At 43.1% G+C, this 274980-nt stretch overlaps 28 protein-coding genes, 3 long non-coding RNA genes and 1 other non-coding gene across 82 annotated transcripts in view; 11 read left to right on the forward strand and 21 right to left on the reverse strand.

The window, feature by feature from the left end:
• Positions 1-3172: 3172 nt before the first annotated feature.
• On the forward strand, positions 3173-23533 carry LOC118292345 (myocyte-specific enhancer factor 2D homolog). Of its 8 annotated transcripts, none has more exons than XM_035621235.2 (13): positions 3173-3380; positions 9203-9593; positions 11121-11324; positions 11688-11825; positions 12574-12790; positions 13655-13711; positions 14276-14457; positions 15417-15446; positions 18214-18343; positions 18454-18628; positions 19643-19711; positions 20826-20876; positions 21391-23533. In XM_035621235.2, the coding sequence occupies exons 2-13, from the start codon at positions 9540-9542 to the stop codon at positions 21857-21859; spliced, it is 1776 nt and encodes a 591-aa protein (XP_035477128.1). In that variant the 5' UTR covers positions 3173-3380; positions 9203-9539; the 3' UTR covers positions 21860-23533. The 8 variants fall into 8 exon arrangements, with proteins under 8 accessions (XP_035477128.1, XP_035477130.1, XP_035477135.1 ...); XM_035621237.2 differs by having other exon boundaries at positions 12577-12790; XM_035621236.2 differs by lacking the exon at positions 3173-3380 and adding an exon at positions 8888-9026.
• On the reverse strand, positions 17903-21456 carry LOC118292352. Its single transcript, XR_004786880.1, has 2 exons — positions 21317-21456; positions 17903-18985 (listed from the first exon to the last, which is right to left on the reverse strand). It is a non-coding gene; the product is annotated as an uncharacterized LOC118292352 (long non-coding RNA).
• Positions 23534-26751: 3218 nt separating the features above from the next.
• Positions 26752-32123, reverse strand: LOC118292348 (transmembrane protein 79). 2 transcript variants are annotated; one of them, XM_035621248.2, is made up of 6 exons: positions 31954-32123; positions 31762-31863; positions 29571-30372; positions 28773-28967; positions 28192-28414; positions 26752-27862 (listed from the first exon to the last, which is right to left on the reverse strand). In XM_035621248.2, the coding sequence occupies exons 3-6, from the start codon at positions 30259-30261 to the stop codon at positions 27670-27672; spliced, it is 1302 nt and encodes a 433-aa protein (XP_035477141.1). In that variant the 5' UTR covers positions 30262-30372; positions 31762-31863; positions 31954-32123; the 3' UTR covers positions 26752-27669. The 2 variants fall into 2 exon arrangements, with proteins under 2 accessions (XP_035477141.1, XP_035477140.1); XM_035621247.2 differs by lacking the exon at positions 31762-31863 and having other exon boundaries at positions 31954-32122.
• Positions 32124-33033: 910 nt separating this feature from the next.
• Positions 33034-37641, reverse strand: LOC118292347 (chromosomal protein D1). 3 transcript variants are annotated; one of them, XR_007030331.1, is made up of 3 exons: positions 37331-37641; positions 36184-36360; positions 33034-34345 (listed from the first exon to the last, which is right to left on the reverse strand). XR_007030331.1 is itself a non-coding variant. In XM_035621245.2 (3 exons), exons 2-3 carry the CDS (start codon positions 36316-36318, stop codon positions 34322-34324), a joined length of 1461 nt encoding a protein of 486 aa, XP_035477138.2. In that variant the 5' UTR covers positions 36319-36360; positions 37331-37640; the 3' UTR covers positions 33034-34321. The 3 variants fall into 3 exon arrangements, 2 of the variants coding, with proteins under 2 accessions (XP_035477138.2, XP_035477139.2); XM_035621245.2 differs by having other exon boundaries at positions 34882-36360; positions 37331-37640; XM_035621246.2 differs by having other exon boundaries at positions 34882-36360; positions 37483-37637.
• A 9982-nt stretch (positions 37642-47623) lies between these two features.
• Positions 47624-64318, reverse strand: LOC118292351. Its single transcript, XR_004786878.2, has 4 exons — positions 64235-64318; positions 58485-58536; positions 50453-50533; positions 47624-47830 (listed from the first exon to the last, which is right to left on the reverse strand). It is a non-coding gene; the product is annotated as an uncharacterized LOC118292351 (long non-coding RNA).
• Positions 64319-64641: 323 nt separating this feature from the next.
• LOC118292350 (40S ribosomal protein S19) lies at positions 64642-68334 on the forward strand. 3 transcript variants are annotated; one of them, XM_035621253.2, is made up of 6 exons: positions 64642-64801; positions 65027-65097; positions 65918-66018; positions 66848-67031; positions 67126-67180; positions 67865-68334. In XM_035621253.2, the coding sequence occupies exons 1-6, from the start codon at positions 64796-64798 to the stop codon at positions 67910-67912; spliced, it is 465 nt and encodes a 154-aa protein (XP_035477146.2). In that variant the 5' UTR covers positions 64642-64795; the 3' UTR covers positions 67913-68334. The 3 variants fall into 3 exon arrangements, with proteins under 3 accessions (XP_035477146.2, XP_035477144.2, XP_035477145.2); XM_035621251.2 differs by lacking the exon at positions 67126-67180; XM_035621252.2 differs by lacking the exon at positions 67126-67180 and having other exon boundaries at positions 64665-64919.
• On the reverse strand, positions 68222-71856 carry LOC118292349 (trypsin). The gene is made up of 5 exons (XM_035621250.2): positions 71700-71856; positions 71443-71596; positions 70383-70636; positions 69444-69580; positions 68222-68552 (listed from the first exon to the last, which is right to left on the reverse strand). The coding sequence occupies exons 1-5, from the start codon at positions 71737-71739 to the stop codon at positions 68403-68405; spliced, it is 735 nt and encodes a 244-aa protein (XP_035477143.1). The 5' UTR covers positions 71740-71856; the 3' UTR covers positions 68222-68402.
• Positions 71857-73380: 1524 nt separating this feature from the next.
• kmt2ba (lysine (K)-specific methyltransferase 2Ba) lies at positions 73381-99868 on the reverse strand. 2 transcript variants are annotated; one of them, XM_035620482.2, is made up of 36 exons: positions 99476-99868; positions 95150-96659; positions 94735-94901; positions 94274-94357; positions 93906-94062; positions 91467-91737; positions 90981-91042; positions 90554-90799; positions 90145-90245; positions 86817-86921; positions 86534-86647; positions 86185-86331; positions 85905-85997; positions 85573-85690; positions 85327-85440; positions 84492-84682; positions 84252-84353; positions 83931-84041; positions 83640-83716; positions 83253-83434; positions 82959-83044; positions 82346-82480; positions 82039-82197; positions 81787-81904; positions 81589-81667; positions 81276-81436; positions 80904-81065; positions 78162-80547; positions 77907-78026; positions 77644-77759; positions 77004-77129; positions 76584-76836; positions 76311-76421; positions 76108-76191; positions 75886-76015; positions 73381-75239 (listed from the first exon to the last, which is right to left on the reverse strand). In XM_035620482.2, exons 1-36 carry the CDS (start codon positions 99776-99778, stop codon positions 74964-74966), a joined length of 8757 nt encoding a protein of 2918 aa, XP_035476375.2. In that variant the 5' UTR covers positions 99779-99868; the 3' UTR covers positions 73381-74963. The 2 variants fall into 2 exon arrangements, with proteins under 2 accessions (XP_035476375.2, XP_047186101.1); XM_047330145.1 differs by having other exon boundaries at positions 77907-78029.
• Positions 99869-100589: 721 nt separating this feature from the next.
• LOC118291698 (zinc finger protein 34) lies at positions 100590-103297 on the reverse strand. Its single transcript, XM_035620090.2, has 4 exons — positions 102720-103297; positions 102169-102284; positions 101875-102018; positions 100590-101764 (listed from the first exon to the last, which is right to left on the reverse strand). Exons 1-4 carry the CDS (start codon positions 102817-102819, stop codon positions 101078-101080), a joined length of 1047 nt encoding a protein of 348 aa, XP_035475983.1. The 5' UTR covers positions 102820-103297; the 3' UTR covers positions 100590-101077.
• Positions 103298-103838: 541 nt separating this feature from the next.
• On the reverse strand, positions 103839-108791 carry ndufv1 (NADH:ubiquinone oxidoreductase core subunit V1). Of its 2 annotated transcripts, none has more exons than XM_035620076.2 (11): positions 108706-108791; positions 107355-107464; positions 107181-107263; positions 106845-107015; positions 106177-106360; positions 105565-105754; positions 105159-105371; positions 104777-104943; positions 104610-104691; positions 104380-104525; positions 103839-104083 (listed from the first exon to the last, which is right to left on the reverse strand). In XM_035620076.2, exons 1-11 carry the CDS (start codon positions 108770-108772, stop codon positions 104012-104014), a joined length of 1485 nt encoding a protein of 494 aa, XP_035475969.2. In that variant the 5' UTR covers positions 108773-108791; the 3' UTR covers positions 103839-104011. The 2 variants fall into 2 exon arrangements, with proteins under 2 accessions (XP_035475969.2, XP_035475971.2); XM_035620078.2 differs by lacking the exon at positions 108706-108791 and adding an exon at positions 108489-108512.
• Positions 108792-109044: 253 nt separating this feature from the next.
• On the reverse strand, positions 109045-116946 carry hcn3 (hyperpolarization activated cyclic nucleotide-gated potassium channel 3). The gene is made up of 8 exons (XM_035620072.2): positions 116826-116946; positions 115974-116453; positions 113306-113735; positions 113016-113177; positions 112427-112645; positions 111769-111915; positions 110818-111058; positions 109045-110247 (listed from the first exon to the last, which is right to left on the reverse strand). Exons 2-8 carry the CDS (start codon positions 116429-116431, stop codon positions 109994-109996), a joined length of 1911 nt encoding a protein of 636 aa, XP_035475965.1. The 5' UTR covers positions 116432-116453; positions 116826-116946; the 3' UTR covers positions 109045-109993.
• Positions 116947-118538: 1592 nt separating this feature from the next.
• nphs2 (NPHS2 stomatin family member, podocin) lies at positions 118539-121953 on the forward strand. Its single transcript, XM_035620089.2, has 7 exons — positions 118539-119380; positions 119534-119637; positions 119915-119987; positions 120252-120334; positions 120531-120790; positions 121185-121263; positions 121341-121953. The coding sequence occupies exons 1-7, from the start codon at positions 119083-119085 to the stop codon at positions 121548-121550; spliced, it is 1107 nt and encodes a 368-aa protein (XP_035475982.1). The 5' UTR covers positions 118539-119082; the 3' UTR covers positions 121551-121953.
• A 4613-nt stretch (positions 121954-126566) lies between these two features.
• Positions 126567-128266, forward strand: LOC118291702 (extracellular matrix protein 1-like). Of its 3 annotated transcripts, XM_035620096.2 has the most exons (4): positions 126582-126748; positions 126819-127063; positions 127404-127609; positions 127856-128266. In XM_035620096.2, exons 1-3 carry the CDS (start codon positions 126676-126678, stop codon positions 127605-127607), a joined length of 522 nt encoding a protein of 173 aa, XP_035475989.1. In that variant the 5' UTR covers positions 126582-126675; the 3' UTR covers positions 127608-127609; positions 127856-128266. The 3 variants fall into 3 exon arrangements, with proteins under 3 accessions (XP_035475990.1, XP_035475988.1, XP_035475989.1); XM_035620097.2 differs by having other exon boundaries at positions 126567-126739; positions 127404-128266; XM_035620095.2 differs by having other exon boundaries at positions 126580-126748; positions 127404-128266.
• A 503-nt stretch (positions 128267-128769) lies between these two features.
• On the forward strand, positions 128770-137301 carry LOC118291691 (phosphatidylinositol 4-phosphate 5-kinase type-1 alpha). 2 transcript variants are annotated; one of them, XM_035620074.2, is made up of 16 exons: positions 128770-128916; positions 129244-129403; positions 130912-130946; positions 131102-131191; positions 131512-131642; positions 131769-131886; positions 132124-132276; positions 132445-132744; positions 132853-133061; positions 133156-133239; positions 133631-133679; positions 133770-133854; positions 133948-134097; positions 134264-134492; positions 134855-134942; positions 135055-137301. In XM_035620074.2, the coding sequence occupies exons 2-16, from the start codon at positions 129355-129357 to the stop codon at positions 135058-135060; spliced, it is 1776 nt and encodes a 591-aa protein (XP_035475967.1). In that variant the 5' UTR covers positions 128770-128916; positions 129244-129354; the 3' UTR covers positions 135061-137301. The 2 variants fall into 2 exon arrangements, with proteins under 2 accessions (XP_035475967.1, XP_035475968.1); XM_035620075.2 differs by having other exon boundaries at positions 134264-134429.
• A 1127-nt stretch (positions 137302-138428) lies between these two features.
• Positions 138429-142388, forward strand: LOC118291696 (26S proteasome non-ATPase regulatory subunit 4). The gene is made up of 10 exons (XM_035620088.1): positions 138429-138517; positions 139101-139241; positions 139654-139768; positions 139872-139958; positions 140082-140150; positions 140240-140455; positions 140978-141086; positions 141193-141324; positions 141419-141471; positions 141818-142388. The coding sequence occupies exons 1-10, from the start codon at positions 138492-138494 to the stop codon at positions 141986-141988; spliced, it is 1119 nt and encodes a 372-aa protein (XP_035475981.1). The 5' UTR covers positions 138429-138491; the 3' UTR covers positions 141989-142388.
• On the reverse strand, positions 142007-142982 carry LOC118291704. The gene is made up of 2 exons (XR_004786736.2): positions 142855-142982; positions 142007-142730 (listed from the first exon to the last, which is right to left on the reverse strand). It is a non-coding gene; the product is annotated as an uncharacterized LOC118291704 (long non-coding RNA).
• znf687b (zinc finger protein 687b) lies at positions 142672-152052 on the forward strand. 3 transcript variants are annotated; one of them, XM_035620063.2, is made up of 10 exons: positions 142672-142769; positions 143536-145878; positions 146462-146757; positions 146854-147038; positions 147935-148111; positions 148226-148388; positions 148626-148982; positions 149166-149266; positions 149423-149510; positions 150106-152052. In XM_035620063.2, exons 2-10 carry the CDS (start codon positions 143550-143552, stop codon positions 150706-150708), a joined length of 4299 nt encoding a protein of 1432 aa, XP_035475956.1. In that variant the 5' UTR covers positions 142672-142769; positions 143536-143549; the 3' UTR covers positions 150709-152052. The 3 variants fall into 3 exon arrangements, with proteins under 3 accessions (XP_035475956.1, XP_047186144.1, XP_047186146.1); XM_047330188.1 differs by having other exon boundaries at positions 142742-142864; XM_047330190.1 differs by lacking the exon at positions 142672-142769 and having other exon boundaries at positions 142926-145878; positions 146495-146757.
• LOC118292546 lies at positions 148471-148592 on the forward strand. The gene has a single exon (XR_004786926.1). It is a non-coding gene; the product is annotated as a small nucleolar RNA SNORA13 (small nucleolar RNA).
• aqp10b (aquaporin 10b) lies at positions 151736-156033 on the reverse strand. The gene is made up of 7 exons (XM_035620079.2): positions 155454-156033; positions 155079-155360; positions 154352-154478; positions 153791-153928; positions 153534-153652; positions 153141-153358; positions 151736-152999 (listed from the first exon to the last, which is right to left on the reverse strand). The coding sequence occupies exons 1-7, from the start codon at positions 155700-155702 to the stop codon at positions 152792-152794; spliced, it is 1341 nt and encodes a 446-aa protein (XP_035475972.1). The 5' UTR covers positions 155703-156033; the 3' UTR covers positions 151736-152791.
• A 149-nt stretch (positions 156034-156182) lies between these two features.
• LOC118291701 (cilia- and flagella-associated protein 20-like) lies at positions 156183-158343 on the reverse strand. Its single transcript, XM_035620094.2, has 6 exons — positions 158149-158343; positions 157552-157631; positions 157350-157461; positions 156976-157164; positions 156478-156591; positions 156183-156366 (listed from the first exon to the last, which is right to left on the reverse strand). Exons 1-6 carry the CDS (start codon positions 158230-158232, stop codon positions 156361-156363), a joined length of 585 nt encoding a protein of 194 aa, XP_035475987.1. The 5' UTR covers positions 158233-158343; the 3' UTR covers positions 156183-156360.
• Positions 158344-159239: 896 nt separating this feature from the next.
• hax1 (HCLS1 associated protein X-1) lies at positions 159240-161653 on the reverse strand. The gene is made up of 7 exons (XM_035620092.2): positions 161454-161653; positions 160910-161166; positions 160453-160631; positions 160293-160356; positions 160057-160193; positions 159828-159948; positions 159240-159722 (listed from the first exon to the last, which is right to left on the reverse strand). The coding sequence occupies exons 1-7, from the start codon at positions 161519-161521 to the stop codon at positions 159649-159651; spliced, it is 900 nt and encodes a 299-aa protein (XP_035475985.2). The 5' UTR covers positions 161522-161653; the 3' UTR covers positions 159240-159648.
• A 420-nt stretch (positions 161654-162073) lies between these two features.
• ubap2l (ubiquitin associated protein 2-like) lies at positions 162074-183102 on the reverse strand. 14 transcript variants are annotated; one of them, XM_047330004.1, is made up of 30 exons: positions 183019-183102; positions 181077-181214; positions 180444-180521; positions 179582-179692; positions 178790-178964; positions 177985-178122; positions 177384-177432; positions 175325-175369; positions 174109-174215; positions 173762-173821; positions 173612-173664; positions 173371-173456; positions 172740-172920; positions 172403-172601; positions 171877-172202; positions 171563-171735; positions 171271-171391; positions 171086-171125; positions 170745-170943; positions 170237-170303; positions 169644-169962; positions 168686-168774; positions 168522-168575; positions 168345-168426; positions 167649-167866; positions 167261-167366; positions 165874-165999; positions 164287-164354; positions 163988-164188; positions 162074-163500 (listed from the first exon to the last, which is right to left on the reverse strand). In XM_047330004.1, the coding sequence occupies exons 2-30, from the start codon at positions 181170-181172 to the stop codon at positions 163405-163407; spliced, it is 3663 nt and encodes a 1220-aa protein (XP_047185960.1). In that variant the 5' UTR covers positions 181173-181214; positions 183019-183102; the 3' UTR covers positions 162074-163404. The 14 variants fall into 14 exon arrangements, with proteins under 14 accessions (XP_047185960.1, XP_047185959.1, XP_047185962.1 ...); XM_047330003.1 differs by lacking the exon at positions 183019-183102 and adding an exon at positions 182557-182712; XM_047330006.1 differs by lacking the exon at positions 183019-183102 and adding an exon at positions 182373-182541 and having other exon boundaries at positions 170745-170937; positions 171271-171361.
• Positions 183103-184263: 1161 nt separating this feature from the next.
• LOC118291700 (protein C1orf43 homolog) lies at positions 184264-187686 on the forward strand. Its single transcript, XM_035620093.2, has 7 exons — positions 184264-184754; positions 184875-184976; positions 185127-185235; positions 185321-185374; positions 185872-186038; positions 186417-186475; positions 186867-187686. Exons 1-7 carry the CDS (start codon positions 184692-184694, stop codon positions 187072-187074), a joined length of 762 nt encoding a protein of 253 aa, XP_035475986.1. The 5' UTR covers positions 184264-184691; the 3' UTR covers positions 187075-187686.
• A 104-nt stretch (positions 187687-187790) lies between these two features.
• On the reverse strand, positions 187791-204198 carry tuft1b (tuftelin 1b). Of its 8 annotated transcripts, none has more exons than XM_035620086.2 (13): positions 204082-204198; positions 202976-203032; positions 193811-193888; positions 193593-193691; positions 193436-193486; positions 193202-193267; positions 192295-192384; positions 191361-191471; positions 190232-190455; positions 189798-189903; positions 189430-189513; positions 189066-189160; positions 187791-188938 (listed from the first exon to the last, which is right to left on the reverse strand). In XM_035620086.2, the coding sequence occupies exons 1-13, from the start codon at positions 204181-204183 to the stop codon at positions 188866-188868; spliced, it is 1236 nt and encodes a 411-aa protein (XP_035475979.1). In that variant the 5' UTR covers positions 204184-204198; the 3' UTR covers positions 187791-188865. The 8 variants fall into 8 exon arrangements, with proteins under 8 accessions (XP_035475979.1, XP_035475974.2, XP_035475976.1 ...); XM_035620081.2 differs by lacking the exon at positions 204082-204198 and adding an exon at positions 203173-203295; XM_035620083.2 differs by lacking the exon at positions 204082-204198 and adding an exon at positions 203126-203213.
• Positions 204199-206932: 2734 nt separating this feature from the next.
• cgnb (cingulin b) lies at positions 206933-226139 on the reverse strand. Of its 4 annotated transcripts, XM_035620890.2 has the most exons (22): positions 225970-226138; positions 225502-225669; positions 220730-221895; positions 220548-220636; positions 220366-220435; positions 217685-217782; positions 217198-217330; positions 216897-217109; positions 215046-215194; positions 214429-214455; positions 213643-213763; positions 213088-213300; positions 212801-212899; positions 211840-212088; positions 211441-211611; positions 210722-210883; positions 210423-210512; positions 210221-210304; positions 210010-210128; positions 209520-209628; positions 208566-208729; positions 206933-208272 (listed from the first exon to the last, which is right to left on the reverse strand). In XM_035620890.2, exons 3-22 carry the CDS (start codon positions 221864-221866, stop codon positions 208140-208142), a joined length of 3630 nt encoding a protein of 1209 aa, XP_035476783.2. In that variant the 5' UTR covers positions 221867-221895; positions 225502-225669; positions 225970-226138; the 3' UTR covers positions 206933-208139. The 4 variants fall into 4 exon arrangements, with proteins under 4 accessions (XP_035476783.2, XP_035476784.2, XP_035476782.2 ...); XM_035620891.2 differs by lacking the exon at positions 225502-225669 and having other exon boundaries at positions 216906-217109; positions 225970-226139; XM_035620889.2 differs by lacking the exon at positions 225502-225669.
• Positions 226140-227076: 937 nt separating this feature from the next.
• pygo2 (pygopus homolog 2 (Drosophila)) lies at positions 227077-232378 on the reverse strand. 2 transcript variants are annotated; one of them, XM_047330176.1, is made up of 3 exons: positions 232208-232378; positions 230661-230713; positions 227077-230510 (listed from the first exon to the last, which is right to left on the reverse strand). In XM_047330176.1, exons 2-3 carry the CDS (start codon positions 230703-230705, stop codon positions 228789-228791), a joined length of 1767 nt encoding a protein of 588 aa, XP_047186132.1. In that variant the 5' UTR covers positions 230706-230713; positions 232208-232378; the 3' UTR covers positions 227077-228788. The 2 variants fall into 2 exon arrangements, with proteins under 2 accessions (XP_047186132.1, XP_035476455.2); XM_035620562.2 differs by lacking the exon at positions 232208-232378 and adding an exon at positions 231355-231493.
• On the forward strand, positions 231415-241303 carry LOC118291980 (SH2 domain-containing adapter protein E-like). 3 transcript variants are annotated; one of them, XM_047330177.1, is made up of 7 exons: positions 232577-234183; positions 236669-236795; positions 237899-238135; positions 238662-238905; positions 239151-239270; positions 239686-239890; positions 241037-241303. In XM_047330177.1, exons 1-6 carry the CDS (start codon positions 233683-233685, stop codon positions 239867-239869), a joined length of 1413 nt encoding a protein of 470 aa, XP_047186133.1. In that variant the 5' UTR covers positions 232577-233682; the 3' UTR covers positions 239870-239890; positions 241037-241303. The 3 variants fall into 3 exon arrangements, with proteins under 3 accessions (XP_047186134.1, XP_047186133.1, XP_035476456.2); XM_047330178.1 differs by lacking the exon at positions 232577-234183 and adding an exon at positions 231415-231714 and having other exon boundaries at positions 239686-241303; XM_035620563.2 differs by having other exon boundaries at positions 239686-241303.
• A 4141-nt stretch (positions 241304-245444) lies between these two features.
• Positions 245445-248283, reverse strand: s100s (S100 calcium binding protein S). Of its 2 annotated transcripts, XM_035621470.2 has the most exons (4): positions 248216-248283; positions 246915-246961; positions 246390-246543; positions 245445-246143 (listed from the first exon to the last, which is right to left on the reverse strand). In XM_035621470.2, the coding sequence occupies exons 2-4, from the start codon at positions 246926-246928 to the stop codon at positions 245946-245948; spliced, it is 366 nt and encodes a 121-aa protein (XP_035477363.1). In that variant the 5' UTR covers positions 246929-246961; positions 248216-248283; the 3' UTR covers positions 245445-245945. The 2 variants fall into 2 exon arrangements, with proteins under 2 accessions (XP_035477363.1, XP_035477361.1); XM_035621468.2 differs by lacking the exon at positions 246915-246961.
• A 226-nt stretch (positions 248284-248509) lies between these two features.
• On the reverse strand, positions 248510-255985 carry s100u (S100 calcium binding protein U). Its single transcript, XM_035620754.2, has 3 exons — positions 255828-255985; positions 253043-253173; positions 248510-252744 (listed from the first exon to the last, which is right to left on the reverse strand). Exons 2-3 carry the CDS (start codon positions 253160-253162, stop codon positions 252154-252156), a joined length of 711 nt encoding a protein of 236 aa, XP_035476647.1. The 5' UTR covers positions 253163-253173; positions 255828-255985; the 3' UTR covers positions 248510-252153.
• Positions 255986-257392: 1407 nt separating this feature from the next.
• On the reverse strand, positions 257393-258683 carry s100a11 (S100 calcium binding protein A11). The gene is made up of 3 exons (XM_035621467.2): positions 258522-258683; positions 258282-258428; positions 257393-257703 (listed from the first exon to the last, which is right to left on the reverse strand). The coding sequence occupies exons 2-3, from the start codon at positions 258408-258410 to the stop codon at positions 257569-257571; spliced, it is 264 nt and encodes an 87-aa protein (XP_035477360.2). The 5' UTR covers positions 258411-258428; positions 258522-258683; the 3' UTR covers positions 257393-257568.
• Positions 258684-260065: 1382 nt separating this feature from the next.
• Positions 260066-270164, reverse strand: pbxip1a (pre-B-cell leukemia homeobox interacting protein 1a). 5 transcript variants are annotated; one of them, XM_035620647.2, is made up of 11 exons: positions 269824-270164; positions 268870-268997; positions 267724-267808; positions 267549-267616; positions 266422-267097; positions 264927-265157; positions 264503-264526; positions 264034-264077; positions 263747-263842; positions 263392-263572; positions 260066-263253 (listed from the first exon to the last, which is right to left on the reverse strand). In XM_035620647.2, exons 2-11 carry the CDS (start codon positions 268939-268941, stop codon positions 262211-262213), a joined length of 2520 nt encoding a protein of 839 aa, XP_035476540.2. In that variant the 5' UTR covers positions 268942-268997; positions 269824-270164; the 3' UTR covers positions 260066-262210. The 5 variants fall into 5 exon arrangements, with proteins under 5 accessions (XP_035476540.2, XP_035476538.2, XP_035476541.2 ...); XM_035620645.2 differs by lacking the exon at positions 269824-270164 and adding an exon at positions 269504-269757; XM_035620648.2 differs by lacking the exon at positions 269824-270164 and adding an exon at positions 269478-269496.
• A 1680-nt stretch (positions 270165-271844) lies between these two features.
• Positions 271845-274980, forward strand: part of cks1b (CDC28 protein kinase regulatory subunit 1B) — a 3775-nt gene continuing 639 nt past the window's right edge. Inside the window, exons 1-4 of the mRNA XM_035620989.2 lie at positions 271845-272002; positions 272250-272317; positions 272495-272622; positions 273651-274980. The exon at positions 273651-274980 is cut by the window's right edge and continues 639 nt beyond it. Coding sequence (XP_035476882.1) covers positions 272259-272317; positions 272495-272622; positions 273651-273700 — 237 coding nt within the window. The 5' untranslated portion in view covers positions 271845-272002; positions 272250-272258 and the 3' untranslated portion in view covers positions 273701-274980. The remainder of the gene's footprint in view (positions 272003-272249; positions 272318-272494; positions 272623-273650) is intronic.

Genomic DNA, 274980 nt, shown 5'->3' on the forward strand with positions numbered 1-274980 from the left:
TACTGTATATAAATATAGTCCATTTACCATTCTCCTCTGTGGGTCTGTTATTGTTTGACATTCAGTTTGTCCAACATAACCTTATTTCTGTTTGTCATTTTAAAAGCAAAACAACACACACACATCACATGTTTATTTTCGCTTAGTATGCCGTGAGTGAATCAGATCTTTGTTTATTCAACTTTTATCATAACTCCTGTCCATTTGCAGTCCAGCAAGTCACTGCTCCGTTTAACTGCATTTTAACTAGTCTCCCAAAATTGAATTCATCTGGCGGATACATGACAGACACTGGAGGCTGAACACACTTCAAAAGAGGGAACTTTGCAATCAACCTGCTTCACCAATTGAGCTAAAGCCACCACACTGAATTGTTCAAGCAGTTTAACTCTAAAGCGTTCCTCAGCTGGTGTGGGACATTTAACAGATGCCCTCTCTGTTCTTTTAAAGGAGCCCGAGGCCAATTCTTCCTTGAGTTTCAGCTGATCCTTTTCTTCCCTTTCTGCTTGATCTCTCTGCCCTGCATTCCATTTGTTCATGTCTGCCTCTGGACACTGTTATACTATTGAGGATGAGTTTCTATATACACTTGGACCTCTTCCAAATGACTGCTATGAACTTGTCAAAATGCGTAGGTCATCGCGTAATTTGTGAAATCCTTAACCGCTTTTCTTGGAGGCGTTCAGTTCCCTTTCTTTCCTCCATCCTCAAGAAAAAGCCTGGTTCTTATTATCCCCGGCTGTTTAACTGTTCCAACTAGCTGTTCTCCTGGTCCGTAGTGATATCCATGCCCGAGCTGGTTGTTGTGCGATCAGTCTATGACTCATCTTCATACATATTTGTATTTTATGGGTTTGAATCCAAGAAATCAAGCCAGGCTTTGATATTGTGTTTCTAATCCAAGATGGCCCTTGAGAGGCATATTTCCAAGATGTCATGTGTTTTATTTCTTCCAGCTTCTCTATTCCCAGTGGTCCCCAGCACAGAGTCTCAAACAGCATATGTTCTTAAACTAGGACACAAGTCTGCCTAGAAACTCAGAGGAAAAAAAGTACAGTATAATGTGGACAGCACATTACTCAACATGCAATGTTTTTAAGAGCATTAAACCTTCCGGAGATTCAGAGCACATCCAAGTCATCTCAGTAACAGGATGAACTGTATCCACTGCTTTCCAACTGATAGCATAAATGATAACTGTGACATACAGAGTAAACATATTTGTAGGCCCCAGGGCAAACATTTGCAAATTGGCTCCTACTGACCTCGCATAACCTACTGCTCCCTGCAATGTGAGCTGTTGTCCCTGTCTACTCTATGATGGCTCAGGTTCAAAATAAATGAATACTTTACACAACTTTTTCTTGTTCTCAAAATGTATCCTAAATGGTATATATCATACTGTATCTGTATTTTAAAATGTAGTAATTTAAACTTGTCCAGGGAGAGGGGAAAAAGCTAAAACTTGAAAACTACAAGAATGGAACAACTGCAGGCCCAACACATTGTAAAGTACCTGTCAGTGTTTCTCATTGAACAGAATGGGATCCATGCAAGGAAGCTAACAAGCCACAGTCGCATGCTGCCTGTGGAACATATTTGAATGAAACTTGGCATTATAATAAGATCTTGTTCAGCTGTCAAATGCAATGCAAATTATTTTTCAAATGTCACAAAATGCCTGTTCATTATGATAGAAAAACAACTCATGTAAAGGTAGCCTTCTCTTGATGTGAAGACTGTATATTCAACAAGGCAAAGAGGGAAACTGCCCTGCAAGGCCTCCCAGAGGCCATTGCTTGGCAATCAGTCTATTGTAATTTGATTGGATTGAAATTTTGTTGGGGATAATGTACCACTAAAGCACTTTATAAAAAGAAGCTGTAATTGGGTACTATATTGATCCAGCATTTTCACCTGACCTTGTAACCCTGTCTTGAAAGGGGCCTGTGCCAAAATTGAGTTTTGAAAACTTGTGTGTATTTGTTGATACCTATTTCTATGTTCTTGCACAAACGTGTGTAATTAAAATACTATAAACTAAGACTACATCCATACTACAATCTCCATCCACCTGAAAACACATTAAGTGACCATTTATGTACACTGGGAATGTGTGTGCTGATGCAAACAGGAAGCAGATTGTCTACTCTGCAGTCGGTTGCTTAGTTACAGAAAATACTTACAGCGAGAAACAGCAATTGGTGAAAAAAAGGGGGAATGGGGATTTCTTTTCTTGGACCAACGACGAGGTGGAACTGTTTTACTGACAGTAGTAGGTGTTAGCAACGTTTTGCATTCGCGGCTGGTGGCCGAGTCGTGACCAATAAGGACCGAACTCTGTAGTTGTGTGGACAGCCGGCGTAAACATAGCAGCAGCGATGCGTTTTAAAACTGAAACGTGGTCGTGTGGATGTAGCCTCAGTCAGTGGGGAGGTGGGGTGGAATAGGATCCCATTTCCCCCCAGGGGCCCTCTAGTGGGTTAATTAGGCTCTGTAACTGTTGCATGGATTACAAATTGGTCTGCATGCAGAGGTGATTTTATCTGTAAATATTGTGACTGAAGGTCCAGTAGACCTTTATACAACTAGATGACATGAATGCATATAAGCCTCCTAGTGCACAATGTGTTTATGATGATATTGCAGTTAATTTGACACATTTTTTGGGACCTAGTGGTCGATTTAACAGCTCATCTGTCCCTATACTCGTACTACATAATGCAAATGTTCAGGAGGCGACTGGTCGCGGTGCCATGACGTCTGACTGCATGGCAGAACACGATCTAGGTTGACAATTCAGACGATGAACCAGTCACAGCATACAAACATTTCCCTCTCTGTCAACCTTCACAGAGCCTTAACGGACATTAGCCTTCCGCTTTGGCTGTGGTGATTAAAGACGTGGAAACCAAATTTCCTAGCGGACTCTCCTGTGGAAAGCAGGCAGGCTACAGTGACATTTTCCCCCCACATGCAAAATCATGCAAAAGGTAAATACTGAGGCGGAGGGATACACACACCATGGCAGAACATGGCCGTCACCTCCGTCATGTCCTCTCTCGCGGCGCGGCCCACTTCGCCGACACCGCGCTCCGATTGGACGACGGTTTCGCACGCCGGCTCCCGATTGGCCCTGCGACGGGTCCGTCACGGGGCAACGTCCATGACGTTGTTCATACACTGGGTCTCACTGTATCGCCCGGGTGGACAGTGTGGTGACTTCAACATTTAATGGAATAAAATGCCGAGGGTCCGCGTAAACAGAGACGCCGCTTCCGCGTGATTTGTTCACGGTTTCTTCGGTGACTCGGGGCGTCTGCGTGGCGGCCGGCGGCGGGCCTACTTTACATTTTTTTTTTAATCAGCAATATTTCTGGGTAAGTGGAGTGATACGTTTCCTTCCTGCGTCTTTTTCTACACTCGCACAGAAGCGGAGCCACTTCGCTGTTATTATTTAAAATGTACCCGAGTCAATAAGTGACACACAGTGCCGACGTACGCCGCAGATAACAGGAGCATGGTGTTCATTTGAATATGAAATATACATCCCCGTGATATGATTTAAAGCTCGTGCGAGGTGGAGAGTGTAAGGAAGGTAATGGCTGTCCGTCGGACTGGGTAACAAGAACATTGTGAAATGGCCTGTGTGTAGAAGAGTAGCGCGTCCTCTTTTCTCTCCGTACATCGAACCCCCCATGCGTGGTGCCTTCAAGGACTCGTTTAGTTATGGTAAAAAAGAGGAGGAAAAAAAGATCAGCACACGCGATCGTCCCAACCTGTCAGATGTGACCCTGTAGGGTTCCTGTCTGGGCCTCCTCGTTCTGCAGACCCCCCGCCTGTCACATCATGTGTACACGATCCTGAGTCCTGCCCCCACTTTGTTCACAACAATGTCATCTTTTTAACCTCAGTCCACACACACACACACGCACACACACACACACACACTCACACACACACACACACACACACACACACACCAGATCTGACATGGACAGTTGTTGTGTAATGACATCAAGGAGAGTAACTGCACCTTGTAAGAGGAAACCCATTGTATCAAAGCTGTTCACCCAGCTGCAATATCTTTTTTTCCGCCTCACTCTTAAGAAGAAGAGCCTGAAGACAAATTGTATTGTCTTGCAATGGTTTGTGTGTGTGTGTGTGTGTGTGTGTGTGTGTGTGTGTGTGTGTGTGTGTGTGTGTGTGTGTGTGTGTGTGTGTGTGTGTGTGTGTGATGAGATTTTATTATTGAAGGCATTTGCATGGCTGCATTCACCGTGAGTATTCTTCAACATATGACCCTCCAGCGAGGTCTCGGTCTGACTCAGATTTAGGGCACACTGATTGTGGTTTAGTTGTATTGCATGTTAGCTGGCTTGTGCATGAGAAATTAGCAGCCATGTTTTGTGTGTGTGTGTGTGTGCGATCCCAGTGTAGATACCAAGTAGGCCAGTCTGATCCACCACCACCGCTGTGTGCCATCGTTGTCGATGGATTCATGTCAACATCTGTAGGGTCGTGCGGTCTCCCTCAGTTTTCTGCCACCAGTAATCTGTAACGTGTGTATTGGATTCATTGTTTTTAAGTTCTGCAAGTCCTGAATTGACGCCTTTTTGTTCAAAGTGCAGATAAGTCCTGTATCTCTGCTGGCCTCGCAGCAGAGCAGCACGCGGGCACCCCGAAACCTTCCATCAACAAAACTGCCTTATTAAAAGAAATAAAAAAATAACAGTGTTATGGACGCTTGCTGTTCCTCTGTGTATGACTTTTTTCCTCACAGTCCACAGCAACAGTTCCTTATATGTTTTTTTGTATTGTGCTTTGAGCCTGTACAACACTTTTTTCAACTGAGGTTGTTTTAAATGTGCTATATAAATAAACTTGACTTGACTTAAGTAGAGACATAGAAAATACAGTATGGATCTTGGATTCATCTCTGTCCAAGTAGAGGACCAATCAATCAACGTGAGATTTTGTGATGTTATTCAAAGTGGATAGTGTGTGAAGCTGAAATCAATTGTTGGTTCACCAGCAAGGTGATTGTCAAGAATATTTTGCTCATTGATTTTTTAAAACTGAATTTCTTTCTGAATATCTTTGGGGTTTTAGACTCGATGATGATGGATTTTTTCCAGCTATTTCTTGAAATGTAATATACAAAATGGTCAGGAATATAGTAGTACAACTCTACGCGATATGAATATAATAATCTTTCATCAGTGTACGTTCCTTTTCTTGCGTGGTGTAAGGCTCATGCAAAGTCACAAGACAATGTGAGTGACTTTCTGTCCACCTTTTGGCAGCGATTGAGCCATTAAGGTCGTCCTAAACCCCCCAATCTCAGAGCTGTGGTTGGACAAACCCCACTGCAAGTCATGTCTGAGGCTCTGACCATTATTTATCTCAGGGCTTTGGCCCGTTTCATTGGCTAGTGCGTAATCCGCTAAAGGTCACTGCCACTAATTACACTACTCCGAAGCAGACAGATGCCTACCCCGAGCATGATTGCGCTCTCCTTTTTCAGAAGAATATTCAAGGGTTGCATAACCATCATTTGGTCCTTTTTTTTTTCTTTTTTTTTTTCAAACCAGAGTGACCAAATGCCTGCCCACTTAATAACGAGGTGAACCGGTCCCAGCCAAAAGTCATTCATTTGCCACCATTGTATTCTTTTATCCACTGTCTTTCGCACGTTTCGTCTTCTCCTCCCGTTTGTCTCAGCGTGAGCTCAGCTTGGCTGGACGCAGGGTTCCGTTTTTAGCCAAGCGGCGACTTCATTATCTCGGCGTCCAATCAGTCCCCTGGCCAGCTCCTAATTGAGCCATCAGCGCCTTAAGGGGTAAGAGGAGGGACCAACGTGTCAATTACAGTAATGAGGGGACAACCATGCAGAGGGCGGTCAGGGAGAGGGAAGGCTGGACAGAAGCCTTGCGGTGTAACCCCATTCTGGTTAATTCAAGCTTAATCAAAGATAATATTGTAGCCTGGCAGTGGCAAAGTTAGTGGAGCCAATAAGGAGGAGCTTTCTCTAATCATTTCCCCCTCTAGCGACGGGATATTCCTCCATATCTCGCTGCGATAATTGTCTAGAGTTGGTCACAGCTAATGAATGATCTATGATGATGCCCAGCAGTGCTGCGAATACACTGTTAATTTATGTAAAGGTCCAACTTGACACAGCACAAACTACATCATGGAGAACTGTGTTAGTTCAGCAGCCTGTCGGAAGTAATTGTTAATCTATATAAAACGTTGTTTGATAATGGCCATCATAACACGGTTATGAGTCCACAGCCCAAAGTTTATTCAGTTTACCAATACATATGACAGATCCTACCATTTCAGAAGCTGGAACTTGAAAATGTTTCAGAATTTTTTTTCCTTGATAAAAACTATTGAGTACTCAATTATCAAAATAGTAGATAGTTTTTCTGCTAATCAAGTAATTGACCAGTTGTTTGACAACAATCTGATATCACTGCTCTCGTTCTTGACTAGACTGATATGAGGTTCACAGGAAAAAATGGTGGGGAGCCACTATAAGAATGATAAATGACAGTCTCAGATTTGTACAGTTGAACTTAGATATGCTGGATTCTATTACAACTTCTGGTTAATTCTCAGGCTTGTTGCTCTCGGAAGTGTTGAAATGTGGAAAGACCCATGTGCACCCCAGTGGCGTTTTCATTTTTTTCCGTCTGGCCTAACAACAATCCCACAGGAGAGCATGGACGTGGAGGGAACACTTACCACAATCGCCACAGGGCTGGTATATGTAAGGGGTTTTTTTTTTTTAATGAAAGCAGAGTATCTAATAGAATTTGATTTGGTTTGTGTTTTCAGTGTGTAAAACCAGTTTTGTTGTCCGCTGTCACTCTTCCACTACAGCAGTGAGACTGGATTAAATGTTGCTCTGGGATCCATTTACAGGCACCGTCTCATTTTACCTCAGGAGGTGTGGCTGCTACCACAAACAACTCCAGATTCCTTTCCCTTGCTTAAGGACATTAAACGCACACGTACCAAACAACTCAATCAAATCACAAATACTGATAATATTAATCATTATGTTGAGCATAAAACAAGGATTTTAACCTTCATAGAGCATAAAATATGCTTCATAGAAAATGCTGTTAAATTCACATGGAAATGTAAAAGTCATAGTCATAGTGGAAACAAACTTAAATTGATTTAATTCTGCGGATTCATTTTGATTTTATTTGTCTAGTGTATAAAATGTGAGACAGTTGAATGACTATCACGGTTTCTCAGTCTCAGGTGATGCCTTCAGATGTCTTATTTAACTCAATCATATTCAATTTTCCATGAAGGGAAATAAGGAAAAGCTACATAAGAGTTGCTCAGTGGTTGCTTTATAAGAAATACTTCAAAGTATAATCATCTGTGATGAGGGAGCACTTGATTTAAACCACCAGTGCAACATGCACCATAAATGCAAAGCAACAGCATTGCACTTGACATAATCAATAAATTGTTGAAGGTAAAAGTATGTTTTTTTTTTAAAAGATTAATGATCAAGCTCTATTGTAAACTTAATTACTGTAATCTTGTAGATTTAAATAATTATATGGAGTTGCTTATAATTTATTAGCTAATTTATAGTCCTAAATACACACGTGAAGTCCCAAGTACACATTTGTAACAGTTCTATCTGAAGATTGTAATTTATACATTTCATGCGGTTTATATCATGCAGCATTATCACTGCTGTAAATATATCTTCACTTCAGTAGCCCAGGCAGTGTGTAACATGGGAGTGACCAGTTTCCAATGTATCTGTAGCTCAGACGGAGGCTGTCTTATTCATGATTTCTTTATTGTTTTCGACTCTGGGACCTTTAGACAAACAGCGAGAATGATTTCAAAAGTACAGCGAATATAAAGAATACCAGATAGTGAATCAGAGTGCACAGGAAGATGGCGAGCCAACGAGCTTAAAGCTGGTGTAGTCATTAATATGCCACACAACTTAGACTGTTGTGAGTGAGGTAAAAAATGGAACACTTAACCTGAGCGGTGAAATGTAAAATATTTGAATTAATACTTTTAATAGTCATCCCCAAAAAAAAAATAATAATTTGACATTTGTTTTGTCGGTGCAGCCCAACTTTAATTAAGGACCGAAATCCATGCAGGTTCAAGAGTGTTGTAAAAGAAGAGATCCTTGTCCTGACTGATTATTTCAGTGTTGTCACTGAATGGCCATAAAGGGACTGAAGCATTACATTTGTGGGGGGAAATAAACATGCTGACCGTTTCCTTGACCACATTGTGATGACTCACATCGACTTTAAGGTGTAAGTCCCATGTAGGGCTGCATTAAATCAGTTTTAGCACTAATAAATCTCGAGTCAGCCGACTCTGCGTATTAGACCATAAAAATGATAGATGACGAATGTTTATCACAAGTTACTCAAAGGGGTTTTTGTTGAGTAGCTCATTTTGAATGTTATATTAGTTATAAATCATCATTTGCTTCACTGCTGACATTAAGGTGAAATCATGCATTCTGCCTTTTTTTTTAATTATAGTTAAGTAGTGACCATTGCATGTAGTTTTGCGAGCCATTGTGAGAGATTTATTGGACATTACAGGTCACACAACATTTACACTTAACAGATTTATTGTTGGAAGTCAGTGGGTAGCAGCAGTGATTTAGGCCACAGCTATAGGAAAAAGCAAGAATCATCTCACAAAGACTTGGATCATTTCAAACATCAGTTTGAGTGCCCTTCTCCTTGACATGTTTTGTTATTGTTTGTTGATGGGGAAGCTTAGAATGAACCAAATCTCTGGCGCCATGTGCCGAAACTGAGACTGCAGCAAATTGTTCTTCGTTTGACCTCCTAAAACCTTTCATGTATTGCAGGGGTGTGAACCGCTGTGGACACTGGCAGACAGTGAGTTGAGGTGTGCGAAGTGTTGGCTGGATAGATTCCTTTATCGTCTGTGCCCCCTCTGCCCTCAACATCAGACAGCATTGTTGTCCTCATTGTTCTCAGGTTAATTTGACAGAACAGCACAAGAGTACTTTGTCATTTTAAGTGCAATTTCTCCCTCAACAAGAGAATGATAATTAAACAATAAATTTAATGACAACATGATTGTTAATATTATTCCCTCACACATCCAGTCCTGTTTTGACCTTTGTGTCCCTCTCTCTCTTTAACTTATGCAGGAGAGAAGCGTCGCCCTCCTCGCCACAGTGGCTGCAAACAAGGTTGTCACTTTTGTCCTTGTTGAACAAACGATGAACTGAGGACCTTCCTCGACCTCACACATCTCTGCGGTAACCACTCTTCACTCGCTGCTCGCCAGTAGAAGGAGTCGACCACGTTGCCTCGCCACACCTGGGCAGAGAAATGCGTGTGTGTGCGTATCCTCTGATGAATGACCGCACGAGTGTTTTTGGGCTGAAGTAAGAGGTAGCGGTCCGCACGTCATCTCTCATCCGCCTGAGAGGCACTTCTCTACTTGACTGACTACGCCATTTGTCTCCACAACTACAAAGCACCATGGGAAGGAAAAAGATTCAGATCCAACGGATCACCGACGAAAGGAACAAGCAAGTGAGTCTTAATTTATCTCTTATCGAAATTTTCTCTTTGTAATGTCTGTAGCACTTACAGTGACAATGTCATAAGGCTTGCGTACAGTATATATCGTCGTACTGGTTGTTTTTTGGTGTTGAGGTCCAGAGGTTTTTTCTCTTTCACTACATGTCTAAAGCAGTGGGGATTTAACATGTGTTATATACACTGGGGTCAAAAAAGTCTTATACCACTTTCTGATTTGACCCCACTGTGTATGGGAGTCAAGTCTGGTGTTGCACCGTTAACTTATTCTGAAGCTGCTGTAGTGTTGATCAAAGCTTGTGTCAGTGTCCCATTAAATTTCGCAAGCACTGTAAAACAGGCTGTCCTTGAGAATTTGGCTTTTTTCAGTTCCATTCGTCGTTTCCTTTCTCACCACAAGTCCTCACTGCAGTAACCCCTCCAGACTTCACAGCAGGGAGGATGTTGGATGGGTGATGAGATGAGTCTGGCTTCTTCCAAATGAAGTGCTTGTGTCACGTCCCTGTATCACATTTTGCTTCATGTTCTCAGTCCTCCACATTACTTCTTTTTTTTTTAATCCAAGCACACAGTCATGTGTCAATTTGTTTCACAAGTGTCTTTTTCCGGCCCTTCTGCCACACAGCTGAGATTTGTAAAAGCTGCAATGATCGCCGGTCTGTGTGGTCGAGCCACAATCACAGCTGTGAGCTCCGTTTCTACCCCCTGACCAAGATTCTTCTTGTTCACTCGCTCGGGTCTGATGAGTCGCCCGACAAATATGTTAATCTGGTATTTTTTAGGATTCTTTTCCCCGGTATTATTGTTCTTGTGAACCGTCAAGATTCCTCCACCTCACAGCTCTGACATTAGCCTCTGTAGACGTATACTGAACCCTTTTGTTTAGTAAATCCTTTTTCCATTTTTTGAGTGTAAATTGGTAAATCGATCCAAAGTTAACTCACGTTAAGTAGTTGTGACATAAGGCATCAAGGGGTACTTGTTCGCAGTAGAATTTAGTTGATAGCGTCACTGAAACGTTGTAATTTACTCAAAACATAAAAGCCTTTTTAAAGTATTTTTGTGGCACAGTGAGGCAGTGAGGGCGAGACAAGAAACGTCTAAGAATCATGACTCGCAAGAGGTGTGCACAAAATAAGGATGCGTGATGTGTGTTTCAACTGTCTGACAGACACGTCATAACGGCTGTTTGTGCCAGTAATGTGACTGTGTATGTTTTATTAATTACCAGACACCCGAAAAATTATTAACAGCTCACCAGCTTTTTCATCTCTTGAATTTTTAATTTCATTTAGATTTTTAACCCTGCTTCGTGTGTGGATAACAGAAGACTTACCAAGTAAAAATCTGTAGCATCCCGTACAAGATAAAGCTTCATTAAGACAAAAAAAATCAGCCTGTTAACCTGAATGTTCTCTTATTTTTAAAAAGAATGAGCCGTAACAAATTATTTTAAGTCCAAAGCTCATACATTTTTCCCTCACCCACTGTCTCGTGTCCTCCCGTCTGTCTTTCCCTCAGGTGACATTCACAAAGCGAAAGTTTGGCTTGATGAAGAAAGCCTACGAGCTGAGTGTGTTGTGTGACTGCGAGATTGCCCTGATCATCTTCAACCATGCCAACAAGCTGTTCCAGTATGCCAGCACCGATATGGACAAGGTCTTACTCAAATACACAGAGTACAACGAGCCTCACGAGAGCCGAACCAACGCAGATATCATTGAGGTAAATCCATCGCCTCAGTTGTTTTTAGATTATCTAAAAAACGTTTACTCCTGTATAGCCCAGTCATTATTTCAGTGCGACTGAGCCCTAAAACATGGTGAAGATGCCAGTCAGTATTTCCATGGAAACAGAATGAGTTTGATAATACAGGTTGACCCCTCCTGATCTGGTTAAAAAAACAAGGAAATTAAAGTTCTATATATTAAAGAAGTATTAATAAATAAGTGGGCTAACACAGTAGTGAACAGTTCTTACTGTAATCCCAATATCCCTGCTGGGATAGGATTGCTTTTTAGATATTGTTCTGTTAATAGTGTGACTGATTTTAAACTGCATTCCATTATTTTTCTTTTTCTTTCACAGACTTTGAGAAAGAAAGGCTTCAATGGATGCGACAGTCCAGAGCCGGACGGTGAAGACTCCATTGACCAAAGTCCCCTAAACGATGACAAGTACCGTAAGACCACGGAGGACCTGGATGTTCTCTTCAAACGCTACGGAGTGAGTTGTCTAACCTGCCCTTGACACTTAATGTTTTGAAAGTGTCAGAGTATTAGGGATGCAACAGCATGGAAATTTCCAAATATCCCACTGGATAATAGATTTGTGACAACGAGGGTGCTAAAGATCACACCAGACATTTTACAATGCGTCTGCTGAGTATCTGTAGAGCACCCACTTTGATCTTAAATGCTAGGTTAAGCTTCATTCAGCCTCACTCTTGTGGTGCACCTGAAGGTGTGTGTAGAGATTAGAAGTGTTGCCTCCAGATGCTGCCACCTTCATCTGACACATTTTTGCAGATTGCCTCATTTTGGCCTCTTGGTCAAATCTGAATTGTTGTCAAATAGGTTCCCTTGCTTTTTCTCTGTGACACCAAATCCTCCACATTTGTTGGTAAACTCTTCTCGTCACATGACGATGTGAGTCGCAGATGTGAGTCACAGTGGAGCATTTAAAGGCTAAAGAGACAGATATTTCCCTCTGGACCTGGTGGAGACGGCTCAACCAAGGTGGCAAGAGTGTTTCAACGACTCAGAATGAACAACATTGTTGCTGAGTAACTGCTAGATGTGTAAACAAGCAGCTGTTTGCTTACAAGTTAACCATGTCAACTAATCTGTCACTGCCTCCTGTGTTCACAGCTTATTTTTCACTGCCACCCAGTGGCCAAAAAATGAAGAAATGATGTGGCGAGTTTTCATACGGTTTCAACCAAAAGTAAAATTCTCTCTTTCCCTTTTCGTAGCAGTCGACGGCTCCGCCCCAGACCTTCTCCATGCCAGTCACAGTCCAGGCGTCCAGTCAAAGCACACTGCAATTCAGTAACCCTGGCAACGCACTGGTAACTACCTCCTATGTAACAGCATCGTCGCTCACGGATACCCACCTCCTGTCGCCACAGCAACCGGCTCTTCAGAGAAACACGGTGTCTCCTGGGTTGCCACAGCGACCAGCGAGTGCAGGTGAGTGAGTGATTCAAGGTACCTGTGACAAATGATTGTGGGTAAAGCTTCAAAACAAAATTAAACACTTTCCCCCTTTAGCCATTTTTCTTACTATTACACTTTCTGTACGTCCTTAGAACCTTCTTCATGTTTAAATCACATAAGATTGTAACCATTGTTGTCAGTTGTTATTCGCCGTTGTTAGGTGATCACAGAGCTACAGTAGATATCTTGCTCCTTATCATTACACGTAATGAGCTGCTTAATTCCCCATGGAGCAGTGTGCATTCCTTTACTCTGGACCAATGCACTTTGCCTGACATTTGCTGAACAACTACTCCCTAGTTGTTGTTTTATTTAACTTGTGTATTACATTTCATTTTTCAGGTTATAGCTGTATCAAGCAACTTGAGACAATCACTGTGTTTTTAAATTACCTTTTTTTAATTTTTATTTAAGTTTATTCAAGGAACTCGTGAAATTCGTGAGGTTGTGCTTAAGGTGCAATGTGCAGTAAAGAATGATAAAGAGAACAAGTGTAAAACTAATGATTAGAAAAATAAATGCAAAGAAAAATGAGGTAAAATGCTTTAAAAGTGTATATTGACCTGGTGTGTATTGTCAATAGTTTGGGTATTTTGGATTTTCATTGACAATTTGCAGAAAAAACATAAAACATTTGACGATATTGACAGTTCATCTTTATTTACCCACCACTACCTTGTCCATCAGGATCTGTTCGGTAGCTTTTGATTTAGTAATAAATCAGTATTTTCCGAGCTACATGTCGGTTGTTTGCCACTTTAATTTACAAAACTTTATTGCAATAAAAGGAATATTGCATTAATAATCATAGCCATTCATTTAATCTGTTGACAATAGGTGCTCTTCTTGGAGGCGACCTGAATAACTCAAATGGAGGATGCCCAAGTCCAGTTCGTGAGTACGAATTAATTTGTTCACAACGTCAGTTACTTCTTCTTTTTTTCATCGCCGAGTGTTCTTCTTCTCTTGTCTAGTTTGTATTCATCCCAAATGCTTTTTTCTCTTCAACATCTCTGATTGTGCTTCCCCTTGGACATGTTGTCAGCTGTATAGATCATTATTCAACATTATAACTCATGCCAATTTTGTTTCTCAAATTCTTTGTTTTAAATGTTTGCACTGGAAAATGTTTCTGTATACTTTAATTTTCTATGTGAGTAAAAGTGAAACGTCTTGGCTCCAAAATTATATTTATTATTTGCAGAAAAAGTAAGATTTTTGAAGGATATATATATAAATCTGCCTCGATATCTTCTTTCAACTTTGCATTGCATGATGTTGTCTTCCTAAAAACACTTTTATTTGGCACTGACATACTTTTTAATTTAGAGATTCTCGGAAAAGGCAAACATTTTTTTTAACACAACTCTGAGTGCACACAGCGTGTGTATTCACCTGTTTGATTTTCCTAATGATTTCTATCGATTTCTATCCATTCACGCCTCCGTTTCCCCGCAGCTAATGGATACACCAGTGCCAGGGCCTCCCCGGGCCTCCTCACCGTTTCCAACGGCAACAGTCTGGGGAAAGTAGTTCCAGCCAAGTCTCCACCCCCACCCCCCAGCCCCCAGATGGTCAACAGCCGCAAACCAGACCTCCGAGTCATCACCTCGCAGGGCGGAAAGAGCCTCATGCAGATGGTGAGCTTAACCAAACTGGACTTGTGCTGTCTGGGTCCTTTCTAGTTAACATTTTGATCCTTGAAAGAATGACACTTTATAAGTCATAACCATTCTCACCAACAAAGCTTAGTTAGGGGAGGTTGTTAAAAAAAAATCTGTGGATAACAAAGCTGAGGCACACTCGAACCTGAAACCTTAGAAGATTTGATCAGGGATGTGAGGAGAAATTATTTTAAGTTTGTCTTCTCTTGGCAAAACGAGTGAGATGGAAAATTACACAAAACACAGGGTTTGTGCTTCACACTTGAGACCCTACATCTCATTATTTACTCTGGCAAAGTTTATAAAGTCTTGGATGAATTAACCTGTTCCAACTGACAAATTGATGAGATCTCTCATTTTCATAAATCTTTGAACTTAACACACACTCATTTTTACTCAGAGCCACTGTTTGACTTTTTATGATAATCACCAACAGTTGTAGATCCTAAAAAACAATCAGAGATGTAGAGTTCACGCTCGACCTTGGAAACAGTTTTTAGTTGCAGATTTGATGATATCACACAATTTTCCTTGCGCTGCTGATGTAAAATTGGATATTTCCATTTTTTCCATTTTCTTTTAAAGCACTTTAAAGCTTATTTGATCAATATTTTTATTCCTGCAACAGTAAGCAGTAGAAAACTGCTGGAAAGATTTTGTGAAATGAAAAAGCTGTTGGGTTGAACCATGTGTGGTATAAGCAGGCAGAGGGATTGTACTGAACCTGCTCTGACTTTAGGTCCCACACATTTTATCATTTAGCCTGCACAGAATTATTTAAATTGTAAACTTTACTGAAAACAAAAACATTGACGTTAATGAAAACTACCTTAAGTAATTTGATTATTGTTTCCCTCTCTTTTTAACGATTCTATTCACTTCTGATCACAAACCCGAAGCAGAGTTGTAACCCTCTCTGTTACCACCCTTTGCAGACAGAGGATGAGCTGGAATTGGTAAATGAGGTGATTCTTCCCAACGTCAGTCACTCGCATGAGTCGATGATGATCCACCGTCCACACATTTTTAGCATGGTGACACCGCTGTGCAACAGTTTGTCGTTGTTTTGGTCTTGCTCCACTGACATTTCTCAGGACAGGCTTCAGTTTTGTGCCTCCTACCTGACTGCATGTCGTTCAGGGCTCATGGTTGTTTTGTTTAACAGTGTTAGGATTGTGTGAACTTCTCAACAAAAATGTAGAGGAGTCAGTGCAATATTCACAGTTAGTCATGGCAGAATTGTCTTCGATGTAATTTCTTATGATGCCACTGAAAGCATGGGTTTCTTGGTATTGTGGCGCTAAGTGCCACAGAGCATGTTCCCTGTTCACTGACACTCACACCGACTCTCATTATCACCTTCCACCAAAATCCTCAATCAGAGATGTGTTAAAGAACTAACTGGAATTACATTAAAGGCATTTGACTTTGTTCTCCTGTTGCATCTTGTATTTGTAGCTCCAAAGCTGTCGCAACAAAAACTTAACGTTACCTTTCAAGTGATTTAGGATTGTGTGCCTCCCAATGTTTGGTTTCATTTTAATCAAATAGTTGATTAATCAGTTAGTAAGGGATTTTTTCCCCCAATCAAATGTGAGAATAACTAAATATGTCTTTGAGGTTGATACTGCAGGTCAGATTAATTTGAATAAGTCATCTTTTCTTCTGGAGAATAATAATTAGCATTTCCCCTATTTTCTAGAATGTATTATTCTTTATCCCAATAGACAAAAGGATTGAAGAATGAAAATAATATTTAGTTACAGCCCTATAAACGAAGTACTTAGCATTCATAATGCAGAACAACATAATTATTTACACCAAAAATAATACAAATTATAATAGAATTAAATAAAACAACTCAGTGAATGAGAAATCTCATTTAGATTCAAGCTGAATTTTTTCCAAGAGAGATGGTGGATGGTGGATGGTGGTTGCTTCTTTCTGCTGCCGGTGCCGATTGTCATTTCTCTTACAATTCCACTCAAAGTTGTCAGGCAAGAATCTAATTTTCCACAGGATAGTGATTCATTTTCATCACTCTCACCCGAACGCCCTCCCTCACTTCTTCACAAAGGCAGTTAATTGAATCTGGCCCTTCTCTCCAGTGTAAACCACCACCACCCCCCTCTCTCTGCAGCGTAACACTCATAACTCCGGCCGAATGTTTCCTCTCAGGATGATCAGTCTCACAGTATATGAGTAATTCCAGAGCAGAATTATTGCATTTCTGGCCTTTAATATGCAGACCGCCCCCCCCCCCCCCCCCCCCCCTTACAAAGAAAACCTCCATTTGCCTTTATCTGTGACATAACTCAGCCGAACCAGGCCCTGGTGTATTGTGCTTCTTCAGAGATTTGTGTCTTTCAGCACAGGTACATCATAATAAAAACCTCACGGTAACAGTTGCACAGCTCTAGCAGCGTGTCTGCGGCAGCTGTGTCGGAGAAACACTGAATATTTTGTCATCTAAATGTCGGAGTTAATGTACAAACACTGAGCAGGCGGCGGGTTTGACCCCCGTTAGCCTTCTCTTATAGTGAATGATTGAAGCATAAAAAAGTAAAGCTTATTGTGGAGAGCAGCCGCTGCAGCATACTGTAAAGCCTTTAGTGACATCCACTGGAGAAACATGAGATCAGCTGCACATTCATTTACAGGTTAACAAGATCTTGCAGTTGCGAGCAAAAAAAAAATCAGCTGAATTCACATTTATCTTAAACACAGTATAGTAGTTAGTATTACTACTAGAGCTGCAACAGTAACTCGTTTAAACTAAATTAATCGCCAACTATTTTGATAACCGATTAATCAGTTCAAGTAGTTTTTTTTAAGAAAAAAAAGTTTCTATGATTTCATCTTCTTAAATGTGAATGTTTTCTGGTTTCTTTGCTCCTCTATGACAGTAAACTAAATATCTTTGGTGTGTGGACAAAACACTATCATCTTGGGGTTTGGGAGACACAATTGACATTTTTTCCGACCAAACAACTAATCGATTAATCGATAATGACAATAATCGTTAGTTGCAGCACCAATTACAACTGGAATAATATGTTGATTAATATGTCAGTCAAGAGAAAATTAATTTACAAGAGGATGTCATGATTCTGCAACCAAATATAAGTAAAGGTTCCTAAAAATAATTTGGTATTATTCCACTATTGTCCCTTTTCTTTTGTTCGGTAATCATGGACATTTATTTAAAATATTCAGGTTTCATAAAATTGGTTTGCATTTTTTTCCTGAAGGTAATTATGGACTTGAAATTCCGAGGTGCCAATAATTTTGATCAGGACTGTTTTTAGAAGATAGAAATAGCACAACATTGCTGGTGGGACCATCAATGGGGAATTTTAGCGCAATGTAGAACATAATTGTAATTTGAAATAGGATGCAACTTTAAAAAAAAAAGTCAACCTACCATAAGTGAATTGCCTTTAATGTAATACATGTACAGCATTTATGGCTCAGTCAAAGCAATGAAACCAGTTTTGATGCATGTCATCATTCAACCTCCTGACAGTGAATCCATTTGACGGTGAGATTTACTTGACCCGGTGCATCATTATGAATCCAGCCATAAGCACATCGTCATTCCCAGCATGTTGAGAGTTACATTATTTAAATCAGCCGTAGCTTTAGACTTTGGTGACGTTTGAGAGTTTGATTCTTTTTGTTTGATTCTTTTGTTTTCTGCTGGGACCAACATGTCTTCGTCCTCTCTTGCAGAACGCCCAGCGGCTGGCGGCCGGAGCCCAGGCGGCACAAACTCTCACCACGCCGGTGGTGTCAGTCGCCACGCCAAGCCTCCTGGCACAGGGGCTGCCCTTCTCCGCCATGCCCACAGCGTACAACACAGGTGAACCAAACATACTGTATGAGCTCAGGGAGTGAAAATATGCTTTTAGCTGAGGAAGGACGCAAGAGTTTTGTTGTTGTGTGACTCTTCCACCCTCTGTCCTCTCTCAGAGTACCAGCTGACCAGTGCAGATATCACTGCTTTACATGCTCTGGCGTCACCTGGAGGCTTGTTGCCAACTAGTGTGTCCACATGGCAACAGCAGCAGGCTGTTTCTCAGCAATCGCAGCAGCAACAACAGCAGCAGCAGCAGCAACTTAGTCTCGCATCACTCAGCAACTTGGTGTAAGTCCTTTCTTTATTTTGTCATCTGTGCCGTGTCAAAACCTGGTTTCCAGAAACCTATCAGTGCCAGGGATGATGGTGGTGGCAACGATGGAGATTCCTCTGGTTATCCGCCACACTGCTGATAGCTCTCCGCCTCCTTCTTAATGCTGAATACTTTTACTACTGACCCTCCCAGGCAGCTTGCATGATATCCATACCATGACCTTATATGCAAGCAATTCACATTCCGTTTTTTTAGTGAATCGGTCTCTCACCAGCATCTCACCATCTCAGCGTCTTCATAACATCAATCTGAACATGATTCGGTTGTTCTGCAGTTGAGAGACTTCAGCTGGATGAAATGATGTAGCAGAGCTGCGAGGAAGAAGAGAGATTGTGTCAGAGAAAAAGCAGATGTACAAGTTCTGTTTCATACAGTTAATTTTAATATAAAACAAAGCACATGAGTGGAACTTTTCTTTATATGTGAACAGCAAACTCTGGAAAATGTCCGGACTCAATTTTTCAGACAATTTCTGCAGTTCATTTCAGAAAACAGCACATTTTACACACACACAACATTACAAAACATGAAAGTAATGTTTGAGAATTCAGATATTTAGGGATAATATTGTCAAAATCCACATATTGGTTAGACACACATCTATAGATATATATCCTGTTGTTTTATGACCTTGTAAACTCAGGACTGCACAAACGTGACTATAAATCTTTCTTTTTTTTTAGAAGAAGTAGTGAAAAACTCTGCCAGTGGTGAAATATGCAGTGTCTCCATTTGGTTTTAGTGCAGCTTTAATAGCTTTGAAACTTTCTAGAAACAAGATTCAATGGCAAGTGTCAATGGCACTTTATTGGTTATATTGGAAAGACTAATGGCAGATATTTTAATACTTAATAAAGTTATAAGAATATCGTTTGAGCAGTTTGATGAAAACGCTGCAGGTTTCCGATTAGGGTTTTGGTGGCGTGCCCACCAGATCCTTGAAGTGTGTTCTCTCCTCTTGTCCACAGCATGTGGGGCGTGGACAAACAGTGCAGCGAGCTGTCTAGCCAGGTGTCCAGCCTGGCTGCCAATCTGAGGTGAACAGCCACTACTAGTGTGTTCGTGTGTGAAATGTCATGACCTTGTCTGCAGGGGGGGTTGTCAAATGTGGCCACAACATAGTTACTAAATCAGTTTTTTGTTTTTTTACTGTAGCTGTTATATTTGTTTTTATTTTACTTGAGGATTGTGGACAAAATGTAAATATAATTTCAATGCCACTTTGCAAATGATGCAACTAATCCGAGCAGCCTCGAGGCGAAATGTGAATGCTGTTATGCTAATATTATTGGTAGTAAAGTAATTTTGATGCATAAAAATTTGACACTACTACATTGCAAATTTTTGGCGCAACACAAAAAATAGGAAGCAGCATATTAATGCAGTAAATATATTTAGCTCTGGTTATGTATATGCAAAGTTTAAGAATATTCCATATTAATCTATTGGAGATTATTCAAATAAGTTTCAGTCCCCTGTTTTCTTCCCTCCTATTTTATGCTGCAGCCCTGTAACACACACAGACACACACACACACACACATACAGTGGCCTCTAAGGACCAAACAAATGCAAGGTAAAAAAGCCCAGTGCTCAAAATCATGAAACGCTGCAAATGTTAAAATCAGCACAAACATAGAGTAATGCAGTTCCAAAATTAGAATCAGCGCAAATATCAAAACACAAACCACATCGTTTGTGTGCTCGTTTTGTTCTTTATTCTTGATCTTGATATTTTTCTGCCTTGGGGGGAAAGCCTCAGTAGTTGGAAGAAGCCTGTCCTAGATGTTAATGTTTTTTTGCATTCAATCTTGTGTATTTTTATCCTTAAGGGCCACCGTACACACTGTTTACCAAGACATAAGTACTAAAGAATATCACCGTCCTGACTGACAAGTTTATCCTTGTTTAAAAATGCTTCATATGTTCGTAGATCAGAAAACAAGATTTTTTACATCTGGATTTTCTATTGAATGGAACCTAAATCCCGCAGATTAGACTCCGTTGTGTTTCTGATACTAAATCATTATTAACATTATTGCCATTATGAAGAATCTTGCTCGCAATAATGTTTCACACTTCTTTCCACACATTCCTTCTAATCCACCTCTTTCCTTTTGATTTGGGCTCCAACATTTTTTTCTTCCCACAGTGTTGGTTCTCCGTCCAACCTGCTCTTGGGTAGAGATGAGTGGTTGGGCCGGTACTGTATCACACTTCCTTTTTCCTGTGTGTCTGTGTGCTTTTGGCTGGCTCCCACTTAAGTATGTGTGCTGCTGCTGTCTGCAGTCAAACAGGAAAGAGACCTAGTTCCGGTCTTCCGCCTTGCTCTCTAACCCTGGGATTATTATCTGTTTATCATTTGTAGTTTCTTCACATCATGCCTGACTCACTGCGACATCACGCTGTCACACAAATCATTTCATGCTTCCTGGGCTGTTCTGTTGATCTTTAGGGAGCAGTGGGAGTGTTACTTCTGCTTTGAAAAGGCTCACAACTGATTGGACTGTCGAATAATTGAGTGTGGCTTTTCCCTGTCAGTGCTGTGCCTTGTACTGTGGGTTTTTGTCTTGATGCAAGTCGCCTTCCAGCTACTTAGAAAACTTTGTCAAGTGTCTAATCATTTGTGTTGTTTGTCCTTACCTTTCCTCTTTGTTCTGTCCCTTATCTTCCATTTTCTTCCCCTTTCTCTCTGTCCTCCATGATTTTGTTTTCAGGCCGGTGACCAATATAACTCAAGGCGCCATGCTGACCGTCAACACAAACCCCAGCGTGAGCATCAAGTCGGAGCCTGTCTCGCCCGGCCGGGATCGCAGCACCCCTTGCCCTCTTCCTTCCTCCAACACACCATCCTCGACTTCAGGAGGCGCCATCCTGACCGCTCCACCACAGTACCCCGGCTCCCTGCTGTGCCTGGAGCCCCCGACCGGCCGCTCGCCCGCGGACAGTGTAAGCAGTAACGCCAGCTCCTTCGAAGGCAGCGATCGTGACGACACCGGTACAGCCGGCGGCGGCACTGGAGGCGCAGGTGGAGGCTGCGGCAGCGCGACTGGCACCACAGGCTCCGCCAGCCGGTCCATGCCGCCTGACTTCAGCCCTTCAGCCGAGCTCCTCATGGCGGCAAACGAACAGGAGCAGGAGGGAGGAAACATTAAGCGCATGAGATTGGACACCTGGGTCACATAAGAGGCGCCAGCACCGCCTCTCTCAGCACGCCCCGTGAAGTTATGGTGACACTTACACACCCACAACACACACCCACACACATCCTTACACCCCCACTGCCCCAAACTCACACTGCCATGTGAAACTATCACCATGCATTTGCCTCTGTCCAAAATTATATCACCCAGATGCTTCACCCAGACTTATGAGGCTTTGCCAAAAAAAAAAGAACAAAAAAAAGATAAGAATTCTTTGGGAATCATAATCTGAGTGAGGGACGGATGGTTTAGTCCTCCGCTGGATATTTAGAACCCTTGAAGAGAGGGACAGTAGATTTCTAAAGCCTTCTTGCTTGAATGGACTCCCCCACATATTTATTTCTTTTGGTAGAAACAAGGCGTTCAGCCTTGAAATCTGACATAACCATGAAAATATTCCTCTTTCACATGGTTTCTGCATCACCGTCATGTATTCACATCGAGATCTGCTGCGTTTGTTCACAATATGATTGGTGGCTTGTCAACATTACGGGACTTCTGCTGTACGACTTGCCACTTCCTGCTCTTTGAAATCCATTTGGATCGTGTGCTGTCCCATTCTTCCTTGAGTCACTTCCAAACTGCACTATTGGAAATAACTTTTATCTGGACACGTTTGAGGACTGAGCGTCTATCTGACACTAAAGCAGACAGACTCAAACGGGGTCTCTAGGTGAGGGCACTACCCCAGCAGGCCCGAGCCCCCGAGTGGCTCTTTGCCGCTGTGGAGTCGAGCACCTTGCCTGAGTGCCAATATCAACCTCTTTATAGGAAAAACAAAATGCCAAATGCCTCTTGCACACGTTGCAGGGACACTGACGAACGATCACTCACAGAAAAACGTTGAGAACTCGGAACTGTCTGCGCTTTTTAGAATTTGTCATCACTCTCTCCTCGGACTGAGTGCTCCTCCCGTCCTCTCACCTCACTGGATGGAAATTGTTGCACCAGAAATCCAGCCAGTCGCTCGGCTTATGACCAGGAGTAGATGCCATCCAGTTAAAAGCATAGTACGAGTTTTTTCGGAGCCTCTGGTGGCTTTTTTTTGGGGCGGGGAGGTAGGGAAGTATTTGGTCCTTTCAGTCCAAGTGTTCTTTATCTGTTGGTATTTTAAAAATCTGTTTTGAAGGTCTGTTAGTCGTCCAGAAGTAGGAATTCTGAATTTGTATAAAAATCACTCCTTATACAAAAGCTTCGATGTCCTCTCTTAGCTCTCTCTAGCGCTCCTTAGCTCTTTGCCGTGTTTGAAAAAGTGAAAGGAATAAATACATTTTCTATATTTCTACCGCTTCAGTTGGCGACAAAGTACAATAGCTTTTCGGCTTCGACGACGTGTATGTACATATGAATATATTTGCATAGACTTTGCTAGGTATCCCTAAAAACAAGCAATGTGTTGATACTCAGTGGATCTGTTTGCATATACGAGTGTGAATTTGATATGTCTCGAGCGGCGGCGCCACACTGGGTAGTGCTGGTGGATCCGACTTGTTTCAGTAAACCTATTTGATGATAGTGTTGATGGTGTGTGCACTTTCTGTCTCACTCACAGAAGCCTGCTTTGTGGTGTCATATTCTTCCCACCACCTCTTTTTTCAAAAAAAACAAACACGATCAAAGTCACAAATTGTCCACCGTGACTCAAAGTCATCGTAACGACACTGCCATTCACTTTCATTGTGTACTCATGATATAATACACACACACTTTGATTGACAGATGCGTGTCAAATCTTTTCCACATAAAACAGACACAGATTTTGCCTTTTTTTCTTCTTCTTCTCCACTTTGAAATTAAGTCAAGAAATTGGCCACCAAGTGCTGTGTTTGTTGTTTCATTGTGTATTTTCTAGTGCGAATTAGTTTCCGTCCATTTCAAATTTGTTGAAGATTGTGTACACAGGTTGTTTATACCTAAAGACGGAGTCCTCCTGATTGGTCGACTCTTTTCTCCCCTTGACTCGATGCTCTAAGTGCAGGCTGGTGTGTCAGCTAACGCTCGTTGACTGTTGATTATCTACTTAAGCAACGCTACACTTTCCCAGTCCGTCTGAGGCGCCTGCTTTATGAGACAATGCCGTTCGGTGCGTTTAGTTGCAGCCCGCAGTGCAATAGCGTGAAACCAGTGTTTGACAGAAACGCTGTGGGCTCGTGGAAAGTGACCCGGATGAAAAATACCACCGCGCTTCTGTGTGACCTTTTTCACGAGGACAAACGTGCATCAAATGGCTTGTTGTTGTTGATGTTTTCCATGATCAGCTTCATTTTTCTGTCTCTCTTTCGACAGCACAGTGGTGGTTAGCTTTTTTACCCTGCTAATTTTAGTTCATCAGCCTTTTCCTCTTTCAAATCAGCACTGGAAGACAATTTAACTGACATGTTGGAAAATTTTTGCCTCTTATAGGAGACATATTATGCTTTTTCACTAGTCTTTCCTCTAGTGTAATATACTGCAGGTTTTCTTTGTATGAAAAAGGGCTGCAGGGTTAAAAAGTCCAAAGTCTGCATAGAAAAAACCCCCACAGCTCTTTTAGCTCCTGAAACGCCTCATCAGTACGCCGATGCTGAAGGCGCACGCCTAGCGACTCGCCTGGCACGCTCCCATATAAAGCCAGGTAAAGCGAGTGGTATGTCTGGGCTGACAACATGATAGGAATGAGGTCGTTCATTAGTTCACCGCTTGCACATGCGCTTTGTCACGTCTCCTGGAATTAAAATGAACAGGAAAACTCCGGCGCAGAAGGTGCCTATAATGCACCTGTTACGATGGTTGCCATTAAAAAAAAAAAAGAGTACAAGAGTGTACAACCATACAGCTGGCCAATCAGAGCAGCCTGGGCTTTATCAGAATGGGGGGGGGGGGGGGGGGGGGGGGGGGGGGGGGGGGGGGGGGGGGGGGGGAGAGCTAAAACCAAGTGTTTCAGACAGAGGCTGAAAAGAGGAGCTGCAGGAATGGACGGTATGAGGAAACTGATAAGTTAACTGAACATTTGAGCATGTAAAACCTTTCAAGTAATAATCCAAATTAAAATAATGCACCTCAATATGAGCATAATATGTCTCCTTTGTGAAAAGAATATTTTTGGGAAACTAATTTTCCTCCCATGAGGATATATTTCTCCAAAGTTTATAACTATTATTTAAAGATCAAACTCACGAGTGGCACCAGCCCTCGCACAGCCAACGATCTCCTCTGTTACTACGCAGTCATTTTCACTATTTAAAAGAATAATCATTTTCCATGGACTCTCTGCGTTTGTGGGCGGCGCTGATGGTTGAATGAAATGTGACACCACACTGATTCGCTTCGGCATCCTGCCCGTTGCAGGTTTGTTCATGTACAATAAAGGTTCTCTGTCCAATCTTAGCAGTGTAGTCACAAGACAATCTATATGAGAAATGAAATCCTGCACCCTGTTACTTGTCGTGTACAATGTTTTTTTAGAATCTCACTATTTTTGGATTAATTTGTGCTGGTGACAGTTCCATTGTCTATTATTATTATAATGATATTATTATTATAATGGAGCTTTTATTTTATTGCAATTTTGTGTAGGATAGCCAACTGTTTATATTTTCACTGTTACTTTTACCTTTCTTATCATAAACATATAGTGCTGGTTTCCTTTTTCGAAACAACTTGCTGAAAAGTGCACGATCATTTATTGTGGTATTAGCAAATGCAATGAAGGAAGGAAATACCAGTTAAATGCTGCAATTTTAATTAAGATATAGAATATATTTATAAAAGAAAAAAAACGTGAAACAACTGAAATTAGTAAATCATGGAATTTGAAACATGTAAATGCATGAAATACAGGTAATAACTAAAGTTAAGTTACGTACCGTACTGATTAAGGACATGCATCACAAATGAGTTTTAAAAGGACTCAGAATAATGTAGCATATGAAATACTAAAGAAGAAATTTATAGCTAATATATTGTGTTGAGCTAGTCTGCTTTTGGGTTTTTTGTTGTAAAGAAAATATTTCTTTTTTTGTTGTTTTTTGAGAATGATATACAGTTTGTGTATATTTTCATATACAAAGTATGCACTGATATGTTATTGAAGTTCTATACCGCTTTTACAAAAAGTGTTTGTTGTACCAAAGTATCCAAGTCCCTTGAAACCTTATCCTTTTTGCGTATGTTTTACCGTATTTTATATATTAAATAGACAAATTGAGTGAAATGAACTTGAATCTGTGGTTTGTTTTGTATTTCAAATCAGATACATTTAGAATAAATCTCTCTATATAATAATCTTTATAATATAATTTCATTTAGTCCATTTAAAAGGAGCAATAGTGGGTTTGTCATCTTTCATCGGTTTCCTCTTAATCTTTTTTTTCTTAGTGTCACAGTTATAAACATGTGCATTAAAGCTCATGACACACATTTAAAAAATTTATAATAGCTTCCAATAATACAAATCCAGGAGCTCAGTGAAACTGATGCACACACTTTTCATTTCAGTTCATGTATTTCATGTTTTTTTTTGTTTGTTTTGATGCAACATTTTTGTGGTGTCTGTCTTTCTCCGTCGGCTTCCTACCATGACTCTGCCGCTTCTTTCTTCATCTGTACACTTTTTGTTGTCGCTTCCCGACCGACTGCATTTTTCAGACTCTGAATTTGGGCTCCGACGATTTGATGCTATTGAAACTCGCCTCGTGAATCATTAATCACGATCGCAAAGGAGCCAAAGTTGTAAGTCGCTGTTTGAGCAATAATTATAATCATGATTGATGACGTTTTCCATTTGGCATTTCCTTGTTTTTTGTTCCTCCTCTCTCTCTTTGAGTGTGAGCACCTTTCCCCCTCAAGTCTATTTGGATCTGAATCATCAGCTGCTGGAAACTACTGCAAATCATATTTGGTAATGAAGCTTAATTTTATTCATTCAAGGTCCCAAATGTTGATGGTATTTACTTTAAATACACATTCATCCATACAATGAGAAGGAACCAGCAACTCAAGTTGCTATAAACATTGAAAAGGCTTTGATCAATCAACAACGATGTACAGTATTTAACTGTCTCAGGTATAACGTAGTTCTGTGACAACAAAATAACATTCTTAAAACAACTTAATATGAATAATTCAATATCTTACATAAAAAAATATCAAAATATAACCCTGAAATATATTTCTTTTGATATCCAGATCTTTTGATTGAGTGCTTATAACTAACTGCAGCATGATTTTAGTTTTTCCATGTCTGTGTTTTTGTGCATTTCATCAAAACACTGGATGAATCACACTGAAAGTATTCAGCCTCAAAACTTGATTCAAGCAGCTCCAGACGAGAAGTTACAAGGTTTAAGATAAACTGTAAAAATAAACATTTTGAAGAAATAAATCTCTGTAGAGTTTCAGGTTGCATGAAATAAGTTGGGTTTTTTTTGAGTAAACTTCCTTTTTGAGTGAATATTGTTGTATTTCTAAGTACATTTTTATCTCACTGATCACATAGTTTACTATTCTCAGTCTTTACATTGTGCCAGATTAAGTTTTAAATCATAGCTTTCCTGTTGTTGTTGCAAAAATGAGGCTTTTATTGTGAAGCATTCTTAGAAAAAGTGCTTTCAAGAAACAATCACCAGTCATTTCCTGCAGTTTTTCATCGGTTTTAAATCTCTAAATAATCTGATCCTTTCGTCACAAGTAGCCACAATCTTAGGGATTATAACTTTAAAAGACCAAGCCGTGTTTTTGTGCGAGTGTTGTTTTGTCGTGATGTTTACTGTTGTTTGTCTCTGAGTTCCTCATCATCTTTCGGATGTCGTCCCTTTAACCCCACCAGCGCTGCCTGGGAGGTGGAGCTGTGGTTGGCGGCTCTACATCAAAAACCGCGTCTTGTCCGACCGACGAGCAGATGTAGTAGAAGTTGGCGCCCAGCATGACCAGTATGGGGAAGAAGGAGAAGCCGAACCCGAGGCCTCGGATGCTGCTGCCCAGAGAGAGGCAGAGCCAGTAGATCAGCCTGCGGCACAGGAGAGCTTTAATGTATTTGATTAAGTAGATTAATGTACTCTTGATAATAATCAGCTTGATTTGAATATACAGCGACAGAAAGATCTGATCACCAAAACACACTCGCCTTTTTCAAGCAGGAACAATAGACGACTTATCTCCTTCATGTGTTTCCTTAGTTTTTGTATCAAGTGCTTGATGATTTAAAGCTGGATTATACTTGCTCCAATTTTCCCTCATCATGTATTTGAGTGTGTCTGAGAACGTTTCTCATTCACCACTGAAACTTCAATTTATTCTCACAGACCAGAATCGTCAACCGTCAGAAAACCTTCCTACCTGCCAAAGACGAACATGACGGTGAGCAGCGGCACCAGTTTGACCAGCTCCTGGCTGATGTAGGTTGCCATGACGGCGAGCTGCAGGAAGTAGAAGAGGAAGAGGGCCAGCGACTCGTTGATGTAGTGCCAGTGCACGGCGACCTCTCTGCTCATCATCTTACTCTGATAGAGCGGCTTCAGCTCGCTGTGACGCAGCCGGGCGACGCCCTGCACCACGACGCCTGCAGAGAGACGAGGGACCGTCGTTACACTTGATGCTTTTTTTAAAGTTTCTCAAAAGTGAAGCCTAATCATCTCTACGTCCCCTGGTGGCTGGCTGCAGTGTAGGTCATAAACCACGCCTCTTCCATGTTAGCAGATGACTAAAAAGGCAAAGTACACAATAAATACATTTTTTCTCAAATTTGCTTTCTGTCATTTTACGTAGTTCTTATCACACTGATGTTATTCAAGTGTCCATTTTTCCAGTTAGTACAGTACAGCATAGTGGGATCCAGTTGAGACGCGTCCTCCATCTTTACTTACAGTCTATGGATAGGGATTAAACTTCACACGTCGTGAACATGCTGAGGGTCTTACCGAGCAGGATGGGGATGCAAGCGAAGAAGGAGCAGCGCAGCGTGTACACCACCCTGAGGGGGGCGCTCTCCAGCAGGGGCGGGTCAAAGGGAAGGAGTTCGTATCCGCCCCACACCAGGAGAGGGAAGAGGAGGGCTGCAGCGACCGTCGCCAGAGCCAGCCGCAGTTTTACACTGCACACATTCTCACACAGGTCTGAGGAAGGAGTGAGAACACACACACACATTTTTAACACAGTGATTTGTAACATGATAAATCAAATGAAATACTCTTCAAACTAAAAAAATTAACGTCTTAACATCATCCGGCTGTATAAAGTAAATTTAAAATCGGAAGCACAGCGAGTTCTGGTGTTCTTCAATATTTGAAATCACGGGGATTAGTTGTTCTCAGTTCTTAAAAACAAAACAGAGGATTTGGATTAATTTAGGATCACTGACAAAGATCTTGCTCAATGATAATCTTACTTAATCTCACATAATCGATTTAATAGGCGTTTAAAAGGATGTTTGGGAAGAAAATCACTTCATGGTTAGTAAAGTGGGATTAAGAAATGTGATGTTTAGGATCTAAGGTGGTGATCGTGAACCATAACATCCTTGGTCTGAGTCTGGACAGAGACTTTATCATTGACTATCTTTCTCCTCTCATTTCCTGTTATTGATCTATTGTCTCTCTAATAAAGACTTAAAATGCCCCAGCTAGCAATTTTTTTTACAATTATTTTCTATCCTTGGTTTGTTTTATTCATCATTATTATTATTCTTATTGTTGTTATCAACTGTAAAGCGGCCTCACAGTACTTGTCGTCCGGCTCCGTCCACTCTGGGCAGTACTGCGCTGCCAAGTCGGGATCCACCTGCGGCTCCTTCTCTACGTCCTTATCTATGAAGAGCCGACTCTCCTCCGGAAGCTTCTTGCAGGTCGGATGCACAATTGTGACTTGTGGAGTGAAACCGAGAGCAGCAGCTTTCTCTGGCATCCAATTCGTCTCTCTTCCATACAAATTCTCCTCCTCGTCCTCCTCGTCCTCCTCATCTTCGTCATCTGCCTGTGATCCATCATAGTCCCTCCACCTCTCTCCCTCAGGCATGCTCTCTCTCCACTTGGCTTTGCTCCTTCCGTCGCACTCCACCTGGCTCTGTTTCTTCGACAGGTCCTGACTTCCTCCGCCGATCCCCTTGTCTCTCTCTTCGGGCTCTGAAACTCCTTTTTCTGACCAGACTCCATCATTGTTGTCCACTTGAGGCCTCTTGTCCAGGTCTCCAGGCCACGGTAACGTGCTCGGCTCCAGGTGAGCAGAGCTGGTCATTTCCTCTTCCTCCTCCTTCAACATTGATTTTTCTTCATCTTCCTCATCTGTAATCTCGCTTCTGTCCTCACATTGTGGATTTTTACTTTCGGCTATTCGCGGCTCTGCAGTCGGGCCATCAGGTGAAAATGCCACGTCTTCTGTTGGCTCTGAGATAAATCCGACGGGGACAGACATTCTTGTCAAACTTGTCAAATCCGATTTTCAGTTGATACCTGTTGCTCTGTCACTAGTCTGACTTTTACCAAATCTTCTTCCGGTAGCCATAAGTCATATTTGTGGATTTCCCTACGAGGAAAAGAAGTTACAACGAGGTTTCAAGACAACATCCTGCTCGGCGTCCATAAAATGAATAAATAAATCAAAGTTCACTGTTTATCATGGGTGTGTTGCCCTGTATGTATGTATAACTCTGCATAGCAGGTACAGACACAAAGTACACTGCTGCACATATAACATATAACACATGACTACTGCACTAACTAAAAACAAATCAAGAGGCTGGTCTGTGCAGGACGACACACTGATCTAAATCAACAGAAACCAATGGTACATTCAAAGCTTTGACAAATTAAGGCGAAACAAATATGACGACATGTTAAGAGTGTGAAATGGCATTTAGAAACAAAGTGGCCAAAAATGATCATTCAGACATATTCTATATTCAAAACATCTTCCAAGAGATACTCAACAGAGAGCCGGGGTGAAAGCGCAACTTCTGAGTTCTGTTCTGTTTATCATGGGTGTGTTGCCCTGTATTTATTTATCTTCCCCCACACAGACGGAAATTATCTAGAACTCTGCATAGCAGGGACAGACACCCAAAGTAAACTGCTGCATATATAACATATAACACATGACTACTGCACTAACCCTCGGTCAGTTTCCATCTAAACTAAAACCGTTTGAAACGCAGCCTCTTTCAGATTTGCAGAGGGGATATATTAATATTCAGAACTGACTGTAGACACCTTATTTACTGAAACACTGTATATCCAAAATCTACGCCCATATCCACGTCTATGCAATTTATTATTATTATTATTACTATTAAACACTATAAAAAAAAAGAAATAATGTTATCGCCATAACATGAGCAGCAACTGTACAGGATGGTTCACTACCCCCCCCCCCCCCCCCCCACACACACACACACACACACACACACACACACATTACAGAGGCCTGACAAACCCCGGTCTCACCCCAACAGTGACTCATCTGTACGGTTATTCAGACTGGCAAATTATTAACAGAAAAACACTGATACATTTCAACTTTAGAGTGAGTAATGGCTATATAAACATAACTGGATTCCTTCTCTCCGCATACACATGCCTGGACTTTGTAGCTGCAGTGTGTGTGTGTGTGTGTGTGTGTGTGTGTGTGTGTGTGTGTATATTTACACGGCTGCTGCTACAGCAGCTAAAAGATATTTACAATTAAGTAAATGTTAATCAAGTTGTTGTGACAGTTTGATGTCTAAGTCTTTATATTTGTAAAGCAGAATTGCAGCCTGCAGGAAATATAATATATCAGCTTTTGTGACAGTGTGTCAGTTTGACATGCCATGTTCTTGTTGGGAAGAAGACCCACTGAACCTGTAACGGACTCTGAACACGCCACAACACAGTTCATGCTTTGAAAAACAAACAGGCCGTTGTTCTCCAGACTCACTGTGACGACCGGAAGTCTCACTTGGTTTCCCATCTCGTAGGCCCGGCGCACAGCAGAGACAAGTGGAGTTTCGGGCTCGAGTTGAAAACTTGTTTGGCGACTCTGTATTTACATGCGACACTTGAGATATTTTCACATCAAAATATATATATATATATATATATTATATTGATGATTAATGGTTCGACGTACCTGTTTTTCTGATCCGGTCACATCGCTGAAACACTCGGGCAGTTCGTTTGTGAGAGTTGACTTCGTGTATTTCAGGAGTTTCTCGCTGGTGAGGAGAGAAGTGACTCGGCAGGTGTGACCAGGTAGGTACTCAGCCACTTCCACCACAGACGGGCGAGCGGCGAAGAGGTGTCACTCTGCTTCATTTTCCGTGTACCAAAAAGACCACGCACAAAAATAAAACACGTCACCACCGAGACCCACCTTTGTAATTTGACGTCACTCCACGTTCAGAGGGTTGAATCTCCGAGGGTTTGGACTCTTCCTTCACTGCTAACAAAGGACTGCTGCAAATCATACAGTGCTTATAGTCGACACAACTGCAGCGGGACCGCAGAATGGACATAAGTTAGCTGCAGTTCACCTCAAATTGTGGAAGCTAGTCAGCAGGTTCTCGCGGTGCATTCAGGGACATATAGTCAGGTGTGGGTGTAGGTGGGCACGTTTGGTGTCCTCAGTTGTCTAGCGATCCATTTAGCCTGCTAGAAGTCTAGACAGAGGCTGCAACGTGTCGCAAAGCCTCTCATAGCAATTGGCGACTGGTGATCGATTTGGCTCCGGGGGACTTTTGGGCAAAGATTCGCACAAAATTATTTTTGGCCCCATTTAAATTTACCACACCTAATCCTTATAGCATATTATTGTCAAATTATAATATAAATAACGTATATATAATCTTTTTGCAGTATTTGTGGACATTTTCCTTGGACTATGTTGAATTTACACACCATGAAAGAATCTCTCTGCAGTTAAAAATGCATCCGAGTCAAATCGATGCGGCACACAAACAGACCCTTGGTTTAACTGTTTGTAGTGACTCATCTGTCAGAAAAAATACGACCTTTATTTACCAGTCACGTCATCACAAGGGACCGATGGAGGCGGAGCTGCCGCCCACGAACAGGATTATAAACAGTCAATTGTTGCCTATGGATCATTTCTCTCATGTAAACTGTCTGGAGTTGAATAATAGAACAGAATAAAAACAAACAACAACAGAACGACACGTGATCCAAACATCACACCACACACCGTGAAAAATAAAACTGCAAGAACCTTTTATTTCAAGACCATAAAGTCACAAATTATTGGATTCTTGCTTTCAAACACACAAAAATCCAAATTAATCCACTTAAATTGATTTGACTTCACAAATCCAGATCGAATCTCAAAGTAACTCTTTAAAATCTCAAGCCTCTGTCTCCGTCCTCGACTCACGTTTCTTTTTCTTTTTTTTTTACAGAACTGGACACAGAAGCACAGTTTGGCATTTAGAAACGTCAACTGTTTGACCCGACCACACAGGGAGTTAATATCAGAAATAACAATGTAAAAGTCATGTCACACAAGAATTATTTTACACAAGGTGTCGAAAAAAAAAAGTTCATATAATGTCTGTGAAATCAACCCACTCACTTTAATCTCATGTCAGTCTCAAGTTATTGGAAAAAAAGAACGCAAACGAATGTGAACATTCGAGAAAAGGTTGAAAAAAACAGAAACTCAACTAACAGCTGAAACCAAAAAAAAGTAAAGGCTTTCGAGTGGAGGAGGAGGAGGAAACCTTGAGAGTGACTGTGAGCGGCAGGAGGGCGTTGACACAGAGATTATCGTCCAGTCCAGGAATGCATGTAACAAAACTAAAAACAAATCAAGAGGCTGGTCTGTGCAGAACGACACACTGATCTAAATCAACAGAAACCCATTGTACATTCAAAGCTTTGACAAATTAAGGCGAAACAAATATGACGACATATTATGAGTGTGAAATGGCATTTAGAAACAAAGTGACCAAAAATGATCATTCAGACATATTCTATATTCAAAACATCTTCCAACAGATACTCAACAGAGAGCCGGGGTGAAAGTGCAACTTTTGGGTTCTGATGCAACTCGTTCAAAATCACGTCGTCTTTCAGATTAACGCAAATTAATTCAAATCCAGTAAGTGTTTAAAACCATTCTAATATGGTTTTTGTCATCATTTCTGTTTAAGCTGCCCTTAACATGTATACTACTAAGACACAGGCCAATAACCTGTTTTGTTTTTTAATTCGTCCACTATGAACAAAATAATTTGCATATTTGTATAATGCAAATAGAAAATAAATTCTTAAAGATAAGTAGCTATGGCCTGTTTGAAGACAGTTACAGGTTTTATTTTTGTTGTTGCATCAAATTGAAAGTTGGAGCAAAGTATTTCATGTTATTCAAATACAGTTGGCCTAAATAAAAGGCCCCAATTTAGAAGATTTGGTCTTTTTCTCTCGATGCTTCGATAGGGAGATCTCGCCTTTCTCCAGGGCTGAGGATGTCAGGGGTCCTGGGCTTAAAAAGGTTGGCGATCACTGTCCTAGAATATGGAAAGTAAACCCCAGGAACAGAGGAGGAAGGAAGGAAGGAAGGAAACAGAGAGACAAATAAAAGACAATGTCAGTCGGAGGTACAGAAGCTGGTGGAACAGAGGCTGCAGCCCGGATGTGAGGCTCGCACTTCGGCTCTCTACATTTTCACTGTGGTTGTTTTTTCCCTTCATTGTTTTCCCCTCCAAGTTTTTCCCCAACGACTGTTTTACTGTCAAGTTTGAACTGACAAACACTATGATGATTATCTATGATAATACTTTACATGCCAGTTCCAGTAAAAGATTATTAGTACTGCTTACTCAAATGACAGAAATAAAGTTCTCTTTAAAAAAAAAAAAAAATCAAGCACAATAAAACAAGATGAACAAGTTAGTTGGGAAACCCGAGGAGCTGCTGATTATCTAGCCTAATTAAAAACAATGTGTGTTTTCGTTGACAAAGACTGTATCTATGTTTTAAAACAGCGACTACTACAGCAACTTTTTGGTCAGACCAGCGTCATTCATCAAGCCTGGTCACTAACTTCAAAGTTTGCGTCCTGTTCGATGAGCGTCTCTTCAGTCTCGTGCACGTCGTGCTCCACCACTGCCTCCACCGGCTCTCCTTCACATTCCACCTCGACAGCAGGTGAATCACTCTTTTCTTTTGAATGCTTGGCGCCGTCGAGCTGCGTTTCACTTCTGCCTTTGTTTTTGTTGACCGAACCTTTAGGCCGGCCCCTTTTTTTCCGCGGCGCGACGTCCTCACTTTTCTGAGTAGTTCGGGGTCGGCCCCTTTTCCTCGGGGGTCCATCGTTCGGGTTGCGCAGCGAGGACGGCATGTTGGGCACACTCTTGCGTAAGTGCGCGCCTTTCCTTGACTCGGCCTTGCGGGGCCGACCGCGGCTCCTGCGAGGGGCCGGCAGAGCGCCCTCTGGAGGGTCCACACGCGGGTACTTCCTCGGCCGCCCGAGCGGTTTCCATACTTTAGGTTTTTTCAGATCCTCGGGCGACGGCAGAGGATACTTTCTTGGCCTTCCCCTCTTGGCCGGCTGTAGTCTCGGCCGACCACGCCTCCCTGTTACAGGTGCAACATGTACTGTCCGTGGCCGGCCCACCTTACCGTGCACCTTATTAACCGGAGGTTTCTTGTTCAAAGAGCCTTTGGGTCGACCTCTTCCCCTTTTCGTTTGCCCTGTGACCAATTCTTGTTGATCTCTGCTCTTTTGTTCAACACTTTTTCTCGGCCTCCCCCTCCGTCTCTGAGGAGCGATGCCATTTGACGCGTTCTGTGTCGACCTCCCACTGTAATTCACCACGACCTTCCTGAGCCGACCTCTCCCTCTTTTTGGCGAGTTCAGACTTCCGTCGGTTTCCTCCTCCCCCTCGCTGCTCACCTCCGCCAGCAGTCTGGGCTTCTTATTGAGAGAGCCCTTTGGTCGGCCTCTTCTCCTCGGCGTTACAGGACCGCCTTCGCCCTCTTCGCTGCTTGCTAAACTCTCCGACTTGCGTTTCACCGACCCTTTTGGACGACCCCTTCCCCTTTTCGGCGTAGCAGAGCCACCATTTGGTAAGTCTCCTGCCGTGGCCTTCTCAGGGATGCTTTCGCCTGGAGACTTTTTTGGTCTGCCTCTTTTCTTCGGAGTATGGTCTGACAGAGTGTCGTCTCCGTTACTGGCTTTGTGAGTTTGCACAGAGTCATCAGCGTGGCTGTCTCCTGACCCCTCCTGCACTGTGTGTTTCGTGCCCGAGAGTTTTGGACGCCCTCTCCCTCTCAGGGGCTGTGTGGACCCACCATTGGAAATGCCAGAAACCAGCTCCAGTAGGTTAATGTCTGTTACACAAACCTTCAGCTTCTTTGACCCTTGCGGCCGCCCCCTTGCTCTCTTCATGGGACTTCTGCTGGATACGTCTGCACTGGACTCTCCCTCTTTGCTCGCACCATCTCCTTGTTCTGGCTCGGCCTTTATTTCTTCTTCCATACTTCTGCCTTCAGGTCGGATCAACTTCTATGAGGTTTGCACCTTTTCATTGGACATTGAAAATAAGGAGTTTATGAGTTAATGTGTACATATAACTAGTTAATAATACTAATTACATCACTAAGTGTGATCATGCAGGACTTTGATCTGGGTTTTGCTTTTACATAAATTGCCAAATATCGCCAAATATGTGATTGGCGTTTTAAAAATCAACAAAATGACACCTGATTAAAGGAAACATAGACGATAATAAAAATCTAAAGCTCCACACCTCAATATCTTGGTGTGTGATATATGATAAAGAACAAATTTTAAAATTTGTCTTTATACCTTATATATAGGAAATGCACTTTTAAATGTAGTTATGAATACTTATCTGAATATATATTATGTTTAATTGACGATTTACGAAAACACCAGATACATTTTAAGGAGCTCACAAGCCAATTTGCTTCTGTTCACAAACTGATTATTTGTGATCCAAAAACAATAAATAGAAGGTTTTTCAAAACTTTATTTACATTCTTATTATCATCTAAATCTGCGGAGTACAAGGTGCGTTGCTTTAGTAACACATGCAAAACAACTTGACAACATTTAGAATTTCAGGAAAACCATTATTAACAATCACATTTTGTATAAGACATTAATATTAATATTAATATCCTTCTGCTAGAGAAAAAGCACAATGAACAAATATAATCTCTACAAACAAAACTAGTCTGCAGAGTAACATACATATGATTATTTTTGAAGGCAATCAATACAATTTACATATTTTGATTATTATTTACATGATGGGTTTTACACGACTGTGTCTATTTTCTGGGCTCAAATGTTTCTAAGCGCCGGGAAGGTGGTGAACCGCTGGTCCTCAGGGGGCAACAACAACATGCGCACACTTCACATCGCCGCATGAAAAATAATAATAATAATAATAATATTGTGCTTACATTAAACATTAGAAATGCACTTAAAGTCCCATAAGCCCCCGTAGTGTCATCAACTGTACCTGACAACACTGTTGTTTTAGTCAGCGCCGCGACGACTCTGGACCAGATTGTTGTCCAGGTAATAGTCAGATTCAAAGTCGACGGCGACGCAGAGAGAGTCAGGCGGCGCCGAGCAGGTGAAACACCGCGACCGACAGAGAGCTCATCTCACCTGGAAGAAATCCTCTGTGCGGCGTTCGCTTAGTTTCTCATCAGATATCGATCGGGCTGACGGGCCGAATAAGTCAAATCACGCCTTTGTTGTTGATGTGGTGCTGTTTAAATTTGCGACCGCTTCCGGCCGTCCGTGACGTTTAAGAGGCTCCGGAGGAAACTGCAGCGCAGAGTTTCAGTTCCCATCGCAGCAGGCTGTCAGTCACTGTGACCTGTGTCTCTCTCTATCTCTCTCTCTCTCTCTCTCACACACACACACACACACACACCAACCTGCAATTTCACTTGTTTACTTCTATTTTCTCAGGGATTTCTGCAGACACAAGACACTGTACACAATCAATTTATTCATATTCTAGACAAAATTTAATGATATTTCTCGGCACCTTTAACACTTACCTCGTTTCCTTCACTTAACTGCATTTAACTTGACACACTCCGTGCTCCTGCTGCTGTGACACTCACTTTTCTTCTGTGATCAATAATGTGAATACATGTATGACTCTGTGGCGCAACAGTAGCGGGTCTGACTCCAGATCAGAAGGTTACATGTTCAAATCACGTCAGAGTCGAATATTCATCTAATTATGAACCATCCACAATCCATCCTTAATTCTGCAGTTAAAAGAGTTAGGAAATGTGTTTAAGAACCTAATATATATACCTGAAAAAGTCAGGTGCCTGCAGATTTTTCTTTCTATTCTACACAAAGAAATGTGTTTATCTGAGATAAAAATGCCCCTCATACTAAAAATAAGATTTATTAACATTGATTTGAATAATAGTCAAAGGAAAGATGGTCTGTTAATATTAAGTACAAATCTAAATTATGAACATAGTCTCATGAAATCAGTTTGAATGATTTCCCTTGTTTGTTGTGCAGAACAATTAAAAGTCCATAGTTTACGGGCGACACCTTCCAGGAATGGTACATCATTTCTGATTAAATCTTCTAAAACTATGCTGTGTCCAACAAAGACAATCTTTTTTTTGTTGCAGATCCCACATGAAGAGTCGGAGACGAAAGTTATTTTTACCACTTTTCCCCAAGTAATAAAATGAACCCTTGGTGAACTCTGGGCTTTTGCTGCTGCCATGATTCATTTGGTCTGATATGACCTATACTATGCTGACGGTGGCTAATAAAACAAAGCTTTATCGCAAATATTCTGTGCAACTGAAAGAACTGCAGCTACTGTTTTAACATTCAGGACAATCATGTAACTACAGGCCACACTACAGGCTGTAGGAAGTGTGGCCGTCAGACTTCAAAGTCTTCTCATGTTGAAACGAACCTTATGACAGTGAAAAGCATAAAGCTTCTTTCAATCTTTGAATATATATTTAAGTTATCCAGCCAACATGTTGCTTTGAAGTGTAACTCTAAAAGAATCAGTCTGCTCACCAAAGACGAGCCCAATAAAAAGAGAATGATAGATGAGTTAATCTTTATTGATCCCAGACAGGAAAAGTGAAGTGTCACAGCAGCTGAAGAAAAGATTCATAGAATAAATGAATTGAATCTACTATTGACACATAACAATTTCACAATTGTACACTTTGATGCAACGAGTGTGATTGGGGAAAATCATCGTCTGATCAGTCCTTCTTCAGATGGTTTGTCGGTATCAGTTTCTGCTCCCTCTCGTCTTTCCTGTCTACTAGTGAACAAAAGACGTGAGGAAGGAAAAGGCAAGAGGGTGGGGGGGAAAAAAGAAGAGACAATTTAAGAGAGAGGAAGATTATATTGCACAGGAGTAGACGGATGAGGAGACAGTGTGAGGTAAGGGCAGCTTGATGAGGTCAACATCAATAAGGGGAAGGCGAGAGAATAGAAAGAGAAATGCAAATTGTGTTTATATGTGAGTGAGGAGACAGAGAGAGAGAGACAGGAAGAGAAAGAGAGGGAGAGAGAAGCTGTCACTTCCAAAGAGGGAGAGGGAGGCTGAGAGAAAATGACAGACATGGCCGAAGGAAAGGAAAGGAGCGTTTGAGAAAGACAAATCCTGAGAGACGCGCTGAACCCGCTGCCCCATCTCAACCCCCCTCTCTCCCCTCCCCCCCTCCCTGTGTGCTTTGCCATGGTTACCAGACAGGGCTCCCAATGCAGCCAGTTAATGTGTTTTTCAGCGGCGGTCCCGAACTGGGTACTAATGTGTCTCGGTCTGTCTCCTGCACAATCAATGTCAACCGTCCTGCGATGCACAAACACACGGCGGGCGGAGAGCCAGGGAACACGGAGCCGCCCCGGGCCCAGAGTCGGGCTGAGGGTCCGACAAAGAGACAAGAGTCACTTTCATTAATTCACCTGGACACTGCCAGCTAACGTGATTTTTCTGCTCTACCTCATATCAAAAGTTGATCTTTACTGCACTGATCGGAAACATTTATCTCACAGTCAATTCATAACTCGGCGACCTGAAGCCCTTTTCTACGCAAGTGGATACCAGCATGGCCAATAAAAAAAAACAGCAGATTACGCTTTTTAAAATTTTATTCACATGGTATTTAACAAAACAACACAACTAAATTTCAACATTTCTTCAAACATTTTCATATGATAAAAAAGAAGCAAAATCCAGAGCACCGTGCATAAAAAAATCCTTTAAAAAATGAAATCACAATTAAAATTAAGTAGCAACTATTTTGATAATCGGTTCATTGTTAAGGTTTATTATTCAAACATTTTCTGTTTCCAGCTTCTAAAATAACTAATCTGAGCAGATGCATTGATAATCTAAATTATTGTTGGTTGTAGCCTATTTTTCAGCAAACTATATATATATATATATGTTTGCAAAGTACGACAAAAATAAAGCAGATGCTGTGGGGACTTTTAACAAGTATCAGGGTGATGACACTTGGCGTTTCCTGGTCCGTCGACTACAGGTTCCGCAGTGTGGGAATTTTCATGTGAATAATATAACGGGGTCACGACCTTTGGCTGTCTTCTTATTGAAATGTGTGGGTGTCCGTCACACAAAGATCGCCAAAAGGCCCCGCCCCCTCCAGAGAACCGTCTCGTCTCTCCTCGTCTCTCCCTGATGTCTGGAAAGTGTCAACCACTTCACGCAGTCAAAATTTCGGATTCTACGACTGTTTTACACGTTTACATTTCTGATATCTGTGTTGACGTCAAAAGTACATAACATGTTGTCTGGCAAACTGAGGTTTCCTCTCAGTCGAATGTCAGGAAACGTCGTAGTCTCCAGAAGCAGCTGCATGCACCTTTGTTCCCAAGGACCTCACCTGTGACCTTTCATATCATCACAGGTTAAGGGTCTCAGGGACGATGACGCACGCCGACAGACACAAAGACAGTTAAGATCCAGAGTCTTAGATGTTACTGGAAGTTATGACATTTTAACATGAAAAACATATCAGTGACGTACATATGTCACGTATTTTTATTGTGGATCATTTGGTCATGCATACTCACTGAGATGGACTTTTTTAATAAATCTAAATATTACAATATTTTAATCACTAATAGATACAAAGTGTCTTGATTTATAATAAAAGTAGATTCTCAAATGAGAGAAAAATATCACGTCATATTCAATGGTTACCGTCGTCTGTTATCTGCAGTCCGACACGAAGCGTTTCGCCTCGACGCGTCTGCACAAACCGGACCAGATCACAACCTGCGAAAGGAGGACAGAGATGTTAAAATGCATTGCTCGACATATAATTATAAATTTTTCCGTTGCGTTGTTTATCCGCTCGTTTCATTTCCAGGGCCCCTTTTCCGCCGTCTTTCCTCCTGACGGAAAGCCGGCGTCTGTTGTTCAGTGCAGGTCTGTGCAGTGAAACGTTCTCACAAAATGCCCCCTGCTGGCAGACAGATAGACAAAGCATTTGAAGACACACACACACACACACACACACAGACACACACACGCATGCAGAGGAAAATCCTCAAATATAATGTAGAAATCAAGATTTGCATATGAGATGAACATATGGCCGTCCAGCCTGTATGAGCGTTCAGCTCCAACAGAGTGGTCATACAGTTCATAGACACACACACACACATACACACACACACACACACACACACACACACTCGTCTCTCTCTGCCTATGCACATACATGGAACGTCCACAGACAGCTGTGCCTGCAGCCGCAGACAACACTGTCATCTTACATCTTCCTACAGGCCTTGTGATCTCACAGGATTATGCAATCACCCCCCCCCAAAGAAAAAGATGTTCCGCCTTGAGGGAGCAGCGCTGATTTTTCACTCTTGTCCAGACAATATAAATGTCACAAGCCTGACTGCAGATGCCACATGACTTATGTGAGCCGGGGTTCGAACAACTGGTTCAGTTATTCAGAAACGCTGCGTTTGCATCACACGTAAGTCTGTGCAGACGACAGCGCTGTCGTCCTCCAACAGCCCAGAACATTGTCTCCAACTTACCGTCTGAGACCAGGTGCACACACACACACGCAACAACTACACAAAGGAAGACGGATCATGAAGCCTTTTGCCGCCTGTGTGAAAAAATTAGACCGTCTCTCCCTCTCTCTCTTTCTGTTTTCTCTTTGTCTCTGCGCTTTGAGATATTTTCCTCTGTCCCAGTTTTACGAGCTCGTCTGCTGCTCTCTGAAGAACCAGAGACAAAGACCGCTGGATCGAGGGAGGACGAAGTGAAACATTAAGATTAAAAAAAAGAAAAACGAAAGAAGAAAAAGACGAAAGAGTAAAACGTGACACAAATGAATGGAAGATAGCGGGCGAACGTCGCGAGTCGTACCATCTCATATTTGTTCCCCGGCCCGCTCGAGTCACTGTGAACTCACCATTTGCCTGGTGTTCTGTACATGAACACACACTTGTACTCATGGAAGCGTGCACATGCATACTACAAGTGCATGTATATAACAGGTACGCGCACGCACGCACGCACGCACACGCACACACACACACACGAAGAACACACACTGACACAGAACACAATGCACTCTTACGATGAGTTATTGATCCATTTTCCCCCTGAGAGGAAAAAAAAAAGCATCAATTAATCCGGCGGTAAAGAAAATAACGCTTGATAAAAACCTATCCTGCCCCATCTTCAGTCTGCCTTTTCTCTGAGCGCCGTGCGGCGGCTGCGGCGGCGGCGAACAGAAAAGCTATTCCCCTCTTGCTACCCCTTCCATCGCTCTCGCTCTCCTCTTTTTGTCTCTCCTCTTCTTCTATCCCTCTCTCAGGCGCTGGCTCTGTTTAGTGCCTGTTTCCCTCTGCCAAGTCACATCACTAATTCTCCAGGCAATTAGAGTCCGAGCAGGCAATGTGTACGAGGCAGGTACCACACACACACACATGCGCGCATGCACGCACACACACAGGCGCGCGCACACACACACACACAGACAACTGCATTGATTCCATTATCTGGTGCTGTACCAACACCCCCACTTCCCACCAACAGCGCCTCCATCTATGACCCTCTGCTTTCATAAATCTGTGTCACCTACATATATCACACACACACGCACACGCACACGGACTCGCACACACTTATGCAAGCACGCCGTATCTTGAGCCGTGTTCTTTCTTCTTCTCTTTGCCTGAACACTCTCTATCACTCTGTCGCCACCTCCCTCTGCTCCGTCTCAGCCCTTCCCCTCGTTCCCTCATCCCTTCCCACCTCCCCCCCTCACTCCCCCCCTCTCGTACTCGTAACCCCTCGCATTTTTTTCCCAGGCATGACGTCCCGTCTCACCCATCTTGCAGTGCTGCGTGTCTCTCTGCATGGGTGTCCGCTACTCTGTGCTTGTTTGTGTGTGTTTGAACTTGCACTGCGATGTTAGTGCATCTGGAGGAGAGAGAGTCCATGTGTTTCCGAGGGAGTGTGCGAGGTGTGTGTGCGCATGTCCTTGTGTACTGCCGTGCACACATGCATCCTGTGTGAGAGGGTAGTGTGTGTGTGTCTGTGTGTGTGTGTGTGTGTGTGTCTGTGTGTGTGTGTGTGTGTGTGTCTGTGTATGAGGGTGGGAAGGGGGTTGGGGGAATCTCGCAGATGGAGGCAGTGGATTTTACACAGCATGAGGAGCAAAGCCACAGCAAAACCCAAAGGTGATTAACCTCCCAGCCCATTCCGACCACAAAACTGCGGCTCTTGTTCCATCTTTCATTAACACACCAGTCTGCCATTTGCACAGTTCATCACACATGAATCTCAACGCCTATGTTTGCACGAGTGACCAATTATCCACGATCATATGATTGGGAAAGCCGTCGGTAAATTGTGAAATAAAATAGTTAAACTTTGAACCTTAAAAAGGGGAAAAAAAAATCTTCAAAATTTTACTTCAGGAAAATAAAGGGCAATAGCAAGGGCAATCTTTTTTCATTTCATGCTCTCGTGTTGAGATAAACAGAATTTAGTACAATAAACTTAACTCGTATTTTTTTTTTTTTTAATTGTTGGCATCATGTTTGAAATGTTCGCATTAAAAACAATGGTAGGAGTCTGCCAGAGTATATAACATAGCCAGTGGCAGGCGGCTGTATTGTGACTGTATTTCCTCCTGATTTGGAACATGCCGGGGAGTCGTCTCTTTGTGTGCGTACAGAAAAGAGCAGTGCTCGGCAGAGATTGCTGATATATGCTCCCCCCCCCCCCCCCCCCCCCCCCCCCCTCGCTGGAGCACTGCAACGCAATGCGGAAACTGAGTGTCTGAGCCACTAGCCAGACACACTGGGGGACAGAGGGGGGTGGTGGCAGTGCTGATGGGGGGTGGGGTGCAGGAAGGAGAGGGGAAGGAGGCGGAGGCGGTAAGCAAGTTCACATACAGCCCAGAGTTTCAGGACACACTGGCACTAATGTCTGAGCACACTGTCGTTATCTGACGTTACTACAGAAGAGCAGCACTGAGTATCGTCACGTCAACGGCACAAATACACACGCTTCCAAATATTAAACAATAATATTTATATATAAAATTCTCCATGGTTGTATTTGTGTGACGATGCAGTTTTAACCGTTGATGGATCTACGACAAACAGCAGAAAAATGACCATGTCACACAGTGAAATGATTCAAAACGTCAGTTTTCTACAGGGGGACTCTCCTGTTTTACCGGTTTTAAACATCCAAAGAGACGCTCTGTAGTTTTTGTGCACAGTGTGCTAAAAAAACCAAAAAACACCTATCGATAGCTGGCTTTCCACCCCATTGGACTGCACCAAATAACAAATCAAACAGCACTGCAGAGCAAGGTGGGTATATCGATATCTGGCTTAGCTGGACCTTGACAACAAAAGCTGATTCGTATTTCATTTGTTTTAGATTTAAAGTCAGTGTCGAAAAACAGTTTTCATGTCATTAGCATTAGTATTATTACGAGGTTGGAATTCAAATTGCTGAAGAGGAAGTGTAGAATTATTTCAGACCTGACTGTAGATGTGATCTGTCAGTGCAGCTCTTTTGTACAAAGCTGCAAAAGGGATCAACCAGACACAAAGACGACTTTGAAAAAGTAAAAAGATTTCAAATGCAAAAAGAGAACATTCTGTATTACACCTTGAAGATCAGCCTCATCATATTATCTTGTCTAATTTATTTAGCTCTAAAAAACCCTGAGAAAGGATGTGATTCTGTATTATTACTTTTTCATAAAAAAGTCGGACATTTTTTGAACTTTTTGTCCTTTTTCCAGGTCAGTTTTCGTACTTACCACCTCGAGAGGCCTGGACGTTGGTGGCGTTCACACGACGTGTGGGCGACACCGCAGGGAAAGCTAGAAGGTTGTACAGTTATCTCCAGGCTGTTTATTATGCGAAACCATACAACCAACTACCTCACACTGCAGAGCACCGGAGCAGGGTCAGCGTCTCGTCCTCGTCCTCCTCCACGCAGGGTCTTCCTCGTCTCTCACTGTCTGTCTTCGTCTGTCTCTTCCCGTCACACGTCTCACCCTTATCTCACACTTTATTTAAAGTTGCGCGCATTCGTCATAAATCTACGTTTCAGATTAGCACAATACCCTACATGTTTGAGTATATTTTCTATCTATCACATAGTTCCAACCAAAATCAAATAATATAATATAATAAAAATGTGTCTGTGGCTTTGACATTTAACTTTAGTATTGTGATACTGTTAGAATTTTAAGGAATAACAGCCTGCGGCACACAAACTAACTGCATTTTAGTGGACTTGTCTCCCTCTTGTGGGTAGACACTGAACATAGCCCACCCCCCCTACCTCACCCCACCTGCCCCCCCTCCCACTAGAGGCCAAGACCGTCTCCGAGTACAAAGGCGAGCACTTAACCTGCAGTTGCTCACTGTAGGCGTCTGCCTGACCTACTTCTTCTGCAAGTGTAGCTGGTGGAATCTTCCATATCCTCAAAGACTCCATTCAGCACTGAGCAGCACCTCATTGTCGTCCTGAGGTAAAAGTCAGCTCTTCTGTTTTAATCCCACTACAACATTAGTCAGGTTTGATATCTCATCTTCAACCGTACAGAGGTACAACATTACTCTCTGTTGTGTGGATTCTGTACCGCTACTATCGTGGTATTTTAACTATACATATTAGATGTTTAGTCATATTGAAATATTACTAAGATTTAATAAATATAATGGCTATTTTTCAATCACGATAAATATGCTGATTATATTTTTGCAGATTGAAAACTATTATTGATTTAATGCGATGCTGCCATAGTCTGCAATGTGCACGCCTGCAGGTCACTCGTATGAAACCGGCCACTGGCTCCTTTGAAGCATTTTAAGCTCACGTTTTCCCTTTGTTTCTTGTCTCCTTCTCCACCTGGCAACCACATCAAGGTAAAAATATTATTCAAGAATTGAATAGCTGCAGTCGGGGTCTTTGTAATAACAAGGCCAAACATTGTCACAGATGTGAAGCACCCTACAGGGTTCTGCAGTGCTTCAGAGAAGCCAGGAAATGAGGAGTGTCGCCTGCCGAAATGGATCATGCCTCTTACCAGCCATAGAAAGGTCGAATATGAGTGGAGGAAATGAGTGAACGTTGTATTTTCAGACAATAAATACAAATTAATGTACGATTTTATCAAGATTGGGTCCAGTTAATGGCTGTCCGCTTAGAATCTCAGGAATGGTCTCGGATGTCTCACACATATAAACAGGATACGTTGATTTGCACTGTTTAATGAGCAACATTCGGGGCGAGGCAGCAATCGGTGCATTGTGGAGCAGTTTTCAATGCAACTAATAAGATCTAATGGGTGAGTAATTGAACGATGATTTGGAGTAACAGCACTACGCGGTCAATCTCCCTCATTATCCTCCGTAAATAATGGGGCGCGCCCACACATTCGACATCTAACTGAGGTGATCTCCAGCAAAAGCAGCAAATTGGCTGTTGTTAGCGGTCGGTGGCTATGTTTTGACACTCCAGTGTGTGTGTGTGTGTGTGTGTGTGTGTGCCTCAAGGACTCATTGATTACTTGATAGCCGCTGCACAGCGAAGTTGCTAGGCCTCCTATTCATCCTGGTCAATGCACCAAAATACAACCTTTAAGTCTCCGATGACTCGGGCCTCACTGATGAAGCCGGATTCAAACACACTGGCGGTAAATCATTGATTCCTCACGAAAGGTAACTCACTTTATTGCCTACCAGGACCTGAACTGCATATTAATATGTTTTACATAGCGCAGGTAACCGTGTATAAGATGATGAATGGCCGCGTTGGGTCTTGTTCAATTACATTATGAGCATAAACACCATTTGTTTTTCAGTCTCACGTTGTTAATTGTATAAATGATTTCCCATTTAACTGTCATTAAATGACACCTGAGCCAAGTAAGTGTTGACTTCAAAATGTACTGCAGCTCCATATGCTTGATAAAGACATTGATTGTTTTTTTGTTTTTTTATTGGCCAGCTTCCAATTACAAACCCTTTCACCTCGCCTCTCTCCAGTGCCCTCTGCCATGCTAAAAGCCCACCCTCCGCCTTTCTCTTTATCTTCTTTCTCTGGCCGTCGTCCTGCCTGTTCCAAGTGCCTCTTATTTGTCCTTCATCACCAAACAATTTCAGGCCTCAAAATCTTTTACAACTTTTTCTTTCCTCTTATTTTTTTTCTCCTCTGAAAATCTCTCTGTTCGTACCAACAAAGTCGTCCGCCCCCCAACAATCCCCTTGATTCCTCTCCTTTTTTTTTTTTACCTCACTCACCGTCTAATTCGCAGTCGAATCACGTCTGAATGCGGCATGGTTGTGCCAATGCCAGCTCTTTGCCAATCTGCTTGGGTGTGTTTGTTTGCCAATGTGAGTCTGGTGGGAAGCTCCTGCAGGCTGGTGTCAGGTCAGGTGAAGCTCTGTGAGAATTACAATTCACCCTCTTGAGAGAGCGGGGGAAAAAAATCATATTTAGCCAAAGAATTTTTCTAGGTTCGGTACGCCTAAAATCACCAAAATTTATTTTAATCTAGTTTTTAGAAAACTGGTTGTGCTACCAGTTGAACACGATTAGGGATTTTCACAAAATAGTCAACAAAACGATTAAAACGTTGCTACCTTTGCTAGCCCACACAAGAAACACTAGTCACGTACACAAATAGGGCAACACCCTAATCTACCTCGTGAGGTAAGAGTGTTGCTAACACTACTAACATTAGACACACTTGTTTTCTTACTCTACAGTTTACTAGACTAGTGGCTTATATATATTTATATTCATACTCAAGACATTTTTACACCTCATCTACAACAACCTTTCATTCCTGTCCAAAGTATTCGATGATAAACATTTTGACCCATGAGCAAAATAACAGATACTGTGTTTATGAAAACCTCTCAAATTAAATTTATCAGTAATTCAGTGTGTTTATTTAATCAAAATTGTCGTTATACCATCCAATAATGACTTTGGGGATAAGGATTATCGTGCACATGATCGTCATGTGTTAATCTCGCCTAACAACAGCTGAGACAATACAGAGTGACAACATACTGTTTCTCACTCATTACTTCTCAAATGATTAGTTGTATTTTAAGGGAATATCCACTGCATGTGTTTCGGATTTAGGATGAAAACAGGCTGTAGGATCACACCAAATTATCCACAACAAAAATATGTGCTTCTTTGATACAAAGAATTTTGGTTGATCTATTTCAAGTGACAGGTAAGGCATATCATTTACAATTCACATGCAAGACAGAATACAGCTTTCCATTTCATGACAAAGGACACATCAGTCTGGAATTCATATTTAACAATAATAATATAATTAAATATTCTGTTCTGCCATATTAAAAAATATCTTAAATACATTAAATCTTCCAAGATTGGAACGTCAGAGAGAAAAAGTACCAAGTGGCAGAGACTGCATAGTATTTTACATTTGAAACGTGTCCAAAAAAACTGACTAACTGGAGAGATAATTGAATGAAGCACAGAGCTGCCTCGCAACAAAGATTTCAGTTGGATTTCAACCACTCATCGTCTTTGAGGAGTGACGCAAAGAGACCACCACCCAAACAATGTAGGGGCACAGAGGAGCGAAATCTGCCTGGCGACAGCAAATAAACTGTTAGCCGCAGCTACGAATCGTCTGGCAAGTGCCACCTCGACAGGAATGCGCGCTCAGAACCTGGTCATGCTGGTTTTGACGGAGGGGCACACACTGTTTAGGTGAGCAGGATTGTTTCTTAATTAAGATCATTCTCCCCACAAAAATATCTCAGAATAACAGAGTAAAACTAGTGACTGTGGTGAGAACAAACAAGTATGTGGATTGAAAAGTAATTTTACCAGCGCCTACAGCAGAGTGTGATCGGTACTTTCCCAGGAATATTTTTAAGTAAGAAATCATAAGGGCTGGAGAAACAGCACTGAAATTATATGCTTCTTCTCTGTCCACCGTTAAAAACTGGATGTGACCCTGTGATGGCGAGGACTTGGACCCGGATATCGCCGTCGATACTAATGCACCTCTGGAGCGAGATGACGGCTCGTGTGCAGCCATAGGACAAGTATCTGCTCCTCACTAACCATAAATTATTAGCTCTCAGGATAAAATGAGACTCTGTAGTGCAATTTTCTCCCAAAACCCCCTCTTCTCTCTTCTCGTACCTTATTTACAAAGGCAGAAAACGTAACCATGGGAACACACTACCAGGCAACCTCAGTGGCTTGGCATGATGCCCAATGGTTGCTAGGGCACTGTTGTCGGTGGCTATTGGGCTGTGTGGGCCAGTGTGTTTGTGTGTGTGTGTGTGTGTGTGTGTGTGTGTGTGTGTGTGTGTGTGTGTGTGTGTCCTACATACATGTGCACACATCCAGCCTCACCCTCAAAAACCCTACTGACACGAAATTCAGTGTCTATTTATTATTATTCATAACATTCTACCTCTTTAAATACATTCCTCTGTAGATCTGTAAATGTACATTTAAACCAACCTGTGCCTTGGTTTATTTTATTCATCTATAACTTATACTTGCACAAGCCTTACTTTGCTTTATTTGTTCACTATTGCTCCATTTGTCTGTTACTACTTTTATATATATTTTTTCCTGTATGAGAGAAGCCATGCAAAATTTAATTTTACCCGAGTATAATGACAATATAGATAATTTTGATTCTGATTCTAAAAAAAACACGCACGATGGCTCTGAGGTTTAGTCCTTTTTTCAACAGGTATTACTGTGTGATAACTAACAGTTGGGTAGTAGGCTGTTTATAATGGCAGTGATATAACAAATCTCCTTCATTATGCATTTTCAGTAAGAGCAAACTTGTGGTTCATAATGACAATAAGAATAAAAGGGGCACGAAGGAGACAAGAAGAGACTTTCAGTGAAGGAAAACCCACATGAGACATGGAAATCTTAGTGTCTCTGTATACTGACTTTCTCCATCACCAGCTCTATCTCTGAAGCTGTTTGCTCTATCTTTCATTTCAGTCAGATTTCAAAGAGTCTTTGTTGGTATAAATGGCAAGATGTTGCCAAAGCATTTACCTCACAACCCGGGATCTAGTCTGAAGCTTTTCCCATGGCTCTGCTATCACTGGGGAGCTTCTGTAGTTGACCATGGCATTCCTGAAATCAGCAGAGCACCATGCAGATGATTAGCATACCACAGGATCGGAATGGGAACATCAATTAATACACTGAGCCATGAAAGTTGGATAAGACAATAGATAATGTCAGCCACTCTGACACAACCCTATCTGGGCTTTTATCCAAGTCACATGGCCAAGTAGTGGCGTTTTCAGGAGAAGTCATCCTGAGGTCAATCATGAAGGAATATTACAACACAATAAATCATTGGTGGACCAATCCCTGATTAGAGACGAAGCACTCGGCAGCACAAAGAAATGAATGGAAACACACGTGTTTATGATGGGAGGACGCATCAGACATTGTGTGCCGAGTATGAAACGGATTAACAAAGTGGGATGTAATGGTGAGAAATGAAAACTGTGCCATCGACAAAGCATGAATGAGAGTGGTACAAAAATACATGTACAGCGGAGATGGTTAAAGACAATGGTGATGAATAATACATTAATAACGTTGGAAAATACAAGCAGACATAAATTAAACAGCAGCGAACCCAAACAAATGCAATAATTATGAAACTGCAACACAATGAAAGACAACCGAGTCGGAGATGTGCTGCTTTTGTGTTGGTGTGTGCTCATTAATTCCCACATGTGTACGTATAATGGGTCTGTGCGTTCCTGTCTGCATGCACTTAGGGAGCGCGCGTATCACCTGCGGTGCATCTTATCTAATATTACTGAGAGGAAGCACAGCTTCTCGCCCGGGCCTTTCTCCCCACGGCCCTTTGAACTTAAGTTGCTTCTGGAGACGCTTTCTGGCTGAGCACAGCATGTCCTAGGAGGAGGTCAGAGGGCAGGACAAACAGTCTGGTTTCATGGCAACTCGATGCCACCACCAACCGAAAGTCTAGAGTGGTTGGGGGGGGGGGAAACAAGGAAATTAAAAAAACAACAACTACGAATTGATCCTAATGATGATTGTAGAGCTCCATTGTTGTCCAGAAACATCTCAATGAGCCTCACTGTTGCACAGGATGACACGTTCTTCCATTAACATGAACATGACATCAGTAGCTAATTTTATATCCAGCCGACATACAACATCAGGGTGACATAAATACGCACTTGCACATATCAGTCTGATGCTGGAAATAGTAACTGCACTATTTATTCCCCCTTTGAGTAAAATGATACAGCCATGTATACATCTGTGACCCATTTTTAAAGGTGCCATATGTAAGTTTTCTCCACCGCCGAACATGGTTCCTTGCCAGGAGAATGTTGTAATGATGGTCACTTTCCAAGAGCTTTAGCCATATTCAAGAGGTTACGATGAAGCACTGCTTCTGCTTCAGGGCAGACTATAGCTGATAAGGGCTAGCTGGCTAACATGCTAAAGTGATAGAAATAGAAACAAAACAATAGTTAAAATTTCCATTGCTTTCCACTGCTGAACTCTTGGTAAGTACAGGGTTGGTAGGGTCAGGGGGGTTAGGGGGGTTAGTGTTTAGGCAGGGACACACCAGGATCAACAACACAAGCCTTATCCTTGCAATATATTCAACACAATTTTATTTTGGTATAATTGCAATTTTTCCGGTTTTTGCTCTGCACCATTTTCTCTGTATTCCTCCTGGTAAATGTTTGTGAAAACCCATAAATGGGCGTAGTGTAGCCTAAAACTTGGCTGACTTTTTTATTACTATAAATGATCTACAAGAAATGCACATTTGCTGCCACAGAATGACTTGGCTCACAAACTTCTCTGAATCACTGGCACCAAACTGAATTCCTCTCATTTGTTGTACTAATTATTCTGAGCATACAATTGAGCAAACCTGAGAAATGAACTGCAGCTGTAATTGTGTTGCCTGCCGGTGCCAGCCCGAGACGGCCTGTGTTTTCATACTCCCCCATGAGGTGTTGGATCAATATGGAATCCAGGTTCCTTTGTATGTCATTAGCTTGTTTGATGCTTGAGCGGAGACTCTTCCAAACCTCCGTGTCTCTGAAATCTCTCACATGAAGAGTGTGGGATTTCAGGTGTTTCTGTCGGCAGTGTGCGGGTGTGAATATTGACCTTCAAAACTCTGTACGAGTGCGTGTGTGATGCACATGGTGTGTGTCCTTGTGTTTGTTCAATGCGGCAGAGGGTGGAGTGGCAGATCAATAGGAAACAAATGAATTCAGATCAATATGAAGCCAGGGAGTGAAGGAGAGAGGAGAGATTGAAAGTGAGTGAGTGGGGTGATGCGCCACTGAGGAGGAGGAGGAGGTGGAGGGTTGGTGTTGGTGGGTTGGAGGGATGATGTGTTACCAGAGGCACAGCGACTAACTGCACACTTGGGAAAGACCACTCATTTCTACAGCCCAAACCTCAGCGCTTTGAGGTCATTGACGGTTAAAATGGATGCTTAAGCGAGTTAGAGAGAAGACGGAAAGCCCGGCAATCCTGCATCACTGGTGGGTGATCGGTTCTGTTGGATAGTAGCAGTGAATTGAGGGTAGATAGTGATTCCATTTCTTTACATAGAAGACCCCTTCCTTGTTAAATTTACTTTTTGTTGTATTTCCCCCCCGTATAAAACAATTTAAATGGTGCTCTAAAAATGATGCCTGACTAGAATGATTGACCTGTCTTTTAACGTTTGAAGTAGTATTAATGTTCTATGTTTTTAATGATTGTCATGCTTTATTTAGTTGAGAACAATAAACAATCATCAACATTTTTCTAGTAAATAAACAAACCTTAATCTAAGATCTGCCGCTGTCTGCATACCAACTCTATTCAAACGGACTCTTTTACTTCTACTCTTCTTGCCTTGCATGCTACGATTAGAAATCTCAGTCTAGAGAGGATTTAATTATGAACTCTTGACCCAAACGGCGAGTTAGAGCCTCACATTTGCAGCCAAACCTACGAGGCCCTGACACATTCAGATCGGGAAGAGCGTTAGACCTCTTCCATCAAAATTTCTCAAAGTTTTACTAGGAAGTTTGGAAATTACTATGCTTTTTAACATTTTGCCTCAAGCATAGTTTGCATTACTTCCAAAATAACCTGTATTAATATTAGCGAGGCTACAATCTACTGTCAATTATTTTGCCCTTTAGCCGATTTTTTGTGGTAGAACATAGCTATAAGCCTATTCAATTTTTTGTGAGCCTAAGGTGACATCTTCAGTTTTTATTGGTCCAAAGACATTTGTCAATTCTTGGGTTTTGACGAAGATTTCTTTTAAGAGGCCTGATGCCGGTGTTTTCTGCCAGACAGTCCATGTAAGGTCCTCTGGTGAAATATGATACACCCATCGACTATATTCGTCTAGACTGTGAGAAATTACCAGGGAATTGATCAACTATCAAATTTCTCTTGTTGAGAATATTATTTTGAGCTGAGCAACACACACAGTACACGACACAGAGCAGCAGTATAGATAGAACCTTCCTGGTCTTTTTACTGTCATTATGTATTTGTGTTTTTTAGACCAATTATGTAGATTTATGTATGAATTGTTTATTATGTAGATTTATGTACGCTTCTTAAAAATACATCTACTGTATAATCTATCATATATCTATAATCATTTTCTCATGTTTATCAGTATCAGATGCAGAAGCCTACATTGTACCAGAGCAGTGACTTCCACTTCTGCTGTAAAATAATATGATTTCTTTGCTCTGCAGTATCGCTTTTGAAATTGCAAACACGATTGCTTGGCTTTGTGTGTCTGTTCGTATATTTCCGCGCTGGGATCAAAGCATCAAGAGCCATTTGGGAGTCAGAACTGAATGAGACTTTGAAGTGATGGTAGCGAAAATAAAACACATGGCTGCTGAGTACTTGTGAATGGGCACCATTCACTTATAGCTCAAGGTTTCTCAGCTCTTGAGATGGATTTCAATGAAAAATGTCTCAATTAGCTTTGAATGCCGTGTCTATAATGCCCTAGAGAACGTTCTGTATGATGTAAGTGATATTGTTTAATTCAAGAGGATACCTATACAAACTACTGAGCTCAAACCCAATGTTTTCCAGTTTTCTATTTTAGAGACACAGAAAATCAGCAAATATTAACATCTGAGCTGCTGGAATGACAGATGTTTAAGTATTTTTGCTGAGGGGACAAAATGTATATATATTAATCGAATTCAATCATCTTATCAAGTAATTGTTACAGCTAAATTGCATGAGAGCGTTAAACCTTCACATCCACTTAATGTGGATTTTGGGTTTAGCCATGACAGCATCAAACAGTGTAGAGAAATTTCTCTCGATTCATATGCATCAAAGTATTGACTCCTACATCAAATCTGTGTAAGCACCACATTGTATCGTCCTTCAGTGTTTCTCAGAGCTACAAAGATGCTACGACTGCTTCATATGAATCATCATAAAGTGCATATTTTGGAGCACTTAATGGGCCCAGTAGAGCAAAAAAAGGAGGGACTGGGTACGGGGAGTTCCAGCCAGGGACATTTGCCTTCTGAGTCAATCTCTCAGATCTGCGCGGACACTATAATGTCTGAAACAGTGAGCTCAGCAGTCCTTCGACTACATCGCTCACGCTCATTTCACCCTTGTTGAACCCACACCATCACATTTACCTTTGGCAATTTTGCACAGCGAGTGAGGTTGAGACAAGGGACCGTGGATACAAATGAGATACAGTGAGAGACATAGATGCTGCAGATAAAATCATGTGTTATGAGACCAAAAAGGGCCAAAAGTGAGACTCATCCTATGTAGGACTTCTTTTAAAAATTCATCTGTTGATCATTTTTATCTATTAATAAATTGCCGTCCATGACATCAAACTGAAACCACTGTGTTTTTTTCATGATACGTGATTATAACAATTAATTGTCTATTGTAGTTGTTGTATAATTTTCTTATTAACCACATGTCGATGTTTCCTTTATTGATTTTTTTGGTGTGCAAAAGACTCATTGTGTATTTTAAGTTAAGTAATGGGAGGAATTAAAGGATGGACAGACAAAGAGACCGCATGAGATACTTGAGGCAGTGATGTAGAACATTAACTCCAACCAGACAGTCTGCTCAAAAAATAAAAAATGTAGAGGGCATGTCTCTCGGCTTTTCCTCCTCTCTGTTCTCTTTAATCTCCCCCCCCCCTCCCTGTCTTTCTGTCTCTCGCTCTGTCCCCCTGAGCGGTTGTTCGGTGTGCTCCATCCCTGCCTCTCTCCATCTCGCTTCCTCTAATGTGCTCTGGCGTGTGTTACCCACGGGTGCTCGCGCTGCTGCTGCTGCCATCCTAAAGCCGGGTCACGGGGGCGGCTGAATCGGCGCTGATGCTGTCTGTGACATCATCAGCCACCGTTATTACTCACATCTCACCTACCGTCACTGTCTGAAAAATGCCCCGGCTTTAGGTGCTTGGGGGTGGCCCGGCGAACACACACAAACAAACAAACACACAGACAAACAAACGCAGCTTTACACCCATGCTGCCATAGCTAAATGAAATATTATTTCTCTCTTTTGAGGGTTTTGTTACCTGAAATAGTTCATTCTCACACAAAACGTTGGTACGCGAGTATTAATGAGTCATTACAAGAAATCAATTTGTCACAGAAGGTGTCGGTTTGTTGAATATATATATATTTTTAAAGGAAGTTAACAATCGAAAAAATTTACAAAACAGAATAGTTACAAACTGTCAGACACAGCAATGTATGTGTAATGACTTTTATGCGCACACACGCTGCAACTATTGTTTTAATTATTGATTAATCTGTTGATTAATTAATCCATGAACAGTTTAGCCAAGAAAATGTTGAGAATTTGGGAGGGCCAAGTTGCCAAGTTTTATTTTATCCAACCAGCAGTCCAAGAAAATCAGCAAAAATTAACAGATAAAGCCCCTTTGAGATTTTTCATTTTGGCTATCACTATCAATTCTGTGTTTTAAATTTCTCACAATCGATTAAAACCCTACTATGGCAAAACACTTCTGTGGCTGAAGTAAAGTGAAACAACCAGATGAATCTCCCTCTGCGTGAGTTACAAAGCTGTTCATGTACTCCGCATGTGTGTGAAAGGGAGAAACGTGCTTCCATTCAGTGAGCATGTGTGCGAGGTTCAGACTGTGTCAAATCACCACATCTGCCATCAGCAGAAACCGCCCTGTTACCTGGGGGTCTGTCTGTCACCCCCCACTGTCAGCCAATGACGAGGTGAGAGTCTGCAAACTCCTTCGCTCAGGAATACTGATAACTGGTATAAAAGCCCTCAGTCTGTGTGTGGGAACGCTCCGTATAAATCATACATGGCCAGCACCTCCAGGCACCATATGCATGCTACAGCACTGCATTAATAACAAGCATGCCAGTGTCACATTCACCAAGCATACAGAGAGAATGTAAATGTCTGCGTCTTCTTTTGTCTCACGCTTCTGCCCTACCAACATGTCCTCTTGAAAAGCACCTGCAGCCCCGAACGCAACGCCCCAAAGAAAAAGAGTGAGACTGATGGGTAGAGACAGACTCGATATAAAAAAGAAAGAAGGGCGAGGAGTTTGAGAACCAGACAACAATGACAGAAAAATGACGTTTGGAGTATAAATACCTAAAAGCATGACTATTTGAAGATGAAAAAAATGTGCATGGGGGGACAAATAAAAGACGTAATAAATACAGAAGAAAATATGAGGCAAAGTAGAACAGCAGAAGAGATGACATGACTGACAGACAGATTAACTACAAGAGAGAGACAGACAACGAGTGAGCAGGAAGAACAAAAGATGAAATGATGATGAAACGCAAAAGAAACCAGGGGGAGGGAGAAGGACAGACTTGGAGCCAGACAGAGAGAGAAAGAGGGGAGAGAGAGAGAGAGAGAGAGAGAGAGAGGGAGAGAGAGGGGGAGAGGCAGGCAGAATTGGAAAAAAAACATAGAGGAGGGCAATGAGACGGAGGCGCAGGGTGGCAGTGCGCATGCGGAAATAGGTGGCAGACTCTTGTCAGTGCAGTGACCTAGTCGCGCAGGACTGAGGAATTCTCCCCGTCGACCCGGACACATTCCCCCGGTCCTCACACATTAACCCATACAACGCCGCCCTACTGTACCGCAGTGGCTTCTCTGTAACCAACCCATGAAACATATCACTTTGAAAATCTCACTGCGCTGTAAATAAATCTGGAGATCTAACACATGACCTGCAGCGTATTTTATTGCCGCCCATCTCCCTCGACAAGAATTGAAATACCAGGTAAAGTGCACAGCTCCAACCAGCCCTGAATCGATGTTTTGTGCTGCCTGCGGAGAATGTGTGTGCGCGCAGCGCTCTGCGAAAACACATTGTGAAAATATCAGGCCAAGAAGGGCTCTATTGTGTCACGGAGGCAGAATGTGGCTCTTATTCTCCTGCTGTTGGACCGGGGGCGCGGGGGTGACATCAGCACAAAGACAAAAATGTAATGTGAGGCATCTTCCAAAGCCAGCTTCAAGGCTGGGCCACAGGACACCCTTTATACCCCGAACTCTCTCACTTTTCAGCAACATCTGATAATCGGGACGTGACCAACAGGCGACCTTTCACTTGTTGCTTACTGAGATAAGTCACAGCCAACAGTGTTACAGGAAAAACTGTCTGACTTAGCAGAAAGGAAAGATCGCCCGCTCGCTGCATTCGCATGGGCCGACGGTTTAGCACATATCTGTGAGGTTAATCACAACAGAATGAGTCAGGGAACAGTAATTCAATTATTCTGATGGTGTATTGACGTTTCGATCGGGCCACAGACTAAAATGGCTGACCAAGTGTTCCTGACTGCTGACTGCCATTAGGCACAAATGTGGTCGGTAAAGCTCTTGATTTTACTCAAACCTATACATACACTCTGTCTTTCTTTCTTTCTTTCTTTTTCAACAGGATAAGTAGAAAGTAAAGCATCTGCTGCGTCCTCTGGACCATTTTGTGACTGAAATATGAAAAGAAAATGAACAGAAAATATTTCCTTACCTGATCAAAATCGTCTTCGATGAAAAAGTTCAGGTTGCCTAGGTGGCGCAATCTGTAAAACAGAAATACATTATTTGCTTTTTTATTATATTCAGAATTGTAGGTGTGTGATTCTGGATTATGCATGTTTATGTGTGTGCCCTGGAATCAGCCCCATTCTTCATTTAGTTTCACACCCTAACTGAATATTTACCAATATAATCACTTCTGATTAACTGACGTGTCATATACTTATAATCATTTCATTATAATAAATGTTAAAATGTTGTTTTATTTGGCCCAACATCTACTCTTATTTTAAGGTCTTTTTTAATCCTAGATTAAAATACAACACTTCTGATTCTTGCAGGCATTTGCACTATTTGTTTCATGCCACGTCACGTCTGTTCGCCTGTTGTTCAAGCACTTCCAGCGAATTCAGTAGCACGAATTCAAACCGGCTACACACACCGGCAGCTTGCATGGGAATTCCTGAGGTCTGCTCAATCCATTAATGTATGCTGCGGTTGAATGTCATCAATTATGAATGAGAAACACAGAGATGTGCAGAGAGGCTGGACAGAATCACTGGCTTGTCGTACCTTCAATAACTTGCACGGAAAAATGACTGAATCTGGCAAAAAGCCTGTAACCTGCTATAGGTGAGGTTATTCTACTCCCTCAGCCTTTAGGTGTCAGGCACTTCAGTCCCATATGTGTGGATACTGCAGAGGGGGCCTCTTCCCCTTTAAGGCCCAGGTATTCAGGAGTGTGTTGACCCTGTCAGTGAGTTCATACCATAAGCAGACCCATATAGCCTCTCCTCCAGAGCCCCCGATCACGAGCCTGCTGAGCTGCCGCCTCTGTTATGTAAGATTACATAACACCAGGTCTGTCTGAGTAATATTTCATAACCTGGGGGTCCAGCTACACCGGCATTACCGTCAAATCCCCTTAGGAGGGGGTTTCAAAGGTGCGGGGCAGGTTTGGCAAAGTAAAAGTCAGATTTGAAAGCAAATATGGGCAAGTTGAAGGCTCCGGGGAGATTTGTCTCTCCGAAACCCTTTTCTGTGTCTTTAGCTGCCAAGTGCAGATGTTTGGTTCAGGAAAAAAAAAAAATTAACATCAACGATTTTTCTCTTCATTTTCTCAAAAGCTTAAGTGGAGGTCACAGAAAGGTCGAGCCAGGGACACTACTAAACAGAAGCATCCTCCAGCATCCCCCCATGGCTAAAGAACTAGGCCAGTAACTCTTATCTAATGGCGTCAGCTAAACAATTAGCTCCTTACTTATTATATCTACATAATAACTGCCTGCGCCGTTTTTTTTTTAGTCCACACTTCACTGATGACCACGTCCTCACATAACTTCAATAACGTCGCCTCATTCACAAACAGATGATGAACAGACATTTTGAAAAAAAAATCCAGAAACAAGCAGAATCAAAAGGGGTTTCTGATCTTATCGTTTACACATTCACACCAAAAGAGAACGGTGGAGGAATGCACGCAAACAATATCGGATGTAGATAACAAATCTGGCAAATTATAAAGAAAAGGTGGGCAGTGATAATAACAGGAGGCTATGTAAATGGAAAAAAACAGAGTTATAAAATACAGGAGAGGAAAAAAGGGGGAAAGGAAAGAGATGCCAGGAGATATCTGAGGCTGATACTGCAGGAGAAAGAAGTATCCTCTGTGGAGGTTACAGCAGATGGACTGCAAATGGACGATAGCGGATCTGCGTAAAATATATACAGTATCATGTCTACAGCCAGGCGTCTACTGTATTTAAAGTGCAAAAATTCATGAATGTAATCCCCTTTTGTCAACATCTAAACGTCGCATAGTCACACGAAAAGCCTCCATCTTTACCTGAAACTTCAGCACATCAGACAAAAGTCATCTCGGCCAAATGCGCAGGATGTAAAAAATGAAAAACTTGTTGAAACTGACTCCAGGATGTCACGCAGCTTAGGCGCTTAAATAAATCCACCCTTATCTTTTGTTGATACCGAACCACAGTTTTGTCTTTACAGGCGGACCGACAGATAAACTGGGGGATACCCGGATGAACGGATGGAAGATGGGATAGAAAAAGGGGGGGGAAAGCATGGGAGGAGTAAAAAAAAAAAAATCTAACGAGAGAAGAAAACCTGCGGCACTTACAGCGTTTTCACGTCTTCGTTCCGCCTCATTTCAAAACCTCACCCTTCATTTCTGTGCAATTTTTCTAACTAACAATGTCGCACAATCATTCCCCCGAATATGAAACATGAAACCTGATTGTGCAAATCCACGCATGCGTACGCAGGAGTGACTGTCCGCCGCTGTCGGCTCCTTTAACTCTAAATCACACCCTTACATACGAACACACACATGCACAGACACACATACAAATGACTTATACGGATAGATACACAAGTACACATACACATACACATACACGTACAGACACACACACACACACACACACACACACACACACACACACACACACACACACACACACACACACACACACACACACACACACACACACACACACACACACACACACACACACACACACACACACACACACACTCAAATGCACACACCCTGCCTCCTTCATGTGCTACCCTCCCATGCATGGGCCCCCTAAAACGGGGTGCACTCAATGATCCCTTTCCAAAGCCCTCATCTGAATGAGGGCAGAGGTAATCCTTCAAGGAGAGGCAAAGGGAACAGCGATAACCCAAGATAAAGAGGAGCCGGAGGAGGAAAGAGAGAGAGAGACAGTGAAAGAGGGAGAGAGGTGGGGCGCGAGATGGGATAGACAAACAGGATGGAGGGATTAGCAACCTAGGGAACACATTTTTCAAACAGGAAAAAAAAAAGACGACAGTTAAAAAAATGAAGCGAAGGCGGAGGAGAGGAAAAGGCTTTGAAGGGAAAAAGCAAAGGCATAGTCGAGGACGCACGTATGAGAAAGGAAAAGAGCATGGTCACACAGTATACTTACAGATGAGTGAGAGGGTGACCGCAGAAGTGATGAAAAATCAAAAAAAAAAAAAAAATGAAAGGCAAGCAGAGACTGCACGCCTGAGTTTGGAGAGAAGTCCAGCTGGAGTTTTGTTTTTTCTTCCCTTTCCCGCGATTTTGCCAATTCCTATCTAGCCGTCCCTCCTTCCTAAGTCTATCCCCTACTGGTCCCCCTTCTCCTCTCTTCCCCCTCCCGTTTTTCTTGCCAGTGCCGGTACTCTTTTTTCCTACCTCTCTCTCACACTCTCTCTCTCTCTGTCTTTTTCACTTTCTCCCGCAGACCATGCTCTCCATTTTCCCCTCATTCTTTTCCCGTGTCCCATTCATCTGTCCATTAATCGGATACTGTTCTTTCCTCCAACCCTCAGCCATTGCTTCAGATTACGGATGAGATGTAAAAGAAAATGTTTCTGAGCTAATTGAGGAGTTTTCAGTTGGAAAAAAAAAATACTGCAGTTTGTGGCATTCAGTCTAACGCAGGGACAATCCACGGCCTGTATTTTTTCAGAGGCGCCACGTATAAAGTAAGGGTGAAGCATCTGTGTGGCGTTGCCTCCGTACGTGAGGGCATAACCAAAAGCAAAGAATGGCAACCGAGAGAAAAAGAAGGGGAAAAGCTGAGCTTGTTGCAGTCGATCTCCAGTGAAAGTGAATAGTAAGCGAGCGTGAGGAGAAGGAGTGGGAAGGAGTCCGGGGTGTGTGCATGTGAGGTGGGTGGAGAGAGAAAGGAGAGCCAGCGAGGAGAGAGAGAGAGAGAGGGAGAGACAGAGATAGACTGGGGGGGTTCATAGAGAAATATCCAAGAGGGAGGGATAGAGGAGGAGTGTGCCAGTGGTGAGAGGAAAGAGGAGGGGGCAGGAATAGAAATACATTTTTTTTCCGTCTTTCACACTCACTGTATTCGAATTTTGGGCTTTTTCATTTTTTCACACCCCTATTCCAAGGCTAATACCTTCTCTTTCTGTGAGAAGAAAATGGAGAGAAAGAAAGAAGAAAAGAAAGAGCTACTGTGTGCTTTGTCTCCTGCCCCTGCTGTTCCTTTTCCTGGTTTCCTTTCTGCTTCGACTCTCCTCTATTCAGCCTATTTTCTGCACGTGCACTTGAACTCTAAATCCTGTCTGCTTTCCCCTCCCCTCCCCTCTCTCCCTCCCTCCCTCTCCTAGGCAGAGGCTTGAAATAGTGCTAGCAGGCAGGAGAGGGTGAGGGGGACAAAAAGGGGAGAGAGATGTTGAGAGGGGGAGGGGAAGAAGCTTAGACGACTGACACGCAGAAAGCACAGGGCTGCTGGGTGTGTGTGTGTGTGTGTGTGTGTGTGGGTGTGTGTGTGTGTGTGTGTGTGTGTGTGTGTGTGTGTGTGTGTGTGTGAGTGTGTGTGTGTGTGTGTGTGTGTGTGCGGGCGCATGCACATGAACATGTCTGCAGAGTTATAAACACACATTCATCTATCTCGTAGTGTTTCACATGTTAATCTGCATATGATGTTAGCCTACATACCAGAAAAGAAATACATAACTTCTTCGGGGCAAAGAGAGAAGCAAAAGGTTTTCAAGCAAAGCTTTGAAGACAAGTACTCAGTACGACAAACAACAGTTTTGACTATTAATTAATCCAGCTACTTTTGTCAGACAAAAGAAAAACGTCACAAATAATAATAATGAAAAAGTCTCATCTCAAGCTATCAGAGCCAAAACGTGATGCCTCCAACCTGCTTATGCTTTTGAAATGACAATCAAGAACCAAAAGGGACAGTTGAGGGGTTGAATAATTCAAGTCTAAACACAACTTCCTTTCATATTTCAAAATCCACTAAAGTGAAAGCTTGTAATAATCACATGCACACACCAGACTCAGACTGTATTTGTGGATGATTTAAGGAAGTTTTTTAACGTTTATATATAAGATTAGTATGAGGCTGAAACTGTCAATCAATCTGCCAGTTATTTTTTTTTATTTTATTTTTTTATTGATTGGTCTATAAAACATTAGAATATGCTAAAGCGAAAGGTGAAATCATTAAATACCTTGTTTTGTTCAGGTTCAAATCCCAACTATATATTATGTTCACTCAAATGTGAGGCCAAGAAAAGCAGTATATTCTCAAATCTAAGAGCCTATCACCATCAACCATTTTGTTCACAAAATGACTTAAACAATTGATTGCTGATCAGAATACTTTATAAAACCTTAGAATTCTGACAAATAATTCTCCTGGTAACTTGTAACTGGCATTTACAATAATGTACAGAACTAGTATCAACTTTTATTTAACCTGTCCAGAGTGTCAGGCAGGTCTTTTAATGTCGGAAAGGAATTTACAGCAAATGCAAAAACACATTTGCAGTTTTGTCTGTAGATATTGTGACAAGTCGACAGAGACTGGAATAAATAGAATAATAACTTTATATAACTGATGTGATTTCTCTTTGTGTTTTTACACAAAACTACATTCGTTCCTGAATGCCTTTATTCGTAAAAATACATCTATATTTTGCTGCATGCAGTTGCTGCGTACCGTCTTATTTTCCAAGGGCAGCAGCAGTCACCTTGGCAAAAAAAGGCCCCGGCAGTAGACAGAATCTAAAAACCGTGGATTAAATGCCACCGTGGCATAAACATCTTACACACCTCCCATGATATATATATGAGGACGTTTTCCGTTCATTCATTGTGTCTGGCCTAAAAAAAAAAAAGAAGAAAAAAAAAGGTATGTAAGAGAAGACGGATGAAGTGAGCGAAGGGTTACTAACCCTCGGATGGTGGTGCCTTCTCTCTCCTCCCCTGCTGACTGACTGCAGCACACACGCTTCCTGAAAAGCCCTTTGGGTCGGTCTGATGGAAGCAGAGGAAAATAGGACAGAGATGAAGGTGACACAACTCTACCCTCTGCTGGGATCCAGAGGGAGCAGCTCACAAAACAGCATCATCATCATCATCATCATCATCATCCTCGTCACAGTTTTAACATTGTTCAACTATGACTTTCACACACACACACACACACACACACACACACACACACAGATATATGAAGCATTCACTGTTACTAAGATGTAACATGGAGGATTTTAACGTTTGAGTGAGTTGCGTTCAAGGGCAGGGATGATGGGCAGTAATTTGCAGCTGCTGGTGAGGTTAATTCAGGCTACGGTATCATCATCCTCTCTGAATGAGGGCAGCCCCCCTCCCTCCCTTCCTCCCTCCCTCCCTCCTCAGCATCCTTCTGCTTCACCGCATTAGCTCCGGGCAAAACCGGGGACCCAGCTCCATCCCCTTGCTCTCACCCGACCGCTTGACTGTGTGCAGGGTGTATGAAAGTAAGACACTGCTTCTCACTGGCTGATGTGTGGCTGCATGTGCAGGAGGCGGTCAGAGCCGCTGTCGGTTACTTTAGCTAGCCAGCTAGCTTAGCGGCTAACGCTAGCAACGACTGCGGTGCGTTGTTGTTGTTGTTTTTTGTTTGTTTGTTGTTTGTTTGTTCGCTCTTTAGACAAGATCAAATGTCAAACTCGCCTTCTTTCGTCCGCAATGTTCCCCCGCAGATGCCCAGTGTCACGGTGCAGGATGTCAACCAGCAGGAGTTCGTCAGGACTCTGTCTGCTTTCCTCCGAAAGTGAGTGAAGTCCAACAGCCACCTGTCAATCACACTGATCCCCCCCCAAAAAATTAAATTAAATTAAAGGGGAAAAATACAAATAAATTAATGAAATTGATGTGATGGGGGGGGACAAGTTGTTTAGAAAATCCAATCTTTAAAAAAAAAGTATATTTGTAAAATCAGGACACATTGAAAAAAAAGGGGCGTCACCTAGCAATTTTTTTGTTATTGATTCAATCTGCAGATTATCTTCTTGAATAACCAATTAATAAATGTCTCTATATATAAAAGAAATCAGTGAAGAATGGCTTATATAGAAGTTCCTATTGCCTTATGTGATGGCTCCAAATACCTGGTTTTGTCCAATCAATAAAAAAAAGAAGAAGACAATGATTGGTTGATTGACTGATTTACTGTTTCATTTGAAAACTAGTAAGTCCTCACAAATAAGAATCTACAACACAGGATTGTTTGATATTTCTTCTTGAAATATGACTCGATTTATTTATCAATTATAATAGTATCAGATCCATTTTTTCTCTCAGTAACTGACTATGGGTCGTTTCAGCTCTTATTTCTTAATTTGCTTATTTTTTTATATATTTATATTTTATTTCAAACATGTTGGATCTCCTCAAACATGGTATCAACTCATTCGATTTCCAGTCTCATCTACTCACACTCACCTAAATCACATAACAAAAAAGCAAACAATATAGCCATAAATAAGTATGTGTTGAATAAATCACATTTTCCTGCGCCATATGTTGTTGGAGGAAATGACTCGGCCAGTTGATTTGTCACATCAACTGAAAATTGATTAATTTTTTTCCAGGTCTGGCAAACTGAAGGTCCCAGAGTGGGTTGACACCGTGAAGCTGGCCAGGCACAAGGAACTGGCTCCCTGTGATGACAACTGGTTTTACACCAGAGCAGGTTGGCTACAATCTGCAGCTGCTGAAATGATATTAAATATGGAGAAAATCAGTCGACAGTCCAATTAGATAATTGATTATTCACCAAATAAAAATGCCAAAAATCTGTACAATCCTGATCTTTGAATCCTGATTGAAGTTTTACAGATTTAAGTGTTGGATGATAAAATTTTGGGCTCGGGGCATGTGACAATCTTTTCTTACATGCAGTTACAGCCTTAGCTAAGTGAAATTAAATATTTTTCAGCATTTCCTTTGTGCTAATCATACTGGTGCGACCTCGCCAATATCATGTACATTTTCTTGGACCCCCCCTGAGTTCATCTCTAGGTCTCCCTGGACCCCATTTCAGGAACCTTAAACGATAAGATTTGATAAGAAAACAGGTACCTTTATTAATCCCTCATAGGTAAAAAACTCAGCAGCACAGAAAAATGATTAGCGCCAGGGGAAATGTAGTGAGTAATAAACACGAATAGAAACGGAACCCAAAATACATAGGATAAAACTAGAAATATGATATACAGTACAATATAGCCTTATTCTATGCATGTGCGATATGTCAGTGGAATACAGATAATAGACCTTGTGTAATATTGGTCTGTCCTATCAGACAGTATATATAGTAAAAGCATATGCCCACATTCCTCCCTCAGCTGGTTTTGTATGTTATCTACTTGGGCGTATTGGCCCCACAAAAGATTTCCGCACGTGTGATTACATTGGAATGTTTGATTTCATGTCTTTTGGCAAGTCGAGAGTCGTTTCAGGTGATAAAACGGGGACATATTGCAAAGTATATTGTTCCGTTTGTTCGTCTCTCGCCTCAGCATCCACAGCCCGCCACCTGTACCTGCGAGGAGGCGTAGGTGTGGGCTCCATGATCAAGATCTACGGTGGGCGTCAGAGGAACGGCGTGTGCCCCGCCCACTTCAGCGTTGGCTCCAGGAATGTGGCGAGGAAGGTCCTCCAGGCGCTGGAGGGCCTCAAGATGGTGGAGAAGGACCCCAGTGGGTAAGACAGGTTGATGTTGAGCGATGAGACTGTGTTGTTGTGGGGATGTGGGAATAAGTAATGAAGGTTTTTTTAATTTGACATTTAATCACAGTGGACGAAGACTCACCTCTCAGGGCCAGAGAGACCTGGACAGGATCGCAGGTCAGGTGGGTTGGTACTGCAGTAACTTTTACAGTACATGCATGAGCCATCATGGATGATCTTCAAAATGAGATGAACATCTGTGATGATCAGCCTAACCTAAATATATCCTGTTTATAAATTCATAAAATTGATTCAAATACAGATTGCAGCAAGGTCACATTTGTATTAATTCCTCCTCAGTCAGAATTAATTTGACTTTCTCAAGAAAAATATCAATAAGTTTCGTGGGAGTGAACACTAGACTGAGACAATCAATTCACAGTATTACAAAGTGATTATAAATTTAATTTCCTGACTCAAAAAAGTAGATATAGAAAAGGTAAGAGCGATACTTAAATCAGATTTGACAGTTTTTTCCTGATGTGATTTGCCATGAGCGCAATCATTCAAAAAGTATAAACACAAGCCCGATGACATGATAGCCCCAACACCTCGCTAGAACAGTTCATGTTGTTCTTTATGTTGGCAGGGCATCAGAGTGGCTCCCTCTTGTGCTGAGTATCAGTTATTGCCACAAAATTAACAATAAAGGTGAAACATCTTTAATGTTTGTGTATTTACATAGTTAAGTTGGATATTTCCCGTTCGTGGCATCCCTTAATAGTTTTTTTTATGTCCAGTGCACATGCTTCCTTGTTTGATATCCCTCCTGCTCTCTCTTTTGTCTTTTTTCTCTGTATGCTCAGGTCGCTTCAGCAAACAAGAAGCAGCGAAGTTTACAAAGCGCCATCTGAGGAATGGATACAAAGAAATTCCAGACAAAGTGAAATGCAGTTATGCCTTACTGCTTATTTACTCAAGTCTGCTTGTTTCCCTTATCTACTCCGGTGAACCACATTAACCGAGTACAAAAGGCATTTCACAGAGATGCATGTGTCTATAGTACAGCACGTACAAATTAAATATTATATTATACATGCATGTTTTATTTTTCCCAGTTTGAAATTCATCACGAATTTCAAGACACCGGTGGCCGTGTGACAGAAAAAGAGAATGGGCTCAGAAGCACTGAACTAAATGTAAAAAAAACAAAACAAAATGGATGTTGATGAATATTTTTATTGATTCATCCAATTCTTTGCCTTCACTGTTGCCATAATCTTTTGTTTATGAGATGAATGACATAATAATACACAAGGTGCTGTGAATTAACGGACTAAGTGGTACTGAGTATGGTGTTGGTAGTGTCGGCTTGTTTGTGGGACGTCTTGGGCGATGGTGTCTTTAGTTGCTGCGCATCACGGTGCTGATCCAGTTGTTGTAGCGGCACACACGGGCGTAGACGCTGGGGTGTCCCTGCATGGCGCAGTCATAACCCCAGGACACGACTCCCTGCAGTTGGCCGTTACACACCAGAGGACCACCGGAGTCTCCCTGCAGACGAAGAAGAAGAACAAGAACAGCAGCAGCAGGGGGTTTAAATGTGACTGTAAGTGCTCATTGTTAATACACGGTCCTCTCTGTCGCCATGGCGAGTGGCTGTAACTCAATATAACAATAGAGGAACATAACACACCACACGGGGGAAATGTGGCGTTTTGCTGCCCTCTCTCGTTGAACGTCTCATGCCTGTTTCACCTTCGGGTGTGGTCAGAAGTGAGCTATGCTGCGATTGCAACCACAGTAATGGCCACAGGGTCCGGGGCTGTCCATGTACTTAATAGGTGTGAGGTGAGAAGTTAAACCTCTGCACAAGATATTAAGTTATTCTTAAAGGAAGAATAAAGTAGACCACATAATTAACTCAATCCTTAAATCTAGGGGGATCCTATTTTCTTTCACAATATAACTAAAATATAAAAATATATATATTTTGATATGGAAAACTGATTCTGCACATTGCCAACTACGACCTTAGAGATATTACAGCCTTACAGGTCAAGGCTGGAAAGCTAAGATGGTTGATATGTCTTTATCATCTCATGTTCTATATCAGCATATTGCCGTGGCATTCTTAATAAAATGCTAATATCACCAATGTTTTATGATAAAAAATACCCCCACTATGTTGACAGATATTATCCACTGGTGTAGGTATTTGTTAACATGCGTCAGTGGTGTGGAGGGAATTCAAAAAGTGGGCATTCGAGGGTGTTAGAGCAGATATATGCATCATCTGCATTTCAGAAGTACATAAGACCAATGCTCCGGGGGAAAGTACCACGCCACTGAGTCACAGTAGACTGCGTGCAGTGCTGGAAGGTGATGCACCGTCATGTACCACCTGACTCCCCCGCGTGCCCGCTGTGGTTTGGGCCAACTCACTTGGCAGCTGCTGGCACCCCCGTGCATGAATCCGGAGCAAACCATGTTGTCGGTGAAGAGGTGGGGGTAGGCGTTCCTGCAGATCCTGTCGTCGATGATGGGCTGCCTCAGGCACTGCAGCCTGTCGGGGAAGCTGTCTGGGGAGCAGGGAGGCAAGTCTGCAGTTACTGGACCAACCTATGAAATCTTATTCCTGAGCCAACATAACCCGGGGAACACATTGCACCTCGTGATGAATAAAAGAACTTAAAGCCTGTCCTATTTTGTATACTTGTTTTTTGTGGCCTGCTCATGTACCCAGCTGGTGTCACATGGAAAACTATCCCACTTCTTTCATTTGATTTAGCGATACCAAATGTTTAGATAGACGGTGACTGATCAAGCTGATTTTCTATGCCTCTTTTCTTGATAACATTATTACCTCTGCCAAGGAAATTATGTTTTCACCCCTTTGCTGTTTGTTTGCTCCTCGGTCGGTCTGTTTGTTCGTCAGCAGGATTACACAGAAACTACAGATTAAATGCTCACGAAAATTTGGGGGAAGGATGAGAACTGGGCCAAGAAGGAACCCATGCAATTTTGGCACCGATCTAGACAAAGGAGTTGGATTTTTGTCCTGGAATTTGTCACTTTGTTTACATTGCGAGATAAGGCCTTTCTGGGATTTTGATGAAAAGATAAACGAAAAGAGGCATATTTAGGAGACTGATATCTCTGAGTGTGGGCCTGTTGGAGGAGTTAGACAAAGTTAAACTTTTCTCGTCGCAGCAGTACATTCCTTTAAATAAAAAGCCTTGTGAGGCTCTTTTATGATCTCATTCCCATCCAGACAGTGACAAGGTCAGGCACTTCGGGGGGCTGCGGTCTCCCATTGCTGTTTGTCTTTACAACCCCTCTTCACTCAGCTCCTTTATGTCTTGGCTCTCAGACACAACTTACTGCCGTTGGCGGACATGTTGCCCCACCCGGACACCAGGCAGTTCTCATCAGCCGCGGGGCAGCGCGAGGGCAGGGCCACAGTCTGCACGTTGCTGTTGAGGGTGGCAGGGCGGCTCAGCTTGATCAGCATGATGTCGTTGTCCAGGTTGTAGCTGTTGTACTGCGGGTGCTTGATCATCTTGGCACCGTCAATCCACTGCTCGGTGCCCTCATTGACAGCGATGTTGTGCTCGCCAAGACGGACCTGGATACGACTGGTGGAGACAGTTATAAAAGTTGGAGGATATAAACGTCTGTTTTCTTTGATTTCCACATCGTTTTGATCGTCTTGAGCATATGAAGTTTTTTTTTAACATGCAAAGCAATAACTATGAAAAGTACCACTACTGGTCATGTCAACCCAGGTAAGACTGTGGCATCCGAACCTGTGAGCGTACTAGTTTTAGCAAGGACATGTTTTATTTCATACATATTACATCTAAAATTGGTGACAAATGGATTTTGTAATTCTTTTATCCAAATGTCACATATGTCTTTCTTTGGAAATATGGGGGTCACAAGCAGTTGGGAAATTTCTTAAACTGCCCTTTTCATTTTATTTGAAATTCTACTACTGTTGAATAGTTTTTCTGAACAATTTTTATGTAAGTATGTGTTGCAAGTTGGTGGCCAAACTACATTCGGCTGCAAACCAGCAAAACCCTGGGATTAATTTGCTATCAGCACTGATCCTAATGCTTTGATATGATATGATTAAATTTAAAGTTACCCTCCATTGAAAAATATGTTTTGCGTATGGTTACTTCACTTGGATGCTTGAACTTCACTGTGCAGAATTTGATGTATTCACATTAATCTGCAGAAGGCGGAAAATGTCTCTGTGGCCACCTCAAATCTGTTTGTGCATCACAACTTGTTTAGAAGCCAATTATTTTGAATCCAGCTGTTAAACTTTTTCAAATGAAACAATATCATTCAAAGCATTGTGTTTGTGTATGTCTTAAACGTGCGTAATTTTGGACAACTTCTTCAATAGGAGAGCATGAGCTGCTGTACTTACGACTTGTAGCAGTGAGCGGCAGACACCACCCACTGGCTGGAGATGAGGGATCCACCGCAGAAGTGGTATCCAGCATTCAGAGACACCTGGTAGGGAACAGAGTGTCTGGGACACTCATACCCTCCAACAACCTTATCGTCCTCAGCTGCAGCAACTGAGGCGGCAGATTACGTGTCGCATGACATGTGGAAAGACAAAAATTGTTAAGTTATGTATCAATACAGAGAAGAAGAACAAGATAAAAAAAAGCCTCTTACGCGCCGCTCCGAGCAAAACCAGGAAAACCAGGGCCTTCATGGTGACAGTCGTCTGAACGTAAGAGAAAGCTGCACACTAACTCTTTATATACACCTGTCCTGCGGTGTATACGAGTTCTGGGAAATGGCCATATGGCAGAAAGGAACAGAAAGACCTTGAGCGATGTTGAAACTAACGAATAAAATCCACCGTGCCACATAAGGGCATTTCCGATTGAACAGTGTTCTTCATTTGGCAGCTATGGAATCGGCAATTATGTAATTTCAAACCCACGACGATTATGCAGGATGGCAAATATGGAACTCATCATCAAAAAACACCTGAACAGCTTTAGACTGTGTTGTGAAAAACAGATGTCACATTTCCATCAGTGTATTTGTTCAGAAGTACAGTAGCTTTTACTTCAGCTGCTGATATTCGTACCTGATAGCAGTTTACAGTTTGCAGGTGTTACTGGTCTGTTTCTGCATAATCTACAGAAAACCCAGATAAGACTGTTCCATGAGGGGGGGACTATTGTGTCTGGAGGTCAGGGGCCCCCTCGATGGGACACGACACAATGTCAGGGTCATACTGTGGGCATCCTGTGACCAGTAAGAACTTGTTAAATGTCACAAGTCACAAAGGGTGGAAACGCGGGTGTATATGATATTGTTGTATGTGATATATTAAGCATCAAGTTAAACATTTATACTAACTGGTATTTACACGTGACCTGTAGCCACAGGCTGCATGTCTTTGGGTTGTGAGCAGTTGAACTTCTTTCGCTGGCTCGGAAACTTTCACTTGAATGAAAAATCTGTAGTTGTTCAGAAAAACAGTTTAGAATGACTTTGAATATAATGTATTTTCTATCCATGTAATCATCTTAAAACTCCTTGAATTTCTGATCCCCAGGTTGTTTCCCTGGCAAGTTTCTAGTTTCTAAACTCATGCAGTCGAGTTTACCATAGGTCTATTTAAATTATATGAAGTCAATACAATGCATCAACATTTTTTAAAAATATAGTATCAGCATGGTCAACATACACACGTCTCATGTATTCAAATCGGTTTAAGCTTGTGCTTTATGCTTAAACACTCATTCTTCTGTGATTCTTTAAAAAAAAATCACCAATGTCACAACAACAAAAAAACTTTGCATCATATCATTACAAAAATCCTGTGACCTTGTCGGTCCACGTGGCTCTGGGGCTTCTGAGGTTGTCTGTTCCTTTTCCATCAACTTGACAAAAATTGCCTGTGTGCACCGCTGTGCATGGGGAGGCTCAAACGAATTAATTCACAGAGGCAGTGAATTAATTAGTTGCTGTCCCTGACGGAAAACATTTATCTTCCTTTAGTTTTATTTTTGCTCAGATGGCTGGATTCAAAAGTCCAGTAGTTTGTTGATCTTGCCTCCTTTTTAATGGAGACAATTCGCCTGATGGTCACACATAGGTGAAAGTGAAATCGTCCGATTTGACTCAACAATTGATAAATTTATAAATTTGACCTCCAGTTTTATGAGTATTTGAAAAGGTGTATAATTTGTGATATTACTGCATTATTAAGAAGAGCTGGTTTTTGACAAAACCGTGATCAGACATTAATAATTAATGAATGATGTACTGCATGGTCATTTATGTATGCTCACAACTGTACTTAATGGTAAAAAACAAAAACAAATTAGAAATTCAGAACATTTCAAATCTTTATTGAACATAAATTAAAAAAAATGTAGATAAAAATATTTAACAGGTTTAGAAATTCTTTATACAACTATGTACAGGCAAAGATCCATCATGAGGCGATGAAGTAACAAAGTTGTTTCAAATTCAATTATTAATCCTAAGAAAACAGAACATACATTTCCAGCTCTTCAGCTTATGATCCCGTCTACACATATTGGCTGGATACACACAGGAGGAAGAGAGCACCAAAAAAAACCAACAAAAAAAACAACAACGGCAGCGGCAGCTACCTTTTCTCAGGAAGTAATTGCAGGCATAATAGCAAGTCTGTTTATTGAATTGGGCTGTATTCATACTATAACGACGTAACGATTATTAACGACCGAACAATAAGGAAATGAGGAAGCAGTTTTTCACCAACAAATGTTTTGTGTATTAAAATGAAATCTTGCTTCATAAACCCCTTTGAGGTAGAACACCTGTGAGAGAAGAGAACAGGGGGAAGAGGCTGCAAAACAACCGCGGAAAAAGAAAAGAAAAAAAGATTAATTTAGGATCATTACTCAGCAACAGGTTCAGTTCTGTTTGTCAGCCTTCACTTACAAAAAAGAAGTTAAAAGCTCAAACACATTTATTTCCATCAGCTTGTTGAATAGACATTTATTGTTCAAATATACAAAAATACAAAAAGGTGTTTAAGGGACTGAGCAGAGCGCAGATGACTATGTCCATTTTGAAACCCTGTACCAAGGAAACTCCCTCATAGACCTTAAAACACACAAACAGCACAAATCCACAGAGAGAACGGGCTGTTTATAGTGGGATAAAAGCATTTAGATCGCAGCATCTCTGCTGATACAAATAAAATCGAGACATTTCAACTGACTGAAAGGTGGAAAAGGTTCGGGTGACTCCTATAAAAGTTACCTTTAAGGTAAATGTCATCAGCACCTGCACCGGCGCCACACGGACGACAACTGAGTCCCTGCGGTGTCCTGAGCGATGTCAACACTTAGCTGCACTACAACGAACACAAGACGCTTTTCGTTAAAGGTGTTCATTTTGTTCCGAAATAAAAATTGTCCTGCCTGCTGTGACACCAGTGCTGCCTGAGAGGGTCTCATCAAAAATAAGGAGCTGAGTGAAATTGTCCTCATCCTTTTCTGACTCCTGCTGCACAGTAATGGATCCATCTTTAACTGCACCATTTGAGGCTGGTAGTAATCAGCAGAGGCTACTGATGACAATGTAAAACTGAAGTGGTGTATGGGATGCTTTAAACGGTAATTGAATAAAAAATACAATAAACAACCAAACAAAAAAGAGACCAATTATCCAGCAGTCACAAACTTCAAAAAATAGTCTTCATCCCAAACCTTGACATATGGCTCTAATATGGTTTCTGGCCCAGTCTACAAATTAAGCTTTGAATGTAGTGAAGACTCAGTAGATCAGATCTGTGCGCATCAGCGACCTGTCTTCTTATGGCTACAACACAACAGTCGCTCTCATCGGTTCATCAAAGTCCACCATCTGAATTCAAGTGCAATAGACAAGATGGCTGTTGGTGTGTGCATGTGCGATGCTGTACTAATTGAGGAAGCGACGGCAGCGTCTCGTCGCGCAGTTGCAATGCAGCTTGTTGTTCTCGTCCTCAATGGGGAACTTGTAGTCGTAGGTGAGCTCTTCACCGCGGTAGATCTTCCTCAGGGCGAAAATTACGATGTGCTTTCGGCCGTCCACGTTGATGACGCGGGAGTAGCAGTTGGGCTCGCACGAGTGGTTGATGAAGCGGGCCGCGTTGCCCTGCATCGTCGCGTCCACCACGTCAAAGTCGTCGATGCGGAACATGTAGCAGCCGATGTCCTGAGGGAAGAGCGATTTGTCAAAAAGACTTCATAAATGCACATAAACAAACACGTAAGGCAATAAGGCCGACTGAGACCAAATGTCTGAACATGGACTGAACCCTGATGCTCTCTTTTGACCATGTGGGGTTGCACTGAGCTAAAACTAGACTTCAGACCTCAAACATTTTCATAAATGAGAATTGAAGTTCATGATCCTGTAATCCTCCTACAACTACTTTCTGAAAAGTCATTTTCAAGCTTTATGCAGGTCTGCATCTTAACATAGTATAACAGAGACTGCATTTTCCCTTTACATATGATACTAAACTGTTTTATTCACACCAAACCCTCAACTAAGGACAGGACACACTTTACAGGTGGATGACAATCAACCTTTGCTTATTTAACTCTACGGCTTATGAGGATCCCAGATTCAATACATGTGGTTCCCTTGAGAAAACAGGGACTTAGTTATGTTATGTTATGTTCCTGGACTCAATGGAAGTCTGTTCAGTTGAGGTCCCTTGCTGTACTTGACTCAACCAGCAATGTGTCCGTCAAGTGGTGAACCCGGTACTCTGGAATTCAGCCACAATCTCTGGTTGTCATGTTAGCGATCATTTTCTAAAAACAACAGAGTGCACTGCACTGCGTTTACTAACCTTGCTGTCATAATATTGCTCTCGCTTGTCAGTCAGGACAGAGCGGATGACGGTGCCAGCGTACTCGATCACCATCTCCCCGGCCTCGATGTTCCTCTTACAGTAAAGTCCACGTCCATGAATTTGAGATCTAGAAGAGCAACAGAGCAGGAAACGGTGAATTGTGCAATTTATTTGAGCGTAAATGTCAGTTTGTACATGCTGCTATTTGTCTGCCATTACCTGTAAACTCCTACTGCTTCTTTGGATATTTTCTCCAGGTGCCTGAATCTCATCGCCATGGGAAGCTCACTGCTGGTGGCTCGCCTGTCAGAGCAAGATACAGAAGCGGTGGTGTCAATGTGGAAATGGAATTACTGCCTTTTAGGAAATTTTAAACTGTGGTGTGCAGTTGGTCAAGAAAGTGACAATTTAAATAATCTCACCGAGAAGATTTCAGTGGGAATTCATCCTCCTCTTCATCGAAGGGGCCGACAATATCAGGGGGCTCTCTGTGCTGTGACGCCAGGAAGTTGAACATATCAAAAGTTGCTTTCCTATTTGGGAAAGGAGGAAAGAAAAATACTATTAAGGTGCATTTAAATCACAGACAAGAAATGGAAACAAAGATGCCACGCAACAGCATTTAGACGAACCCTATTAACAATAATAAGACAAAAAGAGGATCAACACAAAGTAAACGGGCCCCCTGTCAGTACCTTGTATAGACTTCAGTCCGGGCACAGCCACTCGGGTTGAGGGGAAGCTCTTCCTCAATGTCATCACAGCGGTGGAAGCGGAAGCGGTGGTACTTGCAGTTCGTGGCCCCCTGCAGCTGCTCCAGCAGGAAGATGACGGCATCATGGACGACACCGAGCACCCGCGGACCGCTCATCCCGCCCAGAGGCAGCTGCTTCAGGTGGAAGCCCGCCCGCGCCTCAAGGACACCGTCAATCACCGCGCGCCAGGCGACTGAGGGAGGAAGGAGACGAGGGAGGTGAGGCAGCACTTCAATATTTCTCACCCAAGAGTGATTTTCTTATATTTACTCGTCTAAAATGATTCCTCAGTTTCCCTGCCTGACAAAGGCTCCACATGTTAAACATATCCACACCTCACAGTCTCTAGGCAGCTCTCACCCTCTATGCTGTTGGCTTTAACACTGAAACCATCTTCACTGGTGATTTCAAAGCGCAGGTGCGGCTGGTTCATGTACGTCCTCTTCCTGTGTTTCGGTGCGGGAGCATCTTCCTCCGAGCTGAAACCTGTAGAATTAAATGTAATTACAAAAAAAAGGTTGTGACCAACATTTCCTGAACAGCTATGATTATAGTTTCAATGACTTAAAGGAGACATGTTATGTTTTTTATCTTTTTTCAGAGGAGCTGCAGGAATGGACAGTATGAGGAAACTGATGTGTTTACTGAAAATTGGAGCATGTAAACCTTTTCAAGTAATAACCCAAACAAAAACTATGAACCTGAATATGAGCATAATATGTCACCTTTAACCAGAATTTGAATAAATAGAATTTGTTGGGAAAATTTTATAAAAAAGTTATAATCTCAAAACATAGCACAAATACAGTACTGAGGGATTAGTCTCTGAATGGCTTGTGGAAATGTTATTACAGATGTATTGTAATTATCCCCTCATTGTTAATTACCAATTAAATGAAATAGCTGTTGCACATTCCCCCCCCCCCCGAAAGAAGCTGCTGCTCAGGTAACGCTGATGGAGCACCAAATGAAAAGGACGTTGAATGTTGTAGTCACAAACCTGAATAAGGGCCCCATTCAGAGAGGTCTCCATGGCGAGCGCTGACCCACATGTGTGTATTACTGTCAGCGCTCTCTGTGTTGGTTTGTGCTGATGGACTCTTCACCCGAGAAGGCCTTAGGAGAAAGGACACAAAAAATAAGTTATCGTATAAACATTGCAATAGTAGCCAGGTATTACCTATACCACTTTATATTTTGAATGCTCTGGCAAAAAACAAAAACAAAGTATAAGTTGTACGATGGAATTTAAGTGGAACTGACCGAGGGGGCGCAGGCAGCGGTGGAGCAGTGATTCTCAACGGCTCAGGCTCGGGCATAATTTCTTGGTCGAGATCAAGAACGTCCTTATTGGTTGGAGCTTTTATTCTCACGCCACTCGATCTGCTGAACGGAATCAAAACGTTGTATTTCCTGTTAATGATCTTTCCAACTCCTTCAAGGTCCCTGTAAGCCACTAGAGGCACTTTTTATTATCTTTACTATTTTGCTAAGAAAAGAATTAGAATCTTTCAATACCTGGCTTCAGTAACTTCATCTGGCTCACTGGAGGGATCCATCAAGAAGTCCATCTTGGATTTCTTCCTTGAAGGCCTTTCAGACACCGTTGACACTCTCTTGATTCTCACCTGCTGGCGCGATGAGGCAGGTGCTGGTTGCAATTTCAAATTCAATTCACAGATCGAACCAATGGGCGACTCTGAACGTGCAGCCGGCGATTGATCTGAGTCTACTGGGTCCTGAACCTGGGACGCTCTTGGCTGTCCGGCCTGTGGCTGTCGAGCGTTACAGAGGATTATGGGTTTCGTCCTCTGTGCGTCGCGGTGGGAAGCCATGGCTCTCTCGATAATAGCCTGAGCCGTGGTTTCTGGATTGTTTGGGAAAACAGGTTTGGGAACGCTCTGTGCAACAACGGGAGCCGTGGATGTAGTGCCGCTTTTCACAGGCACCACTCGGACAATGAATTTTCTCTCCGATGTTGTTGTGTGGTTACTGTCAGGAGGGGCAAGTGTGGCAGAGGGGTTGGCACGAGACTTTATTATGACACGAGGGACAGAGTGCTGCAGAGGGTTACTGCTGTGGTTACTGTCAGGAGGGGCAAGTGTGGCAGAGGGGTTGGCGCGAGACTTGATTATGACACGGGGGACAGAGCGCTGCAAAGCGTTACTGCTGTGAAGAATCTTTGCTATCTGGCTTATCTTACTGTAAGCAGGGGAATTTGCACTGAGGGTCTGGTAAGTGTTGGATCTCGGGTCTTTGACGAGAATTTGACCTTGACGGTTAACCAGCAGGACTTGAGGGGGAGGAGCCAAGGCTGGGACCGGGGGCAAGTTAGCGGCTGCGGCCTGATCCGGTGCAACTGCTTGCTGCTGACTTCCTGGCCTGGAGTTGTCCAAGCGGATGGCGATGGTTTTGCTCGGTATGGCAGACTGCTCGGGAAACGCGTTTAAGCCGTTGATGATAATGGGGGATGTGACTGCGCGTGGGACTGCACAAAAAGAGGCAGCAGCAGAGGAAACGGACACATTATTTACAGGTCGTGCGGGTAGAGTGGGCAACAACAGTTTGATTTTATCCTGCTGCTGAATGTACGGTTTTGGCGACAAGGGCCTGAAATTTGATGTGGGACGTTTTGTCAGCAACGTGGGAGATTTTTTGGTTTTAGGTTCTGGTGAGTAGTCGGGGTCATTTAAATCATCTTTAAATCCTTCAATGGAGTCAGCTGAAGACGTACTGTCCTCCTCCCCTTGAATTCGACGTGGGTGCACTGCAGGGCCTTCTCCAGACACAAAATGGCCTGTGGTTGAATCCAAAAACACATCACTTTGCAATGTTGGCGTTACAGAGCTCATTGGGACCTCTTCCTCCTGAAGTGACATGTCATCATGTGCATACCCTGATTCAAGCAGAGTAGATGGCAGAGAATCTTCCTGAAACTGTGGCTCATTTGTTCCTTGCTGGACTGTTGACACTGTGTAGCTCGAGTCCAGCCTCTTCAGAGCAACCGTCAGCTGTTTAGTAGGTGTATTGTTATTGGTGTGGATGTTGATGTCCCGAGCTCCATCATTGCCCACTTCGCTTTCATCACTGTCTGTCCCGCTGTCTGCCCCATCCAACTGCGAGATTGACGGTGCTGAGGGGAGCTGACCCGTGGCATCTGAGCCACTAGCTGCGTCACACACCACTGTCCGCGAAAACTTAAAGTAACGGCTCGAGTCTTCGTCTACAGAGTCGTTCTCCTGTTGCATTTCCACATCCTGCACTGCGCCTTCCACCTCTCCTCTACCGCCTTGTGCACTGCAGTGAAGTACCACGTTCTCAGTGAGCAGAGCCTCATCAAAGTCAAGCTTGGCATTCAGCATGGAGGCCACTGCTACCTCGGTGTCTGTGTCAAACACAGTGTAAGGCAGCTCCTGGGACATTAGGTGGGCCACTTCCTCTTCCAAGTTATCAGGGGCTAGTGAGATCCCATTGGTCGTGGCCACGGCTGCGTCTTCTGCCTCAGACGATGCTAGGAAGTCTTGGGGAACCTCGGCAGAGACCGGGGTGGTGATTTTAAAGTTTTGTCTCCCCCTGGGAGAGTGAGTGATGACTCCTTGGCGTGGCGACAGCCCTGCAGAAATGCTGGAGTTTGATCTAGGCGGGGAGCTCCAGACTGGCGAGGTTGAGTTTTGTCTCGACAGAGGAGGTGATGCTAGGCCGATGCTCGATGCTCTTGGAGGGGAGTTGAACAGGGCGCATCTGGAGTGAATGGTGCCCCCCGAGCGGAGGGTCATCGGTACAGACGGGTCGCTGTCTGTTGGAGAGGAACTGCAGCGGCTTCTTGCGGAGAGCCTGCGTGGACGACGGGTGTCCTCCAGGTCTCTCAGTGTCAGGATGTGATGTGATTTGGGGAGAGCGGATCCTGAAAGCAACAAATAAGAGTGATTGATGGGGTCTACCAATACAATAAATCCAACACTGAAAACACAGACAAAATGCCTTTGAAAAGGAAATTATCAAGTAACAAGTAACCATTTTCAAAACTATAAAAAATCTATTTTATAACATTTGTCCTCTTGCTGAAAAATTTGGCTATGTCATTTTACAAATTTCTTTTGTCCATCTAATTTCACAAAACGTGTTTTTTTTTTGTTTTATCATTTATGTGCTTTTGCCTGTTTTGTACTTTTGTGCCTAAATATGGAACATTTACAAGTTGGACTTAAGTATATATGTTAGTTATTGTACATTGTCTCATAAAAATAAAAAAACATTTACCTGGAGATGGGAGAGGCCGGGATGACCCCCCCGCTGGTCTCCTGGTCTGTGTGTAACCAGGACTTTTGGATCCGGGTGTGTTGTGCTGTTTAGAATTGGGTGATGGAGTAGTGGACTTTATCGGGCTGGATGAGGAGCTTAAACGATCCGGGGACTCCATATCTGTCAAAGAAGAAAACCTGTCAAACCACATTGCAACTGAGCGGCTTTAATGAATATCTTGCAACTGAGGAAATTGCTGTGTAACATGTTCTTCGTAGTGACGAACCAAAACTCAGTTTCCTACAGACAAATCTTTACTCTTTCAGTTTTCCATTACTGCTCTCATCAAAGCCACTAACACATTTGAGCTATCTGTAAGGTCCTTCTCACCTCTGTGGTGTTTGGGACTGTGGACAATGGTGTGGTTCTCTTCCTTATCCCATCTCGGATCTTGTTCCTCACCAGGTAGAGGTGTGCTCACTTCTGTCACCTTACAGGTGTACCTACAGCGCCTGCGGGGGTCCACGGTGCTCCAGTACAACCGAGAACATCTACAGAATAAGTGGAAGAATGTGTCACAGAAATAAATCAAAAAGAGCAGTAATACTGAAGGAGTTAATACGTCATTTCGAGAACAATAATGAAACCAAAACCAAGTATTGAATGACCTGAATATGGCTTTCTAATGACAATGACCACTTACTGATAGCCGACAGGATACAGCATTCTCCCATTAGACGACAGCTCAGACAACACACCAAGTTTCTGAATCTGGAGAGAGCCTGGGAAAGTTAGGAGAGAAAAATAAATGATGGCATTCAGCATACTGCCGTTATGGACGGACGGACGCACGCACGCACGCGCGTACAGAAAACAACAGACAACACGCAGATATTTTTACCTATGGTCATGTTAATGGATTCTGGCTCGAGGCCCGTGAGGAACTTTCTCCTGAAATTAATTCCCTCGAAGTCTACGTACACCCGCCGAGGGACTTCAAACCCTTTCCCACACACCACCTAGGAAGGCACGGTAAATCATAGATCAGTACAATGCACAGAAAATCAGCACATAAAGACTGATACTTTCCATTCTGACATAAAGTAAAATCATTATTCATCAATTATTATAAAACTAAAAACTGTGCAGTTACCTTCGCACTGACGAGATCCCTGTGTTTGTAGCAGTACATCTTCCTGTCCTGCTGAAACACACAGCTCTGGGCACGAGCACACATGAAGTGGAAATTACTCTGGCAGGTGGCGAGACAGCAGCCCACGGTGGCCCCCGACTGTCCACAACGATCACAACGCTGGAGAATGAATCATAATCATAATTACACAGGTTTCTGACAGAGCTATGTCACTTGTACAAAGTGCAGTCCTACAACCCCTAGAGCTACAGTGAGGAAAAAAATCTAACAACTGCAAAAAAAACTACCATTATTTATTTCTTCTTACCAGGTGGCGCCCTCTTGAGACAGCGCTGTGCACTCGCAAAAGCGCACTATTGTCCTCATACACCTCCGCAGACCAAAGGCAGCAGTTGATGTGGGCCCATTCATTCTGTCCCAAGTACAACAGCCGCCCTGCATCCTATCAGGATAAAAAGATGTTCATATTCATTAATATGAAGCAGTGTAGCCACTTTAATTTGACAAGCAACAGGAGACAAACACATTTAGAAAAAAAGCCAACCCAGGACAGCTGGAAAGTAAACACAATGCGTCCTGTTTCTGTATTCAAAGATTTGACTCTTAATGTGAAACTGGTCAATTCATTTACTCATGATAATCTATTTATTTTCTTAACTAAGCTAAAAAGTATATGCTAAAATGTTACATCTTAACCAATGTAAGGATTTGATGTGTCTCCTTGTCTCACATTACACCAAAACTGTGTGTATTTGAGTTTGGGCATATTAGTCAAGAAAATAGAAAAGCAAAACACCAAGAAATTTTAACAAGCATATTTTTCTGCTTTCTGAATAATCAAGAAGATAATGTGCCAATACAAAAATTATGACAACATTAATTCTTTGCAGCCCTAGCAACAGTAATACAGCTCAACTCACAACAGGAGCAGAGTCTCCATATTGTTGGCAAAGTGTACACTGCCGCACATCTTCAGTCTTGGTGGATTTCAGCCCGCCTTTTACATCTGTGAGGGAGGAGCAGCAAGAGAACATGTTTTTGAACCAGATTTACCACAGGTCACCAACATATTGCAGGGCCAACATAAAGAGACAAACAACCATTCACTCTCACTCTCACATTCATTAGAATCTCCAATTAACCTAACCCCAATCTACACACAATCACATTACTGAAAATGCACGATAAAGAACAGACTACTGTGGTTTCCATACCACGTGAACGCAGAGGGAGGCTGTGTGATGCACCAGACTGCTGCGTAGAGAGGGAGGATAGCAGAGAGACGGATTTCCCCGACTGTGGGCCCCTGGACTCCTTAGGCTGGTATGTCCTCTCCAGCCACTGTGCGTAGCTATGCTCCTTGGATGGTGGAAGGACCGCCTCAGGGAGCATGGCACTGTAGAACGACGGGCACGAACAGTCAAACAGAGAACACATTAGAGACAGCTGTTCATCTATGACAATGTCCTGAGTAACACTGCATTTAAATTGCATTTAATAAGAATGAAAACTCATCAATAGGCTCAAATATGATATGACACTCATATGTGCATGTACATGTACATACATATAATGTTTAGTGTTGTTGGCAGTAATTTTACCTTGGGAATTCTTCAGAGAATGAGTTCCATTTTTTCAGAAGACGAGGAGGAAACCAAGCGAAAACCCGCTGCACCAACTGTCCAAAAAAAAAAAAATCAGCAAAATAAAAAATCAGCAAATGCAAACCATGGTTAAACTGTGGTGAAAACAGTGTCTATTCTTGGAACTTTTAGTCAACAGTCTTACCAAAACCAAAGGACGTGGACATGAATAGAAATGGAGGGGAAAAATCTTGATTTCTACAGAAATCTATGTAACATTGGTCTTTAAAATGGGAGAGGGAAGCTTACTTTGACATAGTGTGCCCTGGCCTGACTGGTTGGTCTCTGATCCTCAGGGAAAAGCTCTTCGTCCTTCATCCTCTTCCTCATCACAGAGATGACATCCATATGGAAAGCTTTCTGAGTGGGTGAGAAGACAAAGAAAGGGGGGGTCAAGAGTTTAATCCAGAGCATTTCATAGAAGTGGGTTTCAGAAAAAGAAAAGAGCTACAAACAGGCAGTTATATTATGTGACATGTCTAATTTCATTACTAATTTCATTAATTTCAGTGTGCTGAATGTCGTAACCGATTCCAATTATAAGCAGATTATAAAGAAGAATATACTCACTATTGAGTCGTAACCTCCAACTTCGAACTTCTTCTCCATGACTTGCAGATCACAGACTGTTTGCTGTGCCCTGAAAATCCCTGAGTCGTCTGTTTCCTTACACTGAAGCGCATGAATAAATATGACATCGGAATTTTAAAAAAGATCAGTACTTAACAGCATAAATTGACATTGACAAACACTTTTGAAACATAAGTCTTAGTGAGCTTAATATCTGCCGGGGTTGCAGATATCTCTCACCGCTGTGCAGATTGCGAGGTGCTTTGTGGCAGCATCTGAGCGGAGGTCAGTGAGCACCGTCTCCAGCCCGGCAACCAGCCTGCTCTGCAGCTCCTCCTTCAGGCTGCTGTGTTCTGCCTCGTGCTGGCTGCAGGGGGAACATGTGAAATCCACTTCTTCTGGTTGGCTCGACAGCAAACCACACAGCTCCTCTACAGCGACACAGAAAACATGAATGAGTTTTTTTGAGTTTTGTTACTAAGTCTGACATCTGCTTTTTCATATATATATATATATATATATATATATATATATATATATATATATATATATATATATATATATATATATATATATATATATATATATATAAACTATGCTAAAACTTGCAATTTATGCTACAGCTACATCTATGCTATGTTATTGATGCAACCTCATCCATTATTATCCAGTTATCAGTAACATGTTAACATTTTAGCTATGAGCAACTGGCAAGATTAGACCTGCAATAATACTATTTACTATATCTTACTGTGTGTGCATATTCTATATGTATACACAATCTCATTATTATGATTTAATATACTTATCAGGAGTTTGTTTCTCTTTGAGTGATTGTGTAGTTTAAATGTAATTAAAAGGTTTTATTGTGTTTCTATGTTGTAATATTTCCCGGTTTTCTTTTGAATTATTTGATTCATTCATATCAATAATCAAATTCTTCTTTAAAAACAATCCATCACGTTAGATCGGAAACAATCATATTCTTACAAACACTTAACCTGTTAATCACGAGCAGAAACTCATATGTATGATTTAACATTTAGTTTTGTTTGTTTGTATAAAAGTAACGCACCTGAGAGTCCTTCACATTTGTAATGAATCCAGTGGCTGCACTCTGAGCACTGAATCATCTGTGCATGTTGGTTGTTGTCGTCGTAGCACTTGTGGCAGACAGTGCAGAAGTTACCTGATGTAAATAAAATAATTAGTTCCATACAGTTTGACTATAAACACATACACTGTACCTCTTTTGCACACAAATCCCTCACTCAAACAGTATAGGCAACATTGGATTTGCTTAGTTAACTCATGGTCTTACCTTTGCTGTGAAGAGAAGTGCAGTCAGGACACAGATTCTGCTCGTGGTTCCAGGCAAAGTCCCAGGTCTTTCCAGGAGTCACGCCACAGCTTTTACACCGAATGCACGTCATGCACACCTACACAAACACAACAAAGTCAGACAATGGCGCACATAGGAAGTCCAGGGAGGGTTTTTCCCTGACCAAAACTTATTGCTGATGAACCGTTTGTATAATATCTTATTTCACGTTAATTTCACAGGTGGATGAAAGTAAAATTTTACATTACTTGACATTTTTGAATGTTCTAAAACCCTGCAAGGAGATATTTGAACGTTATTGAAGGAAATACCCATGGCATGCTGCAGTTCATAGGTTTAGGGTAAGTTGGTCCCAGGCAGGAAGGATGATAGGAGGTTTGGCATCTTCTGCACTGCAATACAGGCTGAGAAGAGGAAAAACATGGAGAAGGATACATTAATATGAGCTGAGGTTATCAGTGGAGCGAGCACCTCTGTCATGAGTCACCTCTACCACATTTTAAACATTTTAGTTTCATAATCCCAATTGTGTTTTATATATAAGGTATCACAGACACGTTCCTGTTGTGAGGACGCTGCTGCGTTGCATACCTTTGTGCTCTTGCTTTTACGTCCACACACGTGGCAGAATTTGCAGCGTCTGCAGCACCAGTTCTCCTTGTTCTCCTGCTGGGGGCGCTCCTCTGGTGAGAGGCAGAAACTGTGGAAGGGCTCACAGCAGATCTGGCAGAAAATCATCTGTGGGGAGACAAGAAGATAACTTACTTAATGCAGAGCACCAAAAAGATGAGAAGATGATGACACCATGATTGGAGACTGTGACAAATATCAAAAGTGCATTGGTAATGAGTTTACAGCTGCAAAATTTAAGAAGACAGCAGCAATATTATTTAGAATATTTCTAACATCTTAACACGTCGAATACTAAGAGCTGAATTACCTCATGTCGTCCTTTACTTGCGCAGAGCAGACAGACAGGCTGTGGTGTGGTAGGGACAGACGTGAGGACGCTGAGGCCGCCCATCAGCCAAACATTCTGAACAGCACAGTCCTCCTGACAGACACAGCATAAAAACAGCATAAAAGTGATTTCAGTTTTTTACTAATGAAACACAGGGAGAAAAGCAATTTTCTTATTTACACTAATTCTAAATATTTGCAGGACACCTATAATAAGAAGTATTATAGTTTCCTTGCCAGACAACACAAGTGTGAAAACCCACCTTGAAGTCCACGCGGATCTTGTACTTGTTCTGCAACAGGCCCTTATGGGGAAATCCATTAGTAAACCCCGTCAGGGTGTTCACTGATGCACACTCTGCAGGATTCTGGGAACGAAGGACATAGTGTGTGTCAGTTGCTGGACAGTGTTTCAGCACTGTCTCTTTTACGGACGCGCCCTCGTCCTTCTCGTCGTCAGGTGGATCCACTCGTGTGTCCTCCTGCTCGTCTCGTTTGCCCTCCTGTAACCCTGAGTCTGGATCGACAGTCTGAGAGGGCACTCGCACAGTTTCATCTTTGTTAGCTCGGTTTGTCTGAGTCAAAACATCTGGGTGCTGCACCTCAGACTCTGGAGGTCCCCGACAACACAACTTGGACGAAACCTCCATCAGAGCTGAGTGCGGTTTGGATGGGGGGTGTTGTTGGAATGATGATGGTGACGATATAAATTTGTGCAAATGCAAAGCTGACTGCACCACAGACTGGGGCAAACGGTGCAAACGTAACAGCAGAGTTTTCTGTGGAAAGTCTGTCATAGCATGTGGTGAAAGTGGAGGGGCAGGATGTGTTACAGCCTGGGACAATTCTAGAGGGGACAGTGTTGTGGCTTCGGATGGAGGGGAAATAGTGGTGTGAGCAACAGGCTGGGGCAGTCTTGGAGGAGACTGTGTTGTGGCTTGTGATGGAGGTGAAATAGTTGTCTGAGTTACACGTTGGGGCAGTTCTGGAGGAGATTGTGTTGTGGAATGTGATGGAGGTGAAATAGTTGTCTGAGTTACAGGTTGGGCCAATTTTGGATGCAACTGTGCGGTACACTGATCCAGAAACTGGGGCAACTCCTGCGTCAAAGACCGAGCAGACTGAAGGACAAAATCAGGCAGACGGTATAAGTGTATTTGTAGCTGCTGCGGCAGCTTCGGCATTGGGCTTCTGGGCGGGCTGGTTTCAGGGAAAGTTTCTCTGGCCTCCGTCTCTTCCGTGTTCTCCTGTTCCTGTGGAGGAGGGGACTGCCTAAGCCAACCAGCAAGACAGGTTCCACAGACTGACACCAATACGAGTGGCATGCAGAGGCGGCGACAGGCAGCAGCCAAAGTGACAGAAAAAAAGGAGGAGCACTACGACTTCAAGTGTGTTAGCCAGAAATAATAAGTAAGAAAAGGTGAAGTAGAATTTAGCAGATTCATTCAGTAGATGCACACGAAGAGGTACTAAAGTACACATAAGCAAAGTATTCAGGTCTCCGGAGCAGAAACTGAACAAAGCTATCGACTAGTTCATCATTTTCACGTTAGAAAGTCAGCTTCATGGCAAAATGCACAATGCACAAAGTGTTGTTCTCTTTGTTTGTTAGTTTCAGAAGAGGAGTTTTTGCATATTTCCTCTGAAATATGCCGTATATGTATAGCTGCTGCTATACCTTTATATTGCACATCAGATAGCAGATAGGACAGCAGATAAATGATCTCACTAATTTCTAGATTGTGTTAAACAGACTTTTTTATTTAAAAAGGAACTATTCGTTCCAAGTTCACTCCCACAACTTCCGAGTTTCTCACAACTGTGCACCAATACTCACACTTGCAGGCAACAGTAACAATGTCATGAACTGACACTGACACACATGCACATACAAAAGGGGCCTTGCTTGTACATCCAGGTATTAACATCTGCATTTTAAAAATGATTACATTCATGCAGGCCATCCAATTAGATGTATACATGTTGTAACAGCATTTCCTGGACAGAGGGTCTCCACTAATGATCTGAAAATACAGTCTTTCTCCACACAAGCACAGTTGTTTACATCCTGCTGAGTGCTTCTCCTCGAGAAACTCGCCATTGCACTTCTGCACTGAACACTGTGGACAAAACTGCAGCTAACAAAATGGGAAGGCTGATATAGACCACATGTCAATTATGTCTACTTTCTTCCTCTTTATTCCTATCTTCAAAAATATAGTGGCTTTCTTTCCGTTACCAGTGTACTTTGGAAGGTGGAGGAAGATAGGGTTATTGGCTTGTGACGAAACAAAACATCGGACTTAATCATCAATGATACCCAGCCCGCTGTCGCCATGATCTCAGCCTATGAGGTTAACAAATTTACATTTGTGATATGCATGTGTATGTGATAACTTCACATAATAAAAAGCACTACAAATTTGAAACCAACACATACAGATGAAAATAAATTAAACACAACAAGCAGAAGCATAAATATAGGGCTGTTTCTTGTTCTCATAAGGGGGTTATTAAATATTATGGAGCATGACAAATGATTCACGAAATGAAAAAAGATGCTATTTATTAGATTAGCGTGTTATTTGAGGAAGTGCACATGCCAAATTCAATCAGCGGAAACAAAGAGTCAGGCAGTGAAGCAGTTTGATTACATTGATGCTCTCAGTTTAAATCATGACATGTATAAAAATCCTTTCAATGCTGAAATGAGTGGTGTTAGAAAGCATTTTCCTGATCAGTTATACTGATGACTACGGTAAACATAGGCTCCTTAAAATACTCCTGAAGAGTCTGAAATTGTTGGATTGCATTATTATGTATAATTTATGTTTATGTATAATTTTTCAAGTGATTACACCATCTCACTGTGAATATTTTGCTTACACATGTAGGGTGGTCAAGGTACTGGCTATTATTTTTAACCTTAGGCCCATTAAAATAAAAAATACGTGATTTACAACACTGAACTGCCTATTAGGATAAATGTTAAGAGCAAAAAAAATCTTAAGCATGAAAAGTTTTTCCCCCTCTCCGGTTAAGATAGTCAAGATACAGATTACTTTTCAAACATCAACCAGCAATATTATGTACAGCCTCAAACACACACTGAACGGTGCGCTGCATTTTACCATGAACACAGCTTTAATTTGACTATTAATCATAAACCATGAGGTTGAGTACATGCAAGGAGAAACATAAAAGTCAAGAGATAGAAAATAAGCGAGGCTCAATGTAAAAGCTGTAAATAGAATCACTCATTCCAGATGATTAAATCGGAAAATGAAAAAAACTGAAAGTGAGATACAGACCTGGGCAAACAATTATTTGGAAGTTAATTTTGTTGTCTAGATCATCATTATTGACACCATCGGTTCACCACTTTATTTAAAGTGGCAAATTTGTTGAAGGAATAAATTATTTAAAATAGGGTTTTTTGTAGTAATTAAAATGTAAATTTGTTGACACCACCTATCTGGATTTAGCAGATTACCATTTTACACAAAAAAACATTTTCCAAAACATACAGTTTGCCCAGTCTTGGAAAATTAGTTCAATGAATGGGGAGGGAAATCCTCTGGAGGTTTTTACCTTGTTTGCTCTGGGTCTGACTCCTCTGGAGAACGGCCGGCGTTGCTTCACCGTTTCAGTTGGAGGATCGTCTGGCACCAATCTGCCGTCTTGAGCAAGATCTCAAAAAGAAAATACAACGATTTAAAACACACGTCTTACTTGTATTTAAGATCTACTAAGGCAGTGCAAAAAGAATACTATCTTTTTAAATTTTTTTGGAAGGATCTGGGATTGTAAACCACTTTCAAAACAGATTTAATCTTGAATTAAAGTTCAATTTTGATGCTCCTATCGCGATTTTATCTTCATCGACAAAGCCTTGAAATTAATGAGTCAGCCTCAACTAACCATTTGCAAAATCAACAGTAGAAAGTAAAGACACACTGAAAGTTCTGAGTCACATTTACAGCAGCGTAGCCTTTGTTACCTGGGTTGCTAGCAGCTACTACATTTGGCTTGGTTGTTGATTTATCATCCTTATCCTCTTCCCTTCCCTCTTCCTCCTCCTCAGATTCAGATTTAAGCAGGCTGCTGTAGGAGCGTGGTGTGATATTACGCAGGGACTGTTTCCTAGCTCCAGGTTCCATCGAGGATGACCCCTCGCCTGCTCCTCCAATATCCCCGTTCCAATTGTCACTGCTCGACATGGAGTCTGGCAAACGCCTCCCCTGGCCTGAGAAATTAGACCCCTCATAATTAATTATGTACACAGACCCAACATTTAGATATCTAATTAAATAATTTTTTTTATGTTACTTTTGAGAATTAATTTCCACAAATGAGTGAAACTCAACATTAACCATTCACTCAGGGACAAAAATTAAAGCAGGAGCATCATCTATTTAGAGACGTACCTCTCAGTGGTCTGAAGATGCGCTCAAACCTCGCTTTCTCAATCCGATCACACTTTTTATATCTGGGGGGAAGAAGAAAGAGTCAGATGTAATATATATCTAAAGTAAAGCTCATGTGTGCCCATCCATGAATCTGTTTAACTGCAAGATTCAACATGCCTTCATTAACTGGATCGCTAAATATGTTTAACTGGAAAGAAATAAAACATGTTTCGTGTTCACAAACTGCTAAAACTAAAAGTTAAACAGAATACATGTATGTAAATATTTCAGAACTTGATCTAAATTTAGTTTTGTCGGTTCAAAATGTAAATGACATGAGTTCTGCTTTTCCCCCCAGAACAGACTGGCTGAATGGTTAGTGCTGTCTATATTCAAAGTGGTCTTGAGGATAGACAACATAGTTCCCTTGTGCAGGAAAATAACATAATCCCCAGCCTGTGTCTTTGCACATGACAGTATGAATTTAGGATTTGTTTAACTCACATGCAGCACTGCCGCTTGGTGTTGGGCCCTCCGAATTTGGGCTTATCGAGGCAGTTGATACACTTTGCGCAGTCCTCCTCAATCAAACAGCCTTCGCAGTGTCCACAGCGCCGGGAGCGGACTCCCCCTGATCCATATCGACTCAATGCCCTCCTCTTTCTGAACCTGTGGCCCTTCCCCCTCCCCCTCCTCCTGCGCTGGATGTTTTCCTGTGAGACAACCCACTGAGCCCTGCCCAGATCAGAGATGTCATCCTCATCATCTGCCACATCTGCAAGCGAGAGGTAGAGAGGATGGGTAAAAGAGCCACAACTGAAATTTCAAACATTATTACATACACATGTGATGTGTGTGTGGGAGGGGGGCAACATCTTTGGATGCCAGAACATTCTATTCAGTCTGCAGAAGACATTACATTTGTGTACTCATTTTGTCCAACAAGAAAGTTTGGTTTCTATAGATTCAGGTTACTATTGGCTCCCTGAATCGTAGGACAGCAAGAAGTCACTGTAGGATAGATTGACTGGTTGAACACATCAAGAGTCTGAGAGAAATTCATTGTTGGTGCCTTCATGGATTTAAAAACTATTAGGAGCAGATTTGAAATAACCTCCTGCGTCCTTCAGTGGCAGCTGCCTCAAAGCAACTTTAGACGGACAAAATAAATAGCCAGTGGTGGTGACTCATAAATTTTTAATGAATAATGTATCTGGAATAACCTTGTGTAAGGCTCTGTTTTTCCCAACGGCACTAGATGTGTTCATTAGGTTGAAAAAAAATCAGGGCAGTGAGTCTATTTGTCAAACAGCACTTCCTCACCTCATACTGAGTGATGCTCACTTGACCAGTGTTGGGTATAGCTTTCCAACAGCGGTGGCTAATCTGTGTGTGACAAAAGATATTTTTGCTGGCAAATATTTTAGTTACAACTACATTGAGCTAACAAAGCACTTCTTCTTCTTTTTTTTTTGCTCAGCAGGTTACGTTTGCCAAAAGCAATAAAAACTGTGCTCTTCTACAAAATAACTTTTTTTATTATTATTTCTTTTAAATCTATGCCAGTTTGAAAGAATATTTTAGCTGCTGAATTTTTCATTATAATACACTATCAGAGTAATGTTGCCAAATAAATAAATAAATGAATAAAAAAGCAGAAATACATTTAAGTATGGACAATTGGATTGAAAATGTGTCATATACAGTATCAAGTAAATCTATATTTTTACAGTCACTCTCTAAATAATGTGGGAATGTAAGTTTCTGAATTGTCTTTTTTATTTGAAACTATTTAATACCACACAGAATGTAATTAAATACTTGCTCATGATCATAAAGCTCGAAGTATAATGGATGAGGACAATATGGCCTTGAAATCTTAATTATTAAATACAAACTGAGAGATATTTTTTTTAGGTCAATACTGATATTTATATTTTCTTTACAAAACCCATAACATAAATCTCCTTTTTTTTTTAAGAATAGCAAACAAGTCTCGGCCAATGGTGAAACTGCTTCAAAAGATATCTTTGGTATGGCTGTACTTGAATTTCTTGCCATGTACAGTATCCACCCATAAGTGGCTGAATGGATTAACTATTCATTCATATGAGCTCAACTGAGTTTTTGCTCAAATTAGCATTTGAGACTCTGGGGTACTGTAGCTAGCAGAAGTGACAATGTTCGCAACTGGTACCGACTGAAACTCCACAAAAAAAAAGAAGGAATTAACAATCCACTGTAGCGGCAATTCCTCCCATCACTTCAAAGGTGTACAATGTCTCCCAACAGCCCACAAAGGAAAGCAAAAACATTTTATGCTGCAGGCAACAAAGAAAATCTAAGACTAGACTTTTAAATACAGTCTAAGGCCTTTTAGAGAAAGCACTAAATGTCTTGCTTTGAAGCCTTTAACACCTGCGTATACCCTGTTCTTAATTGAGTGACTAAGTCCTCTTTGGATGAGATCACTCTTTGTGTTTTGTTGTGTTGTGTGTCAGTTTGTGGACATTCATCAAGATTAGTTAAACTGCGCATTCAGCATATCTGTTTGCAGCATCATTCTGCTCATGTCATCAGAGGCCGTGACTGCTCTTGTTCTTCCTTTTGGATTGACAGATTTTTTTCTTTGTAGGTCCAAAAGAAAAAGTTGACACACATTTGACTTTCCAAAGATATTGCAAAGTTGAGTTTATATTACAAATAAATGATAACACATATTTCATTATTTTTCAAAGTTTGAACAGTGGGGAAGTTCCTGCAGTCGATTGAGAAAAATTTAAAAATAAGTTGATTTTAAAATGTATTACTACTTGATTATTACACCTCAGTTAAAACCATTACACAAACACAGTGCAATGTAAAAAGAAAAAGAAGCTCACCCTTCTCTTAGTAGAGACAAAGCAAAGTTAATTTCTGTATTCTTCTGTAGATACACTGTACCTTCAGTTGTGGGAGAGAAGGTGATGCCCTCTCTCTCGTGCATTGGCAGGGCACTCAGTCTGGGAATATCATCTGGCACCATGGCGCGGGGCTGCCCCAGAGCCACTGCTGCTGCCCGACAGACATGTTTGATCCTTGGACCACCCAGCAGCTGCTCCTGCACACAAACAAACACACACAAAAAAACATGGAATTATTTGGAAGGAAACAAATTACACAAATTAAAATAGCAGGATTTTAGTCTCATATTACATTATGATTTGTTGCACATGGTTAACATTGAAGTGCAGAGAATAAAAAGAAAGTAATGACGCTACTTAGATTTATTCAAACATATACAAATAAAGAAGCAAATTTAAAAGAGTTACCTGAGGACTAGTCTCCTGCGTAGCTGCACCACCTCTCCTCCTCCTTCTTCCACTCACTAGCCCTTGTGATTCTCCAGAGCCCAACTTTTGGTACAGACAAGGGGAAAACAAACAAATAAAGGATTTAGGACAAACAGTCCGAAACTAAAATTATATTAAATTCCTAATGATATGAATCTGAAAACATTCCCATTGCAAGAGCCTGGAAACACAAAATATTTAGCCTTTTCTTTTTTTTTTACAGCTGTTTTTTTTACATCCGAATGCTGTGACGCTTAAACCGTTGCCATGGTAATAATCAGTGAAGTCAACAAAAAAATGGTCAGAAAAAAACTTTCTAAGATATCTCCACCAATGATAAAGCTACAGAGACAATCTAAAGCTTACAAATTCTGACAATGTGTAAGACCGGTAAATCTTTCTTTCTTCTTCTGGAGAGATTTGAGATCTTGGATTTTTACCTGTGACAACTTGAGCTGCTTCTGCTGATCAATCTTGATGAGCTGGACTTTGGCTTTCTTCAGCAGGTGGAGCATCCTCTTATTGGCTCCACTGAGACCAATTCTGTGGCTGGGTCCACTGACTTCTAAAGCCTCCTGGCTGTCCCCTGTCATGCTTCCTGTTTGATCTGTGCCAGACAGCAGCAAAAAAAGCAACGCTGGTTAGATGATGTACAAATGCCTCATCATTTCAATTTTCAAGATATTCAAAAACTTTCTCGGGCCAAGAGATTAGCTGCATTCAGTTTTCTGCATCCAATAAAGATAAAAGACTTTCAAATTGCAAAAATATAAACGTATCTGGTGACTCGAAAATCCCATTTTTCCAGTTTGGTTTTACATAATTTACATGAAATAAAAGAAAAGAAATCCTTACTATTGCTGCCACTATCTTGGAACTGTGTAAGAGAGGGCTTTTGTGCATCAGCATTCATCACCACTGCTAGTTTCCTCACTACACCAGGAGTGTCCATCTCCATCTCCTCCATCACGAGTTTTGACCTTCGCCTCTTCCTGACATGGGAGGTCAAGCCATCGCCGTGGTGAACAGGGTCCTCTTGAGTGTCACACTGGCCTTTCTTTTTCTCCGCCAGCTTCAAGGTCAGCCTTTTGAGGTTCTTGTAGATCTCTACGTGGCTCGTGCCCGGACTGGGCTTCGGGGAGAACTTTGTCACAGCAGACGGGCTGTCAAACAGAGATAAAGTGTCGCTGTCCGACGGTAGTGAGTTGGCATCATAACCTGACTCGTGAAGTGATGCGCTCGCTTTGCCCTCTTCTCTCTGCTGACTCTTCAGCCATGATGCCACAGGGCCCTTGGGACATTTAATCATTTCCTCGTCCAAGAACCTCTTCGGGGCTTTAATAACACGAGAGGATCGTGCGCTCATTAAAGGAGTGGAGGAGTTGTTGGAGCGCTGCTCAGGAAACGAGCTGGGTTCACCTTCTGACTTAGTGATATTCGTCTCTTGCAGTTGCTGCTTGTTCCCGTCCAGTGTCAGTGTGGCTGGAATGGGCTCTGGTATGTAGGTGTAAAAAACACGCCTAGTGCGATTACGACTCAATTTTGGATGTTTATTGGCGGATGGCGGCTTTCGCTTGTACCCAAACAAAGATTTGCGTGACCTTTTGTAGGTTGGTTTCTCGGAGGATTCAGCAGCTTTACACTCGAGGGGCATTGCTGCCTCCTCTCCACTCTGAGCTCCCGCCTCGGCTCCGGCCTCAGGAGAGGCGCCCATACTTTTAACAATTCTCTTCCTCTGCCTTCTGTGGAAGGTTTTAAATGACGGAGCACCTGCTTGAGATGTGCGCCTAGTGTGCAGTCTATTCACTGAGCTCTGTGGCTGGGACTGGTCTGTGTCTGAGTCCTCCGACACTTCACCCTGTTCTTTGACCTTGGAAGCTTTTTCTGCACCCTTGACTGCCATCAGAGTGCTCACCAGCTTATAGTGCCTGGTGCCGCGAGCTGAGGTGGCGGCTGTTTGGTTTTTCATGCTGCCCGAGTTGGCTTTTTCTCCTGCTTTCCTGATAAAGACAGCTGGTCTTGTACTGCCCTGGCTGTCAGATGCCTGCTCATCTTTACGTTTGGCTTTTGTAGGAAGAGCTACCTGCTTGCTATGCAGTTTAATTACCACCTTGGGTATTTGTTTTTCTTCTACTGGGCTCTCTTTGATACCCTGGCCGTCTTTAGGAACCCTTGGTACAATTTTCCCAATCAGAGCTGGCTTTGGGGTCTTGGGAAGAATTTTTCCCACGAGATGTTGTGCTCCCGGAGAATAGTCTGAAGCTTGGGAAGACTTTGCTTGGGTGAGTGATGAAGACTGAGGAATAGTGCCAGAAGTTTTCTGTGGACAAACTGCTGTGGTCCCAAATCCAGTAAAATCTTCCTCCTGGAGAAAAAAAGAAAAGGTATGACATTAAGTATTTTTTTCTTTTGTGCCTTTATTAGATAGAGAAAGTGGAGACCCGGGAAGATGAACCAGGGACCTGCTGCACAAGGCACGTTTACCCACAAACCATTTCACCCTAGACTGTCACCTCACTGTCACTGTCACCTGAAAAAGCACAACAATTAACCGAATAAAACAAAACATTCTATGTTATGCTAGTGCTTAATATTAAAACTTAACTGACAACTTTCTTTGACTTAAAATAGACAAATAGATGAAAATGCAGACAAAATAATTACACATGTGGGGTGTTGAGACTCATCAGTTGGGTTAGGGTTGGCAGGACTTCAGTGTAAAAAACAAAGGAAAGAAGATAAAACTAAAATATTTATTCCACAGTTTTCCTCCTCATGAGAAAAGTGTACTACGGTAAGAAACCTTTGTGGTTCATTCGCTACTTGAGCCTCAACTGGACCAACTAACTTCAAAGTCATGCAGAGAGCTATTTCGCTTAAAGCGACAGTAACACACATACTTTCCATTTAAACAGAAACTTAAATATTGCTGCCTTTAACAAATATTGTTCTTAAACAAACATAAATACAAATACATTTTGAATAGCTGACAGTTTAACAAATTGCCATGAACTTAATGAATGAAATTACATTTTTGATCTCTAGTTTACATGAAGTACTAAACAAGATATAAACTGCACTTATTTAAACTAAAAATGTGGAAATGTAATGTGGCTCCCACAACATATCATATACTAAATATCTAACATTTCCATAGTGAAGAGTTGAGGCGGAAATTGTGATGAAGATAATTAAATAATTATCTGCTTTGTCTACTTGGTATTTCCTTTCAAACGAGGAGGATGAATGGGTTCAGCAGGTGCTCAGGTTTCTGAGTGTGTGGGAGGAACTCTGCCACAAAGTCGTCACATTCATGCTAGCATGACAACGGTTTGTGCATTTGGTCTTAAATTGCACACAGAACAAATCAAACAGAAAATGTATTTGAACTTTTCAGCAAACAATTTTCATAATTTCTCACCAGTTCAATTGGTTTCCAATTACTCACATCCACCTTCACACGCAAAATAGATAACTGTAGACGTTTTCAGAGATGAAACTCCTCTAATGAAATCTGTTCCCCACCACTGCAGAGCAGTGAGTGTGTGGCACGAAGTGACGTGTGGTACTCCAATTGAGCATCACCCACAAGCCTTAGCATGAGCCATGTGACTCGGTTTCAGTCCACACTAAGGGGATTGCATCAGTGAAGTCTGACTGGTATCAGATACTAAAGCCCCAGGGGTGCTGGAGATTAAATTATTTGATTAGTTCCAATTTGGCATCATATCCTTATGCCCATCCACCTGCGTAACTGCCGCTAAAAGGAGAAACTATATATTTAACAAACTGGCTTCGATGAAGACATAACATGAACATATATATACATATCAATCATCTCTATATTTATCATATTATAAATGCTTGAAAACTTATTCAAGTTATTCGTCAAGCAATAACGCCAAACATTCTTCCAGAAATGTGAACATTGTTTACTTTTCTTTAGAGCAGCAACAGTTAATAGATGAATCAATTAGTAATCATCTACTACATTAATCGGCATCTATGTTGATAGTCGATAAATCGGTAAAGTTAAGGGAAAGAAAGTCTAAATTCTCTGATTTCAGCATTCAAAATAAAGTAAAAATAAAAACAACATAATTGTGTGATTGTCACCGGGGACTAAATCACCGCAATACTATATAGTTTTCAACCTAGGCGACCTTAAACACTCAAGTCACCAGGAAGATTTGAAATAATGCGTATCTATCGATCGATCCCACCTGAGGTTAGAATGTAACGGGTGATAATTGTGTTGCAGCATGTATAGCATGGACAAGTAAATGTACTTTAATTATTCTGTTAATACTACTTTGAATTCGACTGTCCCCTGAAAACTGTGAAGTAAGAGGAAGTAAGAATGGAAAGGGCCGAATCAGATTTTAGTCCTGCGAGAATCTCAGGAATGCTTGTACACATGGACTGTGCAAAACCAAGTCTCATTAATAAAAAAAGGGCTGCAGTAACAACGGTTCAGCTTTGTGATCACAACCTCTGGGTGACGTTTTCTGTTCGCCTTCCTGTTGCACCCTACGTTTGGCTGACGTCGAAAACACTGTCAGCTGACAGCTCCGCGGACACGGAGAGTGTGATCCCCCAAGTCATCAACAGCGTCGTTTTAGCTACGACAAGATTAGCAGCCTCTCTCTCTCTGTCTGTGTGTGTGTGTGTGTGTGTGTGTGTGTGTGTGTGTGTGTGTGTGTGTGTGAGCGCAGGGTGGGATCTTCCACTCACAAAATGTGCCAGTGGATGGATAAACAAAGACACATCCCGGTTTCCACAACAAAAACGCATCCACTAGCTTTTCACCGAACCGCCAAAGTTTCCGCCTAGTGCCTCTCTCATTAAAACACACTCGTCCGCACGGACACTGCTCTCCCTGTGTGTAAGGCTTGTGCAACTTACACAATGAATTACTAATATATGCATAAGCAGACTGTAAATAATTACCCATCGGCCAATATGAAGCGTTCCCTGCAGGCAGGCAGCTAGCGACGATGCCTTTTTAAGGTTAGTGTTTACAAGCTAAGTTGCGGCTAACTAGCTCCTCGTTAGCTTAAATACTTGAAGTGAATAGTAAACATATGGTTTTAAATGTCCTTTGAAAAGAGGAGGCTTCGTGTGCCCCATTAAGGCGCACTCTTACCAAAACAGCTGACATGCTAGCGTTAGCTTACTCACCTCCTCGCTGTTGCTGGAGTCAAAGCCCGCATCGCGCTGCCGCCTGTGCTTCTCAGTCACCCCGAGCAGGCGGAGCAGGGACGGATCCTCGCTCAACGCGAGCCCGATGTTCACGGGCCTCGGCCCTCCGGCAGGCAGCTCCCCGTCATGCGAGCCCAGCCTTCCGCGCCTGCTACGTTTCTCCGACCGCAGCCTGCTGCGAGCCGCACACGGTCGGCCGGGGAAGCGAGCCCGGGCCGGCGCTTGGGCGCTCAAGCCCGCGACAGTAGCGGGAGATGATAATCCGCCTCCCGATGCCGCCATTATTTACTACAACAACACGGACGGCGCGCTGGCGGAGGGAGACCGCAGCGATGTGAGAGGTAAGATGGACTGCGCCGAGGCAAAGGCGCGAGATAGAAAGCAACCACAGGTGCATCATGGGAAAACGAACTTCGCCGGCGTGCGGCGATCTATGTTCGACATACTGGGCGACTTCGCTTGCCCTGAGCTGCTGTTTTCCAGGTCCCCAGTGATGTCAAAACGTCCACTTCTTCATTGTTAGAAATAAGCACCACTCAAATACAAAATCAGCCGTATCGGGTCATCCATCTAGTCTCCGTCGTCTCGTAGAGGGAAATATAGTTCCAACAGCAAAATGATCTTAGTTTACAGTATATTTTGCTCAAGTTGTTTTCTCAAACTGATGTTGGGAGTGTTTGTGTGCCAGATCACAGGAGTGTGTCTTTGATCAACAGGGATTGTGTGACAATTTAAAAGATTCAATTCTTTTATTGTATTCTAATATTTTTTTTAGAGGAAATAAAACCTAATTTTATGAGGCAAGATTTAATTTAAGAAACATAAGAGATGCAGTTGGAATGAAAGATTCTGTGCATCTGTATATGAAGTATATGTACTGCCCGTTTCTCCAGCGAAACACAGTATTTCCTGCTAATCTTCTAATAAAATAGAATATAAAATAAATTCCAACTGATAGTTCGGTTATCGTTCATTCTTAAAACATACAAAGTAGTGGTCTAAAGTCAGTGTTAGCATATCTATATAACATTATAAGGATCTTATAAACCATTCGCACAGAGACAAACACAAAGTCACAGACAAAAACACATCAGAAATGTACGTATTGTTTAATGCAACAATTATTTTCTTTTGGGAAGAAAAATAAGACCCAGAGATTACACAATTTTAATCCCATAGTGTAGAATCCTATACACTAGCCCATCTGTCAGATTTGGGATTTCATTATGTTAAGGGCTTAACGTACATCCTCCATGTAATTGTCACTTTTACGAGCTTTCCTGAAAGAAATGGAAAAAAGACAATAGAAAAAAAAATACATTTAAATACAAAACATTCCCACACTTGAGGGAAAATTAACTAGTTACTATACAAAGTATATAAAACATCTCAGGGTCAACAGAGGTAATATGGGCAGTAAAAAACAAATAACAAGTGTAAGATGTCTTTCTTAAAGCAAATGAAAAATAATAATTCCACCATGTTGCGTTACCTCAAGTATTCACATAAAAATCTTCCTACAATACAGAATATTGTAAGTGAGTGTTTTAGGATGAAGTTGCAGTCTCTACCCCACATATATTATCTTTCTTCTGCTGCCTTCTCATCCTCAGTGTGTGTGTTCTGGTGGATCTTTAGAGTACTCTCACATGCGAAACTCTTTCCACAGGTGGGGCAGGTGTGTCCAGAGCAGTGAGCCCTGGTCATGTGTACTTTGGGCTGCTCAGGTTGAGCTGCGCTCTCATCACACTCTGTGCATGCCTCAGTCTTGTGAAGAGGAAGCCCATGCTCCCCTCTCTTGTGTGCCCGCAGGGCTGCAACAGAAGGGAATATGAGGTCACACTTAGCTTCAGGACAGGGTATCTTGAGCTCTGGTTGCAGCTCGTCGGATTGACATTCCTCTGGTGGAGTGTCATCATATCCTTTGCATCCCACTTCTTCCTCCTCTTGTTTGATTTTCTTGACCTCAACCGTCATGCCTTGAGCAACGTACTTCGGTTTTCGGCCACGTTTTTTCCCTGGCGGCTTAGTTTCACAATACAGATCATTAGCAAATCTCTCCTGGTGCTGCAGGAGCTCTTCTTCTGTCTGGAAACCATGACCACATTTGCAGCATTGGTAGGTGTTGATGTCATCAGCCACCGCCGGGCGCTGTGGGTGCACCGAAACGCGATGGTTGCGAAGTCGAGAGGGACTGGGAAACAGGGCCCCACAGTCCCTGCAGGGACACCGTCGTTCTAAGCATTCATGTCGTCTGTGTTTGTTCAGCTGCAATGAGACATTAAATACGCATCAGACATAATAAAAAGTTATATTAGCATTTTCAAAGCAAATTCTACTATCCACAAAAACAGACATGTAGCCTGCTGTGCCCTCACCTCAGTGAAGGTAAAGAAGCCTTTCTGGCAGTAAGAGCAGAGGAAGGGCGTCTCCTCTGTGCTGTGGGAGTCCTGGTGCTGGGTGAGCTCCTCAGAGGAGGAGAAGCACTTGTCACACTTGTAACAAGTAAAGAGTGTATTAGTCTGCAAAATGAAGAGCAGAATATTGCTTAAAAACAATGAAGTCCAAACCCAAGACTATATTTACTGACTGCACACTTAATAATCACAAGTATTTTGAATGAATTGCTGAGCTTGTTTACTGAAAGCATATGACCAGGCTGTGGCCTATACCTGTTGCAGCTGCTTTTTGTATTGGTCCCGGTGACTCTTCCTCATGTGTCTCTCTTTGGCTTTGGCATCAGAGAAGGTGATGAAGCACTGGAAACACTGCAGACTCTCATGCTGATCTGCATCACAATGATATGACAACGGAAATAGTGTCAACAGATTGCAATAGATGCTGGGTATTAAATGTAGGGCTGTAACTAATGATTCTTTTCATTATCGAGGAATCTGTCAATTATTTTCTCAATTAATTGATTAGTTGCAGATCGTGTTTCCAAAACCCCAAGATGATGTTTTGTTTTGTCTACACACCGGAGATATTTCATATACTGTCACAGAGGAGCAAAGAAACCAGAAGATATTCACATTGAAGACGCCGAAATCAGAGAATTTTGACAGTTTTCCCCCTATAAAAACAGCTTGAACCGATTAATCGATTATCCAAACAGTTGCCGATTAATTTAGCAGTCGATTACTAATCGATTGACTGTTGCAGCTCTAAGGAAATCATGTCCACGGTGAGTTATGAATGAACCACACAGTGACTGTCGTCTTACAGGACGGCAGAGGGGTGACCACGGGCTCGGACTTGATCTCCGCGGGGGCGGATCTCCTCTCGTTCCCCACGATGACCTGCTCGATCTTCAACATCTCCATGCTGATGCTTTGCACACGCCGCCCGGCCACATGCAGCTGTAACACAGGAACACACACAATGTTGTGTATACACACACACACACACACTCACACACTCAACGTGCATCATACATCATGTAATGAAGCGCGAGCAGCAGCACCGGCGGACCAACTCGCGTAATCGAGACGATGTTTCCACTAAAAAAAATTAAAGATTAATAACAGACCGACTTCCGGCATTCTAACAATGAAATGAAACCAATCGGCTAGCGCGAGGTCCGGCTAGCTGACAGAAGGATGGAGGGAAGAGACGCTGGTCGACATGCACAACTACTAAGTAAAAGCAACGATTGTTCTCATATATATACATATTTTTAGAAACAATATTTCATCAGTGTTGGTTCTTTCGTTGGTGCGCTTGTTTGCGTTGACGTTGCATTTGTGTGGTTATTGTGAGAAATTTGCATTTCATTTTTGTAAACAATTCAAAGGAGGGAACCATTTCTTACCGTTCGACGCGTCCACTGAAACGAAGCCGCGGTGGACGTATCCGCCCACGTCACGTGACACGGACGAGGCTGCGGGCCGCACCACGGAGTTATCGCGAGATTATGAAAATGCAGCCTTTACTTACTGGAACATCCTCGTCACAATTTAGGCCCAACTGTCCTTCAGGGCAAACACTTTGTACGGTAAAGGAGAAAATGGCATTTATATCATTTTGTCAATACATGGGACTCACATTACGATTGTCTCCTGAGCACAAAAAGAAAAAAATGACGCAGACATTTTTGTAGCTTATTATACAGATGTTTCATATACTTTTTATTTTGTCCACAAGGTTTCATCACCCTTGGCTGTTCGGAACTTATGCTGCTGAATGCTGAATGATAGCCTTTTATTACATAAACCCAAGGAGCTCAAGTGATTCTAAACGGTCCTTTAAACATATATTAAAAAAATACAACAAAGGGTTTACAAATAAAATTGTAAAAAGACAAGAGTGTAAACAGTGCATCTATGTAAAAAAAAGAAGCCAATTTAAGGTTCATAGAACTTTATTGGTAATATGATGAGACAAGGCAGAAACATCAATGCAAAACTTGATGATTAGGTGATAACATATTATCTTTTAAATAATTTGTCACTGACACAAACATGGGATTGAGAGCGTGAGGCGGAAGAAGAAATTCAAGGAGCAGAAAGGAGCCACTTAAGCCCTGGCCTGCTGCTGGTATTCAGCAATTCGGCTCTCCATCACAGGCCTGAAGTGCCTGATCAATCCCTGAGAACACAGAAGAGAAAAAAGGGGGAAATAGTACATTAATCTTGTATGAATTAAAGCAGATTCACATTAGAGCAATAAAATGTTTCTCCGTTAAGCTTAATTATATTCAGTTACTCTGCTGGAGAGGTGTTGTTTGAATTCTATGATCACCTAAAGAGGCAATATTTTGTCCACCCTCAAAGGGGGGTGGACAAAATAAAATTTAACAACACCACAAACCGTAGCCAGCAACTCTTAATTAATTAAATGATCCTGAAAGTGTGAAAATCAATTATGAGAACACATGTGGATACCTGCACTGGCCATGCTGCACCATCTCCCAGGGCACAGATAGTGTGACCCTCAATCTGCTTACTGAGCTCCCATATCATGTCGATCTCAGAGGGTCGCGCATCACCACGTACAAAACGCCACATCATGTTGTTCATCCAGTCCACTCCTACAGAAAGAGAAAACTCGGAATTTAAGAGATTTTCTGAGACACTGTGTGCAGCATTATGGTCGGGACTGTAGCAGCTCTTACCTTCTCTGCACGGTGTGCACTGGCCGCAGCTCTCATGTTTGTAGAACTCAATCAGACGTGCAATGGCTCTGATAATATCAGTCTGCAGAGACAAGGCATCCACCGATGTAATATATGTTTGCTAACTACACACACGATGAATTACACTACGGAGGGGACAAACTTACTGATTTGTCCATGACGATAATAGCAGCCGTGCCAAGCCCAGTCTGAGCTTGAAGGAGGCCATCAAAGTCCATCAGCACCTCTTCACACACATTCTTGGGAATGAGGGGTGTTGAAGAGCCACCGGGGATTACAGCCAGCAGATTGTCCCATCCACCACGCACTCCACCTACATGACAGATGTTTGTTTCAATTAAGGAAAAAAAAAACTGCATAAATTTAGGCTGTGCTTATGTTTAGCTATCTTAATGTTTTCTGTCCATGACCCCCACAGTGAAGGAAAAAAAAACACATACACAAATTATGCATTTAGCTTGCCACCAGTTTCATTTGATTGTCTTGTCTGGGCTCATTACAAGGCGGGTGTCATGTGGTCACATGTACCTGCATGCCTCTCGATGAGGTCTTTCAGAGGGACAGACATCTCCTCCTCCACAGTGCAGGGGTTGTTAACATGTCCTGAGATGTTGAAGAGCTTCGTCCCGGAGTTTCTCTCTCTGCCAAAGCCCAGAAACCATGACCCTCCACGGCGACAGATGGTGGGAGCCACGGATACTGTCTCCACGTTGGCAACAGTTGTAGGGCAGCCAAACACCCCTGTAAGACAGGAGGAAAAGTCAAGTAGATATTTCAGGGCTGGTGATTATTTGGCAAGAATACAAAGTGTCCAGCAGTAGTCCACAATGTGTCAGATCATACATTTTTTTTAGCAATTTGAAAATGAAGTGGGGATACAAGCAAAGGACTATTGTGATCAGTTTTCCTTCCCCCTCTTCACAGTGGAACTCACCCACATCAGCAGGAAATGGGGGCTTCAGGCGGGGCTTCCCTTGCTTTCCCTCCAGGGACTCAATAAGAGCGGTCTCCTCTCCACAGATATAAGCTCCAGCACCACGCATCACAAACACATCAAAGTCATAACCAGAGCCACAGGAATTCTTTCCAATCAGCCCAGCAGCATAGGCCTCATTGATAGCAACCTAAGAAGAGATATTGGAAAATATCAAACAGGACGAATTGCACAGCATTTCCCAATCATACCCTGCGTTGTACATATGTTATCAGTCAAGAATGTGTTGGTCCACACAATACAAAAATTGCCAAGATGTTTATCTGAATATGAATGGGGTCATAGTTGTACTAAGTGAGAAATAATTAAAGAATGCAGATTTGAGCACTGATGGTCTTTTCTTGAACTTTGAGAAAAGTATGATATTAAATCTTAAAGGTCTAAAAACTGACCTCCAATCTTATATTTGGTTTAATTGTGTATTTAGAAATATTAATAATAAATAGTTTAAATAACTAGTGTTAATTTGAACTTCATTCTACAAAAAAGGACTTGGAACATCCTTATGAGATCAAAAGTTTAAATCTCAACATTGACTGAGATTTTTTTTACCTGCAGATTGGATGACTCGTTGTAGAACTCTCCTCTAATATAGATATAAGCAGCGCGTGCCCCCATGGCCTTCCCGGCGATCAGACAGCCCTCCACCAGCTTGTGTGGGTCATGCCTCATGATCTCCCTGTCCTTACAGGTGCCGGGCTCTCCCTCATCTGCATTCACCACCAGATACTTTGGCCTAAAGAAAGAAATTGGAAGAGAGTTAAATGGGGCCATTTTTTCCCCAAAAGCAGCCACTGTGGTTGAGGAGACCAAACAGCCTTAACTTTTCATCCTGTTTAGCCAAGATTTCAAAAGGTGGCTCGGTTTAATGCTGCACTTGATTTCATGTTTTGTTCTTCTTAAATGCCAACAAGAAATGGGGATTGCAAGACACAGTATTAATTAATTTAGCAAGTTCATACGCAGACCTTATAGGTCTCTCATTAATGGCTCTTTTTTGCAAGTAATTGCTCTTAATCAATTATCACATTGACTGTGAAATTAATTGATGGATACAGCCATAAACACATTTGATTTATCACTTCTCATGTGCTATGAAGATTTCCCCGGTAACCAGAAATCAGTGCAAAAAATTAAGCGACAAAATAAAGAAGATTGACACTTCTTGCAGTTGAGGCTTAAGTGTAAATGTGTGTGCAACTGTTAGTCTCCTCACTGACCTGCCATCGCTGGGCTTGTTCATGAAGCTCCACTTCATGCCAGTAGGGAAACCAGCTCCGCCTCTCCCACGCAGGCCAGAGACCTTGATCTCATTGAGAATCCAGTCGACTCCCTTCAGGAGGATATCCTTGGTTTTGTACCAGTCACCACGCTTCATAGCCCCCTTCAGCCTGAGCCACAAACATGAGTAGATGAGGACTGTGTTTTACCCAAGCAAAGATTCTTCTCTGGCTAAGAACATAAAAAACTGGAATTCTTCTTTTACTTTTACTGCTCTGCCCAATAATATGTTTTAGACTTCACAGAAAACATGAGAATAACATCAGTGGTGTTACCCCCAGTCATGACGGCCATAAAGGTTTGTGAAAATTCTGTCCTCATCTGCCAGCGGTCCAAATGAAGTTTTCTTTGGAGCACTCTGGAAAATGCAAAGACAAACAAAGAGAATGCAAATTAACGCAAACATCTAATGTACATGTTTTAGTTTCAAATGGACATGGGCCAGGTACCTGTGCTGTGCTGTTGAATCGGGAGATAGCAGTCACCCCTCCTTGACTGACGGCAGCTGGGGCTCGGGCCACCCCGCTCACCACAGCTCGAGAGAGGGACAGCATCCTTCCTGCAGGGAGGACAGACAGTAACATGCTGTCAAATGCTGGCAAGAGGCTGTGCAAGTAAGTTAAGAGTACATACAAACGTGTTTTCCAAAGAGCTCTCCAGTTTTAGCCTCTAAACTGGCTCCCAGTATGTTATAGAGTTGATTTTAAGATCTTACTTTGTGCTTTTGTGAAGTTTTTCACCAAGGACTATCTCCATGTTATATATCTGACCTTTTAGTACCTAACGCACTGGCTCGTTACCTTGGGATCTTTGGGCAGACGCATGCTATCTGTCCCAGAAACACTGTTAGAAGCTACAGGGGTCAGAACATTTGCAGTCAGGGCCCCAAGGCTCCTGCACAATCTGACTCTGTAATTTGTAATTTATAACTATATAACTATTTATAACTTTTATGACCTTTTGTTTGATTGCTCCTTTGTGAAGCACTTTGTAATTTGGATTTTTGAAATGTGCTCCATAAATAAAGATTATAATTATAATCTTCGTCATTGTTGTTGCTTTTATTATTTGCTTATTATTATTATAATCATATTAATCAGATAAACTCATTACTGTTACATGTTACATTGATGGCTCTATTGACAACCAAACATGTTGGTTTTAATAAAGGAGCCATGGAGTATTTGGCTGTTATAAAAACCTTTTGTCGTAAATGCCAAACGTCCTTTTTGATCTTATCGAGCAGCATCGACACAAAAGCAGTTTGAAAGACCGACCCCATGTCTTATATTTCAACACGAAATAACACCAAAAGTAAATAACACCAGATTAAAAGTCACTTTTCTGTGGATTCAAAAAAAAAATCTCAGAATTGGAACAGCTTTGATGGAGATCTTGTGTAACCTCTCTTATGTGATGTTATGTCAGATGTGTTAGCAAACAGCGGCAGCAACGTTCAATCAATCTTAACACTCTTGCTGTGATGTGTCAAGTAAACACGCTCGTAAAGTAAACTGAATAAAAAAAACTGAACTAAACTGGATAACTATGAATATATCGACACTTTGAGGGTACACACTGACCTCCATGCTCATGTAGCTACTTGCTAGCCTAGCTTAGCCGAGCTAGCCAGCGGTTTAACCTTGTAGTGTCAAAATAAAGGCAGCGGATTCACGGCACAGCTAGGCAGATTTCACAGTGACAACATATGCATTAAATTGTTAGTATAGGCTATTGCATTAAAACCAATGACACTGTAAAAGATCTAATGTAAGTTAGCAAACAATCGGTCCCCCTTACCTTCTATACGTAATGGGTTTATGAAATACAACAGGAAGTAGACGTCACACGGACCGGAAACAGTCATCAACAACACCGCCTGTGAGACCCGCCCCCTCCCGTTTAAAGGTCAGTCTATTTTCTTTTTATGTTGCTACTGATAGTTAGTTACAAGCCACTATTTATCTCTGGTTATACTCTTCAACACCATAATTGTACAATAGCTCCACCTTTACCAGCCTCATTATCAAAATAATAATATCATATAATATCATAATAGAGGTTTAAAAATATATATTTCAGACTGCTTCAATAATAATAAAATTATATTACGTTATTATTTTAATGATAGTGTGTGTGTGTGTGTGTGTGTGTGTGTGTGTGTGTGTTGTAAATAACATCTTTGAAGCCAACTGCATAGCCAAAAATATTTTTCATATTTATATTTAAAGGGTAGAAATATTTATATTTACATGACATTATCAATATATGGGACCATTCATGAGAAAGTTTACATAATGAAAACAGATACCCGCATTGTGGTTCAAATTGGACAAGGTCATGTGTTAATTCGTTCTTACTGTAAATCACTTTATTTCTGTACGTCAAAATTATCTGAAAAAAATACACCATATGAGTCCTGCACACAGCTGTGCAATGAAGCATCACTGCAAAGCACCAAGTTAGAGACCTTTTATGATTTGTAAAAACATTTTGTGTCATTATAAAACTCTGGTGGGACAAATATAGTGTATATATAGAAGCGTATATATGATATGTGCAAAGGGTAGGCACCAATGCTTTTCATTAAATATGTGTGCAGAAATGAGGGGGGGGCGGTCACACCTAGTTCTACTGGAAACTAGATCGTATCATAAAATAAATATCTCCAAATGTAAGTACCATAAACATGTGGCAATTAAAAAACACTGACGTATAGCTGTGTACAACCTGTCTCTGTACAGTTATTACATCACAGCAGCTTATCCTAGACCTGAGGGATAATTTGAATCAGAGCCACATAAAGCTGTAACATGTATCTACCAGCTGGTGCTCCTGTGTGCTTCTAATATCCTGGATGACTGACATGATGGATAATGAAACTGAAGTCTCAGGAGGCATAGCGGCCACTGGAGCTAGCCTGAGAAGTGTAAAAGGAAATATATAACACAAAATGATGATTCAAGTAATAAAATTAAATCAACTGAAGGTTCACTATTTTCAAACAAGTGCAGCAATGCAGTGCAATAATGTGTTATTAAATAGAATTGAGGGTCTCCATGAGGTTGTCCAACAGCATTCAGTTCATTCAACGTGACAAATATCCTCCACAAGTCTCTCCCTGTTGGTTCAGAAGACGTGACTCCGCTGCTGGAGGCTCATAACTGGGCCTGCGAGAAACCCGCCCCAGTCTGTCCACAGCAACGCTCTCAAAGGCCCTCCTCATCAGAGGATGCTCCTCGAGGACCTCGTTGAAACTGTCCACACTCAGGGAGTAAAGACGACAGTAGGTGTCTGCCGTCACACTGGCTGTGCGTCGTCCCTGGGTTAGCAGGCAGATCTCTGAAATGAGGCACATGAGTCGGACAATTGCAGCAATAGATTCATGTTTCGAAAAAACATACTAGTTCACCTTCTATTCAATGGTTAGATGAGAGCATAAATACTGCAATAATTAGCTTATGTGATACTGAAATACTGTATTCATCTTAGGGTTTTTTCTTAGCTATTATACAGAGGGTTTTAAAAGATTATGATTGGAAGTAATTAGAAATTATTGGAAGATTTATCAATAACCAAAATCATCAATAGCTATGATAATCATTGGTTGCGGCGGAGTTCTTGGGATAAGACAGGCGGTGTATAGAGAAGATTCAGTTGGTTCTATACTAATGCTTTTGTAATGTGACTGTTAGCAATTAGTGTGTAATACAGAAATAAACCATAACTCTCTTGATAAATGCTTCATAGTTGATGCCATTTTTAAAGCAAAAAATTTACTGGTCAATTTCCAGGTTTGCTTGTTTCTTAGTCTTTCAAGAAAGTAAACTACATATATGTGATTTTGAAACAGCTCAGGGTTTGATGAGCTGTGATGGGTATTTTTGAGGTTTTAAGTCAGAGAAGATTTACCCCCAAAATATGCTCCATCGTTGAGGCTAATCTCCTTACTGCCGCGCGGGGTGACCGTGACGGCGCCGTGCTGGATGAAGTACATTTTCCGACCCAGGGTTCCTTCTCGGATGATCATGTCTCCGGGTTGGAAGACTTCAAAACGCAGCTTGGTCAAGATAACTGTCACAAAATGAGGGTCAGTGTTGGCAAACAGTGGCATGTTGGCCACAAGCCCCCGGCAGTTAAAGCTGACTATCTCCTGGTGGGAACAAAGCCAAGAGAGAAAACATTCAGAAATTTTGTTGTGTAAATATATATATGTAATTTACTCCTCAAAGGTTTTGGTTGGTTGTTTGGACAATATAGGGCTACAACTGACAATTATTTTTTGAAGCAATGATGCAAATTTTGCAGATAAATTAACAGTCAGTCAGTTGTGTGAAGACATTTGTAGACTGTCATTTGATGCATATTATTGATCCTTGATTTAGAGCTGAGACAGTAAGTCAGCTAATCAATTATCTGGTAGAAATATGCTAAGTTTTTTTGATAGATGATGAATTGTTTTAAGATTTTTCAAGAAAACATTCCAGCTCCTCCATGTTAGGATTTTCTGCCTTTTTCATTTTAAACTTAATGTCTTTGGGTTTAAGCTGGTCAAGGCAAGACATGTGAAGTCGTCATATTTGACTCTGGGAAACTGGAATGTTTTCCCCCACTATTTTTCTGTGATCACATAGACTTAACAATTCATTGAAAATTATTAATCGAAAAAACAACAGTCAGATTAATCAATAGTGAAATTAATTGGGGTTTTTTTTAGCAGATGTATATTTTTGTTGATTGTTTTTGTGGATGTTATTGTCCAGGTCTACATTTTCATCTGTGTGGGCAGTTGTCAATAAAATAAATAATTATAGAAAAACCAAGAACAACCAAGTCAAATGAGAGGTTTCATGAATAACACACCTCCTTGAGCGGATCACTGAGTTCTCCTAGGATGCTGTCCTCGTCAAACATCTTGCCCTGGAATCGCTGCTCATAATAATCATGGATCCTCTGTCGTACGTCTGCTGGCAGTTTATGAAAGGACATGTACTGCTCCACTTGCTTATACTAAAAAAAAAACATTTGTACAAAGACACATTGTGATTTGACCTTCATGAGAAATTCCACAGGATTGATGTCAGATTTAGTCACATTTTCTACCATGTGTTTGCTGAATTATTCCTGAGCACAATAATTATGCATTCATTCTATTTGTTTTGTAGGCTTTTTTCTCAGTTTTAAGTGGATTACAAACTCATTTGTAATGGGCATTAGCAAACAGTGATCCAAAACAAAAGTGCGCCCATTTGTCTATTATACGCTCTGCTTCATCTTGTGAAAATCCTGCAGAAGGGGTCACAAGGCCACAAAATCCATTAGATAATACAAACATTCTCTAGGCATTTGGCAAATATCCGAGCAAGTGAGCAAACCTATGCTATAAAGCCTGGCTCGGAAGTTGAACCTGAAAGCCAGAATCACATTAGCATCCATGTGAGGCTCCTGGGACGTATTGTCCACAAAACGAGTGAAATGTTTTGGTTTGTAAAACGTTTCAAGTCAGAACAGAGATGTTCACCTTCTCTTGATACTGACGATGTGACGCATCCAAGGACTGGACCAAAGTGGTTGCATGGCCAAGGAACATGGCGTAGCACGTGGCCCCTACGACCATGCTGACCATGGTGAGCCACACATCGCTAATGCCGTCTGGGGGGTTGGCACCGTATCCAATGCACAACATGTGACTCATGGCCATGAACAGGGAGTATGAGTACTGTATGTGCCATGTAGCATTCTGAGGAGGATAAAGTGAAAACGATGGGAGAGGAGACATGACAAAGCAATCTCGTAATGAGAAAATACACTTTGCATGATCATATGATGGTCATGAATGAATTGGATACGAAATTACGTTTTCGGCAACATTATTTTACAGGTAACAGTCTCTTAAAAATGTCCATGTGTATTCAAGTTAGACTAGACAATTCTCCAAACATTGTCCAGAGTTCATGTTCAAGTTCATGCTTCTTATGCTTTTCAACAAACAAATACAAAAATTATATTCTCTTATTTAACTCTCTGAAAGAAAGCAAAAAGACATATTCCACACAATATTGAACTATTTTCTAAAAATGTAACATTTTAGTGTGGAAATCTGGACTCACCACCATATTATTTTTGGATACCCAGCAATCTGCAGGAAAGTCCTGCAGCATAGGCACCATGAAGGTCAAGCAGCCATCCCAGTGACACAACAATAGCATCATGCCAATCAAGTTGACTATACGCACCACTGCACTGGCCAGGTCATAGGTCATATGGAAAATCTGAGAGATAGTTATATGAAGAAAAAGAAGAAACATTCAGCTGGGCAGCTTTTTCATTTCTCAAGTGCACTATTAAATATATAGTAATGTTTCTCAAGCACATGCTTTCTACCCTCCCTGTTCCTTACCTCTTCCCACTGGTGGATGTAACGGATGAGGCGGGACAGTCGGAGAAGACGCAGCAGACTCAGGATCTTGGTGAACCGCACAATGCGGAGTGCGCGGGCAGTTCGGTACACGTCGGTCGACTCGTGCCGGGATTCCAGGTCAACGATGAGGAAAATATAGTCGACAGGGATGGAGGAGATGAAGTCCACCGTGAACCAGGTGCGGAGGTAATGCATGCGGATCTCTTTTGGGTCCAGGATTATTTGGCTGTCACCTTCGAGGATGCCAGTGCGGAAGTTGAAAACCAGGTCCATAAGGAAGAGAGTGTCGGACAGGACGTTGAAGGTGATCCAGGGTGGGGTGTTCTGGTCCTCAAAGAAGGTGATGCCCCAGGGCAGGATCACCAGATTGCTCATCATCAACAAGAGCATCACAATGTCCCAATAAAACCTGGAAAGAGCATGAGAGGTGAAGGTTGAGGTTGTGCAGATGTAAAGCTGTGAGCATTTCAGTTTTGTTTACTTGTACTAAATCATAAACCTTTTTTCACTTGTGCTAAATAGAGACACAACAGCAGCTATGTACCAAATGTTTGTGGAAAATTAAGATTGTGTTTGAAGAGTAAAGGAAACAACATTTTCATGTGTCATGTAGCACGTTTGATTGAATGTGTGCTGCAACTTGTGGTAGAACCCGAATCGTCGAACTAGATCATCTCCAGATGTGGTCTGGTTGATCCGATCACGTTCTGATCCCAAACTGTTCTAGTTGCATTTGTGTGCATTGTTTCCTCCGGAACTGTGGCAGGATTTAAGTGAGAGACTTTGAAACAGCGATCGAGGTGGAGTGAAGTCATCTGATCAGGTGCACAGAGCGCCGCCCAGGGAATGACCCATTTCAGAGTGACCCTTACTCTCATAAAAGCTCCTGTCACAGGAGGAAGAGGAGGAACCACTTAATAAAAAAATATATGACTTTAACCTTATAGGTCTCAATATAATATACTATCAAGAAGAAGTAAAGGAAACGTCACTGCCACTGGAGATGTCTGGCCTGAGATATATGATTGGAGTTTTGGAGCGCAGACGTACAGAACGTTCTGTAAGTTCACTGTCTGCTTCGTGTCATACAAGTCGTGCTTTCCTATGGGTCTCCAGTGTCTTGTTATATACAGTTGGGGTTTCCTTACAGCTTGTTTCCATCAACTGTCAATCACCTCGGGTCTGAGTCCCCTGGTCTCTCTTTCATTACAGGGGCACAGAAACAGAATAGGAACCAGACTATTTTTGATTACTGTCACACCTCGGTGATCGCAATATGAACCCCGTGAGAAAATGACCTTCTTCCTCTTTAGCTGGACAGAGCGTAGATACAGGAGACTATAGATTAGTTCCTTATTCTCATCCATGTTAATCCCTCCATCAATCTCTTGCGTCTATGTCCTGTGTGTCCGCACGCTGGTTTACATGACTACTTATCATCCCCTCTCATATTGTAGCAGATTAATTGGTTGCTTGCTGCTAATATCGCCACCAAAGTCTCTGGACGGCATAATAGGTGTTTATTTGAAGTGAGAACGTATGACATGTGTGTGTGAGTGTTTGAAAGAGAAGCAGAATTACCTCTGCTATATTACGCTATTGCTTAATAGCATTTAATGTTGAATCTGAATCCCCAATATAATCTTTTCAACAGGTAAGTTTGAACTCATTAGAACAACAGAAGTTTTGGTAACATTCATATAATCAACATTTAAGTCAGACAAGTTATATATGTCCTCTTGCACAGCATCATCACAGACAAGCTAGCATGTTGTTCGCACAACAGTCGAAAGTTTGAATATTGGGACTTTTAGTTATCTTATGGACAACCTGAATTTTTTTTCCTTTCCCGATTTTAAATTGGATTCAAAAGGAAACCGGCTGTCTGACCTTTACCCCTGAGCAGGAAAGCTGAGCATCACCTGTGCTGTTCCAACTCATCCATTTTAAAGGGGAAGTTGGAGCATAAGGTTTAAGGATAGCAGGCCTTCAATAATCCTTCTCTCAGCTGTCTGTGTATTATTACATAATAGAGCAAGATTGGAATTATAGGGATTCTTATGGGCAATAATCCCCCTGCACGGGTTTATCCTCTCTGTCTGGCATGGGCCTTGTGTTTAAAAATTGTTTAAATTTGATGGGCGGCTATTATTAGTCACATGACAGATGGATAGCTTGGAAATCAAGATGTTGATCAGCTGAACAATCCAACCAATCCTCCAAAATTGAGACCATACCAGGACAAAAAATGAACGGAATCACTTAAATCATCGGTATCAAGGAATGTTGTTCTCCCTCCTCGCAAACAGGGGGAAATTGACTCAAAAGGGAGTGGTATCATTAATCCAGATGATCTTGTCCTATATACTGTATCACTAATCAAATCCCTTCATCGCCTTATCATGTGCATGTGTGACATCAGCTGTTGTGCTCCAGTGTGTCCTTGGGAGGACTGGATCGGAGAGCTCTGTCACAGGGTTTTCAGATTGAAGAAAACTGGATGCCTACAATGGTAATTTTTCAAAGACCAATGACAAATTGGGTTATCTTGTAACGGGAAAAGGTTATATGGGGTCCTCGCCCATTCTGCAATTGTGTCCATTTTCTGCAGGATGATAAGATTCTGAAGATAGCCCAACCTCATTACCTGAAGTCACTGTAGGGGTGAACGATCCACACTCCAAAGCTCTTGACCCTGGCCTGCTCCGCAGCGACACCCTTATGACTGCCAAACATGCGCAGGGAGAACTTGTTGACCCCGGGCTGCAGCATGGAGCAAAACCGCCTCTGGAAGTAGGTGGACTGGTCCTGTGGCACGTCTTCGCCGCCCCCGTCCGCCTCCCCGTCGGTGTCCAGCAGCCCGTCAGGGTCGGCTGTGTAGTCTTCATTGTGAGTCTTGACCAGGGAGAACAGCGTCTTGGTCACATCGCTCTTCTTGTCTGTCTTCGGGGAGGGGGTGGCCGGGGGGCTTGTCCTCTGGGAACCACTTCTCCATCTTGAGAAGCGGAGGCTGCTCCAGCTGCGATACCTGGGGGTCTCCGGTTTGTGAGCTGGGCTCTCAACGATGCCCTTGTGGCCGTCGATACTCCTGGAGGGGCTGGTCATCTTTACACCTGACACCTAGAGACTGGGCAAAGAAAAGGGGGCTAGCTATTGTTCCTATGATTTGGCTGATTATTAAGTTCACTTACAAAAACAGTTTACTGCAGATGTAATGCTATAGCCTACCAAATTTAAACACACAAAAAAATACACAAAAAATATATGGTTACAATGTGGAAATCTTAACTTGGAGCCGTCAAACTTTAAAAGGCAATGCAGATTCTGCATTAGTTTAAAAAAATTATTAAACCATAAATATCTTTAGGTGACTCCACAGCAACCAAAAATGTAATTAAGTACATGATAATATATAACAAATGAAATATGATAATTTCCACACAGTTCTTACAGTCTAAATCCACAAAAAGTTGCAGCGTCCATTACAAATAAAAAGTACCTTCCTGAGTTGAATGAAGGGAAAATAGAAACTTCAGCTTCAGATGTTGTGTGTCTGCCTCCCGCGGAGAGGACGGACGCAAATTGACAGAGAGAGAATTCAGTAGCCACCAATAATCGGCTTGTTGGCATAACTGAGTCCAGTCACCTCTCCCCTCCCTTTCCCTCTCCCTCTCCCTCCTCCTCTTCCTCCTCCTCCTCCTCCTCCCCGCTGCTCTGGAAGTAGAGCTCCCTCCTCCCTCTCTAAACTGGGACAGAGTCAGTGGGGATGTGGTTGCAGGTCAAGTTGCACAGTCATGTCGAGGAGCCCCCGCGTGTCAGCGACGTGCGAAGCGTTTCCTTCACCTCCGCTAGAGAGGTCAAATGTCAAACTTGATATTCGTTTGATTTCCCCTTGAAATATGAATCCATCTTTTTTTTTTTAAAGCCAGAACTCCTCAAATACATTTTGTCTAGCACTGACACATTTGTATCCGTACGCTTCAAAAAATATGATTCAACATGATATATTATCCAATTATGTGAGCCTGTGTTGATATGAAAATATTGATAAGCCAGCTCTAACTTTCTAGCTTTTTAAAAACTTTTTATACTTGCTAGTATTGGAAGATCCAAGGAGAAATGAAATATTAATAATGAAAAACACTTGATTTACAAAGCCCTTATTTGGTTATGGGTAGAGTATAGGCTTGTGGTCTGTAATAATAAAAAAGTAATTGGAGGATTGACTTGATTTTTATATGAAAATGTAAGAAAACTGAAAAAAACAATGTTATTTTGTTTAACTTTACCTACTCCAGATCAGTCTGTTACTAATCAAACACATATGAGGCACATACACGTCCATCAAAGTTATGTGTTTAACTGCACCTTTGTTTGTCAAGGTGTTGTCTGCCACAACATGTGTCCTCTCCTGGTAGGTTTTTTTCTGTCTGAACAGGTCAGTCTCTGATTTGTTTCAAATGACTGTACAAGTATATCACTATCATATTTCACAATTGTCGCTCATGCATTTTAAAAAGTGGCAGGTGTCTTGTTCACACTTACACCAGTGATGAACACACTCGAGAAGCCGCGTTCATAATGAGCTCCTCGGTTGCACCTGAAGCTGGCTCCTTGAAGCAAATATATTTTCTCTCTTCTTTTTTTTTTAAATGGACTGACCTCTAAAATGATTAGCTTTTTACATACTAAGAGATTGTAACATCGTGAAAATGCAATCAAATCAAAAAGTGCAAGAAGGGGGTGTTTTCTGTGAGTGGCCCAACCCTTACGATTAACTGTCAGCATACAGTAACACAATACACTTCATCTCAACACCACAAGCTGTTTCCTCCAAATGCCCATGCAGCTGAATCAACGGCTTTCTAAAACAGTTTCAAAGCGAGGAAACATATTTCCCAATATGCGGAACATTTCCTTTAAATTCCCCTGAAAAAAAAAAAAAAAAAAAAATGTGCAAAAACTATATGTGCAAAAAAAAAGCAGCAGGTGGCCTAAGGACAACAGGTAAATACAGCAGACAGATAAATGTTACAGTAGGTTTGTATGTTAGAAAGGATAAATAAAATAAATTGCACTGTGCGTATGTGAAATTTATATATTTGACATAAGTTGTATATGCAAATATGTTTAAAAAAAACTTCCATAACAGAAGGACATGTGTGCTACATAATTAATTTCCGGTGTAATTAGGTTTGCATTTGGGAGGATGGTGTGTCTTTTCCTGTAGAAACTGGAAGAAGCCCCTACATCGGCCTTTTGAAAATGAGAAGTCTGAGTCTGCACATTCCAAGTGAAGAGACACTTACTCCCACGGCACCACCGCTCCACTCACAAACGAGACAAAGATTTGGGGGTGTAAAGGTTTTAAAACTGGGAGAAAGAAGAAGAGAGATGATCTTAATCTTCTCTAATTTATAGTTTTCACATTTGCAGTTTTTGACAACAGATTTTGAATGTCCTGCTCAAAAATGTTCACTGACCTGAAAATTAATTCAAAAACAGAGAGGGTGGCATGTGGCTCTCCCACTGCCATCACATACTCCCACATCTAAACAATTAGTCTGATTCACCGTCACCGGATTCTGTTTCGTGACCACAGTAGACGGCTGCAACCCCGTGAGGAAGAAACTCACAGCTGAACAAGCGGTGCACTTTTTTCCTTCTTCGCTGCTTTCTCCCAAAACTAAATCCCACCATTTACTCATAGCGCAGAAATATCCCAACAGCCATCACTTCTCCAGTCTCCTGCGAGTATGGAGAAGTCCTCCATTGTCCACCTGCCATCTTCCAGAAGGACGCCCAGGAAGGAGAGTGAGAGGGGAGCCATGGTGCCTCCCAGGAGTCACCGGCAAAGGACATCGAAGGCAGTGCGGCTCCCGGAGGGAAGGAAGGACAGGCCACAGAGGGAAAAGCCAAAGACAAATGATGCGAGGCAAGAACAGGAGGCAGAAGTGAAGCTGAAGTCCACTGTGGTGGACATAGACAGTGTGAGAGATGACAACGTCAAGGATGAGAACCTGGGGCTCCTGGAAGCAGCAGAGCAGGATGACGGTAAGATTAAGCCTTAAGAAAGAAAGAAAAATCTTTATTTCTCTTGTGAGTTTACATTTGTTGGCACAAGTGAAGTTGTCAATCTTATCCAATGGTTGGAGCTCTTCTCTCTGTACTCTCTTATACCTCATACCACTCTGTGGCTCTCTGCAGGTTTGAAGCGCATGGACCTGGGAGTGTTTGAGTGGCTTCTGATGGCCTTCGTATTGGCTCTGGTTCTCCTCTTCCTCCCTCTGTCCATCTGGTTCTGTGTCAAAGTACGAACTATATCCATGACCAAACAGCAACTAAACACTGTGCAAATATCAAGATCGTATCCAGTATTTATGCAAATGACCGGGATGAGGTCAAACAACTAGTTTGTAATGAATGATGGACAACCTTATTTTGAAAAAGAAAGATGTTTTGACTTCATTGCATGTTATTTTACAAAGGGATTGTGTAACGGCTAACTTGTGTTGAAGGTGAGTTGCTCACTCCAGCCATCAGTTTTCCATTGGACTGACTGATGTCATATGTCGTTTTGAGTGACAGGTGGTCAGGGAGCATGAGAGAGCCGTGGTCTTCAGACTGGGTCACCTGCTGCGTGAAAGACCCAGAGGACCAGGTTGGCACAGATTACTATCATTTAAAAAAATCTTCTCTTTTAAAATGTTTATATATATATATGAAGGATGTATCAAAACAGTTGAACTGACATTTCTCCTTGGTTAGTTATGCTTTAAATCAAGTTATAATAAAATTATTTTTCATAGGCTGTGATCTACATTTTTTTTCTATCACACACAAAAGTCATGAGGAAACTATTTAAAAAGAAAACACGACACAATATATTTGTTTTAGATCAAATCGCTCTCCTCCCTCTGTCCAGGCCTTCTCTTCTACCTGCCACTCCTGGACGTGTGTCACAAGGTTGACACCCGACTCAAAATGCTGACGGTTCCTCCTCACACGGTATAGAATGAGAAAGCACACAACTGACATATGAGAAAATAATTGGCAATGAATTAACCATTTACCTGAATGTAAAGCAAATCTTTCTTTCGTCATTGGCTATTTTGAACCAAAGTATCTTCGTGCCTATATACAGTGTTTTTCAAGGCTTGTGAGTAAATTAAGATTTTGACAGACGCTATATATCCGTATGCAGGTGGTGACAAAAGACTTGGTGAGGCCAGAGCTGAGTGCCGTCTGTTATTACCAGATAGAGAACGTGGCTCTGTGCAGCACGGCTCTGTCCAGTCTGACCGCGGTGCTGCGGACTCTGGTCCAGGCAGCAGTCAGAGACGTTCTCGCCCAGCACACGTTCGGCCACATCCTGCTGCACAGGAGGAGGATCGGGCAGCAGATACAAGTGGCCGTCGACTCGGTCGCTTGTCGCTGGGGCGTCCGGGTGGAGAGGGCAGACATGTAAGGCTGAGGAGAACTGAATTTAATCCAGTGAGAAAGTAATCACCTTTTATTAGAAGTCGAGATTAAAACCTAAATTGCATGCTGTGGTAGAAAAGCTTTTTGGTTGTATTCTGAGGGCATGGCAGCAAAACCTGGTGTTAAGCCGCTGAGGCAGTGAATGGATACAGTGAATAGATGATGATTTTTGAAGAAACCTATCAGGCAAAATTTGAAAAAAAAACAACTGAAGAAGCACAGTAAAAGGAGAAAACACTGCTTCTAAACTGTGAACTGTGTGCAAAGGTTTTTTTTTGTCCCGCATGCACCGTTTCTTTTCCAGGTAAACAACAAAAGGGGAATGTCGAGATTTGTAAAAACGTTGCGTTTGTGGTTGTGTCGGGTTTTCTGACAGAGACGAGCTCAGTTTTCCGGCGGAGTTACAACAGAGCCTGTTTGCTGAGGCTGAGGCCAAGAGACAGCAACAAGCCAGAGTAAGAATCCATGCATCTTATAAGCTCATTCATTATTTTCGTCAAATATGAAATGTGTCTGCCCTTCTCTCTTCCAGGTTAAAGCAGCGGAAGTAGAGACAGCTTCCTGGGAGGGGTTCAGGGCGTCGTTCCGTCACCTCCATCCTGCTCTGGTCCTGCCGTTCCCCCCTGATCTCCTCAGCCTGACCTCTGACCACTCGTCTCTACCTCCTCCTCCTCCTCCCGCTGTGGAGGACGAGGGAAGAACCACTGAGGGAGAGCCAGATACAGACTCACCAATGATGTGACACATAGATCAAATGTTCATTATTATAATGACTATTATTATTATTTGAGACAGCACAACAAGTTGTTGTTTAAAATGAGCAACATTTGAGATGTATGAGTTTTGTATCAGAAAATGTTCGGATCTGAGCCTCTTCTGTCAGTAAACTAAACTTTTAACTCGACAAATCTACACGTCTTGAAAACCAGCAAATGTAATGAGTGTTCAGTTCTGGTACATATAAAAATCAATTACAGTAATTGTTCTTTAACTTTCTTGATAGTTTATAGTCACACAAATGTTTGAGGGGGAACTTTTAAATGACGGGCCTAGTGTACAATTGTATTATCCAGCCTGCTCATCGAGTGTGTTTAAGACAGAAAAAACTTCACAGTTCACTCTGAAATTAAAGGTCCTAAAAAGTCTTTTAAACTTGGGTTTATTTCAAGTAAGAAAACATATCAGGCTCAACAAAGCCACAAAAAGCCATGACATAAATTATTACATTGTCATTTTCAGACATGGAATCTGACATTTGAAGAAAAAAATCTGAAAGTCATATCTACAGCATAAATGTTAGTATCAATAACATTTCGTACATTGGTAACAGCAATGAGGCTGAGAATATGAAAACAAATTTGACACAAATCTTCATTGCTGCCATGTGAAGTTGTCGTGTCACGTGGTTGCTGTGGTTCTTATCCATTAAATTGTCGTCAGCGGAGTTGTTGCCATGGTGGTGCTGAAGTCACACAATTTCCTAAAACACAATCATATCATTGTGATTATCCACTTATTTATGATCATCATCTGCAAATGTTTTATTTGTCGTGATAAGAAACAATTTTGGGTCTTACTCAGCTTGTGTCCGTGAGCTTGTCTTCACGTGATCACATATTGGGCTGATTCCCGTCAGTTGTGCTTTCAGAGTAACAATCTCCTGGTTCCAGGCGTCAGACTCTGATTTTAAAGTAGCTTGATGACAAAGAAGAGTGAGGGAAATCATTTAGAACCCTAAACACTGATTCTCAAAGTTCTCCACACGATGGCAGCAAATTGTCTGTGAAGTGGTTGTGTTGCTATACCTTCGGTGTCTGTGAGAGCCTTCTCCTTTTCAGCCAGCTCATCCTTTTTTGTTTTCTAATGGTGAAAGGGAAAACGTCCGTCAAACTTAACTGGAACTTGTTGGACACAAACTCTTAATCGCCAAACAAGAAATCACCTCAGACCGGTAGATTAATGTGAAGGTTTTAACAAGAATATGCATCATTCACTGCAGGGTAGTAGGACGAAGAGGAAGTACTCAAATCTTTTACTTTAGAAACTTGCCAATACAGCAAAAATAATGCATAACAAGCAAAAGCCATGAAGTCATATGCACCTAGAGTATCAAAAGTAAAAGTACCTGAGTTGCAAAAAAAATGGTTCTCTCAGTATTACACTAGAAGACGAAGAAGAACAATATATTAAGGATTATATTAAGTCTTGAAGGATCGCAGGACAGAAAAAGATATAAAAGATACTTCTGGAACTTGACCCTGGTCCCTGCAGGTCGAAATGCATGGAGTTGCTGCAAAGGTTCCTAGTTCCTGGGGAAAGTTCCTGACACTGCTTACTAATAATCATTAGATCTCTTTGGGCCTTCGGCAGCTATTTAAAAGAAACCACCTTAGAAGCTTAGAGGGCGAATGGAACCACTAACAACTCATACATCTAAAATGTGTCAAGGAGCCTCAACTAGAACCTGGTTTATACGAGAAGTCACATGAAAAAAGTCTGGGAACCACTTGATTGATCTTTAGCCTTCCATGTAGTTTAAAATCTCACCATGAGTAGGTGTAAAAGAGGCATTAAACTAAATCACTCCAGGACGATTCTTTTATTTTTAAACTTATTTTAAGTAGGCCTACTTGAACCATTGCTTCCCAGTAAGGCTTTTTGGGAACTGTATGTACTGTATTTACAAAGGAAATGGAAGTGGAAAGTGGGGGGAAAAAAATACATACATGTGTATATAAATATATATATATATATATACACACACACATACATACATATATACTGTACAGTATATACATACATACATACATACATGTGTGTGTATATATATACACACATACATACACGTGTATATATATATATATATATATATACACACACACACATACATACATATATACTGTACAGTATATACATACATACACGTGTATATATATATATATATACACACACACATACATACATACATACACACATACATACATGTGTGTATATATACACACGCACACACACACACACACACATAAACCTCACGGTGTCTGATTGACAGGCGTCCCTCTCTGTTCTCCTCTTCTCCAGCTCGGGGCCCAGCTGGGTCACCGCGGGCTCCATCTCCGTCAGAGACGTCTTCGCCCGCGCCAGCATTTTTTCCAGCGACGCTTTGAAGTAATACTCGTTCGTCACTCGGTCGTCGAGCTTCTTCAGCTGCTTCTGCAGCCGCGCACTCTGCTCCGCCCACTTGAACAGCTCCTGGTACTGGCCCGCGATGACCACCAGCAGCCCCATGGAGATCAGAATGGAGAAGACGGACAAAATCCACTGGAACCGCATTGTGGCTGTTGGCGCAACGGAGCACGCAGGTAACACGGGTTTCTACGATGAACAGACTTCAAACTTCCTACTTCCCGAGGCGACTGCACCGTCTTTCTCTCCACGGTTCTTCCTCCTTTCTTCTGATCACCAATGTGCCACAGGGCTTATTTCTCTCTCACTAGAGGTCGAGACAGAAAGTGCGATTATCATTCCATGATCTCCACACCTTTACCTTTGCCCCCCCTCCTCTCTCTCCTCCCCCTGCTCCTCCCCTCCTCCTCTCTCTCCTCCCCCATCCTCTCCTCCCCCTGCCCCTCCCCTCCTCCTCTCTTTCCTCCCCTTGCCCCCCCCCCTCCTCTCTCATCCTCCCCCTGCTCCTCCCCACCTCCTCTCTCTCCTCCCCCTGCCCCTCCCCTCCTCCTCTCTTTCCTCCCCTTGCCCCCCCCCTCCTCTCTCATCCTCCCCTCCCCCTGCTCCTCCCCACCTCCTCTCTCTCCTCCCCCTGCCCCCCCCCCCCCCCCCCCCCCCCCCCCCTCCTCTCCTCTCCTCTCCTCCCCCTCCCCCTGCAGGGTGTGTGTGTGTGTGTGTGTGTGTGAGTGTTTGTATTTTTGGTATATTTTTTCTGTGCAATTAAAAGTGACTAGTTCACACATTTCCAGAAATCACATGGGCGTGATGCAAAGTCGTTGTCGGAATTAACCTCAGAGAAGACATTCCGATGAGAGGTGGGATGCAAACCTCTACTTCTGAGGTGCCCAGTCAAGGTTATCAAGTTTTCCTGGGCGCAGCAGACTTTTAAAAATACCAGCCCGGGTCTCCTCTTTGTCAGGAAAACAATGACGCTCAGATCAGTGACATGCTGTAAACGGCAACAATGCTCTTCACTCAGGACAGACTGCATTCTTGGGGCTAGGCCAAAACCCTGAACCAGTCGGCAGCTGATTGGTCACAGTGTGTGATGATCTCATAGGCTGCCATGACAGACACAGTGCCAGTCATGCCACTGAAAACAGTAATGATCCTCGGGTCTCCATGATCCAACGCTGCTTGGGATGGGCAGCCGAGGATACCGTTCTTGACCTGGCAGTTCTGTGTAGCGCTGCATGTAATGATGTGCAGTTGCTGCGCTGCTGGCAGCTGTCAGATGGCACAACTCACCAATCGGATTACGAAAGGGAACACTTTACAGTTGATGATAGAATAGCCTAATATTATCATAATAAGTTTTGTACTTTCCATCCTGGCCAGCCACGTTGAGAAAATGCAAAGACCATTTTCCATTTATCAATGGCTCTCTGGAAAGCAGGTATTCATTCTTAGGGAAAGCAGAAAACTTTTGCAAAAAATAGCAGGGATTCTTATCCGAAAAATATCAAAACTATTTATTAGGTTCCTACCTGACATTGATGCTTATTATAAAATATGCAATGCCATGCTTAGCTTCAGACCAGACCAAGTTCAGGTAGGGATGTGTTGGAGGTGATTTTATTGAATCCTATGTGGGACTGGATTTTTTTTCCATGTAATTATATCTCATTGATAGGTGAATGTAAAAATTGTATCTAGTCTGAAGGCTAAATTAGAAAAAAACTTGGGAGGAAAATAAGAATCACAACCTGTCTTTACTGTCCAAAGATCATGGATACAAATTAAGACTAGCAACAAAATAACATTTGGGTTACAGTGGAGCACCACTTACACAGTAGATGAGAATGATTCACTGTTTGGCAGCTGCAGAATGCATTTGTGATAACAACCACCTGAAACACAAAACAGACCAATCAAATACTGATGGACACTTATTCTCAATGTAGAAATAAATTGATAATATTGTACCAAAGATAAAAATGCTTCTGATATTTGTTGCAACAATAAAAAGAGAGATTCAGTCTATCAACACCTTTTAAGCAGCACAACGCAGACAGACGAAATAATTCTGCGATGATTGTTTTGATTTTAGGGAGTGAAAAACAATTTGAGTGATTTGCTGACTGTGGGTGAGAGCGTCCTTCGTCCCACTCATGTGCAGCAAGTCAAAACAAAACATGAGACGTTCAAGCATTTTGAGAGTGTGAACCATCCACTTTGATGACGGGAAGCACATTTGGACAGGTTTTTGAAAACAGGAATTGTGGGGGTTTACCGAAAGTTCTGTTAAGTTTTGGGAAAAAATCTGACTGTTTTCGGTAGACATGCCAGTGCCATGATAAAATATTCCATCAACATCTTTGCTTTCTTATTTCTCCATGTGACCAAGGACTTAAAGACCTTGGAATCTTGCACAGATTGTTTTGCACATTGCACATGCCAGCAGATATCACTGAAGTTCAAATTAATTTTGTGTCTATCTTGACATTCCTCGACATAATGTAACCCCCCACCCCCCATGCCAACATTTCACCTCACCCCTTCCACCCCCACTTCCAAGCATCTCATGCCCACACGCTTACTCCCCTCATATAAGCTGGTTTCTGATCCCGTCACAATACTTGTTGGAGAGAAGAGGATTGTGGCTTTTCTAAAACATTCAGTTCCCGCTACACCAGCGTACAGCTATGACTTCAGTCGGAGGCCTCATGGGACTTTGGATTGTTGCACTGCTGACTCTTCATGGAGCAGGTGTTGGAGGTAATTTCTTCAAGATTCTAAGAGTGTTAACATTTGAAATGCTGTCAACCTTCATGTTTGATTTCCACAGACACCCAAAGAAACGCTCTCAATGAGCCTGACGTCCCTTTCCCGCCCGCCGGTCCCACGGCTCAAAACCTCGCTGCCGTTTGCCATCAGGGCCAGGGTCGACCCAGATACACGGCCAGCTTCTTCCCGAGCTCCGGAGCTAGTCACTTCCGCCGCCGTGGAAACGCCATCAACCGCCTGGAGTCGTGGTACGGTTTGTGCTGCCGTGGACAGAGTCACCAGGTCCTCTGCTGCGTCCAACAAGCTGTGAGTCCCTGACAGTGAATCTGTGATTATTAATGTTTCAGAAGATTCATTCAAAGATTTGATTCAAGAAATCAGTTTAGTTTAGTAATTTGAGTCATAATGCACGACGGATTGTATTTATGGCCTTGGATAAACATATGAACCTCAGGTCTTACAGATCAGCATCAGTAGAGAGGCAGATTAAAAGACCAATGACCAAAAAATTTTAAAAGAAAAATCTATATCTTTTTTTTAACACGGCAAGGCAAATTAGATTGCTACACTGATATAGGCTACACGAAGGGACAGATTGAACTGCCTCTCTCTAGCTGATGTGACATTATTATAATTTATCTTGCAGTGGAAACAAGCTCTGTCTCAGTTCTGTGTGGAAGAGTATTCCACCATGACTCTCCCGTATGAGTGCTGTGAGGACAGAGGAGACGCACGGTGGACGTGCTTCAACAGCGAGCTGCCAAACCCAAACTACAGCCCGACACCAGGCTACACTGCGCCCCAAGTTCCTGAGGAGCCGGGATTCACCTTCAATGGAAATGCCTGCTAAAGGTGAAAAAAGAACTTAGTGTAATAATGTAAAAAAAAAAGAAAAAAAAAGTACACGCAATGATAAACAAAAATGAACATAACCATTTGGTAAAAGTATAAGAAACATTTTTCATAGCTTTGATGTGGAAGATGGAGTTAATGTGTTTAGCCCATTTGGACAAGAAAAGAATATAGCATGATCAGTCAAATATGGGAGATAATGTTGAGCTGATGCTTTGTATTTTTCTTTGTCTCTCGGTTTATCAGAAGAAGACAGGACATGCTGGTTTGGCTTATGCTGTTTGAGGACAATAAAAGCTCAATGTAGTTTTTTATTTTGTCAGATCTATATTTTAACCCAGTTTTGTAACAGGAAACACAGTGCATGTCCAAACGTTCATTTTAAAAAGGGTGAAAACTGAAATACAAATGTGAATTTTGAAACAAGTTATCAGGTCATTTCAATCCCTGCACCAATGTTATAAAATGTTCACACATGTAATAAAGCAAAGTCTCCACCACGGGTCACTGTTGCATCTAATATTTTTGGGTGAGTGACAGTTTGATTCTGAGTGAACTGCCCATCCTGAATGCAAAGTCACTAATAAACTAAATTACTATAAAAATATCACAACTTAATTTCCTGCTTGGCTTCAAAATAAAAGTGTAACACACACATACAGGTGTTGGTTTGTTTTGTACTGTATGACATGACACAAGTTTAAATGATCTCCACTTAATGTATAATTTGAGGCGGTAGGTTTATTTTTAAATATCAAACAGTTATTGTTATTTCTTACTTTGCAAAATGTGGTTTTAGATCACAATCTCTTAAAATTCAGTTACCTCCTGTGTAAAAGTGTAGGCAGTTATTTAGATGCTTGATCATCATGCAATATCATCACTTTTCGTGACATTACTTTTAATGTTTAATTTCGGTGCCTTTTTGACTTTTGCGCAGCATTAATTCAAATTCCAATGTCAAATAATCCTTAACAATATATATTTTAATACATACATTTTATTATATGATTTTAAATAAAATAGACAAATGCTATAATTGTCTATTATTAAGGGCTGGTGTACTCAATTAAGATCTTGATAGTCTATTTTTTGGGTGTTGTTGTTTTATTGTGACATTGCGTTTTATTCTGAAAGACATTTTTACCGGATGTGCTGTGCTTGCTCTGAAGGCAAAGCTGCCGCTGCCGCTTCCGCATTGCTTCCTTGTTTATTAGTTTAAAGGAAAAACTGAGTTTTTATAGAAGGGAAAACGTTCGAGTTTTCTCACCGTGGAAACTGAGAGAACTCCCCCACAAGTCTGCCGGGTCAGTGGGCTGTTTGTTTGTTTGTACGTGTGTGGTGTTTGTTATTAGTTTGACTGTCTTGGATTAAGTTGGAAAAGTTAAAAAGTCGAGTTAGCCGCTAGCTCAATCGCCTCAACGTCGTTAAGTGTCGCAATCCCAGACACGCCGAGAACTAATGCGGTGACTTGTTTCAACACGTCGCACTGGTGTTACGATCCCCACTTACATTAGACAATACGATTCGCTCCCTCCATCAGCGGAGCAGGTCAACGTGACTGGAGTCAATATTTGTGGCATGAAGTCATCAGGAGTGTCTTTTTGATAATGAGCAGCACTTTGTCCTCACAGGTCCCCGCCGACCTGAAGCGACGTGTCTCTGTCTCTGTCTCTGTCTGACCAGCAGAGACTCGGGCATCTGAGCTTCTCCGCGTCCAAGTCGAAGTTCAGCCCCTGCTCTGAATGGCCACAGCAGCAGAGGAGCCTCCGGGGCTGCAGGGCCAAGCCGGCAGTGAGTACTCTGTTCACACACACGAGCTTCCATTGTAGAGGAGAGGAAACTGTGATCGTTCAGTCACAAGGTTGGTTTCTGTCACTCACTCAAGTGATACAGATCGGTGGTGGGAAGCAACTTCAGGACGACTCTTGTGTGTTTCCATCTCCCCCAGAGAGAAATAAATTGTCCTTTTTAATCCTCAACACTTGTGGTTTGATTGTGCATAATTATTGTTTTCCCACCAAAACGTAACATTTTGTGTCATATCTTCACTAGAACATTTTATAAAATATGACGGTCAGATGGAGATGGAATTAAATCTGAATACTTCCCTCCACCACTGATACAGAAACAAAGCACTGGCTCAAGTTTTTGATCCTGTGGATGAATGTGTCTTCAACAACTCAGCAGCTTATTAGTTATCAGCTTAGTCATTATTAAAAGTTAAATACACAACCGCGTGATGATGGGTGTAACCTTGTACATGCAAAAATGTTAGAGTCTAACCAGTTGTCAGTTTATTAGTTTATTTTATCACCTTGCGTAGATAAAGTGGTCTAATACCTGGATGATAGTTATCATTTTGAGTTTTTGTTGGACTTTTAGAGAACTGTTGACTGAACCTTATGATCATTTTGGAGGTTGTGGCTTGTGGTTCTGACAAATAGTATTGTGTTCTACTGAGAGATGTTTCTAATATTTGGTTCACCCTTATTTCTAAAAATCCCAATAAATCCCAAATAAAATGACATCTGAGTGTAAATGGACGGCTGGAAATGGCCCCAAAAATAAAAGAAGCTCAAGAGCAAATGATCCCCTTTTGTCCCCAGTGTAGTTCAAGCTCCAAAAATGCGTATTCCTACATTTCCCATAACTCAACCGTAACATATTATTTTTAGACCCTCCTAGCTTGATGAATACCCTCAGCAAGGAAACATCACACACCCAACTCTGTAAGAAACAGTTTTCGTTCAGCCTTTAAGATGAGATAACCCTGACGACATCATCAGGGTTAATTTTTTTTTGACAAAGCTCCTCGAGCATTTTTTACTGGATGAACAAATACTCAGATGTTAATAATTTACATAATCTCAAAGTAAACTGAAAAAAGCAGAAAGACATCATGCACCATTATGTTGTTTCATTTTTTTAGATTGAATGTTCCTTAAAAAGACAAAAGTGGACTATTTGGCAGTCAAGTTGACTCCCAGGAAGATAACGTTGTGTTCTGGAGTTCAGCACATTTGTTGGTACTTTCACTTTAATTGGAATAGCATATTATCTGATTCCTCCGATAACATGCAAAGACCTGCAGAGTGATTCTCCTGAGGAGACTGTGTTCTGTCAAGTGCGTCTTCGTGCTTGCACCAGAGCTGAATGAGAACTGTTTTCTGGTTGTGCTGTTTGATATTTAATGAATACACAGTGTGAGAACTGCATTTGTTGGAATAATTCATTTGATCTTTTCTCCCTGTGTATTTTCCTGTATAACTTGTATGTGTCCTTCTTTTTTCTTACCGCAGATTCGACCGGGACTCGTAAAAATGCTTATCCAGAGGTAAGAAAAAAAACCTGAAAGATGTTAAGAGGAAATGCGTAATCCCGTGAGTTAGGAAACTCACATTAAACATTTAGCTGACGCATCGTCTTTTCCTTCCTCTTTGAAAGGTATTGCTGCAAACTTGCAATTAATCTTTTTTTTTTCTTGTACAGGGTGGACCAAGCACGAGCATGTCTCCGGCCATGAAAAAAACAATTGGCCATCGTGGAATTGATACCACTGGGGAGACCACGTACAAGAAGGTGGGAGATCAGCTCATCACCGACTAACGCACATTAACATTCTCTCACTTAAGAGCTTCAAATAATGAATATTTTATTTTTGGTGATCTGCCAATTATCTTATTGATGAATCACTTCATCTATAGAATATCAGAAAATTAAAAAATTTATAAAAACAAATGTCCATCATTATCAGCCAGAGGTGACATTTTCATATGTCTCGTTTTCTCTGCTCAACAGACCAAAACTCAAAGACATTCAGTTTATAAAGATAAATTTGCTCAAAGCTTTTGCTTAAAAGATTGGATGATCATTAATCAGGTAATTTCTCTTTCTTCCAGACAACCTCGTCGGCCCTTAAAGGTGCTATCCAGTTGGGCATCACGCACACGGTTGGCAGCTTAAGCCAAAAACCTGAGAGAGACGTACTGCTGCAGGATTTTGAGGTGGTGGAAAGCATCTTCTTCCCCAAGTAAGAATGAGATGAGATCTACAGTACCTTTATTTTAACCCCCAGTAGGGGGACACCTTATACTCCCTTACCCTTCTTTTTTTTAATGCTGTGTAATCTTGTGACTCTTCTGTCCTTTTCTGGCAGTGAGGGCAGCAACCTTACACCAGCGCACCACTACGGAGACTTCAGGTTCAAGACATACGCCCCGATCGCCTTTCGCTACTTCAGGGAGTTGTTTGGCATCCGGCCTGATGACTACATGGTATTCTTGTTTACTCAGCGACTGTTGTACTCAGAGATGTGCAAAAAGTTTGCAGTAGTAAACAGTAGTAGAAAAGTTCTGAAGAAAAGGAGAGAGCTTTGAGTGACTGAGTAACTGGAAAGTAAAAAACTAGTGGTGGAGCTGCTGGTGATGTAAAGGCACAGCTCACTGTTGATTTGACTTGTAGTCTGGTTTTGTCATCACGTGTCTAACTGCTGTGCTCCGGTCTGCTTGCAGTATTCTCTGTGTAATGAGTCGCTGATTGAGCTGTCGAGCTCTGGTGCCAGCGGATCTCTGTTCTACGTCTCAAGCGATGATGAATACATCATTAAGACGGTGCAGCACAAAGAGGCAGAATTTCTGCAGAAACTGCTTCCAGGATATTTTATGGTGAGTTTTATATGAGGGGCTGCAAGTGCAAATATGGTATCTAATAATTCTATATTTTATTCATCATGTCATCTCTCAGTTTACTTTATTCAGCCACTCATTTCACTTCCTAGTCAATTGATATTAACGATGTTTTTATATGTGACCTCATCCTCTTTCCTCCTCTAGAACCTGAACCAGAACAGGCGCACCCTATTACCAAAGTTTTATGGACTCTACTGTGTCCAGGCAGCGGGTAAAAACATCCGTATTGTAGTCATGAACAATTTGCTCCCGAGTGCAGTGCGAATGCACTTAAAGTACGACCTAAAGGGCTCCACCTACAAGCGACGGGCCTCAGCTAAAGAGAGGGAGAAGACTGTTCCCACATACAAGGACCTGGATTTCATCCAGGACATGCCTGACGGGCTGCGACTGGAGGGGGACAAGTTCAGTGCAGTTTGCAAAACCATTCAGAGAGACTGTCTGGTGAGAACTATAGAAAAATAGATATTGTTGAGTTCAATTTATATAAGACACAAAGTTTCAGTTCAGGTTAATCTTTAATTGAAACATTACTGATTGATTTCATATCAGCTCTTGCAGAGTTTCAAGATAATGGACTACAGCCTTCTGGTAGGAGTCCACAATGTAGATCAGGCCTGTCGAGAGCAGCTGAGCGAAGAGGCGGTGGCAGCGGCCATGGACCAGAGGAGGCCGCAAGGCCAAAAGTCCCTGTACAGCACTGCTATAGAGGCCATCCAAGCAGAGGCAGGGAGCATGGGACCAATGGACACAGAGGACCAGTGAGTGATAGGGTTTCTGTGGTCACAGACTCACCACAATCAAGTGTTTACTGAGAGGCACTTAAATTTGATTTCTTTTTGTTTTATTTTACAGAACTGGAGGAATACCAGCACGAAACACAAAAGGCGAGAGGCTGCTGGTGTACATTGGCATCATTGACATCATGCAGTCCTACAGGTGAAACAGTAGATACACATATCTACAAACTACACACACTGTGCCTGCATGACCCAACCGTAAAAGCGGCTTGATGGCAGCAGCTTCAGCTCTCCATCTGTTTCTATACATAATTGTGTTCAGCCATGCGTTTTGGCATCAGCCGGAACCCAAGATGCTACTACTGTGGCTATGGCGGTAAAAAATAAGAATCTAGACTTAACCTTAAGAGTATGACACTACAGGGTCTGTAAAGACGGCTGTATTGATTAACTGATTAGGTATCTGTTGCGTCAGACACGCATGAAATGGATAGCTAAAAAAAACCACCTATGTTTGTTTTGTGTCTTTTATAGAAAATGCAGAGAAAGGCGACATGTATGTAATATGCGTTTCATGTATCGATTTTCAGATTAGTGAAGAAGCTTGAACACTCATGGAAAGCTCTGGTTCACGATGGGGTAAGGTATCTCGATTAGCCTTGGTTATTTTTTAAATTTAAAGAAACAACAATAACCAGATGGTAAATTGTAACCATTCCTTCTTTTCAGGATACTGTATCAGTTCACAGACCAAGCTTTTACGCAGAACGATTTCAGAAGTTCATGTGCAATATAGTCTTCAGGAAGATCTCATGTACGTATGCACTGAATTTGTCGATGAACATAGATATGTTCCTCAGTCTCACTTTATGGGCTCTTATTTATCACTGTTCGTTCCTGTATCTAGTGAAGACCTCCCCATCTAAGAAGCGCAGAAAAGCAGCTGGCGCTGGGCCTCTACTGTTAACACAAACCAGCAGCAGCAGCAGCAGCCAGCAGCATTTCCTCCAGCGTCAAGTCAGCTCTGACACCAGAGAAGACACTGATGGAGACAATGGTGAGTATTGGAAAAAGGAGAAGAGGGAGGTTTTGACTGTAGTATGGGGGGAAGCAAGTTATGTGTACCAATAACCACAGAGATTCAGTCTTGCGGCATGTATCAGCCCGTGAAGTTCTCCTTTCACAACACATTACTAACTGTTTTCCCACCCTTCTTCACCCAGTCTTGCATTCAGGTCGTCCTGACCTCCTCCCAAAGGCCTTACCACACAGCAATGCTGTTGGCAACGCTGCCGAAACCACCATTTCCTCCGCCTCCTCCTCCTCCTTGGTAAACCCTGGATTCACTCCCACAAGTCAGCCTGTGACTAACTCTCAGGATATAAGCAGGTCAGTGGGAGTGGATTTAAACAGCATGTTGAGTAGAGCTCTGGAGCACAGCGTCCCCAAGAGGTAAGAGGGAAACGTATGCTTGAAGATTAGTATTTTAATGAGAAAGCCTCAGCAGTAACCAGATTTGAAATTCACTTTTAACTTCTATTGGCTGCAGCTCACCGAAACCATTTTTGACCCAAGTGCAATTATTTGAGGTGTAGACATGTAGTTGGTACACAGACTGGGAGGGATGGCTGCATGACAGTATGAAATAAGTCAAATAGGCTCCTCTGGAAAGTCAGCATGCATTCTGCTCTACACATCTTTAGAGCGGACAACATCTGGAAAACATGTCATGAAGATTAAAGCTAAATTAGAGTCTTCTTCAAAGAAAATCTTACAAGCCTGGTTGACTAATTTACCTGTCTTTGTTTTTTTAGAACTCCATTTGTGTCTCTCGATGAAAGTTTTAGTGCTGAGGACGCAATCTCACTCAGTGACATAGTTCCTCACACAAGCAAATGTCCTGTAAGTGGAATTTCTCATCTTACTCAGGCTTCTCTGTGACACTTTTTAAAATGTATTTTCTTTTACTCACGCCCAGTGGTTTTCTAACCAGGTTTGTTGCTTTCGTTTACAGGTATAAATGTGGGGGAAGAGAACAGGATTCAAATAAACCTGAGACAAGCTTGGAGGATGTTACGAGCATGGATGAAATGTTACAACCCCTTGGTGTCATTTAAGGTACCCAAAATTGTATCAAGTGTATCAGCAAGACCAACTGGGACTTATATATATATATATTTTTTTGTTGTTAATATTTTTGCACTTTGATTTCCGAATCTCAATGTGGGATGAGCATGTTAGTAGCTTGTGTTGTTCTGACACTAGTAATTGTGGGTGTATTAAACGTCATTATTAATCTAAAAGGAATTGCTGTTTGTTGAAGGTTGTTCTTGCCCCTGATGTGCTCAACTAAGTTACTAAACACGAGGACTTATTTGAGAACAAAACTTCTCTATTCAAGCCCCAATTATTTAAAATTCATTATCTAGTTTTCAAAATGAATTCCACATTTGTGTTTACCACATTGCTGTAGCACATCCTCATGCATATTTTGCTGTGTAAGTGTCAGGTGACTAGGAAACTCTTCCTGCCATATGTTTAATGTAGACACTAAAACACAAACTGATATCTGGAATGGGAGCACAATTTTAAATGATAGGGTTTTCCTTTTTTTTAAAGCAAATACTGTATCCGTACATGGTAATCTGCAGTTTTTAAAGCTAAAAGAGAAGTCATCCTCAACCTGTCTCTTTTTAACCAGCTGTTCTAACGGACCTGTTCTTCTATAGAGACTGTGAATTGTGTTAATTTTTAAAGACTTCTATTTTATCTTTTTTAAAATTCTTTACTCTGTACGATCTGATGTCAGTCTCAGGTTTAGTGTGTAGACGTCTAATGACCAAATGTGACCAATGAACTGATACACAAACGGTGACCTTGGGCCTGTTTCACGAAGTACACCGAGTAAGTGGCCTAAATTCGGCGTGAACCTCGTCTGAGGTGAGTGGTTGCCGTGGTAACCAATGGCACTGACCAAGCCTGCAAGGAGCATTTTATTGGAGAAATCACGAAAATATGAGAATAACTAACTAATTTATTGTGTGACAAGTAAAAAGAGCACGGAATGACTTTATTACAAACTTGTGGAACAATCACTTTTTCCATGAGAATTAATGATATTGGAAATGGTATTAGTATTAGTATTTTGCAGTATAACCAGTGTCTCTCGTCAGTGGCAGTACTTGCTTAAATTTACTGTTGCTTGTCAGTTGCGCCATTTTCAAAATTGTATTTTTTCATGTCGGTTAAGTGCAGTCTTATGTAAATATTTAATGTTCATCACTACAGCCATAGAGGACATTAGGTGAATATATATATATATATATATATATACCCCTGCCATATACAATCATATATAGGTGTTGATTTTACTGTATGACCATCTTGGAGGCTGCAGTTTGTGGTGCTGTTGATCTGTATCCCGTTGTCCTGACAGATGTTTTCGTCATGTCTATCCCCTTTACTTCAGTGAGGATAGAGTAAATAACAAAACACATCTGTGTAATATTACTGCAGTGCCTTAACCTAATACATTAGCAACTGGGTGCATATAACAAGGAGACACGGGGCCATTGATGCATTGATACCATGTGTTTTCAGAGCTGCAGATACAGACATGCTGATGTGCACCATCATGTGTTGGAAAATTAAGTTAGTGAGTGCTTCAGCAGTTCAGACACACATGCCACCTTAAAGCCAGTGAGTTTTAGAACTACTCTTCTTTTTGCTTCTTGGATGATGTTTGTGCATTTTGGTGTTTTCTATGTTATATTCTACATTTTAACATATTAAACATCTTGTAAATTAGACCACGAAGAACAGAGTAGAAAGACTTGCCTAAGTGTTTTTGTCAGTTCTTTAGGGTGGAATGTGAAGTCCAGGACAAAATGTAGGTTGGTAAGAGTTTTTACTTCGGTGGCACCGCAGGGTTTTTTTCCTGACACTTTTTCTATTGAGTGTCATCTGCTGCTAAAAGTTTGAGAAAAAACTATGCATTAAGTAAATATATGCATTATATACATTCCACATTAGGTTGCTTAGAGAGTAGAAGGCCTGTATATTTTCACATTGGTTTATAATGTATTGAATTTATTGTGATGCATTCTTGTTCCTCCTTTTTGTATGCATGTGGTGCATTTACTAATTCCTAAACATTCTTTTTTTAAAATATTAATTATATTGTTAATATAACTTGTATTGCTGAACATTCTCCAGTAACGTACATTTTCACCCTATTTCATATTAAATTCACTGTTCTTGATTTGCTGATTTTTCATGTGATTGGTTCGAAATGAAAAACTGTCGTGCACAAGCTCGTCATTGGACCGGTAAACCAAGCACAGCACAACGGAGCCGGTCGTGTCTCAGAGTTCTGAGATGAGTTATTCAGATTCGTCCATATGAAGTGTAGTGAGGCTGACAACTTTTATATTTTCATTTGGAAAATATGGTGATGGCTGCCTGATATTGAAGAGTAGGACTTCTAGATGGACAATGTGCTCTTGTAATGTGCTTCACTATAACTCAAAATACAAGCCTCTTTTGCTATAATGTTTTACAAACAATATACATGTAAACAAACCTTGTATGGCTTTAAAATACAACTAATGCTCATTTAGTTTAACAAACTGTTCCTTGTATCAAGAGCTCTGTCGGAGCTAAAAGATACTTTAATATGTAAACAAAAAAAAAAAAGATTATACAGAATTCCAGGTCCATAATTGTTGGAACTCCCTGACAAAGATGTGGGAAAAATCTTTACAATTTAATTACAGGTAATGAGCAGATAATTGTTCCAACTTGTTTTATTTGACACTAATTATTCAGTTCATTCAGATTTCAAGTATCCAAATGTGGATGAAGAATATTGCATAAGATTTACACAGTTTATCACGTTCCTATTTTATATTAATGTTCAGAGAGGAGTATAGAATTTGCATGTAATTGGGCAATAAAATCAATGGTGTGCTTGTTTGTTTGAGGCGTTTGACCTACATTTCATGTGTCTACCTCATGAAGGTGCAGCTCAATGGACAGCACCATCACTAGGTGGAGAGCAACCCACAGATAGTAAAATCAGTAATCAATACTTTTTGAATCTAAATTGTTGCCACCATACGTGGCTGAAAATAAAGAGGAAATTAATGAAAATTATGATTATTTCCTGAAGGCTAATGCAGATATTCAGCACAGTAGATATATATATATACATACAGACATATATATATATATATATATGGCTGTATATATATATATATACATACATACATACATACAAACACAATTTAGTGACAAAGCACTAGATTGTGATTGTCTCTCTATTACAATGATCTGCCATTCGTTAACAAATTACATGACACCTGACCAATCATATTTCGCTTTGTTCAGCCTTTCGTCCAATAGGCTGGGAGCCTCTGCGATTACGTCAGAGAGCAACAAGAACTTTCCAAGATGGGGCTTGAAAGTACTATGGTCTGGTAAGTACTGAATTATGTGTATTTTTATGAAGTTTTTGATCCGTTATCAGGTCAAATGAAGAAGCGGTACATGTTAACTCGACCAGGATGCGCATTGACCGGGGTTTGGAGGAAGTGCCACCGGCCACTGTCTTGATTATTGACCGTTGACGGTTAGCCGCCGGCTAACGCAGTGTGGAAGGCTGAGTCATTGTAGCTAAATGTAGCTCGGCTTAATAAAATATATGTGGACATATTCACATTCATACGCGTCGTTCATTACAATTTAGAGCAATTTTGTAACTAGATCATGAACTGACAACCTCAAATAATTTGCTCGTTAACAGCAGCGATGAGTCCGGTGTCACCGCCTGCTAAGGTTAGCGAGTCATGCTAATGCTAGTTCACCAACTCCCTGGTGGTGATGAAGACTTTTCAATAGGGAGCCGATGGCGAAGAAGAAGAAGAAGATGATGTGTCATTAAATGTAAACCGACTACTGGGCCCAACAATTGCCAACGTTTGTTTGTTTGTTAGCCAATGTTGGCAGCTTGAGCACCGTGCCGTGTCAGTGTGGTTCATTAACGTGGAGTTCTCCTCTCAGTGTGGACAACAGTGAGTACATGAGAAATGGAGACTTCCTGCCGACGAGGCTGCAGGCTCAGCAAGACGCCGTCAACATCGTCTGCCACACCAAGACACGCAGCAACCCCGAGAACAACGTGGGCCTCATCACCATGGCCAAGTAAGCTGTTGTCTCTTCATCAAACGAAGAAGTCACGGTTCTGTAAAGACACTGCTCAGGCACATGAGGCATCTGATAGGCACTTGAGCTCTCTAGTTATTTGTACAACCACTGAATATCAACAGGTAAACAGTAGTGCTAAGCAATGAAAGAGCTGCAACAATGAATCGATTAGTAATCGATTACTAAATTAATCAGCAACTATTTTGATAATGATTAATCAGTTCATGTAGTTTTTATGGGGGGAAAAGTCAAAATTGAGTGATTAATAGTTGCCAATGTATGTTTCTGTCAATCAACTACAAAATCGCAGCTCTGAATTCATTGTCAGTTTTGTTGTACGTGTTTGCTGATGATGGATACCTGGATGTTTCCGTGCTACTTTAACACTGTCTCTTATGTTTTTGTGCAGTAACTGTGAGGTGCTGACAACGCTGACACCAGATACTGGCCGCATCCTGTCCAAACTCCACGCTGTCCAGCCCATAGGAAAGATCACCTTTTGCACAGGCATCAGAGTGGCTCATGTGTGTAACTTCTTTCCCGATTTTAGTCTGTTTTTTCTAACTTACAGCAAGGACATGACCTAGTAATTACTTTTAAAAAAATGTATTGTTTTTTCCTGTGTAGCTGGCCCTAAAGCACAGACAAGGAAAAAACCACAAGATGAGGATCATTGCCTTTGTTGGGAGTCCTGTGGAGGACAGTGAAAAAGATGTGAGTTTAAAGAGAGTAGGAAAACAACTTCCTACTGATGATACATCATAAGTTTAACCACCTTTCCCATGGTCTACATCACTGTTAATATCTGTATTTTTTCTTAACCTCTTAATTCTACAGCTTGTCAAGATGGCAAAGCGCTTGAAAAAAGAGAAAGTGAATGTGGATATTATCAACTTTGGAGAAGAGGTGAGGACTTTGTGGTTAATCTTCCATTGTACAACTTTGAAATTAGTTTTCACTTTGCCTTACCACCTTTCTCAAACTGTTTTGTTTAGGAGTTGAATACGGAAAAGCTGACTGCTTTTATAAACACTCTAAATGGGAAGGAGGGGACAGGCTCCCACCTGGTCACAGTCCCTCCAGGACCCAGTCTGGCTGATGCGCTGCTCTCCTCTCCCATCCTGGCTGGTGAAGGAGGCTCTATGATGGGTCTTGGTGCCAGTGACTTCGAGTTTGGTGTGGATCCCAGTGCTGATCCCGAGCTGGCCCTGGTGAGCAACATAAGGATATGTGTCTGTTAACTTATCTTATATGTAATGTATACCTGATGGCATACAATGGTTGTGCAAACAAAGGATAGACTCAAGTACTTCTTAATATCCTTTTCAGGATGTGCCTATGCTAACATCCGTGTCTGAGATACTGTTTACATAGCAAATACATTATTGTCAGCTCCTTCGAACCAGGCTGAAGTTAGAATCCACTGATCTACACAGAGAAAGCAAAGACGATATGAGGCAAATACCTTGATTAAAACTTAATGGTGGGCTTTGGGCATCCTTGAAATGGGCTAATAATACAAAAGAAGCTATTTTTCCATTTGACAATGAGGAAATATCCCTTGTGCTGCCTTTCACATCTTGTCCTTGTATCAGGCTGCTCCTGTCTATATCTCTTAAACCGTATTTTGGTGAAATTTTGTCTGTTTTCACTTACTCAGTGTCTTTTTCACTGCAATAACGGTGATGCCCTTAGCCTGTTTATCACTGTACCGTCTCTATGCATTTTTTTAGGCCCTCCGTGTGTCAATGGAGGAGCAGCGGCAGAGGCAGGAGGAAGAGGCCCGTAGAGCTGCTACTGCTTCTGCAGCCGAGGCCGGCATTCCCACCCCGAGCGCAGACGGTAACTTGAGGATTGACTTCACTTAAGAGGCAGTACTGATTGTTAAGAAGTAATTGAGTGATATTTTGAATCTATAACTTTAGTTTTGATGTGATTTGTGTTGCAGAATCAGAGGAAGCCCTATTGAAGATGTCAGTATCTCAGCCTGAGAGTGGTGAAGCGGTGCTTCCTGACTTCAGCATCATGACAGAGGAGCAGCAGATAGCCTACGCCATGAAGATGTCTCTTGCTGGAGGAGGTGAGTTCCATTAGATTGTCATACACATGTATGCATGTTTACAAACTTATTAAGATAAGTGATAATAAGTACTTTTAATTTGTTTTGTTTAAAGAGTATGGTGAAATGGACAAAGGAGCCCCCATGGACACTACGGAATCAGCCAAAGTGAGTTATCATGTTTTAAATTGCTGTAAAGCAATTGTTAAATTGGCTTGCCCTCATGTATTCGTTCCCAAGGCAACAATATTAACTGATTACCACAATATAGACCTACAGTAATGTAAAATTATCCAGGAGAGATAGGATTCTTTCGTAAGGTTGACAATGTAGTAAAAACTTTGAAACGAAACTGTAAAGCATAGAAAAATGCTTCAGCGACTCTTAAAAACATGCTCACGTGCATGTTTGCCTTCACATGAGGTATGGACAAATCGTGGAGCCCTTGGATCCTATAAACACTTCGATGAAGACCTATATTAATGGATTTTTATCCTACATTGTACTTGAATAGGAGGAAGATGACTACGATGCGATGCACGACCCAGAGTTCCTTCGAGGCGTCCTGGAGAGCCTTCCCGGCGTCGACCCGAACAACGAGGCCTTCCGCAACGCCATGGGCTCCCTGGCCACCCAGACGGGAAACAAGCCAGACGGCAAAAAGGACGAAGAGAAGAAGAAATAAGGAACAAACGAAACGGGATGGGGGACTCCAGACATTTACTAGAAACGAAAAACGAACAATTGCCGACGAATGCAGGATTACTTTAATATACGAAAAGATTGCTGCATGACCGACATTTAATACAGTCCTTATCTGTCGCCAACACACAATAAATAAAATCTCCTCAGTCCTGAATGATTTAGTGTAAAGTCTGACTGCCCAGTTACGTAACTTAATTTGATTATCTTTCTTTTACTTCTTCTACCCTACATTTTCCTACATGTTATAATCACTTATCGATCTCCCAGAAGAGATGGGGGGGGATGATGATGACAGGCTTTTGAACTAAACATTTAGCCACATGCTCCTGTCATGTCTTTGTTATTGTTTGTTTGTTTTGCAATAAAGCTATAAGTAAATACGTGGTGCCTTGTGGTGTTTGTGTTGCCTCCTGAGCCTCATTGTTGACAGCTGTATGAAGAGAGTGGGTTAAGAAGAAATAAGACGGTGTGATCAAACCATCAGTTCTTCGCAGAGACGACTGTCCCGTGTGTGGCACCGCACGATGCTTAAAAATAGTCCGGCGCGGACACCGATGAATGTTTTATGTGATTTATCCCAGTAGAAAATAAATTACGTGTCGGTCGCAGCATCCGTCGGTGCTTCTTTTTTTTTCTTCTTTCTCTCTCCTCCTTTTCCCAGCGCAATCACAGCGTGATAGGATGGTGCGGGATCATGTGACGGGAAGCGCCGCATTTTTCAGCTGAAAACGAACTAGGATAGTCGGGAATCGCATCTCCAGGTAAACAATCAAAAATACATGAAATATTAAAAGGACCAATCCCCATCCCAGCCATCCTCATCTTTTTCGCCATCGTCGAACCCACCGTGCAGCGGGTCAGTGAAGCCCCCACCTGGGCGACCCGCTCCTGATGCTTTTCTTCTTCTTCTTCTGCGCTCTTTAACGGCGAGCGCTAGCTTGTTAGCTAAATGACCCCTCTGTCTGGTCTGCAGCTCGGCGGCCAGCTAGCACAGCCTCGGTCGGGGGAGGGAGAGAGGAGAGAAGAAAAAAAAAAAAATAGCGTTAGCTTGAGAGAGAGAGAGAGAACCCGAGGTTCGCTGCCGCGAGTCGCCGCCCCGGTTCAACTGCCTCCCTCCTGTCACCGCCTCACAGCTTTCGCATGCAACGTAGCAGCGTTTTCCCCATTCATAGCAAATTCGTGCTAAACCTGCGACCAGAGGAAGGTGTTTGGTTGCAGAACGGTGCGATGCTAACATGCTAGCTGGCTAACGCGAATGCTAGTGCGCGGTGTATAAAGCTTGGCTAGCTGCACTGATAACAAGCTAACATGCCGCCGTTTGTCACACGGGTGTGCACGAGGACGTTCGCCTGGAAAATATGAATAATAAGAATAAGAATAAGAATCATTTAGTGAACGATTTAAATGGGCCGCGTGTTGGTGGTTCGTAGCCAGTGTTGTGCTGCTGGACGCACAGCGACACAGGCAGGTTCACGCTAAGTGCTTCTTGTTGTTGCCCTGTGCTACCACGTCTCTGTGTTCTGACAGGAGTCAATCCCGGCATGGGGGACATGAAGACCCCAGATTTCGATGACCTGTTGGCGGCGTTTGACATTCCCGACATAGATGCCAAAGAGGCCATCCAGTCCGCCCCGGACGAGGCAGAGGGACCCCACGGAGCGGCGGGCGCCCCGCTGGGAAAGCAGGATGTGGTGGTGGGTGTCGGGTCGTCCCTGAGGCCGCCGAGCCCCCCTGACCCCCAGGCGGACCCCCCGATCGTCAGCGTGATCGTGAAGAACAAAGTGCGCCTGGAGACCGTCGATGGCGGAGAGGAGGACACAGACCAGGACCCGATTGATGTCATCGCAGGGGTCGATGTGGGTCCCAGACTCGGCGCTTGTGCCCCCGGAATGGCTGAGTCCGAGGCCCTGAACCACAATGGGTTCGGGGCGTCCGGGGTCTCCGCGCCCCTTCCCCTCAGCCAGGCCCAGTCCAATGGCGCGCCGTGGTCAATGAACACCCCGAAGGTGTCCTCGGAAGCAGCCGGCGCCGGTGCGGCCAAGTCTCACAAGCAGGGCGGCAACATTTTCAACAGACTCAAACCGCTCGTGGCCCAGGGGTCTGGAGATCCAGTGGGCCGGGCCAGGAAGATGCAGCTTCTGCAGCAGCAGCACCACCAGCAGCAGCAGGATATAGGCCAAGAGAGGGCAGACGGGGTCAAAGCATCGTTGCCGTCCTCCTCGTCTCTATCGGCGGGGTCATCTCCTCTGGATGCAGGCGGGCCCGTCGGACTAGCCTCGCCTTTCTTTCCACCTTCAAAGCCGCTGCTCGCAACTCCCCCCTCGGCCCTGTCGTCACACCCGCTGCACTCGTGTCAGCCTTTTAATGGTGCTTCCAAAAGTGGCCCTGCTGGATTTCATCACCAGCAGATGGAGGATGATGATTCTGACCCAGATCTGGGGAGTCCGCTGGTGATCCAGGAGACTCCAGACTCCCCGATTTACACTCAACTGAGTCAACGTTACAAGTCTGACTCTGTCTCAACTCAGCCCACATCCTCCACCTCATCTCACCCTAAACCTGGGGACACTCCGTCAGGGGCGTCTCTCACCTCCTCGACCCCCCAGTCTGGCTCAACAGAGAGTCCCCAGCTGGAGGACAGGCACCCAGAACATGTCATAGAAGAGAGAGACTCTCCAGAGAGTCCTGAACCAGAGATTCCAAAATCAACTGCTCAAGTCAACACTAAGAGGTGCTCCAGCCCCGCCGTCGCCTCCACTCCACCTCCCTCAGAACTTCGGCAGCCCAAAGAGGAGGAGGAGGAGATGGAAGTGGGGAATGGGATAGATAGGGTCGTTGATGGCAAAGCGGACAAGGGAGAAACCGTGAGAACGGGTGAGGAAAAAATGGAGGTGGATGACGGCAAGCCTAAACCCCCGTCCACTGAAGGGGGAGAAGCAGTCGTTGCTGCACCTGCTGCTTCTGGAGCTCCATCCCGACCCCTGAAAGTCAGAATAAAAACAATCAAAACCTCCACGGGTGGAATCACCAGAACTGTCACAAGGGTAGCGCCTAAAGGTGGAGCTGCCGGGAAAGGTTTGGACTCTAAAGCTCAAACCGGGGAGCGGAAAGTTATGGGAAACAAGGCCCAAAAACTTGAAGCTTCACCTGGTCACATGACTACAACGTCCCAGAAGGTGAGCGCTCTCAATGCTCTGCCCGTGTCCACACTTGCAGCCAGCAGCGTGATGCTTGCAGCCGCCACGAAGGTCCAAAACAAAATGGCTGCATCTGACAAGACCAAGGTGTCGGCCACTGCCGTGAGCATCACCAAGTCCGCAGCGCTGCCCGCAACTCCAGCTGTGGCCTCCTCTCCCAAGTTCTCGGTCGCTGCGGGTGGGATCAGCGTACGTACAGCCACCAACAAGACGGCCAACGGAGGCAGCGGCACCCTCTCACAAAACAAACCCGCCTCCATCGTCAACAGCACCGGCGCCGTCATCTCGCGCAGTCAGTCGAGCCTGGTGGAGGCTTTTAACAAAATTCTGAACAGCAAGAACCTTTTGCCGAGCTACAAGCCCGACCTCTCCGCTCCCCCGCCCCCCGAGTGGGGTCTCCCGCTCCCTGCCACAGGGTACCGCTGCCTGGAGTGCGGCGATGCCTTCGCCCTGGAGCGCAGCCTGGCTCGACACTACGACCGGCGGTCCCTTCGCATCGAGGTGACCTGCAACCACTGTGCTAAGAGACTGGCCTTTTTTAATAAGTGTAGCCTGCTGCTGCACGCCAGGGAGCATAAGGAGCGTGGGCTGGTCATGCAGTGCTCGCACCTGGTCATGAGGCCCGTCACCGTGGAGCAGATGATTGGACAGCAGGACATCACACCCATTGGTGGTGAGTAGAGACTGCAACCAACAATTTTCATCATCGGTCAATCTGTTGTTCAATTTTGCGATTAATCATTTAGTGATTAAATGCACCATCACAGTCTATTGTGATGTCTTTTCACAAAATGAAAGTCCAAAACCCAAAGATATTAAATTTTTCAATTACATAAAACAGACAAAGCATGAAATAAAAGTAAGAAACTGGGATAGTTGACTTTTTCTTTGAGAAATACCAACATTTTTATGTCAAATGTTGTCAAGTGTGTTTGATGAGTTCTACTGTTGAGACACTCAAATCTTTATAGATTTATAGTTTGGTCTGTAACATTTCCGAAAACAATGAAAAGATCCATCATAATTTCAAAGGTGATTTCTTTAGAATGTTTCTGTGAGAGACTCAAAGAGAATAAGCAAATTGTCAAATATAAGGAGCAGGAATCAGAGTTGTTTGAGTTCTACATCACACATTTTTTTTATTTTTCATTTGTGTAAAGTCATGAAAAAAACCTGATTGGTTATATCTCATGCAATTCATCTCCATTGACTGTGTCCCATTTGTCTCTTCTGATTTCCACCGTTTGGCTGACCAGGCCTGCTCTCCTCTTCGTCCTCCTCTCCTCCAGTCTCCTCTCCGTCGGCCACGCCCGGAGGCCCCGCCATCTCCGCCAACTCCAGCCCGCTGAAGGATGCCACGTCTCCGGCGGCGTCTCAGCCTCGGCCGGTCCGCCGCGCACCTCAGGGTCCACAAGCACTGATGCCTCTGCCCTGCAAGAAGGCCGAGGGGCTGCAGTACAGCAACTTCAAATGTCCCGAGTGCCAAACACAATTCTCTGGCAAGGCTGAGCTGGTCACTCACTTCCAGCAGATCAGAGCTGCTCCCAACTCGGTAAGCCGCTTGTGATGAGAGCACAGTATGTGCTGTGCTTCTGCTTTTTTATTTATTGGTAACTCATTTGTTTTGTTTGATTTTTTTTTTTTCCAGACATGTACGCAGTGCTCACCCCCCATGATGCTGCCAAACTCGTGTGCCGTGTCAGCCCACCAGAGGATCCACAAACACAAAGCGCCCCACGTCTGTCCCGAGTGTGGTGGGATCGCCCGGCAGGCCAGCTTCCAGACCCACCTGGAGGAGGCGTGTCTGCACTTTGCCAGGCGCATCGGCTACAGGTGTGTGGACACTTTCCAAAGCCGTGGTTAACGTATATCACATGACTGACACAGTGACCAGTTGCTTAAAGGTCCCATATCCCAGACTTTTGATTCCGTACTCAAGAGGGAAATAGAGGCTTTAATAACGGAGGTTTTGAGCCTCAGGTTGCTCAAATGTAGATTTTGTCGTGATAATTATCAAATACTGTCATGTTATGCATTTTTTTCAGTGTCAAAATAGTAGGCGAAGACACTGCCTAGTGCGGCAACTAACAATTGTTTTCATGATTGATTAATAAGCTGATGTGGTCTGTAAAATATCTGCAAAATAGTGGATATGGCCTATTACGATTTTCCAAATTCAAGTTGACCTATTCAAATTGCTCGCATTTGTGAATCTCGTGTATCAGCCAAATTTGACTTACTTTGATTCCATTACCAATTTAGTTTCTGACTAATCGTCCCCGTCATTCAAACCAGGCCAAAGTGCGTGAACGTTGAATGTTACAAAGACGATTTGCGAAAATTCATTAAAAATATTTGATGTTTACAGTATTGTGTAGCAATCTAATCATTAGAGGTCAATTAGGGAAGAAATTCAGAGCTCGTTTTTAATCAGGCTATATCTTAAAATTTCTGTAGTTCTATTTTTTTCATACATACGTTCATTACAATTCCGTTGTGTTGTTTTTCTGCAACTGTACAGTGACAATAAGAAATGTTGAAGGTTTTGGACCAATTTCAATTCAGGAATATATTGTACACACACAACACTCCTCACCTGACTATTTTAGAGGCACTATTTAAAATTTGGTTGGCGTCTGAGGTTTTCAGGTAGACACATCTGAACATGAATTCAAATTCAGTTCAGTTCAAAATGATGGGAGTTATAACAAATGTTCCCCTTTGTCAAGGTGCTCGAGCTGCCAGGTCGTGTTCGGAGGGTTGAACTCCATCAAGTCACACATTCAGACTGCTCACTGCGAGGTCTTCCACAAGTGCCCCAGCTGCCCCATGGCCTTCAAGTCTTCCCCCAGCGCCCAGAGCCACATCAGCACTCAGCACCCAACGCTCACCGGAGGACAGGCCAAGTACGTCCGCTGTTCCGTTTTTTAGCCAATGCGCCAATGAAATAACAGTCACGTTTTTGTTAAACAGATCCTTAGAAGATTAACTCTTGGTCTGTATTTTTCCCTCTGTTGCAGAATGATCTACAAGTGTGTGATGTGTGATACAGTCTTTACCCAGAAGCCCTTGCTGTACATGCACTTTGACACTCATTTAGCCAAGCAGAAAGTGCACGTGTTCAAGTGTCCTGACTGCACAAAGCTCTACGCCCAGAAAGGTTCAATGATGGAGCATATTAAGGTGTGTTTTCTGATCAGGTATTTTAGTGGTAAATATGTTATATATCAAGGATAATATCAGTGCCATTCATAAATTGGCCTTTCGCCTTTATGTGTTGCCCATTCATTGCTTTCTCTGGTGAATGTGGTGTCAACAAAGGCATAAAGCAATTTTTGGAGTTTTTGTGAGCCAGTTGGAGTCATTTGTATTTTAAAAGGTAAATCTTTGCATGTCTTTCTGTTCCTTCACACTTTTCAGACCACACACAGAGGCCCGTCGGCCAAACCAGAGTCTCAGTCCGATGCTTCTAACGCCGCCTCGGCCCCGACCAACACGTCCAGTCCCTCCGGCCTCAAGTCAAAGACCTCCGGGAAGCCCGACAACTCTGACGGAGAGGACTGGGGGCGGGAACAGGAAGAGGACGAAGACGAAGACGGGGACGAGGACGAAGATGACGACGGGGACGAGGACTACCCGGCTCCGGCGGGTCACCCGACCCCCGCGGGTGGCAGTGGTCAGCCCAGCGCTCAGACTGAGTGGACCTGCCCCCAGTGTCAGACCACCTTCACTGACAACGACGACTATCTGAGTCACGTGAAGATGGAGCACGGCAAGGTGGGACACACAACTTCTACTTACTTTTACATCAGATTTTATTGAAACTAGTGATTTATGTTGTTATAACGCTTATTGAGTTGCTCTCCCATATTTTGAGGGAGATTGAAGTCAGCCATTTGACTGAGAATTAATATCTTTTTATCTCATCTTATGTCTCTGTGTGTGCTGCCCACTACAAAGTTCCCTTGTCGCATTTGTGGAGGCACGTTCAGCACGTCCTCCAGCCTGAGACGTCACGAGCGCGTCATTCATGAGGGCAACAAAAGAGTCTTCCATTGCCAGTGAGTCACTCAAGGTTTCAACAAATACATACAATTGGTATTGGCCTAAATATCAATATCAAAAACAGTATCAGTCAGCCCATATTAATTAGGCCTGACAGTATGTAGTGTCATTGCTGGATGAATTGACACTATTTCGTCGTGATTATTTTTCAGATACTGCACAGAAGGCAAACGCACCTTTGGCAGCCGGTTCTTACTGGACAAGCATGTTCGCCTTCATCACAGAACCACAGACGGACAGGTGAGTCGAGACGGAGTCACAGAGTTCTCAGTCGCAGTTTAAATCTGTGTCACATTTCCTCACGACAGTGAATATACAGTACACAAATTTAAGTTCATTTAAAAAGTCAGTGTGCAAACTTAGAAAGCTTGATTTTTTTTAGCCTGTCATCCCATGACACACAAAAGAAATGGAGATTATGATTCAGAGAAGTCTGCGAGAACATTTTTGAAAACAAAAAACATTTATGAGTGTTATTTAGTATTAAATCTTAGCTGAAACATTTGTTTTTCTCATGTTAACCTGTTGTAATATTTAAAAGTCGCCGCTTGATTGATGCTAAACATATCGCATAATTTCCTCGTGATGTAAGACAGCAAAATATAAGAGTTGAAACTATTAATACTATAACTCATATACACAGTAGTACATACTGTGTACATTTAGTATGTAAAAATTATGAAATTGTTGGTTTAATATACATTTTATATTGTCTGTGATTTTAATTGTTTACAAGATGGGATTCAGATGCAGTGATAGCGTTCATCAAGATATAAAATCCCTTTTGCTTGTGTACCTATGAAACTTTTATCCCGCCTCCCACTCGTGTCCTCAGGGTCCCCCCATGACCAGAAAGCGAGCAGCCACTGGGGGTGAAGGTCCCGGTAGCTCTTCAGAACTAGACGGCGAGGGTGCAGTGCCACCTGGAGGCAGGGCGGGAGACGAGGAAGAGAACGCCACAGAGGAAGGCGAGGACGGCGTCGGTCCCGTGAAGAAAACCAGGGCGTCGACATCGCTGACGCCCAGTGAGTTGGAAGAGGAAGACAACGTTTTCCGCTGCGTCCCCTGTGGCTTCTCCACGGAGGACGGGGCAGAGTTCCAACGCCACATACCCCAGCATCGGGCCGACACCGCCTCGTTCCAGTGCCTGCAGTGCGGCGTCTGCTTCGCGTCGGCCGGTTCCCTCGGCCGGCACCGCTTCATCACTCACCGCGTGCGGGACACACAGAGCGACGCCGAGCGGGGCGCAACGCGCCCTCACGGCTCCCCGGAAGGCTCCCCCGTTGGCTCCCCACAGGCGCTGGGCGAGGACGGCGAGGGGAACCTGGGTTGCAAAGTGTGCGGCCGGCGTTTCGACAAGGCCTCGGACCTCAACACCCACTTCAGGACCCACGGCATGGCCTTCCTCACCGCACACAAGACAGACAAGCCCCAGTAGAAGGTGGGGGGCGGGTCTTCTGAAAACAGACAGACCATCTACGAGGAGTCGTCGAGTGTCATGGCTGAGCAGACAGGAGCGGTAGAATATGAATGTTGATGAAATGGAGCTGCTTCCTCTGCAGTTTTTTTTTTTAGCTACAGTAAACAGTTTAAATCCACAGCACCTCTTCTGTGCGATCGTAACTGCATGTTTGATCCTGTTGCTGGTAACTAAACTGAACGCACCCGTGATAGTGGAGCAGCTCTCAAACAGCCCCTCCCCCCCCAAGTAAAGCATTTCTATATCAGCCATACTGTCTCCAACACGTGTTGTCGTACAATTCCATCACTCTCGCTCTGCACCCGAGTGTAGCCACCTGCCTGTTTCCACGTGTAACACATATTTTAATACACACCTCCCACTGTAAAACACGATCGCTGTGGTGCCGATATTTTTGTACTCATCGTTTTCATATTTGTTTGCTTCAACTCTTCTCTGGCACCAGGTCAGTTTTAACAGCTCCAAACCGCTGGGACAACACGAGCAAAAAAAAGAAACCCTTCACACATCTGAAACACGACAGGGGGAGTGTTTGTAGAAATTGACACTGACTTTTTTTATTTTGCTATGATATTTATTTATATGAAATACATTTTTCGTGAGTCGGTTGGGTCAAATCTCACTAAGAACATGGTTGTGATTTATCTGGGAGGCATTTCATTAGGAGACAAGGTTACTGGAGGCGTGTAGCCTGTGTAGTGTGAATAACGTGTGGTGATGTTAATCGTTAAGCTAGAAGAAGAGAGGTCAGGCTTCCTGCCGGTAGTACGTGTACGAGTTTTTTGCCATGTAAATACATATAATTACACTAAAAGAAAGCGTTCTGGTTTTAGTAACTTGTCATAATGTGAATACGTATAGTATTTGTACTTGTACTGTTCCCCCTTTTTTCCAAAACAATTTGAAGTCTAACAGAAAAAAATACTACGCCCCCTCCCCTGCCCGAGGTAGCTATACATTGTAATTACAAAGCAGAGTGAGAGCGTGGGGGTTGTTGTCTTAATGTGTATGAATACAAATGTTTATCTCTTGAGATGGTTCTTTTTTTTTTTTTAATCGACAGAATCAGTGCTTGCTGTACTCATTTCTTTTGTACGTTTTCAAAAACAGCCTTCGTTGTCACGTGACGGAGGCCTATGAGTGGACTTTCTTTCTGTTTGTATCTTTTTATATGTCATGCTATCATATTTAAATAGCTCAGTAGTGGAAATATCATGTCATTCTTTTTTCAATGGTTGTGGTCTGCTTGCTGAAAATACCATACACTTTTGTGCTGTTTCGAAAATAAATGTGTAAAAGAGACAATTGACTTCTTCTGCAAGAGTTGGAGGGTCACATTCACACTGAAAGATTTTCATTTCTGTTCATGTTGTATTTACCTGTAAATCACATTATGGAAAAAAACATCAGCAGTGTTAAAATGTAGTATTAAGTTTATCGTAATAAGATGTTTTTCCACCTTAACACGTTAAATGTTTTGCGTAACTTCAGTATTTTATGAAACGTTGCACGTTACAATGTGGTTTGTATTTTGAAATAACGTAAAAGTGGAAAAACATCTCGTTATACCAATAAACTTATCTTGCTATGATGTAAAAAAACTTGTTAATACATTGAACTTTGTCACGTTTTAACGTGAAACTGATCAGTTCTACTTCTTCTGTCCTGGCAGCTAAACGCTTCTTCCATAGGAATCGTCATTCGTTTTGCAAATATTGGACACGATTAAAAGTATGACCTGATGGTGGCACCAGAGGAAAAGTTAAGGAATAACCAAATGGGATTTATCATCTGGGGACCATGATTGTCTGGTGTCAGGTTAAGATCCCTAAGGAGTATTAGTCCTCTGGGGGCCATTGTTTGTACAAAATTGCATATTAATCCATCTTAAGTGGTGGAAAGCAGAATATTCTGTACTGGGTATCAATCTACATGTTCCAAAGACATTAGTCACAGGGTACATTTACTCAGTTTCACTGGGTATCACACCTTGAATAGCATTTTACTATGTTCATGACACTTTCTTTTTTTAGGCATAATTTTATCCCGTGGTGGGTTTTTCGCAGGCTGGCTCCACCCCATCCAACTCCAGCCCCGTCTTGCCCTCGGTGGCCTCCTGACACGAGGTCTGGAGCTCGGACGCGGCAGGAGGATGGTGGACTTCGATCATCAGTTCGTAGATCAGTGTTCCCAGCAGAGCTCCGACACACGGAGCCACTATAGGAACCCACCACCAGCCTCCTCCAGCCCTGCGAAGACGGACGGGCCACAATCAACCAGAGTTTCCATTGTAGCTCAATCATTCGGAGCAACAGAGTTGAAATTAGTAAAAGGTTCAACTATGGAAGCAAAAAAATAACAAACGTGAATCCTGAAGGGAAATTACTGACTTGAAAACATTAACTCCCCAGCCGGCAATGTACGTAAACAAGCGAGGCCCGAAATCCCTGGCTGGGTTGAGGGCGTAGCCGCTGTTCGAGCCCATCGAGATGCCAATAACCAGCACCGCTGCTCCCACCAGGACGGGCTGGAGACCGTCGGGGAGGGAGGCGTTGCTCTGGTCTCCAAGAGCCAGGACACACAGCAGCAGTGCAGCCGTGCCTATCACCTAGACGACATGGGAATAATAATAACGTGCAGGTAAGATGGAAGGTGTTCTCCGGGAGAAGTATGAAATAAAGGAAGAATGACCAGCTGATGTCATACGTGTGAAAGGCAGTAAGCAGTATATTTAATTGCATATAAGTTTTATATATTGTTGCGTGGAGGTGACAGTGTTTGACCTGGTCCATGACACCTCCCCACACACTGAGGTAATCAGCTGGGTAGGTGGAGAAGATGCCTGCTGTGGCCGTGGGACCCGACACCGTCAGCTGGCCTCCGCTGTACATCCGGATGGCATCTGAAAACACCTCACCACACGGGCAAAAACAGAAACACACGTGAGCCACTTTGATATGCAATTTATGGATCATAAGAGAAATATCGCGAGCAAAAAAAAAAAGAAAAAAAAAAAGGAGAAAATGTCTCCACTGCTCACCGTAGTACTGCAGACCAACAGTGGCTGCGGCCAAAAAGGCCCCGAGCACTTGGAAGAAGACGTAGAAAGGCAGCTTCAGCCACGGATGTCTGCCCAGAACACACATGCTCAGAGAAACGGCAGGGTTCAGATGGGCACCTTGGGGAAGGAAATATAATCAAGAGGTCAGGTCTGACATGAAATATGACTTGTATTTGAAATAAATATTAAAAGAAATGTTTAAATACCCTTTGAGTGCGAATATAAATCAGCCACCAATGAGTTTTTAACCTGTACAATTCCTGTCGACTTAAGTTTTGTAGAAACATTTTTTAAAGGGGGAACGATTCAGGAAAGGGGTTTTTTTCTTCTTCTTTTGGCTGAAGGTAGGCAGTAAGAGTGAGCTCCTCTTAAGAGTTTTACCACTGTGAGCACCTGGTGCCAAATAAATACGGCAAGGGTTTTTTTTTTTTTTAAATCACTGCAGACTTGGGTATACTTCCAGTCACATGGAATCATCCGTCGGGTGTGTGATGCACGTAGCAGAGATGAGGAGCAGGAGCTACACCGTCCCTCCCTTACCTGAGACGCCACGGGACACAAACACCCCGAATGTGACGCCCAGGGCGAAACCCAGATTGATCGACAGGTACTGCCCCTTCTTATCTTGAGTTGTGGTCACCTGGGCAACGGCGCCACATCCAAACAGCTGCAATTAACGTGACACAAACATCTGCTTTTAACTGAATGTTAATGCAATAAAACACACTTACAAAATACACTGATCATCTTCGTGGGACTAACTGATTTAGAGACAGGAAATTAAAACTATACGGCCCACACACAATGTTCCGACACAGGGAAGCAACATTTCTAAGGAGGCTGCTTTATGATCGGTGTTGTAAATGTTCATTGGCCTGAAAAGTGAGACAGTCATTAGATCCAGTGTTAAAACACGCAGTCACACACACAGTCACACACACAGTCACGCTCTCTTACTCCGTGTCTCTGTCAGGCCAAAGTCCGGTTATTTATTGTGATGATTCACTGGCTGCATCAAAACAAGAGTAAAGCCTGGGATAGAAAATATTCTGAGTATTTGATGTTGAGTTTTCGATTAACAGAATCATTTGGATGAAAAAGGAGCAGTCTTTGCCGCAGATATCTTAAAGGAATCAAGGATTGAAAATTCGTTTAGAGGGTGAATCCTTTGCTGTGTTTTGACGACTTTATACACGAAGACAAACATGCGGTTGACCTCTCTCGCCCTCGGCCTCATGCAGAACCTAAGTTAGGTTAAGATACTCACAATCAGGACGTAGACGCCGAGGCATTCGGCCATGCACTCCCTGACCAGCCGGTTTCTGATCCGGCACTTCCTCAGCAGCCTCTCCATCGCTGGCGTCTCCTCGGCACCGTCCGGCCACAGATGAGGCCCCGACCCGCAGAACACTGCACCGCCGTCTGTCTGGCCGAGCAGAGTTTGCCCTTTCATACTGGAGCTGTTGGCTACGTCACGCACTTTATGGCACGGCTGAGGCGCTGGCGTGTTTGCGCGCAGGAGGGGAGAGTAGTTCACCTTGTAGGACATCTTAAAAAAGCAAAGGCGAAATCATGGTAAATGTTCACTGCTGGAAGAAGCAGCAGCTTGATAAAGACTGACTGGGTTGGTTTTCTGTCTCACCTGGTTCCAACCTGGCTGGAATTGGCTCTGATTGTTGGCCTTGCGTGATTGGTCAAGTTCTCTTCTTCTCTGAACACAAACAGGCTGAGATTTCCAGAACTCTTCTTCACATTTTTCCCTTCGTGTTGCACAGAACTGTGAATTATTTTTGGTAAATTCATAACAACTTGCCTTTTGTGCCGTAGAGCAGATAGGAAGTTGAATGACCAGCTGGTATGAGAAACCGTGCACTGAGGAGTTCAGGTTCATTGACTTGGGCACAGGGTTTGGCTCTTTTTTTTCTTTGAATTTGTAGTTGTTGTTTTTGTTGTTGTTGGATAAAGATCGGTTCGATTTGATGAATAGACTTGTCTGTTTTTCTTGTACACAAGCTCTTTGTCTTCATTTCTACTGGCAAGTTACATGCTTTCTGTAGAATCTGCATTTGCCCAGAACTATTATAGAACTATACTGTTGCAAAAAGATATCATCAGGTGCTATTATCATTTAACAACAATGCACTGAAGACTGTAGTGACAGGTCGGTCCATAAAAAATGTTATTGTGCAGAGAGCAACACAAGGAAGCACAAAGTTCCAAATTACCAATATTACAAAGTTTTAAAGTTCATCATCACAGCAGTTTCAGGGTCCTGGGGCTAGTTCCACAGTAACAGAACAATATGGATATAACGACATTCAGTCCCCCTGAAAACACAAGGGAAATGTCAGTGGGAATGAAGACACGTTCATTTATTATTCCCGAATTTCCTGTGCTTTATTACAACAGAGGAAATTATGACGGAAATTATACCATAAAACTTTTACTGATCCAAGCAACACACTTCCGTACATCACATCTCTACACACAGAAAGTCTTACAGCTGAACCTCACATCAGGTGACAGGGAAAGGTTCAGGTTGGAACGATCTACTGCTGCAAGAAGCAAACACACAAACAGAAGAGTGTTAATCAAACATATATCACACGTATACACCGTATGTACTGTACGATCGAGACGATGTGCGTGGAGGCGTTACGTCTCACCTTGGCCTTTTGGTTCTGGACGGGCAGATAGAGTTTAAACTCTGCTGGGAGCTCGTCCTCAGAGTACAGTCTGTCGGAGAAGTACACCCTCCTTATTCGACAGTTAGCGTGGATCTGAGAGGGAAACAGGTTCGACATTAGCAGTAGAAAGACAAAACAGTTGAAAAGACATACTTAAAGGGGCAGTAAGCGATTCTAAGGCAATACGGGTTTTCAAAAAAATCTGCGAATATTTCCTCAACGGCCGCTTAGCTGTAGGTTCTGTGTGCGCGTGGGGAAAAGAATCAGGGTTTTCAGCTCAGCCCTGGCTCCGGGGGTTTTGGCCCTGTGGTTAGCACGTCGGTCTCCCGGCCAGAGCAGTAAAATCACAACAACAGCAAAGAGCGAGAGACAAGCTTTCCCCAAAATTGCAGACTGCCCCCTCTAATATAAAGACTTCACAGTGTACGCAGCAGCAGGAAAATACAGCTGGTTCCCCGTCGGTCTCTGTGCACCGACCTGTACACGCAGCGTCTCAACATAATTAGTTCCATACGCCCTCCTGGTGAAGTCCGACAGGTTGAACTGAATCTGGTTCCAGCCGTCGTCCAGCCTCATGGGCATGGTGCAGATGAACGGCTTCACCCGCGTCGTGCTCTGATAGTTACTCGCCCGGAAACGCCGTCGAACCTTCTTACCGTCTATCACCTGAGAGTTGTAAAGGCGGGGGAGAAGGCATGAGTGACCATGAATCCCAACCCTACAAATAATTAAATTAAATAAATCCAAAATAAAACCTCATTCCTGAGTTTAAATTTGGATTTGTTAGTGCGATATATGTTTGAGCCACTGAGGCGAAAAGACAAGACCCCGAGGGCATGTGCCTTCCCCACCTGGACTTCAAAGGTGAAATACTTCTTAAGGTTCTTGACGATCATGACCAGAAAAGGAAGTTTGATGCTCAACGTCTTCCTTGGGTCTGCAGGACATGTTATGTAGGTGGTGCTGTCGGGATCAGAAGAAAGAAGGTGAGTCGGGGGGACGACGACGACGACAATAAGTTTGTTTTACGGAAGTTGACCTGAGCAAACTCACCTGATGTTTGTCCCTTCAACCTCCAACACCAGTGAGTGAATGTCCTTGTCTGTGATTCTCTTGATGTGGCCATTTCTTACCTGTGAAAAAAAACAAAACATAAACACCAAATCTTGTTGAATAATATATGGAGAAATCACATGTAAACGGCACTGTTTAAAAAAACAAATAATAAGGGGTGGGGGGCTCCAAAAGACAAGTGCCCCGTGGGGCCTCACAGGACCCTGATCCGGCCCTGGACAGGGGCACAAACCTTATCGTTTCAATTTCCTAGATTCTATATAATTGTTTTTACTTCAATTTCGACCTTGGTAATGCTTTTTCCCCCCACTGTGCTGTCCATGTTCAGCCTATACGATTCAGCCTATAAGATGCGCCTTTTGTAGTCCATCTTCGGAGATGTGTAGTTTCACCTCGGCAGACGCACGTCATCAACATGCGCCCTCGCACAATCACGTCGTGGTAATGTGTAAGTGGAGTCGGATTCTCCGAGCACCGCTGTCGACTATTCCTAAGTCCTATGAATCGTCCTTGACACCTTTCCTCGACCTCATGACGATTCCCATTGAGGTCGAGGAAAGGTGGTTCGGAGGTTACCTTCTTGTCCCATATCTTAAGAGGTTTGCTTCCAATGCTGTACAGTATCGACAAGAATCCGCTCTGAAATGTGTTTTGGGACATTTCCTTTTTCTTTCTTTTTTTAACTCTTCTAACACTTGTTGTTTACAGATTCATGCTGAACTGTGATTTCACTCAAGCCACGAACCAACTCGCTGCTTTCGCCGCATTGTAAAAGTGGTAGAGCTGATGACGTCACAGGTCAAGATCAGAAGCGAGCAAAAGATCAGAGCCCGCTGGTTCAAAGGCGGCCCCGCCCACTGTATCCTCGCAACCGTTGCTAGGCTCCGGCGGCGTACGCGATTTCCGCCGCAAAACGAGGCGCCTCCTTTTTGCGTCTGAAAACATCCCGGTTTATATAAATATTTATTGCAGAGATGACTTTATTATTGGTTAAGACATTTTTTATTACATTATCAGAAAGTTTAAACATTATCTGCAAAGTATTATCAAAATGTTCAGTTGTTAAATCCTGTTTGTTTGAGGTACCGACTGTAGAAACAACTTTTGCAGTTCTCTGAGACACAAAGTGAGCAGTTTGTGTAATTCTGGCTTTTAACTCCAAAAATCATAAACAGCGATGTCAATGGGTTTCTGAGTATACGTACCATCTCCCTTCATTTGAATGAAGTGTAAGCAGCCTTTAACATTCAAGAGGATATTAAAATGTAAAAGTCCAAGTGTTCTGTGAGAAAGAGAAAACCCAAGACACCAACATCAAAACAGATAATGCTGTCAAAACAGCAAAGTTTACTAAACTGGCTAGAAATCCCAAGTGGAAACCCCCTCCCATAAATATCAAGTGAACTGCGCGGTTGTAACAGTAAAAATTATAACATTTAAATACCAAATCAGGATCTAAAATACAAGGATGAGCAATTATACAAAACACGCAAAGCATTTTTGAGTTAAACCTTCTCAGAATCAGTGTGTCTGAAGAAAAACCACTCAGCTCTCTTAAAAACCTCTTGTTCAGACGACAGTCTGCGAGAGTTGGAAAATAATGTGTCCAATACACCAGGATGTTATTACCTGTAGAAATAATGTTAAAATGTGACAGGAACATTTGCTGAACAGCAAAGACTAGCTGCAGAAAATATTTATTAAATAGACATGTAAAAAAATAAATAACATGAACAATTCTTTTTTTGGAAATATATTAAGACCCTTTATTTGATTCATCAAACACTCACACACACATACACGCACCCACACATACATAATACAAAAATAAAGCATGTAACTGTGAAATGCTCAGGACCTGATGTTTCTCCAGGCTTGACAGCTTCATGGTCAGTTGTAAACCCGGCGTTATCATCAGACCAGTGACCCTTACTCCAAATCAAATTTGGCAACTGTAGTTCATGAAAGTGTTCTGTCCATGTATGGATCAATTCTTTAAAAACACAAACTCCGACTGAAATATTATCAGAGAATAAAAGCTACGGTCACTCAGAGAGGATATGTCACTTTACAACATTATTTAAACCCTCCGAAAAACTTGGAAAATAAGGAGTCGTCATCCCGCATGTGTGAAAAGGGGCGTTGACCACCTGGGATAAAAGAAACAAGGACATATGAATAACTTAAAAACTAAACTCTGAACACGTGCAGTGAGTCAGCAGAGGGTTTGAAAAGGTAGGTGGGGAGAAGCTCACCTGGCAGAACAGGTGTAGTTGGATCGTCTGGTCCCTCCAGGGTCCCAGGACCTCCTGAGCGGGTCACAGTGGTTTCCTCATTGCCTTGGCCGTCTCGAACTGTCCGCCTCTCCTCTACAGTCTGACACACAGGCACCAACACTAAAGACAAATTCACTCACAACAAGTGGTAACATAGATAAAAGGATATATTATTAGCAATAAGATTTAGATTAAGTTTCTCTCTTACCCCATCAGGTTTCACCACCTTGGAGACGGTGACTGACTGGAAGAATGATCGGATTTTGGGCTGGCTCTTCTGCGTCTCACCAGCAGGTGGCGTCAAAATCCGATCCAGGCCCCCGGAGGACACTGCAGAGTCCAGGTCTGGAGAGGAGAGACAGTGAGCAGGACACAAGGCAGAAATCACACAGTACATTTACCGCATCTCTTTTTCTAACGGATTAAAAGAATCCCCCCCTTTACCTCTGTCTCCTTTGTGCTCCTCTGCTCGGGTTTTCTCAAGCCCCTGTCTCCAAAGCTCATGGAACTTAAAAAATATTTGATAAAAAATACAGGAGTGGTTATTGTCGATGAAATAAAATCACAATGGAGAAATTGAAGTTGGAGCCAGTGTCTCATTTACCTTGGAGAATTGGCGGCTTTCATATCTGGGCTCTCCAGCCAGCCCTGGTTGGGGCCCTCCTGGGTCCCTGTCAGGGGTTTTAAACATAAAGTCTCTCAGGGTGTTCCCATTGGATCCCCCTCCTCCTCCTTTCTCAACTCTGTCCTGAGACGGTGGCGACGGCGTGATACTGGGGACACCTAGAACATGAAGCAAACCAGAGACTGAATCTAAAGCTGAGGAATGCAACAAAAGAAAATGAAACAAGGTCTGTGTGTGAAAAAAACTTTATCATCAATAAGGCGACGTAAGCATCTTCCTCCCATAAACTGACAATATATTCTGATTCAAAGGTTACCGAATCATGGTTAGTGAAAAATGATACAGAACCTCTAGTCTTAGGTCCTACAACATAGTCATTTCTACTGTTCTGGATAATGAGGATTAATACAAGGAATCGCTGCTCAGTGTTTTGTACCAAGGTGTCCAGACTCTGGCTGTCCGTCCCAGCGGCCCATTAGGGAAAATATCTCCTCCATCTCCCGGAGGACTTGGCCGAACACCGGAGGCTCCTGGGCCCTGAACCCATCTGGGCCCAGACTGAAGCCAAACCTCCAGGCACCGTCAGAGGGATCCGGCTGCTGGTCCCCCCGGTGCCCGTCATAGTAGAAACCATCCTCCTCCTCCTCCTCCTCATCATCCTCATCATGGGTCATGGCATCGAAGAAGGGGTCCCTGACACATTACAGTAAGTAAAAATCTAATTATTAATGTGATTTGATTGGTTAATAGATCCCAAAACTCGGGATCTTATTAATCCCCAGGTCAGTGCAAGTTTAGGTAAAGCAGCAAGAGTGGTAGCTGCAGGGTTCCCTGTGGTTCTCTAATGTAAAGCCGCACCGTTACCTAACTGACCGACAGCATGTCCAGCTACAGCACCGACCGAGTTCATGTTCCCAACTTCCGTTAGCTTCTGTTAGCTCAGCCGAGCGACAGCACTGCGCTCGGCTCCGTCAACTCACCTTCGGCCGCGGTAGTGGCCCCCGGGTGTTACTCCGAAGAACCCGCGAAATAAGTCGAACACACTCATGTCGCCACAGCCTTTTCTGTACAAAACTAAATAATGACTTTAACGAAACAAAACAATACGAAGGCGTGTATATGTTTACACCAGCGGCAGAAAGTCGCAGTTGTCAACACTGTCGTAAAGTGTTCTAGATCTTTCAGTGACGTCATCAATCGTCACGCGGTTACGCTACCGTAAAGAACACAAGGGACGCGCAGCAGAAACATTTGACTTCAAAGGCAAGAAGGAAAACAATTTAATCGAGTACTGTACTTTGAAGTACATTTCTGCCTTAAATTCGACCCGTCAGTCTTTGGAATGATACTTAAGTATATTTACCCAAGTACTGTCACACACACACACACACACACACACACACACACACACACACACACACACACACACACACACACACACACACACACACACACACACACACACACACACACACACACACACACACACACACACACACACACACACACACACACACACACACACACACACACACACACACACACACACACACACACACACACACACACACTCTTTCTTAAAAGACATTCACATCCAAAATGATGAAAACGTCTCTCATTTATTTACTTAATATTTATATATTTTTACAAAATAAAAATTAAAATATATGAAACAAAAAGCTAACAAGTCTGCAAGGATCTGAGAAGGAAAAGGAGAAAAGCCATCGAACAAATGGGGACTACAGTACTTGTGGGGTTTTTTTTTTTTTTATATATGTACAAGACAAGTTTATCCATTTAAATTTGTTTTTGTTTTTAAAACGCACAGTACAAAAAGAAAAAATAAATCACTGACAAAAAAAAAACCATAGTACAATTCTGTCCATCAGTTTTCAATGCTGCAATTTCCTTACAATGTCAGGGGCGTGGGTGGTGGAGCAGGGAGGAGGTGGGGGGCCTCGAAAAGAAAAGAAAAAAACACACTGGAAGGCAGACTGGGTGTGTATTGGCCTTGGAAACCATTCTCAACATCTCTTGCAGAATAGTGAGACCTTTATGCAACATATTTATAATTCATGGGAGCAGTTACTGTACAAGTGTTGGATAATGAAAAACCCTGTGCTTGGCAAAAAAAACAAAGCACAGTAACACAACCACAGCCCCCCGTGTACAAACATGCACGCAGTCACATGACAAACACTTTCCTCACAGTCCAATCCAGTGAGCTTGCTTATATGTCTTTATATATAATATATCTATATTTGGTAAAAAATAAACTTCACAACTCTACCAATTGCAAGAATTGTTTCTTCAAACTTAAAATGACATAAAAATGAATGGAGGGGGGGGAAAAAAACCCCACAATAAACAGCAATTAACCAAACTACTGTTTGAATATTTTCTGTGGGATGGAAATGTTTCCACCTAAATTAAGGAGTGGGGGAGTAGAGCGTGAGATATACAAAACCAGTCTGCCCCCCCTCCCGCCCCCACCTAAAGATATTACTTCATTCCTCCCCATCAGCAAGAAAAAAATGGGGGGGAAAGACAAAATAAGCACAGGAAATGTTCATTCTTTTAGAAAACAGTTCTATGTTACATACAAGTGAAAGAAAAAGGGGGAGGGGCGGAGGGATTTACAATATACAAATTCCCAACAATCAATATTTCACCTCTTGATGGTGTATTTCTATAACCATTAAGCTCCGGTCACTCCTCTGTCCCTCCCACCCATCCGTGCATCCTTACAGTGCTCGTTCTCTCGGCACAGCACCTCCTCTGACCGCAGTCGGAGCTGCAGGAGTGCTGGGCCAAGAGACGAGGGAGGGACGTCTCTGCAGGAGGAACAGGGAGTTTCATATGTGGAGGCTGTTTTTGCAGAGGGAGTGACGAGCCCCCTCCTTGCTTCGTTCACAGGGTGGGGGGTGGGGGTTAGTTTGCACCCCAGTTGTAGCTGTTGTATGCTGACTTGTTGATCTGAGACTTCTGCTGAATGGAAGCATTCTGGCTGCGCTGTCCAGTGCCGCTCTGTGGAGAGAGAGAGAGAGAGTTCAGTGAGCAGTCACAACTTGCGTTTTCACAAAACATTGTGCAGCTTAATTACATGATCCGTCTTTATACAGTCAGGACAGTGACACTTCACATATTGTTGCCTCTGAACATGGCCACAACGGATTTGAAAAAATGACACCGATCAAGGTGTACGTGTAGACGTTCAGCTTAAATAGACAGGGTTCAACAAAATATATTGCATTAAACATTTTTTGGAATCACAGCCATTTTAATAGACAGTCTCTTACTTGTCGGGCCTTATTTTATTTATTAATTCTCTGAAGATGTTTTTACACAGTTTGGTTCATTTAATTAATAAATTAAAAGTAGAATTGTTTTTCAAAGACCCTGTGGTCTCAACAAGAGCTTGACAGATATAGTGATTAGTGAGTTGAAAAATGGGGGATTGAAAGCGACCGGACAAGAAAGAAACAAACACATCTATAAAAAGCATGTGGGCTACCTGTCCGTCCTGCTGCAGGTGGTGGTGCAGAATTTGAGAATGGGGCTGTTGGTGCGGTGCCAGGATGTGCATGAATGGGGCCGGGGCGTAGGCAGCAGCAGCCGCCGAGGGGTTGATGGGTCCCCCGCTGCCCAAAGCCGAGGGCAGGCTGAATGAAGCTGCCGGCGTGCCAGCGTGGAAACCCTGCTTCTCAAAAGACTGCTGGAGGGAGAGAGACAAAAGGACATTTTTGCTTGAGGAAAACGCAAACAGAGGAAGGGCTTGGAATATTCATCTCAACGTTCACGTTATGTAATTACCTGCGTCTTTGTGTAAACAGACCCTGAAATATCTGGTACCCCTGTGTTGCTCGATGTCACGGAGACTCCTGCAGTGACATGGGAAACAGGACACAAACAGTCCCACAACTGGTAAAACAGACGTGTAAAGTTGACTTAAGGACTTGACCATGACCAGCCACATGGTTATAATGAGATTCTAATCAGCATGAATGCTATATGGTCCTAAAATATGTAATTTGACTTTTATGGAAACTTTAAAAATCTGATCCGGGACGAGTAAGGTGGTGTAACAGCAGATCAGTTCCAGTCAGCGACTGGTTTGTGTCTGTATCCGGTGGTTGTGGCTCAGGCTGTTCTGGCAGACACTGACCCCCCCCGTATCGCCAAGGAGACGCAGAACAGGGTCAACTGGTGTGCAAAACCTGGAGACTCGGACATTCAAGTCTCCATTCTAGTGGCATGTTTATGCCAAAATGTCATCACCTTGATGAGTCCCTATAAAAACTGATTTCTCTTTTTGTTGTAGTTATTGATTGATAAGATTTTCCATACATGTACTAATTAATAATCTATAGAATCCAAAGAAAACCCCTACAGTTTCACTAAGATAGCATTTCTAAATTACAAAACCCCACAAAGCTATTCAGATTACTATCAGAACAAGAACAGCAAATATGCTTGGGAAAAGTTGGAACCAGTAAACTATCAATTATTATATTGTTACAGATTTTGTCAGTCGTCTAAATGACATGACATGTGATTGGAAAAGTCAATGAAAATGAAAAACCAGACAAAAAAAAAAAAAAACACGATGAAGACAGTCTACAGTCAATGGAAGAATGTGCTCCTGTGCCACTTAGCATGAGTGCAAATACTCAAACGTTGGTGCCATTTCCTACTGTTGTCTTGCTTGGGTACTCAATCTTTAACCCTCATGAGGTTTGTCATATCAAATACAGTACAACACACCAAATATACACATAAAACCCTCAAGGACATATTTACAAGGCACATTTGTTTTCACTCTGGAACTCGGTGTAGGTGGTTACGTGCAGCTGCTTGTGATGAAGCTCTTCAAACTGAATATTCAAACACTGCTCTCATTCTGTAAATCACAGCTTTATTTCGGTCAAGAATATCAGACAGTGTTGCCCTCTCACTTCACGGATGGGGCAGCGAGCTTGGTACTCTGGAAACGGACACACCAGCAATGACTACATGAGTGAAGAGCAAGCAACACAGAGGGTACACACGGGACGGCGTCAACCAGAGTAACTCATCAGTTTTCGGAAGCCACAGCCATTGAGCTACCACAATTTTTGTCACTTTATCTGATAATTACACAACATAACTCTACAACATAAGAGCCAGATTGGTTTGTTGCAGAGTTACCCTGGAAGACAACAGGTGACGGACAGAATGGCAATGACTGCACTGCACATGTAGCGACGGCTCTTCCCACAGGCACAGCTCATCAGCAATGAGGCAAAGGAACGAGAGCAGAGAGGAGGGAGAGGGATGGTTGGTGACACAAGGAGGAAGACGGGAAGGGACAGGGTTTGTGTTCTTTCGTTTCGTTTTAATCTGGCATGTGGCGGCACTCACCGACTCCAGGCCCGGTGACGGAGCTGGCTTGCTTGTTTTGTGCAGAAGCGGCAGCGGCCACGGCAGTGCCGTATCCGCCCTTACAGAAATCCCCACTCCCTGAAGCCTGGCCCACATCCTCATAGCCTGCAACAGTCAGACACACAGCCGCAGCCCACAGCATTAGACACACCAGGCAGGGGGAGGCAGACCTGCCTCAAATAGCAGTTGCAAATAATTAGCAGCGTTTGTTTGAATCCGTGTACCATGTGGACAAGTTTTTTGACAATACAGTTAGTGTCAATAGCAGGAAACACTGTACCTAATAATCTGAACTTTGACACCAACTGCATTGTCCTGCGTGGCAAAGCCTAACAATCCAGTACAGCAGGCACGTCGGGTTCAAAGCTAGCCATCATTTGCAAGTACTAATTGACCCAAGTCTGAAGGGAAGGAGGTTGGGGGGAGTAAGGGGGCAGGCAGGGGGGTGTGTGTGGGATGGGAGGGTGGGGGAGTGGAGAGGGAGCTCTAGTTGGGTGATGGCAGAAAGCAGCAGATGGTGCAGCTTAGAACAGACAGGTGTTGCACATGTGACCAAAAGGTGGATACTGAATGATGAATTTAAGCGAGAAAATAATACCACAGCAAAAAACAAAACAAAACAAAAAAATAATATAAAAGGCAATAGAGTAGAATCCAGAAGGCCACTAGGAAAACATGAAACTTCTGAAAGAATGGGTTCAAAGCATTGTCATATTAGGAAATCTGGGAGGAGGATGATGGGTGCTCCGTTTGTCCATGTGTTTATGATGGACGTGTGTGCAGGAGATGGGTTGAGCGGTAAAGTCCTTGATCAAACTCCACTTTCGGAGCCACGGGGGACGAGAGGGACCGATCGTCCAACCCCTCCGTTTACACTTGTGTAGCCAGGTACCACTGATCAAGCCCCTCTTCTCTCTCCCATATATTTTATCATGAGAAGATACGTCATTAAAAAGCAGCTGGATTACTGGGGCATGTTCCTCGTGTGTACAGTACAGGGCGATACAGATTGTGTACAAGATGCACAGCATTTCCAAAAGACACATCTAAACCTGAACATGTACTCGTGCTTAATTTGAAAACATTGTTTTTAAGACTTTGAGGTCATCAGTTCAAGTGAGAATCAACAGACAAGAATGTTTTTAGGATCCGTTAACATCCATCCTGACACAAGCAGAACAAATGTCTTGACACAAACATCGTGTTTATGCTTGCAGACGCTGCAAATCTCAAATGAATGTCAACGCCACACCAATGAGAATTCAACGGGCTCATTGTGAGAATCAGTTATTGGTATGCAGGTGTACAGAGCAGGACCTGCATGACCCCTCTAAACATGCCATTTCCATATGGTTTAGTGCCTCACCAGTGCTGTATCCATGGGAACCATATCCACTAGCCTGCTGGAAAGGTGTAGCCGAGGCGTTGACGCCGACATTTACACCGTGCTGCTTTGACGAGGTAGGAGCCACCTGGATGGGAAAAAAACATGGGATGTTATTTCATCAGGTCAGTCAGAAGAAAACAAATTTAAACTTAAGTTTTGAATAAAGTACATAATGAGAAAGGTCATAGTTATGCCCACCACCCCCCCATTTGTATTGTTTTAATAGCAGCAGCCTGAAAATTTCCCTGAAGCAAAAGTCACATGGATCAAAATCATGTATCCTTCTGTGGAATGTCACCTGTCTACTTCAGGCCAGGAACAGAATCAAACACAAAGTCAAACTTGTGATAAGTCTTTTTTTCCTCACCGGAAACACAGCAGGTCCGTACTGGAAGGTATTGGGCAGCCCGGGCATGCCAGTGTAGTATGGAAGGCTTGTGTAGCTGTAGCCAGGCGGCAGCGCCGGGTTGAGGAAGGTCTGCTGCGTTGTGTGATGCGTCTGGGTCTGGTTCTGTTGTGTCTGAGCCAACGTGGTGGCTGGCGCCGGGGATGATGCATCACCTCGACCAAACTTTGACAGGTCGCCTGCACGGGAAAAGGACAGAGTGTGTATGAAATAATAATAAACAGAAAATCATCACCTCTCCGGTTAAACAAAAGACAAACTTTTGAATATCCCACCAAAAATGGACCCTCAAAACTCCTTTTTATCAGCTGGATAGAACATTATTAGCCAATCATCACCAAAAAAGATTTAAATTTATCCCACTGCCCTTCATCTTTGCAATAGAGCATTCATATATCTTTAAGAACATAAAATTATGAATACTGGAATCATTATTGGGGCCATGTGACCAATATGCTCCTGATAAGCCCCATGTCTTACCACAGTTGGGTTCACCATTAACATGCCAGACTCGGGTTTATATCCGTAACCGTGACAACACCCAACTGCATTTTGTCAGAATTATCATATTAAATATGGTTATCATCAAGTGTTACATAAACCTTTGATTTGCAGCTAACAACTGGTCATGGACGTAGTCGTTAGCGGATGGCTCACCAGAATAAGGGTTGTTCGTCAGACTGGCCTCTCTGCCAGTCAGTGCAGTTGTGGGCGCTGCAAAGGGAATACTGTAATAATCCTGAGGAGACAGAAAAAAAAATATATATATATTAAAGAAAAAGAAGGATGTATGACTTGTGCATTATGTTTATATTACAGCAATTGAACACTCACCAGCGGTATTCTTGTCTGAAGCATCTGTAGGTCATCGTAGCCGTACACCTGAGGCTGAGACAAAACAAGAGGATGTTACCTACTGTATCAATAAAGCAAAATAAACAATGCAGTAAGCACAGGTGAAGCGTAGATACTGTATATTTAGATTGTCATGAGCTTACAGGATAGGCATGCAGTAGTCCTGGGGCCATGATGTAGGGGTTGGGCAGTAGAGGGGGCACTCCGGGTGGCAGGTTCGGAGGTGCTTTCCCTGTATGAACAAGACGATGTAAAATATTAAGAATTTATAGATTTTTCTATAGAAGACAATGCCACTAAATCTATATCTATGTGCAATGCAATAGTATACAGTACATTATAAATATTCAGGCAGCTTAAATTTTTTTTCTTCACATTTTGCTTTGTTGTAGTCTTCTGCTGAAATTAATGTAAAATAACCGCGTGTATGAGAAAGCCAAGATGAACGTTATGATGTCACAGGGAAGATGACGACCTTTGGGATATAAAAGTCTCATAATCCTATCCTGTTAGCGATTTGTCTGAAAATATCTTTGTGCATTAGCGTGTTTGTGTTCGTGGCGATTCTTCCACATTTCATTCTCTGCAGCATCAAACCAAGTTCTAATAATTTATTTCATCAGCTGCATCAATAAAGGACAAGCCTACATTACACCACAAAACTGTTCACCAGCAGAGGGAGCATAGAGGAAAACATTTAACGTGTGAAAGAAGCAAAACAAGTTTCAGAGAACGAACAAAATGAGAGCATGGTGAGTCAGACACATGGAGACGCTGCCAGTGATGCAGAGGAAATGAAAACCAATCATCTTACCCCAGACAGACACAAAGGGGCAGTGTGTAATCTCTTTTTTAACTCGGAGACAATGAGCAGTCAAAAACTCGTACTTCTGGTATAGCTTCAGCACCGTGAGGTAACAAACATACAATCACCTGAAACATGGTGGGACCAGTTGCAGACACTATTGTTTTACTCGTCATGCCTTTGATTCCAGAACACCAACAATCCATCAAAAATCGAATACAGGCTGCCAATATGCCAATAATTTCCTAATGCATGATTTCCATACGAACACTGTCGGGCTTGTGTTCATGTCTAACCTGAGGACGCCGCAGAGCTGCGTGTGGAAGAGGAATTTGCTGAAGAGGGAATGGTTGAAGCTGTGGCGGAGACTGAAACTCCAGCTGGAACACCCATGGAGGCAGTGTTGAGGCCCATGGCCAGACTGCTGACGGGGCAGAGGCCGGAAGGGGCTGAAACCGTGGCTGGGCCCACCGAGGAGGTCTGAGGGCCCCCAAGGGACACGTGCGCGGAGGCAGCCATCGAGGAAGAGGAGGGGACTGATGAAGATTGCACGGTTGAGACGGAAGAAGGGAAGGAGGAGGTGTGTAGGCTCGAGTCACCGTCTACACTGGGATGCTGCGAGATGGAGGGAATGAGAGAGAAAGATGAAATTACATTTCCATTAGAGCGAATGGTCGTCTAATGGTTCGGTCTGTCATCACAGGAAACGCAGCTATAAAAATGCTCACAGAGATGGAGGGAGATGCACTCTCCTGCATAAGCATGTGACAGAGTCAAGCCACCTGTCTGGTTTAAAAAAAACATCTTATAAAAGCAAAATAAAATAATATATAAAGACCCACATGATAGGGGTGGTATTAATGTGGACATAAACATGTAAAGAACCAACCATTAAGCTTGAGTTGGACGACCGGACTGAAGATGGAGCAAGGTTGTTCTGTTGTGATGGGTGAGAGCTGTGAAAACGACAGGAAGGTTCAGAATGTTGCTTCACCCAACACCACATCACATTACCTGATACTTGTGTTTGCCAAGGTCATAACTCAATAATAATAATAATTTTATTTATATAGCACCTTTCAGATGTAGCTTCACAAAGTGCTTTCACAAAAACATACAAATCGGACAATTAAAATCAGCATTCCAACAATAATATGGATTTCAGGTCACATATCTGAATAAAAAAAAGATATAAAAAGACATCACATAAAAGTGAGTCTATAGAAATGTTTTTTTAAAAGTGACAAAAGAAGGCACAGACTCTGCCAGCCTTATCTCATCAGGCAGGCTGTTCCAAAGTCGAGGGGCCCTGATGGAGAAAGCTCATTCACCCTTGGATTTGCGCCTCGAGAAAAGATATTTGTTAATTTCCTATGACGTGTGTTTATTTATCTCACTTGTTGTGCTGAGGGGGAGGCATGGTGCTTGGAGACAGATCTTCACTGTGCCCCATAGCACTTAGGGACACCTGATTGGATGTAGCCAACAAGGAGGCAGGGACTGGGCCGCTGTCAGTCAAAGTGCCCATGCTGGAGACAGATGCCGCCGAGGCTGTATTAGAGGCCGGCTTGACTGAGCCTGCAGAGCCTACTGCAGCTGGGGAGAGGGGATGAGGAAAAAAATCAGAGAGAGAGAGTGTGTGTGTGTGTGTGCGTGCGTGCGTGCGTGCGTGTTACATGTCTCAGACAACTTCAACAATACTTGTCAGAAATGGAGAGCTTTGTAAATAGCTACTTACCTTCCACAGATTGCGTTGCTTGTATTGAACTGAAGCCATTCTGTAAAAAAACAAAACAATGAAGGTGAGCTCAGAGGTTTCTATGGAAACAGGCCATTGACACCCAAGTAGATGGGTGTTGGGTTTTTGGAAACAGTCATCGGGAAGCTCGTTTGATAATGAACACAGGTCAGATTTGGCCTTACCTTTGGCTGCATTTCCTTCTGAGGGGAGGAGGAGACTGAAGGAGGGTAGCGTCGTGTCTGAGGCGCTCTCTGATCGTACAGGTCCACCTGGCTGGAGTTGGAAAGAGCTGGAGTCGACTCACTGCAGATTGTAATGGCATTGACAGGACTAAGTCCGACTGTGTTCTTAGAGAACAATCAGTGTTTGTGACTCTGCTTAAAAGTAAAATTTTAAAAGCTCTTTAAGAGCACTTCATATAATTGATGCGTAAGAAAATGGAGAAACATCTGTCTTATGTCTTGTTGTACACACCTGCTGGGGCTCGTGTAGAGACTGTTCTGAACCTGGTTGGCTGGTGTTGTGGTGGTAGCGGTGGACTCGTACTCTGACAGAACTGGTTCTGACCCAAACTGCAGAGCTCCAAACTGGAGATTTAGGCCTGAAATATCTGCTGAGCCGGGCATCTCCACTGCCATGGCCGGAATCTGAGGAGGAACAGGAGCATTTCATTGAGTTTACACTGTTTCAACTATTCTTCAAACTTCAGTTGAAGGTTCAAAAGACACGGTTACTATTATAGTATCATGTATGCATTTTTGAAAAGCATTTGAAGACTTGAACGTTACCTTTGTTGTAATGGAGGTCCTCTTTTTCTGCTGTTTGAGTTTGTGTTGCTGCAAAGGCAGTGGACTTGAACCATGGGCATCTGAAGAACTTGGAGAAACTTGCTGACCTAGAGACGGGACTGCTGCCATTTTGGGAAGGGATGACGCAGGCGGAGGCACTGCGTGGGGTGAGGATGTTGTTTGTTGGGGTAACGAAGAAGACGTGGGGACAGACGAGGAAGGAGGCAGGAAAACATCCAACATGGACGATGTTGCGGTGGTGGCCTGGTAGGGCTGCCGCTTTGTAAAGGGCGAATGGACCACAGACTCGGTCTGAGTCTTCATATCTGGAAAGGGAATGAGGACAGAAAGTTGGAATAGAAAACCATGAAAGCAGTTCAGATTGTCCTATACTGGATGTGATACATAACTAAATACAATATGTAAAGTAAACATCATCATTAACACGATCAAAGGGAGTCCAACAGGTGTTTTCAACAGGGTATTTAGTTTGATCGACAGTTATTACAGCAGGGTGTTATCTCACCATATTGTCCCAGTGAAGTGGCACTGGTGTCCCAGGATGAAGGGGTTGTGTTTGGAGGTCCCGTCTGGGAATGCTGGGCTGCCAGCTGGGCCAGCGCCTGGGCTGTTTTATACTGCTCCAGGAACTGAGAGCCGGTGGTCCCTGTGCTGCCTCCTTTAGGATCTCCTACATCCCCGAATCCCTTGCTCAGCATGCTGACCTGTAATATTGGTAGATTATGAGACACAATTACCTAAATTGCTGGTGAAATTACAACATGACCGTTCTCCCATCTGGTTAGGAGGGATCATTTTCCATCAGTAAATCTCTTATTCCTTCTTAAACCGGTGAGTCTCACCATGCTGTGCTGGGTGTAAGGGGTGCTGGAAGTTGTTTGGGAGAGCGGGGCCCCTTGCTTGGAATTGCTGAAAACCAGTGACTGGGACAAGGAGGAAGGCTGGGTGGCCTCCATGGGGGGGTTTTCTGCCTCGGAGGAGGAGGATGGGGGAGTCTTCCCCAGGAGCACTGCAAGGTCAATCCTGTAGGAAGGAAGAAAATGGCATAAGTTGACATTTAAAAAGTGAACTGAAACATTACTTTCCTTACAAATCACTATAACTATAACATGGCGGCAAATGCTTCTGATTTTCAATAATTATTAATGAAAATGACAAATGGTTTTCTTGGACAAACCATTTAAGAAGGTATTCAAAAGGTTTTCAGTCACTCATATTTGACTGATTTGCTTGTATACGATCAATTTTATGTGGACCAACAAATGACCTAATCACCAACCTTTTAACATCAACGTAATCAAGTTAAATTCCACGTTGACATTCATTTGATATTTCAAAACTGGCTGGAATGACAACGTCATAACTCCAGTTGAACCATCAAACAGTGTAATGACACAAATGGAATTTTTCTCTCAACCAGTTCCTGGAAAAGCAATTTGCTGAAAAGTTAACAGAGAGCATGAATTGACCCACCTCTGTCCTTTGGTGATGGTAACATTCTCTTGAGGCAGAGGCAAAGACGCCACACTGGATGCTGTGAATATCTTGGTCTCTGAAAGCTGGAGAGGAGGATGGAAGAAGTTGAGGTTGAAAGGGCAAAACACGCAACCATTATTAAAAGAATTCCCACATTAGTGAAAATGCATAAACTTCTCTGACTGCTTCTCACATAATCGTGTGTTTAGAATATAAGGTCAAGCTCTGAATCACTCACATCCTCATTCCAGTCTTCAGTGCCCCACTCCTCCGTGGGAGTCCTCCACGCACCTACGAGTCAAAGATAAAACCTTTGATATTGTAACGGGGAAAGAGAGCTACAACAGAATAAAGAATGCATAAAAACAAGAAGTGAAGACAAGTTTACCAGGAGCAGAGTCAAACTTGGGTGGGTAATTTGTTCCCTCTCCTGCAGAGTATTCCAACCCTGAAATCAAAGACAAGGAGGTTTGGGGATCAAAGAAGAATGTAATGGAAAGATGGTTATCCTTGTATTTACCTGGGTACACTGACAACTGGACATAAAGATCTACTAGGAATACAGCATGACTGGGATCAATCAGTTTGCATGGTTGATGAATGTCCAGTATCAAAAAGCAATCAACCTCTGAACACAAGACGAACCCTTACTTTCATCTTTACTGGAGCTTCTTTGAGATGCCAAACAACATTTCAAAAATTGTTAGGATGGTAAACCTTTCTAAATTAACTTACTAGCCGACTCTTCCAGCTCCATGTTTCCCATGTTGTTCCAGGTGCTGCCCCCTCCATAGTTTTCATCTGTCTGGGCTGGCTCTGCATAGTCAGCAGGGTTGAATGTTCTATGAGAGACAATTAAAAAAAAAAGAAGGAAAGAAAATATTTGATCTGTGAATTGAGCATGTGCACTGACCATTTCCATCAGCCACAGCTTGGAGCTCACACAAATATCTCAGGTCCATATTTTAGCTTACTACAAATCCAAGACTTTCCAGGCCCAATTCCCACCAATTTAAAGGATTCAACACAGCATATTTTCAGACAGCTCAAGGTTAATTATTATTATTTTAATAAATCCTATAGAGGCTCACAGAGAGCAATTTGAAAGATGGGCTCGAATGTGCGATCACTTAATTGTGCTGTGTAACAATGCTGGTAGATGTGGTCTCTTACCTTCTCTAACACAGTAAAACAAGATGTTGTTTAAGCTGAGTGATAGATAGAGAGACTTATGTATGAGTTCAAGAGCTGAGCGGCAGCGGGAGACGCATGCAGTCAGTGGTATGTAAAAATAAGAAATCAATTTTCTATTTTTTCTACTTTCTAGAACTTTACAAGATATTGATTTTATTTTCCTGCTAAGCAGTTTAAAGCATTGTTGATTTAGATGTGTTTCAGTCCGTCAGTATTGTTTTGAGTCAAGTCCCCAGCATTATTGTTACAATCAATAGGCTTTTCACTTGATAGAGATGTTTTGGCAGAAGACAAGAGGAGAAAAACACATGAGACTGAGGTGAAACCAGTACTGTCTCTGCAAGTTTGTGTTTCGGTGAAGACATGCAAATGAGGGGGAGAAGGCATCTAAATAATTTTTTTGTTGATCGTTAACAAACTCTTTCCTGATACTGCATGTCTATCTTTAATTTGACACATCCATGTATGCTGAAAAAAATGTTTAACTGGTGCCACCTAGCAACATGGTGAAGTACAACACCACTTGTACAGTCAAGCCAAACAAGGTGTTTTTATTTTGTCCTGAATCCTTCAAGTTCAAATCAGAGGCTATTTATGGCTTGAATGAACAGATTTAACATCCAATTTCAGACTGGTCAAATCTATGTCGCATCATATTAATAGAATGATGTTTGATACTCAGCTCATTTTTAATGGTACTCAAATATCTCCCTAAAGAAAGCAAGAATAACAGACACACCAGAGGCAATTCACTCACCTCTCACCTCCTGCAATATCATATGTGGGCCCCTTATCAATCTGGCTTTAGAGGAAAAATAATGGCAACAATTACAGGAAGCACAACAAAGTAAAAGTTGAAGATCAAATTTGTATATTGCAGACCACAATCCTTAGCAGCAGCACAAACAAAATGCCTTTGATCTACCTGCATCAGTCCGGTAACACACACTCTTCACATTTGTCAGTCACTCTACTATGCAAGGGCAAGCCAGTGTGCTTTTTGTCATGGTTCAAGAAATCCATCCCACCAGAGGTACACACAATGCCACCACAAACAAAACCTGTTGCTAGAAGATGGCGGTTATGCATTGGGTAAATGTTGCAATCCTTTTCATACATGTGGTGTATATATATATATATATATATATTTATTTATTTTTTTTTACAATTGGAATGATTTCACTTTCTTGCAATGCAACTACATTTGTTACAGACATTTAATATTTAATCGTCAAAAAAACCATGACAAGCTTAAATTGAAAACAGTTAAAAAAATTTAAAGCCCCTTTTCCAGGAGTGTGCAACTAAAATCTCTTTACTACTTTAATACTTTGTTGCAGTGTCATTAAATATTTGAAATATTCAAAACGCTTGCATTTTGCAAACAAGGAGAGGCCTATTAGGATACAACAGACTGGGACTCCCATCTCTTCCCTTGGTTTCTTCTCTTAAAATTCAGAGAATTCACATACAAAGGCTGCAAACACTTGCCCCCAAAGACAGCACTGTGAATGAGCCAACAAATACTGTGGTACAACTGCACTGGCTAAATAATGAATGAAGCTGTGTTCTCTCGTTCTTCGCAATATCTAGTCCCTATCTCCTTTTATGCCATTCTAGAAAACATGATGTTTTGGCAGAAGATGGGTGTGTGAGTTGACTGGTACAAGCTTCCTTGACATCATCTTGAAAGCACTAGCACAAGGTACCAATAAAAGCCTTCTCAGCTTTTACAATATCATTTAATCACACAGTAAAAAACCTGATCAAACCCATCATCTGCTTAAAGGCCGCTTCCGCCTCTTTAAGTAACTTTGTTTACATGATGCTGAAGCCAAGCGGGTAAACCGTGAATGTTGGCAAGAAGAAGCAAAAGTGATCAAAGAACTTGTGTATCTTTAGATGGGAGGTAAGGTAACATGAAAGCGCCTCAGCAAGCAATGCGTGTGAGTGACTGGAGAGGGAAGCGCGTCCTCCACCCCACAGCTCTCAAGACATGCAAGTTATCATTTGGGTCCACATGCCCCAGTATATTTTAAATTGTAAAACAAATTTGCAGATTAACACCGCCTGAACAAATGTGTTTGCTGACAAAGCACCTTTACATTTTGAGCCTCTGTGTACAATATATATATTATGGAACTCTTACTCTTACTTGATTTAAAGTACATATTCAAAAACAAATTCCGTAAGAGTAAATAAAAATCAGCCTCCTCTTGGGTGGAAGCCACTCAGCCCTTAACCTCCCAAGAGAAAACCATATTATGTCACATGCGTTACTTCAGCAGACCCCAAGGGGAGTTAAAAACCTAAAACTGCAGAGTAACGTCACATTACACCTGACTGCTTATCATCAAAGGCATGAAATTTGTTATGACAACTTGTCTTACTGCAATGCTGCCGATTTAAGTAACACTGAAATGAATCAAGAATGCCACCACAGTTTAGAGAAGTACTTCCTCTGTTATGGCACCTTCTAGTCGAGCTGCCAGTATAAAATGCCAGCTCACAAACGGAATAATGCTACAGCACAGGGCCAGAGAGCAGAGACTGTCAAGTTAGCCAATTGGGTCCCTGACACCCCTCTAAGTAGGTCTATCCAAATTACACTCTAAATAAAAAGTTTAGACACTAAACACTCCCCAAACAGACTTATTCACCCCATGCAATGCTATACCATTGGCTAATGTATGTCCCCTCCTCCTTTGGATTAAGGCTTAACAATAAGCCGGGGTCCTGCTCTCTGGTGACCATGGCAACAGGTACAAGAGGAACAAAAGGCCCTCTGGTTTTAAGCAACGCAGGTGTTCCCTTACCCCATGCCCTGCGCTGAAAATCTGCCTCCTCGCCGTGGTCCAGACACTCCTGGGGAGACAACAACAGCTTACTTTAATTTCTATTTTTCTTGTGACTATTGTCACAAGAAAAACTGGCAGTATTTTATGTAAAAATAAAATATAACCCAATATTAGGGCTGTGCGATATGTGGGTATACAATGTGTGGTGATAGAAAAATTACTAGCATTTCACATTATTCTATTTTTAGGAGTGCCACAAATTACTCAAAGGCAATATTTTTCGTCAATTGGATTATGCTTGACGTTCTTCCACACAGTGCAGATGCAGGCAGGAAATGTTCATGAATGCAACACTTACAAACATGGAGGAGAATGAACGGGATACAGAATGGGGCAAAATCTGAAAAGAATGTTTCTGACCAGCCAATACAAAACCTTTGTCGAAAAATGGTAGATGTAACAAGTAACTTTATGTATCGTTATATGGATACGAAAACTCCTCTATTGGGAAATGAGATTTTGGTCACATTGCACAGCCTTACTCAAGATGTCACCTTGTTTTGATTTGATACATTTCCTTCACCAAGGACTTTGACCAAAGATGATTACAGCCACTCACCGACAGTCCCTCTTCCTCTGCCTCTTCCCCTTCGGCCTCGCTCTGCACCTCGCTCTGCACCTCGCTCTGCACCTCGTTCCACACCTCTTCCAGCTATTCCAGCCTTGCCGCCATCCAAGCCATTCTCCTGACCACGAACTTGAGTTAAAGAGAGACACAGTGGGATCAAATTAAGACACTCAAGACCATGCAGACATCAGCATGTTTCATATAGTTTAGAGATGAAACGATATCAAAATTTGTAGGACTGTTTGAGAGCCTGAATGGCAACTCAGTCAAACTGAAGATGATTAATGAATCTCTTGCTGTCTATAAATTTATGTTTATCTCCACCTTCAAACCAAGATGTGCCGTAAAGCAACTTTGGATAGATTTACTTGATTTCATGCAGGTGATGTCATGAAACTACTTTTTTCCATGGGACCCCTTATGTTATATTTTCTGTAATCTTGAACTAACTTCATCTGACAAATCCCCATAAGTAACTGTTAGTAACTTTGAATCAGTTGAAATCAGGTATTCCATATGGAATCCCTCAAGGGTCAATTCTTGGTCAAATACAGTATGATTTTTATATGCTCCTACTTGGGGCAATCATTCAGCAATATAACATATCATATTACTTCTATGCTGATGACACAGGGTTATATGTGTATGACCTCACACAACGCATTACTGATATCAAATATTGGATAACCAAAAACGATTTACAACTAGAAGAGGACAAAGGAAAAACTTTTATCTTTTAGATCTGCTTCTAAAACTTAACAAATAATGCTAAAATGAAGGAATTGTAAAGACGTACACTCTCGCCCCCTGCTGGCTCCACGGCCCCTGCGTGGAGCTCCACCCCGACGACGTGCAACGTCTTTCTCTCCTCCTTTCTCCCTGTTCTCTTTTCCTTCCTCTCCGGTTTCTGCTTGGCTCGCCTCCTTCTGGCCTGACACCCCTTTCTTCTTCCCCACCATTTCCCAAGAGTCCTTAAGAGGTAGAGACAGCACAGCACAGAGTTAAATCAGTGTACTGCTCCATTTATTGACTGGGTGTGGAGTCAACAAGATAGAAAACACTCACTTAAAAAAGTGAGGGTCAATTCTAGTGCATCTGAAGATAACTGCCATTACAAAAGGACAATGTACACAGCTAAAACACATTAAAAACTGAAAAGAAATTAATAAACAATCCATATTTATTATAATTTATCGAATGTTTGTTAAGGGTTGTGCAATGGTCTGGATTCAGTGTGGTACCAACTGGAGACACTGATAAGTTAACTGGTGACCAAAAAAAAGAAGGTTTCTAGTGATAAGACTACATTGTGACTACTTAAAAGAAGTGTGGACTAGATGTGTCACCCACTTTTTTAATTACAAAGCGAAAACAAACAAACAAACAAATTTTGTTCCTCCTCTGTAATTTCCCAAGGAGACATATTGAACCAGCCCATTACTTTCTCCATCGAACCTGGATCAAAGTACCTGAACCCCTTTTCAGGTCTGTTTCATGTGCTGTGCATTTTCACTCTTTTCTGAATTTTATATCCCAGTGTAGCCCCAATTTCTCCGGGAGCCGGCCCTCACATAAAACCAATACTCACAGTGTCTGGGCTACCCTCGAGCAAGACATTAATGGCTCTGTTGACATCCCCATTGCAATCGTGCAGTGCGATCATAGACTCATCCTGGTCTTTGCCTGTGATGTCAATCAGCTGGAAAAGAAGCAGTGGCATGATGAGACTCTTATTAAAAAGACCTGCTGACTTGTGCCGAGTGTTGAAAACAAAAACATTTAAGAACATAGCAATATGCAGAAGTAAAAAAAAAATCTACCACTGTCAAAAATACGTCACCACACATGATTAGCTAAAGAAAAGAACACCTGCTACCAGCAGGGATTCAGGATCTTGGTGAGGACACTATATTGTACAAGATTAATTTTCCAAAAAGATTGTGAAAACATGACCTCTTTCACATTCTCTGAAATGACTACATACTATAATCAGGCATGCATAAGTCTTTCTCCAAATGACAATGAAAATAAATGTAGAGCTACATGGGTATGGTAACCTGATGAGTAGGATTAAGTGCAGATAAGTCATCCAGTGTATGATAGAGTGGAGCTAGAGCTTGTCACTATTTTGTCCAAAGTATTTAAATGTATTTACAAACAATTTTTTTAATATAGTCCTTTCTTGAGAATGATATGATTTACAATCCAACATTGCAGACTAAAAATAATGGATTGAATGTTGACTCACTGACTTTCTGCTTGACGACATTTGACAAAAACCCATTATGCAAAGCATAATATAAGAAACACAAATATGCATCCCATGCAAACCACAATAGATGTAATACTTTATGTATCAGTGCTAAGAAAAAAGTAGTGCCTCTAACCATTTTCAAATGAGCAAGAACTGATTTTAAATTGGGACGTAAGGATGTGGTGCATCTGCTCACCTGTTTGACCTTCTCTTCAAAGTCTGCATCATTATGGTCTGAAATCATCTGCGCGAGTCGGATCTGCTCTGCGGTAGCCTGTACCAGGAAGAGTGAAACATCCAGCATTTGTCAACAAAAAGACGCAACAAGCTTTGATTTGTGTAGAGACAGTAAGGAATAACTCATTTTAACCATTCACTTTTCTTTACTCTTCTGTCATGGCAGTGAGCATAGATGCAATGTCCACTTTATACTTACACTACATTAGCACTAGTGTTCTGTGGTCAATGGCAACCAAACGGTCTTGTTGGACTCTACAATGACTGAGTTGATCAGTCGGGATCAGACTGTGGCTGTAATCCCAAATCCTAAAATCAGGGAATAGCCTGACTGTCAAAATATTGGGTAAGCAGTCCTGATTATCCCACAGCACGTACCTAGCTTTAGTCTAGGAGAAGCTTGACAAATGGCCATGCAATAGGGTTCTTACTAACATAAATGTTCACAATCCATTACATACCTTTTCACCTTTGCCGCCAAACACTTATCATCCCAATAAATTAGTAACATTTAGTAACATTCGATTGGCCTACAATCAACCCTGATGAAAATCCTTCTGCATCTGTGCAGTGTGACAGGTGGTGAGGGTACCTGAGGCCGCTGCTTGTGCTGTGTCTGGCTCTGTGTCTGGCCCTGTGTCTGATCCCAGCTGCCCCGGCCTCGGTTCCCGCCCATGGACGTCATCATTTACAGTATATACAAATAACAGTATTTACAAAGGAATAACACCTAAGGAGAGAAAGGTGAGAGAGAGAGAGAGGGGGGCGTTACAGACTTGTGACTATGACCCATTTATGTCATACACATGAATCCCACTTCCTCAAACTGCTTGGTAACCGTTTGCCAAACAGAGGGAGTGCTCAGCAATAACAACACAATCAGCTTTGATTCCGAGATGTCTGCAACACGTTAACAAAGGATGCTTCTCAGCCCCTATCTGGGACAATGTCTCAAACCAGAGCTACTCTGGGTGTTGCTGCTCGCCACTCTCACAGTGCAACTGCACAACATTGGTTGAATTATTTACCCCCTCGGAACATTATGCAACTCGTGCAATATCGAAATGGCATTAGTGGCGTTTAATAAAGCCATATTGTGAAACGAAAAATGACCACACGACCGATGACAGATATATTGGCATCGAATACGAGTCAGCGGATGCAGACAGTCGAGTCCGTCGGTTGCATCTCTCTCCGACAGCAAACTGTTAATCTTGCTCTCGACAGCTACTCCCTAATCGTGCATGCGTTACGTAAAAGCCTGTTTGGACTAGCCCACAAACAAGCCCAAAGTCGGGCCCCGTCGAGGATATCTAACTCCACCAGCCAGCCGCATGGCCACAGCGCTAGCCAACTGGCTAATGAGCGAGGGGAGAGCAACCAGGTTTAGAGTCTTGGTGGGCTTCCGCTTCTCATCGCTTCGCCTCATGGCGACTACGAGGCTAACTTTGACCGCCGCTAGCTAGCCAGCCAGCCAACCCAGTGCCGACTGCTGGCTTGGGCGCCGCTCAGTTGTTCGCGCTGGCCGACTGCGAGTGGCCACTGTCGAGTTCATTAGCTGATCGGCAACCAGCGAGCAACGGAGCTCTCGCGTTCGACCGGACGAACCGAAAAGACGCCCATGTCGCTGCGTCGCCCCCGGCTTGTCGGCTAACGACCAGTTAGCCATGCTAACTCTACGAACTACCGTCGTTTCACGTAGCTACAACAAAACTAGCTAGTTGGCTAAAAGCGGCCACTTCCGACACCGCGCCGCTATTAGGCGACGTTCTCCATCAGTCTGGCCCAGATGTACACCTGAAAGCCGGGCTTGTCACGTAGGAAACATCGAGGCTAATGGCAGGCCTGCAGGCCCCTAATATGAAAATAAATATCAGACGATACTGACCAGAAACCCGGCTCAATATTTAACACAGCTACACAACCGACCGACAAGTGGCCTCGTTGTCGACCTTCGAGTCGGATTTAGGACAGGATATTATATCCCTGCGCCCTAAATTGTGATGACTAGGATGAGAAAAACCACAACGGACCGACTCGCTCGCACAATGAGCGAGAGACTGTGAATTTACCTGTTTCTTTTCCACTCTGACACCGCGGAGAGCTGCGTCACGTGGTCCACACGGCGCTTCGAGGAAACGGGACCCGCAACACGTGACCACTCGCTCGTATAGATTTATATCGTCAACCGAGTCATGATATGTCAGCGATGGGGATGGAACAGCTCCGCTGGTAATAAACCCAGGAAATCAGCGGGGGGTAGTAAAATATAAATACAAATAAAAAGTTGGGGGGTTTTTTTATAAAAAAAAAGAGCTTTACAAAGAAAATATTACACTGAACAAGACACTCGAGGTTCACATGTCGCAACCGCACAAAAGACAGGGTTGGAAAATGAAACGAAAAGTAAAGGCCACAATTGCCTTCTGATGCTAAAATGATGGGGTTCAAAGCTGTCTTGTAGCCTATAATAGAATGTGTGTTACAGTATTCTGCCAGCTACAGTGGGCTGCGTTTTTACTTGCTAGACTTACCAAAAGTGCTTGTTGATTAGTAAGTAACTCATGCACAGTTGGAATTGTTCATTCCAATTCTTGATAATCGTTACTGGAAATCCTATCACACAATAGCCCTGGTGCAGTGATCAAAGGATCATAGGCACATACAGGCCTGTGATCTGTGATCTCAGTGAGCACAATTGCACCTTTAAAATCTTGATTGTTATAAAAAATAAATATAAATTCATACACAAAATGAATAATAAATATAAATACATAAAAATATATTAGTATATGGGAATGTTTTGCAAATACCACACATATTCATGTATATACACTCACTATATTTTACTGATGCAGTAAACAATGGTTACATGTAACAATTATAAATATGAAAAAAATATGTATTTATAAGAATGGTAGTATGGTAATAATGATTAGCTATATTTTTGTCAAGTAATTGCTTCAATGCGTAACAGTTGGGTCAATTATATTTGAAAATAACATATTTACAAGAACTCTAATTACATAACATAACAACATAATTTGATATTATTAATCTTTATTTCAGACACACACAGAAGGTCCATATAAGCAGAGAATAAAAGAAATAGAAAAGATACAAATACAGCACAAGGACAACAAGACAAAACCTAGACATTGTAGATCACAAGTCCCCAATCATTAAAATACATAAAGACATTTATTCCAATGTTTCCAATAACAAGATGAGTACCTTGATATTATATAGTGTGAAATATATTACTATTTCTACCTAACTTATGTTACAATAAAGATAACGACTGATGTATGGTAATATTGTTGTAAAGTACTTAAATATGGGAATATATGGGAATTTTTCCAAAATTTGACTTTTTCTGTGTGTGTATCCAGTTTTGTGCAAGAGGAAATCCAACACCACGGAAAATATGCATAGTTCAAATGAGAGCATTAATATGTGTGGGTAAACATAGAAAAAGCTTTTATATGGACAACACATGAATTAAAAATGGACTACAGGTAGTTTATTTTTATTTCTATTTTTTTATTGAACAAAGATCATTTACAGAATATTTTGCATTAAGGTCTTAATATGAACTCTTACAAAACATTCAAGTCACATAATAATACACTAAACGAGTGTCAAAAAATAACATCAAATAAATAATAATAAATAATATACAAAATAAATAATGATAAAATAATACAAAAAATAACATAAGTAATAATGAAAAGTAGATTCCCTGAACGCATAAGAGGTCATAGAGGTCAGTCTTCGAATATTTTTAAAGAATCATAAACTCTGAGGAGCGGCCACTGGGAGGTTGATTGTCGGGACTGGTCCTTACACCGTTATTACGGTAATTTGAAGCGCCGCAAATCTGCGCCAACTGTCGCAGTGTCGGCGCATCGCTAGCACGAGCGGCTAAACTGCGTAATCTCGTGCATGATGTTGCTGAACGCGAAGAAGAGAATCGGGATCTCAGTGTAGTTTTCTCCTCCTGTCCAGTCACGTCGTATTTAAAAGCGGCAGCGTGATAAACTGTTCCTCGTGTATGTGCTTACAAGGGGCTGCTCGTTTCAAAATGAACAAGCTAGCGTTAGCTGCTAAGCTAACGTAGCAATACGACGTTCAGACTCGTTGCTAGCGAGCGAGTTTCCCCCCCCCCCCCCCCCGTGGATAAAACCCGCAAACATTGACACGCAACATGGCAGAGTCGTCGCCACTGTCCGGAGTCAACGTTGTCCTGGTCATGGCCTACGGGAGTTTGGTGAGTGGCTAACGGGGAAACGTTTTGGTTGCTAGCCGCTGAGCGCTCACTGTAATGATGCCGACTTAGAAAAAAAAGAAAGAAGATCACGTTCCGGTTGTGTTTTGTTTTTGTGCGCAGGTGTTCGTGCTGCTGTTCATCTTCGTCAAAAGGCAAATCATGCGATTCGCGATGAGGTCCCGTCGCGGACCCCATGCGCCCATCGGCCACAACGCACCAAAGGTTGAAGCTGCTGCTTTTTTCTTTTCTCCGCCTGGTTTCTTCCTTGTGCCGTGAGCGTTTGGCTGAATGTGTAAACAGCAGTAGCTGCTGCGGCTGGTTCCAAGAGTCAACGTGTCTTGTGTATTTTCTTCCACCTGGACGATTTCACAGGGCTTGAAGGAGGACATCGACTGCAGACTGTCCAAAGTCCAGGAGATCTGCTTCGAGCCTCGTCTCCTGGCCGAACAAGACGACAGGCTGAAGCAGGGACTGCAGATTAGTCAGTCACCTTCTTTGAATCTCTTTGCAATGCAATTTCCCCACTTTGTTGAGAACTATAATAAAGAGCTGTCTGTGTTTCATAGGTTGCTACAACTACCTGTACAGAATGAAAGCGTTGGATGCCATCCGTGACTCAGGTGAAGCATGACTTGAATTTATTGATGCGGAAGGTGCAGGTATAATTGTCCTCATCATTGTAATAAAGATAAATATATTACTATTAATACCACTCATGTTACAATAAAGATAAAGGATGATGTACGGTAATATTGTTGTAAAGTACTTGCGCAACAGTTGGGTCAGTTAAATATGGGAAATCATTTTTCCAAAATTTGACTTTTTCTCCGTGTATCATCATCATCATCATCATCATCACATAACTGATTGCATTATTCTCACACTCATTACAATCCGCATATATCTCAAATCCTCTCGTGAAAAAACAGTAGTTCAAATACACTTTTATCTGAAACTATCTTAAGTCTGTCCTGCATTACTTTCTCATTTATAATGCCATATGAATTTCCCCCCAAAAAATCATGTTAGTTTGTTTTCCTTTCTTTCATGACACAAAGTAATGAAGCTTCATCGTTTCTAACCTTCCCTTCTTGTTCCTTTGTGTTTGGGATGTCAGGAATTCCACTGCAGGAGATCAGCTGCAGTCCCAGTGCGTTCACAGGACGCAACTTCAGGAACTGGCTGCTGGAGTTGCGCAACTCCCACTCTCTGATAAAGAGCAGCCACAGTGCGCTCATTGACCGCTTGCTGGAGGGCTACGACAGCGCTCGCCACGGAACTGGGGTGTGTGTACAAGTGTTTGTGTACAAAATCACCCCCTCATTCACTCACGCGACACAGCCTGTGTAATAGACACGAAATAGTTAACTCAGTAGTGGGAAGTAAATTGAGATTTCAGACACTTACTCATCGTCATCTATTTTAGTTGAACTATGGTCATTTTTGTACACCTACAAAAATGCAGAGTTGTTAGAAGACAGTAGTGTACATTCCATATTAACATTCCATGTCATCATGGAATCTTTGAGGTCACTGAATATTGAAGACATATACCCTCACTTACTATATAGTATATAGGCAATGATTTTGGATTTTCATTTAACACTTTTACCATTAGCTGTTGTAACATGTTACTGATTTGACCTCAACTCTTTGTTTCAGGTGTTTGGGGAAGCAGAGTTTCTTGAATACCAGCAGGCTCTCAATGATCTAACTGATGTGTAAGTGCTGTCATGCTGGTCCAGACTTGACATTGTTGAAATTGTTGTAACAAGTTTTTGGGTCTTCGCTGCTCCCAATGACGGGGCAAGGCTTGGTGCGTGCTTAGCTTGTAATCACTGTAGTACTGAGATTCAAGTGATGGGAGGCGGGGGGTCCCCCTTAGTTACCAGTCTTGACTTAGGAACTACTAGCAAGAGTTTTTTAGAAGATCTTAGGTTACGACTTGGAGCATAGTGGGTTAGTAGCTCCGTAATGTGCTGCTGTGCACACTGTTATTGGTGGTACTTCACTGCCACTATATCTATGAATGCCTAGAATATTTGTATTTTACCCACTGCCATCCATTTTACAACGTAAGCCTTATCCTCTGTTTCCTCTCTCCCCCAACAGGGTGAAGGCATACTCCAGCACCACCAGTCTGGACCAGCATCATCAGTCTGCAGCCAAGGACCTGACGGGGTCTCCTGTCCGCAGCACTCCCTCCACCATCCAGGTCACCTACCTGCCCTCCACTGGCCAGCGAAGCAAGAGGCCCAAACACTTTCTGGAGCTCAAAAGTTTCAAAGACAACTACAACACACTGGAGAGCACGCTATGAAAATATCAGTAAGGTGTGTGTGAGCATGTGTGTCCAATGGTTACACAGCCTACTGGGAAGCAACAAGTTGTAAAAGACTCTAACTCCGTTTACAAACTGAGCTGTAAATTTGTTCAATCCTCTCGTTACAGTAAGGTCATACTGGGCAATGACTTTTGTGACTCGTCATACATATATTTTCCAAGTAATTTAAAAGAATTATATGGAAAAAAAGGAATAATAATTCATAACAATAGTTACAAGATTTTTTTCCTCATCATAACGATGCCCTAATGTGCACGTGTTACACCAAAGCCTTTTATTTTGGACCTAATGAGTGTGTTCAGAGGACAAGTATGATTGTAGCCCACCTGGCAAGATTTCCATTGTCATTTTTGTAGAAACAGCTAAATTAATCACATTCACCAGGATTCCTTTAAATTCCTTTTTTAAAATCTGAAGTCCAAATGTAAATATGAATGTACCTTTTGATTTGTTGTGTGTTTGTTGAGATGTAAGATATTTATATGGACAGTTCTAACTTATTTAAGCGACACCGTGTGATTTTTGTATTTATGTGCGGTTGTACACTTTGTGGTTTGAGATTAAAAAAAACAACCACCTTTCAAACACGCCAGTCTTCATAGTCGGTGTCCTTAATGTCTCCACTAGGTGGCAGTACAAGGTCGTGGAGTAGAGGTAAAGGGTTGAAAAACTTCACTAGTTCTACAAATGAGTCTGATAAACCAGGAATTTATTATATTTAAATAAAAACAAGAACATGTACAATAAAATGACATCGCTTGAACTAAGGTGTATATCTACATGGTTCACAGTAAAAGGTTATTCAGTTTATAAAAATGCTCATCTGGGACTACAGCATGAAATATTTTACAGGAAAACATTAAGGTCCACACAAACTAAAAGTAAGTATATCGGTTAAATCAGTTATTATTGTCGTTTCATAACCTTTAAGCACAGAACCGGGTTCATTGCAAGTTTGCTGAGGCTTTGCTTGGCAGCACAGACAAGTATTAAAGTTTTAACATCAACTAGATGCTGTTTCTACATGTAGCGTCTAATAAATATTTTCCAGCAAAGTAAAATACAGATGGTCAAAACTACATTATTCACTCGATCCTGTCTAATGTAGGAGATACTGTATATATTTCAGAAAGAAACATAAATCATAGCCAACAGCATGCCTGCTCATTGGCAGTGTGGTGCAAAGCACTGAGGAATGTGACCCTGAGCCCTGACGCTTAGGATTGTGGCGGAGTAGGCTGAAAACACTCAACACCATGTGATTATTTGCACATTTGTCCCAAGTGTATGTGTAACAGACGTTAACAATAATAACTAGTAAAAAATAATCTAATGTAATAATCCTGACCAACCTTTTACACTGACCCGTTGAAACAGATTATTTCAGATTCTTCTTGGGAGAGACGTGGAGGCGGGAAACTTAACACAGGGAACTCAAATGAACTCTTGCTCCTGCCACTGAATCTTAAAGACTTGCTGACACAGAGCATACTGCTCAGATTTGTGTCTATATGTATAGTGTATCCTCTGAGAAGTTCAGCGTTGCACTGCTCCTCCGATGTTTCCTTTCATAGGAATTCTCCAATGTTTGAATCCCCCCTGACTTTACCTGTTTAGATTCAGTGTGACACCGAGATAGGGATGCAGAACCTTTAGCCTTTTTAAAATCCCGGCAAACCTTTGTATTATCTACTGGGAGGTTAAATATATATTTACAGTTTTTTTTTTTTTTTAAACATCTGATCATTCTCTTGGTTGACACTCCATTCAGGACTTGATCTCGATGACTTTGATGAAAGGCAGGGCCTTGTTGGTCTGTGTTGTCGGTGTGAGGGCTTTACTGCAGAGAAGAGAAAAATAAATAATGTTTTGAGGTTTACATTATGAGTAGTAGACAGACATCATCTCAGTAGGAAGAAATTGGCTGTGAATAAGAGAGATATGGATAATAAGAAGTGACGGGTCACCTGTAAACGACCTCTGGCTTGTTCTGAGTGGACGTCAGGGGTGGAGGATCCTGGCCTGCCAGGAAGTACTCCATGTGGTCGTGCATTTCTCTGTTCTGCAACGAGAACGTGGTAACAAACATTAAAGCGTGTGTCTTTCAGGCTTCTTCTTCTGGTGCTTACATCCAGGACAATCAAGGGGCATTTGAGCTTTTAGTCTACTTGGAAAAGTGTCATGCTTTTAGCTTAAATGATTTGTTATTCTATATTTTTCTTATTGCCGACAAATCCCATGCCCAAAAAAAGACCCAAACTAACAAACAAAGCTTTAATCTGCCTCTCTACACTTTATCCAATGAATGCAGGGACATGTGAGGCTTCAGACCTCAGCTTGCAGGAAAGCCACCCTCTCCTCCAGGTCCCCGATGACTCGATCTCTCTCTTGGATGACAGTCCGGGAGTTCTGCAGCTGCAATCGCAGACAAACAAATACAAAAGAAACAGCGTGAGATGCTCGGGGAGAGACGCGACCGATGTGTCCAACAGGAGCAGATGCAGCATCACTTATTCATGACAAGCGAGTTCCGCTTCACCGCACATTTCTGCTCGGCTCCACTGCCTCGAATCTATAATGCTTTGTGTGTCCGCCTCCTCAAAATCTAATATCCTCACTAATGGCTTCCTGTGTGTGTTTGTGTGCGCTCCAGAGAGGGAGATGGAGTAATTGTGCAACCTGCTTGAGTGCATGAATACCTGTTCGATCATGTGCCGGACCTTCCTCTGCTGACACTTTAGCATATCATCAAGGTGATGAATCTTTTCCTTCAGGGTGGCCACCTCCTTCTCCAGCTCTGCACACCTGCAAACACACATAATGTTTGTGGAAACTGTCAAGCTTACAGTAAATCGATACACTAAGTATAAAACCATTTACAGACTAGGAAGCAAAGTTAATAGATAGCCAGTCCAAAAAAAATAATCCACATTTGGGGATGTACGCTCACATATTACATTAAATATTAGTGGATGATTTACCCACATTTTTATTTGCTTCTGATAAAGCCATCAGTGAAATAAATAACATTGAGTTTTCCCCCCCTGTTTTGGCTTGTTAAAAAAAACAAAAACTTATGAGGTTTTATTCAAAGTGATTGTAGCCTGGCTCACCACCACCTTCTCCATCTCACCTCCTCTGCTCCTCCGCCCCTTCCTCCCTGCTCGCCTTAAGCTGCAGCAGCTCTGCCTCCCCTGCCGCCATCTTGTCTTTGAGGGCGCCGCTCTCGATCTCCATGCTTCCCAGCAGCCTCTGCAGCTCGTCCACCTGCAGACCCCTCTCCTCCGACCGCTCCTCCGCCTTGTGCAGCTGCTCCGACTGCTCAACCAGACGGGTGTGGTACTCATCGGACTCCGCCTGTGAGGGGAAGCCACAGCGTCAAGTAATGACCTATACACTATTAAAGGATGGTTTCGGGTTTATTACAACTTCATTATTTGCTCTCATCAGGGCAAAACAACTTAAAGCTTATTATTCGGTATTAGCACATTAGCTGAGGCCTTTCCAGATACTGACTTTGAACAGATCAAAACGTATATTAATTATGTTCACACTCAAATAGTCAGTATGCAAACTTTTAGATTTTTGGCGTGCTGTTGATTTACACTATACTCCCACAATGCAATGCAAAAAGGAAATGGAGGAACTGCTCATAGCTAGAAAAAAACATTTGTGGATGGTGGCGACAGAGCTCCAGGAACAATTCAGAAAGCTACTGTAACGACAAATTGCATTTTTTTGTGTAAAAGAGAGGAGCACATGTAAAAAACCCCATTAATAACAGTAAATTATAAGGTGTAGTTTATAGGAGAGATGTTTTACAGATGTAATATATCCTCTTGTCAGTGTGTTCAGCATACAGCATGTGTTAGCTGAGACTGAGATGTTGGTGCTGCAACATTTACCTTCTTTTTTTTTTTTCCGGTGGTCTAAATTGTCATGATTTGGAATTAAGATGAACAAAATGACTTTAGATGAGTCAGAGGGTCAAACTGTTGTGTTGTAACCGACACAATAAAGGCCGTAGGCCGAGCGGCCTCTGGTAAAATGTAAGTTTGTCCCTCCGCGACCCCCCGCAGATTAATGTGCTGTAGTGGAAAAAACTGAAAACTGTGGAGGATCACAGGATGAAGGATGAAGATCCTGAGCTGACACGGAGAGATAATGAGGATGATTAGAGGAACGAGGGAGCGGCAGAGAGAGATGACTCATAGCTGCAGGCGGGAAATCGTGTGCTGTGTTGCTCGTCTCGTGAGCCAGACCTGCAGTCTCTCCCTCTCCTCCTGGTGCCTCTTCTCCATCTCCTTCAGCTGCGCATACAGACGCTTGGTCACCTCCCTCAGCTTTGCGCTCTCCTCCCGATTACCGGCGACCTGGGAGCGCGGGCAGACAGAAAGTGACATGCTCAATTAGGCTTATCCTGGCAGACCACTTGAACCCGAGGGCGAGGCGGGAGCAGACAAGCAAGGGGCCGCCGATAGGAACGTTTGCGCTGTGTTTAATAGACTGTTTGGCTCAAGCCTGAGGGGGAGAAAAGAAGCATTCAGATAAGAAGCTGGACGTCCGTTTCATTGTGCCGACATAATCGTTAGTCTCTGGGTTGTCCTTCGGGCGGCTAACATACCTCTCCCTCCCGGACAAACAGTGCACAGTGCTTTGCGGTTTAATCTGACGCAATTCAGAGACGAGGTTTGCGTAAAGCGACCCTAGTTTACCGACATATGACACATACAGGTCACTGGGTATGATTTTCGTTCACGCCCGGCTCCGGCACTACTTCCTTGCTAGATGATGGTGTTGCGTTACAGGAGGTGCTCTGATGTACAGACTCTTGAATAACGCATTTGGGAAATACGATATTGCCTGTGTGTGTTTGTGTGCCATGAGAATGTCCGCGAGCCTTTGCGCCTTTGTCATCATCTTCATCTAGGCACCATTTTCAGTGGAACGGCAGGCGGTCGGCTGGTGTGCACGGAAAACCGCTCGAGGGCCAGACATTTTTTCCCCCATTATGATTGGGGAAAATGTGCCAAAGCTCCCTTTTAGCTGGAATTTGGTTTCTGCCACTTCCCACGCGTCATTCATTCATTCATTCATTCATTCATTCACATGAAAGGGATGAATAAACGGATCACAGAAACCACGGCGACACTCGTCTGAAGAGGTGAAGAAAGAGCTGAATTGTGATTAGCTCACCAGCTCGTGTGACTCAATGAGAACAGCGTTGCCATTGGAGACAGCTGGCTGGCGGCTGGATGAGTCGACTCTGAAGCCGTTGGCTGGATACTGAAGAAGAGAGCGGCGGCTGGTTAGTGGAGTTAGTGATGGATTTCTGCTTTCACTCATGCACAAATGCTTCTTCAAAGCAATTCAACTTGAAAAAACACAAGACGATGAGGAAATGGTCTTTACCAGCACACACAGGGATACAATGGCCCTGAACGTTTTTGATTCCTATTAAATTTGAAAAAAACATGTTTTCACAATAGATACATGGCAAATGTATCTATTAAAAAAGTGAAGTGGTCTTAACATGAAGAAACACACTACCAATTAAGAAACACACATAAGTGATACACAATAATTACCTGTATGAGGCTCGTGGTAGGTGTAGATGCTTAAGTTGTAGAGTTTCTGCATTTGCAATGTCTTTCTTTTTGGCGGGGACGTATTATCAAACAGACATGATGCAAGTATGTATGGATATGTATTGTAAAACGTTAGATATTTTCCTCATTTGTTTGTGCTTTGTCAATCAGCATTGCGTTGAGCTTTCTCAGCCATTATAAAGTTCTCTCAATCGGGCCTGCAACTAAGTAACTGAAGATTATTTCAATTATTGATAATCTATCAACAATATTTTCCATGGATTTAATAATTTGGTCTATAAAAGTCAAGAAAAAACTGATCACAACTCATCAAAGCCCATGGTGACTTCTGCAGATTGCTTGTTTTGTTCCCAAACTTAAATATATTTAATTTATAAGAATCTATATGGGAGATAAAAGCTGCAAATCGTCACATTGGGCGAAGCCAACTATCCTATGCCTAATTGTTTCAGCACTACACTCATATTTCAAATATTGCACGCTGAAGCTTGTACCTTGTTGTTGTTACTGTTCTGCCTGGCCGCCATCTGCTCCCTCAGAGTCTTCAGACAGTACCTCACCTGAAGGAACAAAAGCAACACGCGTTTGAAAAAACCCAAAACTGTGTGTGGTGCAGAAACACCACTATGCCCTTCACCTTATTCAACCCAGCCATTCCAGTTTGAACTTTATCCCAAAACAAACAAACACACACACACACACACACACACACACACACACACACTGACCTCCTGAATCTGCGACACCTCGTCCGTGATCATCCTGACACTCTCCGCTGTCTGGAACAGTGGTGAGAGTGTGTCAGATACTGCAGGTGAATACAGGTCAGATGAGCCTGAGAGATTGACTGACTGCATCATCTACGGAAAAAACAAGTTCAAATACCTTAATGAGTTTAACTCTTTCTTCAGCGGGCGTGATGAGTTCAAGTGTTCCTTCTTGCTCTTTTGGTTTTTGTGGGAGCACTACTGCTATGCTGCTCTCCTTCATTCAGCAAACAAAAAGTAAAGAAAAGTTCAGTAAATGTCCCACCCACTCTATACTATTCCTCTCTCAGTTCAGTAAATGACATGATATAATTGTTTTCCTCTTCGGTTTTGTACCTTGCCGCTGAGCCCCTCCGGGGTGTAGCCTGCCTGATGCTGATCTTGCAGAGAGAGTCTAAGCCGCCTGCATCGGTCCTGAAACGAGAGATGAGAGGTTACGAGAAACTGGATGACTAAATGGAGGAGGAGGGGGATCATGAGGGTAAACACGACCAACGAAGAGAAAGAAGAGACGAGAGGCTGGAGGTGAAAGTCGCCAGTAACAGAGAGGGTGGAGCAGGGAAAGAGGGAGGGGGACCTTTCTGTGCCGTAAAACTTCTCCACTCTGAAGTTCCTCTGCAGATGCCACACAAGTCGGTATGAGGAACCTGGCAACCGACACTGAGGAGACATTTTCACCCGAATCCTCATGACCAAACAGTCCAGGAAATGAAACCAGTCCCGCCCCTGAAGGGGCTAAAAATACCGCCACTCAAAAACATCCCTGACTCCTGAGTCACTCTCAACCCAACTTTGTTGCCTTGGCAACAAAAGTGGATCATGCTGGAATTATCACTCCTGTTTTGACAACAAACAAAACGCACAGACTGGTAATTCAATTCTAGTCTACAGATGTTCGCGTGTCTGATTCCATTATGTACATATGTATTTTGTCTTCTATGTATTTTATTCCATTTTTGTTCTCTAGGCACGTAATCTATTCTATTTGTAATGTATATTATTCTGTATCTTTTCTGTTTTATTTGTTCTTTGGTTTCGTGCACTCTATTTTCTATTTTCTATAGCCTGCTCTGTAGGTATGTGAATTCAATTCTATTCTACTATATTCATACGTAGTGAATATTGCGGATAATTATGACTCATTGACGGTGTGACATTTTCTTAAGTCTGTTGGCTGGATCCTAAACTTCTTCATAGCTCCTTCATGTTGTTAATTGAACACCGTTTACAGCATTTAAGGACATTCTTTTTTCATATAACGCGGCGACACTCATGTTATCGACTGTTACACATTTTAATCCAGTTCTATTGATTAGTTTTAATGTTGTAGAACTTTATCTATCTAGAACTTGAACCTGAATATGGCCTGATGTTGGCGTAGACAAAATAATGATGTTCAAAAATTCCTTTACTTGGTCGACAACCTTGCTGTGCTTTTTTTCTGAACAGATTTTTTACTTCAAAGACAAATAAATTATGTAATGGATAATATCAAAACAAGGTGATGGGACAACGTCTGGGTTTATCTGAGACACACATATTTGAATACACAACATATGAAATCCTCAATTTAAGTGGCCCTTTGTTTAATTGTAATTGTTTTCTTACATAACAAAGCACAAAAGTTCTCTCCCGCAGGCCACAAACACAAACAAATAGACAACACCCATTTAAGTCAGTGGAGATACGACTCCACACACGTTTTCTCTGAATTGTGCAGAGAAAACAAACGTTTGGCTCTTTCACAAATTACCCTTCAGGTGGACAATAGAAGTCGGCGCAGGTGAGTCATGTAACAGGAGATTTTTTATCTCGATTTTGCTTAATCCCCAACTCCATGGTGGTTTGGACATGTTTTGACATAGATTTGTAGGCATGTGTATATGTGCATGCTCATATGTCTGTGTTGTATGAAACGCACCGCAGCTGTGTGCAATGTGCCCAAACTGTACAGTGCACGAGGTAAATGCCGAATTGCTTTTAGCATTATTTTGGGCGGATGCCTGTAAAAACGCCCAATGCTTTTTTTCCCCTTGTGTTGCCGCTGCCGTTGCTATCATCAGTGGCCCTAATTTAACATCGTGTGGGTGTGAACCAGAGCACAATCTTTGAAAGCAATCAGGCCAAAGGGTGAGTTGCACAAATGGCTCATACAGTATAGCTTCACAGCAAAAACAAAACAAAATGTCCTGTTGAGGTTTAGACCGCTTTTGCCTCCCCTGTTGTTACGCCCCGGACAATGGCGGGTGTCACAGTGCCGGTAGCTGAAACTTCACTCATAAAACAAAGTATTTTCCAGGACGAGCTTTTCATTTTCCACCAGAGGGGTAAGTTTCACGCGCAGGTGGGACTCCTGCATGGTACATGAAACGCAAGCGAGACAGATGTTGCCCTCCAGTTCAACACTACGCAAAGCGGGACGTCATGAGACTTCTCTGCCTCATTCGTTCCATCTGAATGAAAATTATATAATTCACAGCAATTCCAGGCCTTTTTTTCTCTGCAACGCCACGTGTTTGAAATGGGTCCCCTTTGTTCGGTCAACAGCAGAGAGGTGCTGTTCTCACAGCGTTTAACTGTGCATTTAACAAATGCCACTTTACACACTTTGAATCGCTGCCTGGTCGTCTGTGAGGACGACACCTGTGGTTTTAGTGCAGGAATGATAAAGAGGCACTGACACGTTCTCTACATGCCACAGTCTGATGTCAAGACAATGCCAGAACAATAACCTCAACAGTAAACTCAAAGTATATCCCAGTACATGAATTTGCCGTTATCAATACGGGAGTTTTTCGTTCTAATTATAATGGGACGGTGAGTAACTTAAGCTGCGAGAGAGAAATTGCCTGAAAGATGTATGGTTTAGATTATAGAAAAAATATCATTTTAATTGTTTTGTCATTTGTACGTGTGTGTTTGTGTGTGTGTGTGTGTGTAAAATAAACCTGCGTGTGAATGGGTGGAAACCATTTTAGTGTGTGTGTGCGTGTGTGTGTGAACATGTCGACCACAATTTGAATAGGCACTTCTTAAGAAGAGCGGCCCAGCGCGTCACGTGGGGCTATGACAGATTTGGTTGAGAGTACGTGAGCAACCAGTTCTCACGTGTGGCAAGTCAAACACAGGATAAATGCTTTAGCGTGACTGACAGGTCTTTGTGTGTAATGGTAATGTCTGAAATAACCATCAGAGCCGAGGCCGTGACAGGACGAGCAGTATTTCACTCTGTGGTCTGAGGGAGTGACGGCTCCGGGCTTTTCTTTTATCCCCAGAAACGCAGAGAGGACCAGGATACAGAGACACACCCTGGGAGGTGCACACCACACAGAAACACAGTGTTCTGCACCTCCCCACATGCTATTCTTCAGTGTTCCTTTGGCACCGATGTGTTTATAATTCAGTCACGTAGCCGACATTTATACACCGAGCTTCAAAATATTTACTTCGGTGTCCAGTCGGCAATTTCTTCCTCAGAAAATAAAGCGTCAACGACTTCTGGGTATGTTTTGGTCGTCAAATGAATCATTCCTGCTAGTCAATGTCTGTTGGAAGCTTCTTTTCAAGTGCTGCTCCAAAGACTTTTAAGGTTCTCCCTCTCTCCCCCGGAATCTCCTTCCACAGCAGATGGTTAATGGAAATGTGGTAAACTGCAGACCACAATATTCCCATTAGATTATTATTAAGGGCTGGTGGAAACGCTGAGTGCTCAATTACAACAAAACAATCATCAAATGTACCTTCAAATTTCATAAAAAACCAAAGTTTGATACGTTATCTCCCTTGACTACGTACAGATGTTTGGGGATTGGCAACATCACAACACTATGAAATCAATGCCCATAAAAAAAAATTGTAATGGAAGAAAGCAAGATTTATTAACAACCGCTCCCATGGAAGGTACTTATTAGGCCTCATTACAGGACAAATGTACCTGTGATCCTGCTCCAAGTTGAAATTGAACATGGAATCGCTGCAGAATGTTTTGCAGGACCTGGTCTGTCCACTTTGCATGTTAACAGAAACTCTTCACACACATTCATGTGGCGACGAGAAAAATACAACGGCCAGAAAATGTGCGCAGTGATCCATATTTTTGCACATGCTCAACTGTGCTGCACGGGAATGTGCACACCTGCACTTTTCCAATGAGTATAATGGAATCGGCCCTCTTATCTGCTCAAAGACAGTTTACAGTGTAATAAATATCTGCCTCGGGTGTTGAGGCAGACAGGTGGGAACTTCTGAGAGCTTCTCCCCAAGGCCTGTCCGTGCAGCCCAGGGAACGCTTCGTTGGCATTTCCACTGCATTTACAATCTAAGAGGACTAGACAACAAAGAGAGGAAGAGTGAAACAGCTAAGGCTGCTCAGTTAAGTGGTATCACTGGGTTTCAACATCTCTTATGTAACAAGAGTATTCCGTTCACAGATAAACTGAAGGTGTTCAGGTGTTGTTCCTGTACATTTGATTGGTTCTCCCTCCGGGGGCATCAATCAACGTTGAATTAGATTCTCATGAGTTTGATGAGATCACAAGAAAAACTCGCGGTCAAATGCTCAAATACACATATTTCATAACACCGCACAAAGACTTCTACTGGGACTTGATGTCAAATGAGTTGAATACAAAGCCACCACTTCCACGGCTAATCTTTACAGTTAGATATGAAGTCACTGGGGATTTAGTCCATTGGATGTCAATAGTTTAGCTTCAGGCACTGCAAATAATCTAAACTACTCCCGATGTTCAATGTAGTTTAATGACTTATGAAAAAAACCCAAAAAACAGCAAAACTCAAAAACAACTTACTGATTCCGATGAGTCAGTCCAAACAGGAAACATCCCGATCAATGTTTTTCATTAAAAACGGCGGCGGCGGTCACAGATCACACACTGCGCTCGCATGCCACGCAAGTGTCTTCCAATAAGTGGCTTCTGTCTCCGGTGTCCTGTTTTCACGGCATCAGGCCACAGAGCAGGAAGACAGAGGGGCACTACACAGTATGCATTTGACTGCGACTTTTGCTCCCGGCTTCTGGCGCAGGAGATCTATTGAGAAATTCAGAGTAAAGTGCACTGACAGGGGCAGATGACAGTAAATATTTGTTGCTCAAATCGGAGAGAAAGCGACGACCGGTGATTTTGTGGTTCACAGAGCAGTGGAGGGAAATGGAAGCGCGTCAGAGCACAACAGCTTCGGATACTAGAGTTGAGAAGGGAAACGCAGAGATGAAGAGCACAACCTTTGCCTCAGTGTCTGAGCTGCAAAAGCCTCCTCGCACAGTAAATCACCTTCCATGATCAATACAGGATGAAACCAATCCCACTTATTTAGCTTCTACAGACAACAGTGACTCATGGCTTGGCCAGACATAGCTATTAATCTGTGTATTAAATAGGTTCTGCAAGCTGAAAAAAAATTGAGTTGACAACAAAGGAGCTTGTCAAGACTCCGAGATAACAGATCCCTATTTGCAGCAACACATCAGAATCTGAAGTCCCGTCCCAAATACCAACAGCCGGTTCACAGCCACGCGTGAAATCCATCCGTCTCCGGCGGCCGTCAAGACGCGGTGTAGTTTCATTACCTGGCAACACAACCACGCCGGTTGTGAATGATGAGACAAAGTTATGATGAAAACAACCGGGCAAGTTGCTGATATCAGCAGACGTCCTGCTGCACACCATCACAAGTCCCACGTGTTAATGATCCTGTCTGAGTAATGCCAACAGCATGCATCATCATAAAGCAACAAAAAAAAAAGAAATAACTGACAAATGGGCGGAAACTCATGAGAAGTTTTGAGCCTGATTTTTTTTCCCCTGATTGCATTCAGATGTGTCAACCAAAAACATGGCACGGATGAATTTAGATAAATCCTGTTATTCTAAGGAAGCACGACGTTCAATTTAATGTAACGTACATTTTTAAGTATCTCTATTTTGGACCTCAGCCCACAATGAAGACTTAATCGCACAACCGAGCGCTTGACTTTGAATTCATAAAGCAGGCGGCACCACGACCGCGACGTACGAGCAGGCATCTCACACTACACGACGCGAATGCAAAACGTCATCACTGTATCCCACAGAAAGATCCCACTTGTATCTACCTGGGCAGACGAAGCTGTCGGGGACTCTTCCCACCGATGTTCAGCTCAGCTGCGATCCCCGACTGTCTGTGTCCGTGTGACTAAGTGCGTGAGAAGCCACGGCTGTCTCGCCTTACAAGGCTGGGTGAGGCTCCGCCGGCTGCCCAACCCTTTTTCTCCCCCCTCCACACTGTTTACCAAGTCCCAGAGCGACTGTGCCAGTCCAAGTGGGCACGTGGTTCTTATAGCTTCACCTGCAGCACTGGGACGCCACACACACACACACACACGATGGAAAAGAACCAGATGGAACGTTTCCACCGATGAGACAAAACACAAGTCCTGAACAAAGATGTTTGTTGATGGAGAATCTGAACTGCAGGAATATGTCATCGCCTGATAATTAGACTGACGTTCCTTTTTTTCCCCCACATTTTATTTGAATAACTGAAAAACACCGGAGATGAAGCCAGTGATTCTGGGACCAGTTATCTTCATCCAACTCAGTCTCAAATCATTCAAAGTCAATGATTGAAAAAGGCAAAGCCTTAATACTGAACGTGTGCAAGTATGCTCTAATATGTAACTTGGCCAACAGATGAAGCTGTGGAATGAGGAAGGCCTCATCCGTCCGGCACACGGTGACAGTGGTAGGTTCAGCAGCAGGACTGTGAGGAATGTGTGGTGTGTGGGTGACGTAACAGAGAGATTAATGAAGCGTCTTTACGGAACAGTAACTGGCATGGTGAGTGTGTGCAGCAGAAACAAAAGCCAAATGCCACGGTTCAAATATAATCATTTTCTCCGTGGGTAACTATCTGAAACGTTTTAGGTCAAACTTCCATCAGTGGAAATACAGAAAAATCAAAACGTCATTACAATTTTAAGCATATTATTAGGCTGCAACTTACAATTATTTTCATAATGAATCCTTTTTATTGATTTCTTATTGATTATTTAATCAACAACCAATATTCCCATGTTCCATTTTTTTAATGTGTATTTTAAGTCTGAAAAAAACAACAGTTGGGCGATTGTGTTGTACAATGTTTCCCAAATTAAAAAACCCCACTAAATAATAGTCAAATAATGATTAAACTGTTAAAGAAAATAATCAACTTTTTTGTCTAAACAAAAAAAAGTTCACCGTTATTTCTCAAGGTGATGCTTTTAAATTCGAAACCAAAGACATTTGTTTTACAATATAAATAATAATTATATTGTACATGTTTAAAGTTATCTCTCCTACTGTTTCTTTGTATTTAACGTGACGAGCAGACTTCCAGTTCTTGCACGTCTGCACTAAACACCCTTTTATTTCTCAGGCTACTTGTATATGGTTGCTTTTCTTTTTGGAAAACATGTGAGCAGTGCAAACATGCCATTTAACACACACACAAAAGGCTCAGAGTGGATCTCTCTCATGTGGCCGTGTAATAATACCTTAGAGAGAGAAGAGAACATGACAATCCGGCTAAGCTATTTTAATAACATCCTTCCCAGCACTATTTTTTTGCACGTCCCAGCAAATTCTCACGCCACAGCCTTAAAATGCAATTTGTCAAGATCAGGAAGAAAACAGTTTAACTCGTAAATGTGCTCGAGTGAAATGAAAAGTGTTTTCCTTATGAAAACAGACAGCTGTGGGTGAATGGAGAGCAGGGAGCAAGAAAGGAGAAAGCTGCAATGTAACGACAGGACTGGCTGAAAAACAGCACATTCCTCTACAACCAGTGATAATCTAATCATTTGTTGCAGCTCATCAAAAGGAAAAAAATGCTTTTGCACCCCGTGTATGTATTTGTCTGAACACGACTGCATGTACTTTCCTCTTCCTGCCAGATGTGTGTGTCAATAGATGATCTGTCCATTCATGCCACCATCCTGGTGCACATGATTACGCCATTATGACAAGACATAAGGCTTCCTAACTCAACTGGATTACTTTATTCGAATGATTTAAAGTTATGTATTGAATTAGTCTTTCATTTAGCAAAATCCCAGTCTGTGTCACTTAAGTAAACAGTCCTCATAATTTGATAGCTACTAGAAAATGCGTGATGACAACCATGTGCAACAAACATGGAAACTTCTTCTGGCATAGAATTATCAGTAAATCAAATTTTACCTTCCAGAACAGTTTTCTCAGCTGAGCCTCAACAATGGACAAACTTATTGAAGTTCTCCAGAACATCTCAAAATCTAACGATTATTTCCAAGCTCTAAGAACATGGCTGGAGGGTTTAATTAGTTTTTCTTTTATTCAAATGACTTCTGAAGAAGGGGCGTTCAGACTCAACTTGTTTTCACACGTCAACTTGTGTGAATTGTGTGTGAAAGTGCAGCCACTGTGGTACAGAAGGCTTTTCTTTATCTGACAAGTTAATCAGTAGTTATCTATCAAAGGCATGACGCAGATCGAAGTTCCAGTCGTGCCATGTCAACAGTGACACGTACAGTACAGTCACTGTTGGAAAAGTTAGTAAAGAAACATATGTTAATAAAGCGACGGAAGAGATGTTAATCAATGTAATCCAACTACACACATTTGACCTACATACGTTTAAAAAAAAAAAAGTAAAAACAAATTAAAATACTAATTATATTTTACACTTAATTTGACTTTATATTTCCAAAAATGTTGTTCCTCTATTTCCACATTTATTTTGTTATTGTTTAATAGTTTAATCTCTTTTTTTATTGCACTCCTGTGACTTTCTGATGTCATGTGATTGAGGAAAAGCTACTTTCTGCATATCCTTGTCATCGTTTAGTTTCTGTTTCAAAAGTCACATGTATGCTGTAATATATAGCCACACAATGCAATTCTCACTGTTACATGTTTGAAGGTAAAAAAGAAAACTTATTTAAAACTTAAAACGTAAATTCAGGAAGTATAAACAGCGGGGTGCCGAGGAGGCTACAGCAGCCCCTACTGGCAAGGGGGTGTAACTGCAAGAAGAAAAAAAACTTAACAAACTTACATTTTGAGAGTACTAGCAGTAGAACACATTTTTCCAAATTAATATTTGATCTACTTTAGGAAGATTCAGTGTATTATTTGTGCACCTATGATGCACAAATCACGTGACATAGATGTAGAGGCAAGAAATGACAGGATCATGCACTAGTTAGATGTGTCTCAAAAAAGAATCTTCCCCATGTTTGCAGCATTGATGTTGTTGGCCTTTAAAATGAACACTAAAAAAATAATGCATATTGTGTGTTTGATATAGTTTCACTCAGCTCCTCAAACTCTGACTGACTTTCAACAGCTTGGATGAAACTATTTTTCACAGTGATACACAGCTTACACACCGTAAACACGTCTTAGTGACGTTACACTCGACAGAGACTCGACTCTGTCTCTCTGTGGATCATAAAACTAGTTTTGAATCGTTACTCACGTTGCTTCTGTTGTCCTCGTCTCCATTCCCCACAGCCTGCGCCTCTCCACCGCTCATCTTGGATGACATAAACAAAAAATGAATTATGTACCTTCCTTAAGCCTGCCTTTAATTTACAGAATATCCTCTCTTTCTCACAAAAAAAACAACCTGGAAAAAGATTTAACGAAAAACCACTGAGAGAAGTGAAGATACACCTGGACCCTGAACCACTTCCTCCCTTCTTGTTCTTGTTCTTCTTCTCGGTCCGACCAGGTGGGGACTGAGGCTGCACCATGCAGGTCCTCTACAGGCCCGCAACTCATTTACATGGAATGTGCTGAATCATCAGTATAAGTACAAGGAGACACTTTTGCACCGTTTACAACTCAGCCCCCTTTGTTTGTATTTTTGCTTTTGATTATTGATTTAGTCCTCTTTTATCATTTTTTTCCCCACATTTTGTATCAGTTTTGATTCGTTTAGGCCTGCAACTAACAATTATTTTCATAATCGATCAGTTGTTTGGTCCATAAAATGTCATGAAATGATATCAAATGTCAATTGTGTTTCCCAAAACTCCAAAATGATGTTTCGTTTCGTCCACACACCAAAGATATTTACTTCACTGTCACAGAGGAGCAAAGAAACCGGAAAATATTCACATTTAAGAAGCTGAATTCACAGAATTGTGAACCGATTAATTGATTATCAAAATAATTGGCGATTCATTTAGTAATTTATAACCAAACGATAAATCGATTAACTGTTGCAGCTCTAGATTTGTATTAGCCTCATACATTCCTATGTGTCTTTTTATGTGGGTGATGATGGTGATAAAGTGCTGTGGTTAGATTTGAAATAATCTAGCCAACTTGTTCATTCCATAATAATTCATTTTTAAAATGTATCTGTATTCAATATTTGGACCAGGACATTTACAGCTGCTGATAAAGAGTGGAAATATACATGTTCCCTAATATGTCACAATTGGCAGCAATAGTCAAACATACTGTACATTCAAGAGAGACAGTAGAATTAATTCCATCAAAAGTTCTTACTTTTACTCATGACTAATGACCGATTTATTAAAGGATACACTCATGGCTGAAATCAAAGTGTCTGACCTCAGAGAAGATGAAGACGCCTCCATCCGGCGGACACTTGCCGTGGGCGCTGCTGAACCGCAGCCTCTTGCCCTCGGTCACCTGCCTGATCTTCTTCCACATTGCTCCGATGTGCTTCCCCTCTTCATCTGTCTTGTTTCAGCAGCGTTTGCTCATCCTCCCCCTCACCATTTGCCAGTACTTCCTCTCCGTCGTGGGGACACCACGGCATCAGGAGCCGTACAGTCTCCGTGATCTGCCTCCTCTTGCCGGCAGCTAATTCTCTGACAGTCCTACAAATAGGATGTAGTCCTGTTTGATTACAGTCCAGTCACATGTCCGGTGGCTCCGGTGCCACTGACACACACACACACACACACACACACACACACACCTATACCTGTTTTCCCCCGTGAGGCCTGTGGCTGAACTCGTTTACCTTTTCGTGGCATATGGCTGGAAACTTTTTAAACTTGTCTGTCACATCAACGCAGAGACAGTGTCCTACTTCCTGCACTTGACAATGTACCGTGGCTGTGATGACGAGGGAACATTGGGAACTTGGTTGAATAATGGATCACACCAGTCAGAGAAAAGTTGTGCTCGTGTGAGCAAAATGTAATACGTTATTTATTTTAAGTATCATAGTTTTTATCGTCTTAATCAGCAGTTCAAAGTGTTTGTGAGCATAGCAGCCGTTTAAAGCTCATTTGAAGTTTGAACTGAAGTGACGACACACCGTATTTTTCCTGTTGTTACTTGCCTACAGGGAGAGGTGGCATCAGAAGAAATGGAATCACATTTCCGCAGAAAGACCAGAACCCAGATCCCTGAGTCAAGTTAGATCATTTGAGCCTGTTTTCCCACGCTGCTTGACATTGTGTAATTAGACTTTTTTTTGTCTATTTTTTTTAAAATCTATTTTGTTCTGCGACTTTGTCCACGTCAGTGAGTTCCAATAAGCTCCTGTGAACGTGGCACATCTGCTTTTGAGCCCCACTAAGGCAAATAGATGAATGACACGAATTCAAAGGGCAACTCATTCTGGAGAAAAAAGCCCAGCCCAAGGTAAACATGCAGCGCTGACTGTCGGATCAGAAGCTAATCTTTGTGTTCAGTATAATGCAGAGAGTGCATGTTGTTTCAAACCAACTTTTTTTCCCACTGAAAGGCCTGAATGTCGTGCTGTCATGTAAATTGTGCACCGAAAACCGGTTTGGCTGACACTGTACTGTATATTCTGAGATGAACTCCCATCTAAACTTATCTGTGTAAATGTTAATGCTGTCACTCTCCCTCCTTCCTCCTTCCTTCCCCTTCTCAAACAAGGGTAACAGCATAGTTCAGTGCGGGTGTGGAATAGCATTTCTGCGCTGTCATTAAAAATTCACGGCCAGCGACGAGAATGCCGATCTGTCGAGTTGTGCGGCTCACTTTCTCACACATCACGGAGGCTCACTCATGCCGGTAATACTTTGAGCGTCACAACTCTCACGATGAACTACAGCAACTGAACTTCAAAATAAAAAAAAAGAAGAAGATCTGATCAAAAACATTTCATATTCACAGTGCTTTCTGTTCAAAAGTAGAAAAAAACCCAACATGTCTTCATAAACCCTGCGAGGAAAGAGGAGAAGGTGAGTTGAGGAGAGAGGACCTACAGAGGATAATGAGGTGGAGTCATGACTACAGCTTGATGTCTTCAGTAATTACAGTAAACTAATGAAGGATTACAGCCTGTGTCTCTCTAAGGGGGGGGGGAGCACTTCTCTACACAGCTAAGCCCGCTACAAGAATATTGATTTAAAATAATAATACTAGGGCAGGACATTGAATAACCAAATATTCAGAACAATCTCAACACTGGTTCTTACTGTGAAGCCTCTTTTGGTACATATATACGTGGGGGACATTTTGATTTTCATGCCAAAACTGTTACTGCTGTAATGACAATACTGTCAGGGTTTTAAAAAGAATTTCGAAACATAAATGAATCAAGATATTATCCCTCGCTCAGATAGATTGTCATGTCTGACCTCATCTTCTCTGTGACATTCAGTTCCTCTGCACGAGTGCTGCTCGAGACACTTGAAGACATTTGGATAGTCCAGAATTCACGCTCAATATAATGCCAATTTGATGTGATGAGCCACCGAGAGGGCTGCGATAGAAAAACGGAGCGTGTCGAATATTCACGGTCTGTGCTGAAATAGAAACACATTTGACCAACGTTCATCCAGTTGTCACCGAGTCCACGCTGCTCCGAGGAGGAGGGAAGCCAATTGGACGATTGCTGAAATGTTTTCATGTCTACTGGAGCCCAGCCCAAGGGATTTCCTCCGTTAAAGTATATCCTTGGATTTTTAATGAACATCTACCGTTTGTCACCTCATTGTTTGTGACCCCGTGACCCCCCAATGCAGCCTGGGGGGTCACGGGGTCACATGTGGCCATCGTAGATGGTTCATGTGGCCATCGTAGACAAAAGGAGTACAGAGAACTGGTATCTGAAAAAAAACAAAGCTTTCACAGTTTAAAGCAGAAGCGGGGGCTACAGACATGATAAGCGCCCAGCGACCTCAACAGAGCAATGTTGAGAACTAACAGGGATCCTCATCAGACGTTGTCGATGAAAGGATATTGAAATTGTGGGCTTGATCTTTTGTCTTGATTAATGTGGCCCCCTCACATCTGTCGAGTTAGTATTGAGAATAGATATATGCAAGATGAGATGATAAGATGATATAGTGTATAAGAAAACTGTCAGGGTGTCAAAGTATAATGTTCCCGTTTACCCACAAAATACGCAAACGTGTATTTCACAGTTTAAATACTAAGAGATAATAAAAAAAAGTGGGACAATGAGGAAAAATTACAACGTACCTCTTTTTTATTGTACACTCGGCCAAAATTTTGGGTCGCTTATAAAGCTCTTAATATACACACTCTAAATATATAGCATCCTCTCTTGTAATTGCCCTAATACAAATTTGAACAAAAGTGACAGGTTTAAAATAGAATAACACCATCGAGTCATTGAGAGATTATAATTAACATTCATAACGGCCAGGTGCAACTAGGAGAAATGGAATGCCTCCAAATCTAAAGGTAATGATATTTCCATTAAGCGATGCAAGCAGAGGCAAGCTTATGAAATACTATTTAAATCATTGCAGCAGCAGCATATTAACAGAACACATGCAGTGACAACATTAAAGGAAAATAAAGATATGAGACTTCTTTTTTTTTTTTTAAGGCATTTGAGTGAAAACATGCACATGGACCAAGCTAAACATACAGATATATGTTCATTAGGGTAGAAAACTTCATAGGGAGAAAAAGAACCTCCGTGGATACACAGTGTTACCGTGATTTGATTGTCTTGACAGCGCGGCTAATACAGTGTAAAGATGTAGACTCAGCACAAATAGCCCATTACTGTCACATTCAAAAGGTAAAAACAAAAACAACCCAAAATCATGACGTCACTTTCAATACACGGAGAAACACTTGGAGCGACGACAACACTGACAGAGGAACCTTATCAAGCGCAAGCAAACACAGAAAAGGAAAAAAAACAAAAACATTTTTTGGTTTAAAACTGGGAAAATACCTCGCTACCATATGACCACTGAACATACACCACGCCACAGTCATGGGCTACCACAGTATTATACAGTAAATATGGTCAAAAATCAGCAAAGAGCCTTTTCTTTTTGAAAACAGAAGTCAACTTGAAGTATCGGAATGAAATTGTATCTCTACTGTAATTCTAATACGTCTCTTCAACAAAACAGTGAACGAGTGGATCTCATGACAGATAGAACAGAAGAGGAAAGAAGCAATCACAGCTGACGGCTCCAAAAATGCAAATCTAATTAACCCGACAACCTGTCTGTGTTGGACTGCTGCGACTAAAAATAAAACTAAGAGCAACTGCACGTCAAAGTCTGTAGTTTGCATGGCAACAGAGCTCTTCTCACAAGCGCATCCTTGATGCCCTGAGTGTCTTGCGCTGACAAAATCGTACAAGTTTTTGCACAGAATTTTTTTTCTTCTCTTCTTGCAGTCATCTATTTCTAGCTGTTGGTGGTCTGCAGGTGGCTTTCATGCAGGATGGCGGTGATGTTGGTGTCATAGAAACCGTCCTCGTCCTCGGAGCTCAAAGTGGAGGAGCCCAGGGCCGTACGAAGTGTGTGCTGCGACTTCCGCCTGAGAGGAAAAGGCAGACAACAGAAAACCCAACAGCTATGACTCAGTTTCTGCAACTTCCATCCGCTGCAGCTCAATGAATACAGGCATTTGTAACGCTGGTTACTATTTAGTGCCACCTAGTGTTAAGAAGACATACGGTATTGTTAGGGTTACTTGTCAAATACTGATAGTTCAGGAAGTCGCTGGTAGAAAAGTCAAAATATCAAATATAGGCAGACTTTATTTTAAATGCAGAACGTCTAAGATCAACATAATCTCTCAGGAGTGGGAGAATATATCCAAAGTCCTACTTTAGTTCGTTCTCCAGTGCGGTGACTTTGGCCTGCAGAGCCTCCTGGAGCTCCTGCTGCTCCTCCAGGTCTCGGAGAACCTTGCGGCGGACTCCCTCCAGGCGCTCCACCTCGCCTTCGCTCTCGTCGACCTGCCGCTTCAAGGCCTTCACGCGCAGAGACAGCTGGGGGAACGGAGAGAGAGAGGGAGAGGCAGGGGGTTAGAGGGGAGCGGAGGAGGTCACGGGGTGAAGATGTGGGAGTGGGGGGGGGGCAGACAGGCAGGTGTGGAAGCCCGGGGGTTTGATGGGTATGTGGGTTTGGGGGGGGGGGGGGGGGGGGCATTTACAGCTACTGTTAAAAAAAAAAAAGGCAGAGGCAGCAGAAAGGTGATAGGGGGGACGGGAGGTCAGGGAGCATCCTGGTGCCGGGGGGCCAGTCAGGAGGAGTACAGATGAGATTATTAGTCTTATATAAAACAAGCAATTACACCATTGTTTGAACTGCGTGATGATTTAAACAGCAGACGTAGATCAAACAGGATCTACAGATAATTCTGTCGATTATGTAAATTTGCACAAGCACAAGAGTCAGCGAGCCTGAGACGACCCACGGGGACACACGGGGATCTGATGCTGAGGAAGAGGGAATCTCACTGACATAGTTTGACATTTTGGAAAATACGCTGATTCCCCTTGTTGCTGGGAATTAGATGATGAGACTGACTCTCGGGTCTGTACGGTGAATATGTAGCTAGGGCCGATTTGCTTAGTACCTCTAAACTCAGCTCACTAGTATCATATTATACCTTGTTTGTTTGATGCCTAAAAAAATAGTGTAGGTTTTAGTTTTATGGTTAGCTGTGTTTTCCTCTGTTTCCAGTCTTTGTTCTGTGGTCTATTAGATCCAGGCATCTAGTATTTAACCAGTAAACCCTTAAAAAAAAAGCATTTACATGCAAATCTTGACATTTACCTGGTCTCTCTGCTCAACATGTTGGCTCCTCTCCTGGTCCAACGTGGCGTTAAGCTCCTTTAGTTTCCTCTCCATTCGTCTCTGGGAGCCCTGGATACTGGCCTTCTCTCTGTGGGGAGGAGTTCGGGATTCATACAATACAATTACAATACTTTTACACAATAATACAATACACAATCATTTATTTTTTTTATTTTGTGTGTTGTGGCACAGGCCTACTTTGCAGGCTCCTTTTATATGGACGGGTTCATTTGTCAATCATTAAGAATTGTTATTGTTCTTTTTAGTTGGGTATATCTATCTATATATATATGTATATACTGCATACAGAAGATGCAAGTTTGTGATTTGTGAGTTTGTCAGGTTTCGTCGACAGTGTGTGGAAGCTAACTGTCGACATTTGATTAAAAATAGCCAAAATGTAAGGACTGAAAATGTACATATGGAGACAGTTTCTGTTTTGACTCGTCATTGTGTCTTCAATTCGTACCTTTCTTCGCTGCGAAGTCTCTCTTCCAACTCTTGAATTTTGATTTCCAGCAGGGGGATTCCCGCTGAGGGCCGAGTCTGTCCCTCCATGTCGGCCACACGAGACTTCAACTCCTTCAACTGAAGTGAAGGATGTGAATGAGCAACGGATTTTTTGCAAAATGTTCCGACTGTGTGTGCGCGCGTGCGCGTGTTTTTGTGTTCAACAGCACCTGTCTCTCGATTGCACTCTTGTCCATCTCCAGGTCGTGTCTCGCCGACCGCTCCTGCATCAGCTCTGAGCGAAGCTGGTCCACCTGAGAGGAGAACGTGGAGGCGGAGTAAATAAACCTGTAATCAGTTCTAACCATTCCATAGAAAAGCCTCCTCCTCCTCCTCATTTGCATGCGCATTCAAATATTTTCAATGTGGCACCTGGTCCCTGCTACGAGTGACACGGTCGTTCAGAAGCTCCACGCTGCTCCTCTCCTCATCCAGCTCGATCTCCAGCGCCTTAATTTTATCCTGTGAATGCCCACAGGGGAACACTGTCACACATCCTTTTAAAGCTTTGTCGAACAGCTTGTACTCAAAGCCATCTGATACCTCAAATCCGCATTGCATGAGTCCCCTCACCATTTTTTTCCTTCCATTTGCTGACACGTCACCGTAGCCCCAATTAACTCCCACCCATCTTTAGACTCAGTTCATGACCTGTGACCTTGAGCGCTCACCTCCAGGCCCCTGATCTCCCTGGTGCGATCTGTGTAGGTGCTCTTCTCTGAATCCAGTTCGCTCTCCAAGTGTTTGAGGCGGTTACTGAGGAGGTCTCTCTCCAGCTGGGCGCTGTCTCTCTCCTCACTGCACAGCAGCAGGTCCTTCTTCAGACGGGAAACCTGGGAAAAAAATGGTGCAAGGGATCAGTGTATATGAACATGGACAGGAACTCAACATATTCTCATCTCGAACTTACCTCAGAGTCTTCCTAAAACCCTGCAACACTTTCTCGTCCTTATTTCTGTGAAAGTGTAAGCCACTTCTTTATCTTTGTACAAATTTTCTATTCTATTTTACCCTCCTTTAAAACTTCTTTATGCAAGTATCATAAATTATGTTGCGAGCAGTTTATCACCTTACTCCTGTATACACTTTTGACCTGATGATGGCGCTATATCAAGAACAATCAAATTAATACTACTCATTGAAAGTTTAATTAAAAGTCATCTGGAGGGGACATGAACGCGTGTACCAAATTTTATATTACTACGTCCAGTAAAAAAATAGAAAAGGAATGAGCTAACAGTTAAGTATCAGTTGTTTGAAGGATGTAGTTTTTTCCCGATAACATAAAACGTTGAGGTTTTCAAAGGTTCTGTGTTTTCCAGCACATTGCAGATTTGCATTCCCCTTCCATCATGTGTCATCACTCTGTTCATCAGCCTTTGGTCCTCACCTCTTCTAGCTGGGCCTTCAGGTTGTTCTGGCTCCTCTGCAGCTCGGCCAGTCGTTCCTTGCCGTTGCGTTGTGCCTCCAGCAGGTCCTTCCGCGAGCGCTCCCTGTACTCGTCGAGCTGCGCTTGCAGGGCTGCCACGGACTGACGGGAATCGCCCATCATCATCTCCATCTGACGGTGGAGCAGCGGAGAGAAACGGTGATGAATGACAAACGTCTCTACACATCCGAGCAGACCCTGCTGTTGATCTCAACGAAACACACACACACACACACACACACACACACACACACACACACACACACACACACACACACACACACACACACACACACACACACACACACACACACACACACACACACACACACACACACACACACACACACACACACACACCTCTTTGTTAATCTTCTCCAGGGCTCGGTCCAGCAGCCTCTTCTGCTCCTCCAGGTCGCTCTTGCCTCTCCGCAGCGCCTCCCTCTCCAGGTCTCTCTCCTCCAGCCGCCGGGTCAGCTCGTCCCTCTCCTTGCTCAGGCGGGCGGCTCCTCTCTTGGCCTCCTCCAGCTGGGACTTCAGGGAGCGGTTCTCGTCCTCCAGAACCTCCTCGGCGTCCGAGCTCCGGGCCGCACTGGAGTGAAGCCTCGTCTGTAGAATGGGAAAATATACCCATTCGTAAACATGGGAGTCTACAGCGTGTGGACTCGTTTATATTGAATTATTACCATGCTGTAGGTAATAGGTGTGTGTCAGGTGAACCATGTTGAGAAGAGAACCATCATTTACAACACAGCTAACCCTGTATATGACCAGTATTTCCTAATTTACTATAATACTCAGCAACAATAACTCTGTTATGTAAAATAGGAGGAATAATAAGAGGCTCAGAGTCCTATAATATTCAAAATACTGTTGGAACAGAGACTCTGTACTCGATAATTATAATCACTGGTTTTAAAATTGTACTCCCTCTCCTTGTGTTGATTTGTATTAGCTTTGCATATATTATATTATATATTGCATATATACTGATTTGTGTATGACTCCACTCGTCACTTGATCAAAAGCAATACGAATAAAGCCCCTACAACAGCTGTGATGCCACGGTGTTCTGGAGCACATCCAAGCCCAATTCACATCTCGAACAAATGCATCTTGGGGGGATTATTTTTCCCGAGCTTAAATGTTTGAGTTTTTCTTTGGATCTAATTTACTTTACATCTCCCAGTTGAAAATACCGTCTGCGTGGGAGGTCATTTCTTTTGTACTCGTACAGTATGTGGGTTAACATCATTTCGCATGCGTGTGTGTGTACCGTTGTGCTGCGCTGTGTTTTTTAAAACAAATTTTTGTACAGTACCATGCGCGCCAGCCTCTCTCTGAGACGAGCGTTTGTTTCCTGGAACTCCAGGTTGGTGCCGTGGTCCACCACAGTCCGTCCTGCAGATCCAGCCGATGACTGTAGCGAGAGAAGAAATGTGAAGGTGAAACCGAAAGTATTGGACGTAGAATTTACTGATAAATCAGCTGCTGTCATTTTTGATATCAATACAAAAACTTTTTGACATCAAATCAATTTTAATCTATTGTTCCTTTTATCTCATATCATGAAATACACCATTTCTCCATAGAATCTAGAAGCTGCACCTCCTTCGCCTTCTCGAGTGCCTTCTCCAGCTCGGCCACGTCTTTCTGCGACTGCTCCTTTAACCTGCTGATCTCAGACAGAAGCGCGGCCTCCTTCTCTCCGCTCTCTTTCTTCTGGGCCTGAAGTGCTTTGCTCTTCTCGTCCGACTCGCCCTTTTGTTTGTCCAGATCGGCGCGGGTCCGCTTGAGATTGTCATGGCAACGCTGAAGCTCCTTGGGATAGGTAATCAGAGATGAATAATGCGTGTGTGAGCAAGAGGAATGTGCCAGGGGGCGCACAGCAATGTGTTAATGTGAGTATGGGGCACGCAAGTGTGATTTTGTGTGTGTGTGTGTGTGTGTGTGTGTGTGTGTGTGTGTGTGTGTGTGTGTGTGTGCAGGAAAAATTAATGAAATGATCTAAACTTTAACAAAAGGAAAACCCACAGCAGCTTTACTGCTCCGACAGATTTAAAAAACAACTAAACAAACTATAAAACAGAGAAGAGGAGCCTCTGCATTTCACCCACACAGAGAGCATAATCTGTGCTCTGCCTCATGACCAAAGTGAATTACCTCCGCTGAAGAACGGTTATCGTCAGATGCAGGCATTTGTTTCTTCATGGCGAGGAGTGAATCCTGAAGATCCCTGAGCTTGCTCTCAAATTCTTCCTTCTCCAAACAGGATTTCAGCAGCCTGTGGAAAGAGAGTAGATCTAAGGACCACACAGTGGTGACAGCAGCGCGGTGTACCACACACACACACACACACACACACACACACACACACACACACACACACACACACACACACACACACACACACACACACACACACACACACACACACACACACACACACACACACACACACACACACACACACACACACACACACACACACACACACACAAGGCTAGAAGCACAAAGACACAAACACATGCCAAAGACAAAACCATAAAAAAAAAAATCACTACATACAGAATTTGTCTTTTACGGACAAACACGTTCATGGCAGGATTTACACTTTAAAATGAAATGCCTCACTAACTTATTTATTCAAAAATGAACTATGTCCATTAGCAATTCAATTAAATAATGATACACACAATGACACAATGAGCTGAGTACATATCTGACTATTGATTTGTTTGAAGCATCGACATGATTGGGTTTTATTTACACCAGATCACTGTTAGTACGGATCCACAGATCTAATGATCAAAACTGATGTCATCAGATCAAAAATCCACTCTGACAAATCAGCTTTTTCAGGTGTATTTCAGGGAGCGAATCTCAGATTTCTGTTGGACACTAGACTAACTCTACTCCAACCAAACGCAGCGACTTTCCCCCTCTCACATTCGACCGCTGTCGGGCTTCCCGCTCCTGCCGAATGAAGAGTAGAGTGAAAGAGTGCATGCATTAAAAAAATACCTCCAGAGAAATGCAATCCTACAGGAGTGAACCAAAGTTTTTTCAGTAAGCACTTTTTCGATTCTTTGAACTAGCGTGAGAAAAGGTTGTCTGATGCTCGACCGAGGCTGGAATATTATACCACTGTCAGCTCAAAGCAGTGAGGAGCAAGTTGTGAGCTTCGGTTCTCTTTTAATGTGCATCTTTGTCTTTTTATGGATCAAAAGTATGGATATGGCTCCACTATGTGTTTGACTCAGCAGCTGATCTCAGGCAAATAGGCTTCTATCCTACATCTTCACCATGAGTATCGATCTATCCACATATTTGTGGTCCTTTAGCGTTAAAAGACAAACTTTGAAGTTAAAAAGATGAACTATGTGTACTCAAACTTAAAAATTGATTCTTACATTTTGGGCTTCTGATGTACTTTATACATATCTTAAATTTTTTTTATAAAAAAATACATGAAGGAAATGGTGCCATATCTGCAGAAAGTTTTTGGACACATTTGACTTCTGTATGGTGCAATAAAGAACATGGAATGACTTGAAGACACTAACTCTTCTCTGGTGCTGTCCAGCTCCTGTGCGGTGACCTCCAGCTGCGTCTTCCACTGCTCTCGGTCGTCTCTGCAGCTCTCCAGCTCGTCCTCCAGGGTCAACATGGAGGCGTTCACCCTCTCCCTCTCCTCCTCGATCTGCTCCTGGGACTGAGACGTGACCACAAACGTAAACACAATGAAATCATATCAAGATTAACAGGAGTCAGTGTCGGGCAGATTTAAAAGAACAAAACAAATCTATCCTTCTCGTTTCGTTTATTTCTCATGCACGTTTGGCTCAAAGGAACTGAGACAGTTCTTTTTCAGCTCATTTCTTCATCAACACGTCTTCCACTTCTGAAAAATACTTCTAGATAAGACATAGCGCCGTGAAATGTCAGACAAGATCATGGTACAGTCGACGCAAACAGCGATTCCTGCTACTTTAATCCTCCTGATCCGCCAAATAAATCACCGAATCAAAAGCAGCTGACAACCTGTCTGCTTATTTCCTGCTCTCAGGCTGATACTTTTTTTCCCCCCCGACACTGCAGTTACCTTTTCCAAAATCTGCATAATGATCTATTCCTGTATGTGCATGTATGCTTCAAATTTCTTCTCCACCACATCGTACAGTGCTCCAAAAATAGTCAGCTGGTAGAACAGAAACAAAAAATCTGCACAGCCTTCCCTTACGTTACCTTGACTCTGTGTGTGAACTCCGCGTACTGACACAGTAAACAGAATAGCAAGACAAAGCCCGGGCGTATAATAGGCAGATGCAACATCAAAGCGCGCAGACATGTAGGACATAAACTGTCTGACATGTGTAAAGAGCTCATCTGAAAAAAGAAGTTCTGTTTCAATTCTAAGGTTGCATTAGCAGACTATGACGCAGCAGAAATAAAAATGAAATAATCAGAAACTAAGAAATATTCACAGCGAGTGCCGCATTGCGGGTTGTTCTGTGGCGGTCCAAGAGGTTCAAAATCCTTCCTCGTTAACTGAATTGTGACCTGCAGACTCTTATTTGGACACTGAAACAATATCACGAGGATAATCGTACGGATTAAGAAAAAACGTGTTCGTGTGCCAATGCCAAAAGTTGAAAATAAAGTGAATATTACCTCCTATTTTTAGCCAATATTGTAAAAGAAAGAATTAATAAGAAAGAAAAAAGATCTTGCGCACCACTCACTTTTTTCATTCACAGAGTGAGTGTTTACAAGTGATCGACAGTCTGCCGAAGTTCTGGCTCTTTCACCGTCAAAGTTTGTGATATAAGACAAAGAGTCTCCGAGAATTTTTGACGTGAAAAAGAAACGCATAAATAAACGCTTTTTATCATACATTTCTGTCTGCAGCGGTCGAGTTCAGCTCCGTGTGCAAACGGCGCCTTGTTTGTTCTTTCTTCAGTTTATCGAATCACTCGTATTAATTTGTGTTGATTCAGTGCGTCAGAGGTACAGAACCAACATTGTTTTTAGTTTTATCGAGTTTTTTTCTCTCTCTCAAGGTTTATCTCGTCAAAAACAAAGTCAGTGAAAGAAAAGTCAGAACTCAGAGGCATTTGTGATCGTGCAACGGTCATAAACATGTAGGAAAAAAACTGAATATATTTATAGTGCATTATTGGTGTTTAAGAAATACATTTTCTTTTAATCTTTTATCAGTCAATGGACCTCAACTGCTGACAACTAATGAAGACTCAATGTTTTCTTTTAAATGTTCAACGACCCACTGCTGCATCACAGCTCGAACCCCAGATCTGTTGAGCAAAGTCACGCTCCAACTTCTGGGCTGCAGGGTTAGTTAAGATTTTGAGAGAGTGATGCGATGCACGAAAATGCGAAAAGACAGCGCCATCCACCTGTGTCACCTGCTCCATGGTTTGTCTGAGGTTGTCCATGTCCTGGCTGTACTGCTCCCTGAGGACCTCCATCTCTCGGTCGTGGCACTCCACCTCCTCCTTCAGCGCTCCCTTCAGGGCCGTCAGCTCCCGCTCCCGCTGGTGGAGCGTGTCCTCCTGGCGCTGACGTAACATGGCGGCCTCGGCCAGGTCCGCCTGCAGAGTCACCACATCCTAGGGGAGCATTTTTTTCTTTTTACAGATAAGCAGCGAGACAGATAAGAGTGTTTGCACGGTGTGCGATTGTGCAGAATGTCAGTACCATCTGCAGTGAGTCTGAGCGAGGCGAGTTTTCTGAGACTCTCCTCAGCTCCTCCTGAAGCTCAGCCAGCTGATCTTCCTGGAGACGCAGACGTATCTCTGCACCCTCTCTGGTCATACGCTCCTCGTCCAGTCTGCGCACACGCAAACACACACACAATTAATATTGCAACACTCATTTGCAATCCAATCAATCAGGTTATAGTGAAACGATCATTTGACAAAAAGCCACAGCAGCAGTGCCAGGACGCTTAAGTGCACACTTTGTACGCCCAAAACCACCCCCCACCCCCCACCACACACACACACACACACACACACACACACACACACACACACACACACACACACACACACACACACACACACACACACACACACACACACACACACACACACACACACACACACACACACACACACACACACACACACACACACAATATTAACCCTTATTTTTAACCCTAGTCATTGACCCACACACTTACTCATCATAGGCCTGCTGCAGTTCTTTCTTGCATCTATTGAGTTGAAGTTGAAGTTGCTCAAGATTTGCCTTTTGGGGGCTGGCATCAGATCCTCCCTTCTGTAAAAAAAACACAAACAAACACACAAACAAAATGTAGAAGGAGGGGGCTCAGGATGAGACTTCTGAGCAACGAACAACGACAAAGCACAGAGACGGAGAGCAGAACTGGAAACGCACTGCCGACTGTCACTGTCAACCTTGCACATACATTATGCGCTCTGTAAAAAGCCCGTCCTCGCATTTTCTCCTGCCCTAGTTTCTGACAAGTCAAGAAAATCTTTGGGTGAACAGGCCCTGCCACCGGGCTCAGACATCGACAGAAAAAAAGAGAAGACGCTCTCCCCACATAAACAACAGCTTCTGACGAGCTGCAGGGGAGCGGGAGCGGGAGCGGCGGCTCGTTCGTCGCCCACACCACTCGTCAAGACATGGAGGAGGTGTAAGCGCAGCCTGCCCGTGGAACCTCTCTTATCCTCCTACACACCCATTACATGGACGCACACACACAGACAGAGAAGAGAGACAAAGCGATCTGCAGACAGTTTGGCTCCTCGGGGGGGGGGGTCCTCACATTTCTCTAACTTATCATCGATGGATTATGAAGATATGCTTTGTACAGATTTGTTTCATTTTTCTTCTTGTCCCCCGCAGGATGGTTTGTAGATAATCCCCGTTCTGGGACATTTCAGTTTCTCCCTGCGTCCTCACAGAGAGATAATTAACACGAGATAACGTAACTGAGAAAGATGCATGAGCTCTTTTGAGCGCTCGAGTGAGTGAATTAATGCAAGAAGGGACTCTCCTGCCACGCTGAATACTTCAGAGGTGGTTGAACACAACGTGGTTACAAATCGCAAATGAGATTCAGCACAAGACTGGTCCACAGAAGAGCCGATCTGATCTTCAGAGACTCTGGTCAGGTGAGATGGGAGCTGCACTCCAACGCAGCGGTTGCTAGATAACAATGGAGGGGTTATGAAAATTAAAGCAGAAAAAGAGTCCTTGTTCAATTTGTCAACAATTTGTTTCTGAATCTATTGAGAATTTACCCCCAAAAATAGGTTGATCAAGATTTCACCCACTGTCAGCAGCAAATATATCTCAATTTTAAACTCAGTGTTGGATATTTCTTGAGGAAAATGCACCTAAGCAGTGATTATTAACGTAAGCGCCATTTTCTATGAATACACACTAGTGCTTGCAACTTTTTTTAAATCAAAGAATCACACTTTTGTTGATCTTTTGTGAAAGACAATTCAAACGGGAGAGTTTCATCAAAGTGTGAATCACTTAAGATTGTCTCTGTCAAACTGTTGAGGTGCCGCAAACCAAGGAGGCTGTGAACAAGTCCTTTGTCATTTTGAACAGGCGACAGCCTTCGGTGTTCACTCTCCACACAAACAAACATGCGTCCGACTGTCTTGGACTGAGGTAATCCAACACATCGGCATCTGATCCTCAGTTAACCGGGGACACAGCAGGGTGTCGGGGCATCGACTCATCACTACACACCAGCACACATCAACACGAGCACTTAAGAGAGAGCCACGGACATTAGTGGTACAGAGGGAATGTGAACCCTGCATCACATGAGCAAAATGAAAAGTTAAGTATAAATCTGGACGTTGGATGTATCACAAATGCCCCAAAACTGGATGAGCCCTTTAGTTGACAACAAAAAAAAACCATCTAACCCTGCTATGATCTTATGTTTGGGTTCAACACAGACACAAGGACATTTTGGGGTTTAAGGGCCAGAGCTGAAGAATAAATTGCCCGAGGCAGGAAAACTGTTTGAACCCCGTCATCCCGCTCTCGGATGCTTGGGTTGAGAAAAACAGCTGCTACATCTACGGAAGTGCACAACATGGCTGTCGTCAAGAAAGAAACAAGGAGGTTTTGTACAACAGGAACCCATCTGAGAAGGATCTGTCCCGTCCGACAAGCCGACCCTCGGCCGGTGCAGGGTTCCACTCCGACTCAATTATTGATGGATCTCAACGACTGTGCTCTCAACACACGCTGAGCCCGCAGCAGCTTTTCTCCGCAGGTGCATTGTTGCCAAGAGACAAGAAGGGCAAATAATTAATAAGCCGCCGTGGTCACAACCCCAGCTTAGAAGTACATAACAAGGGATCATACATAATCAAGTGCGTGTAAAAGGAGAAGGGGAGGACACAAAGGAATTACTTCTGTATGTAGATTTATGCAAAAGGTTGCAGATTTAAAGGAAATTGCTTGTGAATCTTCATTAAAAAAAAAGAAGAAACCCTGGCAAGTCTATTTTAATCAGGTGTCGGAGGAGCACAAAGGCGCAGTGATGATACCAAAACTGGCAGAGGAATACTGAGCATGCCACTTAATTTCCTGTATTTTTGGCCTGCAAAAGATTTGAGGCAAAGTTGAATCCAATAGAAACTTCACACCCTCAGAATAAAGAGGCGGCTGCCGGCCAGACGCCGCTACTTCAACCACACCTCATGGTCTCCGTCGGCGAATGGAACTCAGGTGCGATTTAAATGTGGAACTCCAAAGTTATATCAAATTGGTTTTGAAGATGTGAGAGGTGGACTTTTGAGTTGACATTATATAGACAGAACACAAGTTTTGACTACACTGAGCTTTAATGTCCCGCCGTACCTTAAAACTGCCGGGGGTCTCATTATCCAGGTTGACGGTTCTTTTGAGGGATCCGTCACTCTCACCTTTGCTGGGGGAGAAAACATTGGACATAGGATTAGATTGGAAAAACCCCATGTATCTACAGTATTCACACAGATACACGGACGCCAGCCATTCAGTGAATCTTGTTTGTCGTTTACCCGTCTTTGAGGGTGTTAAAAATAGACGGCTTGAGCTGAGCTTCCTCCTCGCTGATGGCCTCTGTGCTTTTACTCCTCGGAGGGATCTCCTTCAAATAGAGAGTAAACAAAGTTAAATGGAGAATACAAAACCCCGGGGATGATTTACCTAACTCCTAATCCCCCTCATCGGCAGTACTTACAGGCTTTTTAGCTACAGACGGATGAAAGTTCCTGGCAACAAACTTCCCCGGTGACTTGAAGCTCGGCTTGGGAGCCTCGAGGGCCGACACCTTGGTGAAAGGCGCAGGGCTTCTTCCCGGGCCGCTGCCCGCCGGGGCACGTGACGACAACGACAAACTGGAGGCAGTAGACAGAGGGGCGGCGTACGGATTCAGAGTGGGAGACGTGGGAGGGGGCGGGGAAACCTCTGGCTGAACGTCTTTCCTGGCGTCCAGGCTTCTGGAGCGCTTGCGCTCGTCGAACCTGAGCCGCTGCCTCGCTCCGGAGCGGCCTCTGGTCTGCGGCGCGCTGCCTGGCGTGCCATAGTTAAACTTACTGATGAGCTTATTGATGGGAGCCAGGGAGTTGGTGTCGATCGCCGGGGCGGCGGGCTCCTCGCCGGCTGGCGCTGCGGGTTCCGGGAACGACTTTGGAGGGGGCTCGGCGCTCAGTTTTTTCCCGCTGTACCTGCCCAGAGAGCCGGTGAAGCCAGGGGCAGTTTGCTTGACCCCCCGGGCTCCCACACCGTTCAATTTGACAGGTTTCAGGCCTGCCTCGTTGTACTCCTCTGAACTCGTCCGATCTCTGCCGTTCTCCGCTTCCCTCGCCGATGCTTTGGGCTGGGGTTCCGCTTTCCTCCTTTCCAGCCGTCCTTCTCTTCGAGCTCCACCTTCTTCCTCCCCTTGTGTTCCGGCTTGACCGTCCCCTGGAGGTCGCTTCAGAGGACTCCCGAAAATCTCCCCCTCCTCGTCCTCTGCTGGAGAAACGGGGGATTGTGCTGCGTTCACAGCCGGGTTGTAGGGGTTCGTGAATTCTGCTGGTTCTTTATTCGTTTTAGGGAGGCTGTTGTAAGGTGATGTTGACCCCGAGCTGGAGGTGGGAGTGTTCAGCTGAACTCCATACGAGTCGCCCTTCTCGCCATCTTTCAGCACCACATAAGGCTGCCCAGAGATTCCCTGGACGCGCACTGCCACCCCATATTTGTTAGTAGGAGTTGCGTTGCTGTTTCCTCTGGATTTATCTTGATAACCGCCGCCTGTGTCCTCGAGGTCCTTGATGAAGCGGATCTGAACGCCATAATCCACGAGCGGCTTCCTGTCCGTGGAGAGGGTGCTCATGTTCTCTTCCTGCTGTCTGTGGAAGCAGCCTGGTCACACAGGGAAGGGAAAACAGAAGAAATGCAAATCAGGTTACGTGAGCAACAAGAACACTGAACATGGGATTCTTACTGACCCTTTGTTTCAGACACTGCACTCTTCAGGCGTGCCCAACTTGTTTTATGCTTTTGCTATTTTCGGGTTTTGAAAAAAAAGGAATTGCTCCCTAACTCCGATGCCTCCTTTTGACCCACGTCCCTGCTTCTTCCTTGTCTTCTGGGTGGATTGCCCACTCCTCCACAGGTGGAGCCAGTCTGACTCAGCTAAAATATCAGATCGCTGGTGTATCTTGATGGAGCTGTCATCTTCTCGGTTGCTGCTCTACAGGTTGAATTCCTTCCCAACCAGAATGTGCTGTATTCATGTCGTGCCAAATAGTATCTCTTTGTACAGGTTGAGGCCCTAATTTTCCCTCAGGGTGTGTTCAGAAAACAAAGAGAAAACACAGTATGTATTAGCACCAACAAGATCACTATTGCTTAATGTGCGGATATGCCACTTTATGTTTCTATCCAAGCCTCATTCACTGGGTTTTGTTGTATGTTTTGTGGATTCAGGAGAGATGAATCTAAATGCCTGTTTGACTACGATACCGGGAACACAGAGGAACAAAGAGCTACTGTATAAAGTAGGTGTGTGGATGGTTGACGTGACATAGGTGGATTATTTACACTACTGGTGGACACAGTAGCAAATGAACACCTGAAACTGACAGTCTCTGGTGTATATTAAAGACAAATAAATATATACTATAAATAATATATACTTTTAACTTATTTTTTAATTTGTGTCTCTTGTGAGTCCTCTAACTATATGGAAGTGCAATATTAAACTATTGGATAGCCTCGTAAGTGCCACGGAATTTTTGTTGGTGTTTACATTTTTTTTAAATATGTTGCGACCAACATTTTAATCGTGGACTTATCTCGATTACTAATTCAGGCTTTAGTCCACATGACAGGTTCAAATTCCTGGTTTTATCTGATCATTGGTCAAAAAGCCAAATCTGTTCTGTTACACGTCACATCACACAAAGAAAACCATCATGTCCTCACAGCTGGACCTACACAACCTAGTCATTCGATTGATGATCAAACGTATTTGTAGATTCATTTCAAGTTTCAGAGACTCAATATAAACAACTCGCCCTGCTACAGTACAATGTGAGTATAGTGTAACCTAAGCAAGTCCACCTTGTGCCCTGGAAAATGAGTTTGGTGATGAACACTCCGAGGAGGCGAATACTCCTCCTTTTGTCCGGGCTCCGTGGAGCATTAAACACCGGGGACTATATCAGGAATGGGCCTCCCCTCTTTCTCTCTGCCGCTGCCTTTGCCAGAGTCTCCCCAGTCACCAGACTTCAGAGTAAAGTCACTCAGGCGTAGGCTGTTTACTTTGAGCCACGCAGGCGCGCGCACACACACACACACACACACACACACACACACACACACACACACACACACACACACACACACACACACACACACACACACACACACACACACACACACACACACACACACACACACACACACACACACACACACACACACACACACACACACACACACACACACACAGACAGAGAGACAAGCGTGTGCGTGCAGGCTCGCAAGCACACACAAATGTATATACAAGAAACCTGCCGTGCATTTCCCATCCGGTATAGCAGGTTTGTTTATCTAATAATCATCATCACTCCTTTGAGTATCTCTATAAGTTATGTGCAGTATCTTTTATCAGATCTTCTTGACTTGCAGAAGATATTATTTCTCCTGCGTGCGTTCATCTTTCAGCGCCACGCTCCGCCCCCCGGTCCGTGTTCCTTTGGTCCGCCACTTACAGATGTGACTCTCACGCGACTTAAAATGGAACTGACTGCTGGTTATAGAGTAACACGCTGCACCTCGACTAGCAATGAGGTTAGATTAGTGAATCAAAGTAGGCCTTTGTCTTCCCCCCCCAAAAAAACATTCTTAGGATTCCGCTCGTTCCCTTTACACTTGGCATTGCGCGTGGTTTGCATTTGTATAATAAGAACAGATTAAGAGGAAACTGAGAACTGGGGCAGCATCAACTGTAAAGCCTACACACATTGGAAAACTGTCCACATAGGCAGTATATAAAAAAGTGAAGAGACTAATTAAAGGGGCAACAAGCTGGCGACTAAAAATACAGTGCAAACCAAATGAATTATCTTGTCCCGACATAACTGCAAGCAACAAGGTTTGCACAACGCGTTGGACGTAATGAAAACGATGATCCGAAGGTTAAAAATGTCAGTGTTTCTCCTTCATATGTCCCGGTCCCCACGCATCAAAGCAATTTGAAGGTGCTCAGCCCTCAGCTACTGGTCCCACTGAAGGCGCCCAGGTGCAAATATGCTCCTTGGGTAAATATAGATTTTCCACAAAAGCTCAGTTGTGGTACACGTTCAGCGAGGAGCCGCCGCGGGGACGACTTGGCCCCCGCTCGTGCTCCCTGTCTCACTTTGTCACAAGCAGAGGCTGTGTCAACAGAGACAGGAATGTCACCAAACGGGCCGACCTGCCATCACGCTTCCCTTTCTCCTCACCCAGTATCCACTTCTTATTTTCCTCTGGCCCTGTTCTTGCAAACCCTCCGGTCTTGCTTCATACCACATATCTAATCTTCAGCTCTCTCCCACAGTTGCTCTCGCCCACTGGGGCGTCTGAAGGAGACGAGTCTCTTTGACCCTGAGGGTCAGGGCGATTCGGCTGAAATCATTGCCAGTAAATTATGAGAATATGACAACTGCTATCATGAGTCAAATTTACACATAAACAGAGAATATGCCAAAAGTTTTATAATTTTATAAGGCTGTTTAAGTAATCTTCCAAGGACAAAACTCCAAATATTTGCTGCTTCGGGCTTCTCCGGTGTGGGCATTTGCCTTCTGTATGTGAAAACATATTTATGTTTCAAGATTTTAAGTTTGAACATATTAACTTATCATATGTGAAACATAAACAAGATTAAGAGATAAAGGCTACACAACATAGTTGAATTGATCTCCAAAAGTTTTACAACAAAACATTCTATTTTTGCTAGATTTTAGTATAATTTGCTTGGAATACATTTACATGACACACTTTCTGCAAAGCAGTAACACAACCCCCTCACCCTGCACTGCCTCCTTCAGTCTCTAAATGACAACTCTAAATCAACATCCAGCTCCATCTTACACCAAAAGAACACATTAAGTCAACAGCTGGAATTTGTTTTGGGGTGAGTATAATTCATTTTATCCATCAGCAATTCGGGATCAGGACTATACTGGAGCCACCGATTTAACTGTACCAGGAAACACACGACACCTTATCACTTAAAAACTATAACGTCGGATATGAGGCTTATCTCGCGGTTCAGCCTCGCACACCTGAACACAGCAGAGTAGTTCCTTATTCACACCACTCGACGTATTAATCTAGACGGGGTCAAAGACAGGCGGAGACAATATACAAGTGTGGCTTTGGAACAGTGTGTCGGATGAACACGCTCCCATCGGTGGAGTAACCGGTGGAGTAACCGCTGAGCACCTGTCCGCTCCTGGCTCGGTGCGTCACACCCACCTGTGCGCTCGGCCAGTATCGGTGCGCCTCGAAACCGCCGCGTTGTTTACACGAGCCAGCTGGGACCACGGGCGGAGATGAACGAGCTCCTCCACCTCGTGTCCTCTTTACGCAGCGCGCTCAGATCCAATTATGGACAGCGGCGCGCACACGGAGCCGCGTCCGAACCTTTTTGGAGAGAGAGGGGGGTTGGGGGGGGGGCAACAGAAACAGACTTGATTTCCGTCATTATCGTGTGCTGGGGGGGGGGAGGAACTGAGCGCGACGAGCCGGCTGGCAAAATCCAATCACAAAGCCACAGGTGTCCGTCTATGTTTATCCAAAAGGTCATCCGATGCTAAGCTCAGGTGCCCGGGTGACACCGGGACACCCTGCACTTTCCCGCACCTGTGCGTCAAAATCCCCCTAAAGTAGATGCACATCAAACAGGCAGCAGCTGTGTGGAGCGGGATACTCGTTCTACTGTACCTGCGAAAAGACGATCCAAAATCCCGAAGATGGCCCTCCCCTCCTCGGCCAGGAGTTAGTTGGGATGAGGTGGGGATTGTCCCTCAACAAACTGAGGACGCGAGGGGCAAAATTCACCCCGCTGCCAGCGCAACCTGTTGCCAGCGCATCGGCGGCGGAGTCGTCGTCGTCGTCCCGCCTCAGGACCCGCTTCATTGGTGGGTTGGCGTCCCGAAGGGGCGGGGCCTGCGGCCGCCCTCTCATCTGCGCGCGCACACACACACACACAGACACAGGGTGTGCGCGCGCGGTCAATTTTCCACAGCTGTGTCATTATGGGGAATAATTTGTCTATCAATTTGAAAAAATGTTCGCGAGGCAGTATGGGGCTATAATCACACCCAATACACAGACAGGTCAAGAGACACTGATCACTGCTGAGCCAGAGATAATTAACTATTGACAGGACAAAGGCCATTCTAGTTAACACTACATCCTGTATAGCCATTCAATTAAAAATGTAATTGTAACAATAGGGAATTTGTAGTCTGGCATTTAAAAAATTTCAAGGTAAAATCTTCCAAATTCTGCGTTTTGACTGTATTGGTGTTTTTACCAATTTTGGGTTAATGTGAAGTAACCGAATATGATTTACCTTAACCCATCTCTACACACCACCAGGCCCATGGTACCACGGCTTAATTTAAACTGAGGTAACTCTCTTGTCCATCTTTGTAACAACTCTCGAACAATTATCTTATAATATCAAAAGGGTTTTCTTGAAAATTCATTGACGTTTCTTGGACAGAACTGTGTGTAGGCCTAGTTCCGTCACAGGCAAAAGAGAGCCAACGTTTTGAGCGTTGTTCAGTGCAAAAGGTTCCTGGTTTCCAGTGAGAACCGCTCCATAAAAACCCAAGTAAACAATGATTAATTAACTGCTGCAATTTAACAATACATAAATGTTGAATAATTTTTTTCAAATGAAATTCACAATAATCTGAGAAGAAAACTTTAAAGCAAATCACAGATTATGGTTTAAAAGACTTACATGGGGAAAAAAATTCCAATTTTACACGAAGTTAATACTTGGTATTATGACAAAGAAATTACATTGTTGTGTTCCAATGAGATTTCCAACCCTCATTTTAATACATTCATTAGCAGAGAAATAAAAAAAGGGAATAAAAACAGACAGACAAGTACAAAAAAAATCTCTTTACTTCAGAGTTCAGTACCTTTCCCTTTCCCACCCGGTGCGGAACTCAAGTGGTTCCTTCGGGTTCCACCAGGAGGCGCCAGAGCGGAGCAAAAAAGCACAGCACGAATACCAGTACAAAATAAAAAGGAACAGCTGAGAGCAAGAAAAGAAAGGCAATTGAATGAAGTAAATTAAGGAAAGAAAGAATAGTTATAAACACCATATAATGTGACAGAGGTGAGAAAATGGGTATTTTTCGCTCTTTAGTTATTTGGTCTACTTCAAGGCCTCTTGCAGCACAGAAGCCAGAATATAAACATAAACAAGATCGGACATTTACTGCATTGGTTCACATGCACCCCCCTCCCCTCCTTTTTTTTCTTTTTCTTTTTTTCCAAAAGGACTATGCACATCTGATATGACATGATGTCACTACTTGCTATGCCAACACCATCCAAAAAGCACTGATATCACAATTCATGTGTACTGCAGAGATTAAAAATAGAAAAGAAACGGTTGACTCAAATGTACTGTATCAAAAACCAAAACGCCATAGTGTATTACAACCAAGACACACGGGGTTCAACTCATTATTTTGTTCATTGGTCAACTCGGAGGCATGTTCACAACTGTTGGGGGAGCTCCAGACAAATGTTCTGTCCTAGTATTTACAACTACTTAACGGTGAAACCTTCTCTGTGAGGTGTGGGTGAAATCTTGGCCTGGGGTCTCCTTTGGATTAATCAGCACTGTGTACAAAATAACAGATACGTAGTACAGGGTCAAAGAATGTGTGTGTGTGTGTGTGTGTGTGTGTGTGTGTATGTGTGTATTATTAAACCCCCCCTCTCACTTGACATTAATGTTTCACAACACGCATGATATTTAAGGTTTACATTGCAATATACTGATGTAGTTCTCCATTATCTTTCACTTTCAGAAAAAAAAGCTAACGGTGATAGACCAGTGCTAGAATAAAGCTTTTTGATGGCAAATAATGCTGTAAATGAATCAATGATCAATGAAAATCCCTTTCAGATCTTTAGGGACATCTTTAAAATATAATTTTGTTTTACTTTAAAGAATTAATCAGTGTGTTTTAATTTAAAGCCAAGAATCATCAAATAATAATGTCGATACTTTAAGTGAAAACACAACAGGGGCATTTCTTTCCCAGTCTAACGGGGGCTTGCGGTGTGTGTTTGTGTGCGTCTGAAATACCATCACACTCATGTGGCGCGCGAGTGTGTCGAGTCTATCCCAGTCAGTCAGTGCGGGAGCTTCCGTGCGAGTCAGTTTCAAGGTGTGTGAGGTAGTGTGTTGGTGTCAGTGCTTCGCTGGTTGGCAGGCTAGATGTTTGAAGGACTGTGTAGTTTAACATTCATCATGATTTGACTCCTATGGGGTGGGGAGAAGAAAAAATCGTTTGCCTCGAGTCACTCAAAGTGCGATATATAAGCATGAGTGTCAATGAGTGTGTTTCTCTGTGTAGTGAAAAAGTAAAGGGCTAGTCAGGAGAAATTGGGCAAGTAGCTGACATGACACAAACACACAGGTCATTCAGCGAAATCGGAACAAAGATGTCTCTATGTGTCCTTTAAAAATCGCACCTCCACGCTGCTCCTTTGTCACCTGCTCCTCAACTCTCATTAGCTGCCACCAACTGGCCTAATCCCTGGCGCACAAACACAGCCTGGATGTCCTTGGTCTTGATGCAGAAGTCACAGGCCCAAACAGCAGCGCTCTCTCGGGTCAGCAGCCCGTACGCTGGCTCTGTCAGGCCTGTGCAGTCACGGTGGAACCAGCGTTGGCACGATGCCTCGCACAGGATGGCATCCTGGTCGTCGTGGACCTCCGCCATACAGAGGCCGCAAGGGAAGACCATACCGGTGCCACCAGGTTTTCCAGGGCCAGAACCAGGCCCGGTTGAGGGGGCAGCGGGACCAGGGGCCAGGGGCGATTGGGTGTTCGGAGTTGAGGTGGAGTTAGAGGGGGGATTTGGGTTGCTTCCAGGAGTGTTGCCACCATTGTTATTGGTCATGTTGTTCTGACCTGAATTGGAGGTCGCATTTGACATCGGACCACCAGCGCCAGGAGTGTTGTTCTGCTGGTTGTAAGGTGTGGAGCCGGGGGCAGAGTTAGGTGGAGTGGATTGTTGCTGCTGCTGGGTAGAGTTAGAGTTTGGTGTGTTTGCATTGTTGGGGGGCTGTAGCTGAGTGGGTGGTGGATGCTGGGGCTGGCCTGATCCATTTAGGGGACCAGTGGGAGAAGAGTTGGGGTTAGGCTGTGGTGGTGCTGAAGGAGGCTGACCAGGTGTATTGGCATTGGACTGCTGGACGTCAGGGTGGCCAGGAAAGCCGCCCCCAGGCTGTGGTGGGCCAGAGTTAGGTGGAGGGCCAGGAGTGGAATTATTAGGAGGGGGACCGTTAGGATTTATGTTAAGCTGTTGTTGCTGCTGCTGCTGCTGCTGTTGTTGTTGTTGTTGCTGCTGTTGCTGCTGCTGCTGCTGCTGCTGCTGCTGCTGCTGAGGCCCAGGTGGAGGCCCTCCTCCACCAAAGTTCTTTCCATCCTCATTGCCTGGTCCTGGCGGACTCGGGCCAGGGTAGGGACCATCCTGTGAGTTAGGGAACTGTCCTTGAGGGGGCATACCTGGCAACCCTCCCACCATGTTGCCTCCAGGGCCACCGCCCATGCCGCTCATCATATTCATCCCAGGACCCATGCCTCCTCCCATGGATGGCAGGGGGCCGTGTGGGGGCCCTCTGGGGCCTCCACCGCTAGGTAACGGTGGGCTGTTGAATGGATGTCCACCCTGTCCATGCTGCTGTTGTGGAGGCATGACAAACCGAGGATGTGGTGGCCCCCCTCCTCCGGGACCTCCCATACCCCCGGGCGACAACATGGGATTGAATCCTGGCCCAGGGTGCATGGGTGGACTGAAGTTTGGTGGCATATTGAATTGAGAAGGGCCACCTGGGGGGAATCCTCCACCACCCCCTCCTCCCCCTCCGCCTCCCCCACCACCACCTCCAAAGCCAGGCATTCCTCCAAAACCTAGCTGGTGGTGAGGGCCGGCGTTGGATGGGGGGCCAAACGGTGGCCTCCGCCCAGGCTGCCCACCGCCCGGTCCTCCTGGACCGCCCATGAACCCCATGCCTCCGCCCATCCTGCCTCCACCACCATACCCACCTCCACCACCTGCACCTGGGCTAGGGAGAAACGGAGCACCACCGGGTCCACCTGCCCCACTAGGTCGGGATGGGGGCCCAAAGTCATCGTCAAAGGGGTTGGAGGCAACCAGGTGGTCCACCATGGGGGTGGGAGGGGGCGCAAACTCAGTGAGGTGGGAGAACCCCGCCGCCTAAAACAAAGGAGAAGAAATACAGAGAAATACATTTTTATTGCTTTCATGAAACCAGATAACTTAATAGCTCATTATTTCAGTCAGAAAGGTAATTAATGTATTTCCTTCAGGTAGCAAAGTAACCAGATTTCCAAAATTAACTATTACCTGAGTGGTTGCTTTCCTTGCCTTCTTCTTCTCTGGGCTCTTCATCTGTGAAGCTGAAACAGTAAAATATGGAGGGAAGGGGTGGAAAGGGGGAAATATAATATTAGCCACAACAGAAATAGGCCTCCATGTCTCATGCCGTTGGTCCACCACCAATCGAGTGCAGCATCACATTTGGATCGGCCAAAAGCCCTTAGTGACAGAGTGGAGCAGCTTCAGACCCGGGGCCTCTTCTCTCACGTCCAACAGTTGAGATGGATTCAATGATGGGACATAAACTGGCATGAGGACACCATGCTGAACATCCAGGCGCTATTCATCACCAAGGGTTATGAAGCCTTGAATCGCCAATGACCCAGGCGGACCGAATTGACGCAGGCGAGCGGGGGAGAGAGAGAGAGAGAGGCCGCAAACAAGAGGCGTAAGAGGGTTAAGGTCAATGAGGGGGACAGGAAGAGGACGAAGACATGGGAACGAGGAAAAAACGTAGTTGAAGATACACTGACAGCCAGAGAGACATCGCCCGCCCCCCCGGGGTCACACGTCCATCCTGAGAGAAACAGCCACCACCGGAGACAGTCGTGAGGTGCACACATGGTGGGAGGCCAGAAGGGGCTTTTGCTAGCGGCACCAGTGCAGCGCAGTAATGGGTGATTCCCTTCTGATTGGGAGATGGGTGAAAATCAGTTCCTACCTTTGCTCCGCTTTCCTTGTCCGGCCAGTAGTCTCCCCGATTCGGCAGCCATTAGCTAATATGACTGTCGGTGAAGTGGCATATCACCGTTCATATGCAAGAAAAAAGAAGAAAAAAAAAGAAGGACGACGTCTTGAAGGCTATGTGCCGACTAGGTGGAACGTGCCTCAGGGTCACGTCAATAGCGGTACAATGTTCATCATCATCATCATCATCATCACAGCAGCAACGAACACGCTTTGTTCTGCTCAATGGTATTTATACCGCCGGCCCAGGTCTGCAAGCTCCTGTTTTTTCCAGCTGCAAGTATTTCGCCACGGTGTCTGTCACGCCGGGATTTGGTCACCCAACAGGCGTCAGGTAAACCCGAGCTGGTTCACGCTCTTGGGCACAAGTTCGTTTTGTTTTTTTGGGCCAGTTTCTTCGCTAACTGAGTTGAAACTGGTCGCCTGCTACCTGGCCCGTCTGCCCGGTACAAGCGAGTTACTGTGCACCCCCCTCTCTCTCTAAAATGATCACTTACAGATGTGTAGCTGGGAACTCGGACCAGCTAGCTAACGCAAGCTAGTGACTGCCTTGGCTAACTAGCTAGCCACGTTACTCAATGTGGCTAGCTAGCAGCGCCGAGTAGCCGCGACACTGGCACATCACAGCGAAACGGCGATTTATCTTTCCGATCAGACACATGTGCACTCGATTCCACCGATCACAGCATGTAGGGGACACAACAGGCGACCACGCTATGGACAACTGTTGTTTTACTATGCTAACATTAGCTCTCTCAGCTAACGTTAGCATGCCACTGAAGATAGCTAGCCATCTTGCAGACTTGTCTTTTGGAAGCAAACTGTACCCTTTCTTCCGCTGCTCGCTCGGCTGTCCTTTAAATTGAAACTCTCTGGTGTGTCATTGCCAGCGAACCGGTCCCCGCACGGCGCGTGCTTGACGGTCCACCATTCGGCTATAATTCATTCAAAAACGCAAATTTTTTGCCATTTTAATCATCATGGCCTTCCGTCGCCACCGGACAAAGAGGGACAAACGGGAGCTGCGCGCAGCGCGGAAGGTTACATTTGGTGGCGAAAATAGGGGAGTCGGCGGGTACGATTCGCGACTCTCGCTGATGTTTTGGAGAGAATTCACTGAATTCACACGCATTTTAGAACATATTAAACAAAAATTATATTATTTGAAATATATGCCGACCCCACAATTGCCCAAAGTATATTTTTTATGTTTTGTAGAAGTAGTGTCACCCCTTTCGCTGGCGCACGTGGAGCAGCCCAGAACGGACCATTTCCCAACCATACCCCTGTACAATTAAATTAGAGGTGGACGTTATTCTAACAGCCGGAGACACTAATTATCAAGTGACATCATGGTAAATATTCAATCAATATCGGACACTGAAAACATTCACACAACTGTCAACTTTGTTTCAAGTTGCTGTCTGAAAACAACAACAGCATTTTTATTTCGAGGTTGAATACTTTGTGGGAGACTCGGATCAGCCTCAATCTAAAGTTGCTCGAACATTTTTTATTTATTTAAAAGCAGCATTTTAGGAGGTCTGTATATGGCTTTTTTGTTCTCAGTAATATTCCTTTTTTGTATATGATTATTATACATAGACACAGGTTACATATAGCCTACAATAAATAATACAGGTGTGACCAAGGTGGATTATTTATAGGCCCGAGGGTCCCCACATGATGATCCCACCGTGGTAATATCACCGCCCACCCGGTCCTGCTACCCCCCTCTCAACCTCAGATACCCCCCTCCCCTCTGCATGCAACCAGGCGCAGTCAGGAGCCTCGTTGCGACAGTGGACGGTTGTCAAACAAACCAGCCTCTTCTGGGAATGGGACCACAAATCAGAAGCGAGACAAACTTTGCCTTCTTTCGAGGGTTTCCACTCAGAAGACACGTCTTCGTCCAAAGGGAATAAACTTTTCCACTGAGCAGAAGAGAAGGAGGAACAGGTGGAAGAAAAACCCCACATGGGATAAATAGGGGTATTGTTTCCCCCCCCCCTCCTTGCCATACAGGCATGAAGGCTGTATCTATTTTACTTAGATCCATTTTTAAAGTTGGGTGTTTCAGAATAGAGCTATTGACTTTTATAGGAATTCATGAGATGCTTTAAACGGAGGTGTGCAGATCCTGTAGGCTACACAGGCTCTATCCTAGAATAAAGCAACGGAAGTCTTTTGTTATAAAAAAAAGGCACACATTTCTAAAGGTCCGTCTCAGGGGCCCCGGTGTATGGGGCCAAACGGTGTCGGAGGGCGCACAGAGGTTTTACTGGTTTGCATCTGAGTTGCAATGGCAAAGTGGTTCAAGGAGTTCCCCATCAATCTGAAGAACGGTACCGACAGGATCCGCTCAGCCTCCGAATCGGGCTCCCAGCCGAGGGCCAGCAAAAGCGGGCTGGTGGCGAGCATCGGCACCAGGACCACGGGCTCCAAACCGGGCCACCGCAAAGACCCCTGCGCAGACGGCGCGGGCGCGGGAGTCGGCTCCCTCCTGTCCGGGAGGAACCGAAAGAACTCCGCCGCGGAGTTGAGCCGCACCGGCGGCAGCTCCCCGAAAGACGGCAACGTGTGGGACAGCCTCCTGTCGGGCATGAGCCGCAAACACCACAAGGCGGAGCCGGTGTTCGAGGAGCAGCACCGGCCGCCGAAGATCTCCCCGTCCGCCAGCGCCTACATCAACCGGCTGATCCGACTGGACAAACAGGACAAGGGGCCCAACGTCACCGGCGGGGCCGGCGGCTGTCAGCCGGCGGCCGACGCAGAGAAACCGGCCCCGTGCAAAGCAGAACCAGTGAGTCACAATCCGCCTTCAGAAGACCAGTCAGCATATATGGGCCACAAGTAATACCCCGGTGAAGAAGTTTAGGAAGGGCTTCCCTGGAGGATTGTGGTGTATGGTGGCGTTAAATACTCAATTATGAATCACCAATGTGTCATTTTTCTAAGCCCTGATCTCAGTTTTTCTGTGAAGGGCTTATTTGAGGGATTAGATTGCAAAATGGTGCAGACATTTGTTATTGATACTTGACGAATGGTTAGAATAACGAGAGACTATTTCTGTTCTAAAGACTGTCACACTTACTGTTGTATAAGCGTGTGTGTGGACTTGGCTGGCACAGTTTTTCCTATAGTGGAGAGTAACTTACGTACATCTACTCAAGTAGTGCACTCAAATGGGCTACTTCTTTTACTGTAGTCTAATGTTTCCAGTGAATGCTACTTTGCAGAGGAAATGAAACGAGATAAAAAACAAACACATATCCAGTTATAATTTGCTTTTCAGATTAATATTTTACACAAAACCCAACAGTTATGAGTTAAAATGATCTCGAACTCAACCAGTTCTAAAATTGCTTCGTTGCTTAGACAACAATAATCAACAGTAACAATACGGACAGTTTTCTGCCTGACAAGTATACTTTTGCTTGGTGGTCTGTTCTCTTTAGTATAGCAATAGTAGTAAAACTATTTTTATTCATCGAAGAGTATTTCTACAGTGCCCGTGTTGCTGCTTTTGCCTACGCAGAAAAAGGCAAATGCTTCTTCCAGCACTGCGGAATGATTTTTGGATTTCTGACTGTTGATGGCACGTCAAGGTACAAAAAACCAAACACTGACAGAACCTGAGGCAGCTTCCTCTGATTCCTGCGGCCGTGTGGTGTCATCAGCATTAGTGACAATGAAGTCCAAGCTCTGCAACTTGATATTAATGTTTCTGTTTCTCCCTGTACCCTTTGTCTCCGCAACACCCATTGTGTCCACTCCTCCCGGCCTGTCTTTCTATCTCTCTTTCTCTTCCTCTCCACCCCCCCTCGCCCTTACACCCACCTTCCCTGCCCCGGATACAAAGCTGTGGTCAGATACGAGGCCTCTACCTTCCTCTCCTGTAATTTTGTCTCAGTATTCCCCTTCTCTCAGCCGCCCTCCCTCCGCCTCACCCCTGTCTTTCATTGGAATCAGGCCCCCTGGTGAAGGCTATCATATTATAAAAAAAGCATTGTGTTATTTGACACTCGGGCGCTAACCCGAGTTCCCTCCAGCTTGGCTTTGAAAAAAAAAAAAAAAAAAAAAAGGAGGAGAAAGAGAGAATCAGGGAGGTGACAGTGGAGAGATGGTGAGAAAAAAGACGGATAAAAGAGTAGAAGAATAAAACTGGAGTTTTATGTTGCAAAGAGGGAGTAAATCCACATTCTTGATCTCAAATTCACACATCAGACACTAGTTTAATTTGGCAAGTTGTAGGTTATGTGTCCTATCCGCCTTTTGAGTTCCCCAGTTCATAAAGAATCTTATCTCTACAGGAAGTAAATTTAAAGGCAAATAAAGTGCGTATCTGTTTATCTGTGCTGCAGTTTGCATTTGTCCCACTAAAACTCTCAAAGTTGAAAACACCGACACAGCTGCTACTTAACTCAGGCGAATGCCAGCACAACTGGACGGGATGAGGGCGACAGCTTCATTTTTAACGGCCTCGGTTTTATCTGTTGGCTGTGGTGGCTTGTAAAATAAACAAGAAACGGCACTGATAAGATGACAGGACAGTCAAGCATGACTGGTGTGGCAGAAAAGACAGAGGTTGTTAACAGAGAGATAGCAATGTGCAGAGAATGGGTTTTACAACAGAGGGTCTCCTCTTCAGGTGCCAATGCAGCTGTTCTCCAAACTAGCTGAAGTCTGTCTTTTAGTTTATTGAAGTTGATAATCAGTTAAATGTCATTTTTCATTTGCTGGTTCCAGCTTTTCAAATGTGAAAAATTGCTCCCTTCCTTTGCCACATAAGATACTAAACTGAATATATTTGGTATTTTCAGATATGTAACTTTTGGCTCTAGCAAAACATTTTTTTTTTACAAAATGATAATTAAAAAAATGAAATCAGCAAAATTATCGATGTTAAATTGCAGCTTTATTTAACCTGGACAATATTTAACACACTATGAATTATTCAGAGGTGGATGATGCCACAATGTTTTTTGTCTTTCATACCAGACCATACCTTTTTTTTTTTCCTTCAGTAGATCTGGTTAGATGTTTTTACCTGTTACTTACTTGGAATGGTATAAGCTAACAGGTAGTGGAAGTAATCAGTAATCTACGCAGTAATCTATCTGGCAGGTAGATTACCGTGACCACAATAAGGTGCATGACTGCAATTTGCAATTTTTTTTTAATGCATTTATTTCCCTTCTTTCCATTCTAAAAAACCTTTCATGTTTTTTTCTATATCTAAAATATGCATGAAAAATATTGATTCCCCTGTATTTTGTCTGATGCAGGTGATAATTCTTGAGGATTATGCAGATCCGTTTGATGCTCAGAAGACCAGAGAGCAAAGGGAGGCGGAGAGGGTCGGGGAGAATGACGGTTACATGGAGCCTTATGATGCCCAGCAGATGATTACCGGTAAGAGCTGCTGTTGCAGTACGAGCAGGAGTAGGAGAATCTGTACTACTGCACCTGTGTTGATGACAGGATTCTTATTTTCAGTCTCTCCGGGCCGAGCAGTGAGAACATGAACTCACTCCCCTAGTGCTCTCTGCACCCCCTGGGGTTGCCACGACAACTCTGTTGCATTCGGACAATGGGTGCAGTTTCCTGCCCTTGCTTCCTCTTTCCCGTCTCTGTTTCCTGGTGCTATTCTCTAAAAAGGAAGTTGGCCCTCAGTGCCCCCGTCCCCCCCTGTCCTCCACTCCTCTAGGATGCAGCTCTGTGTAAACCCCTACATGGACCTGTCTGACCATTCATCAAAACTCCCCAGCATCCAGGACAACTGGTGGTCCGTCGACCAATCACATGCCCTCTCCCGACCTTTTCATTCCATCACTCCATTGTTTTGACTAAAAAGGGTTTAACAATAGCCTGCTGTGAATGTGAAATTGTTTTATTGCAGTGCTCCAGTCGATGTCACTTCAATCAGTGTCACTTCCAGGCCTGTGACTGAGTCAATTTATGAGGCTTAAATCACACCGAGGAAGTCAGCAAGAGTCGAACGTCCCCGTGAGTCAATAAGCAAAGCTATGGCAGTAGGGCAGCGTCATTATTAACACTATCAGATACAAGAAACAAAACTTATGTTAACGGAACTAAAATGAAATTAACTGACCATTAGTTCACACTGACATTCCCAGCCTGAAAAAAAAGACAAGCTGGAGCATCATGTGCATCGACTGTTATTTCACACTTAACACATAAAAAACATATTAATTGGAAACAGATCAGAGAGTGTAAATCACGTAACTAAAAAAAATCGTGATCATTTTTTACCTGGAAGTATGGTCCCTGAATCTTGGCCCACATTAAAGTGGTTAAGTGTCTCATTGGTTTCGGATGGAGGTGGCTGTGGAATCATCACGTGACCCAAGTCCCCGGCGTCAGATGTGGATTCTGCAGCCAGCTTTGTTCTGATGTTCACAGACAACATATTTCGGTGTTCGCTCATCGAAATCCCTTTAGTGTTCACTAGCAGAGGTCTTAATCTGTGATCTCGTGTTTTTCTACCTTTCAAGAGATCAGACGTCGGGGGTCCAAGGACCTGCTGAAGGTCTGTGTGCTGGTGGAGGGGAGTGCGGGGATGGCGGAGGAAGGCCAGTCTGCGCCCCTACAGATCTATGACGTCCCATATGAGGGGAGTGGTGATGGGGACAGGACAGTGGCCACGCGGCCGGAGCTCGATCCACGTCCCACCACTGAGTACGAGCTGCCTTGGGAATGGAAGAAGGAACACATTGTCAGAACTCTTTCAGGTACAGCAAATTGTTTTTTTTTTTAAAAATTGATCGCACACAGAATGATACCTGAGAACTGACTTGGCACCAATTCTAGAAATATGTTTTTAATGTGAAAAGGAGGGAATATTTCCTTCTGCACACACCTGAACTTATCTTTTAGATATGTATCTGTATATAAGTAACTGAAATAAAAGTACATTGTTGACTTCACGCTTTCCCTTTTTAGATTTTGAAAACGCTTACATTTCGTCTGAACTTTTAACCAGTTACATTTATGCAACACAGTAGCAATCCTGCCTCTTCTCTGCCTTAGATCCACATATTTGGTCAAAAAGCGAGTCAGGCCTGCTCTCACATTTATATTTCATATTCCGCACAGACCAACAGCATGCTAAATAATATCTTGCATGAAATATCAAAGTGCTGTCTTCTTATTCTATATTTACTGGCGGCTTCGGCATCCAAGTTCAAGCTCTGGAATGGAGTCAGTTGTTTCTTTACATGAATTCATATCTCCTCCCGTGACTCTTCTTCCCCCCAGCACAGTTTGACAGCCCAGAGCCGCGCCCGGCCAAAGATGAGACGCCTCACCCGACACTCACCAGGCAGCCGCAGCATCCGCCCACCCAGCCACTGTCTCAGCATCAGCATCTGAGGCAGAAAAGCTGGACCCAGAAGATCCTGCGGTCCTCGCCCCCGACCCTGTCGCCTTCCTCCGCCCCGGGCAGCGGCCCCGACACCGAGGCCTGCTGTGTGGACCCCTCACTGCCCCTGGAAAGACAGAGGTACCAGTACTAGTATGCTGACTATAGAATAATCCCCTCAAGTTGTGAATGGAATTCCATTAAAGATAGGTCGCAAAATACAAATAAGATGTGCTTTCCATTCTGGCAATATACCTCTCTGCAGAATTTTTAATACACAATGTTAGTAACATGAAGTTTCCTCTTCAGACATTTTGTATAAAATGATTTTGAACACTTTAATATCAGTATTGAATTAAATGCAACCCTGTCCCCATCTGTCTCAGCTGGTACCACGGCTGTGTGACTCGCCAGGAGGCCGAGTGTCGGCTGCAGTCCTGCAAAGAGGCCAGCTTCCTGGTCCGGAACAGCGAGTCGGACAACAGCAAGTACTCCATCGCCCTCAAGTGAGTGTAAGAGGAAAGTGCATCGGCCGTGTCCAAAGGGATGTGAGATCATGTACTGCAGCACATGAGAGGTAGAAAATGTTATAGCTGAAACAGCTGGAAGTGGTTTATGTCATATTACATTATTTCCACATTTACTAGAACATTTTTAAGTATGAGGCTGTTAATGTTCAGCACTTTTATTATTGCAGACAAACACCAATAGCAAGAATACATCTGTACTTGTAACAATTATTACCCACGTGTCCAAAAGCCTGATATAACCTATTCATCTGTATCATACATCTCCATCGGCCCAATGGGCATGTTGCTGTTTCATGAAACGTCTCTCAGGCTCATACCATACAACATGATGAATGAATTAATAACATTTTTGGGTTAATTCCTCCCCCCCCCTCCCCTCTGTGTGACTCAGGACGAGCCAAGGCTGTGTTCATATCATTGTTGCCCAGACCAAGGAGAACGGCTACACCCTGGACCAGAGCAGCTGCGTGTTCCCCAGCATCCCAGAGGTGGTGCACCATTACTGCGCTCAGCGTCTGCCTTTCAACGGCGCCGAGCACATGACTCTGCTGCACCCAGTGCCTCGCATCCACTGACTCCGCCCAAGTCCGCATTAGGTATACAAAACAAACACACCTCTTGGCCTGCTGGGACCAAATGTGAGCAAACATCGGTCACGACCACGATGAAGCTCAATGTGTACTTTTATTGCCGTGTCCTTCGCACCAAAAAAAAATAAGGTTAATGCAAGTCTATATAATGTCTGTGTGTGTGTGTGTGTGTGTGTGTGTGTGTGTGTGTGTGTGTGTGTGTGTGTGTGTGTGTGTGTGTGTGTGTGTGTGTGTGTGTGTGTGTGTGTGTGTGTGTGTGTGTGTGTGTGTGTGTGTGTGTGTGTGTGTGTGTGTGTGTGTGTGTGTGTGTGTGTGTGTGTGTGTGTGTTTTTAATTTTATACATAATTTCATGTGTGATCATCAAGAAATGTTTGCAGCTCACTCACTGTATCCTGAAATTCTGGATGGCTTCTTCATTCTTTATTCTACTTTGATGCAAAACGCCCAGGCTGCTGCTTTGCATGTGATCAGGTGGGAGGCTCAGCGGAGATGCCGAGGCACTCTGATTGATTAAATGCGACTTGGAGCTGGGTTTTGAAAGCGACTCCGACATAGATGTGATGTTTTGATTGTGCACCGTGGCTCTATTAAAAGATACTCGCGCTATATTTTTTATTATTATCATTATTGTCACAAAGTTAAATTTATCATGAAGCAGGAAGTACTGTAGACATGGAGAAACGTTTGTGACTCTCTCTCCCTCTCTGGTGGATGTGCTGGTACACTGCACCAACACAAAGAAGTCTTTTCCTCGAAGTTCCCAGTTGGAAAAAACCCATGCACATAAGCGTATTGGTTCCACTTCTCAAGATATGAACAAATATCAGCTATTTTATCTTTCATGCTTGCAGCCGATTTCTAATTTATGCCCCTACACTTGTTAGTTCTCTGTAACCTCTGGCCCCCTTGAGGTTTTTCCTCTGCTTGACTGTGAATGAGGGAGTTGTTTCTTAACGCATTATCTCCACTGTGAAGAGTGAGTGATTCACCCTGACGCAATGTGCTTGAAGGAGGAATGACCGAACAATAGTTGGCGCTTTTTTGGGGGGACAAGAACTGAGACTGTGGTTTCACTGTGTTTTCCTGCTAGGGGATATATGACGAGATACAACATTGTTAAACCCAATGTCGAACTTTTGCATGATTTACAGACACGAGTACAAGAAATGAAGAGATATTGGAATAATGGAGACAAAGAAAAATGATTTGAATCCAGTGTCAGCATAAAAGAAATATTGTTGGTGTAATGCCCCCAGGAGGCAGAACAGCAAAATCGCAGGTGGTATCTGTTTTATATTCACTGTCTTATTTTCCTTTGTATATTTGAAAATGTGCTGGAATTCATTTGGGCAACTGGTCTGCTACACGGCCCTGATTTTAAGCCAGAAGTGCTATAAAATAAAAAATGCTGTCTCATAGCCTATCTCTTTTCTGGTAAGCTGACATTCCCCTGTCTTTACGATGATTTAGGGAAGTCGATTCATGATGTTTTTGGCACAGCGTTTCACTCGGAAGTAATCCGAGGAGGCACACCTGCCATGCATTCTCCACCGTTGTCTCCTGAATATGTGGAGACCCGATGTTCAAACCTTGTCAGACAGACCCGAATAAAAAGTCCCGAATCTCGACGTTGGGGATCCCCAGCGAGCTTTGTCTCGGATCCCAATAATTCGGCAACATAAACGGCAAAGTGTGAGGCTGTTTGTGTCGGGGCGGGGGCTCTGGAAGGGAATGATCAAAGCATCGGCAGCCCATCAACCCGGAGGAACCAGCCTCCTCGCTCATGACTGAATGGGGGCATTTTTGAGCGCCATAAATCTTTCATCTGTGGGAACTTGACTGTGGCTCTGGCAGTTTGCTAATTTGTCTGGAAGTTCAGTTCTCCATTTTGGCTAAAAGGGGATAAATGAATATGCCAGGTTAGAGTGAAAAGGTCAGGGGGCAAGGTCTAGTCGGGGAGATTAAGTTCAGCCGCGGATCATGTTGAGCACAAACGGATTACGTACCTGAGCAATGAGCGCTCCGGTTTGTGCTGCGAGAGGATCTGAGGTACAGGCGGCTCTAAAAACAGATAGAGAGTAAGAGTAGTATCATTACACCCATGTCAAGGACGCTTGATGTCGGGGGGGGAGGCAATTGACACCATCCCTCTCTCCTTCCCTCCTTTTCTTACATATCATTCGCCCCTCTCCTTTACCTTCCTCACCGTTGGTGTTATCTGAGGCTGATATCTGTCTGTCAACTGTTTCTCCTTGACTTGCGGCGAGGACACTGTCGCCGTTTGCTCCGGTTTGGTGCCAGCAGTTCGTGCTTTTACTAATGAAGGCGGGTAATCCACATGTTTCATTTACCTCTTAAAAAGAAAACGAGAGAGGACGTTCAGTCGTCCCACGGACGTCGTGTCGCCTCATGGACAACTGTTTGCCGTTGACCTGTTGAAGTGGTCGACTGGTTGCAGGTGACTTAACCTGCTTGACCAGTGAAAATAAACCTCTTACAGGTGGTTGAAGGAGTATTAAAAGAGAACAAAAGTAGACATACAAATACTACAATGATTTATAATGATAAGCTCTTCATTCAAAGGTCCATGTGACTGGTTTATCATTAAATATTACAGTAGCCCTAAATCGTACACTTTACTTTAGGCTCTTTGGTGAAACTACCAACAACTCGCATACATTTGACAAGGGGCCCCGATGAAACACTGCCTTATCGTAAGCCGCCACAAAACAACTGGAAACTAATGATTATCCTATGCTTTTTAAAAAATTAAATTTAGCCTAAAATCTAAATCTGAGAAGTAACTTGAAACTACTGCTGTCACATAAACGGAGCTAAAAAAGTGTTGGATGTCCTTCTGAAACGTAGTGCAGTGTAAGCATTAAGTGCAAAGTCTTGTAATCCATATGTCTCCGGGTTGCTCCTTGGCAGCGTGCTGCAGCCATAAGGTCTCCCTGCGGCCCTCTACCGAGATGGATTTCATGCACCTGAGGAAAGCGGGCCTTCTCAAGTTCTACCCGAGAGAGCGAGCTACACCTGGATGGGAATGAATCATCATGACGATATAGACCTGGATCCACCTGTGCTGCTGTATACTGGAATGAATAATTTCCCCTTGTTCTCGCGCGAGTATCCCGTCCTGCTCTCGCGCCACCGCGGGCCTCCTCTCGGGCTTGCATGTCAGCCTGACATGTTCGCCGCCCGACCGCGTCTGATGGACGGGGGCGACTCGAATGTGGGTGTCTCTTGACCCGCTCCTTCGGTAATCGAAGTGCCCCTGCCATCGTTATCAGATGCTCCTGAATCGTTGCCAGTGACACGGCCCTGGCTTTGTGTTGCCCATCTCCCTTTCTCACAAAGGTCGGCCCGAGACGCTTGCCTTTCAGTTTGAATCGGCTCACCTGGTAAGGTCAGGCGTGTTTATCGAGATACCGTTTGCAGGATGACCTCGAGCCATTGCACGTCCCAGAGAAGGCCACGTGACTGAGAGTGAAGTAACTGTTGCGGAGAATTTCTCATGGAGGACGTCTGTCTCTCTGTGCTTCACAACTGAAACATTCCACTCACAAGCGCATAATTCATCGAACAAACATCAGCCCTCTCTCTTTTATTACATACAGCATCACTTTGGCATTCCCTTGCGTTTAATAAGCACTAAATTTGATGCCAAGATAAATTCAGACTCTAATAAATAACGCTTGTTCCGTATGACAGTAAGAAAGAATTTCCACATCATTTGACTTTGCCAGTCCGAACACTGCTGCCACTTTTTAAATCACAAGGCCTGTTGCCAGTAGTCATCTTATAAGTAAAATGTGGTGGAATGCAACTAAATACTTTTACTGGAAGTGCTGCAATTAAGTGCAATTTGAAGACATGTGTATGAGTTAGGCCACTGGGGACATTATTCAGAATGATCTCTCACATACACGCATATGAAATATACATATGTGAAACCAAAATCCTTCACATACCAAACAGAGAACCACACACACATTCAAGTCAAATGCTCTTACACACACACAACGGAAACACTCCCACACAAACACGTGTGTATGTGAGAGCGTTTCACGTGTAGGTGGGAGGGAGGTTTCAGTTGTGTATGTACAACCATGCCGCCTTTTAGAACAAAAAGCGCTTTAGCTCCGTATCAGTTTTAATCCCCGTCTATGCTAAAACACCTGAAATCACATGTCACGTGACCCCTCGCGTACACTCGGCACCTGGCGCCCTTGTTAACAGGAAGCAGTTTTCTTTTTCTTCTTTGTTGTTTTGACACGAGTAAAAGATCTGTTGGCATATTCAATTTTTCTCCTTCTCTCCCCCCGCCCCACAAATGGTATGTGGAGATTGGAAACAGAGAATCTGAGTCGTGGCGACATTAATCCTCTTTTGTCCCGCATGAAAACAGTTGTTTTATTGGCCCTTTGGAACGAGAGAGCGGGTAATCGAGGCGGTAAACTCTTCAACAGGTTGTTTGTGTCCCTCCGGGCTACTGCAGGGTTGATAGTCGTGAAGTGTTTTGTTTTGAATTGTTGCACCTATCTGCCGGCCGCGCGTGTTGAAGTCAAATATTCAAACCATCCAATCAGAGGGCGCCCTCAGAGGAACACAGGGGGCTCGTTTGAAAGCAAACAGGGGGAACTCCGCCCATAACTGACCTGGAAGAGGTTTCTTTTAATTTGGCTGTAGGTGAGAGGAGGAGGAGGCAGTTACACGCATCCAGCACATTACACCCAAAAATGAAAGCAGCTGCTCAGCTTTGTCTATGACTTGTCTCCCATTTTCAAATGACGAGCAGCTGCAAAAAGCCAATAAGGCGGAGGAAGACATCGAGATAAGTTGATTTACTTCTCTGTGTTTGTGTGTTTGTGTTGGAGACACTGAGGGACATGTGTGTGCTAACAGTCAAAGCAACTTGAACATTCCTCTGTGATTATACCACCACTTTCCAAGTTGCATACTTGACTGATGTACTCCATAAATTGGATTCACTCCCCGCCCGTGCTGCGCTTCCTTCATTCACAATCACACACACGCACGCAGACAACACACTCACACACACACACACACACACACGCAGACAACACACTCACACACACAAACACTGTCTCCTTATCTTCCCCTCACATCCGCAGCCCTTCTCTATCTCTCTCTTTCTTTCTTTCCCTCTCTCCGCTCTCTCTGTTGCCCTCTTTTGAAGAAGTTTTCCATGCAGATCCAAGTCAAACATCTGGGTCAGCTTATATCTAGTGGAACAAGACTTGCAGGATATTGTTGGCAGGATGTATGAACTGGAGCAGTTTACTCTGTGGGAATCCCCAATACACACACACACGCGCGCACACACACACACACACACACACACACACACACACACACACACACACATGCACACACTTGCTTTTTGCTGACATAGTTTCTCTGTGCACCATTCAACTTGATTTCCAGGTGCAGCGATTCATTCCCGACATGTTGAGGAATACTTGTGCGGCACGAGGGATTGTGTGCATGCGAAGAAAAGGGAAGCATGTGAAACCAAGCACACCACAACTGATAATTGGTTAAATGCCGTGTTTAATATTTCGAAGGATGCATTGGTTATTATTACCAAAAAAGGATTACAAAATAGGCGCAAGAAAGTGGATCAATCATATTCTATTTTTAAACACTGAGTACATACAACGATATGATCATCTACAACGTATATTGATCTATGTTCACAAGTTATTCATTCAACATCCTGGTGTGCATTCTGCAAAAATCCAACTTCCTCTCTTCCCAGTGCCTTATTCAGAACATACAGGAAACTGTCTAATCTGCTGGATTTGAGTTGGAATAATCCTGTACGTAAAGTTACTCGCTGCTTGCTCTGGCTGTGCTTGTAGTATGACAAAACTGTTTGCAGAAAACTCTACTCCTGCTGAACCTCCAAACAAATATCCATTCCGACCCTGTCCTCTGTATCCCCTGATTTACAGCTCTTTCCCCTCCTCCTCGGCCTCCTCCTCTTCTTGTCCCCCCACCACTCTCTTCTCTCTCTCGCGCGCGCGCGCCGACTCAAGCTTTCTTCTCCGCCGACTCGCCTTTGCTCCCATCCGCCGGCTTGTCATCTGTTTTAAACTCCAGGAAGAAGTCGTTGCAGGCAACCGTGAGGGCGCCCATCAGGATGATGAACTCGGTGAAGTCCACCTCCCCGTCGTTGTTGGCGTCCAGGTCGTTCATCACCTTCTCAACTGCTTCATTATCTTTGGTGCTCTGTCGGTGGGGAACACAGAGGGAGAGAGAGTTAAGAATGTGTTCCCTGTTATGTGTGTGTGTGTGTGTGTGTGTGTGTGTGTGTGTGTGTGTGTGTGTGTGTGTAATCACCGCACAGGCTTGTTCCAGCTTGTGTGACAGAGTATGTGAGCGCATACCTTCACTTGTGTGTCACATACTTGCGAACTACATTAGTGTGTAAGTGTGCAACCGCGTACGTGCCCCTTCACACACTTCTTCTCTTACCCCTAGGTAACTCCCCAGCTCCTCTAGTAGCAGCTCCTTCAGTTCACCCCTGCTCAGCGTGTACTTGTCGCCCTCCTTCCCTGAGTATTTGTGGAAGGTCTTTATGAGCATCTGCATGGCACTCTCCAGGTTGGAAGTGGGCTCCTTGGACATGCTGCAAAAGGAACCGGGTCAAAAGGTCAGACTCTTCCACAAAATGCCCGCTCCAGCCCCAGCTGCATGTGCGGTCACATAGCAATCGGGGGTGAAGCCACCTCCAAGACAAAGTGATAGTTGGACAGGGAGATTGGATGGAAGGAAACCAAAAAACAGAGAGGTTTTCCTGTTTTTACAAAACGGGTTGAATAACACTCTGCGTGTATTGCAGAGGCTATTACCGACCCAAATTTGAGTAGTGTGGTCAGTGTGTGTGTGTGTGTGTGTGTGTGTGTGTGTGTGATCTTACTGGGTTTTACATTTCAGAGGTTTGGATAGAAAGGTGGGGGAGAGCTTTGGAAAGGCTTTTTTTCGAACAATCTTACACACATTGTGTCCGGCATCGTGGTGCTTCCCGTGCTGGACTCGTGGAGAGACTGTGCACACACAGACACAGATAAGTCACTGTCAATGATGCAAAGTTTGAGTGTGAAGACTTCCTCGCTTATTTTGTGAGAAAAGGAAAAAAAAAAAGCACAATCATGTCACCTCACCCTTAAATGTTTTTACTTTTAAGTACAGTTGGGCTGTTTTTAATAGTCCTTGTGTTATTGCTATTGTAAACAGAACAGATTAACGTTGTGCGATCAATAAAAAGTTGTCCCCGTAACCCGGAGTGAAACACATAACCCATCCTGGCATTCACATTCAGAAACTAGGGGCCAGAGTAACCCAAGGTGTCAGCATGTGCACTAACATGTGTTGTACACATGTACATACAGAAAAGGGACTCATTCACTTCCACACTCACTCAGTCAGCCAATCAGTCACATTCAACTTTAAAGTTTTTGTTCAAAGTTTAGGGGGCCTCCCTGTACAGACAATAAAAGGCTAATCCACAATCATACACGCACAAAAGAAAACTGAGGGAAACATTCAATCTGTCAATCATCCTTCCTGTGCATGATTTATTAACCAATCAGCTTTTTACAGATGATGGACAGCGATGCTGATGTCATTCACCGGTTATTGCCTCTCATCACGCTGCAGAGCACTGAACCGCAGAGGTCAGAGTTGTCGGCGGCGGAGACAAAGGAGGAGGTGAGCGGACACCAAAGATGGCTAACTGGAAAAATCTATAGGGGTCATCTGTTTCACTGACTGACACAAAACAATAGGAAACCATGGAGACAAAAAATGCTTTCAGTAACACAATAGTGAGTATGGTAATAATGCATATGCGCCAGGTAATGATGGATGGTGGAACAGAATCCATGCTGAGAGACGTTTAATAATAACAATTTTGTGCAGGAAATGTTGATGGACTGATGGTTTTGTCATAGCATGATAATATTTTCCATTCTTTCATTTTGTTATGTCATAACATGACTTTGCCTCAAATCCCCTGTCGGCTTCACTTGTTTCCACATTTGATTGATGTCTCATCTGAAAGCTCATCCATCCAGAGGAAGCAGTAACATTTCAAGACCAAAAAAGTTGTCTTCAGCTCCATCCCACGCTTTTGTTATGCCAAGTCTTGCGACGAGCGTCCACTTCCCAGAGTTTTTTATTTTTATTTTGCCACTATTTGCCGCAGTTGCACAGATGATAAAATAACTTACATGGCATGCCTTCATCAGATAGAGAGGAGAAAGTAGAGTGGAGCAAACCCTGCAAGGTGTGTGTCTTACCTGAGTGCTGATGGAGGGCCTCCTTTGTCTTTGAAGAGGTGCAGGGGACAGAGCCAAGGTAGAGATGGATGGGGAGAGAGTTTGCCCGTGGCTTAAATATCACCTGCCCCCACCCCCACCCTGCCCATCCCAAACTCCCTCACCCACTTCACGTACACACACTCACTCCTCGTTTGTCTCTCTACCCTCGGCCTCCCTCTCTTTCAAGGTGCTTTCTCTCTCTCGTCCCTCTTCTCCCATCACACACACATACATGGATTCCTGTGAGCACATAGGAGGCCACTGATGAAAACATAGTATCGTCACAGTTTTATTCAATATTAGCCATTAAATGTTACAAAGAATAAGCAAAAATGATACAGCATTACATGTGAAGTTAAAATACAAGCATCATGGAGTTTGCTGAACTTACTGACAAGTTCAACTGCTAAACACACACGCACACCCTCTAGTCTGGTCTTCAACGTACAGTGATGGAAGCCTGCACAATATCCTGGGAATGGTCCCTTAATCACTAACACCAAATGAGCCTTAGGAGCACATCCGTACACTTGTATGTTCACTTATTATATCCATTGGGAGGATTCTTAACACAGGCTTTTGTGTCCGTCCACTGTGTCTCAATGAATGAGACTTATTGTGCGGTGATGAAAATCTGGCTGCAAACACTCCCTGCTGCAAATCTGCTGCATTTGGTTACGGCGTGTTTTTAATCTACATGGAGTTAAGGTTGGGCGTAGTTTGCACTATGGGACACTAACAAAACTGCCTTAAGGAGACAGTTCAACCTCGCTGAAAGAAAGCTTTGCGCTCGCGGCACACTCCGTCCATCTGCTGTTCCAAATGGATTAAAAGAAAGAAAAAAATTTGCTAAAACAATTTCCAGATGATGTTTAGCCCAGGTCTGCTGGTAGTGCAAGTCAAGTAATTTTAAAACAGTAAAGTCAATTAAGCTGGATCCAGTTTCTTCTTGCCATAATTTGGCTAACGATGACTGTGAGCGAAGACAGAACACAAAGATCACATTTTAAACGAATTGGCCGAACAAGGAGAGAGGTGATAAAAAAAACCCCTGCAGTCTTTAAATGTGCCTGGGAAATAGAAAACAAGGTATGCAGCTTGGCAGTATGTATGTATACATATACATGTATGTATATGTATATATATACACACACACACGACTAAGAGATGCAATGCCCGATGCCTGTGTGTTGAACAGGAAACTGGCTGTAGGTGGTGCAAGAGTGATATGTTTCCATTATTCACAGGAAGTACCATGATTAGAAAAATGATTTCATATAAAAAAAAGAATATAGGTTTTAATTAAAAAAAAAAGATTGAATAATATAGTCTAAATAGCCCAAAATGTCTTAATAAGTTTGTTAGTCGTAGATCATGCAGGCAACATGGAGTATTAAGGCTGAGCAGAGTGAGTGTAAATGAGTATTTACAATGGGAGTGTCGCGGTGAGCCGGCGTGAACCACGTGACTCGGTTTATTTGTCTTGACCGAGCAGTTTGAAGCGCCTGGTGCTGTTACAGGTGCACATCTGGTAGTGTGCCAAATGCCTGTGTGCCTCCAGCACTACGTGGCCAGGTAGACCGTGGATATAGCAATCCTGCAACACGAGCCCTTCTCATGGCTGCATTATTGATGGTGAGACAATTTACACGTCATTAAATTGTAATTAACAAATGTGACAAAGAACCATGTTTCAAGTGATCTCCGTAGTGGTCCAAAACAAGGAAAAGGATTAGGTTTAAAATAAAATGTAAAGAGGCCACGTGGAACTTAAGTCAGGGCCAGAGTAATGGTAATACAATGGTTTATATTTAGCGAATACGTTTCTGATAGCATGCAACATCTTATTTTTAGCCTGTTGTTAAAAAAAAAATAAAAATAAAAAAGATAACACCACAGTGTTTGTATAGTATCATATCGATGGCTCAGTATAGTTTTTTACACAACCTCTGACACTACCACTATGTCTGATGGGCAGGATCAGTGGAGTAATCCCCAGGGTGTGTTTCCCATCAAATGCCTGATCCAGCCGTTTCCCAACGCGACCCAAGGATCCAGTTGCACGTCAAACAGGGTCTCTGCGTTGTATTAGGGTGTGACTCACAAACACACACACACACACACGCTTGAAAAGCTGGTGCTAAAACCAGTGGAAAACACCAAGCAGCAATCAACAATTTACAACGGAGCCTAAAAAAAAAAGGCCGTGTAGTTTCTATCACTCAGTGCTGTTGTAAAATCCAATAAGAACATGCACTAACTACATCGTAAAGTACTTTAGATAAAAGAAGTGCCACCGGGTGACACCTGTTGTGGGGTTCTTTGCTTCTTGGTGTTTGTTATCTTGTTCTTCTCCAACGGTTCTAATCAAGGTGGATTAGGTTGCATGCACACCTTCTCTGACCTGCTCCTCCAGTGACCATCCCACCCCCATGGGACTATCTTGGGCTCCCATTTGACCGTAAGGGTCCTTTGGTGTGGGTTCCATCCTCGGACCTTAATTATTTAGCAAAGGGCCACGCCCGATCTTCCAGTTCCAAATAGATGGCGGACTGCACGTGAGGACAATATACCGTGGGCCCCGGGTGAAGTGAACCTCTCTGGGGATAATGGAATTAAAAAAAAAGTTAAGAGACCGAGAGCCCGTGAAGTAGAATAAAAGAGAAAGAGAGAAGAGGGTGTGATTGAGTACACAATTAACATGAGCTGAATGCAAAGCTTCAGCAAAACAATATGTTTATTGTCATGCCAAATCAGCTCCAAAGCACTGGGAGTTAAAAGGTGAGAATGTTTAAAAACAAAAAAATTATAATGATGTAGTGTTCTTGACAGATTTTCATGCAACCATGGTGGGAATGGTTCAAGATTTTGGGATTTACATAAATTTGCTTTCTTTCCAGGAGTTGGACGAGAAGGTTGATACCACTTTGAACGTCTGTCCGGTAAACATGAAGCTGTATTCGATGGCCAGTTAGCTTAGCTTAGTGTAAGGCTGAAAACACAAGGTAACGGCTAACCCTGCTGTCTGAAGGAAACTAAATCTGCCCGCCGGCCGCACAATATTGTGGAATATGTAACTGCACGGATAAAACACATTAAGGCAGTGAGCTTTAAAGGGGCCGGTTGACGTTTTTTGTTCCCTTTAGACAGAGGCAGGGATGCTGTCCCCCCCCCCCCCGCCGTTACCAGCTGCCAGCTGTTATATTCAACGGACACCTCGTCCGCAGTGATCTGGTCAAGAAAGTTGAGAAGCACCTGTCCCAAAATGTCAAACTATGCCTTTAAGCCATTAGTACCTATAGCAAGATGTATACTCGTGATTTTATGCCCGGACGACTGAACAGTAACCAATGTAGGGCCGCGTGGCGAGACTGTGGAGGAAGAGATCCAGATAGAGTCAAAGGTGAGGGGAGGACGTGATCTGAACGGAGCCTCTCGGCTGCAGCGGTGCGTCGACATGCAGCGACACTTTGGCCTCATGTGCAGGGAAATCATACTTTTTTTTTTTTTCAGTTTTCACAGGGATCTGGCATGCACACGATCGTGTACTTCTGCATGCAATCATAGTATATCATGATGAGGTAAATGTGCTATATAGTGGGATGCACATGCTGTACATATGAACATAGTGGTAACTAGCAGTACAAAGCGATACTTCTACTGTCACGTACGTGTATTATCTATCGTGTTTAAGGAACGTGGGTTTCTTCAGAGGTGGGTTTTGTAGTGTTCGAACTTTTACCTACACTTTGTATTTCAAAGTTGTGTGTATTTAAAAAAATAATTATTATTTAGTGGCTTACAAACGTATTTTGGCAACGTTAATGTGTATGTGTAGTGTTCTAATGTGAGTGTGTAGTGTGTTGTGTGTGTGTGTGTGTGTGTGTGTGCGTGTGTGTGAAGGAATGGATTGTCCCCTATGAGGTCGCCTCCTCTGTCTTCTTCTCCACTTCTTCCTCCGCAGCTGCGGCCACCTTCTCTGCCGCTTCCTCCACCTTCTCCGCGGCCTCCTCCACCTTCTCCTCTCCTTCCACCACCACTTCCACCGCCGCCGCCGCCACCTCTGCTGCTGGAGCCTCTGCCGCCGCCGTTACCGCCGCCGCCGCCGCCTCTGGTGCTGCTACTGCTGCTGCAGGCAGCTCCTCCGTTGTGACCCCAGGCAGCGTCACTCCCTCCTCCTTTACCTCTGCCTTCACATCCACCTTTCCGCCTGCATTTGCTTCCAGCTTCACCCCAGCAGCTGCGTCTGCCTTGGCCTCTTCGCTCGCTTCTGGCTTCGCTTCCTCCTTCGCCTCCGGCGTCGCCTCCTCTTCGTCGGGGGCGCTCTGTGCCACTTGTCCGGAGGCTGCATTTTGGGCCGGCTCCTCCTTAGCGAGGACACGCTGCTCGCTGAGTGAGACCGCCAGGTAGCCGACCAGCTTCATGTACTCCTCAAAGCCAACCTTGCCGTCCTGGTCTGCATCCAGCCTTTGACGCATGTTGTTGACCGCTTCCTTGCTGTCTGTGTCCTGGGTAGTTAGCACACACAACCATGAGACAGGATCTCTAACTGGAGTCTGACTGATGTAATCACCACACACTAGTTGTTAATGGTAGCTCTACTTACAATATAATGCGGATCAATGTCGCTATCATACCAAATCACCTTTCTCATTCGCCAACTCTATATTTCCCCACCATTTGCTCACAATGCTCACGTTAAAAAGGTGAAGACCAGCCAGTGCCAACATCAGGAAGACTTTCTGTGAGGCAGTTACACAATGTAAGTGTGCTCAGAAAACAAAAGTTGAATGAAGATTTCCTAACCGACAGGATGTTGCTGAGCTGGGACTTGACGAGGCCCTGGAATTCTTTCTTCCCTAGAGTCTCCTTTTCCTTGCTCGACTTCAGGAAGACCTTCACCAGGGTCTGGATAGCAGACTCCATGACTCTTCTCTCTGGGGAAAAGGGAGAGGTCGACACAGTGAAATATGTACTTATGCAGACAGACAGACAGACAGACAGACAGATAGCGATTAACTGCTGTATCAAGGAGGGCGTTTGTAGGATGATGTGATTTCAAAACACATTTACGTGATGAGCACATCCAGTGGAAAATGAAACGGAGGATCTCCTCGTGTCCCCACGCGGTCTTTCATCGTTTCAGGTGTTAAGTCCAGAGCCGCAGCGGGGGAGGGATGATGACGTGGGACAAATGGAGAGGGCGAGGGGGAGTCTGACTGAGAGACGAGCACTGATGCACAATGGAAGTTCTGATCTTTGATAGGTCATCTGATCTAGTGAAGCAACTGGGCTTCAGATTACCTAAGGGATTACCTAGTCCCTGTCTGTTCCGCTCTCCCTCCCTCCCTTTCTTTGTCTCTCTCTCTCTCTTGCCAGCTGTACCTGCCTCTCTCTTTCAGTGGCACTATCTCGTCCTTGTTTTCACTATGCTGCCCTTTCTTCTTCTCAAGCCACTGCCTTCACATTGTTGCGCACAAATACACTCATGTATCTGACAATCAGGCCCATGATATGGATTACAAATCAGGAGCTATTTCCTACACGCTTAAAAAACATGCACAGACATTTGAAAGTCAACTCAGAGGTTAGGTAGAGGCACAAATAGAAATGCGGTTCTCGACAGATGTATAGATAATCTTAAAGGGGAAAAAAAGTGGAACATGCCAGAGGGTGACACAACTTTGCGGGAATTCCATTCATTGCTGTCTGTGGAGCTCACTTAGACAGGAATTTACAGGCTAACACCGAGCAGGGACATGACATGTTAAAGCTGACCGTACTCGTCTGTCCGCTTCAGAGGTCCACAGGCCGCAGAGCACACGGCGGTTTCCCACTGGCGAGAACGACACGCTTGTGGACAGCTCGTTTCGACGAGAGGGGGGAGGGGGGGCGGGGGGGGGCCTCTTGCTCACATCGGCTAACTGGTCGTTTGTTAACACATCAAATTAATATCCCCCGCTGCCCGAGAGCATGTCACACTCGAGCGCCCTCCGGCCCCGAGCGATCACCACGAGCACATAGAGCCGAGAGCCATGTGAGAGAGCTCTGATACTGAAGGTGTGGCGCGTCGGGGCCATTCAAATCTAAAGCTTCACTCGACCCCTTTCAGATTGTGCAAGGTGACCAAACTGATCTCAAACTGTCTGATCCCACAGTGACGGGATACACACCACACGGACATGTCTCATCTCATTGTCAGTGCAGCTGTCACTGAACAACAGTAATAATGCTATGAGCGCTGAAGAATTAGACCAAAAAAAGGAGGGTTTTTTTTGTTCTGTCCATCGCCGGATCATGTCTTTTGTCAGATTTGACAACGCACTGTTGTCAAATCTGACAAAAGACATGATCCGGCGACACATTCCGTGTTTTTTTGTAGGGACTTTAGAGGACTTCTTTGCCTCTTCCTGCACCGGCGACACACCCTCTGCACAAGCAGAGAGAAGCCTGCACAGGGGCCTCAACGGCCCTCTGCGCGCGTCCCAAACTGAAAAAACAACAACCCGGCAAAGACATGTCTTCTATTCTTAGATGGACTTCTCTGTCCATTCTCACATTCCTTATTTACTTCGTGAGCCAGGCGCCATCGCCTGCTGGCGTGAAGGTCGAGCATGTGCCCCAATTTCGACAAATGAGTTCCAGGACGTGCGCCCCACGTCAGAACCTCGTCTTGTCCCACGCAGGAGACGAACTAATGCGCGTTATTTGTCGTAAAGCCCCCCCCCCCCCCCAAAAAAACAAAAAACCCCACTATAATTAAATATACAGGCCTACAACCAGGAGGTTTCCCGTTTCCCTCCAGAGCCCGAAGAGGATGGAGTGTTCTGTTTCCAAATGGGCGAATGTGATACGGTGCGTGCGCAGAGTAATGACAATACTACTGCTCGTGTGTCATAAAATATTAACAGGGGAACGGGTTAGGTCGTGGCTGTAAGTTGCGGACGAGCAGACGGCCAGTGGATGCCCTTCGTCCAGCCCCTTTGGCCGGGTTTGAAGATACAGAAAGCCGCGCGTCGAGACGCGTGCGCAACACTCCACCAACAGGCGTCCGGTTTGCCAGGGCTCGTCGACAGTAACACCACAAGCAACCTTTCTTTTTTAGACATTGGAAAAAACCGCATTGAAAGAAGCTGTCATAAGCGACACTGCTCCACACACACACACACACACACACACACAAAAAAAATCCACCCGGCCAGCCGAGCTGTCACTCTGGCGGGGCCCCTTAATAAAAAGCACATTGTGCGCAAAATGTTCATTTAGCGCAAAAATTGGGGCTTTTACGCGCGGCCCGGATGCCAACTGGAAAGACCGCAGTCGGGCTCAGTGCTCTGTCACCCACAGCTCCTTTAGTTTGTGTTAAGCTGTTTGCAGTTGGTCGACAAGCTGACAACAGATCGACATCGACATATCGAATGTCTTTCTGAGAGGAGTAGAGAGAGAGAGAGAGAGACTGTGCAGCAGTATAGCCTCGACCGAAACGTGGCAACAAAAAAAAAAACCATGCGCAACTACACAACTTGTGCGGAGGCGAAACTTTAAAAAAGAAAAAAAAGAAAAGGTCTCGAGAGAGACACGTTGAACTCACCGTGTAACGTCCGCGGGACAAGAGCAGTGTAAATGTGCACAACGTGGAGATTCTGCCCGCTTCTCCGCCTGTCCGCGCTGCTCTCGGCTCAGGGAACTTGCCAAACTAGTAGGACTACACAATCTCTTCCGTGATTTTCTTTTTTTTTTTTTTTTCCCTTTCCTTAAAACTTTTCCCCCTGACAAGTCAAAGGGCGTGTACCTGGAGGAGGCGAGAGGGAGAGCTGGGAATGGGGAAGAGCGCGGGTCTTGCGCGCAGCGAATAATAAAAAAAAGAAAAGAAAAGAAGAAGAAGCCCAATCGAGACACTTTGACTTGGGGTTTGATTTTTTTTGTGGTTGTTTGTTGCTGGAATTGTCTTTGGCTCTCGGGGCCAGCTGTGTCACGTCATGGGTGCTTCGTACGGTGCCAGGCTTGTGGCTCGTCCGCAGGGACGAGGGGACAGGGGCCGGGGGGGGGGGGGGGGGGCAAGTCTCAGTCGCCTTGAAGAACTCCTCTCGCCCATTGCACGTCGGCGCCTGTTCCAAAGACTCTGAAACTGAAAGTGCAGTTGCCACCCGGAGGAGGTGTCCCAGGACAACTCGAGTTGGACGGACAGCGCATTGTTGAACGCCCCTCTGCTTTGCACCGAAAGTTCAAAAGCACGACACAGAACCATATTTGCTCGACGTGCAAACCACAGCGCAGGCCTTCATTTGGTGAATGATCTTTCCCCAAAGGACATGTTGGAAATGTGAAAATAACGACTCTTCACAGCGTGGGTGGCCAAAGTGGTGCAAGACCCAAAGCAGCCTTGCCAAATTCCTGAAAGGACTCCCAAGAACATTGTGGCTGTTTTTTTAAAGATTATGTCTCACTGATTGAGCTGCTTTCTATAAGGATTCGCGAGGTATATGAGTCTCCACATTGTGGGAAAAGCTCCTGACAGCTTACCAAAGGGGCCTTCCCATGGGCATGGGTGCCCTGCTCCTTTATAGTCTTTGACTTTGCTGACTCATTTGCCCGTCGTCACTCCTCCCACACTGGCACCTTAGTGTGGGCAATTTGGATCCAAAGGTCACATTTTTTTATCTGTTGAAAGATCCACATTCTCAAAATCATTTTGCGGCACTTTTTTCCTCTCTCCCTCTTTTACGAAATTAAAACAGGCCTATAGGCCACAAAACAGCTGGGGAGCATAACTCTGTCTAGACATCAGAATTAATACAAAGTGACCATAACACCAAGAATTACCAGCTAAATAAGCAAAATGCAATTTGACTTCAGAACAGACGATGGCCTCCCTTACGTATTAGGCTGCATTTGGCCCTCACATCTCCATTACAGGCTTCATTGACACAGTGGCGACCAGGCTTTCCTTTAGCATCACTGCTGCTTAATGCACGGATGGGCAACTTTGAACAGGCCTTATGACCCATTATGGAACAGGATATTGTCTGCATGGTGTAGCTGTGACACGTATAGGATTACAGGTCCCTAAATCAAGGCTGTTATTCACTCCCGCTCAAATGTGCGTGTGTGTCTCAGCATCATACAATGTGGTGAAGGAATGACAGGAGACATGAGTGCATGGTGGCCCAGGGTTCAAGACAACGCAGCCTTTAATTCAAACTTCCCCACATTCAACAAACAAGGTTAACTGGAGAGTTGCACACGAGGCAATGGTTGGGGTGACAGAAGAATCCCGATGGTTGGACGGGCTCAAAATTGAGTTGATTGGTGTGTTGCACAACCCCGAGGCTCTACTGACTGAAGCCGCCCTGTTGGCTCGCAAGTTTTCCAATCAGCTGCCAGAACTCGGAGAAAGTCAGCTCCCCGTCGTTGTTCTCATCCAGCGAGCCCATGAGCGCGTCGATCGCCCCGGTGCTGCTGAAGTTCTGTGGGCGGATTACAGAGAGGAGACCTAGATCAGTACAAGAGCACTCTGAACTGCAGCATCAGCTCCTCTGGAGGACTGTCCTGCCACCTAATGGTCGGCTCCCATAAATACAACCACACAAAGTTTCCTCATGATAACCCCCCCCCCCCCCAAAGTAATCAACTGTCTTAATCTTTTAACTTAAGTTGAACAAACTTAATTTGTCTCTTAACAATTGAAATGTCTTTTTTAAAATAGGTAAAGAATTTTTCTTTTTTCAGTGCATCAAAAGTGTGAAGTACTTAACTGGAATGTGCAAAACATTTAAGAACTGAGCTATATAAAACTAACTAACGCTGTTTTCTTACATACGAGATTGCTTGCTTTTAGAAAAAAATGCATTTCTTATAAAGACAAATAACAGTAGAGTTTAACGTAATGGCAATTACCCACAGTCACATATCTGCACGACGACCTCGGACACCTTAACGTTGCATAACAAACCAGTTTTCTTTCGTCTGTAGGTGCTCAGGATGCAAAGACCATAGATATCAGCGGGAACAATAATCCTAGAACCACGTCAGGGATGTACAGTACCTTGGCATAGTTGGGTAGCTGAGAGGTCAGCAGCTTGTGGAATTCGTCTTTGCTCAGGGTGCTGGCGGATCCATCTTTCCCGGCGTACGTCTTGAACTGGGAGACAAGGGTGCAGATGGCGGCTTCCATGGCGGATTGTGCGAAGACCTGGGGCAGAAGTGGACAGAGACACAACAAAGCATTCACACGTGAATCAAATATAGAATCGTGGTGAAAAAGAGAGAGTGGCTGCCATCTTACCTGTTGTGTTGGGTTTGCGGTTTGGTGTGTGACAGCCAGGTATCAAGAACCTCGTCCCTCTGCGCTGCCACCGCCTCTCTCGATATATATACGCTTCCTCTCCGTTCACCGATGCACACATCAGCGGAAAACCCCTGATGTGCCCTCTCTTCCCCCATCCAGCGGGTCGCCCTTATCTGCCCGATTTCCACCACTCAGGGGACACACATCACAACTCAACTGCCACTCTGTCCCGCAAAGGGCAAATTTGTACTGATGAAAGCACAAAACCTATTTTTTTTTTTGGTCTGTTTACAGAGCAAGGGGTTTACTGAAGGCATCCTTGTCAGGTCGTTCTAATCAAGAGATGGAATCGTGTGTGCCTAAGCAGTAATACGTTTATACAAAACATGCAGGGAACCACACACTGTCGCACCGCTCTCGTATACATCTTCGGTGTTGCAGGAGTTAACAGGCATATCGTCTCAATATTGTTTCCCTTTTTTCAGCCGTGTTCTAGCTTGATCATGAAGTCACAGGGAGGGAAGAAGAGGAGGAGGAGGAGGATGAGTACCAAACCAAAACCGAAATGCTCGCATGGTGACTTGTTTGTTTGTACAAGTCAAAAGAATGCCAAGCGCTCCACTGTTCGTCATGACAGACTTGTTCTCAATGCTTGCTTACGTTCTCTTTCATCGGCATTTCAGGTCAGCGACCCGACTGCCACGCAGGCCTCCGCTCACACGACGACAGGCTGAGAGTGAGTGTGTGTCTGTCGGTGTGTGAGCTCCTGCTCATTGTGTTTTTATCTGGATGTAAATGTTTAGACTGCGTGCTGTCGGAGCACGGTGCAAGCAGGGCATTGTGTTTGCCTGTGTCTGTGTGTGTGTGTGTGTGTGTGTGTGTGTGTGTGTGTACAAAATAACTCAACCACACATGGTCGGATTTTCACCAATCTCGGTGGGAATCTCCACGTGATTAACTCCTGGAGCGGATCGGTCAAAGGTCGCGGTCAAGGTCGAAAAATGTATGATCCCAAAAAACACATTTTCCACGACACCTTAGCAAATAAAAGTGAGAGAATCTCAAGTTATATTGATCAGAAAATTATTCCCCATAATATTCATTTTATGAGTAACAAAGAAGTGCAAAAAATGCATATGAATGACATAATCATGACATATGGTGTATTAACGCATGAACATTTGTAACGGATAAGATTAGAGATACGTGCTACAGCTTTGTAGAGTATAGTAGTATAATGACATCATTATGCAGATGGCATTATTACAATATAAAAGCATTATATTAGCATTGCCAGATTGGGGATCATTTGGTGTGCAGGGTGCTTTTCATTTGGTTTGGGATCATCAGCTATGATAATAAATTCTTGTCATACCAACAGCTTTAACTTTCTGCCAGAGAACAAGTCGTACGCCACCAAGTCACACGTGGCTGGGTTTCATTCTACATTTTTTTCCATTGACAAAACACATTCTGATTCTTAACACCGCCGCAGAGGATATATTCTGGAATATGTTTAAATAAAGACACAACTAACCGGATGGTGAACATTTTTTTATTAAACTTATCGCTGACTTCCTAAGAGAGGACATAACTGATGATGATGGGGGGGGACTAGAAATGATCCAAAATTCATCAATACATTTGTCCAGGAATCAATGACACGCACATCTCGGCCACATCGTCATCATCATGAGTGAATACACAGCCGTGCTGTTGTCCGTCAAAGACAAATATATAGTCTCAAATATTAATTAAACTTTCATTAATGTGTTTCATTAAAGGTTCAACTTTCTTTTGATCCCTTTGGTCTATAAGCTTAAAAAAAAAGAAGAAAAAAAAAGATTCCCCTGTAGAAACATCAGAGAAGAAGAGGCTTAACAAAAACACTTCATTGTGTAAACCCTTTGACGTCCATTCTCTGCCCCACATTTTTCAAGTGTAAACTTGTTTTCTTTTTTTCCTTGCAGAAGCAAATTAAATCAAAAGACATCTCGTTCAATCTAACACATTTTGCAACGATAAAGGCACATGCGCAGTAAAGCTGACGAACTATATTTCTGAACACCTAAATAACGGAAAACGTCACCACTCTCACATTTATAAAGTTTACCGGGCTGCGAACAAAGTTCGGTTCTGCTGTCAAATAAAGAAAAGAGTTGCACTGTAATTGACAGAATAAATAAAAACAAATAACACTTCAAAGCTTCTTTCAATCACTGAATAGTGAGAAATAACAATCACAATCTGTCGATTCTACCGTCACTGTCATGATATTCACTAAGATAAAAAAACTCAAAGTATTTCTACTAAGCGTAATGCTGCAGTACTTTATAGACATTTTTTTTGTACCATTCTTGTTTTACCTAACTCAGAAAACAAAATGAAATGTAGAAGGTTCCTTATGTTTCTTTTGTTCAGAACCAAAAAGCGACTAAAAGTCAATTTGCATCAACTTGCTAACAAAAAAAGAGAAGAAAATGAACACACACAAAAAAAGAAAGAATACTGACTTGGTTTCTAATCTCCTTTAGACGAATGAACAAATCCACTAAAGTGACTAAAGTGACTAAACTCAGTGTGTGTAGATCATGTGACGCCCGTCCTCATGGATACATTACAACAAAATTGTCGAGGAAAACAAAAGCGAGTAAATAAAAAGAAAATAGTGAGAGAAAAAGAACAAATGTGAATGTTTGAGAAAGGTGCTAAAGTGGTTTAGCAGTTCAACTATGGCTGTACATATATATATATATATATATATATATCAGTTTGTCATATTGCTTTTTTCCCTCTTTTCTTTTCTTTTTCTTCTTTCTGGCAGTTTCACAAACTGGTTCCCGGTCGTTCCACACATCTGCTGTCAAGTTGGCAGTTGGGAGTTGGAGCAGCATGAATAAAAAAAAAAAAAAGTCTTTCAAACCTCGAGGCCAAACACTCGGGGCTCCGAAACAGCACACCATGTGTGTGTGTTTGCCCAAACGCAGGAGCTGCTGCCGCCAAACTGGTCCGACTTCTTCTCTCGGCACCGAGGGAACGGGGATCTCATCCTCTGGGATCGAGCAGCTACGCCCAGCGTGAAGCAGACAGCATATGCAAAAGATCCTTGAGCCCTTTTTTTGGACCTGTTTGGGAGTTTAGAGGCGGGTTGAATTACCACATAAGGGAGAAAGTGAAATGACAGATAAGTTTTTCACGGCCAATTTAACAAATTGACAACTCATCTGAAACTGTGTGTTCTGTGCGAATAGATCTGACCCAATTTCACTGGTGCTCGGCAGAATTATTTGCAAATGCCATCTCCTTTAAATCCCCTATTTTCTGTGAGTGATTATTATCAGTTGGAATTTACATCATGACCTGCAACATGCAACTAGGTACTGAGGAAACACTGTAGCAGAGGAAAATCCACACGGCACATTACTGACGAACTTTGCGTTAGGAAAGCAAGACCTACTGCGGGAGAGGTAGCTAACAACAACTAAGTTCAAAATGACACGTACAAGTCTAGCTTATGATTAAAGACTCAGAGGGGTCACATTTATGAAAGGCACGACCAACTCTATACCAGAGAATACGAAGACGACAGCTCTGAGCAGGAGAGGGAAGGCGAGAAAAGTCCTATAAAACCACTTGTGCTGTATCTTCGTGTCGCGTTTGACTCCTCTCCACACGCGCGTCTCCGTTCAAGCTGTGGCGGCAAACTTCCAGAGGGCTTCTCGTTCAAACTCCTCCATCTCCTCCTCCAGGGAGTCATTGTCCTTCTGCCCCGTGCCCTCCACAATGTCCACCATGTCCTCCAGAACGTCCGCCACGTCCTCGGCAAAGTCGCTGAACTGGACCCGGTCGTGGACGAACATGCCGCCCTCGAAAAACTCCGCGGTCAGCTTTCGGATCTTGTCCTTGCTCTCAGGGGACGATCCCTCGAGCTTGCTCAGGTAGCCCTCCAGCAGTTCCTCGAACTCGGACAGCTCCACGGCGTAGAGCCCCTCCTTGCTGGCGCACTCGTCCACAGAGCTGCAGCCCAGCTGGGGCTGGAAGTTTCGCCGGAGCTTCTGCTCCTGGTCGCTCCAGAAGTTGTTGTGGTTGTGCTGATGAGTCTGGCGGGGCTGCTGATGATGATGCTGAGGGTTGTGGTTGTGGTGGTGAGATTTTTTACTAGACTGACTGTGCCATGGTTTCTCCTTCCTCCTCTCCTCTCTGTCCACTCTGCGTTCGTCCTTCTTCCTCTCCCACTCGTCCTGGTGTTTCCTCCAGGCCTCTTTGTGAGAGTTCTGCTTCTGAACCTTCCACTCCTTCTCCTTCTTCTCCTCCTTGTCCTTCCATCCGCCCTCCTTGTTGTGCTTCCGCTCTTTCTCTCCTTTCCACTCCTTCTTCTCTTCTTTCTTCCAGTGGTCCCGCTCGTTGTTTTTGCCTTTGTTTCCTTTCCTATTGAGATCCTGTGGCTTCTTCTTCCCCCACCGCTCAACTTGTTCCGAAAGCTTCTTCTGGATCTCCTCCAGACTCTCCCTGACGTGCTTCCTGCTGCCTCCATCTTTTTTCATCCCCTGCAGTCTCTTCCGGCTCTCCTCCAAAAGAACGCTCTGTCTCTGGAGTTCCTCCTTCAGCCTGCCTCCCTCTATCGTTTCCTTTCTCCCCTGGGGTCCAGCTGCTTTCTGGTCAATCTGACCATCTTTGACACCAGGCTGAGCGGCTGAGCCAGGAGAGGCCGGAGGCCTTTTTTGATCAACTGTGAATGGAGCCAGATATCAAAAGTTAAAGTGATAGTAGATTGTATAGTACCCTTCTTTTTGCATTTTCATTTCAATAAATGTTAAATGAGTTTGATATACAGCAGAAATGCTTGTTTGATTTTGCCAAATCACACCTGTAAGCTGGTTGAGTTCCATCACCCGAGCCCTCAGACTCTCCAGCTCTTTCTTCAGCTCAGGCAGAGATGACAGCTCCTCCTTCAACTTTGCATTTTCTTTTTCCAGATCTGCTTTACCTCTCTCATCCCCGCTCTCAGCTACTGCTTTTAGCGCTGAGTCAAGTTCTTCTCTCTGAGACTGAGAGACAAATATGGAAGGTAAAAGCTGTGAACAAGGGCCTTAATCAAATCCAGGTTTGACGCAACTTGGAAAAGTATTTACTGAAATCACACAGTCTATAAATTGCGATGCACTGAAACATCATGGCAGCACGAAACAACATCGCTTGCATCAATATGACTGAATACTGACCTGTAGCTGAGCCTGTAGCTGAGCAATGTGTTGGTTTTCCTGTGTCAGTTTATCCAATAACTCTTTCATATCCTGTGGATCACCGCTAAGCCAGTCCTGGATTGAAAAATCATTGGCAAATGAATAATACAAATATTTCTAAATAATCCAGTCTTTAAAAAAATCTTTTTTTGTCTTATCATTCGTCTTAAAAGTCATAAGATTCAAGATTTTTCTTCAAACAGTAGACACACTGGACAACGTATACTGAGATTGAGCAAAGGAATGGAGGGACGAGTAGAACAGACCTGGCTTTGTTCTCCATCATTCAGCTCAGAGGCGTCAAAGTCACCTGTCAGGTGAGAAAGCACATCGTTCACACACACAAAGTCTTTTGACAGACAGTCTTATTGACACAGAGCTTCCGGGCGCTCGTAGAACAACATAAAACTTCTTTTATTGTGAAGTGCATTTAATGAGCCCAGCCCACAAATTTGTGCACAACAAATAAACTATTAATGAAAGCAAATTATTTGAAATTACATTAAAAAAAGATATGATATGTTTACCTTACCAGGCAAATTGCCTGTCCCTCAATTTAAGAACATTTAACATCTAGTGAGTCCTTCCACGGTGATTACCGTATAGCTCAAAATGCATGTTATTGTGCTGCCACTGCGTGAAGTGTTAGGCCAGGTAAGTGTTTGCACAAGCCACTGAGTATTAGCCAGCTGGTGCAGAAGCTTACGCTGCTGTCTAATCTAGTACTGGACCTACCATAATCCAGGTCAGAGAGGAAACCTGTTGACACAGTTCAGCTTAGTCAACAAGATCTAAGAACAGACACTGGTACCGCTGGTGACAAACAGCAAATAAATGTGCTCACGTAAGTTGTAAATATTGGCACTGTCGATAAAGTTAATGTGTAATTTTCTTACAACATTTACGGTAAAACCCTGAAACTGTCAAATCTAAAGGGGACACTTTATTTAATACGATGAACATGAAGCACAAAATGTAATACTCAGTTATTTTGGAACATAAGCATTATTAAGTGTTAGGTAATAAATATCATAAACTGTTTTTTTACTGTTAATGTACAGCATACAGCGACTGTGAGCAAAAGAAGCGCCTCTAACTGTGTCTGACCATGGAAGCAGAAACACGCCGGCAGGCTCCATTAAACATAAGAGGAACTCACCTGAGAGGAAGAGGGAACCTAAAAAGAGCAGAATCAGAGCTCCAACAATGCATTTGTTCATGGAGAACCATGGCTTTTCCTCTTTCTCAGCCAGCTTGAACTCCACTTCCTCATCCTCATCGTCCTCATCCGATGTTCTCGGTTTCCGCACCTCAAAAGGGGGAACGTTCCTCCTCCTCAGTCCTTCGTCGAAGCCGCTGGCGTCGCCCAGATCGAAACCAGTCGACGGCTCTGAGAAAAAGTACAAGAGAAAACCCTGAGTGTCTTCATCAACACTCAACAATATGTAAAGACTTTGTAAAAATAAGGCTGTGAAAAAGTCAGCGCTGCTCCTGGATATTAATGAGATTTTCTCCCTAATTTACAACAACAGTAATTTCACGCATGGGAGTTTCTTATTTTCTGTACTACTCCCTGTCCCATTGATAAATATTTTTCCAGTCGCTCGCATGACACAGATAAGCAACACGTTCACCAAATCTCCGACAACAGGACTCTGGTTTCATTTCGTAGAGAAGAACAAGCCAGAAACTGCTTACTTTGCTGAAGACCGTGTTACCAAAAGGGGCAAAGCTGTTAACTACTGTAAGGCCACAGTAAAGCCCTGTGTGACTAGTGAGATGATTTTATATAACTTTACTTGGTAATATCCATTTGGAAAGTACAATATATTTACTGACAGGCCGTCACCCTGAAGAGTCCTGCTTAAATGCTTGCATTAGCTATTATTTAGGATTCCACACAGTCAACAAATATTATTCCTACTTGTGAGAGGCAGAGAAAGAGAGAGAGAGACGGAGAGAGGAGAGGGGCTAGTAGGAGCCCAGCAACTCATTTTTGCCCCCGGGCCCCATAGCAGGTTATTCAAGCCTTCACTTAGTCTTCTCTTCTGCAAAACCTTTCAAGTTATCAATTTTTAAAAAAATATATACTGCAAGTGTAAGAATTTCTCAAGGGCTGGAAAGGGTCAAATAATAGGGGGATACGTTGTTACACTGTGTATATACACTGTGTATGTCCATTGCTTGAAACTAACTGGAAGATCAGATGTTGAGAAATTATGTTTTATTTGTTTAGCTTGTTTTGATCTGTTGTATGTTCGTGCTTCATTCGTATGACAACATTCTAGTTTGGCATTTATTTTGGAGTGACGATGGTGATGTTGGCCTGGTCAACACTTTGGTGCAGAGCGAGAAACGAAGCGACGCCTATTTGCAACTATTGTCACAGATTACAGCCTCAGGCTTGATGTTAGTTATGAGCCGCCCAAACAAACAGAGCCTCTTCCACCTCTCATTGTCGTTCTCATCAAATATTTACTGAAGGTCTGAAGAGTTTTAACAATCTAATTCTTCATGAGAAGAAAAGATAAAATGAAACAAAACATCCTGCTACCAAATTTGGGAACCAATGTTTTGGAAAATATAGACTTTCTCCTCCAAAATAAAGAACACTCTAGTGTTGACATATCTTGCATGCATCATTTATTCCCTACCATCTTCTTCTTCTTCTTCTTCTGCTGCAGCTTCCTCTTCCTCTTGCTCATACTGGTTCCCTGCTTCCCATGACTCTGTTTCCTCTTTTTCCACTGCTGCTTCCTCTTCCTCCTCTGTCTCTACTGTAGCAACAGTCTCTGGTGCATGACTTTCATCTGTGGGCTCTTCTGTCACCAGGCTATCTGGGTCTGGGCTTGGCACCTCTGTAGTTTCTTGAGCAAAGCTGATATCAGCGTCGACATGAGAAGGACGATCAGGGGATGTGACTGTCTCTGCTGGGATGTTAACCTCGGGTTCAACAGTGAAGACAGGAATCTCCCCGGCAGGGCTCAGGACAATCTGCTCTACATCAACTGGTGTGTCAAATACTGGGATTGTATTGACGGGGATCTCTGTCATGGGAGGCGCAGAGCAGGACTCCTCAAACTCAGATGGGGGGAGTTCAGCACCAGGAATATCAAGCGGAGCCCCCAAATCAATGTTGGTGACAAAGGGAACGGCTCCAAGGTGATCGTTGTCACTGGGCGAGCTGGTGTCAATGTCATGGATGATGGGAGGCTGACTCTCCAAATCGAGGTCTGGAGGATCCAGGGCGTTGTGTGGAAGAGGACTCATCCGGGTTGGAGTGGAAGGGGTGGGACCTTCACTGGACTCTGGAGAGGTCTCTTGACACACCTAGAAAAAGGCAGAGGAAAAAGAAAACTTATCTGGGAATACTTTCAAACTTTGCTTTCACCAATTTGTGATCTTCATTGCAATCAAGGTGTTTATTTTGCAATAAAATTAAATAATTTGGTCCTTTAGTGCATCAATTTCATAACATAACATACAATTTTTTTACGTTATAGATGTGGTAAGCACTCAACCGTTAAAACTTGAATGCAGTTATAGTTTGCTGGACAGAATGCAGTTAGATAAAATAACACCATCGAAAAGAAATGATGCCAGACACACATCACCAACAATCGTTTATAACAGTCAATGTGGTCTGGGTAAGGATTTGTTCTCTTAATACTTCATTTGATGGTTTTGTATTGGCATGCTAATCAAAAACACAACAAAACACAAGCATCTCCACGTGACTTAAACCATGATCGGACGATTACATTGTCTAACGCGTACTGACCTGGTGGCCTTCCTCGGACAGGACAGTTTCTACGGGAATGTCACTTGGTTTGAACTCCACTGCAGCTCCTGAAATAAGATCAACAGTGTCAAACTGCATTTGTCTTTGATAAGAAACAAATCACACTAGTGACCACAGATCTTTTATCGCTCCAGCCCTCTTGACTATACCGTACCTGCCACCTCCTCGGAGAGACTGGGGACGTCGCCCAGGCTCTCAGTGCCGTCGTCCACGGGCCCGACATTCTCAATAGCCGCTTCCTGTGGAGTAAGAAAGATCCGGTGAGATCCAGATTCCTACAGGCATTAACACCTATAGCACATTTATTGGTAATGCTGACCTTGACATTTACAGCACACCGACTAAAAGGGTGCATGCTGCTGCCCCTGCACATTAATTCCTGAGCTGAGGGATATAATATAGTGATGTTTCTTGTTGGTAGCTGTAATCGACTCCTGTTTTTTTGATTTGTAAATCAGAATCTTCATAACGCACAAGTCTCTCACCTTTCAGAAAAGACTCCCGTGGAGAGGAAGATTAATGAGTTTATTTTATAATTTCATTGCACCTGAGTATAATGACAATAAAATATATTTCTGATTTTGGTTTGCCCTATTGTTTTTTTTGTTTTTAAATCAACAATAGAAACTGAAACAGATTTCATCAATAATGATTTCTGACAAGAGCTGCTATGAGCTACATTTGCAGTTTGACTTATTATTGGAAAATGTTACAAATGTTGATATATCATTCTCCATTTAAAAACTAATATTGTGATATATGCCCATATTTAGTTCTGTACCTTCACTGATAGGAATGGAATCCCAACAAAATATCACCCCTCAATATAACATTGATAAAGTCAACAGCATTGCGTAATATGGACTTCAATCAAGATTTCTCTAAAACAAAAACTAGGCACCATAATCATCATGAAGATTGAATGTTTTTTAAGGGCTGTTGTATTAGACCGCATCAGTTTAAGTGAGGTATCAAATTAATGTACATTGATATCTGGGCAGATATTTTCGTCCAAAATGCCTTAACGCAGTCAAAGTTTCCCAAACATGCTTGCACATTAAGTTGACATATAAAACAAACAAACGCATTTTTTTTTTTTAGGACAATTAGTGGCTCATAATTTGGCAAACGTTCACCATTATGTCATCATTATGGGAGGGCCAGGGTTGCAAGTACAGACATTTTTACATTTATGAGACAGGCTAATAACCACGCTCCACGATGACATATTTAGTCATACAGATCTCCGAGCCGTTTTTGATTTTTTTGTCGATGTGGTGTCTGGATCTGGAGCTCTTACCTCGGGGGAGAGGAGGGTCCAGCTGTTGGTGGAGGACGCGCTGCTGCCTGCGCTGTTGCTGTTGTCAGACATCGCCCCCTGCAGGCTCAGTTTGGCACGGCACGGCGCAGATTCAGCTTTGTGATATTCTGCAGACGACGACAGAAGCAACGTGTCTCTTCACTGAACATGCCCGGTACATATACAACACACGTCCTGCGGGTGTTAAATGTGTTATATAAACCTATTCATCTGACTGTAGCTTGGTTATTAGCATACCATGTACAGCATACGTAGCCTGTGCACATGAAAGTACACACAAAACATCATACGATGCCTCATTCCCTGCACTATTCGGATGCTTTTACCCGTTAACGAAGGTCTAAGAGGACACAATGATGCAATGACGTTTCAATTCGGGAGCTCATTTCACGCCGACGCGGGATAAAGACCAGATTGTCGTTGATGCAAGTTATGTAACAGTATGGTGGCACCCATATTACACTGCTGCGCAGTTGAACAAAGGACTGGTCACACACACAAACCAGGAAACTCGTCATTATATCAATCGCCGCTGCCGTTTCCAGCAAACCCATTCATTCATTCATTCGCGGTCCATCCATCCTCACATTCTGTGTGGCAGCAGTCGAATTACCAAACATGGTCAAACCCCCCGACACGAGCAGCTCGTTGAGCCAGAAACGACCGAGCGAACGAATTGGGCGGATACTCCCTCGTCGACAACTCTTGTGTGCGCTGCGGTTCTGTTTTGCAAATACGAGAGACACAAATTTAGGGGCCGTGGTTGTTGTAGCAACCGAACTCAAGGTTCAGTCATGATGGTAAACAAAGGACGGCAGCCAGAAGAAGTCCCACTCCCACTCTTCCGCGTTCTCACTCAGGCCCCGCGAGCGAGCGTTGCAAACACCTGCTCCACTCCCGTCACAACAACACGAAGGAAGACGTTTTATTTACCCCGCGTGCTCACGGCTCAGTCGTCGGATGTTTTCCCCTTCAAACCCTTTCTTCAATATGTAAGGACAGCGCTCCTCTCTTCCTCTGAACTTGGGAACTTTGGGAATTCCGAGCTGCGTCACGTCGACCACGGCGCCGCTTCGTCCAATAGGATTTCGGCAAACCCTCCGGAGCACCCGCCCCCGAAGCGAGGCTGGACCAATCGGATAGAAGTGTCGTGTCAGGAAAGAGAGGACTCGCAGACTCGCTTGATTGACGCCCGCAGGTGGAAGTGGCAGGTGATGAACGCAGATCCCGCCCCTGGGTTTTTAATAATACAACTTCATGTGTGAACCTAACCCTAGAGACTCATGTGTGCACACATATATATACCGATGGGAGAGGCTCCCAGCACCAGCCACACACTGACACGTCTGCAGAGTTATATTTGAACTGTGGGACTTACCCCTCCTCTCCTATTGCTTCTGTGTGGCCATTCATTTCATCATCTGACTTCTTTCTCTATTATAAGTCTGTTAACTGTTTTGTCTGTGATATAGGCACATTTACTTGGGCACCAGGTTTGCTCCATATCATTCGGATATACAGAGTTTGATTAATCGTTAATTATTTGAAATGATCACCATTAACGTACAGTATCACATGTGAGGGGTCCTCCATCCTCCCTTTCGGGGCCCTAGTCTTGTAGGGACCCTGTACAAAATCTAGTTTTAAGAAGTTAACTGATTTAGTTTATATAGTTTTCCCTGGTTATAAACTTGCATTTGTTTCCCTTGACCTTCTGTCTGTGCGTATGTCATATAAGCACTCTGAGGCTGCAACCTACAATTATATTCTTGATCAGTCTATCTGAATATTTTTTTATTTCATGACTGATGGATTGCTTAGGCTATAAAGTATCAGAAAGCAATGAAAATTACCATCATTGTTCTCTGGCGCCAAAGTTAAAGTGATCATTTCAGCTCGAGAGTATTGAATGGGTGTTTTAGGAAGTACTGGTACTGTCATATATCATTTACTGGAGTTTAAGAGGTGACCAACAACATCATTTTTTTCACGAAGGCCCACTAGGGGGTAAATCTAGGCATGCCTATGTTTATATATGAAATCAGAACCCACACAAAACAGTGCCATTGAAGGTTCCAGATAGATAATTTTACAACAACATGTATAGTAACAGTGGTGAGAAAAATAGTCAAATGCTTTTAAGTCCCCTATGTTAAAAACAGACAATAAGTAAGGAAATGAATAAATATATAAATACATAAAGTTGAAGACATTTCAAGTTAAGTTACTTAAAAAGGAAAATTGAAATGTTGAGGTTAATCTAACTTGAATTAATTCACATACCTTACTACTCCTAGAATGAAATAATTTATAATCGTAATTTGTAAAATGATTCTGGTTTAAGTACACACTAATATGCAAAGTTTCTGCAACCATCAAGTAAGTATGGAGGAAAGACATAATAATTCATTAGAATTTAAGTGAATTATGAAAATAGTATCGTAAAATACTATAAATATACTTTCACCGTCATATATTCTTACTTGTTTTCAAGATAGGAATACCCTTTCCCCACTTTATTTGATTACATCGTTTCTGATAGGGGTTCACTTGTTATATTTTAGCACTGACCTCATCTTTATACATATGAACTTTGATCTGTGCCATTTTAGTGGAACGGACATGATGGGTATTCTTCTAAAGTTGTTGTCAGACTGGATGTCAGTACCCTGGATGTCCCACCGCAGCTCACTTATCTGTCTTGTTACTGCTTTTACCGACTTGAAATCTTCAAGTGCTGACACTACAGTGCTGACGAAACGTATCTGTGTCACGAGTTATGCAAAATTATTAAAAGTGTGTCGTGTGTCGGCAGCAGCCTGCACGAATCCATAAAAACCCAGCAAGATGTTATCGCTACGCCGCTAACCAATCAAGAGCCGATATGGCGTTTACGACAATTTCCTGCGACGGACAGACCGGACCAATGGCAAGAGAGCTTTGCAGTTCTATCGGCCAATCACATTAGGTGCAGTGTATTTGAACGGTGAAAAGCGGGCTTGCCATCATTCGAGAGGGAAACAAAGAAGCTGGACACATCCCGCTGCTCTCGCGCACAAAAAGCTGGAATATCTGACATTTTCGACATCGCCACACATTGTCAATTCATAAGGTAACTTCTGAACACCAATGATGGTGTCTCGCAGCGGCAGACGCGTCTAGTTTGTCGTGTACATCGACTTACGTTTTCAAAGACAACTCTTGTGCTCGGCTAACTTTTAGCGACGTTAGCCTAGCCACACTAGCTACAAGCTAAGATTTAAAGGTTGCGATCACGGTGGCCACTAAACTATCAAGCTAAACTGTTTTTAAACTATGTTTTTGAACGTTGACTAACTATACAATAACCTCTCCACCAGATTTCCGTCATGTCTCACAAACAGATCTACTACTCTGACAAATATGACGATGAAAGATACGAGTACAGGTGAGTGTGGTTGTACTACATGCACTTTTAAACCTTGTCAATGTGTCAGTCTTATTATATAACGAATTTTAGTCTCACAACTATTCAACTTAAACTACTAGTTATGTAACACTATACACCACAGTCATTTGTATCCGGTGCACTAACTTTCTGTTATCCTCTGTTCTCTTTCCGCAGACATGTAATGCTGCCCAAAGACATTGCGAAGCGTGTGCCCAAAACTCATTTGATGTCGGAGACCGAGTGGAGGAACCTGGGTGTCCAACAGAGCCAAGGATGGGTGCATTACATGATTCATCAGCCAGGTATTCTATCTTAAAGCTGTGACAGAGCACGCCGTCATCAAAAACGGTTCTGAAAATATAACCCTGTTGTTTTGTTTTTTTAAAAGCCCAAAATATCTTGTCTTGATATGTTGTCTTTTACCCATTCTATTATTGGAGGGAAAGGCGGGCCATTGTGGGTAAAAACATCAAGACCGCTGCTGTACAAAATTGAGAGGTTTTGCTAGTAAATATCCTTTTTTTTTCAGAAGTAACTTGTAAGTGTAAGTTACGACTGACAAGTGAGACTGACAATAAAGACGTGATGAGGTCAACCTGGCATATGTAGCTGCAGGTTTTTAAGTCTTTCATTTATTGTTTTCAAAAAGTACAATGTCATAATAATTGACCTGTCAATTAGCTTTGGTTATAATCAAGTGTGAACATGGGATTTTGAATCTGGACAACGGTGTTGAAGGTTGATACAAGTTTAAATCATATTTTTCTGTCAAATATTTTAAAAATAGTTTCTGCATCTTTTTATGAGACGGTGTTTAGACTTCAGAGTCCACTACCTCGGTCATAAACTGAAACTAGGCATGTTACGCAATATAAAGAGAAGGGCTATATGGCTAAATGCCAGTTTTCCAGAGCCTAAGATGATGTCTTATATACTTTTAAGATATGCTTGGTTGTGTAATAATTTAAATTTTGTTCAACTGAGCAATTGATTGACTTATTCAGAAAGTTGCAGCCGCCTTTGGTCCCCTTTTGATATATGAAATGAAAGATAAATATCTTACTGACCCACGGTGGGTGTCTGACAATTAAACTGGTACATTATGCCTTTTTTCTCTTGAAAAGGTGGTGCAGATTAGTGGTTAACATTTCAATAGATTTGTTGGCCACAAGCATATGGAAAACAGGTGTCAACCTGGTCACACCTTCCATTCAAAAATGGTATAATGGGAATTTCGAGAATCGAGTTGCACTACAAAGAAAGCATCACTGATGTTTAAGTATGATTATCTCTGCTTATATATTGCCTGTTTTTGTTTTTCTTCCTGTAGAGCCACACATCTTGCTGTTCCGACGCCTTCTGCCCATCCCAAAAGCATAAGTGAGCGATCCTCTGGGTCCTTGGGAAGATCAGCCCCACTTATGTGCCACAGATCAACGCATCGAAATAGGGATCATGCTGTCAGATTACCAAGCTCTTGTGTGGTAGGTGACTTGTAATTTGGGTTGATCACGTTGGACCTGGAGAAGGACTATCACAGTTATGAACGGTGGTTGTGGAACGGAGCATGCGTTGAAGGAACCAAATCATCACCATTCTCTTGGGGGAAAAGACTTGCGCACGTGTTTACAGCAACACACCCTTTTTCCAGAACAATTCAGATCAGCTAACACTGTCTCTTTGACTGAATCTGTCCATCCAACTTGACGAACCTGCTTGGATATTTGAGCTTTTTAGAACAATGGTTATAAGACACGGGGGAATGAAAATTGTAAAAGAAATAAATACCTATGAGTTATTCTAACATAGTGCCTTCTGGTTCAAGCTCGGGTCACAACACAAGCCAGGTAGAAAAGTTGGATCTGAAATTAAGTTGAACGGAAACATCAAACTGAGGTGACGTGTTGCTGCTCCGTTTAAATGACACTGTAAACTGCATTTAACAATTTTTCATATACATGAAAAGCTGCATCAATAGTCGCCCAGAAACTAGTTTTGATCACTTTTTCCCATATAAGGGCATTTATCAGAGGCTTACTTTAAAAACAAAAAATTTTGATGGGTCTGATTTAACCAGTGAGCTGCTCAGTATTTATGAATGTGTTGACATTTCTGAAATAAATGTAAACTTTTAAATCTTATTAATACAGACTTGTGTTTCAACACTATTTGAGGTCTACAGCTACTTTATAATCACGGAGGACCACTTGACATAAGAGATGCATGTGGGAAAAAAAAAAAGGTAGTTCACATGTTTAATGACAAATATTCCCCTAAAAACACACTCTCAGAATAAAAGGAAATCACTGAATCAGATGTTGGAAAGGCAACCGCATTTATCTTTTGCTTTATATTCTATATTGCATTATGGCACTTTTTTTTCCTGACATTTCTCATTCTGAATAATTGTATCCATCTTCCAGTAATCATGTGTCGATGGTCTGTCCTGCCTTACTACCACTTACTGAGCTGCTGTACTGTCATTTAATGATTTCCCCACAGAGTTCTTGGGTGAAGTTGTACTTTTTTTCTTTTTAGTTCTGACACAATTGGTTTGTATAACATGCAGCTATAGAGCTGTTTTACTTTTCAGGATAATGCATTTGTTGAAACTGAATTCATGTATGAAATCCCTATATCTTTGGATTTAGTGGGCACAA

This window comes from Scophthalmus maximus, chromosome 22, assembly GCF_022379125.1.
Source record: "Scophthalmus maximus strain ysfricsl-2021 chromosome 22, ASM2237912v1, whole genome shotgun sequence".
Taxonomy (NCBI): domain Eukaryota; kingdom Metazoa; phylum Chordata; class Actinopteri; order Pleuronectiformes; family Scophthalmidae; genus Scophthalmus; species Scophthalmus maximus.

Bases quoted from the DNA above. Each gene is read 5' to 3' on its own strand.
- s100u (XM_035620754.2), bottom strand. From the start codon at position 253,162: ATGGAGTCTGCTATCCAGACCCTGGTGAAGGTCTTCCTGAAGTCGAGC. The intron at 252,745-253,042 runs GTTAGGAAATCT...CTAACTACCCAG, and splicing joins AGCTCAGCAACATCCTGTCG to GACACAGACAGCAAGGAAGC.
- aqp10b (XM_035620079.2), bottom strand. From the start codon at position 155,702: ATGAACCTGAACTCCTCAGTGCACGGTTTCTCATACCAGCTGGTCATT. The intron at 155,361-155,453 runs GTGAGACAGAAA...TGCTTTTTTAAG, and splicing joins TCCAGCCAGGTTGGAACCAG to ATGTCCTACAAGGTGAACTA. The intron at 153,929-154,351 runs GTAAGGGAGGGA...TCCTTCCCCAAG, and splicing joins TGTGTCCCGTGGCGTCTCAG to GTGCCCATCTGAACCCTGCC.
- s100s (XM_035621470.2), bottom strand. The intron at 246,144-246,389 runs GTAAGAGAAGAA...CCCCACCGACAG, and splicing joins AGCTGGGGAGTTACCTAGGG to AGCACCAAAGATAATGAAGC.
- LOC118291700 (XM_035620093.2), top strand. From the start codon at position 184,692: ATGGCAGAGTCGTCGCCACTGTCCGGAGTCAACGTTGTCCTGGTCATG. The intron at 185,236-185,320 runs GTCAGTCACCTT...TGTGTTTCATAG, and splicing joins GAAGCAGGGACTGCAGATTA to GTTGCTACAACTACCTGTAC. The intron at 186,476-186,866 runs GTAAGTGCTGTC...CTCCCCCAACAG, and splicing joins CTCAATGATCTAACTGATGT to GGTGAAGGCATACTCCAGCA.
- LOC118292349 (XM_035621250.2), bottom strand. From the start codon at position 71,739: ATGAAGGCCCTGGTTTTCCTGGTTTTGCTCGGAGCGGCGC. The intron at 71,597-71,699 runs GTAAGAGGCTTT...CTGCCGCCTCAG, and splicing joins GGTTTTGCTCGGAGCGGCGC to TTGCTGCAGCTGAGGACGAT. The intron at 70,637-71,442 runs GTAAGTACAGCA...TGTCTCCACCAG, and splicing joins GCCGCTCACTGCTACAAGTC to TCGTATCCAGGTCCGTCTTG.
- pygo2 (XM_035620562.2), bottom strand. From the start codon at position 231,406: ATGGCTGCCGAATCGGGGAGACTACTGGCCGGACAAGGAAAGCGGAGC. The intron at 230,714-231,354 runs GTAGGAACTGAT...TTACTGTTTCAG, and splicing joins ACAAGGAAAGCGGAGCAAAG to CTTCACAGATGAAGAGCCCA. The intron at 230,511-230,660 runs GTAATAGTTAAT...CCTTTGTTTTAG, and splicing joins CAAGGAAAGCAACCACTCAG to GCGGCGGGGTTCTCCCACCT.
- LOC118291701 (XM_035620094.2), bottom strand. From the start codon at position 158,232: ATGTCCCAAAACACATTTCAGAGCGGATTCTTGTCGATACTGTACAGC. The intron at 157,462-157,551 runs GTGAGTTTGCTC...TGATCCCGACAG, and splicing joins GTTGAAGGGACAAACATCAG to CACCACCTACATAACATGTC. The intron at 157,165-157,349 runs GTGGGGAAGGCA...TACAACTCTCAG, and splicing joins ATTTCACCTTTGAAGTCCAG to GTGATAGACGGTAAGAAGGT.
- ndufv1 (XM_035620076.2), bottom strand. From the start codon at position 108,772: ATGACTGTTTCCGGTCCGTGTGACGTCTACTTCCTGTTGTATTTCATA. The intron at 107,016-107,180 runs GTAACACCACTG...TTTGTGGCTCAG, and splicing joins TATGGCCGTCATGACTGGGG to GCTGAAGGGGGCTATGAAGC. The intron at 104,526-104,609 runs GTAAGAGCTGCT...CTCTTTCTGTAG, and splicing joins GTGCACACCGTGCAGAGAAG to GAGTGGACTGGATGAACAAC.
- LOC118292347 (XM_035621245.2), bottom strand. From the start codon at position 36,318: ATGGAAGAAGAAATAAAGGCCGAGCCAGAACAAGGAGATGGTGCGAGC. The intron at 34,346-34,881 runs GTTAGTGACCAG...TCCATATTCTAG, and splicing joins AACAGGACGCAAACTTTGAA to GACAGTGATCGCCAACCTTT.
- LOC118292350 (XM_035621251.2), top strand. The intron at 65,098-65,917 runs GTGAGTGAAGTC...ATTTTTTTCCAG, and splicing joins CTGTCTGCTTTCCTCCGAAA to GTCTGGCAAACTGAAGGTCC. The intron at 67,032-67,864 runs GTAAGACAGGTT...CTGTATGCTCAG, and splicing joins GTGGAGAAGGACCCCAGTGG to GTCGCTTCAGCAAACAAGAA.
- cgnb (XM_035620889.2), bottom strand. From the start codon at position 221,866: ATGAGCACCCTCTCCACGGACAGGAAGCCGCTCGTGGATTATGGCGTT. The intron at 220,637-220,729 runs GTAAGTACTGCC...CTCTATTTGAAG, and splicing joins CGTCTGTAGCTAAAAAGCCT to GAGATCCCTCCGAGGAGTAA. The intron at 208,730-209,519 runs GTAAATGTCAAG...CCGTTCCCCCAG, and splicing joins ATGTTGAGCAGAGAGACCAG to CTGTCTCTGCGCGTGAAGGC.
- LOC118292348 (XM_035621248.2), bottom strand. From the start codon at position 30,261: ATGTCTGTCCCCGTCGGATTTATCTCAGAGCCAACAGAAGACGTGGCA. The intron at 28,968-29,570 runs GTGAGGCCGCTT...CTCCTTCCTCAG, and splicing joins GGAGCCGGACGACAAGTACT to ACCTGTGTGAGAATGTGTGC. The intron at 28,415-28,772 runs GTAAGACCCTCA...GTCTCTCTGCAG, and splicing joins TTGCATCCCCATCCTGCTCG to GCGTCGTGGTGCAGGGCGTC.
- LOC118291696 (XM_035620088.1), top strand. From the start codon at position 138,492: ATGGGGCTTGAAAGTACTATGGTCTG. The intron at 139,242-139,653 runs GTAAGCTGTTGT...GTTTTTGTGCAG, and splicing joins GGCCTCATCACCATGGCCAA to TAACTGTGAGGTGCTGACAA. The intron at 141,325-141,418 runs GTGAGTTCCATT...TTTTGTTTAAAG, and splicing joins GATGTCTCTTGCTGGAGGAG to AGTATGGTGAAATGGACAAA.
- pbxip1a (XM_035620645.2), bottom strand. The intron at 267,098-267,548 runs GTCAGTACGCGT...GCCTTTTTCTAG, and splicing joins TGTCCGAGGAAGGCCACCAG to GTGTGTCAAGAGACCTCTCC. The intron at 263,573-263,746 runs GTCAGTATTCAG...TTTGTCTCTCAG, and splicing joins AGCTACAGGCTCAGCTACAG to TCTCAGAGAGAAGAACTTGA.
- nphs2 (XM_035620089.2), top strand. From the start codon at position 119,083: ATGGAGAAGTCCTCCATTGTCCACCTGCCATCTTCCAGAAGGACGCCC. The intron at 119,638-119,914 runs GTACGAACTATA...TTTGAGTGACAG, and splicing joins CCATCTGGTTCTGTGTCAAA to GTGGTCAGGGAGCATGAGAG. The intron at 121,264-121,340 runs GTAAGAATCCAT...TCTCTCTTCCAG, and splicing joins AGAGACAGCAACAAGCCAGA to GTTAAAGCAGCGGAAGTAGA.
- znf687b (XM_035620063.2), top strand. From the start codon at position 143,550: ATGGGGGACATGAAGACCCCAGATTTCGATGACCTGTTGGCGGCGTTT. The intron at 147,039-147,934 runs GTGTGTGGACAC...CCCTTTGTCAAG, and splicing joins GCCAGGCGCATCGGCTACAG to GTGCTCGAGCTGCCAGGTCG. The intron at 149,511-150,105 runs GTGAGTCGAGAC...TCGTGTCCTCAG, and splicing joins ACAGAACCACAGACGGACAG to GGTCCCCCCATGACCAGAAA.
- LOC118291702 (XM_035620095.2), top strand. From the start codon at position 126,676: ATGACTTCAGTCGGAGGCCTCATGGGACTTTGGATTGTTGCACTGCTG. The intron at 126,749-126,818 runs GTAATTTCTTCA...TGATTTCCACAG, and splicing joins TCATGGAGCAGGTGTTGGAG to ACACCCAAAGAAACGCTCTC. The intron at 127,064-127,403 runs GTGAGTCCCTGA...TTTATCTTGCAG, and splicing joins TCTGCTGCGTCCAACAAGCT to TGGAAACAAGCTCTGTCTCA.
- LOC118291691 (XM_035620074.2), top strand. From the start codon at position 129,355: ATGGCCACAGCAGCAGAGGAGCCTCCGGGGCTGCAGGGCCAAGCCGGC. The intron at 133,062-133,155 runs GTGAGTGATAGG...TTTATTTTACAG, and splicing joins CCAATGGACACAGAGGACCA to AACTGGAGGAATACCAGCAC. The intron at 134,098-134,263 runs GTGAGTATTGGA...TTCTTCACCCAG, and splicing joins AGACACTGATGGAGACAATG to TCTTGCATTCAGGTCGTCCT.
- ubap2l (XM_047330004.1), bottom strand. From the start codon at position 181,172: ATGATGACGTCCATGGGCGGGAACCGAGGCCGGGGCAGCTGGGATCAG. The intron at 174,216-175,324 runs GTGAGTGAATTG...TGTCTCTCATAG, and splicing joins GATATTGCAGGAGGTGAGAG to AACATTCAACCCTGCTGACT. The intron at 173,457-173,611 runs GTGAGTGATTCA...CCTCCTCTCCAG, and splicing joins CTGAAGACTGGAATGAGGAT to CTTTCAGAGACCAAGATATT.
- LOC118291980 (XM_035620563.2), top strand. From the start codon at position 233,683: ATGGCAAAGTGGTTCAAGGAGTTCCCCATCAATCTGAAGAACGGTACC. The intron at 236,796-237,898 runs GTAAGAGCTGCT...CTACCTTTCAAG, and splicing joins TGCCCAGCAGATGATTACCG to AGATCAGACGTCGGGGGTCC. The intron at 239,271-239,685 runs GTGAGTGTAAGA...TGTGTGACTCAG, and splicing joins AAGTACTCCATCGCCCTCAA to GACGAGCCAAGGCTGTGTTC.
- kmt2ba (XM_047330145.1), bottom strand. From the start codon at position 99,778: ATGGCGGCATCGGGAGGCGGATTATCATCTCCCGCTACTGTCGCGGGC. The intron at 91,738-93,905 runs GTACAGTGTATC...TCTCGCTTGCAG, and splicing joins CTTCTCTCCCACAACTGAAG to ATGTGGCAGATGATGAGGAT. The intron at 86,922-90,144 runs GTAAAAACCTCC...CTTCGTTCCCAG, and splicing joins TCAGACCCAGAGCAAACAAG to AATCCTGCAGAGTGTGCATC.
- hcn3 (XM_035620072.2), bottom strand. From the start codon at position 116,431: ATGACCAGCCCCTCCAGGAGTATCGACGGCCACAAGGGCATCGTTGAG. The intron at 113,178-113,305 runs GTAAGGAACAGG...ACTATCTCTCAG, and splicing joins ACATCCACCAGTGGGAAGAG to ATTTTCCATATGACCTATGA. The intron at 111,059-111,768 runs GTGTGTTATTCA...TGTTCCCACCAG, and splicing joins TCAGTGATCCGCTCAAGGAG to GAGATAGTCAGCTTTAACTG.
- LOC118291698 (XM_035620090.2), bottom strand. From the start codon at position 102,819: ATGGAGATGTTGAAGATCGAGCAGGTCATCGTGGGGAACGAGAGGAGA. The intron at 102,285-102,719 runs GTAAGACGACAG...ATTGTGATGCAG, and splicing joins GGTCACCCCTCTGCCGTCCT to ATCAGCATGAGAGTCTGCAG. The intron at 102,019-102,168 runs GTATAGGCCACA...TTCATTTTGCAG, and splicing joins ACAAAAAGCAGCTGCAACAG to ACTAATACACTCTTTACTTG.
- s100a11 (XM_035621467.2), bottom strand. From the start codon at position 258,410: ATGGAAGCCGCCATCTGCACCCTTGTCTCCCAGTTCAAGACGTACGCC. The intron at 257,704-258,281 runs GTACTGTACATC...ATCCGCCCACAG, and splicing joins AGCTACCCAACTATGCCAAG to AACTTCAGCAGCACCGGGGC.
- LOC118292345 (XM_035621235.2), top strand. From the start codon at position 9,540: ATGGGAAGGAAAAAGATTCAGATCCAACGGATCACCGACGAAAGGAAC. The intron at 11,826-12,573 runs GTGAGTTGTCTA...CCCTTTTCGTAG, and splicing joins TTCTCTTCAAACGCTACGGA to CAGTCGACGGCTCCGCCCCA. The intron at 20,877-21,390 runs GTACTGTATCAC...TTTTGTTTTCAG, and splicing joins AGAGATGAGTGGTTGGGCCG to GCCGGTGACCAATATAACTC.
- hax1 (XM_035620092.2), bottom strand. From the start codon at position 161,521: ATGAGTGTGTTCGACTTATTTCGCGGGTTCTTCGGAGTAACACCCGGG. The intron at 161,167-161,453 runs GTGAGTTGACGG...GTAATGTGTCAG, and splicing joins GGCCACTACCGCGGCCGAAG to GGACCCCTTCTTCGATGCCA. The intron at 160,357-160,452 runs GTAAATGAGACA...ATATTTTTTAAG, and splicing joins AAAGCCGCCAATTCTCCAAG to TTCCATGAGCTTTGGAGACA.
- tuft1b (XM_035620081.2), bottom strand. From the start codon at position 203,280: ATGAGTTGCGGGCCTGTAGAGGACCTGCATGGTGCAGCCTCAGTCCCC. The intron at 203,033-203,172 runs GTGTATCTTCAC...ATGTCATCCAAG, and splicing joins GGAAGTGGTTCAGGGTCCAG to ATGAGCGGTGGAGAGGCGCA. The intron at 189,904-190,231 runs GTGAGATGGAGA...GTGTGTTTGCAG, and splicing joins GGGGCGGAGGAGCAGAGGAG to GTGTGCAGAGCTGGAGAAGG.